This window comes from Mercenaria mercenaria, chromosome 19, assembly GCF_021730395.1.
Source record: "Mercenaria mercenaria strain notata chromosome 19, MADL_Memer_1, whole genome shotgun sequence".
Classification (NCBI taxonomy): Eukaryota; Metazoa; Mollusca; class Bivalvia; order Venerida; family Veneridae; genus Mercenaria; species Mercenaria mercenaria.
Genome location: NC_069379.1, coordinates 17,116,791 through 17,390,005, shown reverse-complemented (window position 1 = coordinate 17,390,005; position 273,215 = coordinate 17,116,791). Strand labels below are relative to the sequence as shown.

The following is a 273,215-nucleotide window of genomic DNA, read 5'->3' as shown; positions in this document are numbered from 1 at the left end:
CTGTCGGACGCTGCTGGGGGCAAAAAAAGAGATCCCGCTTTTGCCATAACAGTAATTGTCAATATACCGATAGATTTTGGTGTCACGTGAATATATGTTGAATGACCCTCTCCAGCTTTGACCTAAAACAGATAAATATATTTTTATTTTTAAGCTTAAAATATCGATATTTCACTGTAAGTACGGTTGTTTCAGCATTTAAGAGTACGGATAATGTCCATGGTACTATTCGATGTGACAAATGGGAGACAGACGGTAATATGTTCGGTATTCATCAAATTCATAAATACATTGTTATAGTAAGATGTCATTTAAGGATATATGATGATTTTTTTGATGTTGAAGCTAGACCAACTGTGTCCCTCCGAGCATTGATATAAAACACTGTTCAAGGCGCAAACGGGTATCGTGGTAGAAAAAAAGACCACCACCTTCCGTAAACTTACTGGACAGTTTTCTCATTAGAATTAATTGTTGTCAACACCATATTATTCTAAGAGGACGCTAAATTTCAAGTGAGTTCTTTCAGTAATTGTTGAGATATTGGCAAAATAACAAATGGCAGGTTAGCTGTTTTGTTCAAAATGCAACAAATAAAATATGCACAATCACACTTAACGTTTATTTTTTAATTGTGCTAAGACCAGTTTCGATCTTTTTATTAAAACAATACTAGCCCATTTTACTGCAGCATTTTGAAATGCTAAAATCCTCCGTTTAACCCTTATCATGCTGGAAAAGATTGATCCTGCCTTTGCGACCAGTGTTGATCATAATCAGGCTGCATATCCGTGCAGTCTGATCATGATCTGCACTGTTCGCCATTCAGACGGTAGTTTTTTAACAGCTTATGATACTGTTCAAATTGAAAGATGGACAAGTTCATTATAGAAATTTAGCAGGGTAAGGGTTAATAAAAATACGTTTAAAGTTAAGTTGCTGAACAGTGAAACGGACTCTTAACAAAACGTATTTTTTGCTTAACGAAATCATTATTTAGTAAGAATATTGTTATTAAATACTTTGTGTAGCTAATGTTTCTCATGGTAAAGTTATAAATAATTTACTGCCTAGAAAGAGTATTTCGTGTTATGATAGATAATAATTAACCCATTTCTCAAAAGAAAGAAAAATACACTGAAATTCTACAATTTATAAACTAGAGGAAAAACGTTACGAGAGAAAAAATGACAATAAACATGTTGTCGTTGTCGTGCCTAATCGTAAAAAAGATCATTTGATGTATATGTGTTATTCAATCATTTGCTAGTAAATGATAAAATATTAAACCTTTGTATTATTATAATCTGTATTTTACAGTTTCCCAAAACTCAACGTTTATGTGTATTTTGTGTCTTTGAAAAATGGTGTGTGGTAGTGTAATGGACAGTTTTATTACCTGATCATTTCGCAATTTTGACACATTATTAAGAAGATGTAGATTTAAACGTATGCTTAATTTAAACAAGAGGACCATGATGGTCCTGAAACGCTCACCTCTTCCCACATGACCCAGTTTTGAGTATGACGTCATTTTTTCTATTATCTGAAATAGTGACCTAGTTTTTGAGCTCATGTGACCCAGTTTTGAACTTGACCTAGATATTATCAAGATAAAAATTCTGACCAATTTTCATGAAGATCCATTGAAAAATATGGTCTCTAGAGAGGTCACAAGGTTTTTCTATTATTTGACCTATTGACCTAGTTTTCGAAGGTACGTGGCCCTGTTTTGAACTTTATCTAGATATCATCAAGGTGAACACTCTCACTAATTTTCATGAAGATCTCATGAAAAATATGGCCTCTAGAGAGGTCACATGGTTTTTCTATTTTTATACCTACTGGCCTAGTTTTTGACCGCACGTGACCCAGTTTCGAAACAGACCTAGATATCATCAAGATGAACATCCAGATCAATTTTCATGAAGATCCATTGAAAAATATGGCCTCTAGAGAGGTCAAAAGATTTTAATAATTTTAGACCTACTGACCTAGTTTTTGATCGCAGTTGACCCAGTTTCAAACTTAACCTAGATATCATCAAGATGAACATTCAGACCAACTTTCATACAGATCCCATGAAAAGTATGGCCTCTAGAGAGGTCACAAGGTTTTTGTATTATTTGATCTACTGACCTAGTTTTTGAAGGCACGTGACCCAGTTTCAAACTTGACCTAGATATCATCAAGTTCAACATTCTGACCAATTTTTATGGAGATCAATTCATAAGTATGGCCTCTAGAGAGGTCACAAGGTTTTTCTATTTTTAGACCTTCTGACCTAGTTTTTGACCGCACATGACCCTGTTTCAAACTTGACCTAGACATCATCAAGATGAACATGCAGACCAATTTTTATACAGATCCCATGAAAAATATGGCCTTTAGAGAGGTCACAATGTTTTTCTATTATTTGAACTACTGACGTAGTTTTTGATGGCACGTGACCCACTTTCGAACTTGACCTAGATATCATCAAGATGAACATTCAGACCAACTTTCATACAGATCCCATGAAAATATGGCCTCTAGAGAGGTCACAAGGTTTTTCTATTATTTGACCGACTGACCTAGTTTTTGAAGGCACGTGACCCACTTTCGAACTTGACCTAGATATCATCAAAGTGAACATTCTGACCAATTTTCATGAAGATCCCATGAAATATGTGGCCTCTAGAGAGGTCACAATGTTTTTCTATTTTTAGACCTACTGACCTAGTTTTTGAAGACACATGACCCAGTTTCGAACTTGACCTAGATATCATCAAGGTGAACATTCTGACCAATTTTCATGAAGATCTTGTGAAATATACGGCCTCTAGAGAGGTCAAAAGGTTTTTCTATTTTTAGACCTACTGACCTAGTTTTTGAAGGCACGTGACCCAGTTTCGAACTTGACCTAGATATCATCAAGATGAACATTCTGACTTTCATAAAGATCCCATGAAAAATGTGACCTCTAGAGTGGTCACAAGCAAATGTTTACGGACGCACGGACGCACGGACGACGGACACCGCGCGATCACAAAAGCTCACCTTGTCACTTTGTGACAGGTGAGCTAAAAAAATGTAGGTTTTATTATTTGTAAGATATTTGCAAATATCAAATGACGGGTTAGCTGTTCTGTTACGATAATTGTTTGGGGATTTAGCACCGTTCTTCAAATCATCACGTAGAACATACAAACCATCCCTATTGAACTAAGCGGTAGGGCTTGTTACAATAAGTGTATCAATTATGCAATGAATTACCGCCGTCTAGGTACAAAAGGTACAATGTTTCACTGATAGCTGTAACTCCAGAAAAATACATATGTGAAGGGTGACAAATATTGCACATTGTATGTATTGCCACAAGTTAAGATTTTGACATTTATCTCACCATAAAGCATTCATTTTACGTACTGAATTCATGGTATGAACAGAAATATACTGCAATACTATATGTTATGTTTATTCTGACATACATATACGATTCCTGTTGAAGATTCATTATATTCTTTCTTCTGAAACAATTGCGAAATATTGATAAAATATACATCACATTTTAATTCTAGAAAGAAAAACATATTTTCTAGTTTTTTACAGATTTTCGGGTACAATTTCAGTATATTTGGGCAGTGGCTTAGGTTCATTTGAAGAAAATAAATATAAAATTATGTAATTTACGATAATTCTCCGGTATGTAAACGATTACCAGGTTTTTAACTTTCCACAAAAGGACATTAATCAGGAGACTGTTTCACTTTCGAATTGAAACGCATGATAAAAACGCAACAATATGTCGATATGTTTTCAAATATTTGTGTATACAGTAACATGAAAATTTAAGTTTTAATTATGAATAAGGTTTTATGTTTTCATCGGATGGTTTAAAAAATCATATTTCACCCATGGTCAATCGGGAAATACCTTATTTTCATATCATTCAATGAAAATAAAATCCAGTCTCATAATAAACAAGATGTTGAATATCCTCTATAAAGTCCCTACTTTGCCTTATTTCATTTGGGTAGAAATACTATCAGAATACATACAAATTAAACATATTCCTATAAATATTCGAGCATGTTGCAAATATTTTGTAGAAACTCGTAGCTTAAATAAGAAAGTGTTACCACAGTTGCTGCTGGAATTGTACTCTGAGGATCATCTGACAGCTCGGTCTCGAGGAACACCTACAATTGTAATTATATTGTGTAAGATATTAAAGTATCATTGCAGGTTTTATTTATTCATCCCAAACATAAATTTATGGTACAAATTTTATACATCTTGTGTAAACAATATACATATAGTGCGAACAATATAGATAAACTTGCAAATTATTTATAACTTGTTTTGTATTCGAGTAAATGTCTTGATTAGTTTGCACGAATATCACTGATATTGTTTACATGGTGATTCTAATGTTAGCACCAGGTTATGTGAATTTAGATAAATAGTAAATGTTCTCTCAGAAAGACGCACAAATTAATGTACTAAATGGAAACCGGCGTTCCAGTAATGCAACTTCCCCCAAACTGCGACTCACATCACAGTACATATGACAAAGAGAAACGTACCGACAATTAGGAAAGAACAAACCAATAAAGGAAAACAGTATTGAAAACAAACAACATTGGTAAGCATAACCATACGTTTAAGTTCCCTATGCGAAATTAACTAAGGTATTAGATTTCGAGTACAATATCGCATGAAAAGAGTAAAATGTTTCCTTTAACTCACTCGTTGTGTGGAAGACATATAGTTGAATACAGATAATTGTATAAGAAATTCTTCACCATGTACTATTGATGACGGAAGGTCCATTGTAAGAAAAAAAGACTTTTTGACTGTAAACTGCAACGATATTATGTTTATTTTGATAGTGGGAGACTGCAAATACTTACAAATATCACGAATGTCATACATTGGTTTGTTAAATCATTCTTTAAGTTCTACGTACATATTTCATAAAAGAGTCTCCAGATATTATATCCTATATGTAATACATACATTTACATGCATCAATGAACTATCATTATTATTATTTAATCATATCTCTGCAAGGCCGACCTTCTTTAATACTCGTAGATTTTCAAATGATGATGTGTTTGGTCCTTGGTCGCGTTAGATATTTAAGCTTCAGTTGGATAATAGAAAACACGCCTGAAATCAAACGTACAACATCTGCTATTAAAGTTACTTGCGGTTAACAAGACTGTTCTAGAACATAATATATATTCTACACAAAAATGATTAACGTTACCGTTAAACAATTCAAGCTAGAAAATACACGTCTTACTACATAATTTGTAGAAAACTAAAGCTTCTGGACACCAATAGCGACAATCTCTATAATGCATAATATACATTTACCAGACAGACAGACAGATTTATTTATTACTACCCAAGTATACATTTACATATACAATATACCTGCGTCTTAGTATCTGTTACGCCGAAGCCAGTATTCGGATTTGTTGCAAATACTGATGTAACCCATGTTGTTATGGAATCAGGGACAGGCTTATCTATGGCAAGTGTTCCAGAACCTCTATAATGTATTTGGGAATTAATATAAAATATGAAAATAATATTTTGTTAATTGTTTACAATTTGTGTCTTACAACCATGTCACATTGTAATACTGTTCAGTGTTTTTTAAGATACGTTCAATATATGATTAACTAGATAAAATGGATTGAACTAGACCTGATATAAAATGGTTTTAAAAATTCAGTTAAGTTGTTAATTGTTTTATCAGGAAATGGTAAAAGTACCGTAATACGCCTATCCGGTCACCATGTGCAAGGTAATATAAATATATACTGCCTAACCATGCTTACATGAAATAACTACATATAATATGATTTAAAATTATCCGAATTGTAAAATCTGACACAAAAGGGCTTTGAAAAGTATTAAACAATGTCAAAGGGCAACAATGTGGGTCTAGATTTAAACAATACCAAGCCTACTGATGATAAAGAACAACAAGTTCAACAGACATATATACGTTTCGATCAAAGTATTTCTCACAACAGGGTGACTAAGAAAAAGTTATTACTAAAATTAATTAATACGAAGTATTGTTTTATAAATTCGGACATGCTATCAAGTTCAAATTATTTTATTCTCAGTACTTAAAGAACAAGAAAAATCTGACAATTAGTTAATTTCATATGAAAGCCATCCTCAAGCCTTTCATAACGCTGAAAGAATTTTTAAAATCAGACCATTATTGAAAAAGATATGGCAGTTTGAAATTTAAGAAAATTGCTAATCATGTGTGTTTATGACGTCATTTACATACTGCTGAATTCTTTATTTAGAAAATAACCTTTTAAATATATTAATTTTATATGTTTCTTGAGTGTAAGATGTAAAACATGGTAATTTCTTTTATTATAGCTGAAAAAATAGATAAATCATTTTACAGAAATAAGTAAATACATTTCAAATATGTGTCCAGAAATTTAATAAATCCACCATTTTGTTTTTTGTTGCCATGGAAACAAAATGGCCGCTATATAAATATTTAAATGCTCATAACTTTCTCATTTTTAAGTCGATTTCGAAAATTCTTTCACTTCTTTAAATGATTTAAGAAATCCCAGCGGATAGAATTAACATCAAAACGACCTTGCCTTTCCCTTTAATAAATGTAAAAATCTTATATAAATCTTAATGAAATGACAACGGCCGTACAGCCTCGTATATTGTAAACACAAATCTTGATCAGTTTGACAGGCACATACCCGACATCATACTCTTCCCAAATCCAAGTTTCAGGAAATTTACTTCTCATTACATCTCCAAGTTGCAGTCCTGTAATGTCAATGCGGCACAGCATATATAGGTAGTAAATTTATTTGTTTTCATGAACAAATTTCATGAAAAATATACCTTAGAAGGTGTAAGTTCTCAGAAAAAGTCAATAAATTTCGCCTATTTGTTTTCAAAATGAAAAGTGCCCTGAGGCCATACCGAATTGATTAGTAGTTCTTCGGAAAATTTTCAAAAAAAATAGGAGCGAGCGAGCGAAATTTTTTTTTTTTTTTTTTTTCTCAATTTTGATTTTTTCAGAGGCGGGTTGCTTTTACATGGAGCGAGCGGGTATTTTTTTTTTTTTTTTTTTTGCAGTTATGATTATACATGAAGTTAACATTTCTTTAAGAATAACACAGAACTTAAACATTTACAGTGTGACTAAGACAGTAGATAGCTTTTCTGTATGTTTTAAAGACTACATGAATGGTTTTGCAAACAAATTCTTGCTAAAACTCACTGAATCACTTTGTTTTTATTTTGTATTTATAATTACTGAGGGACGAGTGTCTTATTTTTAATTTTGATTGTTCTACATTAATCTGAAGGCATGCCCATTTAACGGCAGAGGATCCCGGAATATTTAAGACAAAACAGGCACCCAAGTGGAATAACATATCTTCTGAAACCCAGTTAGATGGCTTCGACACATGAGCAACTTTGTGCCCCTAGTGAAACTCCAAACGGTAGAGGTGAGGCGAAAGTAATAAATCACTTGACCAATGAGACCAAACGGAGTTGGGCACACAAATGCTCTGACATTGATCAGGTCGGATATCCGGGCACTTCAGCGTATCGCGTTGCGTAGCAACAAGCGGAGGTGACAGCAAACGCTAAATTGTAATTGAAAAGCGTTTAATGTTTCACTAGTACTGGTTGTTTTTCTTTGTTTAAAGTAAAAATTTGGGCAATATTAATAAGTCAGTGAATTTATAATGTAGCATGATGTTCGAGAAATCACTCCCGAGAAAGAAATCTTTCTTTTTTAGGTTTCAGACGTGATATTCATCATTAATCCGTGTAAGCTGCAAAGTCTCATATTTGTGACGGACTGGTTGAAAATTATAATTTAAAAAATCGGAAGTCTTTACAAATAAATAAAACAGAAAATCTAGCTCATCTAATTAGGCCTAGGTTTCTCCATTCGTTTCACTTTTCTCGTTCTATTTTGTAGCCTACCATTAAAACAGTTCTGAAAGCCAGATAGCTTATACTGTGGTGTCAAAAGTGATTCAGTCACGCCAGATTTAATTAAATCAACACCTCTTACCTAAATTCTGATTCGTATGAGATTTTATGAGAGGTGTCATAATTTAAAGCTTAATATTATATTATGCGTAAATACTGGAGAAGGGATTTTTTCTCCCTCGAAGCGTATCAGGATCACAATAGAAGATCTTTAACTGCATTTATAACACGAAGGTTTTTTATTTGTTACAACTGTTTTAAATGTAATATGACATCTAGAGCTACTGTGTTACACGTGGAGATAAAATGATATATATAATAACTGCATGCTAGTTTCTTTTCTACGAAAAGCCAGGACGTATCAATAAACTGATGACTTTCGTTTACGAAAATACTGAAAAATGCTGTTCTCTGTTTTGTATTAAATTGTCAATTATTTAAAACTGTGAACGATAATTTGCACGCTTTGTCTAGAATAATTTTAGTCATATCTTGTAGTTTTCAATATCCATATTTTTTGTTAATTGTTAGACTGTCACAATTGACTGCTTCCACATACCACAAAATTAAAGCATTCATTCAAGTCATAAGTCATAAATCACTAGGGAAACCAATCAGTATGTGGTTTATTAATGATAATCAGTTTTGACCAGTTCCTAATGACTATCACTAATTAATAGATTGATTTCCTGTTTGTTGCATCCCTCTCATGTACCCCTTCGGGGCCTTATGGTTATTTCCTGTCTTATCCGTTTGATGTATGCCTTCAGGGTCTTATGATATTTGGAAGATGTACATTATTGTTATTTGAGTGTTAACTGACAAAGGGATTAATAGAGCTCCTACATATAAAAAAACAACCTTAATCAATACACATGCCCGAGCATATAGTTCATTTGAAATTTTAAAATCAATTCACCAAACTAATTTTTGGCTGGAAGGACATTTCTTCAAAAAATAAATAAATAAATAAATAAAAATAAATAAAAAAAATGACTGCAATAAGATTACACAATAAATAAGTTTTCAACTTTATTTAAATGACTTTCATACATAATTATAGCATTTTACATAAACTAAATGAAATATATCGCACAAAGTACATTTCAGAAAATGGCAACAATATAAAATATTTTATTTCAGAGCATTAAAACATTTAGAAAATCAGCTTATTTTGAAAAGACATTAAAAATTCAGAAAATTAATTTACTTATTTATTTTATCTGTTCTTTCTTGAGAAAACAAACAAACAAAAAATCTTTTTCAAGACACTTGAGAGATTCTCTGAAAGATGAAATAAACAACTGCTACGATTTTAAGCAAAGAAGTTGAATAAAAAAATGTTATGTTCTCAGATATTTAGTTTATTTTAATATGTATATAATGCAAACAGAGAAAATGTTGAATAAGCTTGGGAATTTGTGTTAATTATAACTGATCCGTAGCGCCGAAGAGCTGACGATACATAATCTGTCACTTTTTCCAGACCGTTTTAAAATGCCACAAAATCAATTATCACAAAAAAACCCTACATTTTTTTTGAAAAATATATAGATTGTACCATAGCGTAAGCATATAATAAAAAAGATGACTCTTGATTAGTTTTATTTGAAAATAAAGACATTACAACCCACACCGCTAGTTAATTCGCTACGAATTGCGAGGTCCTGCTTTCACCTCCAAGGTAATTTGCATAATCGACTGCTCCGGATGTGACGTCATGCCGACCTGATCAATTGCTCGAATCCATTGGAATAATTTCTTAACAGATAAGCTTAGCTTAAGTTTTTGTGGTAGAGGTTCTGTCAACTTCATTTCAGTCAAAAATGATAACAGACGGACAAAAAATGATCCCAATATGGCCACTCTTTAAAAGTGTTATTTGTTGTGCTTTGATTGACCAAGAAATTTTGAGTTGGGAAGGTCTGTTTTTCAGATTCTTTCTTTCAATCAATTCACAGCCAATTAATATACAAACAGGGAAAATTGGGGTTACAATACGACAGAAATTATTGTTTATATCTACACAACTTATTTGAAAAGCTAAACATTTTTTAAAAATGAATATATGCATTTTGATAGAATATCTGACTGCCGTACTAAAGAAGTTACGTTCAAAACGATTTGGGCCCGAGACAATTAATGTGATGGATCAGTCAGGATCTGTGAACAAACTTTTTTTTCAAGAAAGCACTGGCTTTGGCTCTAGATCTAAAATATTTAACTAAACACACTGATAACAAATGGTTTGAAAACTTTATCTGAACAATATTTCTATGTTTAATCCAAATATTTTCAATTTGAATCCCCGTCACGTCTACAAGTCGGGCTTTGTTCTTTTCACTGTATAATTTGAACAATCGTAGAACGTGTATACTTCATCACCTACCGGCACATCGAAGGTCATGTGTGGCACTAGCACAGACACTCCAGGTTTAAAACAACTGATGAACAACACCATAATTCCTGACTTTTTGAGTTTATGTCATCAGCTACATGTATTACGAACGCATGGATTCCGATCAATATCACTTTGACGCATTAAAACAGCTATAAAACCTGTTTACCGTTATCATTCCGGACCGCGTAATCAGAAAAAAAAATTTCGGCGATTTTTATGTACGTGCGGGCGGGTGATTTTTTTTTTCTTTTTCTCGGGAATGAAATCATTGATGCGGTAGTTCCGACGAACGACAAATCAATTTGGTATGGCCTGATCAGGTCACAAATGCAATGACGGAAAAATGTTGCAGACAGGGGAACCCATTTGAAACGTGTGGGTATAACTTGTGTTCAGATGTTGCATTGATTATTTTATTTCAGATCAAAAGAAAAATGAATAGGAAATATTGTAAAGTAAAAGGTGAGTTCATTGCATTACATTTGATGAAATTATAGCCTGACAGACGTCTGTCACGATTTCTGGTTAGGTTTCAGTACGTGATTTTTTTAGCTCAGAGATTTGTATTTAACAGCATACAAACATCTCTGAGACTGATGCCTTTAACTACCATTAAAATGATAAATGTTATTCATACATCAGATGAGAATAAAACTGATTTCTAATTTCAAGTAATCACCAAGGCACTCATTGCTGTACAAGACCAGGATATCGGTGGACTTTCGAGATATATCGGCCTTTTCGCTTAAATCAAGAGGCATCAAATCAAAAATAAGCATAGGATAGGCCCTATCTGGATGCTTTTCTAAAGTCTGTCCCAACTATCTGGTTAACATCATTTTTAAAATTATGATATGCGTTATGATGCCCTAAAATATGTTTTTATATAGCGCAGATCCATATCTCTAGGCACTTTTTTCATTTTTCAAAAAATTTTTTTTTTGAAGTTGATATGTTCAATTTTGTATTTTTCTCCATAGACGGTAATGCTAAATGACGTCGCGTCGCTTCTTGTATATAAACAATATGGCGGCGCCCTGTAATACCTTTTTTAGGGGACAACTCAAAATTATCGACGTTTAAATGTATTAGAAAATAAAACTCGGGCCGAGTTCACTCTGTATTGCTAAAAAAGTCTCACTGTTGTTTTATGTATTCAAATAAATGTTATTAATAAAAGATGATACGGGGAACAATTGGCATGTTTAACTTCCAGTGTTACAGAGTAATTTAAACATATTTTTGATGTTTGAGTATTAATCGTTAATAGATCAAAATGTTTTAAGAGCTTCCCTAAATTTGGGTCGATTTTAAGATTAATGTTACCCGTAAAGCAGAAAAAGGTAGAATATCTTACCCTTTCTCATGCCCAGCTTAATTTTCCCTCGTGCGTATCTGGGTCGCCAGCATTTGCGTTATGAATTGTTTTTATTTTTTAAAAATACTTAAATATAACTTGCCTAGATCTACCTGCATATTAATAAAAAGACATATCTTAGATGATAGCGCTTTGAACATTCTCATGAACAGAATACGGACAAGATTCCCGATTTCCGGGATAAACCAATTGACATAGTGGAAGAAACACTGGTATTTATAGTTCCGAATTAAATAGCGGATATCAGTTACTTGATATTTTTATCATGAAGTTTGTCTTGATAACTTTGTCATTTTTTTTTTCATAAAATTCTGAAATAAATACTGAATACACAAATCGTCGGCCGGCGTCAAAAATCTCGTTTCTTAACTTTTAGGATATACAAAGCAATCCTTTTTTCATGACAAACACGTGCTTTCAGTAAAAATAGCATTATCGGTTAGGCCTGTACTTAAATTATCGCACATATACGAGATTTTAGCATGACATAAACGTAATAATTGAAATGTACGTGAAAACAACCCGATATCTTAACGTCTGTTTTGAATTAAAATTTAAAAATTGTCATTAGGCCCTACGACATTTTTGTAGAACTTTCATTATCTAATTTTTTAGTAACTACGATAAATTGGCTTATTTTCGAGATGTAAGATATGGATATGTAAGTCAAGGTAGCCGGCTTTGATAACTGTATTATAAAGGATCATTATTTTAGTTAAATAAATTACATTTCTTGTGATTAATTATTTAAGATCTTTTCGTGATTTACCTATTTATTTCGCCGTATTTACTCGCTCATATCATATCGGCCGATATTGTGTTTAGTTGTCAACAAATGATAAGAGTGTCTTTATCGTCATCGGCATGTTTATAGCTTCCTAAAATAAAGTCTTTAATAAAGTTTTGTAGTTTGTTACATGTTGAAAATCATTTTTGATAGACGTCAATTATCGGCGGTCATTTAGAATTAGGTCTTTTGATATGTAATTATCTTACAATACAATTGCCTTAGAATAAAGAGTTCATCATTTTGTTCAAACAAACAATAAGAACTTATCAAGCTAAGATTATTGACTTACGTTCATGTATGATATGTAGATATAGAGCTGGCTACCTAGACCTTTAGACTAAAGGTTCCGGTAGAACCGGCTACCTAGTCACTGCCAAATTGAAAACTGAGGATCTTTCATAGTATCAATAGAGGTCTGAAAGTTCATTATTATGATAGTAACTGTTATGCCTAAGTTCTTGCAAAAATATTACTCATTTGTGTTTTATAACTTGCTTTCCTTATATTATATAAAGATTGCCCTCTTTTTGAAATCATTGAGAGATAATAAAATCTGGAAAGTAGATCCCTTGGAAGCACCGAGAACAATGCAAACAGTGAAAATTGCAGACTCGGTTTGATTGAGTCTGTTCATGAGCAGTAATGGAAAATGCAACACTGCCCATGCACGCCCCCTAGCACAGGCTTAAGCAGTATTCAATCTTCAAATCTAAATGAGTTGAAATCAATGATCCCGAAGGACCAGAAAATATAACAACACTGAGAGGAAGTTGGGGCGACTTTTAACACCCGCTGTTGTGAAGTAAATAAAACACGGATTACCACTGTATGTGTAATGTTGGTTCGTAAATGTGACTTTAGATACATATGTTTTATAGTTCTATTCAGTCTATAATTCATGAAGGTCGAAATATCTACCAAAAAAATTTCATATTAATGCATGTACAAAAATTATCCTTCATATTCAAAAGAACCCGATTACGTTCAACCTCGTAAACCTGTTTGCATGGGTATCAGGAAGGCGGTACACGATGTTGAAAGTTGAGACTTTGATGATGAAAAGCCGAACCTACAATGATGAAGAGTCCAAAATACAATGATGAAAAGTCGAATGTATGATGGTGAAAACTCGAATCTACGATGATGAAAACTCGAAACTACGATAGTGGAAAGTCGAAACTAAGATGCTAAAAAGTCGAAACCGCGAAACCACGATGGTGAAAATACGAAATGATTTCGACTTTCAGCATCATAGTTTCGTCGTTTCGACTTTTAAACATCGTAGTCTCGTTCTGACGTTGATTCGAGCTCACATACGTTATGAGGCGATGGCCCTACCGGAACACCGTGCGTAGACATCATGCGCGGATCCAGCCATTTTTCTCAAGTGGTGTTCCGACCGAACCCTTACCATGGCAAACATGTGTCTGTTTATATTTAATAATTTGAGGTTATTTATGTGGATGTTAGCCGTTTACAAATAAAGAGTTGTCAATAAGTATTTGTTGAATAGGCTAAAAGTGGAAATAGCGGGGCATACTCCCCCTGAATATTTTGAAATTCAGCGCTTCATTTCCTGCATTCTGGGACGTTTTAAAAGCATTTAATAACATCTTTTCCATTGCCATTGTATATACAATATACCCCTTATTTTCACATTTTTATGAGCTCACCTGTTAAATTTAAAGGTAGAATTATTCGTATCTTTGAGATAATTAACATAAATATGAATTAGCGCTACGTGAAGCAGCCCCATACACTTTGAATGCGGTCCCTAATGTTGCCTTTTCGAAAAATCATTATCTTTCCTTCTTCTCTTCTTTCCTTTTTTTTAAGGATTTTCCAAGGGGTCCGGACTACCGGACCCTCCTCCTCTGGATCCGCGCATAGTTAAGCTTGCCTGGACCGCGCATAGTTAAGCTTACCTTTTTTACCATAAAAACAAAATTTCGGCTCCCTTTAAACATTTTGGTAAAATTAAATTTTTTTCGAAATTGTGACTTTAGAGCGGTATTTAGACAAAAATTTGACAATATTAAAACTATAGAATTATAAATAATTTTCAACTTTCAAAGCCCTTAGATATGTTTAAATGATGTAGATCTACATTCTAAATCGATCTGGCTCTATAGCATTTGACCCGCGATTCACGCTCTGAACATTACGGATTTATTGTTGGCAGGGGCGTAGCTGGCTTTTTCGTCCTGAACAAAAGTTTGTGCATAAAAAATCTGAACCACGGGAAGACGTAGCCATATGCCTTTGCCTTTTTATCGTTAAATTTGTTTTATCAGTTGTCACAAGTTCAAACGAAGATGGAATGCAGACGGAGAGAACTTTGCTTTGCTTTAAGTCACGATCTAGTATCTCAGATGTGAAGCCGTTGATCCCATCTTATTTTTAAATACACTTCATGTGTGTGTGTGTTTTGTTTTTTTGTTGTTTTTTTTTCATCACGTTTCCTTAAAAACTCTTTCGATTTCGCTAATGCACGGAATCCCTCTCACATGCAGTCGACAAAATTTTGCCTCTTTGCCTCACAGGATCACTCTTAACTCCCTTTACCCGGCACGGGAACCCTCTCTGACACAATTTTCTATCAGCACCGGTGCCCTCTCAATTTAACTTCAATGTTAGAATTATGAGATTGTATTCATATTTTTTAAAAGTTGCACAATAATGCAGACTTACAAGTGTGGCCCCTCTTTGTATCAAATCAAATTATACAAATTCTAGTTTAAGTGATTTAAGGATCATTCTAATATTTTTAACATTTTCTTTTTATAAACATAGAAGGATTTTACCGTGTAGTGTTTTGCCGATTAAAACATGTTTCACAAAATGACCTACTTTTGGTAATGCGTCCATTTACGCCTAAAAAGGATTCCAGATTGAAATCCCTTCAATGGAAATAGATTTTAGTTTTGCCTGCTTTGTGGGCAAATAAAACTTTTTTTTTCGTTCATATGCGTCGTAATTAGGCCCTAATCATCTCTCTTATCTCATCGGTCAGGATAAGGCGGACCCGATGATGCCATTTTCAAATTTGGTGCCAAAATATTTAGTGCAGGGTTAAAAAGCGCTTATAAAATGTTAACTACAAGCTGCAAGCAATGTCTATTTTCCGACATTAACAAAGTTGCAGGGCGATATTTTGCGGGGCCGTGGTATACGAGCGAGATAATAGTTAAACTACTGGTATCTGTTTTAATAAGCTCTAATTACATGTTCAATACGGATTTTTAGATTATCATAAGCTCCTATAGCTTTACCCCCCTTACCATTCCTTATTTAGCATTTTTATTTTTCGTTTTCTCGGATATCTGCAGGCCCAGGCCTGCCGTGCCTTATAGAAGCTTACGCCACTGATTAGATGAACAGTACTTAAGGCAAGTCTACTGTGACGTCATTCAGTTTTATGTCATTTGTGATGTCACTTTCAAATCGGACGCGATAGAAGAGTGTAGTGTGTTTTCAAAGCAGTAGTTTTATGGAAATTAATTTTGGAAAGGGTGATATATCGAGGATAATTCTTTGAAATACATTCAATGGGAAGGAAGGATTTTTAAATCGTAGAATACAGGTTATTTTTTGAGCCATGCGTATGAAAAATGGTGTAATCAACGCATTGTTTCATATGTATGGTGCAATTGGTGCCTGAATATCATCTAGAGTGCCGGAGCCACTTACTGAGTGTAAGTGTTCGACATAGAACAAAAATGAAGTTGTATTCCGATTGGACGGTGGAAAAATAAATTGGGAATTGATAATTTGTAGAAATCTAAATCGGACCTTGGGATACAGCATACAGTTAACTTGGAATTTGAAAGTTGCATGTGAGTAAATTTGGCTTCCTTACATTTGAAATTTGTTTTGAATATACGAACTGTTCAATCTGTTGAGCTTTCAAGGTAGTCAGTACAAAACGACGATTATTCATTTTTAAATCCATTCTGAGTGGCTCCCCAAGTAATTCACGTGAACATTCATGTTCTCCTCCTTTTTAGAGAGTAAACGCCAATGGCGGCCGATTTTTTACAACAGTGAGCTTCCGTTGGAAAAATATATGTGGCATTCATTTAGCAATTCGAGTACTTAGACAAAAATCCTTGAAATTCTCGAGGGTGACATTTTTGTAGTTTAACTAACGCTATTTACTTTACCGATAGCTGCTCCAGTTTTGTCACCGTGCATCCAAGTTGATGTTAACCGATGGGATGGGACAGACTTTAGATGAAACGCTATATATCAGAGAGTACGTTAAAACGAAATATCTGACAAGTATGTCGAACTACTTAAGGATAGGTGTATTCATAAATATCTTACAAAAGTTACTACAGAAATGTTTTTTTGTTGTTATGGTATACTGTAGAATGGTGCTATGCTGTTCAATTCAATAAAAGAAAGTTTAATAGTTTAGGTACCGTAGGCGTGAGAGTGTAACGGTATGCATTTGTGAATTAGGTTATCTAAACCTGTCCATTAGACGTTTTTAAGAAGAATCTGAACATTCTATTCAAGAGATTTTTATGCATTGTCGTAGGACACAAAAGTGAGGTGGTGTAGTTTACGTAGCTTCAATACATATATCAGCTGTATCTTTGTTTCCTTTCCAACCGTGTCAATTTTGATTTATGTGGATTTAGTCGGGGCTTTGCTGGGAAGTCACTGTGGAGAACCTATAGCATACTTGGCATCACAGGGATGACAAGAAGACGGGCAATCGCAGATATCTGTCGGCAAGCAGAAGCAGCCTCCCAATGGTTATGGCAGGAGAGAGAGCAGCGATGGACAGCTCAACCAGTCCTTGGCCAAGACTGATCACCTTGGTCGGCGCAACTCTGGAGGATGTCGTGGACTGCGCCGAAACATTCGATGAAGGAGCCATCCGCATGATGATAGGACTGGTGCAGTGGACATTGGCCACTGCATTTAGGTAATGTATATTTTGATGATTTTATGTTTATGTTTTAAAGCTTGTAAATTGCGGTTTTTGAGTTTTAGACCTCACAAACCTACAGATCGCCGGGTTGTGAGTCCGATCTCCAGGTGAGGTTTTTATATATTTCCTGAATTTTTTTATGACAGGCATCATGTTTGAAATTATTCCTCCTCCACTTCTTATTGAAAAGAACAATACGGAAGTTACTTCTAGGGAACAGGACAGAAGATATACAGAATCCACGAGCACTGGATACGTTCACTACCTTTAATTACGTAACTGTAGTACCGTCGTAAAACGCCCCCACCCCCAAAACACACACACACACACACACACACACACACACACACACACCTCTTAAAAATACACAAACCTGATACTAAAATTCGTTTTACTACATTTCCGTAGTAGAATTTCAATTTTTGTTTTATTCGTTTTCCTTCAACCTGCATGGGTCTAAAAATTTGGTTTTGGACAGTTTAAAATTAACAATATTACTGTTATATATATTTTAAATGGGTAGCGTAGTTAAAACCGGAGGTAATTAATTTACTTACTTCTTGGAGCCTGAGTTGAAACTGAAACATATGGAAAAGCAGATGAAACACAGGCATATACTTTTGGTTTTAGATTCAATTTAACTTGTGGAACTACTGTAACTGTTTACTCAAAAGCCGTATCATATTATAGAGACTTGAAGACAGAGGGCACTTGATGCAGAATTTTTACATGTCATCTATAACAAAGAAATGTGGATTGTAGACATTTCAGATTTAACCTCTTTACTGTAACATTTAATTTAGTAGCAGGACAAAATAATAATGTTAACAAACACAAGTACAAATATACCAGTATCTCTAAACGGGATAGATTAATTGAAACCTGAGATGATTAATTAACTTACATCCAGGTTGACCTGAAACATAATGAATATAGATTAAACACAGGTATATGCTTTTGGTTTCAGATTGAATTACTATAACTTTTCACTCATAAGACGTACCACATTATAGAAACATGAAGACAGCTGACACAAATCCGAGACACCTGATGCAAAATTTATACAGATCACCTCTTACATTCAATAATAATGGAAACTGGATTGTAGACATTGTAGATTTAATGAATTTAAAGTATAATTTAATTTGATAGCAGTGCAGAGTAAAAATGTAAACAAATACAAATATGTCTCTTTTATGAGTAGAATAAGTTAAACCGGAGATAATTAATTCACTTACTTCCTGGATACGGTCCAACTGAAACATATGGAGAAACAAAATTACAAATGTATATGCTTTTGGATTTAGATTTAATTCACCTTGTGGAATTATTTAAACCTTTCACGTAAAAGATATATCATATTATTCAGTCGTGGAGAAAGAGGGCAATGATCAGACACTTGGTGCCGATATTAAACAAAATCACCTCTTACAATGGAAATTCGATCATTTTAAAGATCTTTACTGCAACATTTAATTTAAGGTATTAGGCCCATAATAGTGTACCTCCTTTTTGAAGAGTATTCAGTTCCTACTATAAACCTACTTTGACAGCAATTTTCATGGGGGGCGTAGGTTCAAGCCCTACTGGGACCAAATTTTTTTTTCTTATTTTCCTTTTTTTCTAGTAAGTTTTAACTTCTTTCAAGACCTGTTATTGATTTATTGTACAAAAATGGAAAAAATATCATTTTATATGCGATTTCTTGCTGTTCAAAGTGAATTTACCTCTAAAGCAGAAGGGGTAGAGTTAGACATCTTTAAAAATACTGAGTTACATGCGGTAAAACTTCTCTATTTTGCTTTCATTCTTTAGATTACATATTGTGGAAGAAATGTAGATAGATTTTACTTCTGCCCCAAGGTTATTTTTGAATGAAGTGAGCAAAATTCAAAACAGACCCGCAGGATTCGACCATAATTTTTCAATATTGGAGTTTGAATTCTGTCTGTGATTAAATCTGTTTACTCGAGGCACCCTAGAAAAATGATATTGACAGTTTTTATTTTAAGTGTTATGACTGTTTACCAATAGTTTGATGTTTCTTTCATAAAAAATAATGGAATAATGAATTCTCTGAAAACGTTTTAGATAAAGGCCACCACTTTTAAATTTGTCTCAACTTGAGCTTTAGGAAATACCATAAATTACACAAAATTTATAAAAAACGGCACGGTAAAAGTTTTTAAAAATTTGCATATAAGTGCTAAGCACGGTCAACTGTAAGAATATACCTAGCAGATGCCATTTTTAAAACATTACTATTAGGGGCCTAATACCTTAATAGCAGAACAAACTAAAAATGTAAACAAATACAAACATGTCTCTTAGCGGGGTAGATTTATTAAAACCGGAGATAATTCATTAACTTACTTCCTGGATACGGTCCAACTGAAACATATGGAAAAACAGATGAAATACAGGAATATACATTTGATTTTAGATTAAATTTAACTCAAAAGCTATACAGATGTGAAGACAGAGGGCACATATCCGAGACACTAGAATCTATGCAGAATGTTTTTCACAGATTACCTCAAACAAATTAAACTGGATTGTAGACATTTCAATTTTAACAACTTTTTAGTTACATTTAATTTGATAGCAGGACAAACTACTAATGTAAACAATACAAGTATATTATCGCTAAGCGGTCCGCGGGGAAGCTTAATCAAAACGGGTAGTAATTAATTAACTTACTTCCTGGAGGCAGTGTTGGAACTGGAATACAAAATGTATATGGAAATTAAAACAGAAGAAATACAGGTACATTGTGTATATGCTTTTCATTGTAAATAAAATTCAAATGTGGAATTATTAAAAATTTTCACTCAAATAATATATCATACCCTAAAGGCCTTGAGACATGGGTCACAAATCCTTGACGTAATATCTTTACAAATCGCGACTTTAAAAGGAAACATAATTTACTAGCAATCACATTTGTACGATATAGCATAAATTGCAGACATAACTTGTTAAATTTTATTCAGTGATAAAAGTAAATCAGCTGTACAAGCAGTAAATGTCATCGGACATCCTTTGGACTTATGTAAATATAATTTTACAACCAACCTACTTTCGTCACAGCGTATAATCTTTCACAATATATTGTAAAAGCTTTCAATAGAATTGTCATCACAAATACTTTATATTCAGTGCCAGAAAGGGTTACATAACGGTTATATTTCTTTTTTGTATTCTTACCTGGTAAAGGACACTTATTTGGAATGCTCGTGTTATACATCCGTAAGTCATGTATGTTCGTTTGTTCAAACACCTCGGCATTTGTAAGAACAATAAGACCACTCTCCTGAAATACGAATGTATTTATGTATATGTTTTATAACAAAAGAATATAGCATTGATGCAATAATGCTGTTTTATAACTTTTAATGGTAAAAAAACATTGCCCTGGTCCGAACTGTAAGAAATATTAAGTGAACGTTTACTCCCTCTCTTCCCTCGCATGGAACATGCCATAATCAAACTCATAATTTGGTCGATATCACTTAATTCCTCTTTAGTAAAAATTAATATATTAAATGTATTAGTTATTCATATAAGTGAAATACTTGATATGCACAAATCCGAATGAGGCAACCTTAATGGCATGCAAAGTAAATAAATGGCGAATGCCTTCTTACAGAAAGTTGCTTTATATTAACGTTTGACCAGTTTTATCATATTCCTAACACAAACATGACAGGCAACTGGCTTTTATCAGAAGTAACGTAAACATTTTTACTTATATGACACAAACATTGGTATTATACGCATTGACTTACTAATTAAGGCATGATTTCATGTAACAGTTAAGTATGATTAAGCATAAACTTTCAAATAGCAATTTAGATTAAAACATAACACTAATAAATATTTTTCTAAGTGTTCTAAGTGTTTTACAGTACGGTTTGACGAAGATTTCAGGACTCAAATGTTTTCTTTGTAATGCACCAATATATCACAACTAATATGTTACGAAATATTTTGATTTGAAAGGTTTTGTAAAGGAATAGAACCGCATGCAATATTTCACGTACAATGTAAACGTCGTCCAGGTCTCCAAGTACTCCGTGTGCACGTTTACTTAGCTTTTGGTCTTTTTCCTTTCTCTGTAAGAATCGTGATATACAAGAAGCATCTAGTAATCAGATTTAATAAATAAATATCGATTAATACTATCAGAACTAACAGGACATAACACAAAATGACATTTATCATACAATTATGGCAGATGAAACAAGAAAACATCCATGTCAGTCATTTATAGTACATTCGCAAATTTCGTTTTTATGGATAACATTCTAATATGCAAAGAAAATACGTATCGACGCTGTAAGGGATAAGACATCGTTTACTAAAATAAAAAGCAGACAACTCTCATTTCAATCTAAATGATAAAATAAGCACACTTCTAACACTGCAATGAAATCATAACACCATTTATAATGGATGTTCACTGATGTATTTTCGTATTGAAGTATTTGTTAAAACAATATCATTGGAACGACCTCAAAGGCGGGACGAACCTCGTTTCCACTCAAAAAGAGAATGAACCGGTTGTGTTATAAATGAGGATACAATACGATTATATATGTACTGGTGCAAAAAGGAGATGCCATCAGAAGTGAAAGAATCAGAATAATCAAGTACGTAATAGAATTGTTTTAAACTTTTGGTAAAAATAACTTCAACTATATTTAACATAATACGTATGAATGCTTACAACAGTTGCACGGATGAGCATTAAATTCGAACTTCTGCTATTTTTGTCAACCGATTTAAAGCGTTAAAATAATTCATTAGAAGTAGGAATTTCTGCACTATTTATCTCAAAATTACACCACTATTAACACTTTAAAATATCTAATGTTAGGATTTTATCAAGTATATCAAACTGACAAAAACTATTACATTATCCGATATATCAAATAGTAACGAATAAGAGAAGCAAACATCCGTTACAGCTAATAAGGGAACACTTTACAGTAAAATATGCAGATCCATATATATGTGTATTTCACAAATTGCCTAAATAAATTGCTTATACTTTATCAACTGTCAGATTATGATTTACAGGACAGATTACTATAATACTGGCGCATTACTATTAAAACGGCTATGTATTTAAATTATTTTAGCAAATAACTTTATTCCACAGACACATGGGGCTCAGACCTCCACACACCCCATTCTCCTCCGCCCCTGGTTAAGTTTAGCCAATATATTTTAGCATTTTACCATGTATTGCGCATAGGTGACGATCATAAAACGCATTTTGTAACATTTCAGCGTGATTTAAAAAATGTATTTTTACCATCAATGCTCTCAATATTACAAGATATGAAACATCGCACGAACAATTGGAACATTTGTTTGCGCTGGACCCTCGCTTTGTGTAGCGCATGTCATAAACCAGGAACCAAAATTGTTACTCTTACGGCTATGTTAAACCAGATCATCACTTCTTTATGTAAACAAACCTCGTGTAACGCGTGCTGAAGCGATAATCCGGTATAATGCAGTCGAAACGGTATCAATTTTGGTACCCGGCAACGATATGCGCAGTTCAAAGCAGGGATCTATTCACAAGGAAGTGTTCCGTAGAATTTAGATAGACTGATATATATTATTTATTGATTTATCGTCGGAATACAAATACAAATACATTTGACAGAATGGTAACATATCTGACGATTGATATCAATGATTCGTTGGTAGGGGTTCATTTAAACGTTTAATTGGCTATTGTTTCCCTAGTGTTCGTGAGATGTTTCATATCTTGTAATATTGAGAGCATTGATAGTAAAAATACATTTTTTAAAAACACGCTGAAATGTTACATGGTAAACTGCTAATATATATTGGCTAAACTTAACCATGGGCGGAGGAGAATAGGGGGTGTGGAGGTCCAAGCCCCAAGTGTCTGTTCTTTATTCCATTCATGTTTACCTAAACATGATCCAGCTGGATTTACTCAACAAACTGGTTAACTGCTTCCTGACAACTTTCTCAGTTTGTTAGTCTAAGATAATTAAGTCATTGATTCCATGTTGCTATTACCATGAATGCATGAACAATTTTGCTTACAAATGAAAATGAATATTCTGGTCAATTGAGAAGTATTTTTACTTTAGTTCTGGTTCAAAATATTCGTTAAGTGAAATAATATTTACCGTGATTTTCTTCTCACGCATATTTACAGTTGTCTTTTCATTATAGAGTAAAGCTCTCTGAAAATGAAGAGAAAATCATTCTCGGCTTTTTAAACAACTTGTGTCATTCTACTAGATCTTACCGAGTATGGTCAGCCTTGGCTAAGAGTAAATGACGATAATAATTTATAAACAAAATAGTGTTATGTCAATTAGACATAATAATACACCACTTTCTTACTATACTTCAATAAAAAAGTAAATATGACAGGTAAATGGAACTCTCCAAAAGTAAGTCAGACTTTACTTAAAACCGTATTTCATAAGTTGAATTCGTTTTCAAAAGTTATTCGTAAAATATGCACTAGATATTTGCTTAATGTGATAACGGAGAAGGATGTATTTAAGGTAGATCTGCATGTTTGGATCGAAACTTTTTCCACAGTGTAGAATTTGATTTAACTCTGATTTTTCAAAACAGCAAATAAAAAGATAGGGTCGTGTTCTTGATCTTTTGCTAGACTGATTTCAAAAATTTGGACTTCAGGCAATATTTCATAATGGGAGTCTATGGGAAAACCATTACTTTCATAACATTATCGCGAATAGGAATTTTTCTACAATGTAGATTTAGATGAAACTTCTCACAATTGTAAGTGAACACACGGCCAATAATTCTTTGAAATAAATTATGTAGATCCGTGTGCTTATTTTTAAAATATCTGACCATGATTAAAGTGCATCGGTCATTTCACGCTAATTTTAAAACATTATTTTGATTATTTTAACGTGTTATATGTTTATACATGTATATTACATTTTGACTTTAGAAATATAGCAACAGTGCCATTGTAATAAGTTTACTCACATATTTCAATTAATTCATAAAATGATTTACATTTCCGAATGCCGAATCCAGGCTTTATTCTACGTTTTCCAGATAAATGTCGTTACGCCATCACTTTCGGTTCATCAAACATGCAGAACTACCTTACGGATATATTTTGTATTCTATTGATCGAAATCAGCAGTGAGAAGAAACACATCTAAGATTTATAAACATTCACAGATAAGCAATGTAAACAGCGTGCAAAGTATGAAGTTTGTGCAAATAAAAATCTTACCTTTTTATTTGTGGTAATCTTATTCTGGTAAATGTTTTCGTAAATGTCATGGCTCGCGTTGACTACCATTCCAATAATCTGTATTTAAAATATGAACGTCTCAAATGGTAATTCTAAGTGTCCATTATGCTTACCGCCAGCGACAAAAACATTTTGTTTCCATGATAATGTGCTTTTATTTTATTCATAACGAATTATATAGCTTTGTATAAGGCTATTCCTTATTTAAAAATCCGTCTCAATTGCTTAAACTTACTTGCCACCGAGTAACATGCATATAACACCTTGTTTTGTCATCACTTGCTTTATTATGAACTCATGAATTTTAGTTTATCCGACAACTTTCCTTTTTCAAGCCTGTAAACAAAAGCTTTTGTAACTTTAATATTCTTTTCTGTTTTAGTATTGTATTGCTTTTGAAAACAGTACACTACAAGAAGTACCTGACCTCTTCAGGAAATATATCATTCTGTGTTCCAAGAATACGATTTCTCTCATCTTCAATCATTACATACACTTTAGAATTAGGATCAGCGGTTATCTCCATTTGTATGCGTTCCCCAGGCTTAAGTTGTGTTTTACTGTATTTCACATTCATCTAAAAACAGATACGATAGAATAGAAAAATCTTATTTGATAAATCAATCACGATTTCACTCCTCGATATACAAACGTACAAATACCCCTCAGGGAGTCATCTAAACAATCGTCTTCAATTATGATATAAATGATATATAGATGTGCATCAGGCAACAAATTTAAAAATGGAGAAGTAGTTTAAACATAAATGTTTTCTATCTTAAGTATAAAAGTCGTGTTACCGATCAAGACAATTCTACCTTGTTTCTCAAAGGATTTCCAGACACATTAACTGTAACATAATCTGAGACCAACTTCCCAGTTTTGGTTAAGTGAGATAGCATAATGTAGACTTGAGGAATCATGTCTTCGGTAGCAGTTACATTGTGTTGTTTGTGATTTTCCTGTGTGACTGCAATTGTTTCTGATTTAAGAAACATGCCTCTAGCATATATCTGAAAGAAAAGACACGTTTACAGACGTTTACAATACTATAACAATACACTTTAAGGTATTGGACCCCTAATAGTAATGTTTGAAAATGGCATTTGCTTGGTATATACCTATAGCTGACCATGTTGCGCTATATGTTTTAATTTGTAAACAACTTTTACAGTGCCGTTTGTTATAAGCCGTTTTTTTTATAATTTTTTGTATAATTTATGGTATTTCCTCACGCTCAAGTAGAGATAAATTTCAAAGTGATGGCAGTATCCAAAATGGTTGCAGAGAATTCATTATACCATTACTTTTGGATGAAAGAAAAATCAAACCATTGGTGAACAATTATGAAACACAAGTAAAAACATACTAGAAAAAACGGAAAATAAGGAAAAACTGGTCCCAGTGGGGCTTGAACCTACGTCCCCATGATAATTGCAATCAAAGTAGGTTTATGGTAGGAACTGAATACTCTTCACGAAGAAGGAACTCTATTACGGGTCTAATAACTTAATTTGTAAATTATTCATAAACTTAACATTTATAACTAAGAGAGGTAAGCTATTTTATCTTTTGCAGAAAGTTTGTTCGAAATTACGCAATCAAAAAGATACTTTCAGTTCGTCATTTTGTATGAAAAATATTGGGTGTGAAATAGAGGATTTCGCCATGCTGTGTTTCAATTCATTTGATTTCAAACTTTGCCGAAAATCTTATTTTGAATCCTTATGAGGTTAACATAGAAAACTGAACAACACAAATATTTATTTTTATTTTGTTGGGTTTAACGTCGCACCGACACAATTATAGGTCATATGGCGACTTTCCAGCTTTTGATGGTGGAGGAAGTCCCCAGGTGCCCCTCCGTGCATTATTTCATTACGAGCGGGCACCCGGGTAGAACCACCGACCTTCCGTAAGCCAGCTGGATGGCTTCCTCACTCAACGCCCCGAGTGAGGCTCGAACCCACATCGATGAGGGGCAAGTGATTTGAAGTCAGCGACCTTAACCACTCGGCCACGGAGGCCCCTGAACAACACAAATAGAAAAATATGTTTTATGTGAAACTAGAATAGACAACAAAGCATTTTTATAATACAGTGGAACCTGTCTAATCCGAACATGCTCGGACCAGAAAAAAAGTTCGGATTAGAGGGGTTTTCGGATTAGAAAGGTACTTGTTTTAGAACGAAAAACTATGATGTGTAGATTAATTTTTTTTGTGAATAGCTTAATAAAATACTCAAATTATAAGGAACATTTAGATATCTGTAGTGTAATTTAAATTTCATGTTAATTCAACTTCTCAATATCACTTGTAAACATTTTTTCACCACTCATACAATCCAAGAAGGTATCAAAAAGGAAACTATTTTACTTTTCCGATTGTAACAATCCGATTTTGTACCATTTTCAGTGAATCAGTAAATCAAATTGCTTCTTTAAATGAACAAATTGCACAAACATATGTGAGGAAGGTACAGGATAAACAAATTAGTAAGGATATGTTACATTGGCAATACTTATTGCACGTAGGTCTACTCTTACAATTTTCTGTTCAAACAAACTACATGTACGTGTACTTGCTTCTTTCACACCTGTGCTTATTGAATGTATCTTCAAAGCAAAATCTAACATGACTTTGATTACTTAGTTATGGGGGCCTATTTTGTTGACACCTTTATAAAGAGTGATAGTTAAAAGTGTAAACAGTCTCCAAAATGTCAACAGTGAGCAAGATTTACATCAGAAACATTGACTAAGGTTCGGATTAGAAGGGTCAGATTTTAATGCAATTAGATATAAAAATCTCAAAAGTTTATTCGGTTTACGGAGTAGAGAGGTTTCGGATTACAGGGGTACTTTTGCAATAGAGAATGAATAAGTGAAAATGGGACCGAATAATTTGTTCGGTCTAGAGAAGTTTTCGGATTAGAGGGGTTCGGATTAGGAAGGTTTCACTGTACCAATAAAAATTGTCTTTATGCCTAGGATCCGGAAAAGGGGCTACAGGAAAAGGTCATTCATTCTTTTATTATAAACATTTACTTTACAAATTGCTATTTGCAATTTAGTCTAAACCAACAATTAACATGTCCCATAAAATTTTACCATACTGCCGAATACTGTTCCGTACCTATTAGTAACATTCTAAAAACGTTATTGACATTTGTAACAAATCTAAATGAATGTTTTTTGGATCTATTGTCTCAAATTTGATAATATTATAACAGTGTAAAAAATGCCTTACGGCGGACCGAACAAAAGTATAGGAACAAGTAGTTCTATACCATACATTTAGTCAAACATCAAAATATATAAATATTTTGGCACGAACAAAATTTGAGCGTATTTTCAATCAGTATAATATATATTTTTGTGTTTTTTTCTTCTGTCGGAGTAGCATATCAATGCGCAAAAACAAGGTCACCGGACATACACACTCATACAAAAATCATTTTGTTTACAATTTGTATTTTCAGATGTCGAACGTCAAAAACCACAGAATTCAACTTATTTTCAATCAGAATAATATAATTTCTGTTGTTTTTTTGGTTTAAACAATATTTATTCATATATATTTACAACATGAAACATTACATAGTTACAGCATGAAGGATTGAGTAGAAAGCCAAGCTTATTTGAAACTCTCTCCTTTAGGGAGCTAGCCTAGAAGGGGTTGTAAGTACTTTTGTGGTGATCTTGATGGAAACATTGATAAGATTTTATTGAACTGAAATACAACACATTCGAGGAAGCCATACAAATAGTTAAATCAGATTAAGAAAATAACGGCTACCGAGATCGGTTTGAAATCTTTTACTGTGATGGTGTGAAACATTTTTTTATCATTTGTACCTGGGGTCTTCCTCCTCCATGAAATTTAGAAGTTGCCATATGATATTAGCTGTTGAATAAGACGTTACATCCATATCAGTCAATTTTTATGATACAATCACACGGGGGAGGAAGTGTCACACGAAGGATGGAGTTCTTCTGATAACCTGTCATGTTTTCTTCTGATAACTGTTACGGAGTTCCTGGAAAACGTTACAGAGTTCGTCTGATTTCTGAATGACGTGCCAAGGAATCGTAGGAAAAAAATGGTAATTATTTATCTTTAAATAGAGAGAATGGGGTGTAAAACTAAAGTTTGATGATCAAGGTTGCCTGATGTCTTGTGCTATGCGTCAAAAAAAAAGTTTAGTCTAATAATCAGCCCCACTACTTTGAAAAAAAGACATTTTGAGTAAAATATCGAAATCGTTTGCTCATTCATACATATTATTCTTCTTATTCACGTTCTTCATCCGCAGCACATGCAATAGAATAATTTTAGTGCAAAGTTGCAAACATATACCACTTTCTAACGATTTTATGCCCGATTTTTCAAATGTTACGGAATTCCGGTGATAACTCTGAAGATGTCACAGAGTTCTTATGGTGACTTTTATTACTGCCAGGGTGTTTCTTGAGCTATGTTAAGATACTTTTTAGCTAACTGTATTATTTAAAAAGGGTGTTAACGATGTTCTAACGTAATATATTTATCCAAGGCACAGTATTGTGGTTATATAATGTACGGTATGTGTGTTTTTGAGTTCCAATGATAAGTTTTTAGTGTTATATTTGTTATTCTGACTAGATGTTACTTTCAAAGTGACTGTGTACGCTAATAATGATGATCTGGCTAACTATGGTTAATTTTTTAAATACAAATTGCACATAAATGATGTACAGTGTTAAACAGTTACAGAAATATACTCTTATTTTCATTTAATTGGCTTGGAAATTACATTGTGGATTCTATTGTAAGAAAGTGCAGAATCCTCTTACTTTATAATATTTCCAGCTAAACTGTAAAACCGGAATTCCGTAACATTTGAAAAATCGGGCATAAAATTGTTAGAAAGTGGTATATGTTTGCAACTTTGCACTAAAATTATTCTATTGCATGTGCTGCGGATGAAGAACGTGAAAAAGAAGAATAATATGTATGAATGAGCAAACGATTTCGATATTTTACTCAGAATGTCTTCTTTTCAAAGTAGTGGGGCTGATTATTAGACTAAACAGTTTTTTCTGACGCATAGCACAAAGACATCAGGCAACCTTGATCATCAAACTTTAGTTTTACACCCCATTCTCTCTATTTAAAGATAAATAATTACCATTTTTTCCTACGGATACTTGGCACGTCATTCAGAAATCAGACGAACTCTTTAACGTTTTCCAGGAACTCCGTAACAGTTATCAGAAGAAAACATGACAGGTTATCAGAAGAACTCCATCATTCGTGTGACACTTCCTCTCCCGTGAATCAACCCTATGGGCAAAACCCTTAACTTTTTTATGACGTTAATAATTGTGCAAACTTTGAATATTTAGTTCAGTTTTGTTAAAATCTACCATTCGATAACCATTCTGAATACTGCTTTCAATTGATACTTCATAGGATAGCTGAACATAATAACTAAATACATAAAGCAAGCACATGTCTTTCTATCAAAAGTAAATTTCACACAATATGGTTAAAAGTCAAATTTATGTACAATTATGTCTCCAGTTTAAAACTTTAATCTTGTAACGGTTCTCTTGATATTTACACAAAAAAGTCATATATGTGTACACTCTGTGTTTTTAAGAGACAATCGATCCAACAGTATTTTCAGTCGTTTGAGTTTTTATGGTTGAAAATATGCACTTAATTACATTAATTTTGTAGTTATATGATATTTTGGCAGTTTATGTCATCAAACTAACGAACGGTTCAAGACATGAAACTATTTCATTTCTAATGTCATATGATGAAACTAGTTTTCGGTTAGAAATGCCGAATGATTAAGGCTGCTGACTTTGAATCCCTCGCTCAGGCTTTGACTCCGCTCGTTGAATTCTGCTATTGTTATTGGGTCTACCAAGATTCCCCACCCTACCCCATGATGAAGTTATGTACAGCCCGAAGTCGGGTCTGGAAATAAAGTAAAGATTGAATGTCGCCATATACACTGAAATATATGATGTGTTATTGTTACATTAAACCCAGCAAAACATATTGAATAGTTATATTCGGTCCTACGGTCGTGCAAATGGCTTTCACTTTATCACCCTCAGTCAGTCGGACTAAGCGTTTGAACTTACAAGCCACTTACAAAATATATACTATAAAGTGAATGTTAATACTTTGTGACTTTAATTGGAAAGAATTTTGTCTAAATTGTCATATATCCACAGAAAAGTCACAATCCGTACATTTTTTTATCTTACCTCAAAGACCAGATATCCATCTAAAGCCTCTGTAGATGATATTTCTAGGGGAATTTGTTCACCAACCTAAAATGGTTTTAGAAAAAAAAAGAACAGCAAGTATTTGACAGTTTCAGTTAATGGCACGGTAATATTGTTTTAGTTAGCTACATAACAAAATCATCTTGCCTACCACAATCATGAGATTCCTAAACAATAACTTTCTTTGTTTATTTGAAAGAACAGAGAGTATAAGTATACCAGAATGCTGGATCAGTCCGCTTTGAAATGTTAATAAGAGGTATTCCTTTGTCGGGTCATATTTGTCCAATTTATCCCGTTACAGCGAGAAAGGTTGTCGAAGAAAGTTGTGTTAGGTTCTTTTCTATTAATCGAGAATATTAAATGCTTAAAGGCCCGAGGGCATTCTATGCATAAAATGCAATTTTAAGACAACATTCAATAATACTAGTATTTAAACCCATGCAAGACAAAACCAGCTACACTTTTCACTGTTATCATAAAACATGTCTTATCCGTGACTTACACTTGTTTTTACTTTTTCCGAATACATCTGTAGCAGTGTCAAGTGGTCGTTGGATACAGCAAACAGTTCCAGATGTCCAGAAACAGGTTGTACTGTGTCGTTGTAAAGCAGCTGTTATCAAAATTACAGAATTGTAACTATTTTACCTCTGAAAATATCACAAACTCATACCTAAATATTACAGATACCTATCTTTAAGAATTCAGTATTGTATATCAAATACATTCACATCTAAGAATTGATTCTTTGATTTTTTAAGTAACTCATAATTTACTATTTCTGCTTCTGTTTGTTTCTTACCTTGACATGAAGGTGTTCCGCTTTACTGTTTACCGGAAGACTGAGTTTTGCAAGGCCTGACTCATCAAAAGCTATCGTACGATCAATCCCCTGTATATGCTCTATATGAAGCCATGTATAAGAAAAACTCGGTAATGAGTTACAAACTCTGTATTCCGACACCGTAATATATGATGACACATATATAGTACCTTTCTTCCCTAGTGGTGAATTACCTCGGCCGATAAAAATCTGCAAGATGAACGTATTCGACATATATAAAAATGTACATACTACTAGTACAAATAATACAGCTGACAAATCAGATAAATCTGAAGCAGTATGAATTAAAATGAACGAAATCCAAGCGAAGAATTGCTTCCTCAAATAAGATAAATCCAGTGACACAGAAAATGTACCGAAAGCGTACATTGAATATTTTTAAAAAAAATGCTATCTGATTATAACGGATTCTGTCAATACATCCATATATTATAAAACAGGTGACCCTCTAAAAACTGAATATTACTGTCCAATAACATCAATCAAAGGTTAGGAAAATGTCTTGCACGCAATAACCAGGGAACGGGGAAGTTGTTCAGATAACAGGCAATATTTTACAAAATTGTTCAAGAGAATATTACTAAGAAAAAAAGACGATCAAATATTGGAATATCTAGGCAGCCATAATTTGCATCAAAGTATGCTGAAAATGTTTAGCAATAAGGAAAAATCAAGCAAACAATATGAAGACCGGTAGCAGCATTAAATTTAGAAGGTAACGTAGATTGATAACATTTCTGTAGCACATATATATAAAGAGATAACGTATAAAATAAACAATTTTCATTCTTTAGAAAATTTGGAAATTTGGTTAAATTCTCATAACCACAACTAAAGTTTTGTAATTTCAGTTTACTTCTGCAGCGGACAACATTTCTTGTCATATTCACAACTTAAAGAATTTTACAAAGACAGATATATATCGTCCAGATTGAGGAAAATAGGATAAGATATAAGGTTTATACCATATTAAGTCAGTATGGAAAAAGTGATGCATACCAATGTATTCAACATTATTTACTAAGCTTCAAATTTGAGAAAGCCAAGATGGACTGAAGAACACTATTATTTAGATTCAATTCACTTTCCTGGCTGTCTAACTATTGTACTGAAAAGTATTTTGACCCAATCAAAGTTCATGCAATGAGACCAACACATTAATAAAATTGTCCTTGTAACTATATCAGATTGAGAGATGCTCCGTATATGACGTCATTTTCACAATGTCCAATATTTTGCATATACACACAAATGCAATGTATAACAGGAAAATTATTAAATGTTTTGTCTATCTGTTTAATAACAATATGTTTAATGAAATATATAAAGTTGAATGTAATGATATAATTCGAATTAAAAGCAATTTATTTTCTAGATAGTCTTCTTATGGTTGAGTAAAAATGTATGTCTGTGTTGATATATATGTGCAACTGTACATTGTTTAGCAGATAAGGTTAATTGTCTCTCTTGTTAATGTTAAAACATGTATGTAAGAAGCGTTTGAACGTTATTATTGAACAAGAATATGTTCAGTATGAGATAACTGAAGGAGTCATAAAAGTGTAAAACTCTAAAATTCTTATCATCTTGAACCCGTTTTATTTTTACATTCAAACCTTTCGGCAAGAACTTTTAAATCTTATAATAAAGATAAATGATAATGATTTTATAATGCAGTTTAACACACTTTTATATACATTTGATATGTTAAACTTTAAATATATGAATTAATACTGCAAATTTTTTTTTAACTTTAGTAGAATAAAGATTTAGAAGCCAATTTCAAAATATTACTAAGTAAATGTCTTGCTATTTCGCGCACACCCGTACATGGCACTGTTACTATCTTTCTAAAGTAAAAATATATTAAAATATCTGACATGTTAAATGATTCAAGATAATGTCTTAAAAGTAAGATAAAATGTGCGGTTCACTTTAATTATGGTCAAATATCTCAAAAAAACACATGAACCTATACATATTATCTTACCACATTACAGGCCATATGTGTATCTACAGCTGTGAGAAGTTTCTTTAAAATCTAAATTGAAGATTTGTTTTATTCTCGAAAATCTTTCGAAAGGTATGATTTTGCCGTAGACTTCCATTATGAAAACTTGCTAAAGGTCTACATTTTTCAAATCTGTGTAGAAAAAAAATCAACCACACGAGCCTTTCTTTTTTATTTGCTTAAATATGTTTCGAAGTTTTGAACTACCTTACGTATGATTATGTTGATCATTCTAGCAAAGAAAACCATTTAATTTTCATAAGGTACCCCATCAGATGATTTAACCCATTACTCTTTAAAAATTACTAACATTTGACTTGATATTCCTTGCCTTTTTCCTAAAAAAGGGAACATAAATTGTTTTGGTAACTGAGACAGTCATGTTTCAAACCAAATACACCGGTCATCATATTACTGTACATCATATTAAGATAGAATATAAAGTTTGTTAAGATTTGTTGTAGTACCTAAAGAGATACTATTTCAGAAAATTTATTGCTACACAAAATTGCCTTTCAAACGAATTTAATAATTGGAATATTTAAAGCTATATCAATGTCTAATTTAACAATGTTACTATTCAAAGCTTTAAGTTTCCGAAAGAATCTCATATCCTATTCTGTTAAAACGTTTTAATACATATGAACATCGGCATACTTATGGAAAACGTGTAAACTCTCTTGGCAATTAAGATATGTTTACTTATTACATTTACTTAATAAATATGATCTTCCCATTGACTACTGCATCTGGTGGTTTATATCAAGGCTCCTTAAGTTTTAAGTTTTCATGCCATCATGTGTTATGTCTCAAATTCTCAAGGCGAAAAATGATGCGAAATTTACTCATGTTGTAAACTTTGAAACGGATGTGCAGCAATGTTTTGAAACTCCAAGGAATAGACTATTGTGTTACTTTGCTATTTTGACAATAACGCTTACATTTGTTTCATAAGTCATTCCAGGAATAAAGCTGTCTTTGTAATCTACTTTGTTGATAGTAAGTGGCTGTAGCACCTCGTCAAATGTGAATTTTATTTCCCTTTCGGTCACCATTGATAGAGCCGTTGCATGGTCTGTAACTGTTGCTCTTATATTTATTTTGGAATAAACCTCCAAACGTCCTTTGAACTGGGACATTGGTATTGTAAACCTGGTCGTTCCTTGAATCTACAGAAATATGATAACATTAATTCATGAAATAAGAACGAACAAAAAGACAAGTGGCAGATGTTATAGTATATAGTCAGGTCTGGGAATTATTATTAAAAAGAAGTTTCTCTAGAGAAAAACTGTCATCATATGACAAATATATGATCCACTGATCTTTATGAGAAGATAACTTATTGGAATCTGTTGTAAGCATCTTAATCAATGTGTTTATCGGAACAAGCCGTTCTTTTTAAATGTTAATTGCTTTAAACTTTAGGCTGTTAATTAGTCCCATACATATAGCAATAAGCATATTTACCTCTTTAGAAAATTGCATATTGTACCATGTCTTTTTTTCGTTGTATATAAGTATTGTACAGTTTCCAAGAACATCTTTGTTAAATGTAAACCTTAAAACAAATCTGTATTGTCAATACTCATTTATATTATCATAGTAGTAATAGTGTTGCATCACATTTATATATCAATCATTGCATTTAAAAGTGCTTATTATAATAACAAAGAACACACATATACATACATACATATATATATATATATATACATATTTTTGTTGGATTTAACGTCGCACCGACACATGATATATCATATATGTATGGCGACTTTCCAGCTTTTAATGGTGGAGGAAGACCTCAGGTGCCCCTACGTGCATTATTTCATAACGAGCGGGCACCTGGGTAGAACCACCGACCTTTCGTAAGCCAGCTGGTTGGCTTTCTCACACAATTACATATAATTATATTCATATAGATAAATGTAATTTCATAGGTAATAAGAATAGTAATTAAAACATGCAAACCGTACTGGACTGTTTAGGCCTTATCAAACTGGCTCATGAAACGCTACTGTCTTCGTTTCACGTTATACCACATTACGTACACTATTAAAGGAGAACAATCTCTTCCTCAAAACGAAACAAACCTAACCCTAACCCTAACCATCATTGTTAGTTTATATAACATTTGTGAAAGAGTGTGTTTTTATACATTTTTAAATATGGAATGCGGACAGTGAGCTTGAATCAGGTTCTTGCTAGGAGGGCATTCCAAAACTTCGGAGCTGTCACCACGCTTAACTGTTCAACCCCTCAAAACAACCAAAGACACTGGGCCATTTACCGGCCTTAAGTCTCTACGAGGCTTGTGCACGTCCGGCATATCTACAATATACTTTGGATCAATGTGCATGTATGTAAGTGTCAAGATTTCTGACTAAATCGGAAGCCAATGCACATCATGCAACTCCTTCAAGACTGGTGTAATAGGAGAGTGTATCGCGGAGTCTTGGTAATGATGCGGCTGCTGTGTTTTGTAAACATTGAAGTTTTTGCAGTGTGTCTTAGGAAATTCCATTCAGCTGTGAGTTGCAGTAGTGTACTTTAGATGTAACTAGAGAGTTCACAAGAGACTTATTAGCATCAACTGTGATATAATGCATAATGTGGGCTATTTGCCGAAGTTATGCATAGCTAGCTCTACATAGAGAGTTAACATGCTGTGTCATGTTCATGTTTGAATCCATTCTAGCAACGAGATTCTTCACTCAAATTGATGGTTTTATCTGAGAGGGTCATACTTTTACGTAGATTACTTCGGGTAGTTTTGTGTAATTTGTGTAACCTCAGTTTTGTCAGTATTAAACTTCGGCATGTTGTGATGCATCCAAGAGACGATTCGAGATAGGGCTTTATGCTTGTAAGAATCATCTATTGGCTTTAACGTACAGTTTTGAGTCATCAGCATGAAAGTGATGATCTAGCCCAAGGCTACACTGTTTTTCATGTGGACTGGAGTAGACAGTTGCAGTTCGCTATTTACCGAGACTGTTTAGTAGCGGTCATTCAGATAAGAAGTCATTCACTCTGGTGACTTAAAAAAAGCATTATTGGCTAGTCGAGAGTTTTTTTAACGCCTTGCTATCACTTCTTTATTTATACATGTATCTCAACATTGCATCATGGTAAGTAGAAAAACGACAATAGCCTGTTAATTGTTGTACGAAATATGTAAGTGACATTTTATATCTAGTCATCATTATTTCAACAAAAGAATCGATGAAATGTTGTTAATTTATGGCAGAATTATATCTTGTTCTGCTTTTCCTACAAGACTCCTCATTTGAATGCGTTTACACAGGCATTACAATGTCACACTAGAAATCTAATCTAATCATAGAGCAGATCCTATTAAATTCTTTTAAGAAAACGTCATCTATCTTCTTATCATATTTTCATTTCTTAATTCTTTCGACTTCTGTTCAAAGGCGAAAGCAAAGCTGTTTGTAAAATAAAAGTTCATTTTCAGGAGAAAAATCACCCTCAAATATTTATCAGTATATGGAATAGGTTACGGAGATTCATTTATATTGTGATTATCTGAACACTTTCTTTATAATTAAAATCAAAGGTTTTTATATTATCTGTTTTCGTGAAAAGAAAGGACACACAATATTTTATAGCGTAAGTTTGCGTTCATGCAAAAGCATAATGGAAACGAGTGCCCTTTGTTAATTTGCGCTCTATAATAATTTAACATTTTGTATCAATAACTCCTACCCCACCTTGCGCTAATGTCAATTGGCAACGAGGCCTGTGTAGTCTTGATTACCTCTGGCATCTTGATGTCTACGAGAAATTTTGGTAGAACTGAAATATGATTAAAACAAAAAACAAATAACTGTAAATATCTTTAAAACTTTTATTATTATTTTTTTACAGTATGATCACTTTATGGACTGCATCATTTTAATAAAGATCTAATGCATGTTGGTCTTGCTTTGCGCTAATTTTAACATACTAATATGCATCACATACCTTTTTTGCGATTCATATTAATAAAATTCATTGTCTTTTGTGTATTAAAATAATGTCCCAATTTTATAAATATAATTATGACATTTTTAAATAATATTGTTATTAAAATGTGTTTGCTCTAAAGCAAGCAAATATAAAATGTGACGTCAGTAGAACGATTCCATTTAATACTTTGGTCTGTGTCTTCTGTTTGAATATATGTTTAAACACGGTTGTATATTCAATGATAAAATATCGTGTGTCGAACGTAATTACAACACTTCAATTTAAGGCAAAAAAAATGGAGAGAAAAAAATCGGCCAACTGATGAAAATGTTTGATTCTGATTACTCTGTTCGAAATGTAACTTCTGAGTTTAATAGAAATGTTGACATGTAAGTTCGGCCGATATCAAATTGTTTCGATGTGTGCATGTGCAAGGTAAATGTTGGCCTTACGTAAAAGCAACAATACTGTAATATTAGAAATGCTTACTGTAATCGTACACTTCAATTACTTTAGAAGAGGATGTTTCCTGAAACGTAGAAGAAAGAAATAACACGTCAGACTCAAAACAATGATCACAGAAAGGTATAATGCTAAAACAAAATGTTTTAAACTAAAACACAAATACAAGGAAGGTCTTGCCGATTCAAGACATTTTCAATGTATATTTTTTGTGTAATTGCCGACTGCAGTTGTAAAAGACATTTTATAAAATTTAAAGAACACGGCCTATAATAGAAAGATAATTTTCAAAGTTCCATTGAAATCTGATGCAATGACTTTGCAAACAGCGTGTAGGCTACATACTATTAAGTCATATAAGTTTTCAAAATTACAACAGATTTAGAAAATTAGCAACAAAGCTATTGATTAAATAATATACTTGTAATCTTTCTAAAACCCGCGTTTATTTTAAGAAAATCAAAAGGCATCAGATACCACAAAAAATAAAAACAATATTTATACTTATGATAAAAGAATCAAAATATAGCCCAAAATATCTTATACGCAGCATCTTTGACCATTTTACCTCTGGTTTCGTAATTGTTTTAAAGACAATACTGTAGTGTACAACATAACAGTATGTTATGTACAAAGGTTAATCAAAACTGCGTTAAGGGTAAAAAAGTATGCCCCTATCAATACAGAGCAATTATAGTTTCAGTCCCATTTAATCCTCCTTTGCACTGGCCATAAAATAAGCCTACGATTTCTGTACGCTGCACACCGCAATGCGTAGACTAAGTTTAACTAAATTCGAAACAGAACATCAGAACATGGGATACAAAGTTATGGCCAAAACAGAAAAGTGTCCGGACATAGACAGACAAACAGACTGGCAGACGGACAGGGGATTTACTAAAGAGCTTTTGTCAGAACGCCTGGCTAAAATGATAACTATAAAAAAGTAATAGAATACAATATATGAATTAAATTACATAGCTTTTGAAAACATACAATAATCATGATAATTGAATGCATATAAATTATGTTTACAACTTGAAAAAAATATTCGGGAAAAGATGCATAAAATTATTTTAAAACATGATTATGTTAGTAAATGTGTCCATAGCAAACCCTAGCGTCTGCAATGATTTCCCATTCTCCAAACACCGGTTCGTTGCTAAGCTGCAGTTTTCCTGACATAACACCATCTGTTACTTGTTGCGGTCCAATGACTTCTATTTTGTTTCCCTTTCCGTCCTAAACACATATTGAAGAAAGGAGTATAACAAATCGTATATGACTTAATAACGTAAGTAGAAATTGTATGACGATTACTTGCTTTATGCTTTATGAATAACTGAATTATTGTATATATTTCTTTTTTATTGATAGATAATGTGCGTTTAAGGTATTGCAAACAAAATTAAGTAGTAGTTCTTGATTTCGCAACTGTAATTAATAAACATCATGAAAAGGGAATTAGAATATGTGTCTCCTGTAATCATATATGTGCTTTTACACATATTTCCTACCTTTATTGTGATTGTTCCTTTACCCTGATAGTTTAATAGGTTCGGTAGGATGAAAGCTACTCGAAATCTCACTACAGGGTCAAAAGTAAAAAAGAATTATTAGTTAAACCAATAAGCAAAAACTGAAGAATAACTTAGCAGCAATGTTTTGTTAAAAGCGACAGTTCATAAATCAGGTTTTGATGTTTTGGTACTATGAAAATAAATCATTATTATAAATTTAAATTGTAATTCCAGTACAGTAATAACTGTAGTTCTGCACGTTTGATGAAGTTGAAGTTATAACTTAACATCCTTGATCCGGATAACGTACAAAAAGGCCAGGAGTCGGCATACGGAGATGCAAATCGTTTTACGAATCAATGTCAAGCCGTGACAAATTTTATCTAAACGGCAACTTACTATCTTTCTAAAGATGAACAATTGTATGAAAACGTTTGACACGTAAAATAATTCAAGGTTATGTCTTACAAAAATGAAATGCGGATATCTTTCATCCTTACCTTGCTAAATTTCTAAAATGGACTTGCCCATCATTCACTAAATATTTAAAGGGGTGTTTACTGAAAACTTACTGACAGACCATGATCAATGCAGGGTGACCTTAGTCTGCATTGATCGCAAAGGCTGGACCACTTGCCGACAGCAGGCTAAAGTTTAATCATGGGCAAATACATGTATCTCAAAAACAAGCACGTCGACCTATATATTTTATTTTACCATCTTATAGACCATATGTTTATTTACGACTGTTTCATTAAAATTTACACTGTAGAAAACAGTATATAAAAATATAATTATAACAACTTGTGCGAGATCCAACTTGCTGAAATCAGTCTTGCAAAACATCAAATATACGACCCTATCATTTTTATTTGCCGAATTATCTAAGTATATTGTGAAGTTTTAAAACACCAGGGTTTAATCGAATTCTACATTCCGAACGTGCATAACTGCCTTAAGTAAACAAACATGTCTAAGGTGTCAGTCATATGTACGAAGTAAAATACATATGCTTGACACTTTAAGTAAGCATTGAATCTTGGATAAGATCACTCTTTCTTACCTAACTGCCCTGCAGAGTAGCGCGACTTATCCGTTTGTATAAGTAGAAATAGGCTATCCTCCTCATAGTGTATTTTCGATTCATTATGAAAACTCAATCCACCGGAACCAGTAATGCTTACTTTGTACTGGGATGGCATCAGGTTGTCTGGTACCTGAAGGAGAGCAACTATTTATTGGTTATTGTGTGCCAGTGCGAGGTACAATATATACATGTATATAGCATTGACATATAACGTAATACTGTGTTAATAATTAATCAAATACTTCACCAAACTGAAAGTTCCCGTCAGTTTTAATTATTTTGTTTTAGAAAAGATTTTTATTCAAATTAGTGTCTACATACCTTAACTCGTGATGTTGTCGGGCAGTGAATTGCTTTAGCTTGGGTCGTTATTTATCCGAATCATGGAGCTAAAGTATCACTTGTTAAATGACAAATATCAGTGCGGTACTTGACAGATATATAAAACTAAATATGTTTGAGGTTATTTTTTAAAAAATATTAAAATGAGTGAGACATTATGATAGAGGTTTTAGCTTTTTTTTATAAAATTTCGGAAGCATCTTTGCAAAAAAGGAAATCATAGAATGCAACAAGAAAAAATACTAACATGTATACCTGTAATGTTCTCTTACTTGATTAACATACTCACTTTTAAATCTATACTTTTTGAAATTCCTGAAAGTATAAACATGCAATTATTCTATATTTTCAAACAATATTTTGATATACATGTATTACGATTTTAAGCACTACTATTCGTAGCGTAGGAAATTCAAGTTTTAAATAAACAAAAAGGCATTCATATAATGAACATACAACAGTCTCCAGATTTAGTTCGCAAACCCGAAATTTTCGTAAACTCAACTACCTTTTGTTTTTGACTTTGCCTTGATTTGTTGATATCTACCGATAGTTCAGGTCTCATAATGAAATAATTTGTCGTTTTCTTTAAAAAAAAATTATTATCTCAAAACATTTCAAAGTCATTCCTTCCGTGGGAGTATTTTATTTTCTCCCGTGGAGTTCTCGCTATCCCATTGGTTTTCTCCCCTCTTACACTGTTTTCTGAACATTTCTGGAAAATACTCAGTAGTCTTTAATGGTGTCTTTTTTCTATAAACATCTGAAAATAAGCGTTCTGAAAATCTCTAACGGTATATTCCCCCCCCCCCCCCTCCACACACACACACCCACAAGTAGTACTGGCGGATCTTGCGCGGGGTAGTTTACCTAGGGGAGATTTCTACCTGTTTTGAAAATGGGAGTTATTCTTACTTTTACCTATAGAATATATTCTCGGCTTTCTGTGTAACCTTTTTTATTGAATTTGACATTTGCACAGTAATAAAAATAAAAGTAATTATGACGATACGAACAAGGAGAAGAAGAAGGAGAAAAATAAAGTTAGCTATATTTATGACTTTTTGTATCGTTATTTATACGTATACGAAAATAGTAATGGTATCAATAATAATATCACCTAAATTAAATGTGTTAGCCTTGTTGTTCTTCAGTGAAAGCTATCTACGCGCTTGCGGGAGGATTGCGTACTTTTATCTACTTAACATACGTACGAAACAATGCGTATCTGTTAAAATGCAACAGTGATGAAAGCAGAATTTACCTTTTTGACATACAAAAAGAGTCACAAGAAATAAAAAGACCACGAGGATAAATAGGTGAAGTTCAAATACATATAAATGCAAATGAATTAAAAATCGTCAAATATAAAGATCAACAATAAAAAAACTCATCACTCTCTGTTCGAATTTCTTTCTCATTCCTTTGCATTCAAAAGTAATAAATTTGTGATTTCTCGCTTAGCTTGTAGCATGATTTTATCATAATACAATACAATACAAGGCAAGATGAAGATGAAGATGCAAATTGTTTCAGGGATATTCAGTGGCCTTGTTCATCGTGCAGCGTAAGTATTATGTTGTATGCATTATCTGCGTTTTCCTATCATTATTCGGCGACGCCGTCTAAATTCGTTTTCGTTACCTATGCCACGTGACTTCAGTTTGCAAATCAAACTACTTGATAACGCGTTATAGATAATTTATCAAAATGGAAGATTTATGCAACACTCTGCCTGATTAGACGAGAGTGTCAATTTCTTTCACTCTGTTGATTGTGCTACGCTGAGTGAAATGTAGACAAAGCGTTTATCCTAAACGACGCTGTTCACAGTTTTAAAGCTAACTTTGGCTCAGTATGTTTAGCAAGAATATTGATATATCTCAAAATGATAAGTAAGTTTAATAAATACGATAAAAACCTGTTCAAATACCAACATATATCAAATTAAAGAAAGAGCTGAATACGGTCTGCGTATCACATGAATAAGGGTGTGATAAGAGTCTTTTATGTAGAGAAGTGCTTTTTAAAAGATTTTCTTGTTACAATTGTCGTCTGTATATGAAAAGGTTTCTTGCTTTTGTGACTTATTCAGATTGCATATTAAAATGAGTACTTGTTTGCTTTGATATATTTGTTATAAATTATTTAACTGATTTATTATATATGAATATTTTTCTTTAGTATGGTATGCAAATATTGAACTCCGTTGAAATCTGTTTTATTATATATATGCTATATAATGACTGAATCTCATTACACTGAAATGAAGGTACTTTGCATACAGTTTATCTATGTGATATGACTCCGGTCAAACTTTGCTTATGAAACAGAAATATTGAAATAATTACAATTGTATGTTTTGCTTGACCTTCACTTTTTTATAGGTGTGACGTCATTGTCCGAAGATTCATGAATAGCGAATATGCATTTGTTAAAGCGTGATCAGTTGGCCTATTTTAGAAATAAATAAAAGTAATAAATAAAAAAAATCCTTTAATTGATTTTTTCTCATGTATTCTAATCAAACTTGATTTGGCCCGCAGCCAACTTTGTTCAGCTGGGACATTTGACCCCTTTTAGGGGCTGCTAGAGCTAAAACTAGAAATGCCTTTATACAGCGTCTCATGAACAGCTTGGTGGATCTTTGTCATACTTGGTCTGGAGCATCATTATAAGGTCCTCTTCCAAATTTATTTATATAGGAACTTGGGCCCTATTAGGGACCACTATAGCTAAAAGTAGATATGCCTTTCTTCGCATTAACCACTAAATTGTAATGGATTTTTATCAAATTCGATGTGTAACAATATCGTAAGGTCTCCTGCTATTTTGTTACAAATGGGGATAGGGACCAATTTAGCTAAAAATATAAACACGTTTAATGACCTCTTCTCATGAACCGCTTCATGAATCTTCATCAAACTACTGCTGTAATTATTCGTCTAAGGATAAACGAAACAAAATTGCAACCCTACGAAACCTTTGCGAAAAATTAAAAGAGAACCATTTAAATTGTTAAAGTGCGGTGTTTAGTTTGGCAATTTGAAAAATGTTAGATGAAAGATGAATGTTAGATGAAAAATTCATAAACTTCTTTCCTTATTACAATTCGCCGACCATCATTTTTAAAGATATTTCTTGTTTTTTCAAATAAGAGCAGAAGTCTTACCATTTTGCACAGACGATGATGCCGTTTGAACAACTGTATCATTCTGGGCATATTTCAGGCTTGCAACAACATGAACGTCTGCAGTCGCACTTAAAGTATGGACTCTGATCTTCAATGGTATTCCAGGAAGCAGTGAGTTCGTAAAAGATGCAACGTATGTCCTAAGGAAAAATCTACTAAATATTATAAGTAGCCTCGGTCGTCATAGTCTCGTTACTTTTTATTGAGATAAAACATTCATTTCGTTTACAGTAATATACACTAATTCAATGCTTTGCCGTTCAATTTACAAAACTATTGCCCGAGGTCTATAAGTAAGAAGGTCCGGCCAAATATTTCAACTATTGTTTTGCAAGCAAGTCAGTACACGTTTCATTACATGACATCAAAAATAAACTTTCACAGTTTTTTATTATTATTTTACTTACTAGATCAGTAAACATGTATTGTATTGAAACCGGTCAGGTAACACAAACTATGGGCCGGCGATTTATATAAGGAGTAATGTTATACGTAATTGATAAAACTTTGTAAAATAACTCTTATAAAGACTTGGTCTATACTAATCAAAACAAGTATCACGATATTGTTAAGATATCGGCAAAATTACAAATGACGCGTTGCAGTTTTGAACAGGATATCAACTTTGCAAAATGTTCATATAAAAAGCAAACAAAGATAATGAAATGTTGAACAACAGGTCATTTAACACTATAAAGCACCCCTTTTCTATATTGTACGGTTGTTTTTTTACTTTTTTGTTTGTTTTTTTGTTTGTTGGTTTTTTGGGTTTTTTTTGTTTTTGTTTTTTTTTTTGTTTTTGGTTTGTTTAATATTTTAATTCTGTAATGGACGAGAAGCTTTAGATAAACATAGATGAAAAAGATGAAATTAAGTCCTTCGGGTAGTGTTAATGGTGAAAAAGGTGCAAAAAATAAATGTTTCGATAAAACAACTTGCAGCTTTCGTTATAGAATCGTTTCAAAAGATAACAAAATGAGACTTAATCGTTTATTATAGCAGTCTCCGTATAAGACATTACAACCGTTTATAAATTGACACTCATAAAGGCGGTCAACCCGATTTCCTAAATTGTATGACTGATTCGCTGTTGATTATCTGTATTATTTATTTATTTATTTTATTATTATTTTTGTGCACAACAGGTAAGATGCTTAATTAGCTGCAGATAGGAATGTAAACGGGCACTTATATTTATCAATGAATGGAAACGAAACGTTTTTCAGCATAAAAAGACACGCTCACAATTTTATAATTTGAATTAAAATGTTTTTCGAATTGCAATTATCTATATAGATACCAAGCTTGATAGGTTAGAACATTCTAGTCGCTGAAACCTCATAGTAAACCGTAACGAATGGTTTACTTACACCTTCAATTTTATTTGAGATGTTGTTGTCAAGTAAATAACACATGTTACGCTACACAGAAATGCTGATCTGCAGAACAGACTTGATGCCACAAAAAGCCTGTGGAATTATGTCTACCGACTATATGAATATTTTCTTGTTTTGATTCCATTAATCGAAGCAACTATTAAAGTTATTTGTCAAATATGAGACTATTTGATATTTTACACCTGTTAGTCCTATATAGCTAGCTCAATGTAAAGGGCCTAAAAAATATATGTTACTTAAGAGTCGATTGACGACCTTTAAGATTTTTAACACAATCGTACAAATATTTGCCTAAGAGGTTAACGTACCCTTCCACTAAAATAGTGGATAGTGTCAGTAGAAGAATCACAAGCATTGTGTCAGGCATATACATTAACTGTCCATCTGTAATAATAACAAAATACAATTTATTATACAACTTGGCTAGAGTTCTACATTGGTCTTTATCTTATCAAATAGGGAAGACAGACTCAATCAAACCGAGTCTACTGGTTGCATTTAATGCTTCTAAGGGATCATTTTACAGATTTTTTAAATTTCTTTATCGTCTGATGTGCCGCGGTTCATATTTCAGATATTCATAAATTGAGCCACGAGGATGTTTAGTTTCATTCCAACATGGTCATTGAAATATAATGACAAAATATAAGCAAAATTTCACTTTGCTGAGAAAAATAGGTATAAAGGAAGGAGCAGACCCCGGAAGACGGTCCTTTGGAAATTGTTTCAGTAATATGCTGGATCATGGCAAAACCCACCGTAAGCCAGCATATGAAGAATTTTACACTCAATCCACATCGAGGAAGGGCAAGTGGTTCGGAGTCGTCAGCGACCTTTTGTGCATAACAGTTGTTCATTGTGCACCTGGTATGATGCGACTGTTCGTTTTCAATGTTAGAAATTTGAAACCGACTGTAATTATAAAATTAACATTTCGTTGTATACAAATAAATATGTTACTTACCTCTCTGTATGACAAGTTCTCTAATGCACGAAACTTTGCAAATTTTATTAACATTTCACGCTGATAAGAGGTAAAATTGCTGATAAGGCAAAGTGTAAATATGGAGTCAGCTTTACGAGATATACACTCAGGGACGTTTTAAATGCCTTATCTACAAATGGCATTTATATCAGTTTTTGAACTTGCATGCCAATATTTTGACATTTAATAAATCTGAAACAATAAATAAATGTAGCTTTTTATGACTGTTTATGTCAGGACCATTGTGACACATTTGAATGTAATTCATGTTAATAGTTTATACATAATTTATTTTAAATCGATTGTGAAGGAAGTTGTACAACTTATATTAATCACTCTCGACACCTCATTCCTGATGGAATCCATCGCCACGAGGGTATGAGAGAAGAGGCCAGTTTCTGCCCTTTTAATGCTGAGCGCCAAGCAAGGGAGCCACTGGTATCATTTTTCACGTCTTTGGTATGACGCGGCCGGGGATCGAACCCCACGACCTCCAGCACTCGAAGCGAATGCTCTACCACTAGGTTATCGAGGCGGTTAATAGACATACATATTTCAAAATGTCGACAAGATAAAATCGGAACTCAATCGCATTTATTCTGATTTTTTTACAATATAAATTTCATGACAAAATTAGGCAAAAAACATTGTGGCACATTAAATCTTATGTGCTTGAAACGTCATCTACTTTTTTGTTTATTTGGGTATTTCTCAACATCTTGTATGGAAACGCTATAACGCGACTAGATTAAAAAGCTAAATGCATATATTTTGGTATGGAATTGTAGCCAAAGTTATTCCGGAAAGGCTGTAATCTAGGAGGATTTCACCTTTGACAACACTACTTGAACGTTTTCAACGTGAAAATCAACTTGCTATCGTTTGAAAAACTGTTCACTTTTTACTGTTCAACGGCTTTAACTTATTATCGATTCCGACGACCAAGCCTCTGTACAGCCATAAAACTAATACCAATATGAACTTAATGGGCGGTATTCACATATTGTGTATCATAGAAAAATTACGAGCTTTAATTCCTTAATTTTGATGCATATTTACCAAAACGTTTTGTATTAGCCTGTTCAATTGTTTATTTGATGCGTTTTCAAAGCCACTGAATGTATATTCAGCCTCACTAAAATATAATATTTTTTTAATTTACTGACATGGAAAACCATTTTGATATTCACTTTTTATTCATAGAATATGATCAAATACGGCATTTTCGCATGTGACACTTGAAATGATCCATACGTGGTTATCATCCCTCAGTCACTTGGATATATAAATATAACGCAAATAGCACGAACTGGTTTCTTTTCTAACCGAGTTTCTGACATCCTGGTGAAAACTGTCACTGTCAGGGTGAGTTCCTTGATTAAATGTACTAAAATTAAAGTCAACTTCAGAACACTTAGGGTTAGTTACTGTGTAGACTCAGTTTTATATCTTATACAGTATAATAGCGATCCTACGAAAAGCCAAGGGACCGGCCGTTTTCTTTGGTAATATCGCATTTTCGTTCGAGAGTAGCACAGGAAATTTCGCTATACAGCACCTTAATATCTACAATGTACATGTCTTAACCCGTGATATTTAAACATGTGATTTTCGTATCGGAGTACATGTATACCAATTTTATATGTACATCTAGGTTTACTACAAATCGTATTCGAATCTGAACTTAGATGGTATCTGAAATGTAAAACGGGTGGTTGTTTTTTTTCTTTACCGTGAATAAAAACTCGCAATTGCAAAATTCTGATACTCTCAGCTACACTTTACTGAATTGTTTGAAATAATAAAACGACAATAAACAAACCATCAGGACTTAAATAGATTTGTTTTATTTTCTTTATGCAGTGATTGTTTGAGACGTATAGTTATCGAAGAAAGTGTGACTTGTATGCCATCCGATCTGATAGTTATATAAGAAAAAAAAATAACCACTAACTTGTGTCATAGTGAACAGTGTATGTGTGTGTTTCGAATTTAATTACTAAGTTTTCACACTTTAACCATTGTTTAAGGGGGAATGGTACTTTGTCAAAATTTAAGATTTGCCGGTAATCTTATATAATACCAAAATAAACTTGAAGATATTTCCAATTTATATCATCATCTTTTAGAGCTATAAACATGCGTATGACGTTAACATGATCCGTTTTCGCACTTTTTACGTCCGTTAATGGTAGCGCTAAAATGGTATAAAACTCGATACTACAAACGTATTGTTGGCGTCAATGCATTAAATTATATATCAAACGACAGAATAAAGCAATTTCTTAGTGATCATTAACATGAAAAGATATTTTCTATCCGAATTTTTGAAGGATGTGCGAAAACAGACTTTTGGTTGTTTAAGAAAATTCAGGAAGAAATTCGCTTCTGATCCATTTTGCAAAAAATTGGCCCGTAGAATTTTTGCCAAATTTTTACCTGTCGACATTCATTATGTTGTTAATGTCTGTGCCAAATTAAAAAAAAGGTTCACCGAAGCGTTTTTATAGTACAACCGTTTGAATCAGAGCACTGCGACGCAATAAAGAACGTCGCTTAAGACATGACGTAAACACGTGAATATTAACCTTTTTTTTACACCAGTGGCTGCAAAGATGGTGCTCTCCATACATATGTGGAACGATGCTTTCTAGCGCCTGTTTTAATTCAGATTCTCCTTTTTGTTTGTTTTGACTGACAGCGTACGTGAAATTTTTAATGAATGATGATTTCACTTTTTCGGTTAATGGTGGACAGACTCGACTAATCTTTTCAAGTTTATTGCCTACGGTCCGTTTTGTATGTGCTGGATATGAAAATTTTACAATGTCAGAATTAACTTTCTTCCTTATTTATTTCGTTGCTGCAGAGTCATCGTCCCCTATAATATGTTTGTACTTCAGTCCAGAATTGCTTGCCTCTTTATACAGTTGAACACAAATATCGGGCTCCATAGCTTTTGCAGAATGGCTCCAATTATTTTTAAAAAGAGTTTATTTAGCTCTTTAATTTGACACTTAAATATACATTGCCGTATAAAAGTACTGACATAGTACTTAGAAATGTGTATCATAATATACCCTGATTTGGCACACGCTAAGAAGACACAGCGAAATGTGCTAAAAACTGCGTGGACAGCATCGAGAAGATATAAAAAGCTTCAGTTTTCTAGACAATGAAAGTAATGAGTACAACTAATTAAGAGCACAGGTGGCAGTAACGTACCTAGGATACAGAATGGGTCCATGAGCCATATGCACCTAAATTTATTACAATTATAATGTTTTCTTAGGAAAAAAATGACAAAAAGCCATTTTGAAAAAATTTTGCTCCTGTGACAATGAGCCATGAGAAAGGTAGATATGAACAGTTTGACACGTGCATTGCTTCTAGGTCCGTATTTTATTTTTCAAAACAATATTTCCTTATCAATGACTGGCCGCCTTCTAGGCAAAAGATTAATCTTTCAGAAAAACCTTACTTCGAAACCCTGTCCCAAACCGTTTACACATCACGAGCGAGCAACGGCGAACGAAACGGTAGTGATTTCTCCACCCGAATAAATCCCACACATTTTTCGCACCGAAGTCTCCCCCCTAAAACACATCAAGTACTCCGTCCCAGTTAAAAATAACGTTACAACCGCACGTGTCAAACTGTTCATATCTACCTTTCTCATGGCTCATTGTCACAGGAACAAAATTTTTTCAAAATGGCTTTTTGTCATTTTTTCCTAAAAAAATATTATAATTGTAATAAATTTAAGTGCATATGGCTCATGGACTCATACTGTATCCTAGGTACGTTACTGCCACCTGTGATTAAGAGTATTAATTAAGAAATTTGTAGTTAGATGCCTTCGTTTTGATTGACATGGCAACGATTTGAATAAACATTATATAGTTTAATGTCGTTTTGGTTCTCCACACCTGATTCACGTGAAGAAGTTGTCATATACTCGTGGATGTCGATACAAGTATAGAATCAATCATACCTTGTACATCGCAAAATATCTAATTATATTTGAAGGCATAAAAATGTAAACTGTTAGTTCTATTTGAATTAACAACATTCTGCAAAATTTAATTTAGAACATTTTTCAGAAAAACAAGAAATGTACTTTAACCAGTTTTCCACTAATTACAACTACTTAAAAACTGCCTTTAAATATGTTTAAACTGTCAGTCTTATTTCAGACACGCTCGGAATGTATCACGATAGTTTAACTGGGTTATTTTCAAAAATACAACTTCGTTACTTATGTTCCACGTTAATTGTACAGAAACTCGTCACAAATTTCATTAGCACACTATTAATTAACTTCGAGGAAATTTGTGTAGTTTGTAGTTTTTGCAATTATATCATTGTCAATATTTTTCAATGTAAAATAAAATGTCCTGCTTCTGTTCTTAATTTATCGCTGATAGGAAAACAGAAACGAATACAAATAACAATTTACTTTTGTCACACACTGGAAATATGGCATTATGATACAAAATAATATTATTGCCACATATTCCGCGCACTTTATTTAAAGAAATAGATAAAATGAAGAACTAACTCCAGAAATATACTTTTTATACGCACTTTATTTAAAATTTAAGGTTTACAGGTTTTGTACTAAAAATGTTTCGGCCAAACTGATGGACTCATTCAAATTGACGAAGCTACATGTATAATGTCAAAAGCTATAAATTGGCTGTTATTGTATTAACAATTTAACGGCTCGTTTAGTGAGCCTGGAAGAGTTATACCCACGAGCATGCGGGTATGGATAATGTATGCAGTTAGTAGAGATTTTGTTTTTAATAAACCCTGATGCGCTACATAGAGGATATGTGTTTGGTTGAGGTGTAATATCGCCGATAACGGAGACAATTCAATATTTTCACGAAGGCGGAGAAGATATATTTCGATATCACATTGCAAACAAACATTTTTTATTTTATGTTTATTTGCGCAGATCAACGAAATTTCTGTTTATTACATGCTTAAATACTCAAATGAAACCCATACGTCATGACAAATTCGGAATTTTTTAGGTCATTGTGTGAAATATGATCATCCGCTAAATAACCATGGCCACTAATGCAGTGATGTCGAATTTTGGTGATTATGTCTGTGAAATCAACACTACGCCATTTTGACAGAAAGTATGTATATTGTGCACGATCCACGGCTACCAGTTGCAAGTATGCATATTTCAAACTTTTTGAGTCAATGCCATCAGTTTGTTGAATGGCTGGAAGCTTCCTTTGTTTACAACAAAAGCGCACAAACGCATGCTCAAAGTCAGATTTAAAAATAAAACAGAAAACGTAAACAAATGAAAATAATCGAAAGGTCGAGAAAAATCAAGTTAACGAATTAAATATTATCATAGATTCAGCAGAAATACCTAGGGAATATTGAGCTAGGTGCTGCATAACATATTATTTTGCGAAATTGGAATGGAACAGAACTCGGACAGCTTGCTTTGAAAGTACTGCGTCGAAAATGTTGGCATATTGTACATAAGGTTGAGTTTATGTCTTGTGATAATTAACTATGACAACAACTAATTAAATGTGCGTCGCCAGTATAGTCTATCATATGGTAGTAAACAGATGAAAAGTGGGGGAAGCGCACACATGCATTCATGAAAGGCAAGTTCAAACAACCATTGGGAAACATTACTATAGCATTTCCTTTATTGTGCTCCCCCCTCCCCATGAGCGGTGGGGCATATAAATTCTGTCTTGTCCGTGTGTGCGTCCGTCCGTCCGTCCGTGCAACCGCCCGAAGTTCCTGACGCGCCTTACCTCAAAAAGTATTTGATATAAATTAATGTAACATTACATGAGTCTTTATTATGATATGAACTTACGCACCTGTATTTTTCGTCTGGCTCCGCCCCCTACTTTTAGAGTTATGACCCCTGAAATAGTCAAAATGCAAATTTTCACCTTATGACACACCTAGCTCAAAAAGTATTCGATATGAATTGTTGAAACCTTGCATAATTCTTTATCATGATATGAACTTGCGCACCTCTTATTTTTCATCTGGCTCCGCCACCTATTTTTAGAGTTATGGCCCCTGAAATAGTCAAAATGCATAGTTTACCTTGTGAAGCGCCTACCACAGAAGTGTTTAATATAGATTCATGAAAACTTGCATGAGTCTTAATCATGGTATGAACTTGCACACCTTTTATCTTTCATTTGGCTCCGCATCCTATTTTTAGAGTTATGGCCCATGATATAGTTAAAAGATGCACATTTTCACCTTGATACGCATCTAACTCAAAAAGTGTTTCATATAAATGGACGATTTTTCATAATATGAACTTGTGCCATCTCCGTTTTTTTGTCTGCCTCCGCCCCCTATTTCCAGAGTTATTGCCCCTAAAATAGTTAAAATCGGCACATTTTCACCTTGTGACGCACCTAGCTGAAAAAGCATATGATATAAATAGATGAAAATTTGCATGAGTCTTTATCATGATATAAACTTGCGCATCTTTTATGTTTTGGCTGGATCCAACCCCTATTGTTAAAGTTATATCCCCTAAATTAGTCAAAAATGCACATTTCGACCTTATAATTTGACTAGCTTAAAAAGAATTTTATGTAAATTCATGAAACCTTGCTTGAGTCTTTTTCATGACATGATCTTGCACATTTGGCATTCTTTTTTAGAATTTTAGTGTGTGTTATAGAGTAACGGCCCTTGAAATAGCCAAAAATGTAGATTTTTTCTTTGATATACTCATAGCTCAAAAAGTATATGGCCTAGAATAATGAATTCTTTTCACAAAATGTTTGTTGAGGTTATATTACCCCCCCCCCCCCCCCCCCCCCCCAACCCTTAAGACTGCTGACATTTGAATTATTGCCCCTTATTTGTGACAAATTTACCATTCGGGGCACATCCTGTGTCCTACAGACACATTCTAGTTTCATTTGAATCTTATTATAGCTAGTTTGATCTGTTCATGATTAGCTGCCTGGACATGGCTAGTGTATGGTTTGAATATTAGGATAAGGAAGATAATTTTTCTAGGAAAGAAAGAAGTCCGGCACTGTGAGTGATATACAGAAATATCTTACTGCTTTCACCAGTTAGCATGAAAATCAACGATCATTTCCAATCTGGGTGTTAATTTTCCTTAGATGTTTAGTTAAAGTTGATAAACTTGCACAAGATTATCGGGACGTAAAGGAGATTCGAATCAGATGCAGAGAATACACAATACCTAAATTATGAATTTAATTTGGTTCACATGACAAAACCTTTGCTTAGGCGTAAATTTTGAGTGGAATTTGAATATTCCACATATGCACATCATAAACAGTTTAAAGTGTATCACAGTGATGTTAACTAAATTATGTGTTGATAATTAATGAAATCATAAGACTCAAATACGCTTCCTTTTTCAGGGTGGAAATTGGTAATGTATGTACTACTATGGAATGTTAAATACATGCCAACACAGACATATATAATCTGCATACTAATTAGGGTAAATTGGAACTGTGACATAAAAGACTAAAACAATTAAATACTGCGTCCTACCTGGATAAAATTTAACTTCAATTTTTTCAAGATGATAAAATGTACTGGAAGGCAGCTAGAGTAATCGCAAAACGAGAACTGGGTGATAGAAGTCTCGCAAAAAGAGCGCCATCAGCAGACGTAGAAGCATCCTCGTATGCTCTTTTAACATACATAAAACTAGAGAGAGCATCGGAGGCTTTTCCAATTGTGAAATGGCTTGTGTCGCAACGAAATCCAACCGGGGGACAGCGTTCAACTCAAGTAAGTGGTTGACGACAGAGAGAGAGAGAGAGAGAGAGAGAGAGAGAGAGAGAGAGAGAGGGGGGGCGTGGGAGAGAGAAAGAGAGGTGCTTATTTACCAGCAAAACTAATTAGTTCATAAATAAAACACAGAAATATCACTTTTTATATAAAGTCCGTCTATGTTTGCAAAAATGTTAAAGATAACAAATTCGTTTCATGTTTAACGGTAGCTTTTTAAGAAATATCAGTTGATTTTATCTTATAGCTTCCATAATTGTATGAGGTTTCCAGTGAGGTTTTCATTCTATCAATATCAAAGGAACTGCTATGGATTTACACTTGGAAGCTAAGAATAATAACAAGAATAATCCTAACAACAATAAAAATGTTTTGTTCAGAAGGTGACATGTACAGACGTGCAAATAAAACTTTTACATCTTAGTTCAAACATGGCCTTCTATAGAATATGTACACACGTTAAATTACTCGACGGTCACTCAGAAAACATAATCTAGAGTCCGATTAAAATAACACAGTGAATTATTTGCAGAATGATTAATGTTATTATCACCTATAATATGTGATTCATAATTCGACAAATAGATTTTCTCAAGTAATAATTCAAAATTATCTAGTATCCAAGATTGTTTCGGGTCCGGTGAACGGTATACAAAAATAAATAGGACTGACCTAGAGTTTTGGAAATTGACCTCTTCAATACAAATTGATTCAATGTCAGAGTGTTCCATATCGTATCGGCGTTGATAGGGGATATTGTCCTCAATGTATACCATAACTCCTTTTTTATTCTTTCGATCTTTTCTTTTAAAAGAAAAATGATTTACTAGTACATGTAAAGATTTGTCATTTACACTGCCCCTTAAAAACGTTTCATTTAAACCAATAATGTCAGTCAATTGGGTAAAGATAAATGGTACATTAACTCATCTAGTTTTGACAATAAATGTTTAATGTTTAAACTAGCAACAGGAAGGCCTCTTTTGTCATAAGTTAAAGGAAGCATTTCATGATATTTCTGATCATATTCGTCTAAATTTTCAGATTCCGTTTTAGCATTTTGAGAAAAATAAATTCAACTGATTTGATACCTGTCACATGAATATGAGTTATAAACATTCAGTGTGTCTTTCCGAATAATGATATAGAAGTATAGAATCCCTACAGAAACATTAAGAGGTACGAGAAGAATCTATAAAAAGTAGTGATTGTCTATATAAATCCTGTATTTAAGCACATTGCTTACACCAATTCCTCAAAATATTCATCTGCCCATGACCTGAGCGTCGCATAGTAATTTGCCAGTTGTATACTATGCAGACACTAATACACTGCGCTACCAAGGGCGCATGTTGAAAAGTAATGACGCCAATCCAAAATTCCTTTCAGCAACCTCAATGATTTTTACTTTGATGAAGAGAAAATGCCAATGGATGTTATTGATTTCTTTTGACAGGATACTATCATATCTTTGCAAGCTCTTTCCGAATATTCAAGCAATGAAGACATTGGCCCACCTCCTGATTACAGTGTACATTTTAATGTCTTAAGCGGTCAAAATTCAATCGGCACCTACTCGGTCACTCCTTCCACCTTCGATGTCGAGCGCAGTATAGAGGTAGATATATACCTCAGATGCTAATCCAAAAATAACAGGCCTGTAGTCAACTTTTTTTAATATGCCATATTAAAATTGTATACTATGTACCATACAAATTTTCTACTTACTGCTTGCAATGAAAGCTTTCTGACATCTACCACGTAGCTGTAAGTTTTGATGAGGTTTAGCGACACAAGTAGATCTCACGTAGATTCTTTCAAGCTTTCAATTGTGGAAGAAGACCCTTGGTGCCCCTCCATTGATTATTGTTTCACGGGCGAAGACCTGGGTAGAACCACTACCGATATTCTGTAATTCAGCTGGATGCCTCCTAGGGTAAAGTGGTTTGAAGTCAGCGACCTCAACCACTCTGCTACGGAGGATATCCCAACCGCCGTTGTTATATGTGATTGTCTGTAAATTTTAAATGGCGCAGGTTAAAATAGACTTATTCTCAGCTTAGTTAAAATGCTAATACCAAATATTCACTGTCGCACGCAAACGTTCAAGAAAGGGCATACTGGATAATGCATTACGAATTTCAACATCAAACGTCTCTTCTATAAAGGTTATATGATTTATTGACCGAAAATATAGGAATTGATTCGTCATTATAGTTATGAATTTAAATACTGCACAAGGTATTTGTTTGGTTCAAAGCTAGAAACCACCATTTAACATATTTATATATGGTTCTTGTTTTTATTATACTCTGTCTTTGCACTTACGCGGACTGAGGTTTGAGAAGACTGCGTTCTTGGAAATTAGTTTTTTTTCCGTTGGGTCTATCTGTGTTCAGAAATAGATAAACATTTAGCATCATTGTGTGCTTTTTTGCAAAGTATGTACATATTTTATTGTTATTTAAGTAGCAGAAAATGTCCACATGGAACGCACTGTGAATTACATTTCTACTATATTAAATAAATATTTGCAGATACCAAACACTCTGGATGTTGTCGATATTATACTCACTGGAACGGGTTCAGCAGTAATCGATGTAAGTTTTGAGAAGTTTTGTAATATTTCGTGGAGTATATGAAATTTGATGTTTGATAACATCTAATGAGTGTTAAATAAAGGTCGTTTACCGTTTACTGATAATATTTCTAAACATATATGATATGTACAATCACTGATCAATTTTCCTAGGTTACAACCTCCTATTACGTGACTGGAAGTGAACATGATGACTATATTGGTGTGAATATTTCAGTAACGAAAGAGACAATAAATACAGCAACGATAAAAGCATGTCTGAGGTATATGAATCTAAATGAATTATTGTCATGTTTTATGTTGAAATTAGGAGTTGCGTATGTTTCATATAATTCAAAAATGCGTAATTATGATCGATATTAATATATCTGGAACATCAAGTCTTAGGTTGCAACGAGTCTTATTTCCTATTTATTCTTTAGGCAATAAAGCAAGTGTCACTTTTATCTTAAAGAATCATGATGAAAAGAACATGACTAATTGCGTCAATAACGTGAATTAGAAATAAAGACAAAACGTACGTTTTACTTTAGACGTTATGTGATTGAAAAAAAAAAATGTAGTAAATGTATTTAAATGTGTATTTTAACGAACTTTTGAGAAAACCTGTAAGTCAAATAAATTAAATTGATTAAAGATTTCATGTAAACAATTTTTGAGAGGCCACAAGACGGATGTGACCTTTTTGTGAAGTGACAATTTGATACGGAAACATATATATTTTAAACAACCACAGTGTTTTTCCAATTGCATTACAGTTGGATTGGACCAGAACCGAGTGGTATGCTGATAATGGAAGTTGAAATGCCGACTGGATTTCAACCTGATAATGATTTTCTGAAAGCGCAAGATTTGATAAAACGACATGAAACGAGTGGACGGAATATCGCTCTTTACTTCGATGGTGTATGTACTTTGGTACATTTTCTTAATTATTAAATATCCTTAAACTTCAAAAACATTTCAAAGCTTCTTCATTCTGATACACTAATCTGGCGTTCCTTTATCTCTGTTGAAGAAATGTGAATGCTTTATATTCAATCAGTGAGAACTTTTAATGTTTGTTCGTCCTTCGTTGCTTTTTGATGACATAAACGTTAATAGTGCTATTAAGTTTAATGCTTGTATATACAACGTCTTTAGAGTAGCACTATGCAGTTATCCTATCTTTATCAGTGTATTTTGGATTTAAATGGTATCGCAGGCGACAAAGTGATCCGTTTGCTGGTGATAGGTGCTTAAACGCCATTTCAATAAATGTAAGAATGTTGGGTTTAGCTGATATAATTTTTGTAGTTCTGATGTTTGTTTATGTTCTAAGATTGACCAGAATGGAGAATTATGTGTTGATGTTAAAATGGACAGAAAAGACCCAGTTGTTAAAAGTCAAGCATGCCATGTAACAGCATATGACTATTACGAACCAGGTACTTCAGTATGAATATAGCTTGATCTACTGCGGTTTCATCATATTGTGGTAGATTGTCTTTATTTTGTGTTTACTTGTTTCTGTTTACATCAAGTCTTGTTATATTTTCTGGTCCTTCGGGATCATTGACTTCAACTCGTTTAGATTTAAAAATTGAATACTGCTTAAGCCGGTGCTAGGGGGCGAGGGCAGTGTTGCATGTTTCATTACTGCTCATGAACAGACTCAATCAAACCGAGTCTGCAATTTTCACTGTTTGCATTGTTCTTGGTGCTTCCAAAGGATCTACTTTCCGGATTATATTGGACAATAATATATGTATGTTTGTATGTGTGTATGCCTTTTTGTCAACTTGAAAACAGTATTTAATTTATAACATTTCGTTTGATTATGTTCATACGGTTAACATGTAGTAAATTATACTTTTAATATTCCTACTGATTCTATAACATATGTTAACTGAATATTTCTTGTAACAGCTTATTCTGTTAGAGTAAAAATGCAACAGACTTTATAAATAAAGGAAACCTACAGATGTATATTTACATTTCAGCCCACCAAGCAATGACCAGATATGAATTTGGATTGTTAAAAGAAGCAAATATTTGTCTAGTGTGCCCACTTTGTGAATTCTGCACGGGCAGTGGTGGACAGGTATTTTCCCACCTGATAGCATTTATTTTTAATTTCTCTTTACACTGCACTGATTGTAATTAATGAAATGAAATGAAGAAATCAGGAAGATCCTATTCTTTCTATTACATGTTTTGATTATTTTCAGGGTGGTGTAGGACGTTAGGTCTGTGGAGAGAAATGTTGTATCCTAGTAACCCTCTGAAGACGCTTTGCATTTATTTCGGCGAATCATACTGATGGACCTAAAACACTATTTTCAAACCTTCTGTAAAATACTCCTTATGGAAAATCATTTTAATTGTCTACCAACGGAATTTTGATAATTGGTGATATTGTCTTAAAGAAATCTATTTTCTCGTGGTCTTGACCAATAATTTGGGAAAGTTACCATTTCGTTTCGTACTGGTAACAGGAAGAGTTTGGTATAGTTGGAATGATAGCTATAATTTCCTCCACACACCTCTATTTCAGCTGAAATTGTACTCGAAAATGTGCATTATTCCACGTAGAAAAACGACTCAATTATATTCAATGATCAGTGATACTGAACACTTGATTATTCATTGTTTTACATTCTGATTATCTACCATTTTGTCACAAAAATTCCTGCATGCAAAATGGATTTTACATGTTTTGTTATTTTTAAATTGTTAATGCTGAAGTTTTAATTTTTATACGCCGTACTTCTTTCTCTTAGTCCTAATTTGCTAATCACTAACTGTAAATTTCATAATACCCTTTACAAGTGTTTTATCAGCACTCATTATTCGCTTAGTTTTCATTTAGAAAGTATTTTTCATACTTTCAAACTTAGAAGTTATAATAGGAAACTTGTCTCGTACGCATTTAAAAGTTAAAATCTGAAAATAGAATTTAGAAGGGTACCAGTGATATTGGTATCCAGCTACATAGAAATTATAACAAAGAAGGAACCAGAAATACCGGATCCCTTTTAAAACAGAGGGCGCTTCAATTGGATATTCCAGAAAATATCCGCACCCCATGGCCATAGAAGGCATTTCCACCCACACATACCCCCCTTGGAACACCCCTAAAACACCCCACGTGGACAGGCATAAGTAGGGGAAACACCCTCCAGACAAAGTAATTTGACACAGTGTATCCTCTGGACAACCTATGGAAGGCATTTTTTCAGAAAACAGCACCATGTACAAACTGTCTCCAGAGACACCCCCACCCCTGGACAACCTATGGAAGGCATTTTTTTTCCTGAAAAGCAATCCCCTGGAAAAGTTTTCTCAAAAGACACCCACTCGACAACCTATTTTTCAGGCAAAATGCCTTCCATATAGGTTGTCCAGGGGATGTCTGTCCATCTCTGGAGACAGCTTGTCTAAGGGAGTATTTTTCAGGCAATATGCCTGTTGAAGGGGGGCGGGTGGGGGTCTTTTGAGACGGCTTTTCCAGAGGTGTTTCAGACTGCTCTTCTATTTTTTCAGGAGTGGGGGCTGCCTTCCATAGGTTGTACAGTGGGTGTCTGTTTAAGGGGGAGGGGGGGGGGGTCTTTTCAGACGGCTTTTCCAGAGGTGTATCCTTCAGAAAAAATGCCTGTTCCATATAGGTTGTTCAAGTGTTTTCTGTTCAGGGGCGTCTCTGGAGACAGCTTGTCAAGGTGGGCGGGGTTAAGGAAAAATGCCTTTCATATAGGTTGTCCCGTGGGTATCTATTTAAGGGGGATCTTTTACGACGGCTTTTCCAATGGTGTTTTTCAGAACAAAGTACCTTCCATAGGTTTTTCGGGGGAGGGAGGGGTCTGTCCAGGGTGGGGATCTCTGGAGACAGCCTGTACATGTTTTTCTTTCAGGAAAAAGCCTTCCATAGTTTGTCAAGGGGATGAGCGTCCAGGGGTCGGGGTCTTTCAAGATGGCTTGTCCAGTGGGGTGGTATTCTTCTGGACAAATGCCTTCCATAGGTTGTCCAGGGGGTACACTGTGTCAAATTACTTTGTCCAGGGGTGTTTCCCAAGAAATTGTGACAAAGAATATTAGAATATTAATTTACCATTGTATCAATGTAATTTAAATGCAAGAATAAGTCATTTACATGAATGGGTTTTTTACTTAAATATCCTTCCATATGTTTTTGTATCACCTGTTAGGAGTAATCTATAACACATTATTTTTGTGTTTCTAGTCTAACAGGTTTTCTTTCCTTTTAACATTTAAGCTGTTGTCGCAAGAATTTGTCCACCGTTATATGTCGCAACACCGACGCTAAATGTCTCAATGCCTATTCTAAACTAAGACGAATATTAATAGTTCACTATGCATTCTTTTTTCATATTTTATATAAAAAAGACTTGACCCGATGAATGTCTTTAGTACACATATAAACATTACTCAAATTATTTTCTCTAAGAAAATTATTTTATAATTTCTAACGGATTTTCAGTAAATACGCACTACCCTATATAGTAATTTAGTAATCTTTGAATGGGTACTGTAGTTAATCCATACTGTCCGTCAGTTCCGTTGAGTCGTTTTGTTATGAAAATAAATATATCTTCAACTAGAAAGTATCGTTAATTTCGTTATATAAACACTTAAAGTATTTTCCCAGACGTGCCTAACAATTTGTAGTGCGCTCAAGATAATATGTCAAGTGTTCGAGAAAACTTATCTTTCAACATGAGAGTTATAATGGCCTGGAATAAAAAGTAACATTAATTGGATACTTTCATTCAGTAAACTATATATTCCAATTCAAATAACGGTATTCTGTAAACCTTATTCTAGCATATGTTACAAAATTCTGAAAACACTTGTCATCCGCCGTATTACATTGTAATGCTTTGTGCTATGTGTTAATTCACCGATGCACGACATACGATACAACGCCCGACATTACGAATCGAGGCCCGACACGACGCTCGACAAAGATACGCCGGGCAACATGTGCACGACGCGCGACTTTACTATCGCATAAGCTAAACAGGACTTCGTTGGTTTATGTAGTTTAATCTAAGTAAACTGGCAAGTACCGCGTCGAGGCTCAAACCTTTAAATATCACATCAATTGCATAGGTATGGTGCGGTAGCATTTAAAAAACAAACATGCCGTTCAGCACAGTAAATACTATGTACTTTCTAAGCCTTTCACATAGTCCACACAACGCATATTCTGGCATACACACACAAATAATCTTATCCCAGGTTCAAAATTATTGAAAGTAATATTTAATTTGTAATGACTGTTGAACTTACCTTAGTTATTTCTTTTGTTATTTGCTGTTAGACATTTAGCCTTAGTGTTGCGACATACAACGGTTAGCGACATTTAGTGTTAAAAACGTTTAACGTTGATGCGACATTTAACGGTACCACACAGAGTTTTGTATTTGTGATGTTTTTTTTTTTATCTACAATGTATGTCGTAGATGACAGTTTTGTCCTTTCGATTTGCAAAATTTCAAATTTCATTGTTAATGTCTAGCCTGGCTTATAATAATCACATCAACTGTTAAAACACAAACGAGAAAAATAATTTTCATGAGACAAGCAATTTTTGTCGGACATGTCTTCGAAAATTCCTATTTTTTTCAGTTTGATGAACAGAAAGAAACAGTTTTAATTCATAAATTGAATAAAGCGAATGTGTTTTTTTAAAGCACATACTGATGGCTTACCAATTTAAGTTTTCAAATATTTTGCTCAATGTTTGCAATTATTACCATTTGCTAAATTTGCGTAATGATATTGGCAGCTCACGTTTTGTAATAAAGCAGCGCAAATGACGCATTTGTGATTTAAAGACAATACTGACGAGATTCCACAAGAGGACATTTCATATAAAATTGTTTATTGATACAGACATGCTTGAAAGTGTGAATTTCCAGAGCCGTTCTTAGTACATTTCTTTAAGTAATAAAAATCGTGATCCTCATAGTTGTGCAGATATTTGAAGAGGACACTTACCTCCTCGCTAATTTACGTACTACATGTATTTCTTTAAAAGACTTTTACACACCATTTTCATCGTCAACCCAGGTGTATTTTATAGACATTTTTTATTCTTAACTTTAAATGCTTTTATAGTTTAACTTTAAAAATTTTAAAAACTGAAATTGTAACCTTTACCAACACAAGAATAAGATATCAAATTCTGACATGTATTCATGTTCATAATACACCTAAGGCCAAAAGTTCTGCACGGGTTTTAGAAGTGTAATAACTTTTTAAAATTTTGACCAATTGTCCTAAAACCGGTTTTATTTTAATTCCTACACAAATCTACAAATTATTGTTCTAAAAATTCAAGTAAGCGACAATGTCTCGGTTGAGTGGTCATTGTGAGCACGAATTTCACATGCAATATACAACGTGTAGATTCACGATGTAATTTTGAGTTTTTATGTTTATCTTGATTTGACTAAACCTGACACGTCATTCGCCAGTGCATATCTTTAATTTATATTGACGTTAACGTCACAATGAAACTCTCAAATGAGGAACGTATGCGCACTATAGGCCAGTTGCAAGCTGGGATCACTGCGGCGCAAGTTGCAAGAAATTTTGGAGTTCACGAACATACCATTCGTCGTCTAAGACAACGATACGGCGTTACCGGGAGAGTAAACGACCGTTGACGTACAGGACGTCCACGTGAAACTACACGTCAGCAGGACAGGTGGATAGTTTTAACTAATCTACGAAGACGTTTTGAAGTTCCTATTCATACTGCTAGGATCACGCCAGGCAGGACACGTCGTCATGTGAGCGCGCGTACGATTCGACGTCGTCTACGTGCAAGACGAACATATTGCGGCGCCCGTTTGACACCTAGGCACCGCCGGAATCGTAATGACTTTGCCAGACGTCATCAAAGATGGCCATTACAACGTTCGCGTCACATCCTCTTTACCGACGAATGCAAATTTCAGATTGATTTCAACGACCGACGTCAGCACGTTTACCGACGTCGTAATGAGAGGTTCGCCGACGCCTGTGTCATGGAACGAGATCGTTTCGGTGGCCCAAGTACAATGGTATGGGCTGGATTTACGTACCATGGGAAAACACGTTTGGTTTTCTTGGATAACGTTAACCCCGGAGCTAGACGACGTGGCCTAACAGCTCAGCGTTTCGTCGTTGAAGTTTTACGTCCTGTTGTCGTCCCATACATGCGAAGGAATCCTGGACTCGTTCTACAACAAGATAATGCATCTTCCCATTCAGCGAGGTTGACAAGAAATTTCCTGGGTTAAAATAACATCGACTTTATTGATCCATGGCCTGCCATGAGCCCGGACTTGAACCCAGTAGAGCACGTCTGGGCGGACTCCGTGACAACAATCTCCATAATGTAGCGGAATTAAGGAACTTTCTCCAGCGTGAGTGGGCTGCTTTGGATCAGCGATTCTTGCAGACAGTTGTTTCTTCTATGAGAAGAAGATGTACAGCCGTATGCAATGCAGGCGGTGGACATACCCGTTTTAGCGGGGATTATGTTCAGATGTACTTGAAATTGAAGTGATAAACTGATTTTGGTGGTAGTGTTAACAAAAGCTGCATAAAATATTTTTTAATGGATAAAATTTGTTCAAATTTGGGATTATTGTGTGAAAATGAATTCATTTGGGTATCAAATTAAAATACATGTAAAACGGATACGTTAATTTATTTTATTTTACTTTTTATGCACCGTGCAGAACTTATGGCCTTAAGTGTATATGAATTTTACATAGAAGTTTGTTCATTTTACCGAGGACATTATCTACGTCATTAATCTTATTAAGTCTTGTGTAAGTCATTATAGTGTGCAAATTGGTTTGTTTACTTCAACTGAATAAAAGTATCTAGTTCTTTCATTGTATTAAAACTTTTTTTCTTAGTTTTTAATTTATTTTTAGCTTACCTGTCACGTAGTGACAAGGTAAGCCTTTGTGATCACCCTTCGTCCGTCGTCCGTACACAATTTCTTGTGAACACGATAGAGACTACATTTTGCAACTGATTTTAATCAAACTTGCATACAACTTGTATTGGCATAATATCTTGGTTCCTTTCGTAAACTTGCCAGATGTTACCATGCGTTCCAGAGAAATGGCCCCTTAAAGGGCCTTAAGTTGCTTTTTTTGGCTTGTGGAAACGATGAAGACCACATCTTTCAATCAATTTTTATAAAATTTGTACACAACTTTTATTGGCATTACCTCGATTCCTTTTGAAAACTGGCCAGATTCCATCTTTGTTTCCAGAGTTATGGCCTTTGAAAGGGCCAACATTTGCTATTTTTGGCTTGTGAACACAAAAGAGACCATATTTTGCAATAAGTTTTATTCAAACTTGCATACAACTTGTATTGTTATGATATCTCGGTTCCTTTCGAAAATTGGCCAGATCCCATCATTAATTCTAGTGTTATTGCCCCTGAAAGGGCCAAAATATGCTATTTTTGGTTGTGAACACGATAGAGACCACATTTTGTTATCAATTTTAATCAAACATGCACCCAACTTGTATTGGCATAATATTTCAGGTCCTTTTAGAAACTTGCCAAATCTTATCATGGGTTCCAGAGTTTTGGACCCTTAAAGGGCCAACATTTGCTATTTTGGATTTTGCAGCCATATAGAGACTTCGTTTATGGTTTGATTTGATATAAACTTGCAAAATTTCTTGTAAAACAATAGATTGGGGATTTCATGATGATTTCGTCAGATCCAATGATGGGCTCCGGGGTTACGGTCCCTGACTGACCCGTGAAAGAGACAACATTTGTTAATTTTTACCTTGTGAACAAGATGGAAGTGACATTTTATGTTTAATATTAACCACACAATCACTAAATTAAGTCACTACAAGATCTTGGTTCCTTTGGAAAAGCGGCTGAATACCATCATCAGCTCTAGAGTTACAGCCCTTGAAAGGGGCAAAAATTTCTATTCTGATCCTTGTGGTCATAAAGAGGTTTCATTTAATATGCATTCATTTGATACAAACTTGCACAGAATGTTTATCTTGATACTCTCTAGGCCAAGTTCTAAACTTGGTCATGTGGGGTCAAAAACTAGGTCACCAGGTCAAATGAAAGGAAAAGCTTGTTAACACCCTAGAGGCTACCTTTATGATCCTGTCTTCATAAACCATAGTCAGAATGTTTATCTTGATGATTCCTAATCCAAGCTCGAAACTGAGTCATTTGGGGTCAAAACCTAGGCCACCACGCAAATCATAGGAAAAGCTTGTTAACACCCTAGAGGCCTTATTTATGACCCTATCTTCATGAAACTTGGTCAGAATTGTTATCTTGATGATTAAAAAAAACAAAGACAAATATCAAACAGGGAATGCCACGTACCACAAACGCAGCCTCCACAAAACGAAACCCACAGCACGTAAACGTGCTCCACACACATACACACACACACACACGCATACTTGTAAACGCTACCAGTCGGGGATTTAAGTTATAGACTTACCAACTGGAAACTTCTTTATTACTGTAGCTACAGTTATCATATTTCTATCAACTCTTATACTTATCATCTTGAAATTATCCTAGACTTTAGATTAAAACTATTTTCAATTGTTCAGCAATAAGATTTTTCACATTCAAAACGGGGAATTTTGTGTTTAAACCAACTGAGGTGAATGTGTAACAAACCGGGTGTTTGTGTATAGACGAAATGCGGACTCGTGTGATTCAAGAAAACGAGGAATTAGTGTAAAAGACTAAATGAGGTACAAGTGTATAACTAAACGGGTGCGTGAGTATAGTTGAAACGAGGAACTAGCTATTAACATGGTGTATGCGGAAGATCCTGTTACATACCATATATATGAGAAAAGTCAATCGAAGGATTTAATTTGATTTGACGGGGTTTACGCCATTTTTAAACAGTATTTCAGTTATGTCAGGCGGGCAGTTTACCCATAAATCGTTTAGGGAAAGATCAAATACTAGTACTCAAGCTTTCGGTAGCAGGGATCGAACTCATGCCCCTTAATTAGTGAAAGATAAGACTGATTTTAAGTCAGCGATTCTAACCACCCGAACACAGAGGCGGTCAGTCAATAGAGGAAGTTCTATATTTTGTATGTTGGTACATGTAGTACGTTAATATTCGACATTCAATCACAGTTGTCTATATCAAAAGTTAACATTGAAATAACTGTTTATGAAAAGACATAGAACAATCGAATAACAAACAAGACACATGATACAGATATATTATAAAGCATAAAACAGTATCTGATTGTATCAATTTTATGTTTAAATCACTTTTCATTGCCTACAGCAATTGCTGAACTTCGAGATTAAGTAATATTGTATATTTTAGTTCCTTCTTCATGTTTTAACTAAATATTTTCATTAGGCATTCACAAATCTGTGCTAAGCAGACAATTTATTTTTGGTTCCAAGGACAGAATTAACAGTCAAGACATATTAGTGGTTCCTATAAAAACATTCGGATGAAGGAAATCATGCAAAATAAACCAAAACAAAAACAAACAAAAAAAACAACAACAACAAACAGACAACTCACTGGGATTATCTCCCAATCGGGGTAATATTTCAGTTGTTGTGTTCCGGCATTTGAAATGTGTATTATTATATACACATTGTATACACTGTCAAAGGCAAATATGTGTTAAAGTTAAGACGAAAACAATAGAAGTATGTAGGTAATTAATTTGAATAAGACAGAACTGAGACAAACACCTAACCCTAAATCAGGAAGAATGACAGTGACAAAGCATTTATTTTTATTGCGTTTTCTCTCCGATAATAGGCTAACGAAAACTTGATTTTCTTAGAAACAAACTTTCGCGCTTATTTGCAAAGTAAAATTTCAGGTTCAATATGTGGAAACAGGAAACAAAAATCGGGGAATCGTTCATTCAAACTCTGCAATGATACGGTGTCCCTGCATTTTCATGGCCGTAGCGAGAGACTAAATTTTACCGAGGCAATTGAGTACGTGCGTCTGTTCATGGTTGCTAGGTAAATTTGAGTGGTAAGGTAAAGCGACGACAGTCAGAGGGGTTAGTTAGGGAGGTTGTGTCCCACACTCCCCCATAGGAGGGTTTGTGGGGGACCCCCAAGAAAAGTAGGATATTTGATAAAAACGCACTTTGTTGCGCTGTTGTTATAATGTTGTTATAATTAAAAGGAAAAAACATTACCCCTTTTGATTTGTGGTTCGTTTGTAATGTGACTCTCTTGCGATGGAGGTCACAATGCCTACCTTTTGGGAGGTGTATGTATAATATACTTCTTGATGAAGCTCATTCGAGTAGAATTAAATGTAAAAATGTTCAAACCATTTTCCCTATAAAGTTCCGTCTAATGTTGCTCTCATGCAGAAAAGGACATTTGTTTTCTCTAAAAAATGTCTTCTTTCACTCACAACAAAGATAAGTGCAAAATGCGTATCAAATCATCAATACATTATTTGTGGCGTTAACTTAGAATTAAACCTCATGAGGTTGAAAAGAACATTCAAATAGATATTAATTGATGATTACAGCATAAATGAAGTTTCATCAATTGATCATGAAACCACATAACCCCTCGGCATTAACTATCGTCTGCATATAACGCTTCAACAACAACTTAGCGCTTAATATTCTTCAAAATTAATGAAAATAAGCCACACCGTTGTCCCTTTGATAAAATGAAATACATATGATATAAACTAAAATGATAAATAATATACGCACAGACATATCGTCATTTTTCGAATATATATATATAAACAACATAAATTCAATAAATAAAATTTAAAGGCTGAAGAGATGAGGTGTAAGATGAAATAAAGGTTCAAAGAGACTTTTTGTCACACATTTAATGTTAAACTGCGATACAGGTATACATTACATCCTGCAGTAGCTGTCACCACAGGTATTAATTAAGCAATCATAACTTTTTATTAGTATAAAATACCCGTACAATTTTGAAGGAATGGTAAGTATAAACGTGCAACAAGAAGTTAATATCATTAGAAAGCAGCAGTCAACAGCATTTTTTCTCATTTTGTTTTACAAATGCAATGACGCTGCAGTTTATGTGCATATAACATAGTAATGTGATCCAAGCAACTGAAACGCAAAATACTTACTATGCGGCATTCATTTCGCTATTTACGTTTAAAAGCAATTTTCCATTGTATTGTAAATTCTTTTTTTTTGCATTTAGCCGCAATGTTTCGATAATGATACAAATGTATCTGATATGAGATATTCTAAAATTTCTTCATTGGCGTGTCTGAATGTTGAAAGGATCATGAAAGGATATCAAATTATGTTTATCTGTCATCCACTTTTTGCAATTGTGGTAAAACTTATTTTGACATAAACCAGTATGGTATCATCTACTTTTGAGCACGGTGAACATTTACAGTGAAATTAAAGTGCGCGACTACAATGGAAATTATTATATGAATGACAATTGTGTAATATTTACTAGTAAGCTGAAGGATTAGGAGTTCCAAAATGAGCATAAGGTAAATATAAAACATTTATTTTGACCGTATCCCTTTGTTTCAGATTTGCACATGAAACCGAATGTTTTATCACTCGCTGAACTAGCTTATAAATAACATTAAAAAGTTGAACATTGTTTAAAATGGAACTACTGAAAAATCGAGATCTTGTATTTTTTTTTAAACATGACCTCGTAAGTAGGAGTCCGAAATAGATGCAATAATTTGCGCAATGATTTGTAACAGTTTTTTTTTGAGGGGAGGAGATTGAGGTATGTGGTATTTAATTAAGATCAAACCAATTAGTCAAGCAGCAGCCCTGTATTTACTTCCGAAATGTACAAATCTACAATAATACAGTTTACTAATAAATGCGCAAACACCGGCCTCGTCTGATCTTTGTTTCTTTCGATCTTTTATTCCCCATTTTTAGGCTTTGATTGCAAATGTTACTTAGCGCAATCAGCAGTGAGTGTTCCACGCTACGCACCCGGGAGTGACCTCTACAGGCTGGTATTTTCGGATGATGCTGAGCCTGGGGAATATTGAAAACACTAATTTGAAATGCGCACTTTGTACAACCGTAGTTCGATACTGACATATCTCACATACGTCACACAGTTGTGACGTCGTAGATATATGCTATAGTTTGTTCCATAGATTTTATAACACATCTATTCGAATAATACTTACCAAACCGAGATCAATTTTTTGAAGAACGGCTGGTAATTCATACAGCAAAGGCAAAACAAAACTTGGATACCAAAAATAGTGGCCTTGCAAAAAACCCACCGAGGCAGCTGAGGCAGAAAAAATCGACCGAGGCAGAGGAGGCAGAAAAAAATTAAAAATGACCGAGGCAGGCACTTGCCTCAGTAGTCGCTACGGTCATGATTTTGCATATAAATTGTAATTTCTTGCAAGCGACGAAAATCGGGATCGATCCCTCTACGGCAACATGCGATATACCGAATGAGATATATACTATCGAATTAAAAAAGATGTACTTCCGGCACGTGCACTGAACGTCTGACTTCGGATTTTTTGGAAGAATACGCTTTTTCCTTTTTCCTTGTGCCTATTAAGCGTCCACATAACTTGTCCGAACCACAACGTCTTGTACATAAGTACAAATATGGGCAGTGTTGTTTTTATTCCAAAATCTACCTTTAAATTGATAGGGAATCGATCCTGCGCGAAGCGACGAAAATCGGGATCGATCCCTCTGCGATAATGTGTCCTTCGGTCCGTGCCGTCATTAGACAGTTCTTTTCAAATGTTTAGTTTATTCATATATTATTGTATATACATACATATTCTATTCACATACATACAACAAGCATACATAAATACATCAATGTAAATATACAAAAGGGTTAGGCCGGACGTTATAACAACATTATCGGAGACCCTCAAATGTTTTCAAATGTTATGGGATGAGTTGAAGCCGGATCGATTCCCGATTGAGGCAGTGCCTTATTTCATTTTATTAACAAAGACTTAAACAAAGTTAACAGCATGTCCAGTTATATTTATTTTGTTACCAATATATTTTCGTATAAAAAGATTTTGTTTTTATCTTTTTTAGAAAACCAAGCTTCACTAATACGTTTACTTTACATAGTTAATCTTTCAGAATTTGCGAGGGCCGTGTGTTCGAATCCCACAATCGGAAAGTTTTTTTTCCCAATTTTGTGACGATTTTTCCTTTTGAAACTGAACAGAATTTAATTGCAAACAATACTATCTAGAGTTTCGATCACGAAAATGAATATATAGTAAAACATTTCAAAGGTAGGAGAATGAACTGAAGCAACAGCTGAATTTACCGCAATATAAAGTATATTACTACTCTTTCAAAACAAAGTACATGTAGAAACGGAATGCTCGTGTAAAAATTATTCTGATCAAGGAAGAGTAATTTTAAAAAAGAAATCAGTCATAGGTATTTTAAATTCATGTGGTATTGTTGTTTTAATCAAAACTTTTATATCATAAGTATTTTTATGATTATGATATGTTTGTGTTTCCCTCAATGCCATTAATACCAGAAAAGCATATGTATGCCACTGTCAGAACTAAAAATAAATGTACTTGCACCCATAATAAATACTGCGTTAGTGTGTCATCGAATAGGAAAATGTCTTATTTTGTGTTGGTCAGTTAAACAACGAATAATGTCGTTATGTATTTGAAAGCTTTATATTTAATAAAATCCTTCACAACAACGGAAATAAAATTTCTCTGTTTTCAAGTTTCAATTAACGATTTGTAAATGTATGATAAGTTATGAAGATATCGGAATTCATACAATGCATTACATATTGTATTTTCTGACACCTTTGGAACTCATCTGTAGATTACTGTTATTGTTTCTAAAAGTTTTGAAATAGTGTGCTTCAGGTTGCAGATTCTGGGAACAATTTTCCTACAGGATGTATCTACCCGTTATGTGAACATCTAATTTCATTAAGTGCAATGTCTTGCTGTGATTCCAATGTGTTTAGTTGATGTCTCAAGTTTTCAATATTTTGACAAATGATACTAAACCCGTGCAGCCGCAGCATTATCATTTTATCAGAACCGTCGTAAACTACAATTATTTCGGACATGTACAACACACTCTATAGCCTATGCTTTGTTGAAACATTTTTGTATCATGAATTTCTTTACCTGAACGAAACATCGCGGATAAAGAGCATGAAATTCCCGTGTTAAGATAAGTACATGCGAGTTACTCACGAGTTAGCTATGATCTAGGCTTTAGAATTTCCACGTGTTTAAACAGTTTTTAACAACATACTGGAGTCAGATCTTTGAGACCTTTTCTTTGATGTGTAGTAGATAAAATCAATCAGATAATGTACTAATGTGATGATTTATGTGGTCTAGAAATTTGACAAATGCTTACAGTAATAAATAGAACTGTTTTAAAATATCTCGACTTTGTAGTATTTACTACACTTCGACATACGTAGATAATTGCATTACAAGTAGACAACTGATTATAATAAAAACATCGCAGGAGGTGACATAATAATTGCAGCCGTTTTTCAAATGCAACACAGTAATTTTGGGAGACCAAAGTGATAACCAAGCACGTCATGGACGAATGTAACCCTGAAACTGGCAGTGTTAGAGGGTGATGTTACTTTCAATTATTTTTGTGTTTCTTAAATGAAATCCCTTTGTTTTTGCACGCTTAACAGTATAAAACGCAGGCTGTTACATACATTGCATTTTATAACATAATTGTAATGTAGTGGTGTCATCTATTAACATATGGCACTGACTGTTGTGAAAAGCTTTAAGATCTTCTTTATACTGACAGATATTTCCGGAAACATCAATGCATATAATATATAAGTAGCGTGAAGTTGAAAGTGTGTAAACTGTATACATTGATAGACCAAAAATAAACTGTATATTTTGAGTGATACTCCTGAGTATTATAATATTCTCAATTTAGTATTTTTATTATCAAATCATTTTATTAACATAGCAATAAAAGCGAAATGGTGAAACGATAAGCCGGACAAGATATCTGGAAATATAGATATATAACATCGTCTTGTGAATGTGAGAACATCTGAAATTAGTAATTAGTTATTAATGATCAACATTTCTATTTCACCAATGAGCTTAAAATGTCGGAAACATAGTTAGATCAGTTATAATGATTTGAGTTGCATACAGGTTAACCGGGGAACTTCAGTAAATGGCCTGGTAAAATTCTAACTGTGTGTGAGATATGTATATGACTAAAACCTACCTACCGGGGAATAAATTTCTATCGCTCAGAATAGCCTCAAATTTCGAGAGATGACTAATTTCAAGGTCAGGATTAACGTGGTATTGTTAGATTGAACTGGGGAATTCCCCGGTTCGTGGCGTATCCAGTTGGCAGTGTTTACACACACACACACGCACGCACGCACGCACGCACACACACACACACACACACATACATGTAAACGCAACCAATCGGGGATGTAAGGTATAAACCTACTAACTGGGAACTTCTTTATTACTGTAGCTACAGTTATCATATTTCTATCAACTCTTATTCTTACGATCTTAAAATTATCCGAGGCTTTAGATTAAAGCTATCTTCAATTGTTAAGCAATGATATTTTTCACATTCAGAGCGGGGACTTTTGTGTTTAAACCAACTGAGGTGAATGTGTAACAAACCGGGTGTTTGTGTATAGACGAAATGTGGAATTGTGTGTTTCAACAAAAACGGGGAGTAGTGTAAAGACTAAATGAGGTACAAGTGTATAACTAACGGGTACGTGTGTAAGTTGAAAACGAGGAACTAGCTTTTAAAATGGTGAATGCGGAAGCCCTGTTACATATCATATATATGTGAAAAGACAACCGAGGGACTTAATTTGATTTGATGGGTTTTACGCCATTTTAAACACTATTTCAGTTATGTCAGTGGGCAGTTTACCCAGCAATCGTTCCTGGAAAGATCAAGTACTAGTACTCAAGCTGTCATCTTTCTTACATAAAGAACCTGGTCGGTAGCAAGGTTTTAAAACCCTTTCCCCCTTAGTCATTTTTTATTACGAGTGTTTTTAAAAGTAAGCGATTCTAACCACCCAAAAAACAGAGGCGGTCAGACAATAGGGGAAATTTATATTCTGTATTTTTAGGTACAGTAGCAATCATTCGAATTCAATCAAAAATTGCTAGTCAAATTTAACATTAAAATAACTTTTTTTAAACAAGACAAGAACAATCGAAGAAAAAAACCAAACTCATGATGCAGGAAATAAAAAAACCCAAAAAAACCAGTCCCGGGTTTTTTTGGCTTGTGTGTTTTAAATAAACTTTCCATTGCCACAGCAATTTTGGGAAACGCGATAAAAAAGAGTCATTTCAGGGTTTTTGGGGTTTGCAGATAGGAATACCCGGCCCTAAAGGGGGAAACCGGGTTTAGGGGGGTTTAACAGGCTCTCTCCCGAGTTACCCCCCAAACTTTCCCCAAAGACCCGGGATATTACCATCTGCACCTATAACTAGGGGTAAATCTTTTTTTTGGCAAAACCGGGTTTTCAAAAATAATAATAAAAAAAAACCCCCATTGAACAGTTTCTTTTTAAAAATAGATCTTTTTTCTTAGGGCCCAGTGTTTTAAACAAACGGGGGAAACCCCAACGCCCGAAAACAGGAAAACTTCATGACTTTTTTCAAAACAAACAACAATTTTTATTTTTCCGGGTTTTTGTTTCCCCAATTTGCAGCGTAACTTTGGGAATTTTTTTGATAAAAAAACGTGATTTTTTCAAAAAAAATTAAAAACAAACGGGAACCCAAAAGGGAACCTGTAAAGGTATTGAATTTCACCCGTTTTTTTAAATAAATTTAAAAAATGTTTACACAAATTTTTTTACATATAGGGTATACGTCTTTTACGCACGAGAGCCTCTTTCACCACCCCGGGGTTTTAAGATGGACTTCCCCAGCCCCGGTAAAGATCCCGGGAAACCCGTAGGTTTGCAAGAAAAAATAATATTGAATTTTTTTTTCCTTCTTTATTTTTAAAACAAAAAAAAAAAATTGGGCATTCAAAAATCTCGGGGCGGATACGGTTTTGGTTTAAAGGGGGTTCCCAAAAATTTTTGGTTTTAGAACAACAAGGAGGTCCGTGGGCATGTCCCCATCCCCCCCTTCCCACACCCCCCCACCCCCCACCCCACCCCCCAACCCCCCAACCCCCCCGGAACTTTTTAAAAAACAATAGATCCATCGGTCCCATTTTTGGCGTTTGAGGTCGGTTTTGGTTTTTAAAAAAGGACGTGTTTTATGATAAAATAAACCCCAAAAAAACTTGCTACAAATAGTCCATTTTTTAATACCGTCAAATTATTCTTCCCTTAATACCCGGGAAGGGAATTCAAAGCCCGATTTTGGGGTTTTTTATGGCGAGGGGTTACAAAAATTTTTATTAAAAAAAAATAAAAAGCTTTATAGGGCTCTTTGCAATTTTGTCAAACTTTTATTTGCGGCGTAGCGAGGAAGAAAAAAAATGAAAGGGTTTTAAACCCAAAAAAAAAGACAAATTCCCTTTATGCGAGCATAGCGAGGGAGAAAAAATGCATTTAAATTTTCACCCAGAACAAATAAAAGAATTCCCAAAGAAAAGCAGAGAGCAAAAAAAAAATTACCCCAATCCCGGGATCCCCCCTTGAATCTGGGGAAAACCCAGACAATTTTTTTCCCTTCAATTCTACTCCTTTTCCCAAAAAGACAGAATAAACAGTAAAAACATAAAAGGGTGGGGGTTCCTTTTAAAAACCATGCATACAACAAAACACAGAAACTTTTTGGATAATCCCCAAATGGGGCGAAATTTCCCCTATTTTTTTCAGTTGGTGTTCCAACATTTAAACTGTGTATTATTAAAATTACATTGTTTTACATTATCAAAAATTTAAAAACTATATTTCCCGTTTGTTTTTTAATAATGAAAAATTTCCCAAAAAGATAAGGCATTAAAAAAATACGTTCCCAGATTTAAAAACAACTCTTACTCGGGCTTGGGGACAAAAAACAATAGTAGAGGAATTAATTTGAATAAGATAGAATGGGGCCCAAAAAACATGATCAAAATAAGGAAGAATGACAAAAAACAAAGCTTTTAAATTTTTTTTTGCGTTTTTCTCTCCGAAAAAACGGGGTTAACGAAAACTTGATTTTTTTAAAAAAAAGAATTTTGCCCCTTTTTTAAATTCAAAGAAAAATTTTGGGTTTTCGATATGGGGAAAAAAGGAAATAAAAATGGGGAATTTTAAATTAAAACTAAACAATGATCGCATCCCTGATTTTTTGCATAAAAAATCGTTTTTTTCTTGCCCGGGAAAAAAAAAGCAATAAAATTTTAAAAAAAAAGACTTAAAAAAAAGTTTACAGCTTTCCAGTCTGTTTTTTTTTTTTTCCAAAAAATTTTTTTCCCCAAAATTAAAGGTTTTGTTTTTTTTTTTTTTTTAAAGAAAACAGGCTTAAAGAAAAAACGTTTGACTTTACATATTTAATCTTTAAAATTTTTGGGTAAAGGTCGGTGTTCGAATCCCACACTCCCGGGAAAATCTTTTTCCCCCAAATTTTGGGGACGATTTTTCCTTTAGAAACTTTAACATGATTTAAATTGGGAAACAAAACTATCTGGAGGGTTTTGATCACGAAAATGTATAAAGTAAAAAATTACAAAGGGGAGGAGAATGAAAACTGAAGCAAAAGCTGAAAATTTTCCCCAACGTTTATTAGCCCCTCTTTCAAAACAAAGTCCCTCAAAACGGAAGCTCGTTAAAAAAACGTTTGATCAAGGAAAATTAAAATGAAATTTAGTCATTTGGGATTTTTAAATTAAAGATATTGGGTTTTTTTAATCAAAAAATTTTTATCGTAAGTATTTTTTTTTGATTAATTATACTTGTGTTTCCCCCAAGCATTAAAAACCCGGGAAAACCCTCTTGCCCCTGTCAAAAAAAAGATAAAAAAATACTTGCACCCAAAATAAATACTGCGTTAATGGTCACCGAATAGGGGGAAAAGTCTTATTTTTGGGGTCAGTTTACATGATGAATATGAAATAACCATATATTAAAAAAGAAAAATATCGTTATTAAATTTTTAAGCTTTAAAATTCAATAAAAAATCCTTCAATCGCAAAAAAATTTTTTCTGTTTTTAGGTTTAATTTAACGAAGTACATGTTAATAAGTTGTGAAATTTAAAGAAAAATTAAAATTGTATTTCTAATACCTCGGAACTCCTCCGGGAAACTGTGATTGTTTCTTTTAACAGCACTGGGTTTATTTTTTTCATAAAAAATTTTCATTTTTTATTTTCCCCAAAAAACCAATAAAATGCTACCCCAATAAACGCACGGTGTGATTAAAAAAATGAATGGGGGGAAAAAAAAATGTAAGCAAGAGAGGGAGGTCGTTTTTCACCCCCGTCCAACAAAACCAAAAATTTTTTAAAAAGTTGTTTTTATCAAATTTTAATTCTCCCGGGCCTGAAATTGAAAGAAAAAATCAAGGCAGATATAATTGTAGTTTATTTAACCCTACTTTTTTGTAGAATGAAAGGGAATCCCCCGACAGACCCAAAATCTTTTGGTTAATGGAAAATGGGATTTTTAAAAAATTCCCCCTTGGGAAAGTCCGTAACGCACTGAGACTTTTTAGCTTTAAAAATTTACAAATTTAAAGGTTTTTGGGTAACAACTTTATAACTTTTATAACTAAAAGCGGGCAGTTTATAAAAAAAAGAAAGCTTTTTTAAAAATTTTAGCAAATTCAAATATAAGTTTTAAAATAGTGTAATTCGGTTGCAGAAATTGGGGGCAAAAATTTTTTTTAGGATTTTATCGTTTGTTTTTTGAACATCCCCAAAATTTTTTTTTTTTTAGTTATTTTTTTTTCTTTTTTCATGAGAATTGTTTTGCGTGATTCCCAGTGTTTAATTTATTTTTCACGGTTTTTATATTTTTTGCCCCAAATGATCCCAAACCCCCTGCAAAAAGGGAACATTAAACATTTTTTTTGAACCGTGGGGAAACTTTCAATTATTTCGGACATGGACAACCAAAACTTTAATTTGGGCCATGCTTTGTTGAAATATTTTTTATATGAATTTCTAGACTTTCGATCGTAAAAAAAAAATCGCGCAAAAAAAGCATGAAATTCCCGGTTAAAGGGGGGGAAAGCCCCAGTTTGCTATGATCTAGGCTTTTGAAAGTCCAATGTTTTAAAAAAGGATTGGGGTCAGATCCTGGGGCCATTTCTTTGATGGTATTTGTTAAAAACAGTCCCCGATAATGTCTAAAGTTTTTGATTAAAGGGTCTTTTAAATTTGACAAATACTTGATAAAAAAAAACGTATTAAAATATTTTGGCGTTGTGTATTCACTTTTCTTCAACACCGTAGAAAAAGGGATAACCCAATTGACAGCTGCTTATACCCTGAAAAAAATTTGTAGGAGGTAAAAGACATAAATGCTGTTTTTAAATGCCCCAGGTTTTTTGGGGAGGTATTTGATCTTTTTTTACTTTTGGGACATTTTTACATCAAAAGTTTCAACACAAACGATTGCCGGAAAAAAAATCAGCGCGAAAATAGCTGAAAATCCTGTGTAAGATTTTTGCAAAGAGTTTTTAAATGTTGAAAAAGGTTTTTTTTATTTTCACGTGTTCTTAATCAGTTTTTAAAAAGTTACTGGAGTCAGTCCCCCAAAAGGGATTTCTTTTATTTAGTAAATAAATCAATAATTTTAAAGTACAAATGTTGTTGTTTTTTTTTAAACTAACGAAACCCGTATTAAAATTCCTGGCTTTGGGTGTATTTTTTACTGGGTTTTAATTTACATAGGTAAATTTCATTATGAAACTGAATATATAACATTTTGGAGGTAATACTAAAATTTTTTTTTTTCAAAAGCAGCACGGGTAATTTAAAAGGAAAAATTTGTTAAATTTTAGCACCGCGCCCGAAATTTAAAATTTGTTAAAAGCGATGAAATTTTATAGAATGTATATTTTTTAGTAAATGTCCTGTTTTATTAAAAAATTTTCAGTTTTACATAAAATTTGTCAAATCAAATCATTAACTTAGAAATAAAAGCGCATAACACAAAAGCCGGAAAAAATAAAGCGGAACTAAATATAAAAAACTGGGCCCTTTTTGAACGTAAAAAAAATATTTAATTTGGGAAATTTATGAATTAGTCCCCAAAATAATCTTTTCACTAATAAGCTTATAATGACGAAAGCATTATGTTTTAAAATTTGTGAACATAATTTAAACCTTTTTGTGTAGTACTACATTTTTAAAACAGGTAAAACTGGGGGGAAATGCAGAAAGGCGAAAAAATTTCACAAACCCTTGTAAAATTCTTTTGTGTGTGAAAATTTTTAGACCAAAGGGGCCGCGTACCCGGGGGAAAAATTTTTATCGCTCAGAAACAGCTCAAATTTCGAGGAAAGACTAATTTGAAGGGCAGGAATAACGTGGTATTGTTAAAATGAACTGGGGAAATTTCCCCCGGGTTCGAGGCGTATCCCCAGTACGTTGGTGTGTATTCATACGAAATTACCCAGTTGGCAGCGTTTACAAACTCACACACACACACAACACTCGCACACAGAAAAAACGAACGAACAAACACAGGAACACAGTGGGGCACTGCCTTTGAATGGTCAGTGGCAAAAACACCACTGGGTAAGCATAGGAAATAGAGATCAATATAATTGCACTTTTACTAATCCTACGAGGTGTTCTGTATTACAAAAGTGCTTCTATTGTGACATTTTGATACAAGCAAAACTGTATTATCTGCTCTATTATTTACTTACTGGTATTTCGTTTTATTATTGGCTTGTTAAAAGTTAATTTTTTACCATATGTAAGTTGACAGAATCATGGGAACCATGTTTTGAGGGGTAAATCAAACACAAATGAATAAATCCTAAATGTTTTTGTTGTGCAAAAAAATATGATATTGTGTCTAAAACAGTTTTCATTTTACACTCAATTGTGTAATTGCAAGGGAAGTAAACTAATAGATAACTCTGCTTGTAAGTACTAGCCCAAGGCAAGAGTTGTCATTCTTTGTGGATCACAACTTTAAATTAAAAATTGAAACTTTTGTTATTGATATTAACAAAACTATCATAAACTTCACATTTGTGAAATCATGTTTGGTTAATTCAAGGATTTGGAAATCAATTTCTAGACTTTATTTAATGTATTACTATCATTAAAATTTTTAGACTCTATTTCTACACTGGGGAGCTTAAACCCGTATATGGTGCGCACCCAAACTCACTCTTACCCCCACATGTTCCAATGATACGGGACGGTGTAATTTAGTAATCCCCGCCAGGTGAATCTCTAACACATGTAATGGAAACAAAAAGGCATGGCATGTAAAACATAAAAATGCTCGTGTATAAATATATAAAAAGCAAACCTTAAGAACCAAAAACGTATGAACTCAGTGCCTTCTCAAAGACAGAGCAACAAGAGAAACACCCTTAAGGGCCCGACGAAACAGGTCAGAAGACAGATATCAAAACAGTTCAGTCCTGGTAGGATTTAAGGACTGCTTATCATAGAGTCCTCCCACTCTTCCGTCAGACACAATCAAAGAGGGAAGAGTAGTGTTCAACTGTAAACGGGTTAAACACTAAACATGCGGTTGTCTCAAAACAGTTGGGTCCTAACCTGCTTTTATAACACGTTTTATAATTTTACCAAACACAGATGGAAAATTACAATGACCCAAGATCTTACGAAGTGTCTTTAAATTACTATTGAATTTTACTTATGGTAGCCTTGCTGAAGAAGTTTACTTGTAATATATTGATTGCGTTCATTGAAATCCTTGACATGACTACACGCTCTAGCAAACCGAATTAATTGAGAAATATATACCCCATAAGATGTAGCCTGAGGTACATCCCCATCCAAATGGGGAAAATTTACAATACTGAAATTAATATCATCCCTCTTGTCATAAATTTTGGTATGTATAATATCGTCATAAAAAGAGAGATCTAAATCTAAAAATGAAGCATCAGTATCCGAATTGTTGGTTTTAATTAACTGAAGCTCCCTAGGATAAATAGTACCCATCAATTGACCAAAAAATGGATTATCCATATTAAGAATATCATCCAGATAGTGTGATGTATTATTAAAAGCAGTTATAACATCTGCCTGCGTATCTGGAAAAAAGCTCAACATAAAGTCTCTTTCATAACAATATAAAAACAAATCTGCGACAAGGGGTGCACAGTTTGTTCCCATGGGAATACCAATTACTTGTCTGAAAATTGCATTCCCAATCCTGATGTAAATGTTATTCAATAAAAATGAAAGGGCTTTACAAACTTCGGCACAGGTCCACATTGTATAATGTTTAATAATATTGCTAGTAAAAAAAGCTTTATCAAAAGGCCAAATTTAACAGGTGAGCGGTATAGGGTCATCATGACCCTCTTGTTTTTTACTGAGTGTATTACCGTCCTTCAATGCCAGTATTTTATTGATTAATTGATGAAAAAATGTACTAGTTTATGAAAATCTACTGAAAGCATAGAACGCAACCAATCAATTGATAGCAGTCTAGGTTGAACTGAATTTTTGGCAATGATATATACGTTTGGTAATGAAAAATTACTGAGAGAGTTATTGTAACACTAAGTCTGCTTTGCCGTTTGTTTAATGTCACAGGCATTCATACTTCAGTTAATGATTTCATGAAATAAATCCACGATTTCAATAAATGAATTTAAGATTTAAACAAATATAGTGAATAAATAGTTCAGTTGACTACAAACACTAGGCATTTTCATACTTCACTTTGGTACAATCTTGTTTGTTTTTCTGATTTCAGGCTTCACATTTCAGTGTTATACATTTGGTTAGCAGCTCGTAACTTTTTACGCGTGTCTTTTCAGACAACTTTCTTTGATGAATGAAATGTTTATATTATGACATTGTGATAATCGTTAACAAAAAATTCGCTGTTTTAGAATAAAAATCGATTTATTCCTTTACCATATAAGTAAACAGTAGAAACATTATTGTTCTGTCTTTTATATAACTTATAATTTATAATGGATTTTACCATTTTTCAGATATTGGACAAGATCTGACCTCAGAATGTTGACACCGTTTTCGCTAGTTGTTTCATTAGCAACCGTCTCGGTCGCAACCGGGTGAGTATGCATACTACCACTGTGGCAAACATATTATTAAAATTTAGTCACAAAGTAGAAAACAATTAACTAAATTAACCCATATTTGCTTTAGTGGACCATGTGACCTAAGCCGACATTGGGGGCGTATAAGCAGTTTTCTTTATGACCAAATGTCGTAACTAAATCATTTGGAGGTTAAATTATTTTGTTTGATTGTTTATTGTGACTGCATCTATCCGTGTTTCTGATTAATTGCTTTGTTTGTATTTATTAAAATGCAATCACACATACCTGAAATTAAACATAACATCATCCTCTCAAGTTACATCTAGTTAGCGACCTAGTTAGTTTACATAATATCAAATGATATCTTATTCGTTACACCTATGTGAATGAACGTAAGGAAAATCTAACAGCAACTTAAATGGTATATAAAACAATTAATTTACATCCATATTTAACATGTTCAACAAATAAACAATTTTGTAATATCCTTCTCGGAAACATTAGTATTCAATGAGGAAACAGTCCGTTCTTGAGCTGGAAAAGACATTGACAATTTTTTCGATATTTGGCCGAACGTTGTATGTTATTTGAACGTGTAAATTTCTTAACTTTGCGGTTTATGTCCAGGCAGGCAACATTGAATCATGTATATTTGTATTTTTTCCTCTAAGGAACACATGTATCAATATCTCGCATGTTCCGCAAAAATCGTCCAACTTACTACTGTTTGAGAAAGGACTGGCATTATTTTGCAGCGTTTTGATTTGACGAACGCATTTATATCCGATGTTTTATCTTTATTTCACATTCTTATCTTCCAGGACGTATGTGATATCTTTTCCAAACTCACTAATCCCGGGTATTCCATTACAAATGCGAGTTCTTGTTCAGAACTGCAATGGACCAGTTTCTGTGTGGGCTGGTGTGAAATATGTACAGAATGATTCCCTGGTCGCAGAAAATACAACATCTGTTCAGAGTGGTAAGTACACAAACTAAATTTTAAAGTTAGTAATGATTTAGAACGCAAAAACCAGTAAGTTTATGAAATTGTAATGCTTAAATCGTTGCAAGTCTGAATCTAAACAACATACAAACACCTAATTGTTTGACAAAAATCTATCTGTAAAAAAAATAAATGAAAGCTGATGATAAACCTAATGACTAAATATATCTATAGGTCGCTACATGTAATACAATGTCATAGAAATCGTCACTCTGTAGACAAAATTTACCAGTTGTTGTAACAATAGATACCTTTACTTTACTTAATTGTATACACTTCTCCCCGCTTTTTAAACAAAACAGTCGTTTTACAAATCATTGACAAAATAATTTGTTTCAGTTGTAAGAATTTCTATGTATTGTTAAGGGGTAATTACACTCTGTTACTGCACAAAGAGAAAAAAATTTATATGAAGACAGATAACATAATTCTATGACAAGCGTATCTAGAATAAAGAATACTATAGTATTAGATACAGTAAAACTTTTTAGTACAGGGGTTTCGCCTGTCTGTTAGCATTGTTCAGAAAAGGTTAAGTTCATTGCCTTCGTAATGCATTATAATAATAAGTGTAGTCATTAGCACTATGGTTAATCTTTTGTTACCTGCTAAAACATTGAAAAGACCTTTCCACATACATTTGGGTAGTAATATATTTTCTAATTAAGAAATAACCGTTGCAAATCTTAACGAGGTCTTATACTTCACCTTAAATTGTTTTCAACATTTGTTTTTAAATGCAGAGAAGGGATATTTAAAATTGTATGTAAATCAAACGTAGTCTACGATTTGTTTTTAATTGTTGGTAGCACATATTTACTCCCAGGGTCAATTAATAAATAGCTAGAGTCTAATACTGTTTCGAACGAATTTTAAATGTCAGTTTGTATTACAACTGACATATGAGTTTGAAAACCATAACGTTGTGAAATCCAGCTTTCTTTCATTTATTAAGAAATTTTATGTTAGTTACGATGTATCTGTCATCTATGTTTTGACACTTTCTCCTCAGATGAACAGATATAAAAGTTTTACGTAGTTGATAATAACAAGATACGTATTGACGTCTTCATAAAGAAACAGATGGACTGACCGATAAAAAAAGAAAACACCAGAATTTTTTTTCCTGTTTATCAAATTTTGTATTGTCGTTTAGCTCGAGGTATTTAGAGTGTTGTTTAACAGTACAGAAGTTACAATATTTTCAAAAGCCTTTAAAATTATTCAAAACCAATGAAATAAAAAGATACAGACCACATCACTATAAAGAAAGCAAGGACTTGAGATCACTAGATGTAAGTTAAATAGTCAAAAATAGGCAGCGGATTGCACTTAAATCTATTACCGTTAATTATAACACAAAAATTTCTTATATATATATATATATACCCGAGCCTAGCTGTCTATTTAATCGCACTACGTTTGCCGGTTAGAGGCAAGCAAAAAGCTGATTAAGGCTGGCATTTATCTAAGATATTTTTTTCATTGATGACATTAAGGTCTACAGCTTTTTTTCCATTTTATTATTATCATTTTTATTAACATTATTATTATTATTATTATTAGCATCATTCAATTTGTCAGGCTAGTGACTTATTTGTGGAATTTAATAAAGATATAACACTTTTTATTTACTTATCATACAAACTATATGAACTTCAATTAATATGAAATTTGTATTAGAATAGTTTTGGCCTGTAGTCATCAAAGTTGTCTGAAATTCTGAAAAGTCTGAAATTTAAACTACTAAAATAGACTTTGTTTGTGTGTGCGTGTATATGTATGTGTGTGTGTGTGTTTGTGGTGTGCACGTCTGCGTACTGTAGGTTTCGTTTTGGGGAGGCTGCGTTTTTTGGTACGTGGCATTCCCTGTTTGATATTAGTCTCTTTTTTTTTAATTTCTTAAAAGTCAAATTGCTATAATTTTCTTTTGTTTCAAATCTACATAGCTTTTTATTTTTGTTGTAGTTTATGCCGTATTCTTGACAAGATTTTATCAAAATCTGTACCTGATTTACAAATATATGGCATAAGGTTATTTTAGCATTTCAAAGTCTACGTTTCAGACTTCCAATCTTGATGAGTTCGGATCCTATTTGATATCGCATACAATATATATTTTCAGGAATATCTACGATATTGTCTATCAATGTAAGTTGTTGCTATTACACCAGATATAAAATAATATCTCTTTTATGAAATTGTACCGTGATTAACTCATGTGATTCGTTAAAATATGAACCTATTTTTATATTTGAAATATGAGTTGTATACAATATACAATATAGAAAGAAGTGTACAGTATTGTATTAACCGTTATAACATTTGTTTATATGTTGATCTGAGTTGGCAAAACGTTTTGTGAACGACCTGTATTTTATTCCCAGGTACCTGGTAACTTGCTACCTTCAGAGTATAAAGTAGATACTTTGGGGTCAGGAGGCCTTGTTTTTGAAAACAGTTCTAACATTCGTTTTGAAGACAGAGGTTTGATAGTGTTAATCCAGACTGATAAGACACAATATTCCGCAGGACAGACAGGTATGTAAGAGTAAACAATCATATTTTGTAAACATTTATTGTCAAGGAAAAGAAAACATGAGAATCTGATGTCAAATAATTCAATAACTTAGTTTTTATGTAATACATTGAATAGTTGTCGAAAATTTATAATCATCTAGTCAGTACTTTTTTAGAAAATTACCCTTGTTATGTAAAACCATGATAATAGAAACAATAGAGAGACTGGATTTCATAGAAATATTCTAAGTTATCTGCTGTATTAACCACGAGCAGAGTTGAATACACAGTCAAAGTAAAATCGGCGATTTAAAAGTGAATTAAGCGGCATTTCAAAGCGTCCATGACTTTCTGTAAAAAATCCAAAATTGCACATGGAGAAAACGTAATAAGCTGATTTTCATTACGGGTCCGCGACGTAAAGATATCCATTAGTTATCTTTTACTGAAATATTTTATCTTAAGATATTGATTCTAATGTGTAAAATCCTCATTAAATGTATCTAACTTTACTAATTTAAAATATATAAATTTAGGCAGATAGAGCTACATTCATAATTAAATGTCATTCTGTATCAATTGACGGTTAAATTAGTGGTAGTACACATCTATGCATGTATTGCGTTTATCTTTACATGTATACAGTGTGTACTATTTTTAACCTAATGTATATATAGTACTGTTAATAGACACGAACTTGTTAATTTCATGTTTACATAAACTATACGAAGTAATTCTTTATATTCAAAAATATGAAATTCGGATCTAATATACCTTTAAAGATATACCAGTCCCAAATTCCATATTTGAAAGTATGAAAAATTACTAGTTTATGAAAACATAAAAAATAACAAGTTCATTTTTTGAACAGTACTATGCATGAGGTAGAAAACAATTCACACTAATAACATGAATAGCCACATGCAGTACATTTATGCTACATGACCCATTAATTTCATTTTTATTTTTTTTAACAATTGACTGTTACTGCAAGGTATTTAATTATGAACGTACTTCTGCGTAAGTAATTTATTAAAATATTAAGTTAAAATATTTGGTCAGGATTTTCTACATTGATGACAGATGCTTATTGTATATCCTTAGCAGCAACGGCTGTTGCATTTTCAGTCCGTTTATACTAACTACGTGGTAAAAGGTGTTACACATTTTAACAAATTTTATATTCTCTTTTTCCTAGTTAAGTATCGAGCAGTACTTCTTCTTCCGAACCTGTTGAACTTCCAAGGACAAGCAACTGTTACAATTCAGGTAAAACATATTATTAATTTTCAAAGTTAAACATATCTATTTGTATTTGCTCAATTGTTGACAGGTGGTTGAAAACAATTTGTCCATACCTTTTTTAATGACTTAGACTCTGGAAACCATTTTCCTTCGTCAGGTCACTGTGACCTTGACCATTGATCTTGAAATCCGCATATCAATAAGGATCTTCTTCGAGTGATGGATAGTCATCCTGTAAAGTTAAATGTTGTTTCTGTTATATATATAGTGGAGGACCTGCTAGACTTTCTGTCTGGCAGTCTGTATATCTGTACATCTGTATTTCATCAATTTCGTTTCCGACCAGTAACTAAGGAGTCCTCAATGTAAATAACTGCATTGTTCGTTGGCAGTACTGGATCCCTGTTGATCCTCAGTTAAGTTGCCTAATGGTCAAGGTAACAGTGACGACTGTCAGTATAAACAGTCTCCGGATTTAGTTTGCAAATCCGGAATTTCCGCAAACTCAGGTACCTTTTGCCTCTGACTTTTTTCTGATTTTTTGACATTCAACGATAGTTCAAGTCCCATAGAGTAATAATTGGTCGTTTCCTTCTTTATATCTTAAAGAATGAATTCATGGGAGGTTTTCAAAGTTGGTCCTCCCATGGGAGTATTTTTTCCTCCCATGGGGTTTTTGCTAACCCATGGGAGGTCCCGCGGGTGGATTTCTCCCACTTTACCAATTACGGGAGAAAAAAACCGTGGGTTTTTTCTAAAATTTTCAAATCAAAATATTTTAACTCAGATTAATAATTTATACAATAAAAAACTGTTCTGACATGATTTCGCGTTGAAAAACTTTTGAAAAAAAACACTCCCATTTTCGTTATGGGAGGAAACCCCCAACTGGAGACTGGATGAATTTTTGAAACTGCATTTAATGTTTCACTTTTTGCTAATTAATTATAATTTAACAATATAAACTCAATTTTAACTTAAAGATGTATTACTGTGCGAAATTAAAAAAAAATCGTAAACCCCGCGGGTGAAAACCTCCCATTGTTTTAAATGGGAGCACAATCCCGTGGGAGGTTAGAAAATAAATAATAAATAAATATTGTGACATTTTGACAGAACAAAACATCAGTATTTTATTTTAATACTAATATTCCATCATAAAGTAACTTCTGGGTTTCTACTCAGCGAAAATATTATACATTGTATAATTACAATGCCACCGCCACGATTAAACACAGGCCGCCTTGTTGATTATGACCGTGGCATTGCAATCTCAACGATGTCACATAATTATACGTGGTCATAAAACTTACAGAAGCATATACAAAATATTTGACCTGACAAATATGCACCGCGGGACTTTTTTAATCCAAAAATAAAAAAAAATGCAGGAGATTAGATGAAAAATCTCCTTTTAAATTGAGGTTCACAAAGAAATACATACCCAAATCTAACCCGATCTACCTCTGTCATAATGCTAGTGTCAAAGACTTAAATCATTATTAAGTACTTCCTTTCTTATTTGAAATGCCTAATATATCTCCATCAAATGTACTAGCATTCTTCATATAATTGTTAAAAAATACGATGCGAAGAAATAAATAATTTTCAATATTAATGACGTTATTAACAAAATAAACTCGAATTCAAAGCATAATGACCATCCTCCAACAACCTAAACATACCGCACCTTCTGGAAAAATTCTCCACCGTAATTTGACCAGTCAAGAACCGTTACATAAATTAAATCAACAAAAAGGACGGTATAATGATAAGACCTGAGAAATGCCCCACCCCGTTTTGATAAGAATTTGAAAAATTAATACTGTAACTTAAAACTTTAACTGTTAAAAACTTAAGAGATCATAACTGTTAATACTAGGATTAAAAAAATCAAATCAAGTCAGAATGCAGTTACTAAAATAAACATTTTAAGAGAATGTTGAATTTCAGCTTACTTGAAGTAAACAGGATAACGCACTTATCTCTTCTTAAGCAACCGTACATAAAAAAGATACATACTGGGTGGGTAGGGGTATAAGAAATTTTAATAGCTACGAGTTTGATGTAAAGTAAAATTGAAAGTAACACACTGGGCGATCAGTTTCAACTGTTATTTTCAAGTTGATAGTGTTTAAGCGGCATTTTCAAAGAAAAAAAATGTTTGGTTCCTCAAATGTTAAAAAGGCATGAAAGACACCTATGAGCAACGCAACTACTAAAAGTTAATAGTTTGTTTATGTAAGAATTATTAATCGATACGCTCGGCAGCTCAGTGGTATTTGAGGTCAAAATCCTAAAGGCATTATTCTGTCAATTACGAACGATCATACTACTTTGATGATTAAAAACACTAGACTTTCGTACCATATTTTGTATTTTAGTTTCGAGTTTAAATATTCCGAACCATTTATCTAGGCTATTTTCATTTCATTTACTGTATGTCCGTTACATGTTATAAAATGTGTTTTGTACTAATGCCGCAGAAAGCCTACAATCTGTATGTACTTTAACTACTTAACGTACCATTCGATAAGTGCTTTTTCATTAATTGTAGAATAAATGCCATGTTTTACTAGACCGTTTAAAATACTTTCTTAGTATGAATTTTCATAAATAAGCGGTCAGAGATTGAACCCAAGACCTCCCATATAAGAAGCGGGTGCGGATTAGGCTGTCTGCTCTGTTAGTGAACACTTTTTGAAATGAATATTCATCAATCCGAAAATGGAGGTCATAAAATTTAGAGGTGTTATGCCGTTTTTCGTTTCCTAAAATAACAGTACTAATCTTAAATATCGGGGAATATAGTGTTTGTTACGGTGGCACAGAGGTCACATAATATAAATATCATATGGCAGCGTGTTTGACATTGATATTGTCAAATGAACAGAATGATACCCGAGGAGAAATAAAGATTATTGTATTTCATACAAATACGTGAGCACATAATAATTATTTCGGGCGGACGTATCAGATCTTAAACGCGCACATACTTGTATTGAAATCAATATAAAATATATATGAGCCGCGCCATGAGAATACCAACATAGTGACTCTGCGACCAGTATGGATCCAGATTATCTTGCGCATCCATACAGTCTGTGCCAGGGTCGATGCTGTTCGGTTTCAAGCCCTACAGCAATAAGAGAAACCGTAAGCGAACAACATACATCCTGACCAGACTGCGAGTATGCGCAGGCTGGTCTGGATCCATGCTGTTCGCAAAGCCACTAAGTTGGTTTTCTCATGACGCGGCTCATATATCTTCGCACATGTAAAAATGTATCATTCGCCATGTTGGAAAGTACCGGCGTTTTGGCTTACTATTGTGTAAGCACTTACCAGCTATTACCTGCGAACATATTACTAAAACTGCGCAGATGCAATCTATATATCAATACGCGCAGGAATTAGATGCTATGTGAGCACGAAACAAATAGAAACATAAACAGGTAATAAAAACATTTATGCCACATCTGTGCTACCGTAGGTAGTACCCAGCCTCGCAGTGTATATGCGGTTCCTTCAATGTGTATTATGTATACGTCATTAGCATAAACAACACACAGGTTTTGTTTTATGCAGCCTTTTAAGTTAATCCTCCAGCAATGAACATTAAAAATATTAACTTAATTGTTGTTTACTGTAGCTGTATCTTCTCAATCTGTGTAGAATGTTTAACTTGACTTTTGAGTATGGAAAAGTGGATTCTAGTCAAATGCAAAGCGGTCGCCTGCTTTTCATTATGCAACCTTGGCCTTTATTTATCATACAAACAATTTATAAATTCCGTCCCGCTGAATGTAATATTCAGTATCATTTTTAGACAAGCTCATAGACTATGATATCTTTTTACATTTTATGACAATGTAGTGAATATATCCTATGTTCAATATCCTCTGTAAAATCTCTCAAACATACTGGCTTTTGTCTCTATGGAGTTAAATTCGAAGAAAAGGGGAATGTAGAAATATATCTATCATTAGTCTAGTGGCTAGTCTGTATCATTTTAAGAACATAAAACGATATATCGTCATGCGCTTATGAAAATATCATTACTTTGGGATATCCAAGGCGGCCTTATAAAACGTATAAGCGTCTGAAGGCCATTTAACGCTTCCATAGAATCAACTGGAAATTTCCCTTAATATAAGTTCCAAGTGCATGTATATTAATTCTTACTGATTTTAAAATACTAGATATAGCGTGAAATGTTTATTTCTTTATTTAAAAAGATCAGCTCCGCCACGTGATATATGAGCCGTGCCATGAGAAAATCAACATAGTGGCTTTGCGAAACCCTGGATCCGGACCAGACTGCACATCCGCGCAGTCTGGTCAGGATCCACACTGTTCTCTTTTAAAGCCTACTGCAATGAGAGAAACCATTAGTGAACAGCATGGATCCTGACCAGACTGCGCGAATGCTCCATGCTGGTCGAAAAGCCACTGTGTTGGTTTTCTCATGGTGCGGCTCATTTATTTTAGGATATTTCTGAAAGATGTAGGTATGCAGCGCTCAAATTATAAACTATCTGACATCAGAGGTATATGCTAACACTTTTAGACAATATCAGAAAAGATCTTTAGAATGATTTGATGAAGTTTGTGTTATTTCCGAGTGCAAACATTTTTTCGTAGATGAAAAGCTGGCATGTCTTACTAAAGCCCAGGTATATTCAAATCTTTCATATAATTATTCAGTTACTGTATTGTGGTCACTTGCTGATATTTATATTAATTAACATTCAAGGATGTGTCAAGGACATTGCCTGTTTTTAATTTTATTATCGTTTAAAGTGCAATATCATGTAATTGCGAATATTTATAACATGGTGAAAAATTGCACAATAAGCTTATTTATCAGCTGCACATTTGTACGAATTCAAAATTAAGTCAGCAAAGAATAATAATACCGTAAACGTAACTTATTTGCTCATTGAAAATCAGTTTTTTTTTGGATTAAGATGCTGTCGGGTTAGATGGTGTACAGAATGTTTAGTTTTACTAAACAATTGTTAATGTCGTATCTGTGTTGAACTCCGACCCAATCGTAACAAGTCTTCTACTTCTGGATAGTAATTATGCTGAGAACATGTTATAAAGTTTTTAAAACATGACTAACTAAACAAACCACAAACGTATTTTTCATTAACAGTACAATATACTGAAGTAAAAATGAAATATTAAAATATAAAAATAGAAATCAAGGCTAAGCTATTTTAAAAAAAGGAAAAGCAAAGAAAAAAAACAGCAGGCGTGAATGAAACGAAATTCAAACTTGAAAAGCAGACTGAAAATTAAGAGTTGACTGCCAAAAAAACCCGCTAAATTCTGTTAGATAAAACGATGCGGCTGCACAAAGTTTTCAGTAAAAGCGTAGAAACAATCTGACATAAAGAACTAAGGTTTAGCAAACACTAACGAAAATCTTAATTTTGACCATACAGGTTACAAGAGAAAAACGTCACGGGTGAATTCCTGCAGAAGCTGTAAACCCGCCCGCAGGCTATTTCGGTGCGCGTTTAGATATTTATTACCTCTAATAGAAGATAGCTAGCACACATTTAATTGAGGTGAGATCTCTTATAAGCATAAATAACTTTACACGAAAATAAGCATTTAGAGTTCTTGTTATTATTATCATCATTGTTGTTGTTATTATTATTATTTATTATTATCATTATTATTGTTGATGTTGTTGTTATTATTATTATTTTAAGAAAATCAGTTGTAATCACAAATTGTTGCGTAAACTACCAAGAACAGATTCTATATATGAAAGTAAGAATAAATGGGGGAATAACCCCATTTTCAAAACAGAAGAAATTCTCCCGCAGGTAAACTCTCCCGCTGGAGTTCGCCAGTATCGCATGTGGGAGGAAACCTCCAGTGGGAGATTTTCAAAACGCTTATTTTCAGGTCTAATAAAGAAACAACACGACAATAAAGACTAAGAAATACTTACCAGCGATAAACAATGAATTTCAGAAATTTTGTTAAAACCCAATGGGGTATTTCTCCCGCAATTCTTAAAGTGGGAGAAAACCTCAGGTTGGACCTCCAAATGGGATAGCGAAAACCCCGCGGGAGAAAAACATACTCCCATGGGAGGACCAACTTTGAAGCCGTCCCAAGAGTTCGTTGTTTGAGATATTTAAAAGGAAATGGCCAATTATTTCTCTATGAGACCCGAACTATTGTTAGGTGTCAAACGATCACATAAAAGTCAAAGATAAAAGGTAGCTGAGTTTGCGAAAATTCCGGATTTGCAAACTAAATCCGGAGACTGTTTATAGAAATCGTTTCCGCCAAGTAACCTAAAAGAATGATCAACAAACCTGGTACACGCATTTTTCTAAGGTAATGCATGGTCCCTTTTGATTTTAAGGTCAGTGACTCGCATGTCAAGTTAACAGTGACTATTACTACAGAACTCGTTTACGTTCAGTATCTTGACAATGCCATCACCTGCAATCCTCAGTCGTATTTGTAGAGCACATGGTCACCGGTTAATGTAACACTGACTGTTAGTACAAATCTTTTCAGTATTATAAGATAGATTTTATCTGCGATCCTCAGACTTTGCAGGAAAATTTCAAGTAGACAGTAGGTAGACCCTATTGATATTCAGGTCAAAACTTAAAGTCACAATGACAGCTAGGGCAAAACATTTCTGCTCAGTATTTATTGGAAAGACTCATCAACCCTCAAACGTAGCATGCAAAAAAAAACAAAGAAAAATATCAAACAGGGAATGCCACGCACCAAAAACGCAGCCTCCTCAAAACGAAACCCCCAGCACGCAGACGCGTGCACCACACACACACACACACACACACACACACTCAAAGCCAACAAATAAGGACAAAACGAACAACACACACGCACACAAAGCCAACACATAAGGACAAAACGAACAAACAAAGGAACACACTGGGGCAAGCACGAAATGAATGAACCTTACGGATCTTGAGTTCAGAGAGTCTTATTTGGAAAGACAACCCTCAAACGTAGCAAGCACGAAATGAATGCACCATACGGAGTTTAATTTTAGAGATTCTAATATGAACGCGAGTATAACAAAAAAGAACAAATACCATGGACATTTTTGGGGGCAGGGGTGGGGGTTGGTCTTAGTCAAAATTTCTGGTCACTATCATGCGAAGGATCTGATGGACGTTCGTCATTTTGTTTGCAATTTAGTTTCCTCTCAATGACTTTGGAATGCGTTGACATATGAATCTCAAACTACGTGTCCATCTTTCCTCATGTATATTATGCTCCGTGCTGTTAGATTTATGGTCAAAGAACATGAATTGAATTTTAAACATAATCGATATTTCAAAATTAATTGTTTAGGAGTGTGTAATTATTGTGTTTTCCTTCAGCTTACATTAGAACACAGTTTTAATAAGCCCTGCACATAAGGCGTCATTTTTCTTATTTTCGGATGACTTATTATGGTAGGATGGAAATAACAATAGAATTGAAGTTAACGGACCAAATTCCGTTACCAATGGCGTCATATCGGGACAGTTAGAGCTCAGCAGATATCCTGTCTTTGGACGTTGGAAACTAGTGATTGATGCTATGGTAATTATTTTTGTTGGGTTTAACGTCGCACCGACACAATTATAGGTCATATGGTGACTTTCCAGCTTTTATTTTAAGTATTTTCAAACACTTTATTAAAAAGGCCATTATGATGTTTATCGCCTAATTTTCAACGTTCGAATGTGGCAAGGATTTTTATTTCAACATCTGATCGTTAAATCTTGGTATATCAGACAATACACAAGACAGTCATATTCACTTTCATTGTGAACATGCTCGTTAAGTCAATATAGTGAAAAAAGTATGCTAAAGTAGTAATAAATTGGACTTATGCGTTGTATAACGTCATTATTGCCTGTCTGTGTCAACTAATTTTTCACTTCATCTTGTCTTACTGAAGAAAAACCATGCCATAGTAGAATGTGCACTTGATTGTGTCTGAAGTGTAATTATGTGTATTTCATAAGTGCCTTCCTTTATGCATAATTGTGTAAAGTATATTAAATATTTGGTAACACCTTAGTCTTTCAAAATCACCTAACTTGTTTTTATATCCTAGCTATGAATTATATTGGAAGTGTTGTTTAAGGTTACGAAGAAGGCCTTGAGAAACAAAAATCAGACAACACCAAATCATAGAAAGAAAGATTTGTTTGACATGAAAATTAAACAGCATGTTAAAAGATGATATTACTTTACGAAACAAGTGTCAGTATACTGAATAAACATTGAATTTCCAGAAAATGACTGCCTATTAGGGGCCCACTTCGGACAGTAACACTTTAAAAACTCACCATTTCAAAGAAATGTTACACATGTTCGTTTTGATGCATTTGCAATAGCGTGCGAGTGGTGAAATTTCACATAGCAAGGTGGAACACAGTTTTCAGCAATTGTTTATCTTTATTTCTTTACAAATGGCATTCATTTTCAAAGGGAAACAACTTTTTCTCGACGATTACTTAAAATAGTCGGGAAAAGTTGTCTCCCTTTGAAAATGAATGCCATTTGTACCTAAAGTATTCGGAAAAAGTTGTCTCTATTTGAAAATGAACGCTATTTGTACCTAAAGTATTCCGAAAAAGTTGTCTCCCTTTGACAATGAATGCCATTTGTAAAGAAATAAAGATAAACAATTGCTGAAAACTGTGTTCTACCTTATTATGCGAAATTTCATCACTCGCATGCTATTGCAAAAGCATCAAAACGAACATGTGTAACAGTTCTTTAAAAATGGTGAGTTTTTAAAGGCGTTTAACTGTCCGGAAGTGGAGCCCTTTAGGCGGTCCTTTTCCGGAATTCAATGTTTTTATCAGTCTACTGACACTAGTTTCGTAAAGTAATATACATGCTTTACATGCTGTTCAATTTTCATGTCAAACAACTCTTTCTTTCTATGATTTAGTGTTGTTTGAGTTTTGTTTCTCAAGGTCTGATTCTCATCCTTAATGGCTTTGTAATTGGTTTTGTCACCACCATTCAAACTGTTTTCCTTTACATATATTGATACTTTTTAAATTTAGAGTCCGATTTGTTTTTTGTCTAAACCTTTTTATCTATTATAAGTATTTCAGTTCTGTTGGATGGAAAATTATCACCTTTTACAAACTTTTTTCTACGCAATTTGTTAAAAAAAGTAATATTTATTTTAGGGAAAAACAACCTCAAAGACATTTGAAGTAAATGACTACGGTAAGAATTTATATAATTTAGCATTTTATGTGATATATTGTTGATAGCAAAACATTCTAGTTTTGAGTATGAACTTGTGAAAAAAAAATTCAAATGTGTTGTCAGCAGATGAGTACTGTAATAAATAAATATATGTACACGATATTCCCCGTTGTTTGTAATTGCTACAAACAATAACAATTTGTACGCTGAGTGTATAAATAATAACTCCTTTATGGTTATAATTGCTGCACACTATAAAAATGTGATTGATGAGTGTACGCATAGTTATTCCAACATGTTTGTGATTACTGCACACTAAAAATGTGTACCCTGTGTGTATACATAGATATGTCCAGATCTCAGCGTAAAGATAATTGTTCTCAGATTTTTGATATTGCTACAAACTATAAAAAAATTTACACCGATCGAGTGCACACATAGTTATTTCCATATGTTTTTTAACTCATATAATACTGCTACACACTAAAGAACACTTTATGCCGAGTGCACACATAGTTAATTCCAAATGTTTTAATTGCTACATATAATTAATATGTGTACGCGGAATGTACACGTAGTTCTCCCCGAATGTTTGTAATCGCCAAATACTAAAATATGCACGCTGAGTTAACACAGAGTTATTCTATTTGTTTGTAAGCATGTAATTGCTTCACCCAGTTGGACATGTACAGGTAGTTATTGTAAGAATTGTAACACACTGTAAAAATATTTTACACTGATTGTATGCATTGTTATTCAAGGATTTTTGTAATTACAACACACTATAAAATGTGTACGCTGAATTGTCACATAGCAATTGTCGTTATTAAAGGGATGTTGCACATGCAATGACCTGTGTCTCTATAAATAGTGCTTTATAAACTCATGAATATTTATTTACAGTTCTTCCAAAGTTTACAGTTCAAATTACCTTACCGGCAGAAATACATTCAACACAGACGACATTTACAGTAGACGTGAAAGCAATGTAAGACAAAATTATAAAAATCTAAATATTTCAAATTACCAAGATTTTCTTTTTTAAGTTTTTAGCGGATCGGAGATTCATTCAAGAAAGGTATATAACAAGGCATCTCCAAATACAAGTAAGATATTTTATAAATTGCGTGCAACCTGTGAGTTTATAAGTGGTATCAACACTGTTCAGGAGGTTTTATTGGTATGTTTTTATTTTATTTTATCTACTTCTACTAAGATCCAATTTGGAATAGGTCAACACCTTTCTCAATGAAATTTAAAGAAGTGTATTTTTATCGACGTATATGTGTATTAATCTGAATATTAGCACGTCCGTATAAAGATTTAACTACAAAGTGGTTTGTCTCATAATTTTTCGAATATCCGTACGTCAGCTAAAATATAATTACATTAAAAGTCATACAATATCTTTGCAATAGACACATGATTTTGCACAATGGATTTATGAGTTTAAGCGGTAAATCATTTAATCATGTCTTAGATTAAACATAATCAATTAATCCTCAATTGTAACAGAGAAACATAAAAGCAGTAGCCTTCAAATGAATGAGCTCCATGACTTCTAAGGACTAGAAAAATATATGAGCCCAAGTATGCAGCGGTGGGGTGTGGGGGTGGGGGGGACTTTTACAGCCGCCTAATGGAACTTAAAGGAACATCATTTAATCCATAAAATACAATCGCTAAAGCAAAGTCAAGTTTCGTTTGCTAAAATGATATACTCTAGTACGTGTGTCAGCGTAATCCGGATTACTAGTAAGCAGACATAGGATATGCGAAACGTTATGAGACAAATCGCTATACAGTTAAATATGAGACAAACCAGTACAATGTATGTATATAATTTTGTTACTTTTTTAAAGGTTCACGTTTAATACAGACGTCACTGGAAATTGCACTGTCCTACTTTACAACGAAGATAAGCCGTCGAATAACTTTGAGCTGAAGGCAGAGGTAGGATTTATTATTTTGATATGTTTAACCCTTACCCTGCTAATTTTCTATCATGGACTGGTCCATCATTTAGTTTGGGCAGTACCATTTATTATTCGAAGGGTCGTTAACTGAAACATTACTGACTGAATAGCGAACAGTGCAGACCATGATCAGAGTGCACGGATGTGCAGGCTTATCTTGTTCTGCACTGGGCGCAAAGGCAGAATCAGTTGCCACCAGCAGTATAAAGGTTAAACAAGGCTTCATGATTAAAAGCCTTTTTATCTATTTTAAGCCTACACAAATTTAGAAAGGGTTATTTAGCGTTTTATAGAAAGAACCATCGTCCAACTCGAAATATACCGGTACAACACTTGTTTAAATACAATAGTCAAACCAAAGGAAATACGTTAGAATGCATTTTGTCTTCAGTCCAAAGACCACCATATAGAACATTTTGCATTACGTGAGCAAGTAAGGAATTGGCAAAAGGTGGTCCCTTAACTGAAAAGGTCTCTTAATGTAACAATTTATACATCAACAGCACACTAGAAAGCAGATCTGAAAGAAGGTTTGTTCTAATGCAAATGATTTCTTAAGGTATCCAGTCAACAAACAGACAAGTTCTATACAACACTGCTTTAAAAGCTTACATATTTTGCATCATTTGTACTGAAAAAAAGGAAAATATAAATTGCATTACAATTTTTTTCTTACTTTATAGTTTTCAGTGATACTTCAATAGAAATCCAGTTATTACGGTGCACAATTTATCTTTCGAAGTTAAAATAGCATGACTGTACTGATTCGTGCATAATTTTACGGACATTTTATTTACTAATTCTTTTTCAGCAGACACAACTCTTTCAAATTATTTTTATACCATTTGTAATGTATGTATGCGGGTTACAATGATGCTTTCTGTTATGTCATTTTCTGGATTGCAAAGAGAAAGAATTAGCACATTTAGGGAAAGGATACTATTACTAGCTTTCTGTCCAATACGCTGTTAAAATTGTAAATTATTCATGAAATGAATTAAATGAATAAAATATGTTTCAACAAAGTATTTAGCAGTTTCTGGGCAATAATAATGTTCAAAATGTTAAAAATCTGATTAGATCCTCGATAAGATTTAAATACTTTTTTATGTTTTTTCCTTGTATATTTAGTTGAAAGGGTCGGTACAGTTTACTGTTCAGATGTCCCAGATAAACAATGAATTAGACCTGGACTCAAAGATAAATATTCGAGCTATGGTGACCGACCACGCTACTGCCCTGACAATGGTAGCCGAAAGAACTATGAACATTGTATTCGACATACAGGATTCTGTTACCATCTCCAAAGTAGACCTATATAAAAACAGTTTCATACCTGGAATGACTTATCGTACAAAGGTATTAATAAAAGATATCATACCACAGTCACACATACGGCGCAAATAGCTACGTCTAGCTACGGATAGAAACGTAGTAACCCGTATCGATCCGTACCTGAGCCGTACGGATTGGTACGAATTGATACGGACTACTACTTTAAGGTACGTCTCAGGTACGTATCAATACGGATAGATACGGATTACTACGTTTTTATCCGTGGCTAGACGTAGCTTTCCGTGCCGTATGTGTGACTGGGGTATTAGGGTGATGACACTCGGTAATTACGTATTCTTGTTGGGCAATTTGGCAATCTTCGGACGTAAATTAGCTACACATGTTTTAGGGATTTAGAATTATATTAACAAAACTGTATACCAGGTATATTATTTCATTTACAATGATTTTAGAAAAAATACAAAAAAGAAGATACAACCTTTGAAGAGTTAAGCGAACATCACTTGAACATGAACTTTTACAGCATAGATTTGTAACTGTTGAGACGTTGTTCGAAACGTAACAAGAACAACTAGTCTAAGAGCTAAAGGAAAGGTTTTTTTTTTTCGTTTGTAATGTTTTAAACACATAAAACGTAACATAGCGTGAATAGGCGGAAATTCATTTTGTATTTTATTAATTAAACCGAAGCAAAAGATTTTAAATATGAAGATTAGTATAATTAGTTTTATATTCATTTTTTTTCTCAGCTCCGCGTCCAACGAGGTAATCAGCCAGTCGGACAAAGTGGGTACTTAACTGTGACACCGACGGTAACAACTACTGTTTTGGAAACATGCATCCTAGGAAATCCTGCATATACATGGCTCAATGTTCAGGAGATTACTGGGGAACCTATGTCAGTTCCCTTCAATGAGTTAGGATATGCAGATCTTAGCTATCATGTTGATAGTGATAACGCAGAAAAGTTATCCTTGAAGGTAGGCATTAGAACTACACATACAAGCTTTAGGTAAGTACTATATGTTTTAGAAATATGTGTAGCTAACTGCATCAAAGCACACAGTCCGAAAAAAATATTTAATTTATTATTTTCTGAAAAAGAGTTATTTGAGTAGAAAAAAAGGATCCTGGTTATAATATTTGAAAGACAAAATAGAAACAACTGAGCTAAAACTTTATTGTAGGCTTAGGTGACTATGTACATTGTATCTCATGAAAACCATGTACTTTTTATCTCTAGGCATGAAAAAATCATGCATAATTACTGCTAATGCACTTTAGTAATCAAGAGTAATATTTGAAAATTGTAATTATTTCCTTTACAGGTACAGCTTAATGATCCCAGTATACAACCATCTTCATCTTACCAAACAATTAACCTGTATGCATTGTCTACTAGTATGCCTTTGATTCGGATGCATGCCAACGAAGTACAAACAACGGTAAGATTTGTTTGATGGTTTGCCCTAATGAACGCAAAAAATATCTAAGTTAGCCTGCTCGGAACAAACTGTGTGTACACTGGTATAACTATGTTGTTCGTAATCCAGGATTACAGTTACTCAAATGTATCGAGTACTAAATTGTATTTTTTTTTTGTAGGGGGGTGGGGGGCGGCGGTGTATACGGAAATAATAAAAAGTACAATTACAACTTAGATAGCGTTAATGCCCCTAAATCAAACCATTAAGATAACAAACTTAGCTATTGGTATATGGGTTCATACGAAAATGTGAAACTTAATCCACACTTTTCCTCCCTCAGTTTCTTTTATCACCTGATTTGTAAAATGTTAAACTACACATAAATAACTTATACTGTCAGAAGATAATTCTGCGCAATATTTTAGTCATCTGTCTGAAAACTTACGAAACAAAGAAACTGATCATTTGATATTAGAGAATGGCTTGTGTACTTAAAATTTATGATTAATTTTTTTTTCATTTTCATTTTCATTGAAGATCGATGAAAGTGTCTCTCTTGATATTACTGCAACGGAAAATCTCAATGGAAATCTAACTTTCGAGGTAATTGTGTATATTAAGTACTATAATTGTTCTAAAACCTTTATCATATGCTAGATTTAGAAATTTTGTTATTATTTTTTTTTTTATTTAAGTATTGTATTTTGTGTACGTAGATAATGTTCGTTACAATTATGCCCCTTATTTGTAGTTAAAATATCATGCTTAACTACATATGCATGTATATTCATACGAATATGTGTACTTCGTCCACATTTTTTTTTCGCCAATTTCTCTTACAGTTTACTTGTGTTTCATAAATTTGAAGTGTTAAATGCGAAATCATATGATATTATCATTTCAGAATTTCTTGTGTAATCACAAAAAAAACGCCTTTAAGGACTATTGCACGTAGAAAATTTCTAAAACTTTATTGCTTTTTCTGTAGGTTTATTCTAGGGGAATGCTGCTGACATCTGAACATGTAGCAATCAACGGTGTATCGAGTAAAACACATAGCATATCTGTGACAAAGGATATGATTCCACAGGCGTACATCTTAGTCCATCATTTAACTCAATCGGGTTATTTGATTGCTGATTATGTGTTCATACAAGTCGAAGGGAATCCAATCAGTAACGAGGTGATTACGTTTTTATAAGAAGCTTTTCTCTGAACAAAGTATTATTGTCAGATACTAACATTTTATTCTTATTTTTAACTGATGTGTTTTTAGTTTTCGGAAGGTTTATAATCACACCTACAAAATTTTGGTCACATACGTCATTTCTAGCTGCCCTTTTGAGATTAGTTTTGGCCGTTTAAACTTATTTAATTGGCTTAAATCGCATGTATTATCAACTGTTTTTAATCTTATGCGAAGTACATCACTTTCACAATGGGTTGTCCAAAATGTGTTATAACAGAAAGTATGAGTGTCTGGTCTTACTTGAATATCAGAATAGTTACAAAGTTAATATGTTAAGGTATTGGACCCATAATAGAGTACCTCCTTTTTGAAGAGTATTCAATTCCTACCATAAACCTACTTTGACTGCAATTTTAAGGTTGGGGCTTAGGTTCTAGCCCCACTGGGATCAAATTTTTTTTCCATATTTTCCTTTTTTCTAGTAAGTTTTTTACTTCTTTCAAGACTTATTATGGATGTGGGGCCTCCGTGGCCGAGTGGTTAAGGTCGCTGACTTCAAACCACTTGCCCCTCATCGATGCGGGTTCGAGCCTCACTCGGGGCGTTGAATTCTTCATGTGAGGAAGCCATCCAGCTGGCTTACGGAAGGTCGGTGGTTCTACCCAGGTGCCCGCTCGTGATGAAATAATGCACGGAGGGGCACCTGGGGTCTTCCTCCACCATTAAAGCTGGAAAGTCGCCATATGACCTATCGTGTGTCGGTGCGACGTTAAATCCAACAAAATAAATAAATAAATATTATGGATGTATCGTACAAAATTGGAAATTTTTCATTTTATAAGCGATTTCTTGCCGTTCAAAGAGAATTTACCTCTGAATCAGGAGGGCTAGAGTTAGACGTCTTTAAAAATACTGAGCTACATGCGGTAAAAGATTACATATTGCGGAAGAAATGCAGGTAGGTTTTACTTCTGTCCCAAGGTTATTTTTGAATGAAGTGAGCAAAATTCAAAACAGACCCACAGGATTCGACCTTAATTTTTCAGTGTTTGGGTTCGAATTCTGTCTCTTTAAATCTGTTTACTTGAGGCACCCTAGAAAAAATTATATTCACTTTAAAATTTGTGTTTTATAATTTTTAACAATAGTTTGATGTTTCTTTTATCAAGATTAATGCTGTAATGAATTCTCTGCAAACGTTTTAGATAGTGGCTATCACATTGAATTTTGTCTCTACTTGAGCTTGAGGAAATAATATAAATAAGACAAAGTTTACAAAAAAAACGGCACGGTAAAAGTTGTTTAAAATTTGCAACACAGTGCGAAACATGGTCAACTTTAAGAATATACCAAACAAATGCCGTTTTTGTAAACATTACTATTAGGGGTCCAATACATTATAACAATTATCATCGTGTTAATAAGCAGTTAGCGTACTCCGAAGTTTTTTTTTTCACATGACGAATGATATCTTCTAGGCACATTATTACTATTCTTTAAATTGTAATAGATACCATAATATGTTTCATTCAATAAGGAGGTTTAAATGCAAGATTATAGCTTACTCCTTAATCCTGTAACATTGATATATATCATATGGAACGCGTATTTGGAAATAAATATTGTTTAAACCAACATAATTCATTGATTTTTTAAGGTTCGTGTATCGTACGATCAAAATCTACTTCAACCAGGACAAGAAGTGGACATTCGTATATCTGCCGATCCCAGTTCAACTGTGTTCGTCTTGGTGGAGGACGAAAGAAATCGGATCATTGGAACGCATAACGATATATTCTATTCAGATGTATGTGTGAAAACATAATCTGGGTATTGTCCAAAATCTGTCTCATGTGTGCTTCAATAGACAAGATATTGTGTTTTACATACCTCCGCAAAGATTTGCATCATATTGTTATGTTTAATGCCTTGGTGGCCTTGGTGGCATAATATAAGGAAACATTATATAACAATTCTGAAGCTTAAGACAAAGTCAAACTTATAATATTTTGTTTTCTGACAGTACCTATGAAATTGCAGTAAGGAAAAATCCCCGATTGTTTGAAATAATTCTTGTTCCCATAAAGAAATGAAAAAATAAATATCAAGAAAATTATCCAAAAGCAGACTTTCCGAGCGAGCGCACAAAAATATGTGTCAGAATATAACGTTGATATATTGTCTGAAATAAACTCCCAGAATCTTGAATGTTAACCCTTTACCTAAATATTTTCAGGTTATAAGTGGAATATCGGGTACGAGTTATAGCGTATCTGAGAACATTATGAGTAAAGTCAACAAAAGAAAGAAGGTAATTTAAAAGAAACTTGAAAAATAGGATACATAAATTCTGCTATCATCGTGCAAAATTATCTAGAAATCAGCTTTGATGTATTAGGTATTCATATCTTTCGCGAGCTCTGTGTCTTCCTTAGTTATCTCGTGAGGGCTGTGTCGTGTCTGTCTTGCCTGTGAGAGCTTCAGACATCCCCAGATATATTTGTTAAATTCCCTTGGCGCAATTAAGGCGTCAAAATGTCGTTGTTGATAATGTTGATACCATCCTATTTATGAAAAAAAAGTATATTAATATTTTGCTAAACCCTGTTTAAAAAGTTTTCTGATACATTGTTTAAAAAGATTTAATACATTTGTATTTATTAACTTAGTACAAACTAATATTGATAACACTTTTTTTGATGGCAGGATGAGCAATTATTCTAACCATTTAATTTTATATAACATATATTGCACAGCTGTTTTATCTGTTTTAACAGAAAATGTGAAACCTTATTGAACTTTAAATCAGATATTAAATATAAGCATTAGTATGACCTGAATTTATACAAAAATATCGAGAGCAAAGTACTGACCAGGCTAGCATCTTAATATATGGTCAGTGTTGTGTTTTATAATTTGAGTTTGAAACTGGCAATTTGCGAATATGTAGATGTTTAATTAAAGAATATACAATGACACTTGTAATTGTGACTAGTAAACAGTAGAAATTACTGCTCTAATTGTAGCCTGATGCTATGGTAAACAAGTTGTCATTGGCCAAGCGTTCACATGGATCTTTAGGGGATTTGGATGACGTACATATCGTAAGTGAAAATCTCTATTATAACTGCTAGAACTGTTGCAGAATCTATGAATTTATTTTTATTCAGATGTATTATCATTCTTAGCTCGTACTTATATGTATTGATGGACGGCATGGTAACAAACCAATGCAATGTGTTCAAAGCAGCTGAAAAGCTCTTCGCATATTCTGATGAATTAGATGTCATAAATCAAATTGGATTTTGGATAAATAGAATTGGACAAGTTTTTTATAGTTTGTTTTGTACACATAACATAAAATTAATATAAAATCGTGTCACCTATTTCTCCCTGGTCCTTATCTACCATCAAAATGAAATAAATCATAGAAGTTTCTCAGTCACTTAAAAGAAAAAGTGAAGTTTGCCAAACTACTGGTTTTGCAATGACATCCTAGTGGATGTTAAATACAACTACGTATTCAGTATCCAAAATGAAAACTTCGCAAGCCGAAGTTTGTTTGTTAGATGACAGGTTTATCAGTTTGCTTAATCTGAGGATGCTATATTTTTTTCAGGAAACTGGGCTTGTAATTCTCTCTGATGGTTACATTCTTGAACAGAAGAAGGATTCGCTTTTAGACGAAGGGTATAAGCGAGAATGTGTGACACCAAGTAAGGAATACATGATTAGTATTAAGCGCTCCAAATATCCGTATCATGCCCATTTTACACAACAGATTAGTGAGAAACTTAATGATGATATATATTTTTAAAATTAAATACAGTTAAGCATAAAAATTGAATGGTAAGTGTTAAAGTGCTAATGCATGCCTAACCGCGACAAAAATACCTTAATACCCGAACATATGTTGACATGATTCATGCTTTAACTGTTTTCATAAGTTCTTAATTTATATGTAATACTTGCAATCTTAATTGTTTTTTTTTTTTTAGCTACAAGGGCTCCAAAACGTGGTAAGTTATGAATCAGTAATGTATGGAAGTGTTTTCATTATAGCACAATGGTCGATATGCTTGTGTCATGCGTAACGCTTTTGTTACTTTCGAACAAGAATTATATTTTAAAAAGGTGCGTTTGAAAATATATACAGAATAAATATATAGAAATGAGAAATGAAAATCTAATTTTTAAATAAACGATGTTGAATATTTATTTGTTATACAGTTCAAACGTTTTATAAAAAATACCTTAATTATAATAATAATCATCAACATCATCATCATCATCATAATCATATTAAAAATAACGATTTTGGTCGTCACTGTGAAAGCTTTCCATATGCATTTCTATTCTAAAACATTTTATACACTTACGCGATACAAAAATAATATGTTAAACCATATTCCTAATTATTGATTTAAATTTTAACAAATTTTTAGAAACTTCAATTTACTTGAATACATCGCTCATCAAATGGTAATGATGCAGCATTAATTTTATATCAACATATATAAGAAGCACGTTAAAGTGACCGTTTGATGTTATCTTTCAACAGTTCCATCAATGCAAACCTGTAATGTACTAAAATGTAAAATGTATTCCGCACTCCCCTGCAAACCGTTCATGTGTTGCTACTTTATTACTATTTTAACAGCTTTTATTACAATAATCAACTTACATGGAAATTTTACAAAATGCTAAACATTTAAATAATTCATGTATCTGGTGCTTGTTACAAAACAATAAATTCTGATTGTAGTTTAATTTTAAGTTTGATTTTGTGTTTATTAATTTTTGTTATATTGTGTATTGTTGTCTTTTTTAAGGAGGTTGGGTTTTTGGATGGAGACGGAGTATTGGAAGGACAACCTCTTCTAGCAGCAAGTATTGTACAATCTAGTTGTTTTAATGTTCAAATGATCAAGACCTCGCCTGCTTCGTTTAGTAGGGAGAGCGTAGATCACGGATTCGATCCCTTGGCGGTGTATACTAGTTTGTGACAATTTGATAAAAGACATTGTGGTAATCAAGTTTGTTCTCCACCTCTGAAACATGTGGGGGAAATTGGCATTTACTTGGGGAGAACAGGTTAGTCCTGGTAAAGAATCAAGGTATATGTCCGCCGTTACTTAATTTAAATACTGTTGTAAAACAGTGTTTAACCAAATAACAACTAACAGATTACATGATATAAGACAGAAAATAAAATATTATGTACTCTTACTGAATGGTTTATCGGTCAATAGTTCGAAGTACCAAGCTTCGGCAATCCATTCAGTAAGTGCTTACTTTATCATACCATACATAAATTGAGAGTATTTTTCTTAAGTTTTGACTTTATACTGTGTTGAATTATAGACCGGCAAATAGCACGAACTATGAACCGGATATTTATAAAAAGAATCGTGTCATACCAGCTGTTATTTCAAATAAGACAATTGTTACATCGAACTCTTCTGTTTTCTTTTAGATCAACTTTTCGGTAAGTATCATTTTACAATTTTGATCGTGTTTAATATTTTAAATAGAATAGTTTGCCAAGCGAAAGCTGAAAACCCCAAATATATAGAGTCTTACTTAATTTCTAGGACAGTTTACTGTCGAATGTCCATATGAGATGAAATAAAGTTCATTTGACTTTCTTGCTTATGCATAGACCATATTCAGTTAACTGTAACGATTAACTTGATTTTCTGAATTTTGTTTAAATGAACTTAGAACATACTAGTATCATGCAAACATGTACTTATTGCTGTCGTTCAAAAGCAACGGCTTAAATTTTGATTTTACGAACATGATATGAATGGTGGGGATGTTTTTATGGTTGAAGGTCAGTAATTCAAATTCTTCTTTGTTTCATATAAAAAATGACAACTTTAGGTCGTATTTACGTATCTTTATAGAATATCATTTTTTCCTACACCTATTTTTCGTTAAAATTCTATCATAAATAATTATTAACGAAAAAATTGAAAAGAAATAGGGGGTTGAATAGTTCCTAGTAAAATGCCAGCCAGTTACAGCTGTGGTCTGCTACTCTAAAAATGGCGCATATTTGCTCTTGTCCGCACAATAAACAACTTTCGGTTTCGATTTGCAAAACTTGACATATGGGGTGTATAAACATGGAAACCGTCTCATTTCATGCAGAATGTATTCTAGCAGTGAAAACTTGTGATTGAAGCACTCGTTTTACACGAAATTGCGCTAAAAGTGGGAAAATTAAGATCTATTTGATTTGGACTTCTTTCTACTACACAACGGAAGCACATTTTCGACCGAATTATTGGCCTTATTCCTGGTAATCTGTTGTTTGGGGATCTATACTCCGCACATATTTCGTGTAGGCAGGTTTGTAAAAGCCTTCAGAATTAAATATTAACTTGTTATTGTATGATGATGAGATGAATTTAAAGTTTATAAGCCTAGGCCGATGAGTCAATTTGAATATCGCTTTTATCAGACCCAATTGACATGGATATTAACCAATACTTTCATAAAGCAAGTGATTTACATTATGCCTACATGTAACTTAAAAACGAACAACATGGTTAATATCTCAGTAAGACTGTTTTGTGGGAAAAATGCACAATTTTATTGAAATCTTATGGAGCTGTGGATTTGTTTACGCGTTTATGCAAACCAGAAATAATCGTCTGATTTTGATCTATTATACGCAATTTACTGTGAGTCTAGCAGGATAATAAAATACAGTCTCAGTAAATGATATAGAAAGAAAGTAGTGCTTCTACGTCAGATGTACATGAACCTTTCGAAAGGTACTAACTTTAAAAAATGCAAAGATATACTTAAAGTACCCACACTACCTCGCAGGATGTGCAAGAAATGCTAATTAAATCCATAAAATGATCTTTTCGAAGCATAGAACAAAACCAGACATAACAAGAGTTGGTTGCTCAAGAGTGGTAAATAGATGCTGGCGCAAGTGGAAATCCATAATAAAGATAATATTAATTATCTCCAAGATCGAAAACGACCAAATATCATTTTAAGAAAACATTATATATGCACATAAAGAACGATTACTTCGTAAATATTATAAATGAATTAAATGTTCGCTTGTATTGTAGGGAGTGCAGACAATGTCTTTTTACGTAAGTATCAATCTACGTAAGCTAAACGAAACAAAACAAAATTAACCGTTTCCTTAAATTTAAAGCGCATAGTTATTTTCTTTTGCAGAACTTACCACCGTCGTATTTGAAAGCGGTTTAAAAATGAAGCAACTGATCGTTCAATAGCGACAGTCTTTTATATATACTACTCTTTGTGTCATGTTCTGCGGTATATATATTGTGTCCGAAAGAAGATATTTTGTTGATGATGGACCGCTATATCTTGGCAAACTTTAATGCAGGCGACCATTCATTCTACCGCCATTAAGTTTCATTTTCTTTCAAGAGTGTGTAATAATTAATTCAGTCTTGCAATATGGCCCGCCCGCTTAGCTCAGTAGGGAGAGCTTTGGTCTACGGATCACAGGGTCGCGAGTTCGATCCCCGGGCGTGGCGTATGTTCTCCGTAACGATTTGATAAAAGGCATTGTGTCTGGAATCATTCGTCCTCCACCTCTGATAATTCATGTGGGGAAGTTGGCAGTTACTTGCGGAGAACACGTTTGTACTGGTACAGAATCCAGGATCACTGGTTAGATTAATTGCCCGCCGTTACATGACTGAAATACTGTTGAAAAAAAAACGGCGTTAAATCCAAAACAAACAAATTATCTTCAGTACAATGAGAAGCTTCAGCTAACAATGAGAATCTTTTAATAAGCTAACAATGAAATTTTGATGTACTTACAAATTTAAGGATGACTACCCGTAATAGGCGTCAATTTCACCAAAAGCGTACATACAACTTGATAATGTAAGCTTTGAAAATGTCAAACGATAGAAATAAAGTGCATCTTGACAAGTTATATAGTGACAGAAGTTCTCAAAATTTTCCTTTAGATTACCTCCCCTGATAATTTTGGTTTTTCATGAGTTATCTCCCCTGAAAACTAGAAAAAGATAATTTTCTCCTTTTTTCTACGGGGAATTTTAGTTTTCTTTTTGATATTTGTATCAGAATCATATAATGCAGCTTTCTATCGCAAAATGTTCTCGAAATTCAGCTCAGATTCTCATAATCAAAGAAATTATATATTTCCCATAGGCATCAATGTTAACTTCAATACCGATTATCTCCCCAAAAAATGATAAAATTCGAAAAATCTCTCGGTGAAACGTTTTTAATTTTGAATGTCTTTAAAGTGACCAAATTTTATTTAAATATTACCATCCAGTTACAAGATATGAAATATGGCTATTACACCACGTTATCCTTAAACTGTATTAAACCTATTTACTCAAGAAGACATTGTATACATATATGTTTGCAAAACTATTAAACTGCTTAGTATATTTTAATTGAATCACAACAGGTTAGTACCACATTAATCAGTAATCGATGGATAAATGGAAAACAGAAACGCTATGATTCTTGAAATCACACGAATCGAGCAGAATTTAACATAAACATGTTTGGGTTTTTACGTTGAGATATTGTAGATTATAAAAATAAGCATCTGTTCATAAATTCTTTCTCATCATTTTTGAAAATCAGTGTCTCTGCAAAGAAATCGTTTAATTATTATTCAATTTACTTGATTTGATTAATTCTTGAAACATACTTTTTAAACGTCATACATTATAGAAAATTGATAAAGTTGTATTTAATACAACTGCAATTCTTTTGTAAAGTTGACAATAATTTGCATGTTTAAGTAATTTTGTTTCGTTTACCGCTCGATATCTTGATTATTTTTAGCAAATCGTGTGTTCTCTTCGAGATAATTATCAGCTTTCTTTTTCTTGTCGTAAACATTTTAATTAAATACATATTCATTTGTTTTACCATGTTTACGAAAGTATCAATTTAAAACTGCTTATTATGTTTTTAATTGCAGTAAAACAAGACAGCCTTCCAAGTAAGTATTAGTGAAAAAGCAGAAAATTATGATTCTAAAAATAACACAAGTAAAGTAAAGCCCAGCACCAAATAACGGGGGTGCTCCGTTTGAGCAATCATTGAACTTTGCCTTGCTTTTAAGCTTAAGAGTGATAGTGTGGAAAAACGACTTTAAGACAAGACCACATGAGGGTACGTACGAAGAAAAGACGCAATACTAACATCACAATTTTGCATCGTGTTTCGCGTGATAACATCGAACTATTGTATTATCTTGTTATCGTCTTGTTCGCTTAAAGGCGAACTTACGATTGGAAGTTTTTTTTTTTGTTTTTTTCTTTTTAAAAAAAAACATGATCAGCAATTATACCCCATTACATATTCGTTTCTTCTTCTCGTGCATATATAGTGTTACCGGAAATGTCAATATTTTTCCATACTCTGACGCTTGAATTTCATATCGGGCGCTAGACGTAATTTAAATTGTGTCATAATGATGTATATTTTTTTTTTATTTAGTTCAGTATTGTCAATCTTATTCAGGCTGTTGAACGAACATTTACATTGTATAAATTATACGTGTAGATACGTATGTAATGAAAAAGTTATTATCTTTGAATCGTTTTTAGCGGAAAATGTTGGGCTCCTAAAGTCGCGCAATATTTCCGCTGCAGAACTCATGCATATTTCTTGATACAAAGCTAATAACTTATAATAAATTAGCTGATGCAAACACAATTAAATATACATAAACTATTTAAAACCGCACATATTACTTTATATCAAATGTAGATATATAATATTTTAATATGCAAGAAGCCGAAACAAAAGGGTATTCTTCATCATTTAAGAATTTTTGTACACTAATTGAAGACTATTTCTAGTATGTAAATATTGTACATGGGTTACAGCATTCTGTCCTAAACGAATTTGTTGCCAGTTATAGCAGGGTGGACAACTTACGTGAAATTTGCTTACCGTACACACGAATAAAAAATCCTGATTCGGGTATCATTTTGTCTATATTTTCCATATAACTTGATATAGTTTTATACAAAAATACGTCGAAGACAGCAAAATGAGTGCTGCTTTCTTCCACACAAAATGTCTTCAATCAGTTTTCAGTGATTTTCTCAAACACTCCGCCCAACTGCATTTTGTGCACTAACTGTGCAGATAAAGCACACACTTTCGTAGTTGGGTGTTAAAGTTATTAGGAAATTATAGGCAAAATGTTACCTGAACTGAGACGTTTTCCCCGTGTGCACGGTTTCCAAAAGTCACGGGGCCTTGCAACCCTATATAGTAAGGTATCTTAATGACATTATTTACAAATGTAAACATCAGTTGAAAAGGTTCCTTAATGTGTAGTTAACAAGAAAAAGGGAGCTTGATAATAGTCATTTCAGAGAGAAGACTTTCTGTCTTCTGTAAATTTGGATTATCTTGGTCATTTTTTTCGATTAAGCAAACTTTAAGTTTAAAACTCAAAACGTTCGAAATAAGAAAATCGTAAAACTATTTACATGTTATACATGTATTATTTTTTGTGTAAAATATAGTTACTCTTCTCCAATGCAAAATAAAGACATTGTAAAATTGCTTCTATTTTTAATTTCAGTTGTGCCAACAGTTAAGCCTCCAGGTAGGTATCATTAATTTCGTGGTATTAAGCAAAATTAATTTGAGTGGGAATTATGCTTACAGTTCATTTTCATTACTTACAGTAGAAAATCGTTCGCTCGAACTTGACGGAACCGGCAAAAATTGTACGAGTTATCGATAATCCGAGGCATAGAAAACTATACATTACATATAGGGATTTTGCCGGGACCTGACGATGAAATCGAGCGAGGGGTGGCATTCGAATGATCTTAGTTCAAGTGAACGAATTTCGATTGTATATGAAGTTTGCAGAGTAATTCAGTGCCCGATTTAGATATCATTATCCGATACAGTGCATAAAATGCAGAAAATCTTTTGAATGTAGGACGCATACGAATGACAATGAATGCATTTATATTAAGACACTTGTAAAATAGAAAGTGTGTTATAGTTTCAAATGTAAAGTTTTATTTTTGGTAACTGATATTCAGCCTGATATTATAGACATTGATTCTGCGACATACAGATATAACAGTGACCCTATGACACACTGACATGACATTGGTCCTGCCGCCCACAGATCTAACATTGACTTTGACAGACAGATATAACACTGACTTTGCTAAACATAGATAAAACATTGACCTTACGACACACAGACCAATTACCAATTGACTCTGCATTAGAACAAAATAACTGTATTGCAAGTGCTTGGAGGTTAATTGCTATCATAGTTTATTTAATGTCTTCAAATGTTGTCGTCTATCTATTGATATGCCCGTTATGCATTTGCCGATACTTTTCAGTAGATAACAGCTTTCACATATATTTATTTTTCGTTCATCCTAGGGCCGAATTTAGGTGAAATTGTCAGAAGTCTATTTCCGGAAACTTGGATTTGGGATGAGTATAATATCGGGTAAGGACAAAGCAATTAGACCATCACATTTGTAAATATGACAATATACGTAACATGACATTGTGTATTGCATCTTTCTCTTTAATTATTTCAAAAACAGTATGTTTTACATATTATAAGCAAAAATATTTGCTTTATTGCCAGCTCGGTACTGCAAGCAGTACGAATAAATATAATGATTAGATTGTTAATCTGTTAATTGTTCATTTTGTTCAGTGCAATACGGCGGTATATTTGGACGAGCACTCATTTAAAAAAAAAATTCCATATTTTTAAAACAGAAACATTATTAATGTTGATCCTACTGTGAATACTTTATCGGTTAAATGCTTCTATCGCTAGTTACATTCAGATTCGAGTCAAAGTCGTTGTATCTTCCAGTGCGTAAAATGCTGTGTCCAATACTAAAATATATTGGACGGTCGGTCGCCTGGTGCAGGAGTGAAAACGCTGATTAGAAAAGACAAGTATGTATACAACGAATGTAATAAAGATACATGCTGTTTTCTTATTTAACTATTCCACTACACTATTCTAGTGCCTCTGGAGAAATCAGCATTCACAGAACAGTTCCTGACTCTCTTACAACCTGGGTGACATCAGTGTTTGCAGTCAACCCAACTACAGGATTCGGAATATGCTCTGATAAACCAGAGGTAAACTTACTTTTTGCTCAAATATTACGTCATTAATTTACAAATATGTAGAACAACGAGCATTATAAATCTGCTGTGATAAAATATAAATTAAAGAATAAAATTCATTTGTACACCAAAACATCGCAACAGAATAAAGACGTGGCATAAAGTTTCAAATTAAAAAAAGTAACGGAAGACATATTTCAAGATTTCTAGCCTAACATATTGACATAATAAGTGTAACTACTGTCATAAAAATAACAAGTACTGCTGTTTCAAAATACATAAGTTGTTGAGTCCATTTTTCTCATGAACAGACTCAATCAAACCTAGTCTGCTGTTATTCTTTTTGGTTGCATTCTGTGCTTCCAATGAATCTTTTTACAGATTTTATAAATTATGAAACCTTTTTGCGAGTATGTGATAAGTAGCTATTTTGGTGTTGTTATGTTGTTTTTCCACGATAATCATATCTTCTTTCATTAATATCATGTCCTGAATATTTCAGTTTACAGTCAAGAAGAACTTTTTTCTAACTATGGATCTTCCAGCTTCTATCATCCTCGGCGAAGAATTTCTTTTGCAAATAACTGCATTTAATTACTTACCATTTCTACAACAGGTAAAACTGTAATATGTGTGTGTTTTCTAACCGTAAACTTTACCGGCATGCTGACTCATAAAAGAGAGTTTAAGACTGTTTGCAAAACGTCAAGTACAATAGTGCAAATCAGAATCTACATATTCATAGAAAGCACCCACTCATCCAAAACTCTGAATGTCAACAGGCGTCAGTGCTTCTTATACACAATGATGTTTATACAGAATGTACATAACACGGATAAAATGTAATAATAAAACACAGAAGTAGCAAACATACACAAAGAAGTAACAGGGAAGAGAGTCACCCATTGCGAAACGGCCAAATATCGTTCTTACCGGTAAACCCTTTCATGTTGGACATACGGCCAACAATAACAATGTACCGGATACATTTCCATCAAGAAAATTAACAAAGTTAATCAAATGTGCTTGTGAGTGCTGTTCTAATACAGGTGAAGAAATGTAACTTTAAACAGGAATGGCATCTGCATGGATAGATGGATAGCCTTAGTGACTTTCAATCAGCAAATGTCTGTATGATTTTCAACTAGTCTAAGGTCACTTTATTTTACACGAACACATAAAAAGACATCAAATACAATCATACTATTAAATAGACTTTCTTATAAAGGCTGTGTTATATCCACGATTGGGCTCTGGTTATTCAAAGAAATTCGTGAAACCATTATTCTTTTCCTTTCTATTTCTAGGTGTTTTTGCAAGTAATTTTATCTGAGGATCCGAATCATCCGATCCCTGCTGCTACCATTGTAAGTATACATGACAGTTGAGGAAATCACGTGTTTATTTGATATTTGGTTTTAGCGGACACGACTGTTGATCTATCGGAGAAATGTCATTGAATAAAATGTTAATATTTTTTAACACGCAATTAATTCACTCGTACCAAATGATAAACGTGACTGTTTATAAAATATTTTCTAGTGACATACAAACCTTAATCATTAGTTAAATAATGATCAAAAGTAGCAATATCAGCGAGCACTTATTTTGATTGTTGATGTAGTAGTAAATATCTGAAAATATAAATAGATTGAAATACAAAGTGATATTTTTTTATCTTTTTGTGTCTCCTATTACTGAATATTTTTTTTTTTTTTTGTTGTTTTTGTTTTTTGGTTTAACGCCGTTTTTCAACAGTATTTCACTGAATAATAAGACATATTAATGTGGAAAATCGGCTTTTGAAGAATAAAGTGACATCCGAAATCATTTATTTATTGCCTAGATGGAAATACACCATTATGTCATATCTAACTCATTTTCAAATATATGAATATTGATACGTTAACGATATATTTAGGTGCAAGCAGGAGAGGGACATTCAACTTTCGTGTTTGTCACCCCTAAGTCACTTGGAGATTTAAATATAACAGTGATGGCGCGAACTGGTTTCTTTTCAACCTCAGTTTCTGACATCCTGGTCAAAACTGTCTCTGTCAGGGTGAGTCACTTAATTACAAAGAAATAATGTCAGCTTCAAAACAATGCTAAAAAAGTAGCGTTGTATACTGAGTGGGCTCATTTTTATATCTTACCTTATGTTTTATGATTTTTTGATTTTGTCTATGAGTGCTTGAGGTACGTAAATATGGCGTTTTGTTTTCACTTTGATTTATAATAGTTTTGACAAAAACGTAATGCTGTAGAAATTCGTATCTGCTTATTTATTACTAACTTAAAAGTATAACCGTCAAATTATATATTAGATAGAGGGATACTACAGTTCACTAGCAGGCAAGTGTGTATTATTTCTACTCTGTTTTTTTAATCTACAGTCACACCTATATTAAACGTTTCAGTAATCATCAGCTTTTTTCCAAGTCGCCGTTCGTACATTGGGAACCACCTTCTGCTAATATTAACGCAAACACGGCACCAATGGCGTATGTTTGCAGACACTTCTCTTAATATAACTCATTCAGTAAAATGTGTTCCTATTTCAGCCTAATGGCGTGTTCAAAACTGTCAATGAACAACATTTGATAGACGTAAACTCAGACAATGAGCCTATTATAAAAACTTTCGGGTTAGAAGGCCCCGTAGACATGGTTGAAGGAACAAAAATATCGAAAATAAAAATTACTGGTAAGAGTTCTTTAAAAGAAATTACTGTGTTTTGTTTTTGTGTTGTATTTGTTGTTTTTTTTCTTTTTTCATACAAAAAATGCGGATAGCCCATTAAATGGATGTTGTTCAAATATAAGATTATTTAGATCAGATTAGATATACGTTTTAATGAACGTTACTTTACATTTAAGCCAAGTCATTTATGCCATTTTAGGTCTTTTAATTTTCGGATCAAATTGCACTGATGTCTGTTGTATTGGATGACACGGATAACAAATGTACATTTTCATTTACATTTACAGCTATTGAAAATTTTATTGATTGACAATTCAACCCTAATGTATGCTAAACACAGCTGGTGCATTGGCTGCACGTGAACTAACGCTATAAGGGATTGTTAGCCTTCTAAACAATACACCATCAATATCTCTGCCTTCTTGCCGAAATAAAATTTCATTTTTTGTTCGTTCCGACGTTAGAGTTTCCCGATGTACAAACAGGAATTTATGTTAAAATCATTTATATTTTGGCAAGTACAAGTCCGGTTTCCTTGCCAAGGGAGGTGCATTTCTAAATACAGATTACTTGTAAGCTGTTTTCCGATTTTCAAAGATCAAAATGTATACATAACGTTAATATTCAATATGTATGTCGAATTTTCTGTAGGAAATTTTATGATTCCTAGCCTTGAGGGTCTACATAACCTGATACGAATACCATATGGTTGTGGAGAACAAACGATGCTGAATTTTGCTCCTGCTATCTATATAACAAAGTATCTGAAAACAGTCGGGAAATTGACACCGGAAATTCAAAAGAAATCTACTGAAAGTCTCAAGACAGGTATGTTTAAAACTCTCAGTTGAGTTTAATTCAGATTGGGATTATATTTAAGTCTTTGTTTAGTCCATCGTCCTGGCTTGTTCTGAGAAATCTTAAGAACTTGTCGGAAGTCCCGTAACAGCATAACATAAGTCGACAAAAGGTAGTTTTATATCTTTTCTTCTGTGAAGATGTTACAGAATGAAACGAGTAATATATGTAGATTTTTACATACTTTGTAAGACAACAATACGTGAAAGTAAAATAGAAATACCTTCAAAATGATGATGCAGTTGGACCAACTTTTCAACGAAAGTTTAAAACATAATGTTTTTTGCATGATAATCATATCATCAAATGTTGTATATTTTTACATTTTTCTTTTACAAACTTTACAGCCATAAACGGGAGTTTAATAAAACTTAATACAATGATCAATGGTAAAAGATGTATTATACATAGTTATATCTATGAACAATTGAACAGAAAATTCAAGTTTTTTGCACGAATATGGTTTTTATTTTCATCTTTAGGTATGACAACTTACTTCATATTTTCATTTTAATACCAAGCGATGAAAATATAAAAAAAAAAAACATATTCATGCCAAAAAATGAATATCCTCTTTATATGTCTTTATTGGAGTTTCTAAAATGCGCAGGACAAATTTCGAACGGTCCATATTCTCATACGTGGCAGAACGTGTGCCAGTCTTGGTGCAAATGAACATGTAGAATAATTCCAACCAAACTGTTGGCGAGAAGCTTTAAAGTGTTCATGCTGCATCTTAAATTTGTCGATAGGTTCAAGTAGCCGACTCTCAATATTAGGAGAGGCATGTCGCAGACAGTTTCAAGTGTTTTTATTTTGCTTAATAAAAAATAAGGATCTTCTTACAGATTGTATTGGCTTTCGTAAAAACAGTCCTTGATTGCTATGTAACAGCTGTAAATGTATATAGTGTCTGGGCCTTTGGAATCATTGAGTCTATTTAATCTCTGCGTAACAAAATTTATTTGAGCTGATGCTAGGAGGGCGTGAGGACTGTTGACCTTTTCATTAACTCACATTAATACATGCAGTCAACCTGAATCTGCAATTTGCTCAGTTATTTTTCATGTTTCAAAGTGATCTTCTTGGAGACCTCATTGATTATTCATTAAAATTCTAGGACTTCAAAAGGAACTTAAATATCAGCATAACGACGGTTCATTCAGTGCATTCGGTAACATAGACCCATCAGGTAGTTCATGGTATGTTGTTTTTGGTTGTAATTCTCAACTGGATATAACATTAGACATTTAATTTCTGATCTTAATTCGTTGTTAGTAGGAACACAGGAACATACATAAATAAAACTTCTCCTTTAGCGCTAAGGCATGATCTAACTGGAAACATGGCATTATGATATGATATATAATTACTGCCACATGTTTTACATACTTCATTTAAAGGTTGACAGCTTTTGTACTGAAATGTTTCGGCCAAGCTGATGGACTTATTCAAATTGATGAAGTTATAATGTCCAAAGCTATGAACTGGCTGTTGTCTTGTCAGCAATCTGACGGCTCTTTCCGTGAGCCTGGAAGAGTTATACATACGAGCATGCAAGTAAGGTTTGATTTAAATTTGATACCTTTAACAAACATTAGCTCTAGAACTAAATTACACAATACATAGTTATATGAATTTAGTGGAGGTTGGGTTAGTTAGCTCTAAATCTAATATATCTATCAAAAGCATACAAAAAAGCTCTACAGCTATGTTTGCATCCATATAATTGTAAATTGTATGAAATAAGTGAAAAATTTGCTTTAAATTTTTATGTATTTGGTAAATGTTGATATATAAACAATTCTACAGCTAGATTTGAAATAATATAATTTGTAACAAAATAAACACATTTTGTCATATTTTCATAGTTTCTCATCACGCTAGTCTTTTGTGAAACTTGATATTTAAGTACTAGGATGCGGTTTTATTAGATTTATGTCGAATTTCTCATGACAAATATTTATTAATTGTTGAAAATGAACGACTGTGTAGTATTTGTGTAGGCGCAAATTTTGTATTATTTCAAAGTTAGGCTAACATGCAGTTATATGTTTGGGTGCAATTATGTTTACTCTCATCATTTGACATATGAGGTTCATTTGCGATTGATTGATTAGATGCATTTTCTTAATTAGCCATAATTTTGATTGCACAATTGTCTGCATAATATTCTTACATGTGCAATTTAAATGATATCTCTTGTCAATATATGACACAAAACAATGAACATGATAATGTTTTTGGTTGTAAATTTTAATTTCCATGTTTTTGCCTTCGTAAAGTTCTTTAAACAATCTAACGTTTTACACATTTTTTTCCAAACTCAGTTCCAAACCAAATGGGTATATTTTTTCTCTTTTAGTTAAAATTAAGAAACGCGCCAGCGACGCAAAAGTGTTTTGCAGTAGGTACGACTAGGCGGAAAAAATACACACATATTTTGGTTCACACGAGGAAATATTTACTTAGGCGTAGTGTTTTAACTCTTACACATTTACAAAGCATAAACATTTTACAGTGTTTCAAGACGTTATTATCTAATTTAAGTACAGATATCGCAGGACTCAGATACGCTTCTTTTTTTCAGGCGGGCACTGCCTCGGGAATAAAGATGACAGCATTTATTTTGATATCTTTGCTAGAGAACAAAAACATATCATCAGTCCTGGTAAGAATTCAAACATTTCTAAGGTTGTTCTGCTAGAGAGAATGCTGCTATTTGATTAACCTTTAAGGTATGTTTTGGTGGCTTAATTGTGAAAGACTTCACGGTATAAGTATCAAAGTTCTGTATTACGTAAAAGGTAAAGATGGTACTTCCACTGAGTTTTGAAGATATTCGCTTGTGCTCATTTGTTGTATTTTAAATGTAAAAAAAACCTAACAAATCTTTTATTGATTTGCTGACATTTACATGTGTCTTTAAACTGATAAGCCTATGAATAATGTTTCTTATTATCTCGTTAAATTTATCAAGGGTTACAAGCTCGATAATGCAATCACCAAAGGCAAGACATATTTAGAATTGAGGCTGCACACTGCTGATGACGCATACAATCTAGCCATTGTTTGCTATGCCCTGGCAAGTGCCAGTAGTTCACACGGTTCAACGTGTTTTAAGAAACTGAAGATGGCTGCTACAATTGACGGTTATATTTTATCTCATCTTATGTATAAAGTTCCATAAGGTTGAAAATTTTATGTCATAAATATGGTTGACAGCTATTCAAAAAGTGTTATGCATAATTATATGGTTACTTTCAAAACTGCACATGAACTTGTACAGTTAGAGTCATAAAGGGAGGTAATGAAAATAAATTCAATAAAACTTTCTACTTTGCTCATCAGTATTCAAACCTTTGGCAACTGTTAAAGAAAACAATTATGGTTAATAGGATTTAACACAAATTGATATGTTTTGTTCAAAATGGAAAAAGTGTCAGCCACATTTTAAACAAAGTCATTATAAGCCTTTAAAAAGGAGTATTTCAAAGGAACGAAGAATATTGTTTCATAAATCATCGTGTCTACATGAGTACATTCTGTTTTATTCTAGGTTATCAAAATAAATTATAAGCATTCAAATTTCTAAATCTTACGAAAAGATTTTGAACATATGTATTAACGTTTTCTGAAATCACATATTTATATGCATACATGTATATAACATCATTTTGTTAGTAATAACGAAGATTTTTAATGGAATGACACAGTAATAATCTTCTAACACGACACGATTTGTTTCCCTGCTTAACAAAGAAGGGCGAAACCTTTTGTTATTATGCCAGTAAATTGCTGTTTGTGCGTCACAATTTCAACGATATATAGCGTCAAAAGGCGTCGAAGATAGTAAGAAATGAAAACCTCACAAACCAGACAATTTAAACTGTGTCTATATATTCAAATAAATGCTGTTTTGTAAGTGACGTGCATAATTACGTTGTATAAATGCCATTCAAAATACACACCAAGCACGAAGACGTCATACAGTTTATATGACATGCTAAACGTCACGTCTCTTAATCTAAATGACTATATTAAGGTTTATGAGGGGTGTATCATCGAAAACACAGAAATGTTTGGTAAACAAACAATATCTGTACCAACAATCAACCTGTCCATTACATATATACCGTACTGTCTTGTACGACTGGATACTTCAAGATTTTCTTGAAAAAAATATATCCCTTTAAAAATGACTGCCATTTGTTAAGAATTACTGAAAACTTCGTTCAACATAGTTACGTGAAACTTAAGTACTGGGACATTACTGCATATGCATCAAAACGAAGATCTATATTACTGTATTTCTTTGAAAATGGTGAGATTTCAAGGGCGTTAAGCTGTCCGAAGGTGGCGTCCCTTTATGCAGTCCTTTTACGGCATTCAATGTAAGTATCAGTAAGTAAAGAGACACTTATTTTGAAAAGTGATGTACCCGGTACATGATTTCTACGCTATTCTATTTTCATGTAAAGCAACCCTTTCTTTCTCTGTTCTGTTGTTGTTAAGGGACTAACCATTAAATGTCTTGAAATAATGAAGATAAATCCTTTAATTTTTCACATTTAAAAGGTAAAAGAATGTTTTTTCATGAATATTTCATTATCGCAATTTTGATATTTTGCAACTAATACAGGTTTTGTGATATAACGGCCCTAAAATATTAGCAGAGCAAAGTAATAAGAATTATAAAGTCGTGAGTTCGGTACATTGAGAATTTTGTTCACATTTCAACACTGGCAAATATAACGCAGAACCAGTTATTAAGATTAATGAGTATTGTTTCATGAGTGCAATAACAACTGAATACCACATTATACCCTTGTAAAATTTAATAATAATTTATAGATGATAAAAAGTACTGGACGGCATCAACAGCAGTTGCAAAAAGAGAAACAGGTGATCGATCTCTTGCAAAAAGAGCTCCATCTGCAGACATAGAAGCGTCCTCATATGCTCTTTTGACTTACATGAAACTAGGAAGAACATCTGAAGCTTTCCCAATTGTGAAATGGCTTGTTTCTCAACGTAATCCAACAGGGGGATTTCGTTCAACTCAGGTATGTAGCCTTAACACAGAGAGAAAGAGGGGGGAGAGAGAGAGAGACAGACAGACAAACAGACAGAGACAGACAGAGACACAGAGAGAGAGAGAGAGAGAGATATTTAGCCTAACTCTTTTGCGAATAGACATTCTGTATTTTTTTAACATGCTCGGTATGTAGGACCGATATATGCAAGGTCACCTTTCCTTGTTAGAACCAATACCGGTCTCTTAGTTAGTTGGGGACGTTCAAAAACAATTCAGTAATTTCTAGTGCCTGGACCAGGATTCCAACCCCTGATATCTGGATTAAATGTTATGCGTTTCAGCACTAAACCGCCAGCTGCTATCATACATAAACGTAAAGACATGCACTCTATCGTGTTAAATGTTAAAGAAATCTTATGATCTAAAAATATTCCACTTGTACCGTATTAACGACCTGACGTTCAGATTAGGTCTTCCAGGGTACTAAATGTGCATGACGTAGCACGAGTAAATCAGGATGAAACCCACCAAAGAAATAATATGAAAATTTGTTTGCTTCAGTGTAAGATAGAAACATCTTTTACTCGTCAACACAGGAATTTAAATTTTCAAAACATTACATACGATGTTTGTTCGATGAAAAACATTTCGAATTTACACTGAAAAAAAGCATATGAATTACTCTTATGAAGCGCAACGGCTAGACATGATTAATTTATTTTGACAGGACACAATCGTTTCTTTGCAAGCTCTCTCCGATTTTTCAAGCAGTGTCGGCACTGGACCAGCTTCGGATTATGGTGTACATTTCAGTATCTTGAGCGGTCAAGATTCCATCGACTCATACTCGGCGACCCCTTCTACTTTCGATGTCGTGCACAGTATAGAGGTAAATACATACTAGAGTTACAGTTCTTATTCATGTATGTAGTACTTGCATATAGGAGTACACAATATCATAAGGTACTGGGCATGTAACGACTATCATCATATTACATATAATTCGTATGTGATGTCGGCATTCGCAGCATTTTACGAAAAGGAATGTGTGCCTTGAGCTTTATTTAGGTCTAAACAATGGCAATGGCCTGACAAAAATAAGTAATTAAATGGAAATTACCGAAGACTTTTATTGGACCATTTCCTTTAGTAACTTTTGTTCTGTATGAAGCATGCTCGTATCAGATATACCTTAACCGTTTGTGTCTTCTAATTTATTGGATTGCCCTCTATTTAGATAAATGACATACACATGTTTCAGTTGTTCGTTTGCCGTTATACATGTGATATGCTTTGTATGTGCACTGTCCTAGATTGCGGCGGTTGTAGGAGGCCGCATTTTTGAAATGCAGCTTTTTAGGCTAATGAATGTTTATCGGAAGCAATTCCTTGTATACCTTATTTTGTTGATGTAATTTCAGCATAAGTGGCCGTCCAACACGGAACGCGTTGTGAATTAAATGTGAACTTTATTTTAAATATTTTGCAGATACCAAACGCGCTGAACAGTGTCGATATACAGATCACAGGGACTGGTTTAGCGGTCATTGATGTAAGTCTTGTAAATGTTAGTCATTTTTGGAAATCGGTTGAGTATATGGAGTTTTGAAGATTAATAACTTGATATCATCGGCAGAGAGTTAAATAAAGGCCTTCATTTTAAGAATGTTTAGCGTCAACTGATAACATTTCTTAACATATGCAAAATGTACATTTTCGTAGGTTACAACTTCCTTTTACGTGACTGGTAATGAGCTTGATGACTACATTGCTGTTGATGTTTCAATAACAAAAGAGACGATAAATACAGTGACGGTTAAGGCATGTTTGAGGTACATAAATCTTTAATGTTTAATGTGTTATTTAAGTCCTAGAGTTTGTTTTAATACCAAAGCCGGTCTTAAAAGGCGTGCAGGGTGTTGCACATAACCTCCATTGAACAGATTCATTAAAGCCGAGTCTGCTTTTATTTTTGTTTAGTTTCGTTTTATTCTTCCAACGGATCTTCTTGCAGATTTTATTATATAATTCATATATGTACATGTATTATCTTGATTCATATTTATATATCTAGACTATCAAATCTTTGATTGCAGGAGTTTTTATTGCTTATTTATTCTTAAGTTAGTGGAACCATAATAGTAATGTTCAAAATGCATTAACTTGATACAGTCTCAAAGTTAATATTGTTTCGCACTGTGTTGCAATTTTCAAAGAATTGTTACCGTGTCGTTTCTTTTAAATTTTGTATAATTTATTTTTCCGTAAAGCTCAAATAGAGACAAACTTCAAAGTGATAACCACTATACAAAACGTTTGCAGAAAATTCATTATACCAATAATTATGATAAAAGAAACGTCAAAGTATTGGTAGACATTTATGAAACACAAAATAAAACGGTCGATATTTTTTTTTGAGGGAGCTGTATGTAAAAGGATTTAATCGGACAGAAATTTAGCTCCAACTCTGAAAAAAATATGGCCGATTTCTGTGAAACTTAACATTTTGCTCTCTTCTTTCAAAAATAACCATGGCGCAAAAGTAAAATCTACCTACACTTCTTCCACAATATGTAAACTAAAGAGTAAAGCGAAATAAATAATTTTGACCGCATGTATCCCAGTGAGTTCAAAGATGTCTAGCTCTGCATCCTTCTATATCAAAAGTAAAATACACTTTAACAGTAACAAATGGCTTATCAATTGAAACATTTCCGCTTTTGTACAATGAATCAATAATAATACTTGAAAAACAGTTTAATTTACTAGCCAAAAAAGGAAATATAAAGATAAAAGCTTAGTCATAATGCGGCTTGAACCTACGCCCTCTTGAAAAAAATAGTCAAAATAGGTTAATGGTAGGAACTGAATACTCTTCAAAAGGGGGTAAACTATTACGTGTCCATTACCTTACAGTCATTAATCTAGGGTATTTTGCTTAGATGTCACACCTTGTTTCATCATAATAAAGAGGACGAAACGTATGCATAATAACATGAATTTAAAGTTCGTATTGCTTTGGATTTTGTGTGATCGAAATTCATTGCTGGTACATAATAAATGTATTTCAATTGTAAAATAAGTTTGTTGATTGGTCGATAGGCTGTTGTGACATTTTGTGAAACCAATTGCTTAAGATATCTAGTACGGAAAATTTAAGTTTAAACAGCAATAGCGCCTTTTCCATTTAATTACAGTTGGACTGGACCAGAACAAAGTGGTATGCTGATAATGGAAGTTGAAATTCCGACTGGATTTCAACCTGATAATGATTTTCTGAAAGCGCAGAGTTTGATAAAACGACATGAAGCGAATGGACGGAATATCGCTCTTTACTTCGATGGCGTAAGTACTTTGATACATCTGTTCTCAATGAAAAGGGACATACTTGTATGTTACAACAATTCAGAGATGAAAACTTATAACTTTAAACATCCAATTCTTTAATAAACATTGTTTCATTAAGGTGCAATTCAGTTTGTTGCACAAATATTCAACGCCATTAAAGTAGCGGAATGCATCAATGCTTATCCGCGTTAACTGGGATTTAAAGGTTTATCGCAGTTTAAAAAGTGACCCAATTACTGGCGAAAGATACAATAGCTTTTTCAGTGAAGTTCTGGATCTTGACTTTAGCTGATATAACTTGATAAATATGATGTTTGTTTATTTTGGAAGGTTGACAAGAATGGGGAAGTATGTGTTGATGTTAAAATGGACAGAAAAGACCCAGTTGTAAAAAGTCAAGCATGCCATGTATCAGTGTATGACTATTACGACCCAGGTACTTTATGTTTGTCAGTATGAATATATCTCTATCTTAGACTGTTGCGGTTTCATCATATCGGCAGAATTTTCTGTAGACTTCTCTCTGTTCATATAAAGTCTTTGAAAAAACGTCGACATTTTCTCTAAATTTATAACAGTATTTTGTGTACACGAAGCAAATTAAATCTTAAATGTTTCTACTGATTCTGTGATATATTTAGACTGGATAATTTTTGTAATTCATTGATATTTATCAGTAGTTTTGGCACAGTCGTCAGCTTATTATACAAAAAATTCAAAAGACTCCATTAATAAAAGAAGCATACAGATAAATATTTACATTTCCAGCCCACCAAGCAATGACCAGATATGAATTTGGAATGTTAAAAGAAGCAAATATTTGTCTAGTGTGCCCACTTTGTGAATTTTGCATGGGCAATGGAAGCGGTGGAAAGGTACACGTTTATTTTCCTACTTGATAACAGTCTTTTTTTTATTTCTATATACACTGCTTAATGGTAGCAATAGTATGAAGAAATCAGGAAGATTATATTGTTTCTTATATATTCTTCTCTGGTAAATGAGGATTATTTTAGTTCATGATTTGATTTTTCCAGGTTGGTGTCGGACGTTAGGTCTGCGGAGGGAAATGTCGTTTCATCGTAACCTCCTGAAGACGCTTTTCATTTATTTCGGCAAATCATACTGACGGATATGGACAGTTTTATAAAGCCTTCTGTAAAATACTCCTTGTGGAAAATCTTATTTTAACTGTTTACTAACGGAATTTGACTAACTGGTGATATATTATGCTAAAAAATCAATTTCCTCTTGGTCTTGATCAGTAATATAGTTGTAAGAGCTATCTTTTTTGATGTGCTCACTGTTTCTGATCAGTGACATTGTAAGAATATCATTATATATTTGCTTAAGGATTTATACCAATAATACTATTACAGTAAATAGTGTTATTGTTACTTTTTAATCACATACTTATATTTTCATAACGATTGTCAAACACAAATTGAGATGCATCAAACAGGGAATGTATCCTCTTTCCGTTACCCTGCTAAATTTCTATAATTAACTTGTCAATCTTCAAACTTGGACAGTACCATTAACTGTTATAATGGGTGCTTACCAAAAAGATACTAATGGAATGGCGAACAGTGCAGACCATAATCAGACTGCACTAATGTACAGGCTGATCGTGGTCTGTAGTAGTCGCAAAGGCAGAACCACTTGCTGCCAGCAGGCTAAGGGGCAAGAGTAGCGGACAACTCCTATAAGGTAACCTAATATCTTGCCTAAATTTGAATGAAATCGTGTATATATTTTCGAAACATTTGTATGACACAAAACTGCAGTTTTTTTTTTAATTAATTTGTTTCACAAAAAAATATATTTGAAGAATTTGATTGATCTGATCCTGTTACCGTGAACTTAAAGGGATAGAGTCTCGTTTCTTTAATGTATTGTGTAAATAATTTTATCGTATGTGCTCAGTTTAACCCGTCTGGTTCGTTCTAAATGTATTAATACTTTCCACGACACCACTTTTTTTGTCTTAAAGCTTATGACTAAATTTTCAGTAACATATATAGACAATCTGACTAAAGTACTTGAAGATCTGAGGATGACCCATTCACATTTATCTTTCTGTATATTTAGATTTCCGAAGTTATTTTTATTTTCACACATATTTTTAATTGAACCAGTCAGACCATCAAAATAGCGTTGAATGTCAATATGCAGTAAGTCCGGGGCTCGAAGCCGGGACAACGAGTTCGCTTACAGGGCGTGTGCTTTACTGACTGAGCTAACCAGTTGTCTGACAGCATACTTGACCAAATTCATACCGTGACATATATCTTCTCTCAAAACGCTAGGGTGTGTCGCGATGTGGTCGTCATAAAAATTATAGATATGAAAATCACAGGCTAAATATAAATTTTTTAAACCTCTACTTTCACTTACGAAATGTTGACAGCAAGGCTCTGATTTGCTGGCGGAAGGGTAGTCACAACAACGCTATCAATAGCACGTCTTCAGATCCTAAGCGTAGCGTAATTGAATATGTACTCTAGATTACAGATGTAGAGTTTGTGAGATTAGCTTCCGTAGATTTAAACTAACGCAATTCATTTAAAGGCAATTTGGGTCAATATTGCGGAATGGTATTACTTTTGTATCTTGTGTTGACGTCGTTTCAGGTACAAGAGTCGTTTATCAAATGACTTTGTCTGTACCAGGTAGACAAAGAATAACTTGTAATGTTTCAGCAGAATAAGGTGTGATGTGACAATAGCATATCACCTTAAGGGTCCTTCGAAATATATAGCATAATAAAAGCAGTACGTAATAGGACATAGAATAATATACGTTATACAAGATATGTTCAACGTTTTTTAACACAATACAAACCAGTATATGTTTAATGATTTAATGATTTACATCTATTGTATTTTACGTTTGATTTGAGATCCTAGACATTAAAAATCATTCTGTAATCAAGACATTGTCATTGTTTGAAGAGTAAATTGTTTCAGTTTTAAGACGTTTAGGTTCTTTTAGTTAGTTTCTGCAGTCATCTCTTCCGGACTCTCAATACTAGTATATCATTGTTCATTAGGATGCGTCCTTAGATCTTGGAGTTAATTCTTCGGGAGTTATAAAATTGTTTTTCCTAAGTTTACGACAGTGCAACGACTGTGAAGATTAATGTCTGGATGTTTCTTGATATCAAAATAACTGATTCTGAATTCCATTGAGTAAACAAAGGCATACTATATAGCTAACGACCAGCTTCACTGTGTATATGGTATAATTCGGCGGACCCGGATATTTTGGGTTAAATTGATGCTATGGTAAAATCATATGATATTACTATGTAAAAACATATTAGATGCAATTTCAACAATTTTATACATGTTCTGTTGGTCTATGTAAACAATTAGTACTACAGAGAAGTATTTATAAATGGAATGGAAAAAAGCTGTCTGTAATTAAAGCTGGATATAGGATATCATCGTTGATCACTAACAATGTACTTGTAACAATGCAGTTTTGTAATAAATAGTCAAAGCAACGTGCGGATTTGTTTTTCTTTGTAGATTTATAGATTGCTTACTTGAAATACAGTCAAAACTCTGTATCTCAAACTCGCTTACCTCAAAATTCCGCATAAGTCGAAGATATTTTCAAGTCCCGTCAAATTTCTTTCTATATATATGTACTTCAACTCCGGTTAAGCCTAATTTGACTTACCGAGACTCCGGATATGTCGAAAGGGATTTTCAGTCCCGTCAATAAAATTCAAGTGCATTGTAAACTCGGTAAGTCGAAGTGAGAAAAAAAATGCGATGAAATTTCACACATCTCATCGTGAATGTGGTTGGTGTTTAACACCTGCCCATGCTTATTGCCTAACCAGAGAGCCGTGATGCCGACACATCAAAGGTGCGGCGTTTATCAAAGTGAGATGATGTCATACTTGTTTGCACGTGCCGTAATGATAATTGCTTGATGTAAACATTTGATTTCTTAATCAGCGGTCATTTGTTTTTGAAACTTTATGCAAATTGCTTTTAATTTAAACTAATGAATTATTTAGTTTGAACAGCTGGGATCTTTGATAAGGATTAATTAGAGGTAATTGCGATGAGAATGTATAAAAAAAAAACTTCTTGGGGAAAAACATCATTCGTTCAAAATGTCAGATCGAAATGCTGTCAATCCTCCGGGAGAGAAACGTGGTAGAAAAAGGAACTTTGCTCAAAAACATTTGAGGTTAGTATCATTTTCATTCTTCAAAAAACTGAAAACTTTGGTAAACACAATCTGTACGGAATCGTTTACGTATATAGTGCCGACACAGCTTTTATTTTTTATTAAAACTTCTCGTAACTAAACCGTCCTTTTTATCATTTCGTCCATACGTCCCTTCTCATAACTCGTATTTCGGTTATCTCGAAATAAAAAACACGGTCCCTTGAAATTCGAGATATCGAGTTTCGACTGTACTTACTGACTTTGAAGAGAAGTGTTTGGCTCATTGGAAATGTCAAGTGTTGGTATGCTGTATATGTTGTTGTTGTTTTTTTTTTTTTTTTTTTTTTTTTTTTTTTTTTTTTTTTTTTTAAATTTCGATGAAGTAGAATTGTTATCGATGAAATTTTCACGTCATATCTAGCATGAAAAATAGAATGACGAGTCCTTCCGATTCACTGCCTTATCTATTCCAACATTGGTTCATACCATTTTAGTCAGGTATATTTCAAAGAAGTAAAATAAAAAATATATATGAACATTGCTGTAATTATTTTGAAGTATCGATATTCATTTTTACAGTAAGTAATACTCTCACACATTCAAGTATATTTACAGCTTAAGCCATGTGAAGCCAAAACCCTTTCGTATAAAATATATATATATATATTCATCATCAACGCTGCACTGTGTTCTATATTTCGTGTCATTCTTAGTTTTTGTATGACCAGTATGATTTTGCAACAACACAGCTGAATGAATTAATTTGACGATTGGTATATTCCCTCATGCAATTTAAAACTATGAATTTACTTATGCAGTGATATGAGCTCGTCAAATATTGGCCGAGACATGAATATTTTAAAAGATATAAAACACTACCTTTTCCAGCTCTATATCAAAAGCTGAGATATACATGCAGTCTCCGTTGCTGAGGTTTTCATCGCCTCTAGTGAATAAATCATGTACATGTGTACCCTGTAGCTCAAGGCTTCACAGTGTGCCTGTAAACCACGTTCTCTCGCACAGTCGGTCAGTCCTATTCCTAACATTCTACTGATTCAGAATCTGTCATCTCCTGTACGACATTTCGGAATTGAAAAGGTGTTCATAAGTAAATCTAAGCTACAGATGTGTATTTTCTGGACCGCAGAATGATTTGGAAAAAGAATACTAATAAAAAAAGACTTAGATCTTCATATACCAAATAAAACAGGACCACTTTATGCTTAAGGTCCCCTATTACTCTATCAGCTAATACAGTGCCACTCAGTGTTCTAGTTTAACTAGCTGATTTTACAAACAAGGGGGAAGCAGTTTTTTTTTTCTTAAAACACTTGTTGGTCTTGATATACCCGCAAAAGAAAGCGCAACTCAATGTTTTAGTTCTTTGATCACTAACGATTTTGATATATCTGATGAAGAGGTGGTCTCTTGAATGCTTATGTTTTTGATATTCCAGTGTCTTTCATTGTTTAAGTTCCCTAAATATTTGTTGCTACAACCAACTCCTCTGCAAATTTAACCCTTAATAAATATTTAATGACATATTTGTTGTAATGTTTTAAAATCCATTGGGAATATTTCAATGAAACAGGCTATGAGTTATTTACGATACCATCAAAACCAGTTACAGATATAATATCTGTTTGCAGTTTGCAGAAAATGTGGACTACTATTTAAAAAATGAAAACATAAACTTTAAGTCAGTCTGTCAAGCAATAAAAATAAACCCGACTTGATGTCGAAAGCTGATATTTATGACGATGAAAAAATATAATACTGGAAGGACCGAAAAAGCTCCTCATCAAAAACATTGTCAGTAAAAAGGGCTACGTGTTCTTTAGATTATGAATTAATGCGCCCTTCAAGGGATTGTTTAAAACGTAAACAGATAAGGAGTGAACTTGAACAAACACATGGTTAGGAAAGAAACTACTTTTTATGATATGTCAAGGCCATAAAAAGGGTAAATAAACAAATTAATTCAATGATACTTCTGCCATATCAAAGCAGTTTGTACTTACGAACAAATTTGAGAACTGAAAAAGAATAATATTTTTAAAGCAAATTGGAATTTTGTTCGTACGTACGAAAAAATCTGGGGACTGTACGCATTTGAAAAATGCACAAGACCTTAACAGTTTCTGAAACCCGCATCACATTTGTTCGTACGAAACGAACAGCCCAGGCTGTTATAGAAATGTTCGGACGCCTTGACCGTATTTCAAATGCAAACAGTCCCCAGATTTGTTCGTATGTCGAACAATATTCCAATTTGCATAAAGATTCTTTTTCAGTTCTCAGGGACTGACTGAAATGCATTTAAAAAATGTTCAAGACGTCCAAACAATTTACTATAACAGCTTGGGCGTTCGTACGTACGAATAAATTAGTAAAAAATAATTTTAAAATCGTCCAGGGATACGAAATGACCAAAATGGGAACGAGTTGACTTTGGGACGAGTTGACTGTAAATCGTTTACGGGAGATCACTCCATATCTGAATGGCACTCAGTCGAACTATGCCGCAGGGAATTCAGGTTTATGACGTTTTACAAGCTATTTCTACAGGAGCCTTGCGCACGGATTATACTCTCTAACAATACAGCTCAGAGCACCTACACACCCCTTAAGAACATATTATCTTTTCCATTCGGCCACAAACATTCCCGCGGGCTTCAGCAGACGTTTGTTCACAAAAAATGTGTATTAACGTCTGCCGAAGCTCTTGGGATATGATTTTGACCTCGACAATCGGTCTCGATCACAAACATTCCTGTGGACTTCTGCAATCGTTTATTCACAAGAAAACGTGTATTATCCCTACACCAATCTTTTATCATGCAATCATGCACGTAAGATGAAAATGGGAACTTGAACGTTCAGCAATAATTAATAGTTCATTTCCTTTTCTAATCAATAGAAACTGAGGATCTGTTTCGCAGAATATCAAACTAAATTAAATATTTCTTTCACGAAATTATATGCTTTCAAATGATCTTCTCATTGATTTGTATATCAAGGCAATATGTAATTTCAATAACTAGTCAACGGAGATAAATACTACGGAGATAACTACTAAGGAAGCCTTGTGTCAGGATATTTCTGATATTGCGGTTGAAACATCAAAAAAAAAAACTCATATAAGCTAGTCAAGATGTTCCCTCTGAGTGATATGAGCTACATGTTTCAAAGATCAAACTGATGATAAAATATTAAGAAAGTCCGCAGGTCACATTCATGGTCAATGATATTGAGTTTTACGATTGGTGTGCAAAACTGTGTATGTCTTCAAAATTTCAAGGCTGTATCTTAAAAACACACAAGAAAGTAGATCAGTAGGTCAATGTCACAGTCAAGTGACATCATATTACTTGGGGTCATCAGAAAATATTATTAAACAGCTGGAAATAGGATAAAATGATTTTTAAGTATTTTCATATATAACTCACATCGTAACTAAGTGACCCCGGGGCCCGGGCCTCTTTAACCCAAGAGGCATAATTTGAACAATTTTGGTAGAGGACTACTAGACAATGCATCATACCAAATATCAAAAGCATATGTCATATGGTTTCAGACAAGAAGACTTTTTTTCTATACAAGTCTATATAAAACTTTGGACACCTAGGACAGGGCCTCTTTTCACCCCAGGGGTAAAATTTGAACAAATTTGGTTGAGGACCATAAGACAATGCTACAAACCAATTATCAAAGGTTTAAGACAAGACGATTTTTAAACTTTTTTTCATATATAAGTCTATGTAAAACTTGAGACCCCCGGGGCGGGGCCATATTTGACCCTAGAGGGATAATTTGAACAATATTTGTAGAGGACTACTAGATGATGCTACATACCAAATATCAAAGCTCTGGGCCATGTTGTATTGTACAAGAAGATTTTTAAAAATTTTCCTTTCCGTTGCCATGGCAACCAGAGTTCTGCATGGAATTAAATTCTTTGAACAATTTTAAAAGGGAGCCACCCGGACATTGAGCGATCACAATAGCTCACCGTGAGCTTTTGGCTCATATGAGCTAAAAAGTAATCACCAAACTTGCAATCTGATCTGAAAAAAAAAATCTATTTATCTTCCATTATTGTCTTACCCTTTACATGGGCGTAAACACTTTCGTACGCGTATAACCAAAACGAGTTTTTGCAGAAAATAAAAGAAAACCGAGCAACATAAAAGGAAACGAAAATGTGTTAGTGATTAAAAGATAAAGACAGGGTGAAAAGCAAACAGAAGGTTATGGTGAAACTATTCAATGTTGCTAACAACAGCATTGAACTGCTCGAGGGATGGAAGGAAGGTAGGAGATTATTCAATCGTACTGTAGCGCTCGGCAAATAAGGGTACCTGTTACTGTCAGTGGTTGCAAAGATAAGCTGTAAGACGGTGGATGGTTAATGTGATTTAGAAGACATATATTTGAACCGCGCCATCAGAAAACCAACATAGTGCGTTTGCGACAAGCATCTGCGCAGTTTTGTCAGGATCCATGCTGTTCGCTAACAGTTTCTCTAATTGCAATAGGCTTTGAAAGCGAACAGCATGGATCCTGACCAGACTGCGCTGATGCGCAAGCGGGTCTGGATCCAGGCTTGCGCAAACGCACTGTGTTGTTGTTTTTTATGGCGCGGCTCATTTCTTAGCTCATACCGTTGTCAATTTTGTATCAAATTTCCAAATTCATTTTTTATCATAAGCAATCTAATAAGTATTTTATTTATGACATCAGAAATTAATATTGTTTTTTTTTCAAGATTTCTTTTAGCAAACTTTAGATGTTAAATTATAGAGCGGCCAGAAGAACAATCTATGAACGGCGATCCGGCGATTCCTATAAGGAGTCATGTACTAGTAATTATTTTACCTTATCACCAGCCCTTATAAAATACCAGAAGGTTAATAAACCCTAGTGATTTCCTATTGGTCATTTTCTGCACCCCTCCCCCACCCCACCCCTATTTATGATTTTCTAATTCAAGCGTTGCTGTAAAATTTTCAAAGAACGACGAAGAAAAGCACTGGTCAACACCATTCATCACTGTTGGAAAGTTAAACACACAAGCCTAGTATTTTAACATATGATAGAGTTAAAGTGAATGTTGAAAGCAATTAAGTAATATTGATGCTTTTCCCATTATTCATACCCTGCTGCGTAAACATATTCTAGCATACAGGTGACATGTGAATTGAATTTAGTTGATCCATGACCTACCTATCCAGCGGTCAGACAATTATGATAAACACTATCCTGTTCTGGGTACTGCCGTTTTACGTAATTGCACGATTTCTATTTCGTGAAGGATAAGCGTATTCCTTTGCTTGATTGTAAAAAAAACATCAATTATAATCATGCTCTTTAAACTTTATCGACAGACCAACGACACGAGGTTTCGAAAAAGAAAATCTTTGAAATTTACGACCTTTTTGTCGTTTATTTATTTTTCGTGCAAACTCTTTTGAGCTGTCGTATTGTCGTGCGTTCGACTTGCTAACACGGCAGCACAACAACAACGACAAATAAAGAAAGTGTCGTTCTGTCGTGTTGACGACAAAATACGGACACCAGAACGGCACTTTTATACCCACCCCTTTAAAAAATGAAATGAACAAAAAATATCTGTCGATCTGGCTTTCTTTATCTGTCATTATTATGTGTATTTAGATATTATTATTTCTGTCCTATCTTCCCCACCAATGCTAAAGTAATAGAACGAATGCTTTTGTATCTATCAAGTTGAAGCTTGTCATGAATTTTAAGAATAATTGCAATGTCAATACCTTGCCATGGCGGATGTTTGCTATGGTAGTGTTTTTGCCATAGCAAGTTTGCCATGGGAGTTCTTTGCGATGGCCATGGCAGAATATTGAAATGGCAAAATTTAAAAAATGAGATAAATATAAAAACAGTATAATTTTCACTTTTACATATGCCAGAAATAGAGAAAACATGTTTTCAGAACATTAGAGAAAAAATGCCATGGCAAATGCAATATTTTCCTACAGATATACAAAAATAGTAATGATATGAAATAAAATCATACTAACTTTGAAACAGGTTAGTAAATACAACAAATTAAAACAATTTTCATTTTTGAGAAGCGCGTATAAATATAGCCTGAATTTGCCAAATACCGCGTTGCAAAATGGAACCGGCGGCTATTCTGTATTAATCCAATAATTGAATTAGGGCGCGGCATATGCCATTACATGAAGAAGGCTAATTCTGCTAATATAAAACCTTAGTAATGACTTTACATGCCGTGTATTAAAGATTCAACCATAGCAGAACATCGCCACATAATTTAAAATGGTCCTGTACAACAACCAGCGACCTCAGGATTGGTTGAAAGATTTGTACAATCATTCAAACAAGCAATGCAATCCGCCGTCAGTGATAAATGATCATTGTACCAGACACTTCAAAGCTTCCTACTAGCTTATAGAAATATTCCTCAAGCTAGACCAGGCAAAACATCAGCTCAAATGTTTATTGGTAGAAAACTAAGATCAAGGCTAGATTTTATCAAACCAAATATCAAAAAAAAGGTACAAAATAATAAATTTTAGGAACTTGACAGCAAGCATATAAAAAGTTGTAAACTGGCGAGAATGTTCTAGTGTCAATGACAAAAAGTAGAAACAAACAGAACTTTAACTTTCCGTATCAAACTAAAACCTGTTTAAAATCAGAAAAGGATAGTCATACCGTTCATATAGTGAGTTTTGAAGTTTAAATTAAAAGAACAATCAGGCTAATATGGATGATTCATAAAATGAAACGAAAGAAAGAACAAAGAAGGCACCAGACAGACTCATGTACACTTACTTAATAGCGATTCTAAAGGAATGAGCTAGTATGTGTTTATCAGCGTCAAAAAGGACAAAGGTCTATTTATATAAGCCATCGGATTCGGACCCTATCCTAACCGCATGTCTGAATTTGTTACATTGTATAAAAATTATAAACTATGTATTCCGCTAATAAAATATATTTGAACCAAAAGGACAAAGTTATTCCTTCATTTATGACGAGATGAGGGTATTGATTAGTTATTTTCTCTTCTCTGAAATATAAAGTCTAGATTTTGCCAAACAAGCAAAATACCTCAATCTCCTAATTATTAATGGAATTCCATAGTAAACATAGAAAAATAATTGATAATATATTTACAAGGCTTATGGGTATTCTTGACTGGCCATAGGCTTGTTTCACTGAGTTTTTGAGCTAAAATGTATCATATTTGTCTTCATAAACTGAAAATACAGACATGCTTTTTAGGAATATAGTAAACAGCATTTAAATAATTGAAAAAGACAGGGTTAATTGAATTATTAACACACTATTAGAAGGAAAAAAAGTCATATATTTAAGAAATAATTTTTAGCAAAAGAGTTTTAACAATATTTCTGCACAATGGCGGTTTACGTTGGGCGTAAAAGATTTTAAAGAGGGGGGTGGCCCGAAGTGAAATTATTTTTACGACGTATTACCCCCGAGTGCATAAATAGTGTTAAAACACGGTTTTGTATTAATTATTTCGATTCTTATATGCCCTTAATCTAAAACAGTAGATAGAATATAGAAGCGCTCTTTCTTTGTCGTAACAAAAAGCTTTGACGTCATCGCACGTTAACGTGACGTCATTCTAGTGTAAGCGTGTTTTAACAGAGACAACATATTAGAATAATGCTTAAACCGTAGCAGAGCCTCACTGTGTATTTGATTAATTTTGTTTCAGATATTTACTCTGTTAAAATATTCAAGTCGTAAGAACGTTCTCTGTTACATCAACGGCCGTCAGTAAACCTTTTAACTTAACGTTAGAATAACAAAACTGTTCTAACAACATATCAACAACTTTGTACCGGCCATTTAATGTTAATTTTGTTTCTTTAAGAGAATTATTTATGCCGAGAAATAAACTGAAGTAAGTGGATCAATGAAATGTTTGTTCCCTTTTCACGAAACATAGTAAAAAAAACCCCAGATGTACGATATAAAGATATCTTCTATTGATAAATGTTTTTCCTGAATATGTAAGAGTATTTTGGAAATAAACTTATTTCTATAACAGTTCTAAACGGGTAAAATAAAAGTCCACTTCCACAGGGTCTCAAAGGAAATGTTAAATAATTTAATTTGAATCTTAGATATCAATCCCTCAAAACCACCAACCAAACATTTTCTATAATTCTTTTACGAATTACATCGTTCCTTGAAATAAATTCTGGGAGCCAAGACATTACGTTTAGCATCAGCTATTCGTTGATACGTTATATCTACAGCAAGCCGTAAATAGAGCCCTTGATATCTGCATATATTTTTTTTGCGTTTTCGATCGAGTGGCTGGACAGACTTTGTAGATATTGTTGCTTTTTTGTAACATCATCGGTCTGATACATGACCATGATAGAAGTTCCCCCCACCCACACTCCCCCACTTTTCTATCCCTACCCCTTCCTGTTCCCTTTTTCATGCGTGGCTCTGAGGCTGTATTCGTGGTGATCTGTGCTTCCGAGAAATCTACCCACACCTATATTTTTTTTATAAATGCTATATCATACAGCACGATAAACGAAACAATCTAACTGTTTTAAATTGATTTTAACTTCAACTTCGCTGTCATTGGTTCATGTGACTAAACACGTGGTCACTTACGCTTGCACTGAGAAACAGAGTTTCAGTTGAAGTCATGTCAATTTTAAGTTTAAACATTTATGAGAGGAAATCCAAACGATGAATATGTTTGCGCCTTTTATAGTTTTCATATTTGTTCAAATTGCACGTTCTGAGGTTTACACGAATGAAAATGGTGTTGAATTTGAATACGCAATAGATTTTAAAAGTAGATGTCGTTCTCAGGTGGGAAGATTTTCTTTTCTACATGGATTGTCAATCGCTCAGTGTGTTGAGGAATGTGGCTTACGGCGACATTGTGCGGCTTTGAATTACAGAAGACGTACACACGTTTGTGAACTATTTTCTGTGGCTGAAGAAGGAGATGACAGAGTAGCAGGCTGTATTTTCATTTCTGCGTCCAATATAAATGTCCTCAAGGTATTTATTGAAACCTTTTTATTCTTCATGTCTGATTTAATATCTCACCGACACAGTTATAAGTGATATGCCGACCTCCCAGCTTTTGATGGACCTGAATGTGTCACTCGGGACATTTTATTCGCCGCGAATATGATTTTATCATTTGCAGAAATGTGTATACTCTAATATATCTTTATTAACTACCTGATAATAATAAGTTGATAGCCAAATAATAAGGGTAAATAGAGGTACGTAACGCTACTTTATTGCAGGAAATAAGTGAAAGAATGTTACTTTGGGACTGACTGGTATGTAAAAGTTCATATCTGCTGAAAGCCTTTATTTTACACTGTATTATTAGTTACACTGCTTGTTGGTGACAGGATACGGGATATACGCTGTCGAGGAAATCCATATCAGGCGAGAGCGAAACTCGAGCCTGATATGGATTTTCGAGAGAGCGTATATCCCGTATCCTGTCACCAACAAGCTGTGTAACGATTTTATCTTGCCGACTACCCTTTACTTACATGCTATAATCTAATATTTTGTAAATTAACAAAGCGGCAGCCATTTTTTTTTAATCAAAATTCATATCTGAAATGTACTAGCAGGATATGGAATATATCCTGTCTCCACGTGACGTCTATTGACCAATAGAAATGCAAGAAACTTGTAGGAGGCAAGACAAATACCCATACATGATATAGATATAGTATTTTTATAAAACAGTTTGATGCAAAAGAGGAATTACGTGTTTATTATTAATTCATACCGATTCAGAATTATTGTGTCTATAAATGCCATTCTCACGCATAATACTCATTCATGCCGAAGAGAGGTCTTCTTTATAGCACATTTGTATATAGATCAAAGGCTGCACTTGCGTTATAATCAATACATTCATTTTTGATATTATCGTATATTTTCGAAGCGGAATAATAGTGATGAGGTGTGGCAAATCGTATGACTATTCAGTCGCAAAGTTAGGTATAAGGGATAGCCAGAACACTTGTTTAAAAGTATCCACATCTGTTTAATATTTCAAATACTAGGAAGGAAACAGGAAGTTTCAGTTGTAGACAAACAAACTCTTGGGACGTAAATGGAGACACGGTTACTTTGATTTAGTAGAAGCTGAGTATTTGTTCGATAATATATAAGTATAGTCTCCTTTAGAACGTACTCTCATAACAGCAAAGCATGGCTATGTTATTATAATATGTTTATTTTATGAATTAAACAGTTATAAAGAAAGCAGTTTACGTTGTATTTAGTATCAGAATCGTTTGAAATATATTATGCTATTCTTTTGCTCTTACAGTATGACGGTTTTATTTACCTTTTTACATCAAACTGCGTTTCCCCCACTTTGAGGATGTAATTATTATCATTATTATTATCATTATTATATCACATTTATGTAGCACTCTTGACATGCACATGTACACGTTTAAAACTGCTTTTCAGAATAAATTGCAAACAATACAACAATTACACATTTAACAAACAAAGATGCATTTTCACATTAAAGTGCACTTGCATTATGCGCATCTTACTGCATATAGTGTGTTTTTGGTGAATGTTTTATAAAAGCAATTTTCGGCTGCTGTGCATTAAAATGTGTTAAATTACCGATAATGCCGCATAAGTATTTGAAGCTGATGCTTTAGAAATAAATAAATCGGACTACTAAAATTATAGTTTTTTCTTCAATCTTCTACGCAGTGATCTCCCTTACCGATAGGTAGAGATTTCTGAAGTTGAAGGGAAGCAACTCCTGCGTGCAGTTTGACTTTTCTTAAGAAAACTGCCTCAGTCAAAATGAGAAAAGTCATATTTGGAAAGTTATTATTTCATATTGGTAACAGGAAGAGTTAGGTATATTTGGTTAAAAGCTATAATTTCCTCCACCCTTTTAAATCACACATCTATTTCAGCTGGACTTTTACTTGAAAAATGCGCATATTTAAAAGTATTTTATGTGACCCTAGGATAAAATATTGTTCTAGGGACCTTAGTGGTCGAGTGGTTAAGGTCGCTGTCTTCATTGATGTGGGTTCGAGCCTCACTCGGGTCGTTGAATTCTTCGTGTGAGGAAGCAATCCAGCTGGCTTACGGAAGGTCGGTGGTTCTACCCAGGTGCCCGCTCGTGATGAAATAATGCACGGAGCGGCACCTGGGTTCTTCCTCCACCATCAAAGATGGAAAGTCGCCATATGACCAATAACTGTGTCGGTGTGAAGTTAAACACAACAAAATAAATAAAATATTGTTCTATGCTGTAATGTGAAAAGAAAATCTGTACTGGTCAGTTTACGAAATGTCGTACAAAGAAGTGGTTTTAACGGGATTTTGATTGCAGTCAGCGTGTCAGCTTCCCTGATCTTGACGGGAAAGGAGATCCAAAGCTTGGGAGCAGTGAATGAAAAGCTCCGATTGCCATACATCTAGGTTTTATAGTCTTTGTAATGTATAGGACTATGATATGACGTTTAACAAATAATTTTAACAATGCTAGGGTGGTTTGTTTTATTGGGATAAACGCCATACCGACACAATTATAGGTCACATGGCGACTTTACAGCTTTGATAGTGGAGGAAAATCCCGGGTTCCCCTCCGTGCATTATTTTATTACGGGCGGGTACCTGGGTAGAACCACAGACCTTCCGTAAGTCAGCTGGGAGCCTTCCTCATATGAAGATTTCAAAGCCCATAGTGAGGTTCGAGCCTGCATCGGAGCAAGAGATTCACAGTCAGCGACATTAACCACTCGGCCACGGAGGCCCAAATCAAGCGTAGGGGTAAACGAATTGTCCCATTGTGACTGCACAATAGCACAATTACTGGTCGAACATATACCGTAAGTTGACTAGTTGGTCCTTCAGAAAACAATACTTTAAAAGTAATTATTGAAACAAAACAAAGTTAAAGAAAGAGAAATCAGAACTTCGAATACAATGTATAAGATATTACTCATTGTGTTGTATTTACAAATATGGTAGGAAATACCTGGGTGAGTTTTAAGTATTTGTGTAGCTCGAATTACTGTAAACATGTAAATGTATTCAGTGGCCATACAGATAATTCGCGATATGTTAAGTCTCAACGGTCAATGGCTCAAGAATATAAAAATTAGTTTAGCATAATCAAACATATATGGAAACATTCTGTACTGGACATTAATCTAGAGAAGAAACTAAACGAAAAAATAATTAAAAAAAACATTACTTAGAGAACTGGTCCCCGGAAATAAAGGAACCTTTCTGGTCATTGGAGATCATGATATCCATTCGTTGTTTAATAAAGACTCACTATAAAATCAAGAAAAGCAAGCACACAAGATTTCAAACTGTTTAGTTCATATTTTCTTCAAAAGCGATCCCCAGAAATTCAGGGACCTTTCTGGTCACTGGTAATGATGATGCCCATTAATTGTTTGTCAAAGGTTCACTTCAAATTAAGAAAAGCACACACGATTTAAGAATGTTTAGTGCGTACTTGACTCATGAATGGTCCCCAGAAATAAATTAACTTTTCTTGTCATTGGTGATCATTGTTTCTTCATATTAAAGTTTCACTTTAGCCTGTGCAAAGGAACCGTCGGGGCTTTTCATTACCACTATTCAACATAATCAATTAGACATAGCCTGCTATTCTTTGCATGCTTCTAACGGATCTGCTTATTGCGTTTTGACAAACCTTCGATATTGATAGGAAGTTTAGTCCAAAATCTTATTTATGGTCTTTACAGCATCCATGTCTTATCAAAGTATATTGTTGTCTCCATAAAAGCATCTAAATTAAATTAAATAAAGAATACTGAATACACTGGATTTTTTTTTAAAAGTCTAAAAATAATAGTTATCATTTTTATTTACCTTTGATAGTGTGAATTATATTATTAGACAAACATATTTTTTTTTTAAATATATCAGTATGGTCTTTTTAGATTATTGGTTGTATTACTTATTTATATATTAAAAATAGTTTTGAAAATACTTATTGATTTTAAAGGACCAGAAAATATACTAACACGGCGTTCAATTAATGCACGAAGACACGTTACTTAGAGATGGCTGCTTGTGTCAGTTAATAAAGTATTTTAGAAGATCTTTTGGAAGTACGGAACGCGTCCAGTTAGTTTAATTGGGTCTATTCAAACAAGAATATAATACTGTAAAATCCCATATTTTCGCTGGGTCAAAATTTTGCGAATTTGCAACTTTGAGTATGTTCGCGAGGCTTAAAATTCGCGTAATTGTAAAAATGGTACCCTATTTGAATTTTAATCATACTTATGGTGAATATTTACGAGGGGATTAATTTTCGCAGTATGTAGGGCATCGCGAAAGTAGTGAAATTTAAACCCTCGCGAAAATTTCTGCTTTTACAGTAGATTTATTATAATGGATGCTGCATTCGGCTCGACTGAATTTTTGCCAGATCGGACCTCACGAGGCGCGCAAGCACCGAGGTTGATACGACCTTGCAAAATCCGAGAGAGCCGAAAACAAAATCCCAGATCTACCTACTATTATAATGACCCTTCCATTATATACCTCCACCTTTTTGTTTGTTGTCTTGTTATTGAACGTAATCTTCAATGTTTATCGATGTTAAAATGGAAGTAAGTGAAGGTTTTAAGTGTGTTATTTATGGAACTGTGTTGGGTCATGCATATTAATGAAAGTAGTCCGGCAATACATGCAATACAAAAGGTACAATACGGAATTATTTCTGCCTATTCATATTTACTTGTGAAATACAAGCCGATATTTACAGAATTTTTATAAGTATATAATAATTATAGCTATTATCTTATCATGGCAAGGTAAGAGCGTTGGTCTACGGATCGCGGGGTCGTGAGTTCGACCCTCGGGCGGGGCGTGTGTTCTCCGTGACTATTTGATAAACGACATTGTGTCTGAAATCATTAGTCCTTCACCTCTGATTCATGTGTGGAAGTTGGCAGTTACTTGCGGAGAACAGGTTTGTACTGGTACAAAATCCAGGAACACTGGTTAGGTTAACTGCCCGCCGTTACATGACTGAAATACTGTTGAAAAACGGCGTTAAACCCAAAACAAACAAACAAACAAATATCATGGCAAACAACAACACATATTGTGACCCGGACGTTTCAATTTAAAAGTTTTTATAATTTGTTTTTGAAAAACCGAAACGAACTATTTTTCTTGTTTTCCCCTTTTTTACATTTCTTACAAACGAGCTTTTTTAAAGTCAGAAAATTTTGATATTTATAGAATTAAATAAAATTCAGTATACCAAGGGAAGGATGTATTCTCAAGGTCAATAGTAAAATTCAGCGATTTTACTGGTGAAAGGAACAAGTCTAGTAAGCATGGTAGCAAGATATCATTGTGCAAAACTCTGTAAATAGTCTCTGTTGTATTCTGCTATAGTGAAAGTGTGACATTTTTTGCACTTGAATTTTTCAACTATTTAACGATTCTTAAAAAGTTACAACTCACAGAATTTCACAGGGTAAAAATGTAAATATAATAAAATATATGTATATTCGCAAAAGTATAAGCAGAAACACCTAGAAATATAAGAAGATTCAGAGAATACAATTTCAGAACCATTGCATGCATGACTGTGTCATCCAGTATAGTAGTTAGGTAACATAATATAGATTACTTTTCCATTTCATTCGTATTAAATGGACAGGATTAGGATTGACATATGCGCTTCACTGAACTATTTCTCTCTATAACCATATTGTTTCCCTTGTGTAAAATAAGTTAAGGATGAGTCGATAGATACTAGTTTAGTTGATAAAGTACATCATGGACCGCAAAAAAAAACTGATATTCAAATAGCAAATCTTAATATGACAAAAAAACTGTTTATTGTGATATACATGTTAAGATTTATGGTTTGCTAAATATTTTTTACCTTTAAATATGTTACAATTGCGTCTATTTTCTAGATTCCATGCGATGTTTGCGAGCTGGGTAAGGTATGCGACACAAAAAGCCAAGCATGCATCTACAAAGGTAACGATAATCTTAATACTTAAATGATATATAATATTTTTGATTTTGTTTTTGTTTCAGAAATTATATCAAGAAGCATATTACGACTTATGGTAAAATTCAAAAATAGCTACATTTCTGAAACTGTTGATTTACCTAATATTAGCGCAATGTGGCGTACCGTATATTTTCACTTATTAGACGCACTCACTTATAAGACGTCGATAATGCAATCTGAAGTCTCTCTTTCTTTTAATATTATTACACACTTACAAGATGATCTACACTCTCTGAACTGGACATATGACTTCTAATAATGCGTCTTATAAGCGAAACTACACGGTAAAACTCTGCTTGTTAGTAACTGAACAAATTTTTAATGATAAATTTAACCGCTTTTAACCGATTTGTAAAACACAGCGACATGTCGAATGAAGAATACTAATTACAAGATTTTGTGAAGGTGTTGAATTGTTTTTATTCATTTGAACTATTTAGTTTTGTGATATATTGGATAATTAATTGATACAATCGCAACATTATTTAGAGTACAACGCCCATTGCCGTAAGATCATACAAATACGGATTTAAAATTTCCTCGAAACATCCTAATAAATGAGGTTCATGAAACTTAAGGCTATTTTTTAAAGCTTGCTGAAAAGGTGTTTTTGGTTTTTGTAACATTCGTTACCGTGTTATGTTCGTTACATTGTTACACTTATAAGATGTTTACATGACACGGTTTGCTTTTTAATCATATTTATCAGCCTAACTTCTGTTTATTACCTTCATACCTGTTTGTTATTTAACCAGTATTAGAAATAGCAGGTAGTTGTGCAATCATTTATAATAAACGCTGTATATTTATTGTATTTGGCGTATAAAATTGTATCAATTTTTTTTTTGCTCATATCGCATTGCTAGTATATTTGGAAAGTCAAAATCACTCCCGCAATTGACTCAGAAAAAAACAGTAAAAATATATGCATTGAAAATACAGGATAGTATTCTTTAACACTACACAATAAAGTCTGTATGAAACTCAAATGGACACATATAACACCATAAATCAAAATCAAAGCGGGCTCGGGTTGATTGAGTCTGCTCATTAGGAAAAGGAAATATGCAACAACCCTTACGCGCCCTAGCCCCAGCTTACACAGAACTCTTTTAAATGGACTTTTTTCATCTTAAAGGGCCAGGAAATATAACACCACCTAGTCACACTGTCTCTGGCATCAATAAATGGCCTTACATAGAATGTGTCGGGGTCACGCTTACACACCGTTTACACAATTAAATGCCTGTTTACTTTCAGTATGCAAATTTAGTTAGAGTTTTACATGTAAACTTATTTCTAAACAACTACGAGGTCGAATGCTTTAAAACTCTACAACAAAGTTTAGGTATAGGAAATGATATTTTAGACATTCTATAGCTCTGGCTTACATCCACAAATACTGCTGATTTCCCAGTAACTACTTGACCATATGTTTCAAACTCAAATTTTTGACAATATCAGATGATCCTACAGAGAAAACTCTCATACATTTGAACAAACGTTGCCTGATAACAGCTTTGGTAGTGAATGGTATTTGAAAATTTGTGTTTTTGATTATGTCTAACAGTCAGAGTGTGATTGTAAGTTATAGTGTTTACAAAAACATATCCGTAGCTTTCTTAGTTATATGTATGAATGACTTAATTTGTCACAGTTTAATATTAGTGTCAAAAAAAAACAATGCATATAAGGGTTTTTATATACAGCATACATTTTTCATCAGAGTGTCAGATACCAAGTACTCCGGAGAACGGAAAGATACTTGGCAACAACTACAAGATTGGGGGAAAAATAAAATACAAGTGTAACAATGTGGAAAACCATGAGGCCGTGAATGCTGTATGCCTTACCAGTGGACAATGGAGCAAGGCTGCCAATTGCACTAAACGTATAATTATTCAAATTAAATTCTAAAAATTTCAAATTTAAATACAATTTATATTTTTCTTTAAGATATTATTGTAATAAGTATAATTTGTGTTATAACATTCTTTTTTATTAATTTGCAATCAATATATAATTATACTTAAGGCCAAGAGCTGTATTTCAAGGGCACAATTAAACAGACAGTTTTTAAAAGAAATGCAACCCTTTGTTGTTCTGTCATGCCCTTATCAATTTTTTACAAAACAGGGTAAATAAAAAATATTTGATTGCTTGAGTTCGCACAATCATTTTATTTCTTATGATTTATAACTATTTTTCTGCCTACAAAATGCAAATGAATAAGTACAATTAATAAATTTAAAAATCTGACATGACGATTATATTATGGCTTGTCGGCGCTTTGAATGGAACGAATAAAAAATGAACTTTATGAAGTTTACAGATGCTATGTTTCTCAGTCACGTGACCCAATCTCGTCTTTCGATGGACAAGTCTGTCTGTCAAGATTTATATATATATACGCTCAAACAAATAGCTTGTTAGCAACACAATGAAGCTTGACAGTTTCTTCGCAATTACGAAAACTGCGAATTTTACTTCGATATTCATCAGCTGTTAAGGCAGAGGTTTTCCGGACTAGCCTGAAAATGCCAAAACCTCATATGGAGTATAAATAATCACAAGGAAATTACACTTGTATTTCAGATGCACTGTCTTAAAAATTCTAAATTCGATTGTATTGATAAAGAAATTATGATTTGTATATTCCGCAACTGATTCAGAATCTGTTAAAAGTTTGACGATACGGTCATTGTATATCTACATGTTTGTACTAAAACGTTTGCATTACATAAAATTTTATGAACGTTTCGAGTAAATACTGTGTACTTCGTCGATATATTAGTTTAATTTAGAATCGTTCAAATTCATGGGCATGAAATTTTGTGGTTTTTACCACAACTGTAATTTCTTGTAGATGTGCGCATGTGGATAGCAAACACAAGTCCCCGGTGACAATTAATGATTTCTCTATAATTATGCAATATTTTAATTCTGTCCCATTGCTCCCTACCGCATGAGATTGACGTGAAATACATTTAATTTTGGGAATTAGCTGGAAATGCTCTCAAATGGATTTTTTAATTACTATGTCATTTTTATGTATTGTTGGAAATAATAAAATATAATTGATACACTGTTAAACTTTCTTTCATACCTTTCAGATTGTAGCAGTTATCTGTCTATTGCAAATGGGCATATTGTACAAGATCATCTTAACTCGACAATGGCTACAGTATCGTGTGACTACGGTTATCAACCAAATCCCCCCTTCTATCAATTGTATAACCTAGGGTGAATGGGAAAACGCAACGTGCGATCTTAAAGGTAAGAACGTTTCTTTTCAGGTCAGCACTTTCTTTCGTTGATTTATAATTGTTAGGCAAGTAATTTGATACTTGATTAAATGCGCTCCGCACTGGAACTGGTAAATGACCCTCGTATTTGTGTACGTCGTTGAATTACCTTAACATATACTGAGTACACGTGTAATGTTGGCCATGTTCTTACCGGAGGGGACTCTACACGGTCTTGCGTTGCAGGAACTTGGACTGGCATGGAGCCTATTTGTACACCGACAGGTAATAAATGACTAATCAGCAAAATTACTGGTTTATCATGCTGCTGTTATGAAGAAATTCTATGAAATAGGTTGTCTCGTATGAATATCATTTGCAGATATCAAAACACTGACTATAGACGTACAGACTATGTTATATCGGAGGATTTCCATTTGTATATGTCGATGCACTGAATATAGACTAAGTTGTCTCAAACAATCAACATTTGCACGTGTCAGTGCACTTAATAGAGACCAGGTTACAGAAATTCGCTTATAAGACGCACTCACTTATAAGACGCCCCTCGAATTTAGACATGCAATAAGTAGTGTGTTCTTTTTCTTTTACTTTCCTTGTTCTACTCGCTTATAAGATGCTCCCCAGTCTTGAACTGGATATATGACTCCTAATAATGCGTCTTATAAGCGAACATGTAAGGTATCTCGGAGGATTATAGGTTGCCCTTGTTTTATTATTATTATTATCATTCAAAGGCGCTTTACATAGTTCAAATGCAGCCAAACAGGGCGCATAAGTCATCCCATTAGACTCTAGCATTTTCACTGGTTGAACGGTGATCACGTGGTGACTCCCTATATTTCTATGAAGAGTGTGTAGATTTTAATGTTGATCTATGCTATAAATGAGTCTCGATAAAACAAATCAATCATATGGTTTGTTAGTGATCCTCCATGGAAATATGGTTACGTCATTTAAGCACTTGACCATGTGCATGTAGCACACGATCGTCTTTGAATACATCTTAAAGTCTTACTTTTTACTTTTAATTCCAGACTGTGGTTCATTGTCTAGTATTGCGGATGGAACAGTTTCAGTACCAGTGACAACGCACGGAGCTACGGCTACATACACGTGTAATGTTGACTATGCCCTAACAGAAGGTGACTCTACGCGGTTTTGTGATACAGGAAATTGGACTGGAATAGAGCCTACTTGTACACCTATACGTAATTACTTTATCTTTGGATTTTTTTAGTTATTGTACTTTGAAAATGGTTATGTCCACAGGAGTTATATCATCTTTGAAGATTACCAATTGTACATGTAAATTTTACTATTCTCTACTTGAGGTGCATGTCTTTAACAAATATTACATAGATATCAAATTGAATTAACTGAACAATTAATAGATACGCTATTTTTGAATGGCAAAGGATGTCTACTGTAAACATTATTAGAGGCCTGCGGTGTCGAGTGGTTAAGGTCGACTCCGAGTCACTTGCCCCTCACAGAGGCGTGTCGAAACCTTGCTTGAGGTGCACTAGTTATCATGTGAGGAAGCCATTAAGCTAGCTAACGGAAGGTCACTTGTTTTACCCAGTTTCCCGGCCATGCCAGAAAAATTGCACTTAGGTGCACATAGGCATACTCCCACCAACAAAATCTGGCCAATGTCACCTTTTGACCTAATTTGTGACGATCTGATGTTAAACCTAAAACAAAAACATGTATCACGAGAAATCAAGAAATCTACTGTTTTGCTTATACTTCATTTAAGAATCAAAATTATATATATCCGCAGCGTGTTTAATGCACTTTGATCACTTAAAATTAGGTATATACAGAAATGAATAATTCAACCCGAGAAAAAAAGAAGGACGTTTTTATACTCGTGTCTGTTATCATCGTTTCTTATATGATTTTAATACATAAGTACATCTGTCATATAACTGTTTGTCATACATTTATTTTCATTTGGATAATTATTTTAGAAAACAGAGGATGCTACATTGTTGGTTCTGCAGACTTGTATCAAGGGACTCGTCAAACTATCAGAGACGGTATCATTTGTCAAAGGTGGGATTCACAAAGCCCTCATAGTCACGATAGAAATGAACCGGCTGCGTTTCCAGACATCAGTGTCAGTGCGGCTGCAAACTACTGCCGGAATCCAGATGGAGAAGATGGCCCCTGGTGTTACACAGTTGATTCAGATATTAGGTGGGATTACTGCGGAGTGAAAAAGTGTTAGTTTCTTTGAATATGACCATATATCGTATCTGCTTTCTACTCGAAAACAGTTTAATAATTGTTTTGAGAAGTAGAAACATATCCCATTATTCTGCTGGAAAGCGATATATTACTAATTACTCTAGAATGCGCTAGATAAATAGTTATATCAAACCTTTTTTCGTTTGCCTAACATATGATGAAACGTCTGACAAAAGTATGAGTTTTTATGTGTTGATCAATTTAAAAGAAAATGTTTCTATCACAATTGCTCAATACAACTTGAATACAACGTTTAAAAAAGGTAAAATAAAATGTGTAGTTTATATGACTGTTCATTTCTATATTAAACCTTATGCCAGTCCTTTGAGAGAATCCATACACCGCAGTTTTTTCATCCGCATTAAGTTTATTCAAGAAACTTGAAATTTTGCCCCCTTTATTATATCATCATACCATATTTTCTTATAATTATCATATACCTATATAAATTCTGTGAAAAATCCTCTCGTATTTCACAATTAAATATGAACAGACAAAAAAAAATCCGTATTGTACCTTTTGAATTCCCTATTTTACCTTACCGCATTGTATGCTGTCGGACTACCTTCATTAATATGTATGACCTGACACAGTTCTATAAATAGCGCACATAAAAACTTCACTATGTTCCATTTTAATATCGATAAACATTGAATATTTCGTACAATAACAAAACAACATACGAAAAGGTAGAGGTATATAGTAATAGGGTTATTATAACAGTAGCTAGATCTGGGATTTTGTATTCGGCTCTTGTGGATTTTGCAAGGTTGGATCACACTCGGCGCTTGCGCGCCTTGTGAGATCTGACGTGGCAATAAACCACTCGAGCCGAATACAGCATCCCAGATCGAACTACAGTTATAATAACCCTATTATAACTCTATTATGTAACAAGGGTAGATAATGTATTTTGACTTCTTGAGGCACAGAGTTGCTATTGAGAGGATGGGTTCGGAGAGGAGATGGGATGGTGAGAGTCTGAATCAACCACCCTCTGGAATTGTTTGACAAGTGTTCTGCAAACAGAACAATCTTACGTGTATTTCATATAATTGTGTTCATGGAAATTTGATACATTGCGTGCCGAAATGTTTGACTTACATGATACTTAAATTTTGAGAAATCGAAAGAAGATGCTCACAAGTGTGCCTGTTGACACTCCGTCGCTAAACACACATGTGGACCTATTTTGTGTGGTGCAACACATCCAGGCTTCTTAATTGTATGTTTAAATTGTATAGAGTCAAATTTTGCGATAGGGATGAGTCAAGGGTAAATTTTCCTACGGGCAGAATTTCTTTAAACTTTGTCCACTGACTGAGAATAAAATTCAAAACGGATATATGTATCAAAAATCATACATACCCAGGCTTGATCTTGAATTATCTGCCCGTGAAAGTAGATTTTTTCAGTATTTTCCGACATTCAAGGGCAGATAATTCATGACCAAGGCTTGGTTCCTATGGTTTGTTTTATTTCATATTTCTGTTTTTGATTTGATTCTCTCTTAGTAAAAAAAGTTTAAAGAAGAAATTCTTTCTGACTTTAAGAAATTTTTCCTCTTGTCAATACAGAGACTGTTGCAAATGTCCTTAACTATGGACATGACAAAATGATACCGCAAAGTCCTGGTCTTTCCCATTGACCGAATTTCTTTACACTTTGTATACTGACTGCAAATAAAATCTGAAACAGAAATAAAATGCAGAGTTCCATTGCCTTGATCTTGTACTATCTGCCCTTGAACATTGGATTTTTTAGTATTTTCTAATTTTCAAGGTCAGATAATTCAAGATCAAGCCTGGGTACCTATGATTTTTAATATTTTTATTCTATTTTTTGTATAATGTAGACATTCTTTCAAAACAGTTAACAGGAGTTAATACACCGGAACCAAATGTGTAAAGTACTAATTACTTATGAATCATAAAGATAAATGTAGGTTGTGCATCATCTAAAGAAACGCCCATAGCGCGTGAAAAGTCGACATTTAAATTGGAATTTTTAATTCCGTTTAATTTCATATTTCCTCTGCATTTTAATTATGACTCTTTTTACCCATTTTAATACTAATTAGTCGCTTCAATGCGTGCCATCACTAAAGGGATATTTAGGTTTGTAAGCCATCCGTTTGTCTGTCTGTCTGTTCGTCAGGTATTCGTTGTGGTTGTAACAAAATTGGTTATACGTAACACATATGGGGCCTCCGTTGTCGAGTTGATAAGGTCGCTGACTTCAAATCACTTGCCCCTTAACGATGTTGGTTCGAGCATCACTCGGGGCGTTGAATTTTTGTGTGAGGAAAAGATAATAGGTAAGGGTAGATTTCTCGGAAGCACAGAGCACCAAAAACACAGCCCCAGAGCCACGCATTTACTTAGTAGACCCACAACAAAATGAAGCTGTAATGGAAATATATTTCAGACGGGTTGCTTCAAACATCTGACAAGTACATATTAAATTATGTTAAATATTGATGGAGGGCAAGGGGCGAAATGGGGTCGGGGTTTGGGGGAGGGGGGTGGGGGAGGGGGGGGGGGGGGGGGAAGGGTGGGTTGTGAGAAATCCGAGGGGAAAGTTGAACAAGGACGAATATACAAGGGAATGCCATGTTCTTTAAAAACGGTCGCACTACAACGTAAACCACAATAGCGCAAACACTCATGTACTAAAGATAAACACACAACTACGATCAACTAAATAACATAGAAAAAAGAATAAGCAACACATAAGAAAACAGTAGGGCACCGTTATAGACTCACAAGCATACAAACGCACCCACACACGTAGGAAAAAACAATCAAGTACCGTCTAGGGATTCGGCTGCCTAAACAAAGGGGAGCCACGAAAACTTACTAAAAGTAAAAGGGGAGGGGATGCAAGAAGTAGCGTAAATGCGAGGGAAAAGAGGTGAGAGTGGCGGAGGAAAAATCCTTACAACAAACGAGAAAATATACGCAACAGACAATACAATACAGCCAAAACAACCAGTTGAAAATAGGGACACAGCCTTGGAACGGTCAGTAACCTAAATAAAGGAAAACTAAGGGACCCGTTTAAACGCGTTTAGGGCATGCCAACCTCGCACTTATCCTATTTTCAACAAGTTAAACAACACAATGTAAATAAAATCAGCGCTGAGAATGGCTCTAACATTAGTGCAAAAGTAACAGATACATAAAGCAAAACATAAAATTAAGGTTAATTTAAGGTACAATTACACAAATGTACTCAACAACTTGTCTGAAGTCAGAGCAACAAGAACCTAACTTTTAAGGGCACGACTAAGAAAACTGTAAGACAAAAATCAACTCCCTCCGTCCGTTGTATGTAGGATTCAGGAGAAAAGCATAATGGAGACCTACACTTTATTAGTCATCGCACCACCAAATAGGAAAGCGTAGCAATTAAACATGCACTGTGCTTCACGATTTTCGCATCGTATTCTCTTTTGATAAACTTTTAATCAATTTTACAAAAAATTGATTAAAATAAGGGGTATGTTTAATTTTCCGAATTTTATAAACTACATCTCCATAGTATTCCGGGTGTGTAAATCCAAGTTTTAAAAGTGTTTGAAGGGTCGTATTGTATTTTCTAACAGTTCAGACGATCTGTAGTAAAATTTACTAAAAGCTTTCCGTAGCTTATGATAACGGTAACCCTGTTGTAACAATTTCTTGGTGATATGAAGATTTCTGTAAAATTATCTATCTTTGAGCAAACTCTTGCAAAACGAATAAGCTGTGAAATATAGATACCGTATGATGTTGCTCGAGGGACATCTCCATCAAGATGGAAAAAGTTGACAATTTCAAAATTAAAATCGTCCCTTTTATCATATCTTTTCGTTTCTAGATTATTATTCACAATTCTTAAATTTAAATCCAAAAATGACGCTTCTGGAAGATCGGTGGTTCTACCCAGGTGCCCGCTCGTGATGAAATCCTCCACCATCAAAGCAGGAAAATCGTCCTAAATTATGACTTATAATCAATTATTTGACTTCGAACTTAGAATATAGGTAGATGGCGAGAAGGAGGAGTGCAGTACCCAGTAACCTTAACTCTAGCCCTAGTCATTGTTGAGTTATTCCCCTTTTTCATGTTTCTTTGACCAGCTATTTTCTCGGTTTTTATAGAAGGTTATCAAACAATATTCGGATAAAGATTAGAGAATAATTAGAAGAAGTCCATTGCGCAAGAAACATTCCTCTAGCCTAAGTACATTTTGAATTACATTCAGTACAAAATTTCATGAACTTTACTTTTACACTTGTATAAAACATCAATTAAAAAAATTTGCCACGGTGCTGTGGTCCGTGGTGTTTGGCTAAAGAACAAAATGAGCCGTGCCATGAGAAAACCAACATAGTGGGTTTACGACCAGCATGGATCCAGACCAGCCTGCGCATCCGCGCAGTCTGGCCAGGATCCATGCTGTTCGCTTTCAAAGCCTATTGGAATTGGAGAAACTGTTAGCGAACAGCATGGATTCTGACCAGACTGCGCGGATGCGCAGGCTGGTCTGGATCCATGCTGGTCGCAAACCCACTATTTGGTTTTCTCATGGCACGACTCAAATAATGAATAGATTTTGAAGGGTAGCGGTTCAAGACCAGGTCTAAAAGAAAGAAATTTCTTCTTTTTAATTCAAAAGTGTTATTTAGATGCACTGTAGTCATTTGGTCTCATTTTTAAAGTAATTGAAAATAAAACATGTCGCTAATTTTTGTATCAGGTTTGCCGTATTGGGACATGCGCGTTTCTCAAATGCAGTTCTGGTTTATAAAAGTGACATTGACCATTGCCCATTCAACCAGAGCGCATATCTCTGCCTCCAAAAAAAATATACCAAGTGTGATCACAATATCGCATGTTTTAGCAGAAAGGGATATTTATGGTTTGCAAACTAAAGACTATATGTATAAGTATAAAGGGCAATAACACTTGTGTTCCTCAATAGGCAGTATGACTGGAACCTGCACACACACATTTTCAATATAGTCATAAATGTTTCTGCAAAGTTTTATTCAAATACTCCCACCATCAAATGAGGTGAAGATGTTTGTTTAAATGACAAGAATTTCTGGACATGTCGGAAGGTTTTATGTTGCAAAGTTTGAAACTTTTGTGAACAAACATAGATACTCTTTCTCGACAAATTTTATATTGCCTTGTTATATAAGTATAAGTATGCGTCTACAGTATGTGATTTTGTCGTTTAGTTTAAATCATAAAGTCGTTTAACTAGTGCGGCATTTTTAGTTCTCTTTTGACAATATATGACACTTACATGTCGTATTACTGCATCTCAAAATAGACGACATGATATCGTCATCAGATGTACACTTCCATACAATTCAGTTATAAGCAAATTTAAAAAAAATTTAATTGTAACTTGTCCAAAATATTGCGGAATGTGACTACTTTAAATTTGTAGTTTGTATTGACGTCGTTTTAGGTACAAGAGTCATTTAAACTTTTTGAGCCGCACCATGAGAAAACCAACATAGTGCATTTGAGACCAGCATCGATCCAGTCTGGTCAGGATCCATGCTGTTCGCTTCCAAAGCCTATTGCAATGAGAAAAACCGTTAGAGAACAGCATGGATCCTGACCAGACTGCAGGCTGGTCTGGATCCATGCTGGTCGCAAATGCACTATGTTGGTTTTCTCATGGTGCGGCTCATTTTATAAATTTTCTGTTAGACTATGCAGACAATTAATACTACAGAGAAGTATAATATTAATAAACGGAATGGATTAATATTGTCATCTGTAATTAGAGCTGGATATTGGATGTCATCGTTCATCACTAACAATGTACTTGTGCCAGTTTTGTAATAAATAGTTAAAGCAACGTGCGGATTTGTTTTTCTTTGTAGATTTGTAGAAAGCTGACTTGAAATACTTTATAGAAAAGTCTTGCTCATTCGAAGTGTCAACTGGTGATATACTGTTACAGTATTTGTTTTATTTTAATTTCGATTTAATAAAAGAGTTTTCAATGAAATTTTCACTTCACATCTAGCCTAAAAATATAATGACGTGCCAAATGATTCATTGCCTTATCTATTCCAGCATTTCAGTACGGCAAAGGTAAGTTGCCATAGAATATCAAAGCCACCGATATATATGTACTGGAACACAAAAGGATTTTGAAAAAAAGAATACTAACTATATAAATAAGGCAAAGACCTACATAGTCCATCTGAACCAGGGACGCTTATTGTTTAAGGTACCCGAGTAGTTGGTTAATCTTGATATCGCTGTATGGTAACTACAAAAGTAGCCGTGTGTTTGGATCTGTCCAAAATGGCCTCTCCCAAGCAAAAAGGACGAAAATATTGCGTACGTTTTGCTGATTTCTACCATCTAACAAAACATTTTAACATATAATTTTATACAGTTTTGTCTCCTCATTCTAACCTCAAAATTATGGATTATGAAGTGATCGAAGCATTCCAGTTTAAATGTGATAAAAATATGCAGGTTATTGCAATCAAGAAGGGAAAACGAAACTGCTGAATGATGTTATAAAGTTCTTGCAAATACATCATCAGCGAAAATTGTTAAGAAGAAAGAAGACGCATTTTTGCATATGTAGTCATCGGTCTCTCAGATGAAAACCTTAATTCAACCAGAGGTATCAAGTACGTAACGGTTTGGATACTAGTAATAGAAAAACAAACAACGGTTTGGACTTAGTATATGAAACGGTTTGGAAAGCAACTAAATCTACTAATCTGGTTGGCATAAAATCTAGTTTACATTGAATTGACACAACAAGACCATGTGTCGTCATGAAAGAAGCAATTTGAAGGTCGTAAAATCAAATATCTAAGCTAAAGGAAAGCCTGTGTAATAGCGATTTTTTACTGTTTATGTGTTACGTATGAAAAATTATTTTTCCGGGAACATTTATAAGATTGAGCATTATATTTCCTGATATTAGATAAGTCAAAACGACTTTAAATTAGGGGTGTAAGTTCGATTGAGTAGCTGTCTGGTTCAGGTTATCAAAGTCATTGGAATTCAAACCATGGGTTCGATCACATTGATTTGATCAAAAACAAATTCTTTTAAAGTTCATTTGTCTACTTCATTTGTTTGTCAGTTTTGTTTTAGTAACAGCGATAAGTAAATGAACCGAAACTATGTATAGAAACATTTCTTTGTTGTTTTCACGAGCAGTTAAAAGCAAACGGCCTGTACAAATTAGTATTTCCCAATTCCAAAAGGAGTTCGAAGAATATGCAGGGCTATTGCACGCACGCATCTGTTCGTCGGCTTCAGCGTCCCAATTTGATAATATCTTGTATTGAAACGAAACCCAGTTGTTCACTGTGATGACCTGGCATGCAACGCACATAATCAATAACTCTAATATTTTTATTTGCATTTTGAAAAAAAAACGTTATGAACCCTTTATTTTTTTGGCAATTCTGTAACGTTTTTGCTTGTATGCAAGTAATTCATTTACACTACTTGGAATGGAATAAAACTTCACACATTTTTACTGATTTAGCATGCAATGAACAGGCTTCTTAACTCCGATTTCGTCTTTATCACAAAGTTAGTCATCTCTTCAACTAACAAACGTTTGTTAAGCTTTTGTATACATGTGTGAATGTTTATTTCACTGGCCACTTTTAGGAACGAAAGGAAACTTCACAACTTCCAGCACTTGTTTACCGTGATAATCAGACATGTTGTGCATAGGTTCCGTGATTCTGGATTGCTTTCTCAGAAAGCTATGCCCCTATTTTGACCCTGTCAGCAATTCGCGGTTAAGCTTTTATATGGCAGTAGGTGTCTCATTTACCATTACAAGAGGGAAAAGTTCAATGTCTTAAATATAAGTTTAAACAACACTGTCTATGTCACTTATTAATTCTTTTAGAGTAGATATTAGCCCCTTTCCAATGAGATATATGTTCAGTCATGCTTTTCAATTTATAACAGAAATCAGTATATAATTAACAAGCAGCAAGTCAATAATTATCTTTCTGAGAAAGTTCTACATACCTTCCCTTGAAATGAATGAAAGGAGACAGCAAATGTTTTAAGGGCCTATCATCAGTTAAACTAGCCACCATGCATAATTAACAACATTGTTTATTCTTGCACCATATCATACTGTAAAGTTCTATACTGGTGCGTTTTAATTTCCAATTATGATGAATGGTGTTTATAATGGCTTTTATTGGTAATTCCTTTCCTGCTGGTTTTTAAATGGGAACATTACACTGCTACGCTTGAAACATGGAAATTATAAATTTAAAGTGAAAAATATCTAACAGGAAAACCACGTTCTTAGAACAAAGTCTCTTCAAACCATCGGCTTCGAACTGTCATTAGCAAAATCACCTAAAAGGAGTAAACGACTTGTACCCGATCAAATTTTGCCCAAATTGCATGATGGACCAGTCCATTTGAGAAATTTAGCTGGAAAGGAGATAAGGTAAACTTGTCGTCTGTTAGTTTTGTAAAGCCGCCACTAAATATTCAACCTTTTGTGTAACGTATTTCTAACAGCCCTAAAGCTATCCTCTACAGATATCATTCAACGGTGATGTTTCTATGAGACAGTGCTAACACAAATGTTATGGATTTTGCAAGGACAGATCACACTCGACACTTCCACTCGAGCCGAATACAAAATCCCAGATCGAGCTACTGTTATAATAGTCCTATTATACTGTTTTTGTAGAAAGCTAACTCTTGCGGTGTGAAACCTGTTTAATGAGTTTATATGAAGTAAACTAAAGCTTAAACCATATCAAAACATCACCACATATTTTAAATTAGTCAGGTACAACAATCAGATACCGCAGGATTAGTTGGAAGATTTGTACAATCATTAAGTCAAACAATCATTGTTTCAAGGAAGCAATCCAATCCGCCGTCGGTGATAACGGGTCAATCTGCCAAGCACCTGCAAACTTTCTATTAGATTACAGTTATATTCCGCAAAACACCAGAGCAAATGTTTATTTGACGTAAGTTTAGCACCAACTATTCGTAGGTGAATTATATCTACAGTAAGCCGTAAATAGAGCCCTTGATATCTACAAATAGTTCTTTGCATTTTCGATCGACCGGCCGGACAGACTTTGAAGATATTGATGCTTTTCCGTATTATCATTGGTCGAAGAAAGTCATTCTGAAACATGACTATGTTGCAATTTTTTATAAACGCTTTATCATACAGAACGATAAACGAAACAAGCGTCTACCTGAAAGATCATGAATTAGATAAATAAATTAAAATATGTCAGTTCCAGACGTATCTTAACTGTTTTAAATTGATTTTTCTGTAAAACTTCGCTGTCATTGGTTCATATGTCTTAACACGTGATCATTAGTATCATGCGAAACGGCTTGCGGCGAGAACCAGAGTTTCAGTTGAAGTCATGTCATTGACAATATAAAGTTTAAATATCTATAAAAGGAAATCCGAACGATTAATATGTTTGCGCCTTTTATAGTTTTCACATTTGTTCAGTTTGCACGTTCTGAGGTTTACACGAACGAAAATGGTGTTAAATTTGAATACGCAATAGATTTTAAAAGTAGATGTCGTTCTCAGGAGGGAAGATTTTCTTTTCTACATGGATTGTCAATCGCTCAGTGTGTCGAGGAATGTGGCTTACGGCGACATTGTGCGGCTTTGAATTACAGAAGACGTACACACGTTTGTGAACTATTTTCTATAGCAGAAGAAGGGGATGACAGAGTAGCAGGCTGTATTTTTATTTCTGCTTCCAATATAAAAGTCCCAAAGGTATTTATAGATGTCTGATTTAATGTCTCACCGACACAATTATAAGTGATATGCTTCCAGCTTTTAATGGTGGGTGAAGACCAGAATGTGCCACTCCATACATTTTTTCGTTGTGAACATGAATTTATCATTTTCAGAAATGTATAAACCTGATATGTTGACAGCCAGATAATAAGGGTATATAGATGTACGTTATGCTTCTTTATTGCAGGAAATAAGTGAAAAAAGTTATTTTGGGACTGATTGGTGTGTAAAAGTTCATCTCTGCTGAATCACAAAACCTATATTTTACACTGTATATACCCATACATACGTATATGATATAGATATTAGTTGGGTTTTTTTTTATAAAACAGTCTTATGCAAAAGAAGAATTACGTGTTTATTATTAGTTCATACCGATTCAAAATTGTTGTGTCTATAAATACCATTCTGACACATAATACTCATTCATGCCGGAAAGATGTCTGCCTTATTGTATATTTCTATACAGTGATCAAAGGCTCCCTTAGCGTTATAATCAATTGAGCCATGCCATGGGAAAACCAACATAGTGACTTTGCGACCAGCATGGATCCAGACCAGCCTGCGCATCCGCGCAGTCTGGTCAGGATCCATGCTGTTCGCTAACAGTTTCTCCAATTCCAATAGGCTTTAAAAGCGAACAGCATGGATCCTGACCAGACTGCGCGGATGCGCAGGCTGGTCTGGATCCATGCTGGTCGCAAACCCACTATGTTGGTTTTCTCATGACACAGCTCAATTCATTTACATTTGATAATTTCGTATATTTTCAAAGCGGAATAATAGTGATGATGTGTGGCAAATCCCATGACTGTTCAGTCGCAAAGTTAGGTACAAGTGATAGAACACTTGTAAAAGTTTTAATACTTCGGCTGTGACTGCAAACAGAGCTGGTGCGTCTGTGATATATTACAGACTCAGGTTTATACCTCAAGCAATTTAAACGAAAAGTATCTTAAAAGTATATATTTTGTAACCATGGTGATAATAACCCTAATCTTTAGTCAGTATATTATACATATTATACACCTAATGCATGCGGACATGCAAAAAATTGCGTATTTTTGCCGTGCGCTCCAATGGATAATCACTTCCGGGCATGCGCAGAACGGCTGCACCAGATCAATAATGAGAAACATTCTAATATTTCAAATACTAGGAAGGAGACAGGAAGTTTAAACTTTAGACAAACAAAACGATCTTGTGATCTAAATGGAGATATGATTAATTTGATTTAGCAGAAGCTGAGAGACAATATATAAATATATACCAGTTCTCCTTTAAAACATACACTCGTAAAATCAAAGCATGACTATGTTATCATAATATGTTTGTTTTATGAATTGAACAGTTATAAAGAAAGCAGTTTACATTGTATTTGATACCAGAATAGTTTAAAATAAATGATGCTACACTTTTACTCTTACGGTATGATTTATTTAAATTTTTACATCAAACTGCAATTCCCTCACTTTGAGGATGACATTATAATTATCATCATTATTATTATTACTACTATTATTACTATTATTTTATTATTATTACGTCACTTTTATGTAGCACTCTTTTCATGCACATGTACAATTCCAAAACTGCTGTACAGAATAAATTGCAAACAATACAACACAATTACACAAAGACGCATGTTCACATTAACAAAATTCATAAAGAAAAACATATAGATAAAAGAAGACAAATATATATAAGTGTTTATGTAGCCCTAGGATAAAATATTGTTCTAAGCTGTAATGTGAAAAGAAAGAATGTACTGGTCAGTTTACGAAATGTCGTACAAAGAAGTGGGTTTTAACAGGCTTTTGATTCCGAGCCTGTTAGCTTGTTGACGGGAAGGGAGTTCCAAAGCTTGGAAGCAGTGAATGAAAAGGTCCGATTGCCATAGATTATGGTTTTAGTCTTCGTAATGTATTGAACTATAATCTGAAGGTTGACAAACAATTTTAACAATGCTGCGATGCTTTGTTGTTTTTTTTTTTTTTGGGGGGGGGGGGGGGGGGGGGGGGATAAAAATCATACCGACGCAATTATAGGTCACATGACGATTTTTCAGCTTTGATGGTGGGGGAAAATCCCGGGTTCCCCTCCGTGCATTGTTTTATTAAGGGCGGGCACCTGGATAGAACGACCGATCTTCCGTAAGCCAGCTGGGAGCATCCCTCACATGAAGAATTCAAAGCCCAAAGTGAGGTTCGAGCCCGCATCGGTAAGGGGCAAGTAATTCACAGTCAGCGACCTCAACCACCTGGCCACTGAGGCCCAAATCCCGTGTTGGGGTAAACGAATTGTCCCATTGTGACTGCAGATTAAAAATAGTTTCAAAAAAATGCACGTAGTTTAAGTTACTTCTTAACTAACGTTTTGCCACGGCTTTAATTGATTTATTAGAATTAAGTAAGTAATTATAATTAATTAATTAATTAATTAACCCAACACAATCAATTAAACATAACCTGGTATTAATTAATTAGAATTAATTAATTTATTTATTTATTTATTAATTAGAATTTAATTAATTAATTAGAATTAATTGATTGATTGATTGATTGATTGATTGATTGATTGATTGATTAATTGATTATAATTTATTTATTTATTTATTATTTTATATTTACTTATTTATTTATTCATTTTTTATTTATTTACTTTTTCATTCATTTACCAATAATACAACCTTTTGTTTAGAAAGTAACAAAGTAAAGGATAAAAAAACTTGGTTTTATTGAGTCTGTTCATAAGAGCGCCTCACGCCCGCTAGCACCGGCTCAGGCATAGTTCTATAAAATGCATGTATTGAAAGTACTTCATGATTTTAAAGGACCAGAAAATATACTTACACTGCGTTCAGATATAGAGATACTTTATTACACGCAAAACACGTTACTTAAAGATGGCTGCTGTGACAGTTAATAAAATGTTTAAGAAGATCTCTTGGAAGCACAGAGCGCATTCAAGTAATCTAATTGGGTCTATTCAAACGTGAATATTGCTACATACGTGGTGATTAATTTGTCAAGTGAAGAAATTTTATGAATAATGTTTAATAGTGGGTAACAGAACAGAAGTACAAAGTCAATTACAGAGGTCAACAACACCGAGTTTAGGATACAGAAAAAATCTGGTGATTCTGACGAAACAACATACATAGAAAGATTATACTAGTAAAATGAAAACTTTTAGTGTATGGAAAAGTTTGGAAGCAGGTTTACCATTGACAGAAGAGACAGTATTTACAGACTGGTCTACACTTACTTTGATTTGACTTTTACACGGTGATTCCTCCAGTAAACAGCTAGTGATCTGAGAGAATTGTGTTCATTATATCATACAGGTTTAGAGTGAATGTAAAATTAATGTGTATTTAAATCAATCAAAATTTTTCAAAATTGGATGTTGAAACTTTACAACTGTTTAGTATTTCAGTAATCAGTTAGGATTTTTGAGTGATTTCAATAAGGTACAAATGAAAAAGAAAGAATCACTATCCGCCAAGATGATGTGCTATTGTAAAAGATAGAAAGAAACTTCACAAGTCACATTAACTTGGTAAAAGGGATTTTAACAGAATTAAACTATAATTGGTGAAGGATTCTGCATGTTGTATCAAATAGCTATAATGTATTTTGTAGTTCTTTGGATGTATCTTCTATCTATCTCTTTTCAAACTAAATTTTATCTCTTAAATCTATTGAAATTGCCATCAAAATAAAAAATTCTTTTAAAAACAATATATTTAACAATTAAAATGTATATTCAACAAGCCAGTACTTTGTTACTAATCTTAGTCAGTGGAATTTATTTTTAGACTTGTCCTATTTTTTTTATTCAGTTTCTGGATCCCAATTTATTAGTTACTGTACACATTTTGGGATTCCAGCAATTTTCCACATCCTCATTACAAGGTAGTATTGATTTTTCATTGGTCAAGTGGTTAACTAATTTTAGCATAAAGTAAAACTGTTCTATTAATAGATTTTCAGAAAATCTGTTTGAGTATTTATACCCAGTATACAAATTCATGTACTTTTATTTGATTTGAACATTACTGTTTAATATTATCCTGAACAAATTACAGGTTTTCTTTGCTTTATATTAGAGAATTTTGGTAAATTTCGTTGATGAAAGGTCCAAGGTACTTTTCTCAAATAGTCAATTAATAGAAATTTTCAAATATAATATCTTGTGCAGTGAATTAAAAAGAAATTTATTTATTTCAGTACTAGTCAGTTCTGAACTTGAAAGATACTTAGATAGGTTTTTAGCTCGACTATTCGAAGAATAGGGGAGCTATCCTACTCGCCCCGGCGTGAGCGTCACACAAATGTTAAAGTTTGCGTACCACCCAAAATATTTTCAAAGTCCATTGAGACATTGCTTTCATATTTTGCATACTTGTTTACCATCATGACCCCAGTCTGTAAAAAAGAGGAGGCAACTCTGTCAAGCATTTTGACTGAATTATGGCCCCGTTTCGACTTGGAATAAATGTTAAAGTTTGCGTACCACCCCAAATATTTTCAAAGTCCATTGAGGTGTTGCTTTCATATTTTGCATATTTGTTTACCATCATGACCCCAGTCTGTAAAAAGGAGGAGGCAACTCTATCAAGCATTTTGACTGAATTATGGCCCCTTTTCGACTTAGAATAAATGTTAAAGTTTGCGTACCACCCCAAATATTTTCAAAGTCCATTGAGATATTGCTTTCATATTTTGCATACTTGTTTACCATCATGACCCCAGTCTGTAAAAAGGAGGAGGCAACTCTATCAAGCATTTTGACTGAATTATGGCCCCTTTTCGACTTAGAATAAATGTTAAAGTTTGCGTACCACCCCAAATATTTTCAAAGTCCATTGAGATATTGCTTTCATATTTTGCATACTTGTTTACCATCATGACCCAAGTCTGTAAAAGGAGGAGGCAACTCTATCAAGCATTTTGACTGAATTATGGCCCCTTTTCGACTAAGACTATGCTTATAGTAATGTTAAAGTTTTACTCATTCCTTATCAAGCACTGAGAATAGTCGAGCGCGCTGTCCACTGACAGCTCTTGTTGGTCTACTACACACTTTATATATTTCTATGGCCTGATTAGAAGTAGCCTGTTGGTTTAATTCAGTAACTTACTATAGGAAGAATTATTTAAGGTAGCTCAACACAACTTCTGGACATTAAGGTGATTTATTATCATATATGATATAAGATAATTTTCATTGAGTCCTCCATACCGGAACATATTTGAGTGACAATTAAAAATATTTTAGATTACTTGGGGTGGTTCACTACCTGTTAGAAATATTTAAGGTGGTTAACCATCTGTTAGAAAATGTTAATACGGTACAGTACTGGGACTTGTTTTTGTAGGCAGTTATCACAACATGAAATTTTATAGGTGCTGAATTGAAGGTCATTTCCTCCATGGTTATTGTCGTGGTGTTTATAACTCCCCCGCCACAAAAAGTGGAGGTTATAGGAATGGTCTCTGTCCATCCTTCCCTACTTCCGTCCTTCCATCTTCCGTCCTTCCGTAACATTTTGTGTCCACTCTGTATCTCCTAAACCCCTTGAACATGTTGAAGGATTTTCATGAAACTTGGTTCAAATAATCACCTCATCAAGACAATGTGCAGAACCCATGAGTCTCCCATGTCGGGTCGAGGTCACAACTCAAAGCCTTCAATTTTGTGTCTGCTCTGTATCTCCTAAACCCCTTCAAGTGTGCTGTTAACAGACAGCTTTTGTGATATATCAGGAGCACATAATTCCGGACAAGCTGGTCTGATCAGACCCAAAATCGAGTTATTCCAAGAGCTTGTGCTCGTATACATTGCCATTAAATCTGATCAAAATTGTTATGAAAATGTTCAAACTAGAGCGTTAAAATTGTCAAATATTGCAACTTTTTTATATAACAGGGACAGATAACTCTGGACTTGCTAGTCTGAAAATGCCTGAAATCTAGGTCTTGCAAGACCCAATGGCCGTACACATTGTCTATTTTAGACAATTTTCTAAGTTTATTCAAGATTTCTTTAAATAAAAATGATACAGTTATAAAAAATAGGTAAATATTGCTATTTTTTACTATATCAGGGGCACATTACTCTTGATATACTGGTCGGATCATCCCCATAATGCAACACATTCCAGATTATGTAGCCATGCATATTGTGTTTTTACTTTAGTGAAGATTGTTATAGTAATATTCATGCTGGAGTGTTAACAATGCTATATAATTCATACTTAACTTTAAAAAAGTGGGTGGGGTAATATTACATCTGTTTTTTTATGATGAAATGTCGATGTAAATGGTTTGGAACTATTTTGTTATTTAAAGTTATGTTTTGCACACATGTTCATATTGTGTAGGCGTTTTTTTTTTTTTCATGAAAATATTTGTTGTTATAGCTTATTTGCCAGCAAACCCCAATATTCTAAAATTTTGGTACTTTCATCATAAAATACAGAATATCTCTCTTATATGTCCGGTGACCCCCAATTTTTTTACCCTTATTTTGAAGCAATTTTGAGACACAATATATACAAAAAGTATTTCAAAAATCTTAATTGTAGAAATAATGTTATGCTATCTTCAGACTGATACAAGTACTGGTCCCATTGGAAAAAAGTGGGTGGGGTAATTATATTGCCTTGTGAAAATGAGTAAACGTATTATGTGAAAATCATTAAAATTTCATACTGACTTCATAGCATATTCAAACTGAATTGTTAGAAATACAACTATTTTACAACTGATAAAGATAGTTTGTGTTTTGAAATGTACCCCCAATTTTTCCAGGTTTTTCAAATTTCACTTTTGTCTTGACAGTGTGTGTGAAAATGGCCGATATAATGAAAAGGAGGTCGGTGACCTACCGTTTTTTGCTTTTATATGAAATAGATACTAAAGATCTTCAAACATGCAAATTATGAAAAAATTCTTAATTGTAGAACAAATTGGCCTGAAATGTATCCAACATCCTTAACGCTATCAAACAAGAATAATAGACACATTTTTGCAAAAATGGTATACTGAGATTAATAACTCGGCTCGATTACAGACATATTGTATATTCAAACATAATTTTGAATTAGAAAATTATTTAGATTTAGTACAAGAAAATAAATATAGAATAGCTTTAGCTAGATTTAGAACATCCTCTCATAATCTTTATATTGAAACAGGTAGATACGACAGTATACCGCGTGAACAGAGGTTATGGAAATCATGTAATATGAAAAAAATCGAAACAGAATACCACTTCCTGCTTGTTTGTCCACATTATAGAGATCTGAGAAAGAAATATTTTAAACCGTATTATTGCCTTTGGCCGTTTGTGTCTAAACTGGATAATCTTTTGTCGTCAAAATCCAAGAAAACTGTTTGCAATCTTTCTAAATTTTTATACTTTGTAAATAAGAAACGTGTCACTTGAGAAAAGTTATCTTTTCTAATACCATTGAAAATTCGTATTCGTATTCGTTATTGTGTGCAAGTGCGAGGTATAATACATACATATATATATAACATTGACATATAACATAATACTGTGTTAAGGTTAAATGAAGTTCTTCATCTAACTTTACAGTTAATTCTGATTATTATTATTATTGTTTAAGAAAAGATTTTCTTTCGAATTAGTGTCTACATGCCTTAACTCGTGGACAGTGAGTTGTTTTAGCTTGGGTCGTTATTTATCATTTGATATTCATGGAGTTAAAATATTGCTTGTTAAATGACAAATATCAGTGCGATACTTGAAAGATATATAAAACTATATATATGTCTGTGATTATTTTTTTTAAAATGATAAAAATGAGCGATGCATTCTGATAAAGGTTTTAAGTTCTTTGTGTGTAAAATTCCGGAAGCATCTATGCAAAAAGGGAACAGGAAAAATACTTACTTGTATATCTGTAACTTTTTGTAACATGAATGACATACTTACTTTTAAATCTATAGTTTTTGAAATTCCTGAAAATATAAACATGCAATTATTCTATACTTTCAGACAACATTGTGATATACATGAAAACGATTTTAAGCACAGCTACTCGTAGAAATTTCCAGCGTTAAATAAACAAAATTGCACGTCTTATATAATTAACATACATAAGCCTCAAGAGTTAGTTCGCAAATCCAGAACTTGAGCAAACTCATCTAAATTTTGTTTTTGACTTTGCCTTGATTTGTTAATATCTAACAACAGTTAAGGTCTCATAAAGAAATAATTGGTCGTTTCCTTTTATATTTCTCAAAAGCTAAATTCTGGAAACGATTTCAAGATCGGTCCTCCCGTAGGAGTATTTTTGGTGGTGTTTTGCTATCTCGTGGCATGTCTCATATGTGTTTTTCTCCCATCTTACAAATGACGGGAGGAAAAACCCATAGGAAAACCCCATGGGGTTATATTTAGATTTCTGAAATTCATTTTTCATCGCTGGTCAGTATTCGGTAGTCTTTTTTTTTGTTTTGTTTTTTAATACAAAAACATGAAAATCAGTGGTTTGAAAATCTCTAACGGGATTGTTCCTCCCGAGAGTAGTACTGGCGAATCTCCCGAGGGGTAGTTCAAATGTGGGATATTTCTTTTCCATTTTGAAAATGTGATTACTTCCCCAATGTGGGAATTATTCTTCCTGTAACATATAGAATATTTTATCGGCTTTTTACGCGACATTTGTAATGGTTATTGACTTTCGTAAAATAATTCAAATAATAGTAATTATGATAATAAAAAGAAGAAGAAAAATAACGAAAGTAAGCTACATTCATTACTTCTTGTAACGTTATTTATACGTATATGAAAAAAGTAGCGAAAAATTATATCACAATTAGCCTTGTTACCTTCGGCGAAATCTATATATATATTTATGCACCTTTAAATAGCCCGCGGGTGGATTGCGTGCATACGTACGAAATAATGTGCATCTGTTAAAATGCAACGGCGATGAACACAGAACTATACTAATAATAGCATATAATTACATTTTATTCTCTAATTTCACTATTTGTAAAATAAATTTTGTCATAAGAAAAATAAGAGGATAAAGAGATATTTGCTAGCAAATGAATTAAAAGTCATCAATAGGTAAGAAAAGCTAAATGTACCGTATCAGTTTAAGTGTTTTTGTATAATGGTTGACATTTAGGTTTTGATAAATGATGTAAGGCGCTATATGGATGCATAATTATGTTATTATCACCATTTAAAGAGTTTAAAGGACACTGTTCTAAGAACGTCAAGTCTGTTACAATTAAATGTCTTCCCTCTCTGTAAGGATAACTGTCTTATTCTTTTACATGCAACAGTATTCAAAAGTAATAAATTTGTGATATCTCGCTTAGCTTGTTGTATGGTGTTACATGTATTATAATACAGAACAACTGAACGAACTTTGAGTTTCTGTAATATGCATTACCTGCGCTTTCCTATCATCATTTTTAGGCGATTAGCTCTAGAGTTAACAACACGGTTCAGATTCTCTTAATATATTCTACCTACAAGCAACCAGTAAACAAGTTTCATTCATAGAAAGGTTGATATGAATTATACTGCGCATTATAATTATATTTTCAATAAAAGTATTATTTTTACTAAGTAAATAACGAGTAAAAATGTGTAGAATGTAAAAAGGAAGAATTAATTTCAAACATCAATTCTTCCAGATCAGTTGCTTGGTTCTAGGGGAGATAAGCGCTGCGTAGCATTGCCACAGTAACGTGAGAAGAAACAAATGACCACAATCTAAGATTTGTATACCGAGACAGCATACATGTAGGGAAGGATCAGGACTAGACCACAATCATTAACAGTTCAGCTGGTAGCGGGGTTGAAACCCAAATATTTCCCTCAGACTGACAAGACAATCGCCCCATCTGTACTTCAGAGCTTTGATTTAAATAAGAGCAGAAATCTTACCATTTTGCACAGATGATGATGCCGTTTGAACAACTGTATCATTTTGGGCATATTTCAGGCTTGCACCAACATGAACGTTTGCACTTGCACTTGAAGTATGGACTCGGATCTTCAAAGATATTCCAGGAAGCAGTGAGTTCGGAAAAGATGCAACGTATGTCCTAATGAAAATAGTACTAAATATTATAATTAATCTCGGTCATCATGCTCAGAGTTTCTGTTTTGGAAATACAATAGTATACACTTATTGAATGCTTTGCCGGTCAATTTATAAATTTTAAACTACTGCCTGACGTGCAAAAGTAAGGATGTCTTGCCAAATATGTCTAACTATTGTTTCGTAAGCTATTCAGTACACGTTCTTTTTTACATGACAATAGAAATTAACTTTCACAGTTTTATTTGTAAATTGTTTACTTTTAGATCAGTAAACGTTGCATTGAGACCGGTAAGGTAGCCCAAATTAGGCGGCGATTTATTTACGAAGTAATATTATAATTGATATTATTTGTGGATTGTAAAATAACTCTAATAAAGATTTGGCCTACACTGATTAAAACAAGTAACATGCTATTGTTAAGAAATGACAAATGACGCGTTGCAGTTTTGAACAGGATATGAACATTGCAAAATGTTTATGTAAAGTGGAAACAAAGATAAGGAAATGACGAACAACATATCATTTACAACTATTACGCACCTATTTCCTATTGTATGATAGTTTTTTCTTCAATATTTTCATTTTGTTATGAACGTGAAGCTTTAAGTGACTATAACTGAAAGCAAAATATTGATATTAAGTCGTATGGATAGTGTAAAAGGTGAAAAAATAGTCAATTTGTTTTCATAAAAAAAAACTTGCATCGTTTGTTATAGAATCACTTCAAAAACTGAATCATTTATAGCCATCTTCGTATTAGATATTTCGCCTGCTCATAAAGGCGGTATTCTAATCTCTTAACTCGTATGACTGGTCATTCGGTGTTGATAATCTGTACTAGTGTTTTGCACAATGGTCAAGATGTTACACTTGGCTACAGATGGGAATTGAAAACATGCAGTTATATTAATCAATGAATATAGTGCGTTTATTTGACCTGCCGGGGCGGAGTTAATCTCTGGCTGATGAAAATATTGGAAATCACAAAACGAGCCAAATAGGTAGAGCTACAGTGGTTACAATGTAAGGTAGTCGGCCAGTGAATAAGAAATCAGGTTGCCGAATATACAACATCCTACACAATAATGCAGCGGACCGTCGCGAAACCACGCCCCGCCAGGTCGATTAAAATGGACTATAGAAACAAAACAAAATTTTCAGTATAAAGAGACACGCTCACAGTTTCAAAATTTGGATAAAAAAACTGTCTTCGAATTGCAGTTATCTATTATATTAATACGAACAGTGATAGGTTGGAATGTTCTAGTCTCTGAAACCTCAGTGTAAACCGTAGTGAATGGTTTACCCACAGCTTCAAATTTATTTTAAGATATTATTGTCAAGTAGATAACACATGTGACACCTCACAGGAGAAATAGACTTGATGCCACAAAAAAATGGGCAATTGCTCTACCGTTTTCTGTCTATTACCGATTATATGAATATTTTACAGTTTTCATTCCATTAATCAAAGCAATTTAAAGTAATTTTCAAATATGAGACTATTTAATATTTTACAACTTTAAGCCCGTTAGTCATTCAATTTAAAGAACTTCCGGTGAGAATATAAGTACAAGTAAACAAGCAGTGTAAACGGAATGTGAACAATATTATGATCATTACATTATATCATTGTAAAGCTCTGTCACAAGCCTAAAGATAAACATACCCTTCCACTAAAGTAGCGGATACTGTCAGTAGAATAATCACAAGCATTGTGTCAGGCATAAACGTTAACAGACCATCTGTAAGAATATCAAGCACACAATTTATAATACAACTTGGCCAGAATACTACCTTAGTCATTCACTTATCACATAATCATGACCTTTACTGTGAACAAAATGGTGATTATTTTCATTCTATCATGTTCATTAGAATATTAAAATCAATATATGCACAACTTTACTTTTCTTACAAGTAATGAGTAGGACATTGTATAACAATTTAAGTCAAAATTGACGTCATTATATTCTTTCATTTTTTCTGCGCCGCGTCAACCATAGTTGATCACACATTCAATCGGTGTAGATTCACTGTTTTGTCTAACAAAAAGGACAAATCGAAATATGTAATAATGCTATATAAATGATGCTTGAAGACTATAGGGGAACTTCGTGGCCGAGTGGTTTATGTCGCCGAGTTCAAATTACTTGCCCCTCATCGATGTGGTTTCGAGCCTCACTTAGGTCACTGAATTCTTTACGTAAGGAAGCCATCTAGCTGGCTTGCGAAAGGTCGGTGGTCCTACCCAGGTTCTAATCCTGATGAAATAATGCACGGAGGGATGCATATGGGATCTTCCTCCACCATCAAAGCTGAAACGTCGCCATATGACCAAAATTGTGTCGGTGCGACATTGATAAAACTTGTACAAAGATCCTTTGAAAGCATGGAATGCAACAAAAAGAATAATAGCAGACTCGGTTTGATTTAGTCTGTTCATGAACAATAATGAAATGTGCAACAGCTCTCATGCCCCCTAGCACGTTAAACACAACAAAATAAATGAACTGAAGACTTTAACTGTATAAATTGTTTGTTGTTTTATCAGAATCGACAGCATTCGCACATTTAACGATTTTCCAGGATTTAATGGTGAAAGAATACACCGGATGCATCTCCAGAAATTGTTTTAGGCATGTGCTGACACATGGGAAGACACATGAACCTTCCGTAAGCCACATGAAGACCACATCGAGAAGGATCAAGTAGGAGAAGGAGTCAGTGACCTTTTTCACACCATAATCGTTCATTGTGCATCATGTATGATACGACCCTGTTTGTGTTCAATGCTTCAAAAATTGAAACTATATATATTTAAAAAAAATATAAATTCGTTGTATATAAGTAAATATATAGTTACCTCTCTGTATGACACGTTGGTAAACTTTGAAGAGATGTCAAACAGATCAGATAAAACTGGTTGAAATGATAAGGCAAATTTTAAATATAGACTATGTTTTAGGAGATAAACACTCAAAAACTTTAAAAACGCCTTATCTTCACTTGACAATGATTTCAGTTCGTCAACTTGTATTCAGAAATTTTGAGACTCACTCATTGATAATTTTGATTAAATACGATAATGTCTTATGTTTCATTGTATCAGGAGCTTTGCCACCTGTGCACTTGGAGCTCTCGTGTTTCAAGGTAACAGACCCGTAAAGACAATCGGCAATTTCCGTTCGTTTCCGTATTCTCCGTATGCGATTTCGGCATTCTCCGGTTGTTAGTAAAAATAATTTCTTGTTATGGCCCCGAAGATTGCCGAAATTACGTAGGGAGGATATGTAATCGTATTGCCGTTTGTAATTACGAGTTCATTACCTTAACGCTTGTTGCGACTAGATTAAAAGCTATTTATCTATTTCGCTATGGAATTGCAGCTGAATTTATTCTGTTAGTTCGGGAAGTAATAGAAATACAGAGGCCTATCCGGAGAACATCCACCACAATATCCTCCACAATAAGCCCAAAGTCTTGCGCTTTTTGCATTTTGCGTAAAGCCCGATATTTTCGGTTGAAAGCCCCAAGCCTGCCAAGTGACCTATTAAATACGAAAAAAAACTGGCCAATAGCAAAAGCAAATTTAAAGTCATCATTCTACTCTAAAGCCTTGAAAATAAGAAAAAATATGAATAAATTGGTTTAAATATTTTGCGAGTATCAATGTTGATAACTTTACACCTTGTTAGTTGGATAATCAATATTCTCATACTGAACTGGTATTTTCAATAGGAAAAGAAATGCTTCAGTCATCCGAGGTCACAAGTAAAAAAAAAAAAGTTTGCACTTAATATAACATTTAACGTGAATATCAATGTGCAATTAAATTTATCAATCTACATCCAGATCAGAACCGAAATACCTCGCTTTTACGCAGTATGAATTTTCCTTTGCAAAAAATAGATGTTGTTTACGTTTTCTAGATGTTTACTTTCGTGTGAGAAAGATAAATCAATGATTATTTGATAAAACCTGACATTTTACAATATATGGGTAGACGCATTTATCATAAACATGTCAAAATGCATGAAATGTAAACATTACGATGATTTCAAAAACGATAACAAGAAAAACTAGAATACCCTTGTAAACACAATCTCTCTCTCTCTCTCTCTCTCACACACACACACACACACCTACTCCATACTCACAGTATCGTTGTTTGGCTCGTAGTTATGCTGCTCGTCTATCTGGCATACAGTTCAAAATCATGCAGGTACGCCCCTGACAATTGTGTTGCTTGGTTGCGTTCTACGCTTACAAAGGAACATACTATGGATTTTATTATGATCCATTATCTTAAATACAATATTTCAATCTTATATCAAAAGCTTTTTCTATGTACACAGCAAAGTTCTTGTTAGTAATACAATTCGGTAAATATTGGTATATTGGTATATTTTGGCTCAACCAATGATATTTCCTAATGTTTTTTTTCTCAGATCAGTACAAAGCGATAATACAAATACAAAATGAGATGCATCCTTTAAGGTATTTAACATGCAGTTATGCCTTGTTTGCCTTGTTGATGTACAAACGAACATTACCTGGTATCCAAAGCTCAATCTTGTGCAAACTGTCGATATATTTAACAAGTAATTAAGGCCTTCGATTGGTTTATCGTCTTATATACCACGGTTCAGAATTCAGATGCGTAGGAATTGAACCACGAGAGCGTTAGCTCGAGGATTAATATACTTAAGCATCTGAACGATAAACCGTAGTATATTAGACGATAAATCAGAAGAAGGTCTTGATTGTTTTTATTCTGACATGCCCATTGACATATCTAAAAATTATTATGCTGGACTTTACCCGAGGAGTAATGTATTGGACGTCATGTGGCAATTTGACGTCATATGTGACGTCTTAAGCGCTCTTATCGGTCCGCGCGTCAACCGTTGTTTATCGCAGAATAAACAGAGCTTGATTTCCTTCTTAAGTTTGTCTAACTGGAAATCAAGAAAACAAAGTATCTTTTCCGCCAACACAGTTGCAGCCACTAGCAGATGCATAATGATAGGTTGAATCAGCGAATGCGGTATCTTCGCGGTCTACCATTACTGCTGCCTGAAATTCACGAACATTATCGCAATGTCAAGAACGTCAGAATCATTCACGAAATTCGGATAGAATAAAATAAATAATTGTATGTATCAATAAAAAGAAAATGTAAATAATTTTCCTGTGTTCAGAACGGATTTAAGGCTATATTTTTTCAACAGAAGTGTAGTTATGGCATGTTCCGGTAAATGAAATAGATGCAAACCAATATAATAGTTTCTTGATAAGCAACAATGCAATCAAAATAACACAAAAGTCGTAAGTTTAATTTGCGAAAGGGAATGGAAAAAGCTCCATATTCTTTGTTGACTGGTATGTTAAAAAAAATGGTAAACTGGTAATATAAGCTCGGGTTAAATGTAGTGCAGTTTCTCCCTTCCAAACACTTAAAAGATAAAAATGATTATGTATTGTATTAAATTGCTTGCTCACATACATTATTGACTGGTTTAACGTCAAATCGACCCAAGATGGCCTTCCGAGTACTACTTCAGACACAAGTTGGCATCTAGGTAGAACCACTGACCATTCGCGAGCCAGCTGGATGGCTTCCTCACACGAAAGATTTCTACATTCAAAGCGAGGTTTCAACCCGGTAGCGGTTACGGTAAATTGATTCAAAGTCATCGACCGTATCAACTCGGCCGCATATGCTTAAAGTAAAGTAATCAAGATTATAAAGTTACAAAAATTCCATTTTTGTCTATCATGAATGTTCCTTTCAGATTGGTGTTGGAAAGTAGCATTCAAGTAGATGTTGGACCTTAAAATGTCATGAAAATTTGTTTTTCTTCTAAAAATAAAAGCATGCTTTCAGATTGCATTTTATTGTTTTCTTTCACTAGATTATTGTTGGTAGTCGAAAACCGATTTTGTGTGCATCCTCAACGTTTGATTATTCAGTATTAGTTGTCAATAAGGTGGGACCCGTTCCGATATTAATCCTTTTCAAACTTCTCTGTACGGGTCTTGTTTTCATTATTTTTTGCGTACCTCTCAGACGCCTAGTGGTCATCTCTTACGTGGAGTCTGATAACAATATCAGTAATAACTCTAAAATCCGAAAACTCTGAAAACGTAAATTTTCTATGAATCTAACGATTTTCAATGTCCCCAATCTTTCTGTAATACATTCAATAAAAACAGTCTGAATACGGTATATTCCAAAAACGTACTTTTAACACAGTCCATCTATATTCTATATCTACGTAACTTTTAACAAGAGGACACTGATAGTCAAAATGAGATTTTTCTAACACAACTTGTATTTTATGAAGTTTACATGCACGTAGGAATCAGCAAGAGAGTTATATTGTTGATTGGAGATTTGAGAATAGATGAATGTGGTAGGGGTTTGAAATAATATGAGGTACAAGATGTAAGTTAATATGAGAAATATGGTGTAGAATCAATGCGTACGAGGGATAGTTCAAAACAGTATGGCATACAAGGTATCTGCTTGAGAGTGTTTTCAATATGTCGAATTCCTGTGGAACCTGCTTACATACAAACGTTTTGTGACGCGGACTGTAATGCAGATGCCGTCGAAATGTTTACAAGAAAATCTCTACTGTTTGAAGCTATTCTTCGAAATAACTTCTAATAAGATTTAATTGTCATTGTCTAATGGTAACTACCACTGTCTTATGACATTTTTCCTGATAAAGCTTTGGACTCTCTTTGTCCATGTTGTCCATTCGAAGCAAGTTTTAAGGGTATGACTGTGTAAGAAAGAATAGTGGCAACAAAGCGACCACACATTCAGGCATAATAGGACATTTCTAAATTACTAAAAGGAAAACAAGTTAAACATAAGCATGTTTTGAACATGTTAACACTTGATTATTTAATGTAACCCTATCAGTTACCTATCCAAACGTTCTATGTGACATTCAAGCCTGTATAATCCGAACTACTGCATATGCTTGCTTTCTTTCATTGTGGTAATTTGTAGCTAAAGTAGTGTAAGATATGTGTGGTTTGGGATAATAATATCGCCAACTGGGAGATCACGTACGAAATAGAACATTTAAAAAGTTCAGTTGTTTACGACGAATGACGACGGACGACAATTACATGGCAATTAAAAGTGAAAGAGATGTACAGTTTTATAATCATCTACTACATTTCAAACAGAAGATGACTAGGTATTATGAAACTACTGAAAGAACGCAACTAATCGATTGATAGCAGTCTAGGCTGAACTGAATTTTGGCCATGAGATATACGTTTGGTAATGAAATATAATTGAAAGAGTTATTGTAATACATTGTAGTCTGCTTTGCCGAGTGTTTAATATCACTGACTTCGAATCACTGTCACGTGTTAAATTAATGTGCATAAATGAACCATTATGTTATCGCTGACTTCATTAATTACTTGAAGCATATTGAATTTATGTAAAAATTATTCAAAAAATTCGATAACATTAAACAAACTTAAACACACTACCTAATGATCTAGTATCTGTGAACATCTCTAATGACATTTGACTGCATGTCACACCTATTTTGCTTATGATGTCAAAGATCAGATACCATTTGATTCAAACACAGTACTGCTTTCTGAGCACGAATGGTAATAGTTCTTCTTCTTCTTCTTCCGTTAATGTACTGGGCTAACTCAGGAGCGTTGTTGTACATGGTGACTGTACAAAGAAGATGTGAAGTACGCGCAATCGATGTGCATTTAAATATTTACAATATCTGTTGGGTGCTAGGATGTCACCAAGCCCCTCTTGCCTCCAAGCTGGGTACAGTGGCAAGGTGCTCTGGCATCTGGTTCTAAGGCGTACAGCTGAGGGAAAGAAGGAGTGTCTGAGGTAGTCTGTTCTGTAAAATGGCACGATGAAATGGAGGGCATGTCCTCTTGTAGTTGCCGATGTATGGTGCAAGTTCTGTGGAGCTGTAACGTCAATGTACCCATGTACTATATTCCCACTGCTGTAGTTGATACAGATCCTCTTGTAGTACTGCGACATCCTCTATAGATTTTATCTTCCTGCATAGGGAGACAGTCATCAGGAAATAGACGGTTATTTGATCGTACTCTATCAGGTAGGTCGTTAATGTACAAGAGGAACATGAGAGGACCTAGTACAGTGCCTTGGGGAACCCCGAAGGTCACGGGTGATGAGGGGGGCATGTGGCCTTCAATCAGGAAACTTGTAATTCAGTCAAGCACTGTACCACTGTTGTCTCTTGTGGTGCACTTTTTCGAAGGCCTTACTAAAATCGAGTAGGATAGCACCTATTTGGTCACCTGCATCCAGTCCAGAAGCGAGATCGTGAAGGTTGATTTTACAAGCTGTGACTCGCAAGATCTTGTCTTGAGGAATCCATGTTGTTGGTCTGCCCGTATTTAATGCCGGTCATAGTGTGACATAACTTGGGAGTGTATGATCTGCTCCATGATTTTGCAGCATATCGAGTTAAGGGAGATCGGTCGGAAATTTGCCGGACTGCTGCGGTCCTCTTTCTTGAGGATAGGGGTGAACGGGCTATTTACCAGTCGTTTGGGGTTTTCCGTTGCTCTATTGAGGCCCTGCCAAATTATTCAAAATACCGTTGATTGAGGAAGTAAACATTATATTGGTAAACCTCAGCTTGTTCGCGAGATGATGAGGATAACTTTGTATGATTCAACAAATCGTGGCCCTCTAGGAAGTTGGAAATACACTTCAATTAAATTCAGAAAGGGAAGTTTATATCTAGATGTGAGAACATTGACGCAAGTTTGTAACTCCTCCCATTAACGCCCCGCCCTTCAAATGAATTTGTTACAAGTGTACAATGCATACAATATTAATGTTGCATACAGTACAATCAATTACTATTGATTCTTCTCACATATTTGTCGAAACGAAAACATCCATGCCCATCACTTCGAACAACATGCTTACCCTTTTAGTCGAATTCAATTGTTAGTTATAGGCGTGATTAGTGTCACTTAAATAAAACAGAAAACGTTGGATCTAGCACTTGTGCGGAGTTAGGATAAGTTATAACCGTCTGCTAGGTAAGTAAGTTAAAACTTTATACAAACAAACTATTTTCAATTTTCAAAAGCTTAAAGTTTTATTAAAACTAGAAAATGTTTATAAGGATACAACTTCTTTTTAAGCTACGTATTCATAGGATTCATAATTACTATTGATTCTTCTCACATATTTGTCGAAACGAAAACATCCATGTCCATCACTTCGAACAACATGCTTACCCTTTAAGTCGAATTCAATTGTTAGTTATAGGCGTGATTAGTGTCACTTAAATAAAACAGAAAACGTTGGATCTAGCACTTGTGCGGAGTTAGGATAAGTTATAACCGTCTGCTAGGTAAGTAAGTTAAAACTTTATACAAACAAACTATTTTCAATTTTCAAAAGCTTAAAGTTTTATTAAAACTAGAAAATGTTTATAAGGATACAGCTTCTTTTTAAGCTGCGTATTCATAGGATACATAATTAAAAATCATGTACCATGAAATTAAGTAACCGAAATATCATCTAATACAATGTGTTCAGTAGTATGCTGTATATATTTGAAAAATGGGTAAAGCATTACGTCATACACATCGGTTAAGCGTAAATGCCACAATTGCCTAGAATCAAGTTTATAACGGAAATATGTATCAAAAATCCTAGGTACTTAGGGTTGTATTATCTGCTCTTGAAAGCAGATTCTTTTCAGTTTTTTTCCGAGGGCAGATAATTCATGACTAGGGTTGTGTTCCTATGTTATGTATTATTTCTGCTTTTTTATTTGATTCTCTGTCAGGTGTCAGGACAAAAAGTTTAAAGAAGAATTTTTTTTCGTAACAAAATATTTGTCCCTTGTCAATATAGAAACTGTTGCAAATGTCTTTAACTATGAACATGACAAATCCTTGTCTTACCCATTGACCAAATTTCTTTAACTTTGTATACTAACTTCAAATAAAGTCTGAAACAGAAATAAACATCAAAATGGCGGTTCACTTGCTATGATTTTGAATTATCTGCCCTTAAAAATTGGGTTTTTTAGTATTTTCTGATTTTCAAGGGCAGATAATTCATACCTATGATTTTCAATACATATTTCCGCTTTAAACTTGATTCTCAGTCATTACCCGTAGGAAAATAGTTGCCCTTTATACATATAGGCAACTGTGGCATGGATATATTTGCAAAACCAGGATTTAGGCAAACTTCACTACCATTTTAGGGGTCTTAGGAACTTCTGTTTTAGTTTGGATGATAGTATAGGGACCATGGAGCAAAAAAAACAACGACGGAGTTTTGGAATATTTCAGGATTATTTATGTATAAAAATATCAATTAAAAGTATAAATGTTTTTGTCCAGTCGGATTTTTCCAAAGTTCAGTCGGACTTCTTTCCCATATTTCGGCGTACTGGATGTTGTTTTTTTTTTTTAAGCGAAACACCTTGAATTTTTATTAAAGAAACAAATGGCATGTTTAACTTAGGTTTGTGTTGTACTGTAATTTTGTCTGGGTTTTAGATAAATTTAGCAATAAACAAAAAAAATCTCATTTTAAAAGCTGGAATTGGACATTTTCAGAAAAAAATCAGATTTATTTAAGGCGGTTTTAAATATGATGAAATGAGCACTCTTATACAGAAAACGTTAATTATAGTACTCTTTGGGCAGTTCAAACTGTTTTTAAAAATCTAAAATCCAGCCAGAATTTTTTCCAATTTTAAATGCTGGATTTTTTCCAACTTAAAAAGTTGGGAGAATATCCAGCTTAAAAAATGGGACTTTTTTCCAATTTTAAATGCGTGCATATAATTTAGACTTTACTGAAATAAATATATATATCAAGCTTGTTGCGATTCATTGTGTTTGAATTTTACAATGCAAATTGCTCTTTAATTAATAAACAAATAAGGGGGTGGTTGAAGGGTCCCTTTCATATAATAATACTAACAGTCAAAATATATTTGGTCTGTTGTACGTTTAAATTTTCATAAATATATTTCAGGGTGCACCTGCATATAAACTACGAGTTTCATTACAAACACAACTGTAATTATAATTTCAAATTCAACTTGTTACTTCGTAAAGTCAGTACTGATTACACTTGTCAGGCTGTTAATTGGTACATAGTACGTTCATTTTATTAGAATAATTTGATTTTGGCTGCATGAAGATAGTTTTAAACAGCCCTGAACGCATCAGAAAATATTTGCAATCAATATAGAGATATTGCCCGAAGCTATTAGAGTCAACAATATACTAGTTATGAAACTGTCATTCTAATTATGAGTAGATCACATACAACCCGTAACGTTCCGCCAAAGGCGGTATCGCACTTTGTTCCTCTGATTAAAAGGATGAGATATCGTGTTATCCTTGGCATTTTGCGCTTGTGTGAATATGCAACTTTGCAAAAATAACTTTATATTTTGTTTTACTGTGACATGTTTTAGATACATTATTTCTTTATGATACTTTTACTGAGCTTCGTTACATATGATACAAGTTGAATAATAAAATAATAAATGGCATGTAGGAACTCACGCATTTCTTTTCCTTCTTTTTTAATTGCTTGTTCGTCTTTCCAGACCTTTTCAGACAGATAAGATAATATAGTATATAGGAGGAAAAGTATATCCATTCTTTAATAATTTTGCCTTTGAAAAAAATGTTTTGTAATCGAAGTCACTGGTATATTATATTTGGTAATTCAAGTGAATAATTTATCAACATTTCACACTGAATGTAGCCGGTTATTTGACAGTGTTTACTAGGCGTGTAAATTTATATCTATAATTATTCATCTTCAAAAAGATTCGTACAAGGATAATAACACAGTGACTGTTTTATATGTGAACATATTAAAAATCAACCCAATTAAAGCAGAAATGCAACTCTTTGATTTTTTACATGGAGAAACCACTGGCTGGTTTCGCAGGAGCTGTTTAGATAAAGATCTTCATAGAACACCGACAACCTGTCACCGAAAATTCTAAATATCTGCATTTTTACACGTGTCTCAAGGCAATACAAGTCAAGGAAATGTCAAAACGTAGTGTAGAGGGCAATGTATGGTTTATGTATTTCTCTCGTCATAAATTATTCTCATGTTATTATATATAATTACAGATGACAACAATTGTGAAACTTTTTGCAAAACCCAGTGCAAATATCGCGTAAAAATTAAGTAATGTATTTGCGTATAAATATAGTGAGAAAAACGTACTTGAGTTCGTTACAGAAATGTATGACATCGGCTTTTCTTAAACAAAAATCATGTAAATTTCACAAGTTAACTATTCATATACATACAAATGCATGTGGTGTTTTTGACGAATGTAAACAAGATTAACGCCTTATGAAATTTTTTTTTAAACAAAATAAGATAGGCTAATCTTGAGTAGAGTGCTTTCCTATGTGTATGGGTAATAGGACAATATCCTAAGAGTTCCCCCTTGACACTTATGCATAAATCAATACGTTTGTATTTCATATTCTGATGATTGCTACCGGAACAAAACATTAATTTGTTAAGAAGCAAATATTGCATATCCTAACTTTGTATTATTACCTTTAGTGAATAAAGTATATGTCTATCTGTGTGTCTGTCTAAACATTATTCTCTAAAGAAATTAAAGAAGAAAATTAATGACTTGGGCATGTTAATGAAACGCAATCTTTAATTTGCCTCTGCAGTAATTGTGAAAATATGCGATTGAAATAAAGTATAAGACACGTGAAATTGATATTGTTCATATAATAAAGTTTAATGATTACGCACACGATGGGATATATACAATGTGCGCATACAATAGCCTTTACGTGGGCTAGCACGTGCGCACGCGATAGCTTTTGAAAGTTTCATTATCTCTCCTGTGTCTACGTTCTGAAAAATGTTTTGTCATACCTTGCTGCAACGCAGAAATCATCAATTTATTTTTATTTAATTCATCTAACAATGAATATGAATCACTTAAAGCGCGATGTGCGTTTCTAAACTTTTTGACATTGACAAATTTATTTAACAACGAGACCTTTCTCACCGGCTGTTCCTTTAGCGGTGTAGCGGGGCAATCTATGGTAAATTGTCTCAAGATAAAATCAGTTACCAATTTATGACTAGTATACAAACACGCTGCTAATTACTCCTCTTTTGTATAATATATTTTTGCTTCGTTGAATGTACAGGGTTTAAAAGATAAAAAAAAAAAGGTACAAGGTAATGGAATGGTTGAATCAACAAAAGATACAACTCGTTTTCTTCCAAGAAAACGCATTTTATAACAGAAATGAAATAAGAGTTGTCTTTACAACTTACAGACTGGGATTGCTTTCATTCATTTGGAACGTCAAATAGTCTAGGTTTTTCGAACTTTATTTTAAAAAGGTAAACTATAAATTAATTAATGAACCTCATGATGCCGTCGGAAGATATATAATCCTTAATATTGAAATGAATAATAATACTTACACTTTAATTGACATCTATGCCCTCAATGATCAAAAGAATAGAAATTCATATTTCAATAAACTAAACGACCTTATAACAGAAATAGTCAAGAGCTGAAACTAATAGCAGGAGACCTTAACGATATCTTTTCTAAACAAGATAGAATTTGCACGGCAAACAACAAAATCTAAATTTCCTGTATCAAACTTTATGAAACTTACTAAAATACAAGTAGATATTTGAAGACAAATAAATGAACCAAAATAACAATTTACCTGGCGGCGTAAAAATGGAATCGAAAAAGATAGGATTGATCTCTGGTTAGTAGATGAAAATATACCGCTAGTCCTTCCAGCTGATATCATGGATATTAGACCCGCACAAATCAATACACTGATCATCTTGCTATTTCCTTGAAACTCAAGATACCGAGCACCCACTGTCCCACAATCTGGAAATTCAACAACTCTTTAGCTGAAAATGATAACTATGTTTCCTACATTTCAAACGTTATTTCAAATTTCATGAAGTCTGAAATTAAGAATGAACAAACCAAACCTAGGTAAACTAGAAATTAAAGAGCAAACAATTTCTTTCTCTAGAAAAGCAGCACATGACCGAAAAATTAAGTACCTTGATACAGCAGATATCCAATGATATTAACAAACACAGAATTTTTCAAATTGAACAAGAAATAGAAGACATTTATTACTTTAGAGCACGTGGAGCACAAATTCGTTCGAGACTAAATATTTTAGAACAAGGTGAAAAAATATCTAAATATTTTTTTTTTAACTTAGGAAAATGACGCCAAACTATTAAGGTTATAAATTAACATTTTATGAATAACAAAAGAATTACAGACAAAAATGAAATCTTAATGGAAGAGGTTCAGTGTTATAAAAAAGTCTATATACTAGTCGCTCAGATGGATGTGACTTGAATATTAGGACTTGTCTGGACTCTATAATATTAGAAAATAAATCAACACCCAACCTTGCAAATGTCTGTGAAGATCTGTGAAGAAGTACTTACTTATGATGAATGCACTGAAGGTATTAATGAAATGAATCTTAATAAAAGTCCAGGTTTAGACGGATTAACCGTTGAATTTTATAGGAAATTTTGGGATCTTATAGAGAATTTAGTGATAAATTCTTTGAATTATAGTTATAGAAATCATAAAGAAGTATCAATATCAAAGTGTTTTTACATTGATCTATAAAAAGGGTGACTCGGAGAATATTGAAAACTGGAGGTATGTACCTCTTTTAAATGTATATCTTAAACTTGCGGCAAGAGTTTTAGCCAAACGTTTACAAATCGTAATCCCGAAATAAGAGAGTCTAGATCAACACGGCTATAATAAAATAGATACATTGGTTACAATGTTAGACAAATCCAAGATAAAATAGACTGTACTGATAAATTAAATATTGATGAAACAGTTCTATTTTTAGATTTCAGAAAGGCCTTTGATACGGTTGATGTTTTATGTTTATAACTTTAGAAAAAAATGGCTTTCAGGAATCATTTTTAAGATTGGATAAAATATTTACTAATATATATACATATTAATATATATGCATGTGTCACCAACAATGGATGGATTTCCGGCTTTGTTTCTATAACACAAGGAATAAGACAAGGCTGTCCATTATCAACTCTTCTTTTTATCATTGTAGTCGAAATCTTGGCAACAAAATATGATCAAGCCAAGACATTAATAGAATAACTGTAAAAACTGATGTATCTAACCAAATGAAATTGACACATCTAGATGATATTAACCTTTTTCTAAACAGTCATAATGAAATTCCTGTTGCAATCGCCGAAATTGAAGAATTTGGCAAATATGTAGGTTTTAAATTAAACAAAGTAAAAACAGAAGGTCAATGGATAAGAAAACAGAAGAAAATTACATGCATAAATACTTATGAATATAATTTATGAATATAAATTTTATAAATAATTATGTAAAAGCTTTAAGAATGTACTTTGGTAACAATAATGACGAATGTAATAACCTTAACTGGAATGAAAAAATTCGGCAATGCCAAAAACGTCTCTCAATTTGGAGCAAAAGAAATTTAACATTTTATGAGAAAATTCTTGTACTGAAATCTTTAGCATTACCATATTTATTGCAAAATCTAGAAGTACTAAATATGTCATTAACCATATTTTTAGGTTTCTCTGGAATGGTAAAAATGATAAACTTAGACGTTCAATTATATAATAGTGATTGAGGCCTTGATATGGTTGATATTGATTCCTCTTCAAAAATAATGAAAATTAAACGGGTAGAAAAATTGACTTCTGCTGAAAACGCGAATTGGCAGGTTATCCCTTCTATTTTCCTAAATCAATATGGAAGAAATTATTTAGTAGTTAGAATGAATTTAGATTCTATTAAATAACTACAGAGAACAGGAGAATTACAAAGCTAACTCCATTTTCATTCAACGTTTCGACTATTTTTATTAGTCTTCTTCAGGAAGTAAACAAATATGATATGAAATAAACAACGTCATGAATATATGACGTCATAAAAGATGACGTTACGTTACAAACGTTTTGGCGTAAAAATTACAATGTACAATAGGCTACATAATGTTTACACAAATGTATATCTAAAATACTGTTTAAAGTATATTATGACAAAAGTAAAAATAAAAGTGGTTATACTTAATACATAGTAAGATTATAGACATTATTTAAAATAATAATGTTAATAATCATAATAACAGTAAGTACAGGATCACAAAGATACGAAATCACTGGGTAAATTGTGTTATAGACAAAAAAAGAAAATACCAGCAAAAACAGTACTAACTGACATTAAGAAAACCACAGTTTGTGTTACATAACAGAAAACACTATGAAGTGAAGAAATTTATGAAAAATTATACATTACTTTTGAATTCATTCCTTTTGGAAAAATAGTATCTAGTTTGTGAATCCAGTAAGTTTCCTTTAGAAGCCTCCTCATATCATCATGGATAACATCAATAGGCATAAAGCTAAAGTCATTTAAGCTATGACCATTTTGATTAAAATGAATTGCTACATGACTAGAAAATGCAGGATCGATAAAACTTGTAATATCAAAACGATGTTTATTCATGCGTCTTGAAACTTGCTGGCTAGTTTGGCCTACATATTGCATTTTACACTTCTTACATGTTATTAGATATATTACATCTGAACTTTTACAAGTTGCATTATTCTTAAGCTTGAAAGTTTTCTTACACTGAGAGCTATTAAAACTATCACTTTCAGTAATGTAAGAACAATGTGAACATCTTGAACGATTACATTTAGACGAAGTAAAATTAACATCAGACAACATATGAAAGTCAGTTTTAACTAGAATGTCCTTCAAATTCTTAGGACGTTTAAAAGCCATGGTAGGTTTACACAAATGTAACATTTTAACAGCAGGATTATCTGACAGCTGAAGTAAATCCCAGTATTTGTTAATAATGTTGCCAATATTAGGAAGAGATGTGTTGTACTCAACTACAAAAGGCACAATATTTTGATCTTGTTTTACAGAGGCTCTAAGTGCATCATCTTGTGACATACACATAACTTTCTCAAATGCTGTATTAATAACAGACTCTGGGTAGTTTCTAACAAGGAAGTGTTGCCGAAGCTGTTCGATATTACCAAAAAATTGATTCTCATCAGAAAATATTCGGCGATACCGTTTAGCTTGACTGTAAGGTATACCATCCTTACATGCTTTAGGATGGCACGAACTATAATCAACATACTGGTGAATATTGGTAGGTTTGACATGTACATTGGTGCTGATGTTATGTTCATCATCTATACTAACATCTACATCTAAAAATGATACTTCAGATTCAGATATGTTATATGTGAACTTAATCATTGGATGAACTGTATTTAACAACTCAATAAATTTCTTAAGCTCATCTAAAGAATGACTCCAGAGCATGAAAATATCATCCAAGAATCTAAACCAAACATCTGGTTTCAACTCACAACTATTAAGAAAAGATTGTTCAAGTTTACCCATGAATAAGGAAGCAAAAGATGGAGCCATAGGACTACCCATGGCTGTCCCAGTTTTTGTAGATAATTATCATTATTAAACTTGAAGAAGTTGTTTTCTAATACAGTTTGTATAAGTTTACATACACTGTCCACTGACAATCTACCATTATAGTTACTATTTTCCAAAAAATATTTGCATGCTTCTATACCTTCAGTGTGTGGGATATTTGTATACAAAGAATTAACATCCAATGTAACTAGAAATGTTTTATGGTTGCTTAGTTTATGCTGTTTAAGCTTTGTAATAAAATCATTTGTGTCTTTTATATACGACGGCAGGGACTGCACAAATGGTTGCAGAATATGGTCAACGTATTTAGATATATGATCCGTGCATGAATCATATGCAGACACAATAGGTCGGCCAGGGTATCCGAGAGGTAGATTATCATCAAAAGTTTTATGGATTTTTGGCAGTATGTAAAATTGTGGGGTCCTCAGATTTTCTGGAAAAACATCAAATTCATTCCTAATGTTAGGTTCGATGTTTTCAATTTCTTCGACACATTTGATAACGTTCTGAATAGCTGCAGGTGAGAAGTCAGTTTGTACCTTCTCATAATATTGATCATTATCCAATTGCCGTTGAACTTCTTTTACATAGTCTTCTCTATTCATAACTACTACTGAACCAGATTTATCAGCTTTTTTGATAATTATACTTGGGTCATGAGACAGGCCCTTTAAGCATGCAAGTTCATCTTGGGAAATATTTGTATGCTTGCGTTTATTGGAAACAGAACTTAAAATTTCTTGTGTAATGGCCTCAATATAGAAGTCCAAATATTTGTCACGACCACTTTTTGGCGTAAAAGTAGACTGTTTCTTGTTGAAAAAAGGCATTCACTATAATCATTATTCAAATTATTAGTACTATGATTATGACTCTCATTATTAGACAGGTCATAGAAATACTCTTTAAGGCGCAATCGACGTGTAAATTTAAAAGTTTGTTCAGCAAGCTTGATCTTGTCATGATTTTCTAACTTTGGACAAAAAGTCAAACCTTTCCCTAAGAGTCTGTATTCTGTGTTTGTAAGTTTGCGACCCGAAAGGTTAACTACTGTCTTTTTCCCCCTCGCCACTTCCTGTTGATGTTTCTTGTGCTTTTTCCATTTTTTCCTGTTTTGGATTCGTACAAATCTTCTGTTTTTTGTAGACTTTTCAGGCACGTAATTATTACGTCTATTGACTTCTGTAGTTGGACCTGTTGACTGAATCCCTGTTGTACAGCCTCTGCATAGGTTTTCGTTTTGTTGGTGCCCAGGGTTTTCGAGTTTTTTGTACTTTTTGTGTTGAAGTCAAACTGCTCATTTTTGTATGAGTTTGCTGGCGCTGATGATTTTTTTGTATCATCATTCTGTTTAGGTAAGTCTACTTTTGTTTCAAACTTGGTTTTTCCATTTCTGGAGTTGCCATGTTTTACAGCTGCACTTTTATTCTTTGAAACATGCTTAGGTGGCTGTGACTTTTTGTCAGTTTTTGTTTGAACTGTCTTTAACTGTTGATGTGATATTGTTTCATCATTCTTTCGATTTTGTTTATGACACATCTTCATTTCTGCATTCTTCTTTTTCTTTTTCTTCTGTGCTGAAGATTTCTCATGATGTGGTAATTCTTCACCAGTAATTATGACTTCATCATGTTTCTGTTCATTTCGAAGAAATTTTAACTTTTTTTCTTGTCTCGCAATTATCTTGTTTTTCTTCTCTTCTGTTATTGTGAAAATTTCAGCTGCAATTTCGTTGAATTTACCTTCGTTCGAAAGCAAATCTCTAAGGTTGTTTTCCATTTCAGTCAGTCTTCCCTTTGACTCATGTAGCTGGAGTGCATGCTCGTCTTTTATCATTCGGCATAGTTCAAGTGAAGTTTTTTGCAAAATTCTATTAACTCCTTGATGAAGTCTGTTGTTGTCACCAACATGCACTTTAAGGTTTAATCTTAAACCCTTTGATATAGTGTTATCTGTAATGCAGTTTTCCAGGAATTGGATGTGAGTTGATTTTCTCATCTGGAAGTCCGCCATCTTTCTTATTTCTTTAATTTGTTTTTCCATACTGGAGGATCAAGTTGATGCTGAAGCCTTGTATGTAATATATATTCAGAGAACAGGAGAATTACAAAGCTAACTCCATTTTCATTCAACGTTTCGACTATTTTTATTAGTCTTCTTCAGGAAGTAAACAAATATGATATGAAATAAACAACGTCATGAATATATGACGTCATAAAAGATGACGTTACGTTACAAACGTTTTGGCGTAAAAATTACAATGTACAATAGGCTACATAATGTTTACACATAAATAACTACGTAACCATAGTCAGAACTTTTGTTACCTGTCATTTATAAAATGTACTATAAATATAGGTAGACTTCAACAGATCTCTCCACAACAATAGCAAACTAGAAACCTTTGATAAAATAAGACAACAGTTAATGTAGGTTAATAGCTTTATTAAGCATAAAGGAAAATGTATTATATTCAAAAAGTGGATACATTCTTATGTACTTTTTGTTGATGATTTATTGTCAGTGAAAGGCAAACTTAATATAAATCAAGATAAAAATAACTGGATATCAGAAATAAACATACTGAAAAACGCTATTCACGATGATTAGCAAACTTTCAATATTTGTCTCAAAAGAACTGTCCGGCTTTTAACAGTGTTTAATGTTGGGATGAAAACCCGTGGGTGCCTCCTTCGAACATAACTTTAGCTATGAACTGGTACCTGGATAAAGCCATGAATTTTTTACAAAGCAAACTTGATGGATTAATCTTATTAAAAAAATAGACACCTCTTGCGGGGTTTCGAACATACAGAGGTACGAGTAGATACAAGCTTCAGGTCATATCTCAAAGGAAGACTAGATCCGAATACTACATTTGAAATTATGAACAATTAGCAAACTAATCTATTGTGCATGCAAGTTTTCTACGGCAAAGATTGAGCGTTCCTTTTCTGCAAACAAATTAATATAACACTATGTTTGTCCACTGAACCTCGTTGTACTCGGAAAATGTGTTTGAACAAAAGCAGTTTCAAATGCCATATGTTTTACTGGTAAATCAAGACAGCAGCAGGAGAACAAAAATGATCAGTCAATTTCTCAAGTAAGAAAAAGTCACTACTGGCGTCTTAATTGTTGCACTTCAAGTAAATATATCAATCAATATCCAATTCTGGATACCGAAATTCAATTTAGCAATTTACGCAGTTTCAATTTGCGTTTGTCAATATTAGATGTTTACATTAAGCAGAAAAAGTTACGTTTCGCGTGAGAATACTTGAAATATTTGCAATGTGTCGGTAGATGCATTTATCATAAAACCTGCCAAAATGCGACAAACGGATATTTGGATTTGGTAAGAGTTTTATTGTTTATCGTTTATCGAAATAAGTAAAGGAACATTTTAGAAATGGATATTGTTCTAATTATTTACGAATATTAGTGCGGGCCAAGTATCGTGCCTAAACTAATCGATTAATCTCTACTTTCAAATACATACATCTAAATTATTTTGGCATGGCTTCCTGTAATATAGCTACTTTTATATGTAACTATTCGAGTTCTTTCGGTGTCTGCAATACATCACTTCAATTTAGAAACTTGTATGATTATAAACATAAACATAGAGCACTATGGAGGGGTTCAGTAGGAAAAGAAATCTAATGGTAAAGGTATTGCCAGCTCATTGTCTTGAAAACATATAAAATTTGTTTTATATAACATGTTTGACAGGGATTTAAATAAGATGCTGCAATACATGAAAAACACAAAATAACCCCTTATTTAGCATGTTTAGTCTCTTCTTTGAATGTAAATGTATATTTGCTTAATAATTATATTCATAGGAAACTTTAACGTACAGTATTAGTACTGTCAAATCAATGTGAGAGTGAAAATTGTACGGAACAGAAATACAGACTATTATATGAATTACAGTATGTGCGGTTATGTGAACTTGTTTTATGAAATACCCTTAAAGAACCTCAAAATGTAACGAATGTTTGAATAATTATTTGATACCATTCAGTACTACAATTAGTTTTGTTTACTTAATTAGTGATATGATATTCATTCTAATGAAATAAAGTCATCATGTAAATGATATATTAAACATATTTCCCTTTTAGGGCCTCATCTATGTCATTTGTCTGTGTCTTATATATCAAATGTGTATAAAATGTAACTGAATAAATATTGCCTCAACATAATTACTTATTGAGGTCATAAATTGACTTTTTTGGAAATTGCTTTAAAAAATATACGATTAGAATAAATAAAACATAGGTACTCTTTATGGGCCTCATTTTACGCTGAATGAGGTATTACTAAGCAATTCGCGTGTCTCTTTCTTGTTTTAAATCAGCATACTTCAAAATAGTAAAAGGCAAAGTTTCGTGCTTTCTTCACAAAATGGAACATCTTTTCCCTATAACATAGAGATAGACGCTAAAATTTTCTATAGTAGAAATACATTTAATAAAGTCTAAAAATTGATTTCCAAGTCCTTGAAATAACCCAAAATGATTTTACAAATGTGAAATTAATAACAGTTTTGTTAATATCAATAACAGAAGTTTTAATATTTGATTTTAAGTTGTGATCCGCAAAGAATGACAATTCTTGCCGTGGGCCAGTACTTGTAATCAGAGATATCTATTAGCTTACTTTCCTTGCAATAACACAATTGAGTGGAAAGTGAAACCGGTTAAAGACACATTCTAACATGATTTGATTTGATTTCCAGTTAAACAAAGAAGGAAATCAAGCTCTGTATATTCTGCGATAAACAACGGTTGACGCGCGGACCGATAAGAGAGCATTATGTCGTCAATTATGACGTCAAATTGCCGCATGACGTCCGATACATTACTCCACGGGTAAATGAAGTCCAGCATAATATTTATTATAATATGTCAATGAGCATGTCAGAATGAAAACAATCAAGCCCTTCTTGTGATTTATCGTCTAATTTACCACGGTTCATCGTTCAGATGCTTCAGTATTTAACCACTCGGGCTAACGCCCTCGTGGTTCAATTCCTACGCATCTGAACTCTGAACCATGATAAATTAGACGATAAACCACTCGAAGGCCTTGATTATTTGTTAAGTATAATACATTTTTTGTTTGCACAACAAAAACATTTAGGATTTATTCAATTGTGTTTGATTTACCCGTTAAAACCTGCTTCCTATGATTTTGTCAACTTACAGTGGCGCCTGCGTGTTTGTTCCCCGTGCACACGATTAAACCCTTGCGTGGCACCATTTATACACGTTTCACGTTACACGCTTGGTTAATCGTGCAGCCAATCAAATTAGTTTTAAACCGTGTAAGCGTGCGAAAGCGGGAGACGTGTTTTTTGCATTATACGCATGCGCAGCGTGTAGATTGGAGATGGTAAAGCGCATGCGCAGCTCGCGTCGTCTGCATGATACCTGTGTATAATCACAAGTGGAATTTTTTTAACTTTTGTTGCTTCCATTTCAAAGTTTAAATGTAATCAAAACATATTTACTAATTGGTCTTCATTAATTACCGATTAAAGCTTTGTCTTTAAGAACAAATATAAAAGTTTTTTTTTTCTTTTTATGTCATATCGTTTCGTTCTAAACAAGTGTCAAAATACATTTTTAATTCCATTTCAGTGAACTTCTCTATTATTTCAAACACACGCTGTTTTACATAAGTCATTAAATGAAAAGGTGAAATTAGTTTAAACAGTATTTTTATACATATATGCATAACATGATACAACAGTTCTAAAGATAAAATGAGGATTAGGAAACAAAGTTAGTGTAACTTATTGTGTCCTTCTCCTATAGTTACTATACATATTAAACTACTTGTTATCATGGTTATGACAGATTGAACATACAGGCGCACAATAAAAATGAAACCAAAAGAAATATACTGTATGAACAGATAATAAAAAAAAGTATAAGGTGAAATTATCCAATATATTTCCAAATGCCTCGGTGATGATCTTATACATTTTTAATGGATTTTGCTGCGTTTTTTTTAATCCACTTTTTAAGGATGAGTTTATACCAAGTTATCATAATTATTCTTGTATGAAATATTTTAAATAACTTTTGAGGATGAATAATTATAAATATAAATTTACGCTGAGAGTAAACTCTGTCACAGAATACAGGCTAGATTCAGTGTGATGATTTGATAGATTATTCACATTAGGGCAAAAAATACAGCTTTTATACGGGAGCTAGCGTATATTAGAATAGATACGTTTTTCTTCCTAGTATGTACTATAATCTCTCATCTGTCTAAAAATCGAACAAAAAAGAAAGGGAGAAATGCGTAACTTTATATAATATGTAATTTATTATTCAACTATAATATTTAACGAAAATCAGAAAATGTATCATAAGGAATGTCTCTAAAAATATCGTAATAAAAAGAAGAAACATAAGTTCTTTTCGCAAAATTGTACATACACTATCATAGTTACTAAAGATTATGCATATTTAAATACGCGCAAAATGCTACTCCCGCCAAACAGTTAATGGAAAGCGGATGACACAATATCCCATCCTGTCAGTCAGAGGATCAAAGTGCAATACCGCCTTACCGTTACGTGTTGTTTGTGATCTACCTAATCAGAATGAAAGTCTCACAATTAATACATTTTTGTCTCGAATAGCTTCGGGCAATATCTCTATATTGCAAATACTGGGGTAACTTGTAGAAAACTTGTCCGATACGGTCAGCTGTTTAAAAATATCTTCATGCAGTTAAAATCGAACTCTTCTAACAAAATAAACGCATTTAGTCTATATATCAATTAAAATAACTCTTTTTTGTAATTAAACTCGTAGTGTTCATGCGAGTGCACTCTGTCATATATTTGGGGAAAGGAATGTGTCATATATTTGGGGAAAGGAATGAATTAAGTGAAAGAATGGGAAATTCTGCGATAAGTCATGTCAAAACGAAATGTACCTTCAAAAGGTTTGCTTAGTACATAAAACATTAGGAAACTGTGAATCTATCTGTGACTAGCTGCAAATAGATGCTGACAGTGTAGGGAAATTGTGAATCTATCTGTGACCAAATAAAGTTAAAATAGCTTTCTTTAAGATATATATTTGTGAATCGGTTCACTGTTCCCTGAGTCTCATACTATTTTCCTAAACTATATATTGACAATCAAGTTTACAATTTCTTATATTACTGATTATAGAAAAATTATGTTTCCAGTTGTATATACATTTTCAAACCGGAAAGAAATACAAGAATTATGTTGGCACGGTTTACAATTTAGAGTACTCCCAGACCGTTACTCGTGCAGACAACCAGTCTCTGGACTGTGGCACAAGATCACAGTTATTTGGCCTTATTCGACAATAAGGAAGTAATTACGCTGAAAATAGTTCCTCTGTTTGATGGTGAATAATAGTGATATTTTTAGTGAAAGACCTGCATTCAATGATATAACTGAATAGAGGAGACGTTAAATAGTAGGTACATGTGCAATATGATAGAATAAGAGTGTCAGAATATGCATAAAATGACTTTTTGATAGGACAAGTTTTGCCTGTTTCCTCCATCTAGAGAGTATTCTTCATATGTATGTGATTTGGTTCGCCGATCTACGTACCGCAGGGTCGTGAGTTCGATTCCCGGGCGAGGCGTATGTTCTCCGTGATGATTTGATAAAAGACACTGTACCTGAAATAATTGTCCTCCACCTCTGATTCATGTGGAGAAGTTGGCAGTTACTTGCGGAGAACAGGTTTGTACAGGTACAAAATAAATGAACACTGGTTAGGTTAACTGTCCGTCATTACATAACAGAAACACAGTTGAAGTATGAAAACTGTCAATCTACTGCAATTTTCGAACAAATTAAGGCCGAATCGGTCTTACAATAAATCAAGCATACGAGATCTTATCATTTTAATAGCTGAATGTCCTTCGTTTTCAAAAATCAGGATTCAATTCAATTCTGCATTGTAAAAATATTTGTTTCAAAAGTGCAAAATTGCAATTCAGTAGGTATACAGACATCAACAAATAGGAAAATGGCGCGAAAAAATGGCAGAAAATAACGGATTCTAATAGTTCGCAGTTTTGGCTCTGTAGAAATACATTCCTTTCTTGTGATGCATTCTTTTTGGCTCAAATTATTTATCAGATGTATCCTTGCTATGTTGGTAACTTGGTAGTATTTTCGTCGTAAAAAAAAAACAGAAATTGTCACGGAAAATAAGTCATTCTTTCAATTTGTATACTGCACTGACAACATTCCTCAAGAAAAAATAACTAAGTCACAGACCTTTCAAATGCCCGCGCTGTGTGCATTGCTCAGTGCGCGCTGCAGCAGCTCAAAGTCCCCCTATTTCATATAGAGTATTTAGTGAGTCAATACCTCAGCAAACTGTCTCTGTGGTTACCTTAGCGCGAAGTGATATGTATTGTATTCGTCTGTTCTTGTCTCGCTTCCAATATAAATTGTCGTCTGCAGCTTATTATTCAGTCAAAACAAATTTACAGTATTCATGACGTCACAACAAATGGAAGTTACAGAACTTACACTGAGTTATAGATTTTATCTATCAGCCAGTAATCAAGTAAGTCTTTAAAACAGAATTTGTCATTCCTTTTCATTGAGGGACTTACATCTTTATTCAATTAGACTTTTCTTCAGATAAAATTACATATCCAAGTATACCTTAAACCTAAGCGAGAGCTAATGTTATAGATGAAATATTTACAAAAACAACCCGTAATGACAATTCTATGACAACTAGTCATAACTATTACTAGTAGAGCAATTACTTTAAACACTGGTTATACACGTCACAGGGTGAGACATATGTGCAGTCAGACCGGATTCGAACCCAGGGCCTCGGAATACCCTTCAGATGCTCTACCGACTGAGCTACCCAGCCGCCTACACACTTTCTCCCCATTTTAATATACAAGTCCTATACCGTGACATATTTCCCCACCATTTTGAAATTCGTCCTTGAATTTTTTTCAGTAGGTACTTAAGTATATATAAGCAATTACAGGCATAGGAGACTAACCAGTGTAATACCATTAAAGCTGGGCGCCAAATGTCAAAGGGTGAGAAAAATGTGCAGCCAGACCCGGTCACCAGGCTTGTTTTTGTGAAAAATTGTTTTGAACACACCCACTGTTGCTGAAACTGCCAGAGATTTTTCAACATTTTCATAATTTTCTACTTTTTTATAAATACCAACCAAAATATACATCAAGACAGCACAATACGTTTTTTTTTTCTTTTTACAGATTTTATTATATACTTGTTTGATATCATAGTCATATCTAATACTCTATCCTTACAATAATGGGTACAAATGAAAAAAAAAATTGTTTCATGTTTACTTTTGTGAACTTTTTTCAATGAAAAATACCCATAGTGAAGAATATTTTTTTAAATTTTGAAAAAACTCTTTCATAGAATTTTTTCCTGTTTTTCTTTAGTATAGATAATTGTATTGTGAGCATAAAAATGGCTAAAAATGTATGGGTCACCAGGCTAAATTTTATGTTAAGACCGCTAGAATACAACACCTGTTCGGACGAAAATGGCGCGAACCTGGCCAAATTGATTACATGTATGTCTGCTAAAAGTTAAAAAAAAGTTTTAAAAATTCTTAATTCTTTCTATAATTGAATACTAAATAATCTGAAAGGTGATACTGTCTTATCAGTACTAAGTCAATTATCTTACATTATATGAACAACACTCTCTTTGTACTAAAATGCGATGTGAAAACACAACCACAAAAATACCAAGATACCTGTCAGGCATGATACTTGTCAATACAACATAAACCAGTATCAACATTTGATTACTGATAAAACTTATCAAAAATGTTATTTCATTCAAGATTCCTCATATTTAAGATTGTCTGTCACATGTTTCAACAAATGTTGACTTCAGTTCAGTTTTCCATAGAAAGTGTCGGCTGCGCAGAAAGTTGCGCATAAAAAACTATAGGAATTCCCTTTAATACGGCATGTCAGCTTTTCATCTACGAAAACATATTTGAGCTCAAATAAACACCCATCCCAAATGGGTCCGTAACGGACCAAGGGTACACTGATAATTTTGGAACTTCATCAAATCGCTCAAAAGGCTGTTGTTGATGTTGTCTGAGGGTATCAGTATATGCCTTGGATGTAAGATATAACCATATTTGAGAACTGCAGACCTAGACATTTCAGAAATATTTTCAAAATTAATCTTGTGTAATATGTTGATTGATTCTATGGAAGCGTGAAAGGGCCATCAGACGCTAATATGTTTTATTATGTTAAGGAAAGGATATGGGCAATATCCCCATGTTGCGTTTGTAAAATAAACTGCATTAGCATATCACCACATACGCATGTTTAACAGTTTCAAATGCTATAAATATGTCAAAATATAACTCATTCAACTAATAATGTCGAAATTCTTCTCCTGTCTTTTCCGAGGTGAAGGTCATGATTGACTGGTTTACAACATGGTCATTCAATTTCATAAACAGCTTCTTAGTAATGAATAGCATCTCTTTGTCAGCATCAATCACGGCGCTTGTTAAAATAAATGATGGAAAAGTACCGGTCAACATCAAAATGCTTCCGGTGAATTGAAAGAAAGGCAGAGAAACGAATTGTCGACTTATTTTTGGGGTTTATTATAATCCTGAAGTAAGTCACTTGTATAGTTCTTTGAAAACATGGCCCGAAAGGCAAAATTCGCAGCGTTCGAAGTTGAAATCACCTTTACAAATTTATGTGCTGGTGTAATCAAAAATAAACCCCAGATGTGCGTTTAAAGGTGCGGATTTGACTGTGCTTTTTTTTCTAAACCAGGGCTCCAGATAATTTAAATCAGTTTTATAACATATTTATTGGGTGTAACACCCATGCATTTGTTTGCAGTTTAGTTTCAATTCATCATTTAAGTTTTTGCTTCTTTTTTTCCCTTGGCTTGCTTTGGCTTCACACTCGCTACCGAATAAAATTATAAAAATAGAATATTCAATATACCTTTAGCTATGTTTTGGGGATCAGTTTTGTTGGTTTAAAGAATGCGTAGAATGTTTGTTCACTTATACATTCTTAGAAGGAGACATTTTTGTTTATTCCGCACTGGAAGTTGATATTTTAAATCGACACCGCTTTAAAATACACTACCGTACCATCAATATTAATTCCCAACTATCTGATTTACGCAGACATTGAGTGTAAAAAATAGTTTAACCTCTAGAGGTTTATAGAGGGTTTATAGAGTACCATTCAATGCATGTGTACGTTCAATGTGGGAGAATTAATGCCGACTGTGCTCTGTTACATAAAGCATCCGAACAATTCAGATTTTGTTTACGCAGTAAATAGTCATTGCGTGCTTTTCTGTTATTTCATATACGTTTAAAAATTATCAGACGTGTATATGCATTATTTCATTTTAGCGTAATTTACGCTAATACGCATCTTATCTGGAGCCCTGTAAACAATTTTACTTACTGATATATTGATAAAAAGATGTGTAGATATATAAATTTACAGGCGATATACTGATTTATATATGATCTGTTAATTACTGTGCGTGCTCTACTTGGTGAAGTTCTGTAAAACAGCTTCCCTTGAGTAATATCTACGCCCCTGTTAGCACTGGTATTACTATTAGGAGGCTTAGCATCATGAAAAATGGAATATATACATTGAAAAAGTAAAATGAGGTACAGTACCTACCATAGAACTAGTAAAACCAACATGAATATTTCATAGTTTCAAGAAGTGATGACAACACCTTCGTTGACAGCAAATGTTGTAAACATATTAAAGGGAAGTCACCACTGTTAGTCAATTTGATTGTAAGTATATTTTACATTTGTGTTTATCATACTGTTACAGGGCGTAGTTGGCATTTTATGAATTGCAGGCCCGATGCGCCGAAGAAGCGACCTAGGTAGTGTGGTATTGGGGTATCCTCCCCACGAAAATTTGGAAAAACTAAGAGTGTCTATGGTGCGTTCTGAGCCATTCTGGCGGAATAATACCAATGCTAAGCGGGGGAGTTTAGTTCAATAAAAACACACAAAAAACGATCAAAGTTCAGTTTATGACTAAGTTATCATAACTAAGTATAACTGACCCAACATCAGTATTATCAGTTCCATATCAGTCACACTGTGAGTGATATAGATTTTCTATTTCTTTTATTAGCATTCAGCAAAACAAAATAAACAGACTTTGTTTGTTTTGAGTGGATATGGAATATATCACATTGACAGTTGATGCAATTGATATTTTCATGAGCAGGTAGCGCGAGTTATTGTATCAGTTCTCGATGTGATATTCCATATCCATTCACAACAAACAAATTCTGTTTATTTTTTGCTGAATGCTAATAAAAGAAATAGCAAACCTATATCACTCATAGTGTGACTGATAAAAAGTATGTTCCTGTATTTTGTTGATGGATAAAATGATGCGAATAATTAAATCACTCATGCTACGCACTCCTGATTTAATTACTAAGCATCCGAAGTTCTGATTATATTTATTCACCGATAAAATGTAGTAAATCATTATTTATTAAACAGATGCACATTTCAATAATTATTCAACTGAAAAATAAGCTGTATACGCACTTAAAGATATGCATTTTGTACTATGAAACAGATTTTACAGCACAGTCTAGACTTCTTTAATCAAAAACAATACTTTCAAACTTTAATAAACTTGAAACAGTTTATGTTTTCAATATGCATTAGATTCACGGATTATTGAGAGGCACCGAGGTGTAGGGGTAGAATTAAATCAGGGTTTTTCCCCTTCATAATAGGGGCCGCTGATAGGCCCCTTCCCCTCAGTAAATTTCTTTTAAATCATGCAGTTTTCCACAAAAATTGACTTTACATCAGGTTTTTATTCCCCTTTGCTCAAATACCTAGCTATTCTCTCCCCCCCCCCCCCCCCCCCCCCCCCCACACACACCCCTCAAATAACAGGCCTTGGCCTCTTCCCCTCTTGGTAAAAAAATCCTGTAAGTACCGTCGGGCGAGAAAATAATTAAAACTACTGGTATCGGTTTTATCTTTTTAATCATGGAAATGTGTAATAAATACGCTCTAATTACATGTTCAATATTGGTCAGGCGCGTATCTGGGCATACGCGTATAAGCCTGTGCGTACAATTCAAATTCGACACAAACTGTCAGCGAGAACATAACGAACATATAAAGGAACACAGTGGGAACCGCACAGGAACGGCCGGTGGCAACACCTTCGAACGATAAATCTGTATTTTTCTTCTTTCTAAATTACACATTGCTTACAAAGCTGGGCATACTGATACTGCTTCATTTCTGTATATCATACTTATCTTCTTTGCAGTTTGCAGTTCATCTGGATTATTGTGATCTATAGCGTAAAAGTGAACAAACCTTATATAGGGAGTACGGACATATCATTTGATGTTGAACATATATTATGAATCGTTTTAACTTTCGTATATTTTAAATGAATTCGTAATGTCATATGATCTTAATTACATATATATGTGTATATTGTGCATCCGTTTAGTTGAAGTTTTCTATACATGTAGAAGACATTTCGCATAGATATGTCTCACAAGAACTAAAACTTCTGTCTGCCTAAGTGACAAACTTAAGTAGAAACAAGCAAAAAATGAAAGTAAAGCAAGTGTTTTAATGCCATGGAAAACAATTATGTAGGTAAACCCTAAACAGTTTCAGAGGTTTAGTATAAAATCATCAACTGTAATTTTTACAAGTATGTGTTTATGTCTCAAAAGAACTGTCCAGCTTTTAACAGTGTTTAATGTTGGGAGGAAGACCCCGGATGTCTCCTTCGGACATAACTTTAGGCCATGAACTGATACCTGGATAAAGCCATAAATTGTTCAGAAAGCCAACCTGTAGTATGAACTGATACCTGGATAAAGCCATAAATTGTTCAGAAAGCCAACCTGATGGTTTCCTCACAATGAAAAATGAAAAAATAGACACCTCGTGCGAGGTTTCGAACATACAAAGAACATACAAAGATACAAGCGGATACAAGCTAAAGACTTTCATATTTGAAAATATGAACAGTTACTTCATATAGTTGAGGTAAACATAAAGTAACAGGTTTATCTGTATTAACAGTACTATATGCATGTATAGCTAAACACAGTATAAATATTTGCTGCTATTACAAAAAAATGTAGCCAATGATTTATATTTAATTGACACTAAATCTCAGCATACCGGTACATGTATATTAACTGGATGTTTGGATGTTTTAGATTTAGTCCACCGCTTCAGGCGAAACATTTTGCCACAAACCCCTAGTTGCGATACTCAGTCAAAAGCGAGATTCCGTTGTGCATGCAAGTTTCTACGGCAACTACCGAGCGCTCGTTTCTACAAACATACCTACATATCACTTTGCCCATTGAACCTCGGTATACTCAATTTGAGCATGTCGGAATCTGTTTGCACAAAGGATCACCCGCCTGACTGCTATTCAAGTATCAATAAGATGTAATAAAACAGAGCAGTGGGAGAATAAAACTGATAGTTTTCTGTTATCTCGAGTAAGAAAAACGTGACTGCTTACGTGATATCGAAGATTTTATTAATGGTTGCAATAACATCTATCAATCTATATCCAGATCTGAATACAGAAGTACTTTTAGCAATTTGCGCAGTTTAAATTTGCATTTTGCCAAAATTAGATGTTTAATGACTAAAAAATGTTAAGTTTCCCGTGAGAAAACTTGAAACGTTTGCAATGTGTTCATAGATACATTAATCAAAAACTTGCCAAAATGTTGATGCAGACGCAATGCATTAAATTAAACACTGACGAAGATTTCAAATACGATTACAACAAAAGTAAAAAAAAAAAAAAACTAGTATACCTTTAAAGTGCGAGGTATCAAAAACTTACCAAAATGCGGATGCAGACGCAATGCATTAATTAACGACAAAGATTTCAATAATGATAAAACCAAAAAAACCTAGTATACCTTTAATGTGCTAGGTAACGTTCCATTCATTGCCTATGTAATCTTGATGTTGTGGAGGATATTAAATGAATAATAAATAAATAAATAAATAAATAATCATAGTGACAGCTTTGCACACGGTTCGAATATTCGATGTTTTCACGTGTGTAGCAGTTAGATGCAGTTACCCAAACTGCCATAGTGTTAGGCCCCTTTGGCGTGAGCGGGTCTTGGCAGTTGTACAATAAAATATATCATAGAATGACACAGTGTTTCAGTGACACAAATATTTTGAAACATAACTATATATCTACTGTTACTATTGATGTCTAATGTACGAAAACAGGGAGTATATTGTGTAGAGCAATTCACAGAACTCTGATTCTTCAACGTTCTAAGTCTCAGCCGTGGTAGAGTGATATACAATTTCATGGTCAAGTTAATTAGAACTCTTCATTATAAATAAAGTATATGAAAAATGGTTGTATTCCTCAAAATATCCTGGGCTGCTCGAGTTGCAGTTTTTGTTTTTAGACAATGTCACGATTCCTGCCATTAAGCATGAGCGGTGTGCTAATCTTTGATTTTAAATGATTATCTCCGTAATATGTAGTACAAATGTGACAAACAAAATAGATTAACGCTGGAATATAGCAAGAGAACGCATCTCTTGCCTAAAACATTCACTAAATCTCAATTTTCTGGGAGATGGAGACCCCTCCCTCACCTACATCATACTCGCAGCATCGTAACTGTGCTGCTCATATCTAGCGTACAGTTCAAAACCATCCAGGTACGCTCCCGTTAGTGACTGATTCATTACCTCCTACAGCCTAACCCCCCTTACCCTTCGATTTTTATTGCATATTTGATATTTTTATTGTTTCACTTTCTCGGATAATCTGCAGGCCTGGGCCTGCAGTGCCTTATAGAAGCTACGCCATTGCTGTACATAGTGCTCAATAAAATCAAGCGTAACTATACTTACATTTCAACACTTACTGATGGAAGGCGAATCCAATTCTTGGCGATGTAGAATTTCAATGTCGCCGCTTTGATATGCAGTGGAACTGCCGTCTTTTTATGACGTAGACAACATTGACGTCTACTAGATCCTGTCTACACTACTTTCCGGGTATACCGTTTACAAAAAATTCTTTACGGAAATGATCAAAATGTTAAATTTCAAATCAAAAATAAAATTTGAAAGAAATATCATCTTTCAATCTAGAACCGTAAGACGATGAATCCATATACTTTTTAAAACGCTTAAATCCATTGCACGTTGAGCATGTGCATTTAACCTGCTCGGTTTTGCACGCTGGGCATGCGCATTTAACCTTCTCGGTTTGGCACGCTGGGCATGCACAGGAGAACATTTATTTGCGCGGCAGCGCACGCTGCACGCTGAGCATGCGCAATAACTATTTCTCGTTTATGCACGCGTTTCTAACCGTGCAACACGTTTCACGTTTCGCCTTCAACATGCGTGTTGCTCGCGTTATCACGCAGACTCGGGGAACAAACACGCATGCGCCACTGTACTTATGGTAAAAATATAACTTTTTCTTATATAAATGCAAACTGAACAAGCACAAACCATATATTGCAAATTTCCTATCAGAAATAAAACAACGAAAACAAACTGAAAGTATCATAGCACAAACTAAAAATAAAATAGATACACATAATGCTAAATGGAGCGATATAGATATTCAACAGAGAATATATACATATATACTCGTTTCGAAACACGACTAGAAATACACATAAACGCCACAATTCTTCTACTTTCCTTTCTTAATTCTTGTAATATTTTTCTTCTTTACTCTGTAAGCAATGCCGATTTCAATACGTTTCTGTCAAATTATAAGATCGGTAGCCTCGTATTGCACGACAATGTATACATATATAGAACATCGAAATTAGTGTATTGCTTTGTATATGTAAAAATTAAAGTAGAAATAAAATAACTTTTAAAAGTCGATAGTAAAATGAAATACCAGTAAGTATTTTATAGTGCAGATAATACAGTTTTGCTTGTATCAAAATGTCACAACAGAAGCACTTTTGTAATACGAAACACCTGGTAGGATTAGACCTTTACAACGGACACGAACAATGTAGATGTACTAATAGTAATATAGTAATCTTTGAATGGGTACTGTAGTTAATCCATACTGTCCGTCAGTTCCGTTGAGTCGTTTTGTTATAAAAATAAATATATCTTCAACTAGAAAGTATCGTTAATTTCGTTATATAAACACTTAAAGTATTTCCCAGACGTGCCTAACAATTTGTAGTGCGCTCAAGATAATATGTCAAGTGTTCGAGAAAACTTTATCTTTTAACATGAGAGTTATAATGGCCTGGAATAAAAAGTAATATGAACATTAATTGGATACTTTCATTCAGTAAACTATATATTCCAATTCAAATAACGGTATTTTGTAAAACTTATTCTAGCATGTGTTACAAAATTCTAAAAACACATGTCATCCGCCGTATTACAGTGTAATGCTTTGTGCTATGTGTTAATTTACCGACGCACGACATACGATACAACGCCCGACATTACGAATTGAGGCCCGACACGACGCTCGACAAAGATACGACGGGCAACATGTGCACGACGCGCGACTTTACTATCGCATAAGCTAAACAGGACTTCGTTGGATTATGTAGTTTAATCTAAGTACCTTGGCGAGTACCGCGTCGAGGCTCAAACCTTTAAATATCAAATCAATTACATAGGTATGGTGCGGTAGCATTGAAAAACAAACATGCCGTTTAGCACAGTAAATACTATGTACTTTCTAAGCCTTTCACATAGTCCACACAACGCATATTCTGGCATACACACACACATAATCTTATCCCAGGTTCAAAATTATTGAACGTAATATTTAAGTTGTAATGACTGTTGAACTTACCTAAGTTATTTCTTCCGTTATTTGCTGTTAGACATTTAGCCTTAGTGTTGCGACATACAGCGGTTAGCGACATTTAGTGTTTAAAGTGCGACATTTAGCGGCAGATGATTTTGTGACGCTATTGTTGCGACATTTCATGTCAACCTTGTGACATTTAACTGTAGTTGGGACATTTAACGTTGATGCGACATTTAACGGTGCCACACAGAGTTTTGTATTTGTGATGGTTTTTTTTTATCTGTGCAATGTATGTCGTAGATGACAGCTTTGTCCTTTCGATTTGCAAATTTTTCAAATTTCATTGTTAATGTCTAGCCTGGCTTAGAATAATCACATCAACTGTTAAAACACAAACGAGAAAAATAAGTTTCATAAGACAAGCAATTTTTGTCGGACATGTCTTCGAAAATTCCTATTTTTTTCAGTTTGATGAACAGAAAGAAACAGTTTTGATTCATAAATTGAATAAAGCGAATGTGCTTTTTTAAAGCACATACTGATGGTTTACCAATTTAAATTTAAAAATAAGCGTTTTCAAATATTTTGCTCAATGTTTGCAATTATTACCATTTGCTAAATGTGCGTAATGATATTGGCAGCTCACGTTTTGTAATAAAGCAGCGCAAATGGCGCATTTGTGATTTTAAGACAATACTGACGAAATTCCACAAGAGGACATTTCATATAAAATTGTTTATTGATACAGACATGCTTGAAAGTGTGAATTTCCAGAGCCGTTCTTAGTACATTTCTTTAAGTAATTAAAAGGTGATCCTCATAGTTATGCAGATATTTAAAGAGGACACTTACCTCCTCGCTAATTTACATACTACATGTATTTCTTTAAAAGACTTTTCCACAGCATTTTTATCGTCATCCCAGGTGTATTTTATAGACACTTCTTATTCTTAAATTTAAATGCTTTTATAGTTTAACTTTTTTAAAAACTGAAATTGTAACCTTTAGCAACACAAGAATAAGATATCAAATTCTGACATCATGTATTCATGTTCGTAATATATGAATTTTCCATAGAATTTTGTTCATTGTTCCGAGAACATTATCTACGTCATTAATCTTATTAAGTCTTGTGTGAGGCATTATAGTGTGCAAATTGGTTTGTTTACTTCAACTGAATAAAATTATCTAGATGTTGACTTCTTTCATTGTATTAAATCTTTTTTCTCAGATTTTATTTCATTTTAGCTCATCTGTCACGTAGTGACAAGGCAAGCCTTTGTGATCACCCTTCGTCCGTCGACCGTCATCTGTACACAGTTTTTTGTGAACACGATATAGACCACATTTTTCAATTGATTTTAATCGAACTTGCATACAGTTTGTATTGGCATAATATCTTGTTTCCTTTCGTAAACTTGCCAGGTGCTATCATGGGTTCCAGAGTTATGGCCCGTTAAAGGGCCTTAATTTGCTATTATTATTTTCTGGCTTGTGAAAACGATGGATACCACATCTTTCAATCAATTTTAATCAAATTTGTACACACCTTTATTGGCATCATCTCGATTCCTTTTGAAAACTGGCTCGATTACATCTTGGGTTTCAGAGTTATGGCTTTAGAAAGGGCCACAATTTGCTATAATAGAGACAATAGAGACCATATTTTGCAATAAGATTTAGTTAAACTTGCATACAAATTGTACTGGCATGATATCTCGGTTCCTTTCGAAACCTGGCCAGATCCCATCATGGATTCTAGTGTTATTGCCTCTTAAAGGGCCAAAATATGCTATTTTTGGGGTTGTGAACACGATAGGGACCACATTTTGTTATCAATTTCAATCAAACTTGCACCCAACTTGTATTGGCATAATATCTCAGTTCCTGTCAAAAACCTGCCAGATCCTATCATGAGTTCTCGAGTTATGCGGACCCTTAAAGGGACAAAATTTGCTATTTTGGCTTTTGCAGCCATATAGAGACTTCGTTTATGGTTTGATTTCATACAAACTTACAAAATATCTTAAACAACAATAGATTTTGGATTTCATGATGAATCCATCAGATGAATGATGGGTTCCGGAGTTACTGCCCCTGATTGACCCATGAAAGAGACAAAATTTGTTAACTGTTACATTGTGAACACGATAGAAGTGACATTTAATATTTGATTTTAACCAAACAATAACACAACCTAAGTCACTATAAGATCTTGGTTCCTTTGGAAAACAAATTGAATACCATCATGAGTTCTAGAGTTACAGCCCCTAGACTGGGCAAAATTTCTATTCTGACCCTTTTGGCCATATAGAGTTTATGCGTTCATTTGATAAAATCGTGCACAGAATGTTTATCTCGATAATCTCTAGGCCAAGTTTAACAGTTGAGCGATATAGGGTCATCATGACCCTCTTGTTTTCACCGAGTGTATTACCGTCCTTCAATGCCAGTATTTTATTGATTAATTGATGAAAAAAGTAGTAGTTTATGAAAATCTACTGGAAGCATAAAACGCAACCAGCCAATTGACAGCAGTCTAGGTTAAACTGAATTTTTGGCCATGATATATACGTTTGGTAATGACAAATTACTGATAGAGTTATTGTAGCACTAAGTCTGCTTTGCCGTTTGTTTAATGTCACTGACTGAAACCAATCGTGTCTCACCGCTGTGGACTCGAAACCTCTCTTCAGGTCTGATTGTTTCGTTTTTTTTTTTCATATGAGAAAGTTATCCAGCTGTATAACGGCAGGCTGGTGGTTTACCAGGTACAAGCTTTTGCCTGAAATAATGATAGGAGGGGAGCATGAGGTCTTTCTCCAAAACCAAAAGCTGAAAGTTACGATATGACTTACGATTTTACCTCCCGAAGTACTAATAGATACCAAAATAGTCTGCTATTTAAATAATTATAAAACTGTCTTTTTATTTCTTATTTGCCACATTAATGAACGTAAAACAACAAATTACCTATTGCTGACAGTGACTACATTAATCATTTTAAGCATATCGAATTTATGCAACACTTATTCTAAATGTTCATTTACATTATACAATCAGAAAAAAATGCACTAATGATCTGATATTTGTGAACCCCTCTACTGACATTTGACTTCATGTCACACCTATTTTGCTTAATGTTGCTTAAGATCAGATATATGATTTAAACACAGTACTGGTTTCTGACGCACTTATTCAAAATATCGTTGATTGAGGAAGTAAACATTCTATTGTTATACCTAAACTTGTCAGCGGGATGATGATGATAACTTTGTATGACTTCAACAAATCGTGATCATCTAGGAAGTGAGAAGTACACCAAAGAACACCTAGACACAAGTTCATTGATATTTGATGTATGGAGTGGTGCTACTTTAGCATGTTTCTTTTTTTTTAATTTTATGAACATGAACAATGAAATAAAATGAATACAAAGGAATAAAATAAATGACCATAATTCAAGTATTATTTCGTTAAAAATTCAAAACAGGAAGTTTATATTTAGATGTGAGAACATTGATATAAGTTTGTAACTCCTCCCCGAAACGCCCTTCACTACGGACAAAACGCGCACATTTTAGTCAAGCTTAATTGTTAATGATAGGCGTGATTAGTCTTACTTAAATAAAGAATTAACACGTTGAATCTATCACTTGTGCAAAGTTATGATTAGTTATACTCGTCTGCTGGTGTAAGTAAGTTGAAACTTTATACAATCTATGTTCATTTTCAAAAGCTTAAGGATTTACAAATCAGTATTAAAAAGTGCACCGTATTCATTATATTACACAAACATATTGTTTAAAGAAATATTTTTTGTATTAGGCTACTCATATTGTTCAATAAAATTTAAAGGAATGAGAGCCAGTATTAAGCTTAATATAATAAAATAACTCGATTTTCTCATCATTAAATCAATATCATGAAACCATTAAATTAACAATGGATAACTCAAATTCAATTTTACGGATATCCTTACAAGAATTATTGATAGTCAAAAATAATGACTAAATTTGAAGATATCAAAGCCCATTTATGATCTTCATGAAGTTTTAATCGTTTAAATCGTTACATCGTACAATAATACTATTGCTTATGAAATATTGATATCAATAATAAATTTATGACGTCAAACATGCGCCCCCGTGAAATTATTACGCCCGACTTATAACCACCCATCGTGTATAAATAGTGATAAAGCACTGTTTTGCTATAAATTATTTCGAATATGATGAAACTGTTTCTTTGCGCAAGCATGGCGCCAATAGTAGATATTTGTTAAAACACGCCAGGACCGGTAACGATAATACGTCTTGCGGCAGAATTCAGTTCGAGCGAAAATTATTGCGAATTATTCAGCAAAGCGAATAATTAATTCAGTATGTGTATAAATTGATCAAACCATTTGTGCAATGTGACATTTCGTTTAAAACACGTAATTAAGTAAAATATTTCATGAAATTTGAAAGCGCTATTTCTTGATGCGTACATGACGCTAAATATCACGCTGACGTGACTTCTCCCTCAACAGAATTTAGGGAGAAATCGAGGAATTTAAGGAGAAGATTCGGCATAAAAATATCTATGTGTGTTTGTGTAAAGACAGTGTCCTTTCACCTTTGGAAATCATTTTGTTGACATGGAAACAAAAAGTAGTAAAAGCAAAATCATGTCTACTTCGCCATTTGATTTAATATATACATTTTAAATACAATTCAAAATTATGAACAAATAACTGTAATCCAGGACTGAAAAATATCATGTTATTTAAAAATAATACAGTATGTTCATGTAATAACAATCATGATGCATATTCTTCCTTTAACAATCAAATTACATCAAATTTTCTACAGAACAGTTTAGTCAATATTTTGCTAGATACAACTTTAAATGAGCCGCGCCATGAGAAAACCAACATAGTGCGTTTGCGACCAGCATGGATCCATACCAGCCTGTGCATCAGCGCAGTCCGGTCAGGATCCATGTTGTTCACTAACAGTTTCTCTAATTGAAATATGCTTTAAAAGCGAACAGGATGGATCCTGACCAGACTGCGTGGGCTGTTCTGGGTCTATGCTGGTCGCAAATCCACTATGTTGTATTTAATTCTTTCAAACTATCAAGACAATGGCTAGACCTTTAACGGATAGCTATAGATAATGTAGATTTAAGACTTTACTAAGTTTATTCAGAAAAACCCTGATCATGCACATTCCAGTGCCAGTAAATACTCAGTTAATACAAACTGCAGGTGAAGACATATCTCCTAATGCTTTTTCCAAAATTTATCAAAATACACAACTAATTCTACTTTATTTATTAAAGTAAATACATGCTGGTAAAATAGGATGTTATATGCCTTGTATATCTTAGAACATGTAGAATGAACCCTGTTTTACAGATGACAATTTTACTGGATTTCTGAAGATTAATAGATGTTGTTACATGAATTAGTTCTTAAATTAGTCAGAAAGTCAGCTAGAAACTCAGATGTTCTCTTTAATCATTGGCCAATTAGTATATATGGGCTTAAGTTTTTACCTAACACAATATAGGTAACTTTACAAATTTATGAATTTTCATTAAAATCTGCATTGCAACATTCTTAAAAAATAAATTTCACCAGAAAATATGATTTTATGATACAGGCTTAAGAGGGAAAAAGAATTGTAATATTTCAACAGTCTCACAAAATCAAGTATACTTATTCAACCATTGTTTTGCTATATTTTCTCAGTACATGTATTTTTTAAAGATTTAAAAACTCTATTTGAAATAAAATTATCTGTGGTAGAAAATATACAATTAGATCTGCATATGTTTGAGTAATAAGCCTTCATGTATAATTATGCTATAAATTGGTAACCAAATCTGATGAGACCACTGCAAAACATGTGCTTTTGTACAGATATTCAAAGACTGTCATGTGTTTATTCCATTTAAATATGTTCAAGTGCATCTTTTTCAAAATACATTAAATTTTATCAAATTTAAATATAACATATTTAATGTTATACATGCAAAAGTAATCAAACAGTATCAGATTTTTTAAATTTTAATATAAAGTCAAGAATAAAGACATTACAACAACTATCAACATTTTTAAGAAATGACATTCTATTTTTTCCATTAATTTGAAAAAGAAACATTAATGCAAACAACATAATTCCATCTTCAGGGTGGCCAGTGTGAGTTCTTCTATTTATGTCAAAGGCACCAATCATTATTTTGGTCTGTGGCAATCCAAAAAAAAGGGACAGATCTTCACTATTCAGATGTCCATAACTTATTCTAAAAACACTAATTGATGATTCCCCACTTTCAGCCTCTCTATTTGGAAAACACACACACTATTTTCATAAACATTTTACCTTAACAATGACATACTGCATTTCAAACTTGTGTCCTCTACTATAGAGATGAAATGTCATCTTGTCAACACTTAACTACCTGGATCAGACAGTTATGTCACAAATAAATAAAATGTAGATACCTTCCTTCCTTTTATTCCAATATAAGGATGAAGATGATCATTCATTCTTTGAAGAATTAGTCTGGAATAAACACAAATGAAACTAAATGGTTGTTACTGTTGTTACATTTTGACAGATACAGGATTTCATCCTTTCCAACATTATATGGACCACTTTAAAAGTAAAATCTATTGCTCATACATGTGCAGATGGTCCTTTTCTGAAAAAAGGTATATTTTAAAATTTAAAAAACTTATCAATATTTATAGTCACAATACAAATGTATGTCAATTTAAGTTATATGAGGTCCTACTAGCTATTCTTGTATCATAGATTGAGAGGTCAAGATTTCATACTTGTATGAATATGGGCATGTGGGGGACTTTATTCTTTATTTAAATACATGTAGGCCTCTGATGTTATCTTGGTAAAATATTAAATATATATATAAAGAAAACCATATTAACTTTGACACAAACCATTTACATTCAATATGTACTTGTAAAACAGTAAAACAGGCATGTGCAGATTAAAACATGCTGACTTATGTGTAGCAATGGATGCAATTAAATATTTTCATTTTTAAGCATTCAGTGAGTTTTTACTTCAGTAAGTCTATATTTCCACAGGTACTTTGGCAAACACATACACTGTTGCAAATGACTAAATTATGATTACCTCTCTAGAACATCCACTCATTTCTTAGTTGTTTGAAACTTTATCATCAAGCAGTCATTTTCAAAAGAAACAACTCACAGCTGAAAAACAAAACAAATAAGTTTTATCTTGGTAAAATAATAAGAAATGTTTGTCCAATATTTAAGAAAATAACCTCTGTATGGTCTTTAAACTGCTGAAGGAATATATATAAAGAAAACCATATTAACTTTGACACAAACCATTTAAATTCAATATGTACTTGTAAAACAGTAAAACAGGTATGTGCAGATTAAAACATGCTGACTTATGTGTAGCAATGGATGCAATTAAATATTTTCATTTTAAGCATTCAGTGAGTTTTTACTTCAGTAAGTCTATATTTCTACCGGTACTTTGGCAAACACATACACTGTTGCAAATGACTAAATTATGATTACCTCTCTAGAACATCCACTCACTTCTTAGTTGTTTTAAAACTTTATCACCAAGCAGTCATTTTCAAAAGAAACAACTCACGGCTGAAAAACAAAACAAATAAATTTACTAAAATATATACATTTTGAAATGAGAATATTTTATGTCTTTATCTGCTTTTTACAAATAACATAAAAAACATGCTAATGGTCATTTACAACTAAAACCAAGGCTTTTTCCATTATATCTCTACCTCCAATAAAAGGAGGTAATCCCAAAAAAAACTGTATGTTTCTTCCCAAGTCTGAATATGAAATTCCCAAATGTGTTACTTTATATGGGTGTTTGATGTTTTAAAATGGTTTTGAAAATTTGTATATATCTATATTTAGGTTATTACAACAACATTTATAGTGTTGCTCAATTACTGAAATGTAATCCATTGATAGTTTACCCAAAAAAATATCTTTAAATAGATTTTGGTAATTTGGATATTTCCACGATAGGCAATTTCTGAGAGCATTTTCCCAATTCCACTGGTGTTGGTGCATGGTATTCCCAAAATGATGGAAAAATGCCTTAAAGTTTTATCTTGGTAAAATAATAAGAAATGTTTGTCCAATATTTAAGAAAATAACCTCTGTATGGTCTTTAAACTGTTGAAGGAAGTGAGCACATATCTTGCATAGCTTGAATTATTTACATGTCATATTAAAACATAAAATATTATGAGACTCACCTGTTTTCATTGTACATAGTGTTATCCTTTAACACTCATCCTTCAGTCAGTTGATACAAACTTCACTTATGGAAATTAACAGACAGATGTCAGACTCTGATGTCTATCCACAGTTTAGACTCTTTTCTGCCAGAATATTTTTCCCGAACAATGTCGCTATTCAGCAAATTTTAAACGTGGACTTAGTTTGAAGGGACACATCCAAGCATCACATGCCCATTTAGCATAAAATCTCTGACTGTCATTGTATCTATATACTAATAATTTGCAAAATCCGAGTAGAAATCTGAATTCAGCATAATCCAGGAAGTAAACTTAGATAAGCTCTTTGTGATTTCCTAAATGAAGAGCATCAAGGGGAGGTAATAAAAATAGGAAAATGCCCCAAATCATAAACTTTGGACCAAATCTACAAGAATGTGTCTGAATGACACACTACGATTTATGTTTCTTTTTGAAATATCATCTTCCCTTTATACAAACAAATATACCTTTCTGCTGAGACCTGTGCACTTTTCAAGATGTAGAGCACAATATAAACGTATGTTTTGCTCCATAAATATATTTTTTCTTGCAGATAAAAGTCTAGATCATATAAGAATCAAATAAATATTTGGAAATATTAGTTTGGTATGAAACCTTGTTCATTTGCCTTTAAAGTTTGCAAGTACGAAAATAAAGAACACTTTCTAGTACTTTCCAGATAACAATATAGGAATGCATCCCTACTTTTTTGAAAATTCAGCAAGTTGGGGATTTGCATCCTCGTTTCCATGGTAACCGGGACATATATTGAAAAAATGAAAAACAGGATTTTCTTAATTTTGCACCCTCTTCAAGAAAAAATCGGTTTAAAGGAAATCTGTGACTATGAGTTTCCAACTTTTTTTGGTTCTTACAGAGAATTGGTCTTAATGATGAAATTGTAATTAGTGATATCAGATCATACTTTTTAAATATACGAGAAAGTACATTAAATTTTAATAATGTCATTAAATGTTTAAGTATGTCACCAAATGAATTTATGACCACTCAAAATTGTTGGCTTTTAAATACGAAAAAGTACATGAAATTTTAATAATATCATGAATTGATTAGTATGTCGCCAAATGAATTAACGGCATCTCAAAATTGTGGGTTTTAAGTAATTTTGAGAACGACTTTTAATATTTTTTCTTATTGTCAAGACGTAAAATCGATTTAAGGTAGTTAAAACGTTCCAAAATTCAAATTAAAGATATGTCATAATTTTAATTGTGTAGTGGTCATTTTTTAAGTTTTTGTCTGATAGTATTCACATATATCCAGAGTAGCAAAACATTAATATGAATCATAAGAAATACTTCATTAATTGAATTTCATGACATCATAGAGTAACACTTATTTTAAGAACTGATTTAATGTAATCGAATTATAGGAATATCGAAATTATTTTATAAATCACTAAACGTATGCTTTGATATCAAACTCAAATAAATTTATAATATCATGAAATAGGATCACAGGCATTCATATTTCAGTTAATGATTGCATGAAATAATTCCACGATTTCAATAAATGAATTTAGATTTAAACATATATAGTGAATAAATAGTTCAGTGTACAATAAACACTAGGCATTTTCATACTTTACTTTGGTACAATCTTGTTTGTTTTTCTGACTTTAGGCTTCACATTTCAGTATTATACACTTGGTTAGCAACTCGTAACTTTTTACACGTGTCTTTTCAGACAACTTTCTTTGATGAATGAAATGTTTATATTATGACATTGTGATAATCATTAACAAAAAAAATCGCTGTTTTTTTAATAAAATATCGATTTATTCCTTTACCATATAAGTAAACAGTAGAAACATTATTTTTCTGTCTTTTATATGACTTATAATTTATAATGGATTTTACCATTTTTCAGATGTTGGACAAGATCTGACCTCAGAATGTTGACACCGTTTTCGCTAATTGTTTCATTAGCAACCGTATCGGTCGCAACCGGGTGAGTATAAAACAAGGTAGAAAACAATTAACTAAATCAACCCATATTTGCTTTGGTGGACAATGTGACCTAAGCCGACATTTGGGGCGTATAAGCAGTTTTTCTTTATGACCAAATGTTGTAACTAAATCATTTGATGAAAGTGGAGGGTAAATTCTTTTGTTTGATTGTTTATTGTGACTGCATCTACCCGTGTTTCAGATTAATTGCTTTGTTTGTATTTATTAAAATGGAATCACACATACCTGAAATTAAACATTACATCATGCACCCAGTTACATCTAGTTAGCGACCTAATTACTTTACGTAATATCAAATGATAACTTATTCGTTACACCTAAGTGAAGGAACGTAAGGAGAATCTTACAACCACTCAAGTGATATACAAAACAATAAATTTACATCCATATTCAACATGTTCCACCTATAAATAATTTGGTAATATCCTTCTCGGAAACATTAGTATTTAGTGAGGAAACAGTCCGTTCTTGAGCTGGAAAAGACATTGGTAAATTTTTCGATATTTAGCCGGACGTTTTATGTTATTTGAACGTGTTAATTTCTTAACATTGCGATTTATGTCCAGGCAACGTTGAATCATGTAAATTGGTATTTTTTCCCCCTCAGGAACACATTTATCAATATCTCGCATGTTCCGCTGAAATCGGCCAACTTAATGATCTCTTTTAAAGCCTTACTACTGTCTATTATATAACTGTTTGGGGAAGAACTGGCATTATTTTGCAGCGTTTTGATTTGACGAACGCATTTATATCCGAGGTTTTATCTTTATTTCACATTCTTATCTTTCAGGACGTATGTGATATCTTTTCCAAACTCACTAATCCCGGGTATTTCATTACAAATGCGAGTTCTTGTTCAGAACTGCAATGGATCAGTTTCTGTGTGGGCTGGTTTGAAATATGTACAGAATGATTCCCTGGTCGCAGAAAATACAACATCTGTTCAGAGTGGTAAGTACACAAACTCATATTAGTAATGAATTAGAACGCAAAAACAGAAAGTTTATGAAATTGTAACCGCTTAAATCGTTGCAAGTCTGAATCTAAACAACATACAAACACCTATTTGTTTGACAAAAATCTATCTATAAAAAGATAAATGAAAGCTGATGATAAACCTACTGACTGAATCTAAACAACATACAAACACCTAATTGTTTGACAAAAATCTATCTGTAAAAAGATAAATGAAAGCTGATGATAAACCTACTGACTAAATATATCTATAGGTTGCTACATGTAATACAATGTCATATAAATCATCACTTTGTAGACAAAATTTACCAGTTGCTGTAACAATAGATACCTTTACTTTACTTAATTGTATACACTACTCCCCGCTTTTTAAGCAGAACAGTCGTATTACAAATTATTGACGAAATAATTTGTTTCATTTGTAAGAATTTCTATGTATTGTTAAGGGGTAATTACACTCTGTTACCGCACAAACAGAAGACATTTATATGAAGACAGATAACATAATTCTATGACAAGCGTATCTAGAATAAAGAATGCTATAGTATTAGATACAGTAAAACTTTTTAGTACAGGGGTTTCGCCTGTCTGTTAGCATTGTTCAGAAAAGGTTAAGTTTGTTCCTTCGTTGTTGTTGTTGTTGGATTTAACGTCGCACCGACACATGATAGGTCATATGGCGACTTTCCAGCTTTATGGTGGATGAAGACCCCAGGTGCCCCTCCGTGCATTATTTCATCACGAGCGGGCACCTGAGTAGAACCACCGACCTTCCGTAAGCCAGCTAGATTGCCCATTGCCTTCATAATGCATAATAATAATAAGTGTAGTCATTAGCACTATGGTTAGTATTTTGTTACCTGCTAAACATTGAAAAGACCTTTCCACATACATTTGGGTATTAATATACATTTTGTATTTGCTAATTAAGAAATAACCGTTGCGAATCTTAACGAAGTCTTATACTTCACCTTAAATTGTTTTCAACATTTGTTTTTAAAAGCAGAGAAGTGATCTTTAAAATTGTATGTAAATCAAACGTTGTCTACGATTTGTTTTTAATTGTTGGTAGCACATATTTACTCCCAGGCCGAATTAATAAACAGCTAGAGTCTTATACTGTTTCGAAAGAATTTTAAATGACAACTTGAATTACAACTGACAAATGAGTTTGAAAACCACAACGTTGTGAAATCCAGCTTTCTTTCATTTATCCAAAGACATTAAGAAATCTCATGTTAGTTACAGTGTATCTGTTATCTATGTATTGACACTTCTGCCTCAGATGAACAGATATAAAAGTTTTACGTAGATGATAATAACAAGATACGTATCGACTTCTTCATAAAGACACAGATGGACTGACCGATAAATAAAATAAAACAATAGAATTTGTTTCCTGTTTATCAAATTTTGTATTGTCGTTTACCTCAAGGTATTTAGAGTGTTGCATAACATTACAGAAGTTACAATATTTGCAAAAGCTTTTAACATTATTCAAAACCAATGAAAAAACACGATACATACCACATCACTGTAAAGAAAGCAAGGACTTGCGGTCACTAGATGTAAGTTAAAGAGTAAACAATAGGCAGCGGAATGCACTTAAATCTTTTACCAGTAATTATAACACAAAAATATTCTTAAATGTACACCATTAAATAAGTGTTTGATAGGCCAAAAATTAAAACAAGTTGAAATTCTCAATTAGATGTTCACACCTGTACCAACAGCACGGATGTAATGCCGAATATACCCGAGCCTAGCTGTCTATTTAATCGCACTACGTTTGCCGGTGAGGCAAGAAAAAAGCTAATTAAAACTGGCATTTATCTAAGACATTCTTTTCATTGATGACATTAAGGTCTACAGTTTTTTTTTCATTTTATTATTATCATTTTTATTAACATTATTATTATTATTATTATTAGCATCATTCAATTTGTCCGGCTAATGACTTATTTGTGGAATTTAATAAAGATATAACACTTTTTATTTACTTATCATACACATTATATGAACTTCAATTAATATGAAATTTGTATTAGAATAGTCTTGGCCTGTCGTCATCAAAGATTTAAGTCTGAAATGTAAACTTACTAAAATAGACTTTGTGTATGTGTATGTATGTGTGTGTTTGTGGTGTGTACGTCTGCGTGCTGTAGGTTTCGTTTTGGGAAGGCTGCGTTTTTGGTACGTGGCATTCCCTGTTTGATATTAGTCTTTTTTTTTTTTTTAATTTCTTAAAAGTCAAATTGCTATAATATCCTTTGTTTCAAATCTACATAGCCTTTTATTTTTGTTGTAGTTTATGCCGTATTCTTGACAAGATTTTATCAAAATCTGTACCTGATTTACAAATATATGGCATAAGGTTATTTTAGCATTTCAAAGTCTACGTTTCAGACTTCCAATCTTGATGAGTTCGGATCCTATTTGATATCGCATACAATATATATTTTCAGGAATATCTACGATATTGTCTATCAATGTAAGTTGTTGCTATTACACCAGATATAAAATAATATCTCTTTTATGAAATTGTACCGTGATTAACTCATGTGATTCGTTAAAATATGAACCTATTTTTATATTTGAAATAAGAGTTGTATACAATATACAATGTAGAAAGAAGTGTACAATATTGTATTAACCGTTATAACATTTGTTTATATGTTGATTTGAGTTGGCAAAACGTTTTGTGAACGGCCTGTTTTTTATTCCCAGGTACCGGGTAACTTGCTACCTTCAGAATATAAAGTAGATACTTTGGGGTCAGGAGGCCTTGTTTTTGAAAATAGTTCTAACATTCGTTTTGAAGACAGAGGTTTGATAGTGTTAATCCAGACTGATAAGACACGATATTCCGCAGGACAGACAGGTATGTAAGAGTAAACAATCATATTTTGTAAACGTTTATTGTCAAGGAAAAGAAAACATGAGAATTTGATGTCAAATAATTCAATAACTTAGTTTTTATGTAATACATTGAATAGTTGTCGAAAATTTATAATCATCTAGTCAGTACTTTTTTAGAAAATTACCCTTTTTATGTAAAACCATAATAGAAACAATAGAGAGACTGGATTTCATAGAAATATTCTAAGTTATCTGCTGTATTAACTACGAGCAGAGTTGAATACACAGTCAAAGTAAAATCGGCGATTTAAAAGTGAATTAAGCGGCATTTCAAAGCGTCCATGACTTTCCGTAAAAATCCAAAATTGCACATGGAGAAAACGTAATAAGGTGATTTTCATTACGGGTCCGCGACGTAAAGATATCCATTAGTTATCTTTTACTGAAATATATCTTAAGATATTGTTTCTAATGTGTAAAATCCTCATCAAATGTATCTAACTTTACTAATTTAAAATATATAAATTTAGACAGAGAGCTACATTCATAATTAAATGTCATTCTGTATCAGTTGACGGTTAAATTAGTGGTAGTACACATTTATGCATGTATTGCGTTTATCTTTACATGTATACAGTGTGTACTATTTTAAACCTAATGTATATATAGTACTGTTAATACACACGAACTTCTTAATTTCATGTTTACATAAACTATACGAAGTAATTCTTTATATTCACAAAAATGAAAATCGGTTCTAATATACCTTTAAAGATATATCAGTCCCAAATTCCATATTTGAAAGTATGAATAATTACTAAGTCTAGTTTATGAAAGCATAAAAAATAACAAGTTCATCTGTTTGCATGAGGTTGAAAATAATTCACACTAATAATATGAATAGCCACACGCAGTACATTTTTACTACATCACCCATTAATTTTATTCTTTTTAACAATTGACTGTTTCTGCAAGGTACTTAATTATGAACGTGCTTCTGCGTAAGTAATTTATTCAAATATTAAGTTAAAATATTTGGTAAGGATTTTCTATATTAATGAAAGATGCTTACTGTATAACCTTAGGAGCAATTGCTGTTGCATTTTCAGTCCATTTATACTAACTACGTGGTAAAAGGAGTTACACATACTAACAAACTTTATATTCTCTTTTTCCTAGTGAAGTATCGAGCAGTACTTCTTCTTCCGAACCTGTTGAACTTCCAAGGACAAGCAACTGTTACAATTCAGGTAAAACATATTATTATTTTTTAAAGTTAAATATATCTATTTATATTTGCTCAATTGTTGACAGGTGGCTGAAAAAAATTTGTCCATATATTTTATATGACCCAGGCTCTGGAAACCATTTTCCTTCATCAGGTCACTGTGATCTTGACCATTGATCTTGAAATCTGCATATCAATAAAGATCTTCTTCAAGTGATGGTTAGTCATCCTGTAAAGGTAAATGTTGTAGCTGTTATATTTATAGTGCAGGACCCGCTAGACTTTCAGTCTGGCAGTCTGTATATCAGAATTTCATCAATTTCGTTTCCGACCAGTAACTAAGGGGTCATCAAAGTAAATAATTACTGTACATTGCTCGTTGGCAGTACTGGATCCCTGTTGATCCTCAGTTTTAGTTGCGCAATGGTCAAGGTAACAGTGATTGTCAGTACAGAAATCGTTTCCGCCAAGTAACCTAAAAGAATGTTTTGTTCTGTGATCAACAAAATTTCTGGTACACGCATTTGTCTAAGGTCTCTTTTGATTTTAAGGTCAGTGACCCGCATGTCAAGTTAACAGTGACTGTTACTACAGAACTCGTTTACGTTCAGTATCTTCACAATTCCATTACCTGCAATCCTCAATCGTATTTGTAGAGCACATGGTCACCGGGTAATGTAACACTGACTGTTAGTACAAATCTTTTCAATATTCTAAGGTTGTTTGATCTGCGATCCTCAGACTTTGCAGGAAAATTCCAAGTAGACAGTAGGTAGACCCTATTGATATTCAGGTCAAAACGTAAAGTCACAATGACAGCTAGGGCACAAAATCTTCTGCTCTATATTTATTAGAAAGACTCATCAACCCTCAAACGTAGCAAACAAGCACGAATTGAATGAACCTTACGGATTTTGAGTTCAGAGAGTCTTATTTGGAAAGAGAACCCTCAAACATAGCAAGCACGAAACGAATGCACCTTTCGGGTTTTGATTTTAGAGATTCTAATATGAACGCGAGTATATAAAAAGAACAATTACCATGGACTTTTATTTGGGTGGGGGTGGGGGGGGGTCTTAGTCAGAATTCCTGGTCACTATCATGCGAAGGATCAGATGGACGTTCGTCATTTTGATGGCAATTTAGTTTCCGCTCAATGTCTTTGAAATGCGTTGACATATGAATCTCAAACTACGTGTCCATATTGCCTCAGGTATATTATGCTCCGTGCTGATAGATTTATGGTCAATGAACATGAATTGAATTTTAAATATAATCGATATTTCAAAATTAATTGTAAAGGAGTGGGTAATTATTGTGTTTTCCTTCAGCTTACATTAGAACACAGTTTTAATATGTCCTGCACATATGGCGTCATTTTTTCTTATTTTCGGATGACTTATTATCGTAGGACGGAAATAACAATAAAATTGAAGTCAACGGACCAAATTCCGTTACCAATGGCGTCATATCGAGACAGTTAGAGCTCAGCAGATACCCTGTCTTTGGAAGTTGGAAACTAGTGATTGATGCTATGGTAAATATTTTTGCTGGGTTTAACGTCGCAATGACACAATTATAAGTCATATGGTGACTTTCCAGCTATTATTTTAAGTATTCAAACACTTTACTAAAAAGCCATTTTGTTGTTTATCGCCTAATTTTCAACGTTCGAATGTGGCAAGGATTTTTATTTCAACATCTGATCGTTAAATCTTGGTATATCAGACAATACACAAGAAATATAATCTGAAAGTAGATCCCTCGGAAGCACCGAAAACAATGCAAACAGTGAAAATTGCAGACTCGGTTTGATTGAGTCTGTTCATGAGCAGTAATGGAAAATGCAACACTGCCCATGCCCTCTAGCAACGGCTTAAGCGGTATTCAATCTTCAAATCTAAATGAGTTGAAATCAATGATCCCGAAGGACCAGAAAATATAACAAGTCATATTCACTTTCATTCTGAACGTGCTAGTGAGGTCAATATAGTGAAAAAGTATGCTAAAGTAGTAATAAATTGGACCGTATGCGTTTGTATAACGTCATTATTTTGCCTGTCTGTGTGTCAACTAAATTTTCACTTCATTCTTTGTCTTACTGGAAGAAAAGCCATGCCATAGTAGAATGTGCACTTTGATTGTGTCTGAAAGTGTAATTATGTGTATTTTTCATAAAGTGCCTTCCTTTATGCATAAATTTGTGTACAGTATATTAAATATTTGGTAACACCTTAGTCTTTTAAAATCACCTAACTTGTTTTTATATTCTAGCTATGAATTATATTGGAAGTGTTGTTTAATGGTTTTGTAATTGGTTTTGTCACCACCATTCAAACTGTTTCCCTTTACATATTTTGATCCATTTTAAATTTGTCCGATTTGTTTTTTGTCTAAACCTTTTTATCTATTATAAGTATTTCAGTTCTGCTGGATGGAAAATTATCAGCTTTTAGAAACTTTTTTCTACGCACTTTGTTTAAAACAGTAATATTTATTTTAGGGGAAAAAAACCTCAAAGACATTTGAAGTAAATGACTACGGTAAGAATTTATATAATTTAGCATTTTATGTGATATATTGTTGATAGCAAAACATTCTAGTTTTGAGTATGAACTTGTGAAAAAAAACTTATTTCAAATGTATTGTCAGCAGATGAGTACTGTAATAAATATATGTACACGATATTCCCCGATGTTTGTAATTGCTACAAACTATAACAATTTGTATGCTGTGTGTATAAATAATAACCCCTTTTATGGTTAATTGCTGCAGACTATAAAAATGTGATCGATGAGTGTACGCATAGTTATTTTAACATGTTTGTAATAACTGCACACTCAAATGTGTACCCTGTGTGTATACATAGATATGTCCAGATCTCAGCGTACAGATAGTTGTTCTCAGATTTTTGATATTGCTACAAACTATAAAAATTTGTACACCGATCGAGTGCACACATAGTTATTTCCATATGTTTTTTTATCTCATATAATACTGCTACACACTAAAGAACACTTTATGCCGAGTGCACACATAGTTAATTCCAAATGTTTTAATTGCTACATATAATAAATATGTGTACGCGGAATGTACACGTAGTTATCCCTTAATGTTTGTAATCGCTAAATGCTAAAATATGCACGCTGAGTTAGCACAGAGTTATTTTATTTGTTTGTAAGCATGTAATTGCTTCGCCTAATTAGATATGTACAGATAGTTATTGTAAGATTTGTAACACACTGTTAAAATATTTAACACTGATTGTATGCATTGTTATTCAAGAATTTTTGTAATTACAACACACTATGAAATGTGTACGCTGAATTGTCAAATAGCTTTTGTCATTATTAAAGGGATGTTTATAACCGCTATATGCAATGACATGTGTCTTAATAAATAATGCTTTGTAAAGTCATAAATATTTATTTACAGTTCTTCCAAAGTTTACAGTTCAAATTACCTTACCGGCAGAAATACATTCAACACAAACAACATTCACAGTAGACGTGAAAGCAATGTAAGACAAAATTATAAAAATCTAAATATTTCAAATAGCCAACATTTTCTTTTTTAAGTGTTAAGTGGATTGGAGATTCATTCAAGAAAGATGTATAACAAGGCATCCCCAAATACAAGGAAGATATAGAGGATATTTGTTTCAGTGAAATATCAATTTTAGCCACGAGTGAAAAGGACTTTTTTGGTGCTCACGAGTGAAATAAAACTGATATTTCAATGAAACAAACATTTTTTTTATTTCATGTGTAAAACTCTACTTTTGTTGCGTAATTTATAAAATGTCGAAAATCGCGGGAAAGGTCAGCAGAAAGCAGAACACAAATGACGTCATTTTAACGACGTCATCGTCATTATGGTCCCCGGTATTCATAACGCTCGGTATACAATTTGACTTCGATCGCTACGTAGGACCGGAACTAGTTCGGCAAAAACAGTGAAAAATAAAAATGATGATCTACTGTTTCAAAACTGTGGATTATCACTTTTATTTCACTGAGAAAACTCTATTATTCACTGGAAAACATAAAATAAATGGACTTTATTCATCATGCCGAAATATCTATGAATATTAGAATTAACCACCAAGAAGCTAGCTGCGACTAGTTATTTTTTTTCGTATGTATTGTATCAACACTATCACACAAAATCGCTTTAACCCATTTATTTACGTTATTCGGCATTGGTTTACATTGTCAGTATATATACGTTTCTCAAAGAATACACTCAATTTTATTAACTGCGTGCAACCTGAGAGTTTATAAATGGCATCAACACTGATCAGGATGTTTTACTGGTATGTTTTTGTTTTATTTTATCTACTTCTACTTAGATCCAGTTTGGAATAGGTCAACACCTTTCTCAATGAAATTTAAAGAAGTTTGTTTTTATTGACGTATATGTACATTAATCTTAATATTAGCACGTTCGTAAAAAGATTTGACTACAAAGTGATTTGTTTCATAATTTTCGAATATCCGTACGTTAGCTAAAGTATAATAACATTAAAGGGCAAATACTATCTTTGCAAAAGACACATGATTTTGCACAATGGATTAATGAGTTAAAGCGGTAAATCATTAATCTTTTCTTAGATTAAACATAATTAATTAATCCTCAATTGTAACCGAGAAACATAAAAGCCGTAGGCTTCAAATGAATGAGCTCCATGACTTTTAAGGACCAGAAAAATATATCAACCCAATTTTGCAGGATTGGGGGGGGGATTTTTACAGCCGCCTGATGGAACTTAAATGCCCCTGAACATCATTTAATCCATAAAATACAATCACTAAAGTTTCGTTTGTTAAAATGATTATACTCTAGTACGAGTTTCAGCGCAGCAGGATATGCAAAACATTAGGAGACAAATCCCTATACAGTTAAATCTGAGACGAACCAGTACAATACATGTATATAATTGAGACGAATCAGTACAATGTATGTATATAATTGAGACGAACCAGTACAATGTATTTATATAATTTTATTACTTTCTTAAAGGTTCACGTTTAATACAGACGTCACCGGAAATTGCACTGTCCTAATTTACAACGAAGATGAGCCGTCGAATAACTTTGAGTTGAAGGCAGTGGTAGGATTTATTATTTTGATATGTTCACACTGCTAATTTTCTATCATGGAATGGTCCATCATTCAATTTGGGCAATACCATTTATTATCAGAAGGGTCGTTAACTGAAACATTACTGACCGAATAGCGAAAAGTGCAGACCATGATCAGACTGCACGGATGTGCAGGCTGATGTTGTTCGGCACTGGTCGCAAAGGCAGAATCAGTTGCATCCCTAACTTTGAATACTGACATAAACTATTGAAACGTATTCATGTTAAGTATGAATGAACGGACCCATGTGAGAAAAACATGAATGTCCAATTAAAGAATACGGGATTCGCGTATATGGAATGTTCCATATACCGGAAATATGTTTCCGTATACGCCCGTATTTTAGGAGTATACGGAATGCATACACTTCCGTATACGGAACCTTTTTCCGCAGTGATAAAATCGGGAAATAAGATCCCTCGAAAGCATCGAGAACAATGCAAACAGTGAAAATTGCAGACTCGGTTTGATTGAGTCTGTTCGTGGGCAGTAATGGAAAATGCAACACTGCCCACGCCCCCTAGCACCGGCTTAAACAGTATTCATTCTTCAAATCTAAATGGGTTGAAATCAATGATCCCGAAGGACACTTGTTTTAATACAATAATCAAACCAAAGGAAATACGTTAGAATACATTTTGTTGTGTTCAGTCCAAAGACCACCATGTAGACCAATTTGCATTACGTGAGCAAGTAAGGAATTGGCAAAAAGTGGTCCCTTAACTAAAAAGGTCTCTTAATATAACAGTTTATACATCAACAGCACATTAGAAAGCAGATCTGAAAGAAGGTGTGTTCTAATGCAAATGATTTCTTAAGGTATCCAGTCAACAAACAGACAAGTTCTATATAACACTGCTTTAAAAGCTCACATATTTTGCATCATTTGTACTGAAAAAGAAAATATAAATTGCATTACAATTTTTGTCTTACTTTATAGTTTTCAGTGATACTTCAATAGAAATCCAGTTATTACGGTGCACAATTTATCTTTTGCAGTTAAAACAGCATGTCTGTACAGATTCTTGCATGATGTTATGGACATTTTATTTACTAATTCTTTTTCAGCAGACTAAACTCTTTCAAGTTATACCATTTGTAATGTATGTATGCGGGTTACCATGAGGCTTTCTGTTATGTCATTTTCTGGTTTGCAAAGAGAAAGAGTTAACATATTTAGGGAAAGGACAACTATACTCTTACTAGCTTTCTGTCCATTTCGCTGATCACTGTTTTAATTGTAAATTATTCATGAAATGACTTAAATGAATAAAATATGTTTCAACAAAGTATTTAGCAGTTTCTGGGCAATAACAATCTTCAAACTGTTAAAAATCTGATTAGATGCTCGATAAAATTTAAATGCTTTTTTATGTTTTTCCTTGCATGCTTAGTTGAAAGGGTCGGTGCAGTTTACTGTTCAGATGTCCCAAATAAACAATGAATTAGACCTGGACTCAAAGATAAATATCCGAGCTATGGTGACCGACCACGCTACTGCCCTGACAATGGTAGCCGAAAGAACACTGAACATAGTATTCGACATACAGGATTCTGTTACTATCTCCAAAGTAGACCTATATAAAAATAGTTTCATACCTGGAATGACTTATCGTACAAAGGTATTAATAAAAGATATTAAGGTGATGACACTCGGTAATTACGTATTCTTGTTGGGCAATTTGGCAATCTTCGGACGTAAATGAGCTATACAGTCATGTTTTAGGGATTTAGAACTATATTTACAAAACTGTGTATTAGGTATATTATTTCATTTACAATGTTTTAGAGAAAATACAAAAACGAAGATACAAAGAGTTAAGCGAACATCACTTGAACATAAACTTTTACAGCATATATTTGTAACAGTTGAAACGCTGTTCGAAACGTAACAAAAACAACTAGAGTTAAAGGAATTTTTGTTTTTGTTTGTAATGTTTTAAACACATAGAACATAACATAGCGTGAATAGGTGGACATACATTTTGTATTTTATTAATTGAACCACGGCAAAAGAGTTTTTAAACATGAAGAGTAACATAATTAGTTTTATATTCATTTTTGTCTCAGCTCCTCGTCCAACGAGGTAATCAGCCAGTCGGACAAAGTGGGTATTTAACTGTGACACCGACGGTAACAACTGCAGTTTTGGAAACATGTACCCTTGGAAATCCTGCATATACATGGCTCAATGTTCAGGAGATTACTGGGGAACCTATGTCAGTTCCATTCAATGAGTTAGGATATGCAGATCTTAGCTATCATGTTGATAGTGATAACGCAGAAAAGTTATCCTTGAAGGTAAGCGTTGGAACTAAACATACAAACTTCAGGTGAGCACTGTCAGTTTTAGATATATGTGTAGCTAACTGCATCAAGTCAAGTCAATATTTATTTATTGTCGGTAGATAAAATAACATAATAAACATAGGCTATGTATAGCTTTTGACCGACATAATCAAAGCACACAGTCCGTAAAAAGTATTTGATATATCAATTACTGAAAAAGAATTATTTGAATAGAAAAAAGAGATCCTGGTTGAAATATTTGAAAGAAAAATAGAAACAACTGAGCTAAAACTTTATTATAGAAAATCATGCACTTTTTATCTCTTGGCATGAAACAAATCATGCATAATTACTGCGGCAGTCAGCACCTTAGTAATCAAGTGTAATATTTGAAAATTGTAATTATTTCATTTACAGATACAGCTTAATGATCCCAGTATACAACCATCTTCATCTTACAAAACAATTAACCTGTATGCATTATCTACTAATATGCCTTTGATTCGGATGCATGCCGACGAAGTACAAACAGCGGTAAGATTTGTATGATGGTTTGCCCTAATGGACACAAAAATATCTAAGTAAGCCTGCTCGGAACAAACTGTGTGTACACTGGTGTAACTATGTTGTTCCTAATCCAGGACTACAATTACTCAAATGTATCGAGCTCTAGATTGTACATTTTTGTAAACTACACATCAGTAACTTATACTGTCAGAAAATAATTCTGCGCAATATTTTAGTCATCTGTATGAAAACTTACGAAACAAAGCTGCTGATCATTTTATATTAGAGAATGGCTAGTGTACTTAAACTTTATGATTAATTTATTTTCATTTTCATTGAAGGTCGATGAAAGTGTCTCGCTTGATATTACTGCAACAGAAAATCTCAATGGAAATCTAACTTTCGAGGTATTTGTGTATAAGTACTATTATAATTGTTCTAAAACCTTTATCATATGCTAGTTGTAGAAAATTTGTAATTAGTTTTTATTTAGGTATTGTAGTTTGTGTAAATAGATAATGTTCGTTACTTTTATGTCGTTCGTCGGAACTACCGCATCAATAAATACATTCCCGAGAAAAAAATAAAAATCACCCGCCCGCACGTAAATAAAAATCTCCGAAAAAAAAGTTTTACCGATTACGCGGTCCGAAATAATAACGGCAAAATAGGTTATATCGCTGTTTTAATGCGTCAAAGTGATATTGATCAGATTTCATGCGTCCGTAATACATGTAGCATATGACCCAAACTAAAAAATTCAGGAATTATGGTGTTGTTCATCATTTGTTTCAAATCTGGAGTGTCTGTGCAAGTGCCACACATGACCTTCGATGTGCCGGAAGGTAATGAAGTAGGCACGTTCTACTTTTGTTCAATACAGTGAAAAGAACGAAGCCCGATTTGTAAGATGTGCACGGGAATGCAGTTAAAAATATTTGGAAATGTTGTTCAGATATAAAGTTTTCAAACCATTTGTTATCAGTTGTTTAGTTCAGTATGTTAGATCTAGAGCCCAAAGCTGAGGCCAACTACTATCTTAAAAAAATATTTGTTCACAGATCCTGACCGACCTACCACATTGTCTAGGCCCAAATCTTTTTGAACGTAACTTCTTTAGTACAGCAATCAGATATTCTATCGAAACGCATTTAGTCAATTTAGAAATTGTTTAGCTTTTCAAAAAAGTAGTGTAGTTATGAAAATAATTTCTAACAAAATCTGTCCTTTTGTAACCCCAATTTTGCCTGTTTGTATATAAATTGCCTGTGAATTGATAGAACGAAAGAAACTGAAAAAAACCAGACCTACGCAACTCTAAATTTCTAGTTCAGTCAAAGCACAACAAACAACACTTTTAAGGGTGGCCATATTGGGATCATTCTTTCTCCGTCTTGTTATCATTTTTGCCTGAAATGAATCTCTACCACAAAAATATAAGCTAGCCTGATCTGTTAAGAAATGATTCCAGATGGATTCGAGCAATGTCGAAGCATCTGTATGCCCAACTCTGTTTGGTCTCACTGGTCAAGTGGTTTATTATTTACCTTCACCACTATGGGTTGGAGTTCTACTAGGGGCACAAAGTTGTTCATGTGTCGAAGCCATCTAACTGTGTTTCAGAAGAAATGTCATTCCACACAAGTGCCTGTTTTGTCTTAAATACTCCGTGCCGTTAAGTAAGCACGCCTTCCGATTAATGTAGAAAAATCAAAATTAAAAATAAGACTTAGTAATTATAAATAAAAAAAACCAAAGTGATTCAGTGAGTTTTGGCAATAATTTATTTGCACAATCATTCAAGAAGTCTTTAAAACTTATGGAAAAGCTATATACTGTGTTACCCACACTGTAAATGTTTGATTTCTGTGTTATTTCTAAAGAAATGTTAACAACTTCATGTATAATCATAACCGCCTCCTCAAGGTTCCAAGTTGGGAAAAAAATTAAAAAAGTCCGCTCGCTCCATGTAAAATCTACCCACCTCTGAAAAAAAAATCAAAATAGAGAAAAAAAAAAGATAAAAATTTCGCTCGCTCGCTCCTATTTGTTGAAAATTTTCCGAAAAACTATGAATCAATTTGGTATGGCTTACTTGTAGTTAAAATATCATGCTTAACTACATATGCATGTATATTCATACGAATATACATGTGTACTCCGTCCACATTTGTTTTCGCCAATTTCTCTTACAGTTTACTTGTGTTTCCTAAATTTGAAGTGCTAAATGCGAAATCATATGATATTATCATTTCAGAATTTCTTGTGTAATCACAAAAAAACGCCTTTAAGGACTTTTGCACGTAGAAAATTTCTAAAACTCTATTGTTTTTTCTGTAGGTTTATTCCAGGGGTATGCTGCTGACATCCGAACATGTAGCAGTTAACGGTATATCGAGTAAAACACATAGCATAGCTGTGACAAAGGATATGATTCCACAGGCGTACATCTTAGTTCATCATTTAACTCGATCGGGTTATTTGATTGCTGATTATGTCTTCATACAAGTCGAAGGGAATCCAATCAGTAACCAGGTGATTTCGTTTTTATAGGTTTCTAAGCTTTTCTCTGAACAAAGTATTATTGTCAGATATTAACATGTTATTTTTTTCCGTCTATTTTGTTTTTAGTTTTATTATATTCGATAGGTTTAGAGTCATACCTACACAATTTACAACTGTAGCTAATTCAACGTCTGTACAGCTGCACCTGCGAAAACTGTTTCGGCCTTTCAAACTTATTTTAAAAGGCTTAAATTGCATGTATTTGAACTGTTTATAATCTTCTGCGAAATACATCACTTTCAGAATGTGTAGTCCAAAATGTGTTATAACAGAATGTATGACGGTATCTAGTCTAATTTGAATATCAGAATAGCTACAAAGCTTATATTTAAAACACTTATCTCCTTCTTAATAAGCAGTTAGCGTACTCCGAAGTTTATAATATGTTTCATTCAAGAAAGAGGTTTAAATGCAAGATTATAGCTTACTCCTTAATCCTATAAATTGGTATATAATTATCATATGGAACGCGTATTGGAAATTAATATTGTTAAACCACGTAATTTATTGGGGGTTTTTAAGGTTCGAGTATCATACGATCAAAATCTACTTCAACCAGGACAAGAAGTGGACATTCGTATATCTGCCGATCCCAGTTCAACTGTGTACGTCTTGGTGGAGGACGAAAGAAATCGGATCATTGGAACACACAACGATATATTCTATTCAGATGTATGTGTGAAAACATAATTTGGGTATTACTAAAATATCTTTCTGCCCTTCAATAGACAAGTTAGACAAGTTATTGTTTTTAACATACCTACACTAAGATTGAAATCATACTGTTATGTAAAAATATGCCTTGGTGGCATAATATAAGAAAACGTTATGTAACTATATTTAAGCTCAAGAAAAAGTAAAAAAATTTATTAACTTACAGTATCTATGAAATTGCAATAAGGAAAAATCCCCTATTGTTTGAAATAATTTTTGTTCCTATAAAGAAATAAAAAAATAAATATCAAGAAAATTATCCAAAAGGAAACTTTCCGAGCGAGCGCACAATGAAAAATGTGTCAGAATATGACGTTGATATATTGTCTGAAATAAACAGAATCTTGAATCTTCACCCTTTACCCAACTGTTTTCAGATTATAAGCGGAATATCGGGTACGAGTTACAGCGTATCTGAGAACATAATGAGTAAAATCAACAAAAGAAAGAAGGTAATTTAAAAGAAACTTGAAAAATTAGGAAAAGTAATTCTGCTTTCATTGATGTCATGCAAAGGTATCTAGAAATCAGCTTTGATGTACTAGATATACATATCTTTCGCGAGCTATGTACCTTCCTAAGTTCTGTCGTGGGGGCTGTGTCTTGCCTGAGAGAGCTTCAGACCTCTCCAGATATATTTGTAAAATCCCCTTGGCGCAATTAAGACGTCAAAATGTCGTTGTTGATAATGTTGATACCATTCTATCTAATATTAAAAAAGAGTATATCAATATTTTGCCAAACCTTGTATAAAAGGTTTTCAGATACATTTTTTAAAGTCTTTAATATTTGTCAACTTAGAACAAATTAATATTGATAACGCTTATGTTGCTGGCCTGATGAGCAATTATTCTAACCATTTAATTTTATGTAACATATATTGTGTAGCTGTTTGATCTATTTTACCAGAAAATTAAAAAAAAAAACTTATTTAACTTCAAATCTGATATTAACTATAAGCATAATAATTTCGACTTGAATTTATTCAAAACTGAAAAATCCTTAACTATCGAGAGCACAGTGCTGAACAGGCTAGCATCTTTGTATATGGTCAGTGTGATGTTTTATAACTGGGGTGTGGAACTGGCAATTAGCGAATCCTTAGATGTATAATAAAAGAATATACAATAAAACTTGCAATTATGACTAGTAAAAATAGAAATTACTGCTCTAATTGCAGCGAGATGCTATGGTAAACAAGTTGTCATTGGTCAAACGGTCACATGGATCTTTAGGGGATTTGGATGACGTACATATCGTAAGTGAAACTCTCTATTATAACTACAAGAACTGTTGCAGAATCTATGAATTTACATTTATTCTAATGTATTATCATTCTTAGCTCGTACTTATAAATGTAATGATTGACGGCGTGGTAACAAAAATATTACAATGTGCTCAAAGTTTGTGGCAGCTGAAGACCTCTCCGCATATTCTCATGAATTAGATGTCATAAATCAAATTGGATCTGGGATAAATCCATTTGGACAAGTCTTTGATAGTTTGTTTTGTATATACAACATACAATTAGTATAAAATCGTGTCACCTATTGCTCCTTTGTCCTTATCTACCATCAAAATGAAATAAATTATATAAGTTTCTAAGTCACTTAAAAGTAAAAATCAAATTTGCCAAACTTCTGGCTTACAATGACATCCTGGTGGCTGTTCAATAAAACTACATATTCAGTATACAAAATAAAAACTTCGCAAGCCAAAATCCGTTTGTGAGATAACAAGTTTATCAGTTTGCTTAATCTGAGGATGTTTTATTTTTTGCAGGAATCTGGGCTTGTAGTTTTATCTGATGCTAACATCCTAGAACAGAAGAAGGATTCGCTATTGGACAAAGGATATAAGCGACAATGTGTGGCACCAAGTAAGGGATATTTATTATGAGACACTTCATCAAAGTATATATTGTCAAAATATGATGAAATCAAGCATAAAAATAAAAGAGCTTATGTATGCCTAAACGCGAAAAGGTATGCTTTCATACCCGAACATATGTTTACATGATACGTGTTTCAACTATTTTCATAAAGTTAATAATTCTTGGCAATGAAAGTCATATTTGTTAACTTAATTCTGTTTCAGCTACAAGGGCTCCAAGTGGTGGTAAGTTATGAATCAGTAATGTTTCATTATACTCAAATTGGTGGTAAGTTATGAATCAGTAACGTTTCATTATACTTAAAGTGGTGAGAAGTTATGAATCAGTAATGTTTCATTGTATTCAAAGTGGTGGTAAGTTATGAATCAGAAATATTTTATTAAACTCCAAGTCGTGGTAAGTTATGAATCAGTATTGTTTCATAATACTCCACGTCGTAGTTAGTTATAAATCGATAACGTTTCATAATAGCACAACTATCGTTGTGCTAGTGCCATGCGTAACGCTTTCGTTACTTATGGACAAGAATATTAACAAAAATGCGTTTGATAATATATACAGAATAAATATTTGGTAATATGAAATAAAAATCTAATTTCTGAAAAATCGATGTTGAATATCTATTTGTAAAGATAAAAGTTTTGAAAAAGTATGATAATGATAATAACAATTATCATCATCATATAAAAAGACTGATTTTGGTCGTCACTGTGAACGCTTTCCAGATGCATTTCTTATGTTAAGCCATTGTCCTAATTATTGATTAAAATTTTAACAATTTTTCCATTTACCTGAACACAATGCTCATCAATAATAAGCATTAATTGTATAACAACAGGTTAAGGTGTATGATATAATCTTTCAAACGTTTCAACAATGTAAAGTCTGTAATGTACTAAATTGTAAAATGTATTTCGCACTCCCCTGCAAACCGTTCGGGTGTTACTACTTTAATGCAATTTTAACAGTTTTTATAACAACAAGCGCAAAACATTCGGCATAACATGTTAATAAATCATTTATCTATTGCTAGTTTCACAGGCCAAAAAGGCAAAACTGTTTGATCACAACATTTTACCTAGACTAACTTGCGGATGCGAAGTTTGGGGCTATAGTAAACTAGACATGGTAGAAAGTGTCCATGGTACTATCTTACGTAAATAAGGAAAATGTAGGAGAGTACCCCTAGATATATGCTGTATGTAGAATTTTGGCGTAAATTACTATTAATGCAAGAATGATCAAATTTTGGAATAAAATGATTTAATCAAAGCATTCTCAAGTTACTTATATTTGCTATTGGAACAATGTTACGATACAGTCTACACACTCTTTTAAATTGTCAACTTGTATTAAAAGCATTCTAGAAAATACGGGCTACTCCAGTTATTGTGTTATTAGCTTATTCAGGCGACAATAAATTACAACGGTATTGATATTTTAGTTCAAAAGGGTTCTAACAGATCAATTTAGGCAGCAGTGGTCATCTCATCTAAATGTATCCATCAAAAGGCACAGGTTATAGTTTATTAAAAGGTAACCGTCTGATGCAAAGCTATTTGTTACCTTTGCATTGCTTGCTTCGACTAAGTCACCTGCATTTCAGAACAGGAAATCATCGATTTCCAGTTGAAACCGGGCGCTGGCGACAATCTTATGTTGCAGACGAGGAGCGTAAGTGCCGCCACGGTGTCCACTTAACGATATTGGGGATGAAATGCATTACCTGTAAATTTATCTTTTCTTTACAGCTCTTAGGTATAGATATATCCATCGTCGATTTTCCCTTAGACCAAATATTTTGAAATATAAAGAGTTGATGACGTGTAAAATGAAAACATTCTTATTTGTTAAAAATTTAAGGCGAGAATTAAAGTACTTTTATATTTGTATACATACCTATCTTACACTGTGTCTATTATTTGTTAATTCTGGTATAAAGACAAAATGTATAAGAAAAGTTTAATAAGATTTAACTAAGCCGTGCAAGTCCAAGCATTCCGAAATTTTGAACATTTGTATATAAGTTACAGAAAGAGAAAAAAGGTACCTTCGTGTTAGTCCATGCATTTCGAAATCTTGATCCATTTTTAATTCAGTAAAGGAAAATGTACTTTTGAACTTATTTGATTATTACTATGTGCGATAAACACATCTCGATAGTAATCTCCATTCTTTAATTGTACGCATGGATTCCGTGATCCTCGCGCTCTCTGCAAATTCGTCTTAACATAACCGAGTATATGGGCAAATTCGTTTCACTTACCCCGGAACTTGCCGGTCACGTGAGCGGAAAGAAAATAATGTTTGCCGTTGTAATAATAAACAAACGCTTAAGCGTACGCCGGCCACGTGAGCTGCACGTAAAAAAGATTAATTTAAACTTTATCTTGATTTTCTATTGAGGCCTTTTCAAAATAAGTTAGCAAAATATTTCTTGTAGTATGTTTCTACCTTAAAAAAGTTTACTGTTATTAACCTTAATTTTCAGATGTTAAACCGATTTTATATCGTGAATATATATGATTTGCCGCTTTGCCTATCTCACAAGAACGGCTGACATCGGAGTACGCCGAATAGACTCGGGAAGTGGCGGAAAGCCAAACGAACGTCAAGCCGGTTGCCCGAAGCGAAACGACGTACGCCGCAAAGGTGAAACGAATTGGCCCTATACAAATTTAGAAACCTCCATAGTACGCAACAAATATAATGCGCAATATAATGTTAAAACAATGTTTTTCAATTTCTATTTATTATTTTTGCTTTTTCCTCTTTCACTATTGAAAGTTCTTGTGTTCTTGTTTTGATCACTTCTCCTTCAGAACAGTTAACATGAATATTAACACTCCCGTTAACTCCCACAACCTTTATCATTTGTGTGTATGTATCTGTTCACATGTATTTATATTATGTAAACTGTAACTCTGAATAAAAGTATTGGCTTGACTTTACTATAAAGCAGTAACTTCTCATTGTTGAATTATTTTGAGTCTGAATTTGTGTCTACTCATTTTGATGTATTGTGCACTTCATATTTATGTTTTTAAGGACGTTGGTTTCGTTCTTCGAGGCGAATGCAGAGATGGAATACCCAGGTAGCAGGTTAGTTATTTTATTGTAATAATGATAAAGCGTTCGCCCGCTTAGTCCAGTAGGAAAATGCAGATCTACAGAACACGGGGTCGTGAGTTCAATCACTATTCGAGGTGTATGTTTTACATAAAAATTGGTAACAAAACTTGTGTATCAAGCCAGTTCGTCCTCCACTTCTGATATATGTAGAGAAGTTGGGTGTTACTTGTGGAGTACAGTTTAGTACCCCAAAACAAACTACGTGATATAAGACAGAAACTAAATATGTTTAATGAAAGGAATGGAGCATTGTCGGAAAATAATTTTTAGTAGAGGAGAAAAAGTATTAAATATTTAAAGGAAATTTCTTCTTTGTATTGTAACCATCTAAATATACTTCACTTTATTATAGTATCTACGAAGTTCTCTATATATGGTTCCAACCAATGGTAGGAATATTCTATTGTTGTTGGTTTAATCTTCCGGGCCAGTACCGCTTTAAAAAGTGATAGATAGATAATATTCTTACTCATGATTGATTGAAAAGAATCAAAATAAGAAAACGACATCAGCAAATACACACTGTTAGAATAATTAAGACCCTCTGCAAAAGAATGTGTATTTTTATTTATTACTTGAAATTATGAATAATTTATACATTTTAAAACTAAGTTTTTGAGGGATATGAACTATACTAAGTTATCAAGGTTATATGATACAATCGCAATTATACAATCGACACTGTATCTTGGTAAATGTCAAAGCTGGCGATTACGCGTTGCATGGTTAAGTCATTTTTTTCGTCTTACGCATGAAATCTAAAACTATTTGGTTTAAATAATATTTATTAATCAAATAGCATATAATTACAATACATATTTACAAAAACTAGGGATCGAGTAGAAAGCTGATAAGCTTTTTTTGAAACTCTTTCCCGAAGAAACTCTTTCCTATTTAGTAAATCTTATTCGTGTGTTCTCTTTTTTTAGATTATTTTTGTAATTGTAAACACTTAATGTGCATACATATTCATATATTTCACGAAAGTACTGAATTGTTTATTTTGTTTAAATTTCAGGAAAACCAGGTGGTAGTGTTTATGGTAAGTATTGATATATAATTTTGAAAGTCACACAGACATGTTAAACCCAGCACAAAATTACGGCGCATCGTTTGAGGTAGCATTGATTCACACTTCAGATTGTTAAGAGCGATGTTGTGGTAATACGACGCGTAAACAAGGTCACATGAGGCGAAAGACATGAAATACGAACGTTGCGAAAACGCGATTACACAATTTGTTTTCGCGTTATGGTTCCATTTTATGGTCAGACTTTTGTGATTTTTTCCATATGACTACATTGTACAAAATGACTTTGTAGGGACATCTAATCTTTTGTTGACCTATGGGGTGTATTTTTTCTGTTAAATAGCCTTTAAGACACAAAACGCCATTCTTATATGGACATATTAAGTTCTCAGCTGAAAAATACTTCCGTGATTTAAACTGGTTTATGTTCTGAAAATAAATGCGAAATAAAATACGATTATAAAATATATTATAAAATCAAATGCTTCTGTTTTCAGTTCCAGATGAAACGATTGATCGTCCAGGTAGGTCTCATTATTTCGTGAAATTAAAGAAAATCTATCTGAGTAGATATTATACTTACAGTTCATTTGCAATACGTATATGAAATTTGCATAGTAACTCAGAGCCCGATATCAAATATTATAAAGTGATTCAGAAGAGAATTGCAAAAAAAATTACTATTTAAAGATACATACAAGGTTATTACAGTCTTAAGGTTCAAAGGGGGCCTCCGTGGCCGAGTGGTTAAGGTCGCTGACTTCAAATCACTTGCCCCTCATCGATTTGGGTTCAAGCCTCGCTCGGGGTGTTAAATTTTTTATGTGAGGAAGCTATCCAGCTGGCTTACGGAAGGTCGGTGATTCTACCCAGGTGTCCGCTCATGATGAAATGATACATGGAGGGGCACCAAGGATCTTCCTCCACCATGAAACTCGGAAAGTCGCCATATGACCTAAAATTGTGTCAGTGCGACGTTTAACCAAACAGAATAACTAAATAAAGATTAAAGACCCACAATGGTACAATACTATACATCTATGTTTCTTCTAAAACTATACTGAAAAGAGAATGCCTGTCATATGTAGTGAAAAAACATTTATTAAGGGATGGCATAAATGTCCACTATTATAGTACCTGCACTATCGTTAGGAATTTCAGATTTAGCGGGAATAGTTATGGTGTCTATATATGGAAATGATATAGCAAACAAGGAAAATTCATAATAATTTGCGTTTGTAATTTGTTTGTTTGGCATATTTCTAAATATTTCAATTGCTTTTGTTACTTATATTAAAAATGACATTTTAGACATAGACTCTGTGGAAACTAGATATAACATTTACCTACCGCAGACATATATAATATTGACCAACTGAACATTTACTCTTTGATAGATCTTACATTAACTGCAACACACAGGTACGACAATGGACTCTGCATTGCATGGAAATGGAAAATGCTATGGCAAGTGTCTCAAGCTGATATCGTATATCCGTTATGCGTTTGTATAATATATGTTTCTGTAGGCTTTGTTTTCTCATATTGTTCATTTGTCTTAGGGCCGAATTTAGGTGAAATTGTCAGAAGTCTTTTTCCGGAAACTTGGATTTGGGATAAGTACAATATCGGGTAAGGAAAAAAAACCAATGCAACGATCACATATGTAAGTAATATTGTACGTAACCTTAAATTTTGTATTGCTACCTTTTCTATAATTATATCAAAAAGTTTGTTTAAAAACGAAATACTTTGTTAACTGCCACCTCAATATTGCAAGCAATATCTATTTGTAAATTGTACATCTGCTTCTAATCATGATTTAAACTTTATCTTTTTACTTTCCATATTGTAACTCTATTCACTATCTTTGAAAGACAAAGTTCATGTTTAGTAGTGTTTTGTACCAATACCGTTTCGGGTGGTATAATTTATTTGGACTCGTTTGAAAACAATCTTTGGATATATGCGAGTCCAAGTATATCCATTATGTTAAACTTTCATTTTAATGCTAACTTTTCGGTATGAAAAGGAGCAAATTGCAAGTGGAATAGTTCATATGATTAATCGCAGAAAGAAACATTATTAATTCTGATCTGCCTGTGGAAACTTTATTGATGAAAGGCTTGTATCGTCTAGTTACATTGAGACTCCAGTCAAATGGCGGTAGTGTCCAGTACGTTAAATGCTATGCCAAAATAGTCGGCCGCCTGGTGCAAACGTGGATGCTCTGGTAAGAAACGAGAAGTGTATACTGAATATAATTAATTAATATAAAGATAGATTACGTGCCGTTTTCTTATTGAACTCAACTATATTCCAGTGCGTCTGGAGAAATTAGCATTCACAAAACAGTTCCTGACTCTCTGACAACCTGGGTGACATCAGTGTTTGCAGTCAACCCAACTACAGGATTCGGAATTTGCAATGATAAACCAGAAGTAAAAATATTTTGTTCAATTATGACCTCATTATTGTTGAATATTTAGGACAACGAGCACATTTTATATCTGCTTAAAAAAACAAAATACATTTATATACAAAACAATTGCAACAGAATAAATATGTGACATAGGGTTTCAAATTGATACTGAAGACATATTTCAAGATTTCACATTAAAAACAAAACACATTGTCAAAATAATTATAACTACTGTCATGTCATAAGAAAATACACAAACACTGCTATTTGAGAATGCATAAGCTGTTATTTCCATTTTGGATCGAGTAATGTATTTAAGCACTACATTTCGATAATCCGGTGGTTAGATAATGTTTAATTATAAAACGTTCTTGCGAGTATGTGGTAACTAGCTATTGTGGTGTTGTTATGATGTTTTCCGCGATAATCAAATTTTCTTTCATTAATAACATTTCCTGAATATTTCAGTTTACAGTCAAGAAAAACTTTTTTCTAACAATGGATCTTCCAGCTTCTATCATCCTCGGCGAAGAATTCCTTTTGCAAATAACTGCATTTAACTACTTACCATTTCTACAACAGGTAAAACTGTAATATGTGTGTGTTTTCAAGCCGTAAATTTTACCGGCATGCTGACTCATAAAAGAGAGTTTTAGACTGTTTGCAAAAAGTCATGGACAATAGTGCAAATCAGAATCTACATACTCATAGAAATCAGCCACTCGTCCAAAACTCTGAACGTCAACAGGCGTCAGTGCTTATTATACACAATGATGTTTATACAAAAAATAAACATAACACGGAAACAATGCAATTACAAAACACGGAAGTAGCAAACGTACACAAACATACAAAAAGAAGTAACTGGGAAGAGAGTCACCTATTGCAAAACGGCCAAATATCGTTCTTACCGGTAAACCCTTTCACGTTAGATACATTTCCATCAAGAAAATTAACAAAGTTAATCAAATGTGCTTGTGAGTGCTGTTCTAATACAGGTGGAGAAATTTAACTTTAAACAGGAATGGCATCTGCATGGATAGATGGATAGCCTCAGTAACTTTCAATCAGCAAATGTCTGTATGATTTTCAACTAGTCTAAGATCACTTTGCTTTACACGAACACATAAAAAGACATCAAATACAATCATACTATTAAATAGACTTTCTTATAAAGGCTGTGTTATATCCATGATTGGGCTCTCGTTATTCAAAGAAATTCGTGAAATCATTATACTTTTCCTTTCTATTTTCTAGGTGTTTTTGCAAGTAATTTTATCTGAGGATCCGAATCATCCAATTCCTGCTGCTACCATTGTAAGTTTACATGACAGATGAAAATCATGTGTTTATTTGATATTTGGTTTTAGCGAACACGACTGTTGATCTATCGGAGAAATGTCATTGAATAAAATGTTAATATTTTTTAATACGCAATTAATTCACTCGTACCAAGTGATAAACGTGACTGTTTATATAATATTTTCTAGTGACATGCAAACCTTAATCATTAGTTAAATAATGATCACAAGTAGCAATATCGGCGAGTCCTTATTTTGATTGTTTATGTAATAGTAAATATCTGAAAATATATTAAGTAGATTGAAATACAAAGTGATATTGTTTATCTTTTTGTGTCTCCTATTACTGAATAATAAGACATATTAATGTGGAAAATCGGCTTTTGAAGAATAAAGTGACATTCGAAGTCATTTATTTATTGCCTAGTTGGAAAACCACCATTATGTCATATCTAACTCATTTTCAAATATATGAATATTTATACGTTAACGATATATTTAGGTGCAAGCAGGAGAGGGACATTCAACTTTCGTGTTTGTCACCCCTAAGTCACTTGGAGATTTAAATATAACAGTGATGGCGCGAACTGGTTTCTTTTCAACCTCAGTTTCTGACATCCTGGTGAAAACTGTCTCGGTCAGGGTGAGTCACTTAATTACAAAGAAATAATGTCAACTTCAAAACAATGCTAAAAAAGTAGCGTTGTATACTGAGTGGGCTCATTTTTATATCTTACCTTATGTTTTATGGGGATTTTTTTATTTTGTCTACGAGTGCTTGAGGTATGTAAATATGGCGTTTTGTTTTCACTTTGATTTATAATAATTTTGACAAAAACGTAATGCTGTAGAAATTCGTATCTGCCTATTTATTACTAAGTATAACCGTCAAATTATATATTAGATAGAGGGATACTACAGTTCACTAGCAGGCAAGTGTGTATTATTTCTACTCTTTTTTTAATCTACAGTCACACCTATATTAAACGTTTCAGTTATCATCAGCTTTTTTCCAAGTCGCCGTTCATACATTGGGAACTACCTTCTGCTAATATTAACGCAAACATGGCACCAATGGCGTATGTTTGCACGCACACACTTATCTTAATATAACTCATTCCGTAAAATCTGTTCCTATTTCAGCCTAATGGCGTGTTCAAAACTGTCAATGAACAACATTTGATAGACGTAAACTCAGACAATGAGACTATTATAAAAACGTTCGAGTTAGAAGGCCCCGTTGACATGGTTGAAGGAACAAGAATATCGAAAATAAAAATTACTGGTAAGAGTTCTTTAAAAGAAATTGCTGTGCGTTTTGTTTTTGTGTTGTTGTTTCTTTTTTTCATACAAAAATGCAGATAGCCCATTAAATGGATGTTGTTCAAATATAAGATTAGTTAGATCAGATTAAATATACGTTTTAATGAACGCTACTTTACATCTAAGCCAAGTCATTTATGCCATTTTAGGTCTTTTAATTTTCGGATCAAATTGCACTGATGTTTGTTGTATTGGAGAACACAGATAACAAATGTACATTTTTATTTACATATACAGCTATTGAAAATTTTGTTGATTGACAATGCAACCCAGGTGTATGCTAAACACAGCTGGTGCATTAGCTGCACGCAAACTAACGTTATAAGGGATTGTTAGCCTTCTAAACAATACACTATCAATATCTCTGCCTTCTTGCCGAAATAAAATTTCATTTTTGTTCGTTCCGACGTTAGAGTTTCCCGATGTACAAACAGGAATTTATGGTAAAATCATTTATATTTTGACAAGTACAAGTCCGATTTCCTTGCCAAGGGAGATGCATTTCTAAATACAGATTACTTGTAAACTATTTCCTAATTTCCAAGGATCAAATTGTGTACATCACTTTAATATTTAATATGTATATCGACTTTTCTGTAGGAAATTTTATGGTTCCTAGCCTTGAGGGTCTACATAACCTGATACGAATGCCATATGGTTGTGGAGAACAAACGATGCTGAATTTTGCTCCTGCTATCTATATAACAAAATATCTGAAAACAGTCGGGAAACTGGCACCGGAGATTAAAAAGAAATCTACTGAAAGTCTAAAGACAGGTATATTTTCAACTCTCTGTTGAGTTTGATACGGGTTGGGACTATATTTGTAAGACTTTGTTAAGTCCAACGTCCGGGCTTGTTTCTGAGAAATCTTGGGAACTTGACAGAATTTTCCAGACTGAAAGTCTGAACTGTTTCTTTGGCAGTCAACATTAACCAAACATCAATATTAAGTCAACAAAAAGTAGTTCAATGTTATACGAAGATATTATGTAGCATACTTGGTAAGGCAACAATAAGGGAAAGTAAAATGGAAATATCTTAACACGATGATGCAAAGAAAGTTTAAACCATAATGCTTTTTTGCATGATAATCATATCACCAAACATTTTACATTTTTCTTTTACAAACTTTACAACCATTATGATCAATGGTAAAAATGTACTATACATGCTTAATGCCCTAAATATCTATGAACAATCTAACAGAAAAGTTTTTTTACATGAATATGGTTGTTATTGTCATCTCGAGGTATGAGAATAACTTCAAATTGCACTTGTGGCTACGCCACTCTTAAAATATTTCATTTTCATAACACTCGATGAAAATAAAAACCACATTCATGCTAAAAAATTGATATCATCTATATATGTCATTATTCTTAAAACTTCTTAATTTTAATTTAATTCTTAAAATGCGCATGGCAAATCTCGAACGATCGATATTCTCATACTTCGCAGAGCATGTGCTAATAACAGTGCAAATCTACATGTAGAATTATTCCAACCAAGCTGTTGGCGAGGAGCTTTAACGTATTCATGCTGCTTCTTAAATTTGTCGACAGGTACCAGTAATTGATTCTCAATATATGGCGATGCATATCGCAGACAGTTTCAAGTGATTTTATTTTGCTTGATAAAAAGTAACGATCTTCTTACAAATTGTAAAACGTACGTCGCACGCTATTTTGCACAAATGCGTAACGTCATTTTGACGTCAATTTGACGTCCAATTACTAATTTAGAAAATAAATAGCAAAAATGCGTTGAGATAACTCTGCATATTCTTTAATGGTATCTTAATTTACAATTATTGCTTTAAACACATTGTTATTGTTATTATCAGTGTTGTTTTTTTATCATTAATTATTACCGCCCGTTTCTTCAAATTAAATATATACCGGTACGCATTTTAAACTGCAATTAATTTTATCATGTTGTACCGTATTGATCGCTAACATTTATATCAACCTCCGGACGTTAACAAACCTAGCATCAACAGTGATCAGGATGATTATAACGTACAAAGAGGCAGTTCTGTCGCACGAGAATATTTGAAAAAAAAATATTTTCATTAAACCGTAAAGCAGTTAATTTTAGAAAATTACATTATGCATTTAAGAATATGACAGGTCCTGTGGATTCAAAACTTTTTTCATGCTAAATTCAGTTTTGTACTCTGACATGATTAAAACAACACCAAAAAATTAATTCTAACACGAACAACAAATAACCCTACAAATAGAAGAAAATCAAACAACGGTTATTTTGCGATAATCCTGCGCGTGCAGTGACGTCATCCGATCCAGGTGCGTAGCACGGTCGTAAAACGTAGTTACCATTTTTTTTCTAACACTGTTCATACTAGTATGTCTTGTTAGAATCGAAATAACAAATTCGCAAGTGTGATTTATCATAGAATAACCCAAATTTTTCTTTCTTACGCGAAACAATATATCACTCAGTATGAGCTGTGCCATGAGAAAACCAGCATAGTGCGTTTGCGACCAGCATGGATCCAGACCAGCCTGCACCTCCGCTCAGTCTGGTCGGGATCCATACTCTTCGCTTTCAAAGCCTATTGGAATTAGAGAAACTGTTAGCGAACAGAATGGATCCTGGCCCCATGTTCACAAAACATTTTCAGTCTCGGCCGAGTTTGATAATGAAATTTTATATGTCATTTATATCTAAACAGCATGTTTAAAATAAAATTTTATGTTAATTGCTATTTTCAAGCGACTATTCGGTATTGATGGTCAGTCTCAGTTGGAATTTAACCTTGAAGTTTTAGTAAAATTGACATCAAAATTTCATGCTCAAACTCAGCTAAGACCGAAAAATGTTTTGTGAACACGGGGCCTGACGAGCAGGCTGGTCTGGATCCATGCTGGTCGCAAACGCACTATGTTTGTTTTTCTCGTGGCGCGGCTCATATATTCTTATGCATAAGAAATCAAAACACGTGTTATCCTACGTTAAACAACGATTGGGAACTTATTATTTCATAAAGAAATTGTTTATAACCAGTTCTCTACAACCAGCTTAAGTACTGTTTAAATAACACCTTTTTTATTCACAGCATGTGCGACACTACAAATGAAAAATGTTTCGTGCTCAAAATGAAATAAAATGTAAAAAAAAGTGCTTAGGACATACTTACATAGATCTATATGTGTACAGACATTGTGTGCACCATCATAATAAATTAATAACTGATGGCATTATCGATTAAATTTCGTTTATTGTCTTTATTAAAGACAGCGAATTATAAGCAGGAAAAAAAATAGTTCGGTATCTAAGCTTGATGATTTCTTTATATCTATTCAAAATACATGTAAAGCATCAAAATGTCAAATCAATTTTTTATATTTTATATTTGTGCGGAAAACCTTGAAACTTCACATCCGATACTAGTCACAGTTCTGCATGTAGCGTTCACGTTTCTGTTCAAGTGGTTTGTTTCTGTGTTTTTTTTCTTTTGGCGCTCTCGCCTCTCCGCACTGCTCAGACAAGGGTGGGGAGGGTGTGTGTGTGTGGTGGGGGGGGGGGGGGGGGTATCCTGCATCTGAAAGACCAAAGAAGATGGTCATGTCTTTTTTATGACAAACAATTACTAGTTAACAGAACTCTGGCGGAATCACTCATGTGAAATACTAAGTATATGTATTTGTTTGAGTACAGTGTCTCGTTCGCATTATCTCTTACAAGGTATTTTGCAATAGTGGCGATACGGGAAGTTACGATGGGGACGCGATGTTTTTCAATCGTAACTTCACGTATCATCGTCGTAACTGCACATACCGCATCGATAAATTAGTGCATTGCCATATCGTCATACCGCCATAATTAATTTGCTGATCGCCATAATAAATTTGCGATATCGCTTAATATCTTTTAGAGAGAATGTGATGGCTAAAACACCGTATAGTTTGAGGCCATAGAATTCGAGCACGTGTTTATTTTTTTTCCCTATGCTTATCATTATTTATTTTACTGCTGAAGTATAGTACGTCTGGCCTTATTAAAATGATTAAGTTTGAAGCATTGCTTCACTTTTAAATTTTTAATAAGATGGAGATAGAACGAAAGACTGAATGATTGAACTCACACTTCGTTTGTGTAAATATCAATAAAATAGAGTAATCATTGACAAAATTCATAACATTTGTATATCAACTACGTATAGATACTGACCGACATAATCTCTAGTAAGACAGACAGAAAACGGACATACTGAAGGAACAAATCTTTCAGGTTGACTAAATGAATGATCGAGTAAATAATTACCGGGTGGTCATGAATTCTTGCATACTCATCGGCCATTCGACTGCAAATAGACACGCGGATGGATTGAATGGTCGATTGAATGTTGCTTTTCATTATTTGTTATGTATATTCATTTATACCTGTTATTATTACCGCAGTAAATAATACACAATTTGCACATTTATTCGGGAAAAATAGAGCGAAAAAAGAAACACTAAAATTTGGACGGCTATAATTAGATTCGGACACTAAGATGTGTACGAACTTTTTCGAATTTTATATTAGCAAACGAAATATACTACAATGGAATGATATATAAAGATAAGTGTGTCAAAACATACATTAATCTAGGTTAATACCAATGAAAGAAATTTAATATACAATTCAGCTGCTTCAGGTCCTTTTTGATACAGTTTCTAGTTTTTCACTCCGTCATAGACCTATTTCCAACAAGACATTCATGCATTTGCTTTAAGAAAACGAAAAAGAAAAAAGGGTGTTGATGAGTATGCAGTGGAATACAAGTCAACTGAAGATAAGTACCCTCATATTGCCGCATTTCAGAAAGCGATCCGCAGAATAAACACCGTACTTTCGTTTTAGGGTAATAAAAAATTAAGAAAAAAAAAAACATTAATGAAAGGTATCTTATTTTATGTAAAATACATTCCGTGCGTTAAAATTGCCATTATTTTTTTTTTGTTCCCAGGATTACGCGCAAATGCGCTAAAATGAAAAAAGCTCCATTTATTAGGGATCTTCTCGACTACGCTACACTGCGGAAGCACATTTTTAACAGAATTACTGCTTTATAACATTAAAAACCAGCCTACGTGAGGGAGCGAGGGAGTAGTTATTGTGTGACCATGTGAGTGAGGGACTGGGGACGACGCAGACTGCTTTTCATTTGAAATTTATCAATTAAGACACCATGACTGTGCCTAATGATTTTTATTCTTTTTGTATGCTCATTAGAACATGAAGGTATATTTTCTCCTGTTTTATTTATATATATTAGAAAATTATCCAAGAGTGACTGTTCTACTTTTGAAAGCTGTATATGATACATATATGTATATGCGTATATGATATGATAAAATCATGTAAAATCAACTCCGAGCTAAAATGCAAAATGAAATTGTCCTACCTTAAGTGTAGATAAAAAAGTATTACTTTTATTTATTTAAACTTCGTATGCTAACTAATCGCCTTCACTTTATCACGGTATTACAATGCCTCGAGTGCAATACATTCATATAGACCTGTAAATTACCACTTAAAACACTGGTTTCACGAAAAACTAAACGGGAAACAGAACATTTGATTAGTTCATAGATGGTATAGGTCTGTAGGATTATGTAATATAAATTCGTTGAGAAAGTAATTTAAAAATACTTCCATTTTCGTGGCACATCAAATAAAATGACGCTTGCCATGCAATTTTCTCTTTCTTTATAGGTCCAGTACAACTTTAAATTTTCTTGCAGAACATTATGTTTTTGGACTGGACCTTAGATTTAAATGTAAAAGTGATACGTTCCATTTATCATAGATGAGACATTCATACTTTAAGTTTACTGCTAGGCACAATGTTCAGAATAAATTATTTCGAAGATACTGAAAATATAGAAGAAAGATAATAAAGATCTATTTTATGCGTCACAAATTTGTAAAATGAACCAAATACTTTAAAGTTATTTAATAGAAATCGAGCTAATAAAATCAACAAAAACGTTACGTTTTTATGTATAGCAAAGTGAAATTATACGACGTAACGTTATGCAATCTAATATTTGTAGCTTTACTGTAAACGATGTAATTTTTTCACAAAATGATGGCTCATGAAAGTTTTATACTAACAAGATAAGTCAGATATCTTTAGAAAGTCCATACAATGCACTTTTAGCCATCTATAAAGATGAATGCCAACTTTCAACAATAACTCGCATAAAATGGGGAAACTCACTTTTAAAATGGACTTTTTGACGTAACATTTTCAGTATGTAATTTTTTAAAATATACCGTAGTCGTTTAATACTTGTTAATGATTATTGCTTTAAACATGTACATAATTGTTAATGTATGCATTTTATGATAGTATAACTTTTGGTAGTTTTTCCGATACATTATTACAATATAATTGAATAAATACGTACCAGGATGACGAGCGTAACGCTTGTAGGAAAAGCCGTCAAGGTTTTGTTAAAGCGAGTAAATACGGAAATGACGTAAAATAAACGCATTGAATGATGCGCGGCAAAATTTAATGTCGTCTGCTGGTTATTTTGTCCAGATATCTTTAAAATTGACAGATTTATCGTCAAAAAACCGACTGCCGAACTAACATTTTGTTACGCGTAACGTTACATTTTTCGTCAGTTTTGTTGACGATAATTCGATCTTTTTATGTATTTTACGATTATAAATTCTCTAAAAATTAAACGGGGATAAATGTAATTTAAATCTTTTAATCATTGTAGTAAAAACATACATGGATGTCAGTTACTCATAATTTAAATAGCTGCATACACATCAACAGGTATCTCGAAATCGCCCATGTGCAAAATAGCGTGCGACGTACGAAAACAAATACAAAAATAGTATTTGATTGCTGTGGGACAGCTGTACAGTAAAAGATATGTAGTTTATTGGGCTTTAAGATCACTGAGTCGATTTAGTCTTTGGGTAAAATAATTCCATTTGAGCTGATTCTAGTAGGGCGTGAGGGCTGATTACCTTCCCATTAATAAAATCTAAAAGAAAATCCATTGGAAGCATAAAATGCAACAACGCAAAATAATAGCAGACTTGGTTTGACTGAGTCTGTTCAAGAGAGGTAGTGGAATGCGAACTCTCATTAACACATGCAGTCAACCTCATTCTGCAACTTGCTCTATTCTTTTCCAAGCTTTCATATTTTCTTCTAGGAGATTGTTTTGATAATTCATTTAAATTCTAGGACTTCAAAGGGAACTAAAGTATCAACATCATGACGGGTCATTCAGTGCATTCGGTAACATAGATCCATCGGGTAGTTCATGGTATGTTTTTTTTTTTTTGTAATTGTAAACTAGATTTACACAAGACGTTAATTCCTGATCTTTATTCGTTGTAGTAGAAACACAGGAACAGATATAAATAAAACTTTTCCGTTGACGCTAAGGTATGATCTGCACCGGAAACATGACATTATGATATGATATACATGTGTTTGTATAATTATTGCCTCATATTTTACACACTTTATTTTAAGGTTGACAGCTTTTGTACTAAAATGTTTCGGCCAAGCTGACGGACTTCTTCAAATTGATGAAGCTATAATGTCAAAAGCTATGAACTGGCTGTTATCTTGTCAGCAAAATGACGGCTCATTCCGTGAGCCTGGAAGAGTTATACACACGAGCATGCAGGTACGGACAATGCCTATTTTTTGTTGTTGTTGTTTTTTGTTTGTTATTTTGTTGTTGTTTTTTTTTTTTTTTTGTTTTTTGTGTTGCTTTAAATTTGTTTTTGTTGCTTTTAATTTATATTTGCATCAATATAATTGTATAAAATTAGTAAAGGTTTTGCTTTAAGTTGTATGTGTTTGGCAAATGTAACATATAAAAAGTTCTCTAGCTAGATTCGCCACGATAAAGTTATATGAAATTAGAAAATGTTTGGTAATAAGATAACCATATTTAGTCATATTTAGTCCTCAGTTTCTCTTCACATAAGTCTTTTGTGAAACTTGATTTAAAGTACTAGAATACGGTTTCATTAGTCTAGCTTTATGCCAAATTACTCATGGTAAATACAATATATCTATTAGTGGTTGAAACTGAGCGCGACCGTGCAGTATATAGTATTATTTCAAATTTTGGTTTGCATGCAGTTAAATGTATGTTTGGGTGGAAATATGTTAACTCCCATAATTTGACTTATGAAGTTCATTTGGGATTGATTTTTAGATGCATTTTTATAATTAGTCATTATTTTGATAGTAAAAATGTCAGCATAATATTTCTAACGTGAGCAATTTAAATAGTATCTTTTGACGATAAATCACACTAAAACAATATACGTGATAACGTGTTTGGTTAAAGAGATTTCAATTTCCATTTTTTGCCTTTGTAAAATTTATTTAACAATCTAATACTTTACACAATTAATTCCAAACTTAGTTCCAAACCAATTGGGTATAATTTGTTTTACTTTTAGTTAAAATGAAGAAGCCAGCGAAAGGTTTTCGTGACGCAGCAAATGTGTTTTGCAGTAGGTACAACTAGGCGGAGAAAATACATACATAATTTGGTTCACGAAATATTTACTCAGGCGTAAACTTTGGAAGGGGGTTTAACTCTTGCACATATACAAAGCATAAACATTTTACAAGACGTTATTATCTAATTTTAAGTACGGATACTAAAATGAAATCATAGGATTCAGACACGCTTTTCGTTTCAGGCGGGAACTGCCTCTGGAATAAAGATGACAGCATTTATTTTGATATCTTTGCTAGAGAACAAAAACATATCATCAGTCCGGGTAAGAATACAAACTTTTTAAAGTTGTTCTGCCAGAGAGAATATTGCTATTTGATAAACCTTTTAGTATGTTTTGGTTGCTTATTTATGAAAAACTTCACGGTATAAAGTATCAAAGTTCTGTATGACGTAAAAGTTATATGTGGTACTTTTACTGAGTTTTGAAAAGTATTCGCTTGTGCTCATTTGTTGTATTTTTAATGTAAAAATTCCACACAAATCTATTATTAATCTCCAGACATTTACGTGTATCTTTAAACTGATTTGCCCATGAATAATGTTTTTTATTATCACTTTGAATTTATCAAGGGTTACAAGCTCGATAATGCAATCACCAAAGGCAAGACATATATAGAATCGAGGCTGCACACTGCTGGTGACGCATACACTCTAGCCATCGTTTGCTATGCTCTGGCAAGTGCCAGCAGTTCACACGGTTCAACATGTTTTAACAAACTGAAGATGGCTGCTACAGTTGACGGTTATATTTTATCTCTTCTTATGTTAAAAATTAGAGTATTTCGAAGTCAGGAGTTGGATTAACGTACCTTTACCCAGTCATCGAATCTACATAAGTGTATTCTGTTTTATTTTAGAATATCAAATTACATTATAAAGATGTTTTTCGCTGCCTTCAAATTTCTAAATCATACGAAAAAAAGTTGAATACCTGTATTAACGTTTTCTTAAATTAAACGCTCTAAATATTTCTATGCATATATAACATCATTTTATTAGTAATAACATTTTTAAATGGAATTACACGGTAAAGACACGACACGATTTGTTTCCCTGCTTAACAAAGAAGGACGAAACCTTTCGTTATTATGCCAGTAAATTGCTAACGGTATAGCGTCAAACGGCATTGAAGCTAGTAAGGAATAAAACCCGCACAAACCAGGCAAAAAGATGGTGTATATCCATCAGGATGTAAATAATTATTACCTTAGAATCGCAAACATCAGTGTCACAAAATGACTTTCTGTTGAAAAAAAAATGTTGTTAGTCTTTCAAATGACTACGCACTCATAATATCGTTACTTCGCATCTCTTTTTGATTGATGGTATTTCATTCCGTTGTATATATGTTGAAGTAGAATTAAGTTATCTTTGTCTCAATATATAAGCCGTTCCAAGAGGAAACCTTTTGTAATTTAGTGACAAGATATAATTATTAGAAAAAAGAATATTCTTATTCTCTCTTATATATTACAAGCTAATGCTATTTGTGTTGCTTTTGGCAAAACGAAGTTCAAAGCACCCATGCATAATCAGAATATAGAGGTGTATCGTTAGGTAAACATGTGATGAAACTACAAAAATATGGTTATTTGTTTTTCAGTAAAATTACTTTAAACTGTTTCTAAAATAATCAAGTATGTATGTTGCATAATTAATGATATACAATTTTGTTTGTATAAATGACATGCAAAAATACAAACCATGCACGACGGCGTCATACAGTTTACATGACATTCATAACGTCACGTCTTTAAATCTATATGACTAAATTAAGGTTTATAAGGAGTATATCATCCAAACACAGAAATAACCGCCTCGATAGCCTAGTGGTAGAGCGTTTGCTTCGAGTGCGGGAGGTTGTGGGTTCGATCCCAGGCCGCGTCATACCAAAGACGTGTAAAATGGTTCCAGTAGCTCCCTTGCTTGACGCTCAGCATTAAAAGGGAGACTAGCCTCTTCTCTTATACCTTCGTGGCGATGGATTCCATCAGGAATGAAGTGTCGAGAGTGATTAATATAAGTTGTAGAATTTCCTTCACAATCGACCTAAAATAAATGCATACTGTACTGTCTTGTAAGACTGGATACTTGAGATTTTCTGGAAAAATGTTTCCCGTTAAAATGACTGCCATTTGTAAAGAATTACTGAAAACTTCGTTCAACATAGTTACGTGAAACTGGGACATTACTGCATATGAATCAAACCGAACATCTATATCATCTCTTTGAAAATGGTGAGGTTTCAAGAGCGTTAAACTGTCCGAAAGTGTGACCCCTTTATACAGTCCTTTTCCGGCACTCATTGTAAGTATCAGTAAGTAAAGTAACACCTTTTTGAAAAGTGATGTACATGATTGATTCAATTATCGTGTAAAACAACTCTTTCTTTCTCTGTTTTGTTGTTCTTAGGGGAATAACCGTTAAAACATTGAATTTCTTGAAATAGTGAAGATAAATCCTTTAATTTTTCACATTTAAAAGGTGAAAGAATGCTTTTGCATGAATAGTTTGTTATCACAATTTGATATTTTGCAACTAATACTGGTTTTGTGTTGGAACGGCCCTAGTATATTTGCAGTGCAAAGAAATAAGAAGATAAAGTCGCGAGTTCAGTACTTGGGGAATTTGGTTCATATTTGAACACTGGCAAATATAACGCAGAAACAGTAATTCAGATTAATGAGTATTGTTTAATAAGTATAATAGCAGTTGAATACCACATTATACCCTGATAAAGGTTAATAATAATTTATAGATGATAAAATGTACTGGACGGCATCGACAGCAGTTGCAAAAAGAGAAATAGGTGATCGATCTCTTGCAAAAAGAGCTCCATCTGCAGACATAGAAGCGTCATCATATGCTCTTTTGGCTTATATGAAACTAGGAAGAACATCAGAAACTTTCCCAATAGTGAAATGGCTTGTTTCTCAACGTAATCCAACAGGGGGATGCCGTTCAACTCAGGTATGTAGCCTTAACAGAAAGAGTGAGGTGGGGGACGTTCAAAAGCAGTTTAGTAATTACCAGTGCCTGGATCAGTATTCAAACCCTTGACATGGATTAAGCGTTTCAGCACTAAACCACCGGGCGATCATACATAATCGTAAAGATATGCACTGTAACGTGTTAAATGTAAAAGAAACATAATAATCTAAAAATACACACTCGTACCGTACTAACGAGCTAACGTTCAAATTTGGTCCTTCGGTTTACTAAATGCGCATGACGTAGCGCGAGTAAATAGTTTGATGAAACCGATTTAAGAAATAAAACGAAAATCTGTCTGTTTCAATGCAAGATAGAAAGATCTTTTACTCGTCAACACCATAATTTAAATTTTCAAAACATTACATATGACGTTCATTGGTGAAAAACGTTTAGAATTTGCACTAGAAAAAAACAACATAATTATGAATTATTCTTATGAAGCGCAACGGCTAGACATCATTAATTTATTTTGACAGGACACAATCATATCTTTGCAAGCTCTCTCCGAATTTTCAAGCAGTGGCAGCACTGGACCACCTGCGGATTATGATATACAGTTTAGTGTCTTTAACGGGCAAGATTCCATCGACTCATACTCAGCGAGTCCTTCTACTTTCGATGTCGTACACAGTATAGAGGTACACACATACTACAGTAACAGTTCTTATACATGTATTTGATATTTGTATATAGAAGTACAAACTATCTCAAGATACTGGGCATGTAATAAAAATCAGCATATCATGTATACTCCCTATGCGATGTTGGGATTCTCGGCATTTGCGTAAATGACTGGCAATGGTCAAACTAGAATAATTATTTGCTTAAGTTTATTTGGTCAGGTATGAAGCATGATCTTGTCAGATATACCTTAACCGTTTGTGTCTTCTAATTCATTGCATAGAGCACTATTTAGATATATGACATACAATTGTGAATTAAATGTTTACTTTATTATGTAAATATTTGCAGATACCAAACGCTCTGGACAGTGTCAATATACAAATGAACGGGACTGGTTCAGCGGTAATTGATGTAAGTTTTATAAAAGTTAGTTATTTTTGGTCAATAGTTGAGTATAATGAGATTTAATGTAATAATCTGATATTCACTGGCAAAGAGTTAAATAAATGCCTTCATTTAAAGAGTGTTGACGGTGAACTGATAACAGTTACAAATATATGCACAATTATTGTCCATTTTCGTAGGTTACAACATCATTTTACGTGACTGGAAGTGAGCTTGATGACTACATTGCTGTTAATGTTTCAATAACAAACGAGACGATAAATACAGCGAAGATTAAGGCATGTTTAAGGTACATAAATCTTCTATGAAAATTAAGTCACAGAGTTTGTTTTATATCAATCCAAAGTGAACGGATAATAGACTTTTAATTCTGCTTAAGTCGGTATTAGAAAGGCGTGCAGGGTGTTGTTCATTACCTCCAATGAACATATTCATTAAAGCCGAGTCTGCTATTATTTTTTCTTGGTTTCGTTTTCCAGTCCTCTTTGCGTGTATCAGTGCTATACACTGGGCACGTTAAAGAACCAGGCTGCCTATTCGCAACGAGCTAGGCTAAGTTAGCCGGACAAGCCTGTATCTGATTTCTGATCTCTCTGTTGTGGGGGCTTTGTCTCACTCTGTCCCTCTGGTCAGATCGCTCTGTGTCTGTACTAGTACAGGATGAATTATGCGCCCTGTGTGCCTGCATTTGAACTATGTAAAGCGCCTTCGAACGTGTAATTGATCATGAAAAGGGCGCTATATAGATCTGGTATAATAATAATAATAATTATTATTCTTCCGACGGATCTTCTTGCAGATTTTATTATATAATTCCTATATGTATTATCTTGATTCATATTTATATATCTGGACTATCAAATCTTTGATTGCAGGGATTACTATTCCTTATTTATTCTTAAGGTAGTGGACGCGTTATAGTAATGTTTAAAAACACATTAACTTGATACAGTCTTAAAGTTAATATTGTTCCGCACTGTGTTGCAATTTTTAAACAATTTTTACTGTGTCGTTTCTTTTACATTTTGTGTAATTTATTATATTTCCATAAAGCTCAAGTAGAGACAAACTTCAAAGTGATAACGATAAACCACTATACAAAACGTTTGCAGATAATTCATTATATCAATAATTTTGATAATAGAAACGTCAAAGTATTGGTAAACAATTCAGAAACACAAACTAAAACTGTCGATAACATTTTTTCAAGAGAGCCGTATGTAAAAGGATTGAATCGGACAGAAATGTAGCTCCAATACTGAAAAATTATGGCCGAGTCCTGTGAGACTTTAAATTTAGCACTCTTCATTAAAAAATAACCATCGGGCATAAGTAAAACCTACCTAAACCTCTTCCACAATATGTAAACTAAAGAGTAAAGGCAAAATAAATAATTTTGACCGCGTGTAAGTCAGTAGGTTCAGAGATGTCTAACTCTGCACCCTTCTGTATCAGAGGTAAAACAAAACACTTTAAACAGCAAAAAATGGCCAATCAAATGAAAAATTTCCGCTTTTGTACAATAAATCAATAATAAGTCTTGAAAAACAGTTTAATGTACTAGAAAAAAGAAAATATAAAGAAAAAAGTTTGGTCCTAATGGGGCTTGAACCTACGCCCTCCTGAACAATTACTCAAAGTAGGTTAATGGTAGGAACTGAAATACTCTTCAAAAGGGGGTGCACTATTACGGGTCCACTACCTTAAAGACATTAATCTAGTGTATTTCGCTTCGATGTTACACCTTGTTTCACCATAATAAAGAGGACAAAATCTTGTGTATAATAAAATGAATTAAACAAGGTTTGGTTTGGAATTTGTATGATCGAAATTCATTGCTGGTACATTTTGTACATAATAAATGTATTTCAAATATGTGTTTTAACAAACATTAAAGAACACTTGTCACTCATATGAACTATTTTGGTTATGATGTTTTATTTTTGTGAATAAAATTGTTGATTGGTCGATAGACTGTTGTGACATTTTGTGAAATCAATTGTTTAAGATAATCTAGTCCGGGAAATGTATTACTAAGTTTAAACAGCCACATTGCCTTTTCCATTACATTACAGTTGGACTGGACCAGAAGCGAGTGGTATGCTGATAATGGAAGTTGAAATGCCGACTGGATTTCAGCCTGATAATGATTTTCTGAAAGCGCAGGATTTGATAAAACGGCATGAAACGAATGGACGGAATATCGCTCTTTACTTCGATGGTGTACGTACCTTGATATACTTTTTCTCAATAAATGGAGACATACTTGTATATTAAAACAATTCAGAGATGAACTTCCAAATTATTTAAAGTGGAATTATGCGCATTTTTCAAGTAAAAATTCAGATGAAATAGATGTGTGTGTGTTAAAAGGGCGGAGGAAATTATAGCTTTTAATCCAATAAACCAAACTTTTCCTGTTACCAGTACGAAGTAAAAACTTCCCAAATATTCATTTTCTTATTTTGACTGGGGCAGTCTTTTTAAGAAAAGTCAAACTGCACGCAGGAGTTGCTTCCCTTCGACTTCAGAAATCTCTACATATTGGTAAGGGAGATCACTGGGTAGAAGATTAAAGAAAACAACTATTATTCTATTAATCTGATTTCTTTTATTTCTAAAGCATCAACCTCAAATACTAATACGACATTATCGTTAATTTATCACATTTAAATGCACAGCAACCAAAAATTGTTTTTATAAAACATTCACCAAAAACACACTTTGTGCAGTAATAAAACATTGTTTCATTAAGTTGTAATTCAGTTTATTGCACATATATACAACGTCATTAAAGTAGCAAAATGCATCAATACTTATCCGCGTTATTTAGGATTTTAACGTGTATCGCAGTTTAAAGAGTGGCCCGATTACCTGTGGAAGAATCAATAGCTATTTCATTGAAGGTCTGGACTTAACTTTGGCTGATATAAATTAATAAATATGATGTTTGTTTATTTTCGAAGGTTGACGAGAATGGGGAAGTATGTGTTGATGTAAAAATGGACAGAAAAGACCCAGTTGTAAAAAGTCAAGCATGTCATGTATCAGCGTATGACTATTACGAACCAGGTACTTCAGATTTGTCAGTAAGAATATGATCCGCACCATGAGAAAACCAAAATAGTGCGTTTGCGACCAGTATGGATCCAGACCAGCCTGCGCATCCGCACAGTCTGGTCAGGATCCATGATGTTCGCTTTCAAACCCTATTGTAGTGAGAAACTGTTAGCGACCAGACGAGTATGGATCCTGACCAGATTGCGCGGATGCACAGGCTGGTCTGGATCCATGCTGGTCGCAAACGCACTATGTTGGTTTTCCAATCGTGCGGCTCAATTATATTTTTATCTTAGACTATAATTATGGTTTCATGATTTTGGTAGAATTTCTTCATTTTCCAGTTGACTTGCTTCTGCTCATATCAAGTCTTGGAAGAAAACGTGTAATGTATGCATGTATGTATATATGTATGTATACTTTTTCTCTCAGTTTATAAACAGTATTATATGTGTAACATTTCGTTTGATTATCTTCATACCGTTTACACGAAATGAATTAAATTGTAAATGTTTCTACTGATTCTATAATATATCTCGACTGAATAGTTCTTGTAATTTATGGATATTTATAAGTATGTTTGGTGCAGTCGTCAGCATACTCGTCAGCATACAGTAAATGCAACAGACTCTATGAAAGAAAAACATAGATTTATATTTACATTTTCAGCCCACCAAGCAATGACCAGATATGAATTTGGAATGTTAAAAGAAGCAAATATTTGTCTAGTGTGCCCACTTTGCGAATTCTGCATGGGCAATGGAAGCGGTGGACAGGTACATGTTTATTTTCGTATTTGATAACATTTTTAAATTTCTATTTACACTGCTTGAAGATAATTAATAGTATGAAGAAATCAGAAAAATTATTATCTTTCTATTTTATTTTTCTTTGGTAAATGAGCATTACCATTTGAATTCATGTTTTAATTTTTTTCAGGCTGGTGTCGGACGTTAGGTCTGTGGAGAGAAATAGCATGTCCTTGTACCCCCCTGAAGACGCTTTGCATTTATCTCAGCAAATCATACTGACGGATCTTAAAACAGTTTTTAAAAAAAACTTCTTTAAAATACTCCTTATGAGAAATCATATTTTAATTGTCTACTAATGGTGTTTGGATAACTGGTGATATAGTGTTAAAGAAATCTATTTCCTCGTGGTCCTGACCAATAATACAGTTTTAAGAGTCATCGTTTTTTATTTGCTTACGGTGTTTGATCAGTGACATAGTAACAGTGTTATCGTTAAATATTTGCTTATGTTTTTTGACAAATGATACAGTGACAGTAAATACTGTATCTGTTACCTTTTTAATTACATTGTATTAGAAATAATTTACGTGTGTATACAATAAACCTGCTTATATGTTCAAATCGATCGCCATACATAAACTAAGATGCATCAAACAGTGAATATATCCACTTAAGAATAGCGGATAAGTAACCCCTATGATGTTCCCTGATTCTTACTTTAATTCAAATGAATTCGTGAATCTATTTTCGAAACATTTGTTTGACACAAAATTGCAGTTTTTTAATTAATTTGTTTCACAAAAAAATGACATTTGAATTTGATGTGATCTTATTACCGTGAGCGTAACGTTCAGATTCAATTTGGTAGAGTTTTGTTTCATAAATGTATCGTGTAAGTAATGATATTGTATGTTTTCAGTTTAACATGAATCACCATCAAAATCAGTATGGTTCGTTCTAAATGTATTAATACCTTTCACGACATCGCTTGTTTCTGTCTTAAAGTTTATGACACATAAGCATAATACAGTAACAGATTTAGAGTTCGTAAGATAAGCTGCCGTCGTGCGTTTAAATTAACACAATTCAGTTATACGCAAATCGAAACAATTCATAATTGCAACTTGTCCATAATATTGCGGAATGATACTACTTTTGTAGCCTGTGTTGACGTCATTTTAGATATAGGTGTCGTTTGTCAAAATGACTTTGTCTGTACCGGGTAGACAAAGACGAATTTATTACATTCAGCAGAATAAGGTGTCATGTGACAAACGAATATTACATTAAGGGTCTTTCCAAATATATAGCATAATCAAAGCAATACGTATTCTAATAAGACAAAAATAACATACCTTATACAAGATATGTTCCTTTTTTAACAAACTTCAAACCTGTATAATTATGTTTAATGATTTATATCTCTTGTACGTAACGTTTGATTTGACTTAAGACATTCTGGAAAAATGTCTCCCGTTGAAATGACTGCCATTTGTAAAGAATAACTGAAAACTTCGTTCAACATAGTTACGTGAAACTTAAGCACTGGGACATTACTGCATATGCATCAAAAATATATCAGTTCTTTGAAAATGGTGAGGTTTCAAGGGTGTTGAACTGTCTGAAAGTGTAGCCCCTTTATGCAGTCCTAATCTGGCACTCAAAGTAAGTATTGGTAAGTAAAGTGACACTTGTTTTGAAAAGTGATGTACATGATTAATACGCTTTTCAGTTTTCATGAGAAACAAACCTTTATTTATCTGGGTTTGTTTTTTTTTTTTTTGGTTGTTAAGGACTAACCGTTAAAACATTGTATGTCTTGAGATCGGGAAGATAAATCCTTTAATTTTCCACATTTAAAAGGTGACAATGTTTTTCATGAATATTTTGATATTTCAATTTTGATAGTTTGAAACTAATACAACAGAGCAAAGTAATAAGAATAACAAAGTTGCAAGTTCAGTACTTGGGGAATTTGGTTCAAATTTCAACACTGGCAAATATAACGCAGAAACGGTAATTAGGATTAATGAGTATTGTTTCATAAATGTTATAACAGCTGAACACCACATTATACCCTTGTAATATTTAATAATAATTTATAGATGATAAAAAGTACTGGACGGCATCAACAGCAGTTGCAAAAAGAGAAATAGGTGATCGATCTCTTGCAAAAAGAGCTCCATCTGCAGACATAGAAGCGTCATCATATGCTCTTTTGGCTTATATGAAACTAGGAAGAACATCAGAAGCTTTCCCAATTGTGAAATGGCTTGTTTCTCAACGTAATCCAACAGGGGGATTCCGTTCAACTCAGGTATGTAGCTTTAACAGAGAGAGAGAGAGAGAGAGGGAGGGAGAGAGAGAGAGAAATGTTTAGCCTAACTCTTTTGTGAATAGACAGTCTGTATTTTTTTAACATGCCCGGTATGTAGGACCGATATACGCAAATTCACCTAACCATGTAAGAACCAGTACCGGTCTCTTAGTTAGGTGGGGGACGTTCAAAAGCAGTTCAGTAATTTCCAGTGCCTGGACCAGGATACCAACCCCTGACATCTGGATTAAATGTCAGGCGTTTCAGCACTAAACCACTGGGATTTCATACATAAACGTAAAGACATGCACTCGAGAGTGTTAAATGTAAAAGAAATCATATGATCTAAAAATATTACACTTGTACCGTATTAACGATCTGACGTTCAGATTTGGTCCTTCAGGGTACTAAATGCGCATGACGTAGCAATAGTTTGATGAAACCCATTTAAGAAATAAAATGAAAATCTGTTTGTTTCAGGGCAAAATAGAAATATCTTTACAATTTACTCGTCAACACTAGAATTTAAATTTTCAGAACATTACATGCGATGTTTATTGGGTGAAAAAACATTTCCAATTTACACAGAAAAAAAAAACATATGAATTACTCTGATGAAGCGCAAGGCTAGACATGATAAATTTATTTTAACAGGACACAATCATATCTTTGCAAGCTCTCTCCGATTTTTCAAGCAGTGTCGGCACTGGACCAGCTCCGGATTATGGTGTACAGTTCAGTATCTTGAGCGGTCAAGATTCCATCGACTCATACTCGGCGACCCCTTCTACTTTCGATGTCGTGCATAATATAGAGGTAAATACATACTAGAGTAACAGTTCTTATTCATGTATGTAATACTTGTATATAGGAGTACACAATATCATAAGGTACTGGGCATGTAATGACTATCATCATATTACATATAATCCGTATGTGATATTGGCATTCGCAGCATTTTACGAAAAGGAATGTGTGCCTTGAGCTTTATTTAGGTCTAAACAATGGCAATGGCCTGACAAAAATAAGTAATTAAATGGAAATTACCGATGACGTTTATTGGACCATTTCCTTTAGTAACTTTTGTTCTGTATGAAGCATGCTCGTATCAGATATACCTTAACCGTTTGTGTCTTCTAATTTATTGGATTGCCCTCTATTTAGATAAATGACATACACATGTTTCAGTTGTTCGTTTGCCGTTATACATGTGATATGCTTTGTCTGTGCACTGTCCTAGATTGCGGCGGTTGTAGGAGGCCGCGTTCTTGAAATGCAGCTTTTTAGGCTGATGAATGTTTATCGGAAGCGTTTCCTTGTATACCTTATTTTGTTGATGTAATTTCAGCATAAGTGGCCGTCCAACACGGAACGCGTTGTGAATTAAATGTTAACTTCATTTTTAAATATTTGCAGATACCAAACGCGCTGGACAGTGTCGATATACAGATCACAGGGACTGGTTTAGCAGTCATTGATGTAAGTCTTGTAAATGTTAGTTATTTTTGGTAATCGGTTGAGTATATGGAGTTTAGAAGATTAATAACTTGATATTCATCGGCAGAGAGATAAATAAAGGCCTTCATTTTAAGAATGTTTATCGTCAACTGATAATATTTCTAAACATATGCACAATGTACATTTTCGTAGGTTACAACTTCCTTTTACGTGACTGGTAATGAGCTTGATGACTACATTGCTGTTGATGTTTCAATAACAAAAGAGACGATAAATACAGTGACGGTTACGGCATGTTTGAGGTACATAAATCTTTAATGTTTAATGTGTTAATTAAGTCCTAGAGTTTGTTTTAATACCAAAGCCGGTCTTACAAGGCGTGCAGGGTGTTGCACATAACCTCCATTGAACAGATTCATTAAAGCCGAGTCTGCTATTATTTTAGTTTAGTTTCGTTTTATACTTCCAACGGATCTTCTTGCAGATTTTATTATATAATTCATATAATGTATGTACATGTATTATCTTGATTCATATTTATATATCTAGACTATCAAATCTTTGATTGCAGGAGTTTTTATTGCTTATTTATTCTTAAGTTAGTGGAACCATAATAGTAATGTTCAAAACGCATTAACTTGATACAGTCTCAAAGTTAATATTGTTTCGCACTGTGTTGCAATTTTCAAAGAATTGTTACCGTGTCGTTTCTTTTAAATTTTGTATAATTTATTTTTCCGGAAAGCTCAAATAGAGACAAACTTCAAAGTGATAACCACTATACAAAACGTTTGCAGAAAATTCATTATACCAATAATTATGATAAAAGAAACGTCAAAGTATTGGTAGACATTTATGAAACACAAAATAAAACGGTCGATATTTTTTTTGAGGGAGCTATGTAAAAGGATTTAATCGGACAGAAATTTAGCTCCAACACTGAAAAAAATATGGCCGATTTCTGTGAAACTTAACATTTTGCTCTCTTCTTTCAAAAATAACCATGGCGCAAAAGTAAAACCTACCAACACTTCTTCCACAATATGTAAACTAAATAGTAAAACGAAATAACTAATTTTGACCGCATGTATCCCGGTGATTTCAAAAATGTCTAGCTCTGCATCCTTCTATATCAGAAGTAAAATACACTTTAAACAGTAACAAATGGCTTATCAATTGAAACATTTCCGCTTTTGTACAATGAATCAATAATAATACTTGAAAAACAGTTTAATTTACTAGCCAGAAAAGGAAATATAAAGATAAAAGCTTAGTCATAATGCGGCTTGAACCTACGCCCTCTTGAAAAAATAGTCAAAATAGGTTAATGGTAGGAACTGAATACTCTTCAAAAGGGGTTAAACTATTACGTGACCATTACCTTAAAGTCATTAATATAGAGTATTTTGCTTAGATGTTACACCTTGTTTCATCATAATAAAGAGGACGAAACGTATGCATAATAACATGAATTTAAAGTTCGTATTGCTTTGGATTTTGTGTGATCGAAATTCATTGCTGGTACATAATAAATGCTTTTCAATTGTAAAATAAGTTTGTTGATTGATCGATAGACTGTTGTGACATTTTGTGAAACCAGTTGCTTAAGATACCTAGTACGGAAAATTTAAGTTTAAACAGCAATAGCGCCTTTTCCATTTCATTACAGTTGGACTGGACCAGAACAAAGTGGTATGCTGATAATGGAAGTTGAAATGCCGACTGGATTTCAACCTGATAATGATTTTCATAAAGCGCAGAGTTTGATAAAACGACATGAAGCGAATGGACGGAATATCGCTCTTTACTTCAATGGCGTAAGTACTTTGATACATTTGTTCTCAATGAAAAGGGACATACTTGTATGTTACAACAATTCAGAGATGAAAATTTATAACTTTAAACTTCCAATTCTTTAATAAACATTGTTTCATTAAGGTGCAATTCAGTTTGTTGCACAAATATTCAATGTCATTAAAGTAGCGGAATACATCAATGCTTATCCGCGTTAACTGGGATTTAAACGTTTATCGCAGTTTAAAAAGTGGCCCGATTACTGGCGAAAGATACAATAGCTTTTTCAGTGAAGTTCGGGATCTTGACTTTGCTGATATAACTTGATAAATATGATGTTTGTTTATTTTGGAAGGTTGACAAGAATGGGGAAGTATGTGTTGATGTTAAAATGGACAGAAAAGACCCAGTTGTAAAAAGTCAAGCATGCCATGTATCAGTGTATGACTATTACGAACCAGGTACTTCATGTTTGTCAGTATGAATATATCTCTATCTTAGACTGTTGCGGTTTCATCATATCGGCAGAATTTTCTGTAGACTTCCCTCTGTTCATATAAAGTCTTTGAAAAAACGTCGACATTTTCTCTAAATTTATAACAGTATTTTGTGTACACGAAGCAAATTAAATCTTAAATGTTTCACTGATTCTGTGATATATTTAGACTGGATAATTTTTGTAATTCATTGATATTTATCAGTAGTTTTGGCACAGTCGTCAGCTTATTATACAAAAAATTCAAAAGACTCCATTAATAAAAGAAGCATACAGATAAATATTTACATTTCCAGCCCACCAAGCAATGACCAGATATGAATTTGGAATGTTAAAAGAAGCAAATATTTGTCTAGTGTGCCCACTTTGTGAATTTTGCATGGGCAATGGAAGCGGTGGAAAGGTACACGTTTATTTTCCTACTTGATAACAGTCTTTTTTTTATTTCTATATACACTGCTTAATGGTAGCAATAGTATGAAGAAATCAGGAAGATTATATTGTTTCTTATATATTCTTCTCTGGTAAATGAGTATTATTTTAGTTCATGTTTTGATTTTTCCAGGTTGGTGTCGGACGTTAGGTCTGTGGAGGAAAATGTCGTTTCATCGTAACCTTCTGAAGACGCTTTGCATTTATTTCGGCTAATCATACTGACGGATACTGACAGTTTTATAAAGCCTTCTGTAAAATACTCCTTATGGAAAATCATATTTTAACTGTTTACTAACGGAATTTGACTAACTGGTGATATATTATGCTAAAGAAATCAATTTCCTCTTGGTCTTGACCAATAATATAGTTGTAAAAGTTATCTTTATTTATGTGCTCACGGTTTCTGATCAGTGACATTGTAAGAGTGCTATCATTATATATTTGCTTACGGATTTATACCAGTAATACTGTTACAGTAAATAGTGTTATTGTAACTTTTTTAATCACATTGTATTGTATACAATAAACATACTTATATTGAAATAACGTATGTCAAGCAGAAATTAAGATGCATCAAACAGTGAATGCATCCTCTTAACCCTTACCCTGCTAAATTTCTATGATGAACTTGCCCATCTTTAAACTTGAACAGTACCATTAACTGTTAAAACCGGTGCTTACCAAAAAGATACTGACTGAATGGCGAACAGTGCAGACCATGATCAGACTGCACGGATGTGCAGGTTGATCTTGGTCTGCACTTTTCGCAAAGTCAGAATCACTTGCCGCCAGCAGGCTAAAGGTTAAGAATAGCGGATAACTCCGGTGATGTTACCTAATATCTTACCTAAATTAAAAAAATGACATTTGAAGAATTTAATCTGATCTTGACATCGTGAGCGTAACTTTCAGATTCAGTTTGGTAGAGTCTTGTTTCATAAATGTATCCTGTAAATAATTATCTTACGTGTTCAGGTTACACCGTCTGGTTCGTTCTAAATGTATTAATACCTTCCACGACATCGCTTGTTTATGACTACATTATCAGTAGCAGATATATAGATCGTAAGATTTGCTGCCGTCGTATGTTACCTATAGTTTTAAAGTTTAACAATTCAGTAATTGACAAATAATTGCATCTTTTCCGCAATATTGCGGAATGATACTACTTTTGTAGTTTGTGTTGACGTTGTTTTAGGGACATGAGTCGTTTGTCGAAATGACTTTGTCTGTTCCAGGTAGTTTTTTATATATCAGCAGCATAAAGCATAATACATTAAGGGTCTTTCCAAATATATAGCATAATTTAAGCAGTACGTAATAAGACATAGAATAACATACGTTATACAAGATATGTTCAACCTTTTTTCAACAAAATACAAACCTGTATGATTATGTTTAATGATTTATATTTATTGTGAGTAACGTTTGATTTGAGATCCCAGACATTAAAAATCGTTCTGTAATGTTTAAACCTAGACATCAGTCATTGTTCGAAGGGTAAATTGGTTCAGTTTTAAGACGTTTAGGTTCTTTCAGTTACTTTCATCTCTTCCGGACTCTCAATACTAGTATATCATTGTCCATTAAGATGTGTCCGTAGACCTTGGAGCTAATTCTTCGGGAGTTATAAAAAATGTTTACGGCAGTACAACGACTGTGAAGGTTAATGTCTGGATGTGTCTTGATATCAAAATAACTGATTCTGAATTCCGTTGAGTAGACAAAGGCATACTATATAGCTAACGACCAGCTTCACTGTGTATAGGGTATAATTCGGCGGACCCGGATATTGTGGGTTAAATTGATGCTATGGTAAAAGCATATGATATTACTATGTAAAAACATATTAGATGCAATTTCAACTATCTTATACATGTTCTGTGGGTCTGTGTAAACAATTAGTACTACAGAGAAGTATTAATAAATGGAATGGAAAAAAAGATCTGTAATTAAAGCTGGATATAGGATATCATCGGATTTGTTTTTCTTTGTGTTGATATGCTGTATATGGTTTTTTTTTTTTTTTTGTTTTTTTTTTTTTAATTTCGATGAAGTAGAATTGTTATTAATGACATTTTCACGTCATATCTAGCTTAAAAATAGAATGACGAGTCCTTCCGATTCACTGCCTTATCTATTCCAACATCGCTTCATACCATTTTAGTCAGGTATATTTAAAAGAAGTAAAATAAAAAATATGTATGAACATTGCTGTAATTACTTTGAAGTATCGATATCCATTTTTACAGTAAGTAATACTCTCACACACTTTCATCATCAACGCTGCACTGTGTTCTATATTTCGTGTCATTCTTAGTTTTTGTATGACCGGTATGATTTTGCAACAACACAGCTGAATGAATTAGTTTGACCACTGGTATACTGCCCTCATGCAATTTAAAACTATGAATTTATTTAATATGCAGTGATATGAGCTCGTCAAATATTGGCAGAGACGTTAATATTTTAAAGGATATAAAACACTACCTTTTCCAGCTCAATATCAAAAGCTGAGATATACATGCAGTCTCCATTGCTGAGGTTTTCATCGCCTGAAGTGAATAAGCCACACATGTGCATGTGCATCCTGTAGCTCAGGACTTCACATTGTGCCTTTAAACCACGTTCACTTGCACAGTCGGTCAGTCCTATTCCTAAAATTCTACTGATTCAGAATCTGACATCTCCTGTACGACATTTTGAAATAGATAAGATGTCTAAGTAATATCTAAGCTACATATGTGTATGTATTGGAACGCAGAATTATTTTGAAAAAGAATACTAATAAAACAAGAGCTGTCACTAATGGTGACAAATGCCCCCGCAGCGCCTTGACCTTTGACCTGGTTACCTTGACCTTTGACCTGGTGACCCCAAAGTCATTAGGGATCTGATAAGTACTATCAGCATGTGAAGTTTGAAGGTACTGGGTGCAGTGGTTCGCGAGTAAAGTGCCTTCATGCATAAAAGTAACATTGGCCCCTGTGACCTTGACCTTTGACCTGGTGACCCCAAAGTCAGTAGGGGCCGTGTACTCAATAAGTACTATCAGCATGTGAAGTTTGAAGGTCCTGGGTGCAGTGGTTCCTGAGTAAAGTGCCTTCATGCAAAAAGTTAACATTGGCCCCTGTGACCATTAACCTTTGACCTGGTGACCCCAAAGTCAGTAGGGGTCGTATACTCAATAAGTATTATCAGTAAGTGAAGTTTGAAGGTCCTGGATGCAGTGGTTCGCGAGTAAAGTGCCTTCATGCAAAACGTTAACATTGTGACGAACGAACGAACCAACGAATGGATGGACAGTTGAAAACTAGTATGCCTCCCTTTGGGGGCATACAAAGACTTAGATCTTCATACACCAGATAAAGCAGGGCCGTTTTATGCTTAAGGTCCCCTATTACTCTATCAGCTAGTACAGTGCTACTCAGTGATTCAGTTTACTAGCTGATTTTTACTAACAAGATGAAGTAGTTTTTTTTTCTTGAACACTTGTTGGTCTTGATATACCCGTAAAAGAAGCGCAACTCAATGTTTTAGTTCTTTGATCACTAGCTAATTTTGATATATCTGGTGAAGAGGTGAGTCTCTTGAATGCTTTATGATTTTGATATTCCAGTGTCATTCATTGTTTAAGTTCCCTAAATATTTGTTGCTACAACCAGACTCCTCTGCAAATTTACACTTAATAGATATTTAATGACTTATATTTGTTGTAATGTTTAAAATCCATTGGGATATACTTCAATGAAACAGGCTATGAATTATTTACGATACCATCAAAACCAGTTACAAATATCATATCTGTTTGCAGTTTGCAGTTATGTGGACTACTATTTAAAATAACGAAAACATAAAGTCAGTCTGTCAAGCATGATAAAAAGCCCGCTTTGATGTCGAAAGATGATATCTATGACGATGATAAATATAATACTGTGAAGGACCGAAAAAGCTCCTCATCAAAAACATTGTCAGTAAGATGGCTACGTGTTCTTTCGACTATGAATTGAAGCGCCATTTAGTGTGATTCTTTTAAACGTAAACGGATAAGAGTGAACTTGGATAAACACATGGTTAGGAAAGCACTACTTTTTTATGATACTGTCAAGGCTATAAAAAGTGGTAATAAAACTAATTAATTCAATGATACTTTCTGCCATGTCAAAGCAGTTTGTACGTACGAACAAATGTGAGAACTGAAAAAGAATATATCTTTATGCAAATTGGAATATTGTTCGTACGTTCAAACAAATCTGGGGACCTTAACAGTTTCTGCAACCGCATCACATTTGTTCGTACGTACGAACAGCCCAGGCTGTTATAGAAATTGTTTGGACGCCTTGACCGTATTTCAAATGCATACAGTCCCCAGATTTGTTCGTATGTACGAACAATATTCCAATTTGCATAAAGATTCTTTTTCAGTTCTCAGATTTGTTCGTACGTTGGACTGACTGTATGCATTTGAAAAAAGTTCAAGACATTCAAACAATTTCTATAACAGCTTGGGCTGTTCGTACGTACGAATAACAATAATAATATTATTATTTTTGAAATCGTCCAGGGATACGAACTGATCAAAATGGGAACGAGTTGACTTGAGGACGAGTTGACTGTATATCGTTTACGGGAGATCACTCCATATCAGAATGGCACACAGTCGAACTCTGCCGCAGGGAATTGAGGTTTATGACGTTTTACAAGCTATTTCCACAGGAGCCTTGCGCACGGATTATACTGTCTAACAATACAGTTCAGAGCACCTGCACACCCCTTAAGAAAATATTATCTTTTCCAGGCTGTTATAGAAATTGTTTGGACGCCTTGACCGTATTTCAAATGCATACAGTCCCAAGATTTGTTCGTATGTACGAACAATATTCCAATTTGCATAAAGATTCTTTTTCAGTTCTCAGATTTGTTCGTACGTTGGACTGACTGTATGCATTTGAAAAATGTTCAAGACATCCAAACAATTTCTATAACAGCTTGGGCTGTTCGTACGTACGAATAACAATAATAATAATATTATTTTTGAAATCGTCCAGGGATACGAAATGATCAAAATGGGAACGAGTTGACTTGAGGACGAGTTGACTGTATATCGTTTACGGGAGATCACTCCATATCAGAATGGCACACAGTCGAACTCTGCCGCAGGGAATTCAGGTTTATGACGTTTTACAAGCTATTTCCACAGGAGCCTTGCGCACGGATTATACTGTCTAACAATACAGCTCAGAGCACCTGCACACCCCTTAAGAAAATATTATCTTTTCCATTCGGCCACAAACATTCCCGCGGGCTTCAGCAGACGTTTATTCATAAAAATGTGTATTAACGTCTGCCGAAGCTCTTGGGATATGATTTTGACCTCGACAATCGGTCTCGGTCGCAAACATTACCGTGGACTTCTGCTGCTGCAGTCGTTTATACACAAGAAAACGTGTATTATCCCTACACCAATCTTTTATCATGCAATCAGGCACGTAAGACAAAAATGGAAAATTGAAAGTTCAGCAATAATTAATAGTTCGTTTCCTTTTCTAATCAATAATTATAGGTTATTAGCTTTGTATCGGAAAATATGCACGAGTTCTTCAGCGGAAATATTGCGCGACTTTAGGAGCGCAATATTCTTCCGCTGAAGAACGAGTGCATATTTCCCGATGCAAAGATAATAACCTTTTTATTACATACACATCTACACCTATAAATATAATGTAAATACCATGAATTTGTTTAATAGCCTGAAAAGGATTGACAATACTGAACTAAATAGAAAAAAAATAGTGCAACAACAAACACTGAATTACGTCACGCACCCGATATGAAATTCAGGCGTCAGTGTATGGAAAAATAT

At 33.6% G+C, this 273,215-nt stretch overlaps 6 protein-coding genes across 10 annotated transcripts; 5 read left to right on the top strand and 1 right to left on the bottom strand.

Annotated features, from left to right (window-relative positions):
• Positions 1–34,876: 34,876 nt before the first annotated feature.
• On the bottom strand, positions 34,877–174,205 carry LOC123541872 (CD109 antigen-like). Its single transcript, XM_053531194.1, has 11 exons — positions 174,161–174,205; positions 172,964–173,039; positions 171,135–171,295; positions 169,161–169,186; positions 40,980–41,133; positions 39,914–39,984; positions 39,513–39,638; positions 38,424–38,463; positions 37,697–37,781; positions 35,436–35,526; positions 34,877–35,134 (listed from the first exon to the last, which is right to left on the bottom strand). The coding sequence occupies exons 2-11, from the start codon at positions 173,020–173,022 to the stop codon at positions 34,877–34,879; spliced, it is 1,071 nt and encodes a 356-aa protein (XP_053387169.1). The 5' UTR covers positions 173,023–173,039; positions 174,161–174,205.
• Positions 54,475–65,209, top strand: LOC123542634 (CD109 antigen-like). Its single transcript, XM_053531808.1, has 8 exons — positions 54,475–54,720; positions 56,177–56,338; positions 57,258–57,320; positions 57,473–57,582; positions 58,078–58,225; positions 58,641–58,746; positions 59,302–59,402; positions 59,530–65,209. Exons 1-8 carry the CDS (start codon positions 54,517–54,519, stop codon positions 59,545–59,547), a joined length of 912 nt encoding a protein of 303 aa, XP_053387783.1. The 5' UTR covers positions 54,475–54,516; the 3' UTR covers positions 59,548–65,209.
• Positions 69,628–109,560, top strand: LOC123542548 (CD109 antigen-like). 5 transcript variants are annotated; one of them, XR_008368691.1, is made up of 22 exons: positions 69,628–69,852; positions 82,487–82,567; positions 83,377–83,537; positions 85,687–85,712; positions 85,949–86,102; positions 87,280–87,350; positions 94,800–94,925; positions 96,539–96,578; positions 97,464–97,548; positions 98,423–98,513; positions 99,668–99,895; positions 100,582–100,812; positions 101,161–101,277; positions 101,797–101,862; positions 102,248–102,442; positions 104,106–104,255; positions 104,685–104,759; positions 105,475–105,552; positions 106,068–106,164; positions 106,447–106,467; positions 107,281–107,936; positions 109,546–109,560. XR_008368691.1 is itself a non-coding variant. In XM_053531807.1 (21 exons), the coding sequence occupies exons 1-21, from the start codon at positions 69,842–69,844 to the stop codon at positions 107,330–107,332; spliced, it is 2,130 nt and encodes a 709-aa protein (XP_053387782.1). In that variant the 5' UTR covers positions 69,628–69,841; the 3' UTR covers positions 107,333–108,271. The 5 variants fall into 5 exon arrangements, 4 of the variants coding, with proteins under 4 accessions (XP_053387782.1, XP_053387780.1, XP_053387781.1 ...); XM_053531807.1 differs by lacking the exon at positions 109,546–109,560 and having other exon boundaries at positions 106,068–106,138; positions 107,281–108,271; XM_053531805.1 differs by lacking the exon at positions 109,546–109,560 and having other exon boundaries at positions 107,281–108,271.
• LOC128551195 (CD109 antigen-like) lies at positions 108,290–130,053 on the top strand. The gene is made up of 22 exons (XM_053531803.1): positions 108,290–109,569; positions 111,429–111,449; positions 113,052–113,075; positions 113,885–113,954; positions 114,493–114,610; positions 115,101–115,214; positions 115,906–115,965; positions 116,520–116,660; positions 117,163–117,304; positions 117,953–118,129; positions 119,280–119,361; positions 119,563–119,719; positions 120,750–120,830; positions 121,140–121,311; positions 123,014–123,225; positions 123,925–124,086; positions 124,687–124,749; positions 124,920–125,029; positions 126,395–126,542; positions 126,876–126,981; positions 127,314–127,420; positions 127,583–130,053. Exons 1-22 carry the CDS (start codon positions 109,527–109,529, stop codon positions 127,598–127,600), a joined length of 2,328 nt encoding a protein of 775 aa, XP_053387778.1. The 5' UTR covers positions 108,290–109,526; the 3' UTR covers positions 127,601–130,053.
• A 6,311-nt stretch (positions 174,206–180,516) lies between the features above and the next one.
• On the top strand, positions 180,517–262,199 carry LOC128546176 (CD109 antigen-like). The gene is made up of 42 exons (XM_053531193.1): positions 180,517–180,701; positions 216,996–217,076; positions 217,890–218,050; positions 220,540–220,565; positions 220,802–220,955; positions 222,113–222,183; positions 223,573–223,698; positions 224,665–224,704; positions 225,597–225,681; positions 227,184–227,274; positions 228,701–228,928; positions 229,377–229,607; positions 230,013–230,129; positions 230,444–230,509; positions 232,443–232,637; positions 233,190–233,339; positions 233,759–233,833; positions 234,562–234,639; positions 235,164–235,260; positions 235,479–235,499; positions 238,324–238,377; positions 239,426–239,449; positions 239,935–239,961; positions 241,000–241,069; positions 241,761–241,878; positions 242,328–242,441; positions 243,117–243,176; positions 243,663–243,803; positions 244,304–244,445; positions 245,084–245,260; positions 251,712–251,793; positions 252,006–252,162; positions 253,199–253,279; positions 253,588–253,759; positions 255,776–255,987; positions 256,488–256,649; positions 256,984–257,046; positions 257,220–257,329; positions 259,116–259,263; positions 260,007–260,112; positions 260,770–260,876; positions 261,040–262,199. Exons 2-42 carry the CDS (start codon positions 217,021–217,023, stop codon positions 261,055–261,057), a joined length of 4,413 nt encoding a protein of 1,470 aa, XP_053387168.1. The 5' UTR covers positions 180,517–180,701; positions 216,996–217,020; the 3' UTR covers positions 261,058–262,199.
• Positions 262,200–262,912: 713 nt separating this feature from the next.
• Positions 262,913–269,325, top strand: LOC128551196 (CD109 antigen-like). Its single transcript, XM_053531809.1, has 8 exons — positions 262,913–263,169; positions 263,824–263,985; positions 264,586–264,648; positions 264,820–264,929; positions 266,297–266,444; positions 266,777–266,882; positions 267,214–267,320; positions 267,483–269,325. The coding sequence occupies exons 1-8, from the start codon at positions 263,080–263,082 to the stop codon at positions 267,498–267,500; spliced, it is 804 nt and encodes a 267-aa protein (XP_053387784.1). The 5' UTR covers positions 262,913–263,079; the 3' UTR covers positions 267,501–269,325.
• Positions 269,326–273,215: the final 3,890 nt, after the last annotated feature.

Excerpts from the sequence above, each read along its gene's own strand:
- LOC123542548 (XM_053531804.1), top strand. Across the intron at positions 94,926-96,538 it reads AACTAGTGATTGATGCTATG|GGAAAAACAACCTCAAAGAC; the intron begins GTAATTATTTTT and ends TATTTATTTTAG. Across the intron at positions 99,896-100,581 it reads GAATGACTTATCGTACAAAG|CTCCGCGTCCAACGAGGTAA; the intron begins GTATTAATAAAA and ends TTTTTTTCTCAG.
- LOC128551196 (XM_053531809.1), top strand. The coding sequence starts at position 263,080 with ATGAAACTAGGAAGAACATCAGAAGCTTTCCCAATTGTGAAATGGCTT. Across the intron at positions 264,930-266,296 it reads ACGGTTACGGCATGTTTGAG|TTGGACTGGACCAGAACAAA; the intron begins GTACATAAATCT and ends ATTTCATTACAG. Across the intron at positions 266,445-266,776 it reads TCGCTCTTTACTTCAATGGC|GTTGACAAGAATGGGGAAGT; the intron begins GTAAGTACTTTG and ends TTATTTTGGAAG.
- LOC128551195 (XM_053531803.1), top strand. The coding sequence starts at position 109,527 with ATGTTCGCTTGTATTGTAGGGAGTGCAGACAATGTCTTTTTAC. Across the intron at positions 113,076-113,884 it reads GCCAACAGTTAAGCCTCCAG|GGCCGAATTTAGGTGAAATT; the intron begins GTAGGTATCATT and ends CGTTCATCCTAG. Across the intron at positions 119,720-120,749 it reads TTATACATACGAGCATGCAA|GCGGGCACTGCCTCGGGAAT; the intron begins GTAAGGTTTGAT and ends TCTTTTTTTCAG.
- LOC123542634 (XM_053531808.1), top strand. The coding sequence starts at position 54,517 with ATGTACTGGAAGGCAGCTAGAGTAATCGCAAAACGAGAACTGGGTGAT. Across the intron at positions 54,721-56,176 it reads GGGGACAGCGTTCAACTCAA|GATACTATCATATCTTTGCA; the intron begins GTAAGTGGTTGA and ends TTCTTTTGACAG. Across the intron at positions 56,339-57,257 it reads ATGTCGAGCGCAGTATAGAG|ATACCAAACACTCTGGATGT; the intron begins GTAGATATATAC and ends AAATATTTGCAG.
- LOC128546176 (XM_053531193.1), top strand. The coding sequence starts at position 217,021 with ATGTTGACACCGTTTTCGCTAATTGTTTCATTAGCAACCGTATCGGTC. Across the intron at positions 220,566-220,801 it reads CTACGATATTGTCTATCAAT|GTACCGGGTAACTTGCTACC; the intron begins GTAAGTTGTTGC and ends TTTTATTCCCAG. Across the intron at positions 239,450-239,934 it reads ACCAGGTGGTAGTGTTTATG|TTCCAGATGAAACGATTGAT; the intron begins GTAAGTATTGAT and ends TTCTGTTTTCAG.
- LOC123541872 (XM_053531194.1), bottom strand. The coding sequence starts at position 173,022 with ATGCCTGACACAATGCTTGTGATTATTCTACTGACAGTATCCGCTACT. Across the intron at positions 39,639-39,913 it reads AAGGAACAATCACAATAAAG|GACGGAAAGGGAAACAAAAT; the intron begins GTAGGAAATATG and ends ATATGTGTTTAG. Across the intron at positions 38,464-39,512 it reads AAATCATTGCAGACGCTAGG|GAAACATCCTCTTCTAAAGT; the intron begins GTTTGCTATGGA and ends TCTACGTTTCAG.